The 288,358-nt window shown below is 41.1% G+C and overlaps 17 protein-coding genes and 1 long non-coding RNA gene across 29 annotated transcripts in view; 9 read left to right on the top strand and 9 right to left on the bottom strand.

Annotated features, from left to right (window-relative positions):
• LOC135496008 (neo-calmodulin-like) overlaps positions 1-19,930 on the top strand; it is a 39,231-nt gene extending 19,301 nt beyond the window's left edge. For 2 of the 3 annotated variants that reach the window (XM_064785109.1, XM_064785108.1), the window contains exons 2-6: positions 11,022-11,079; positions 13,281-13,424; positions 15,303-15,478; positions 16,204-16,267; positions 16,886-19,930. In XM_064785109.1, the coding sequence (XP_064641179.1) occupies positions 11,022-11,079; positions 13,281-13,424; positions 15,303-15,478; positions 16,204-16,267; positions 16,886-16,914 (471 nt within the window). In that variant the 3' untranslated portion in view covers positions 16,915-19,930. Of the gene's footprint in view, positions 1-10,627; positions 10,733-11,021; positions 11,080-13,280; positions 13,425-15,302; positions 15,479-16,203; positions 16,268-16,885 lie in introns of those variants that run through there. The other variant, XM_064785110.1, reaches the window with a different exon arrangement.
• A 2,891-nt stretch (positions 19,931-22,821) lies between these two features.
• On the top strand, positions 22,822-23,430 carry LOC135495286 (speriolin-like). The gene has a single exon (XM_064783750.1). The coding sequence runs from the start codon at positions 22,822-22,824 to the stop codon at positions 23,428-23,430; it is 609 nt and encodes a 202-aa protein (XP_064639820.1).
• Positions 23,431-24,644: 1,214 nt separating this feature from the next.
• On the bottom strand, positions 24,645-26,944 carry LOC135495479 (cilia- and flagella-associated protein 90-like). The gene is made up of 3 exons (XM_064784166.1): positions 26,726-26,944; positions 26,046-26,165; positions 24,645-25,685 (listed from the first exon to the last, which is right to left on the bottom strand). Exons 1-3 carry the CDS (start codon positions 26,873-26,875, stop codon positions 25,530-25,532), a joined length of 426 nt encoding a protein of 141 aa, XP_064640236.1. The 5' UTR covers positions 26,876-26,944; the 3' UTR covers positions 24,645-25,529.
• Positions 26,945-26,981: 37 nt separating this feature from the next.
• Positions 26,982-47,792, top strand: LOC135495478 (RING finger and SPRY domain-containing protein 1-like). The gene is made up of 13 exons (XM_064784165.1): positions 26,982-27,034; positions 27,713-28,279; positions 28,565-28,730; positions 28,888-29,014; positions 29,240-29,298; positions 29,599-29,806; positions 29,954-30,069; positions 30,278-30,421; positions 30,569-30,680; positions 43,816-43,918; positions 44,534-44,686; positions 44,856-44,960; positions 45,451-47,792. Exons 2-13 carry the CDS (start codon positions 27,909-27,911, stop codon positions 45,533-45,535), a joined length of 1,749 nt encoding a protein of 582 aa, XP_064640235.1. The 5' UTR covers positions 26,982-27,034; positions 27,713-27,908; the 3' UTR covers positions 45,536-47,792.
• Positions 31,055-41,967, bottom strand: LOC135496027 (uncharacterized). The gene is made up of 5 exons (XM_064785130.1): positions 41,880-41,967; positions 39,717-39,875; positions 39,073-39,098; positions 35,524-35,680; positions 31,055-33,159 (listed from the first exon to the last, which is right to left on the bottom strand). Exons 1-5 carry the CDS (start codon positions 41,965-41,967, stop codon positions 31,268-31,270), a joined length of 2,322 nt encoding a protein of 773 aa, XP_064641200.1. The 3' UTR covers positions 31,055-31,267.
• A 2,569-nt stretch (positions 47,793-50,361) lies between the features above and the next one.
• Positions 50,362-60,378, top strand: LOC135495889 (titin-like). The gene is made up of 3 exons (XM_064784896.1): positions 50,362-50,495; positions 51,703-51,809; positions 52,124-60,378. Exon 3 carries the CDS (start codon positions 52,159-52,161, stop codon positions 57,469-57,471), a length of 5,313 nt encoding a protein of 1,770 aa, XP_064640966.1. The 5' UTR covers positions 50,362-50,495; positions 51,703-51,809; positions 52,124-52,158; the 3' UTR covers positions 57,472-60,378.
• Positions 60,379-60,590: 212 nt separating this feature from the next.
• Positions 60,591-69,376, bottom strand: LOC135496406 (uncharacterized). Its single transcript, XM_064785750.1, has 8 exons — positions 69,332-69,376; positions 64,083-64,109; positions 63,482-63,712; positions 63,009-63,032; positions 62,209-62,430; positions 61,695-61,721; positions 61,247-61,303; positions 60,591-60,924 (listed from the first exon to the last, which is right to left on the bottom strand). Exons 1-8 carry the CDS (start codon positions 69,366-69,368, stop codon positions 60,671-60,673), a joined length of 879 nt encoding a protein of 292 aa, XP_064641820.1. The 5' UTR covers positions 69,369-69,376; the 3' UTR covers positions 60,591-60,670.
• Positions 69,377-75,824: 6,448 nt separating this feature from the next.
• LOC135495662 (uncharacterized) lies at positions 75,825-76,791 on the bottom strand. The gene is made up of 3 exons (XR_010448589.1): positions 76,705-76,791; positions 76,182-76,205; positions 75,825-75,911 (listed from the first exon to the last, which is right to left on the bottom strand). It is a non-coding gene; the product is annotated as an uncharacterized LOC135495662 (long non-coding RNA).
• A 5,208-nt stretch (positions 76,792-81,999) lies between these two features.
• Positions 82,000-88,346, bottom strand: LOC135495711 (F-box only protein 15-like). The gene is made up of 14 exons (XM_064784573.1): positions 88,169-88,346; positions 87,707-87,844; positions 87,399-87,503; positions 87,020-87,121; positions 86,236-86,328; positions 85,883-86,092; positions 85,408-85,626; positions 84,972-85,027; positions 84,601-84,693; positions 84,023-84,138; positions 83,521-83,582; positions 83,356-83,393; positions 83,056-83,135; positions 82,000-82,794 (listed from the first exon to the last, which is right to left on the bottom strand). The coding sequence occupies exons 1-14, from the start codon at positions 88,264-88,266 to the stop codon at positions 82,702-82,704; spliced, it is 1,503 nt and encodes a 500-aa protein (XP_064640643.1). The 5' UTR covers positions 88,267-88,346; the 3' UTR covers positions 82,000-82,701.
• Positions 88,347-96,164: 7,818 nt separating this feature from the next.
• On the top strand, positions 96,165-112,754 carry LOC135495497 (ankyrin repeat domain-containing protein 27-like). Of its 2 annotated transcripts, none has more exons than XM_064784213.1 (24): positions 96,165-96,333; positions 96,917-97,048; positions 99,736-99,858; positions 100,771-100,921; positions 101,353-101,430; positions 101,873-101,967; positions 102,309-102,368; positions 102,676-102,875; positions 103,224-103,363; positions 103,531-103,672; positions 103,985-104,072; positions 104,183-104,275; positions 104,427-104,616; positions 104,918-105,057; positions 105,478-105,570; positions 105,878-105,986; positions 106,234-106,406; positions 106,970-107,140; positions 107,249-107,365; positions 107,603-107,800; positions 108,061-108,180; positions 108,469-108,627; positions 109,350-109,473; positions 109,763-112,754. In XM_064784213.1, the coding sequence occupies exons 2-24, from the start codon at positions 96,947-96,949 to the stop codon at positions 110,293-110,295; spliced, it is 3,399 nt and encodes a 1,132-aa protein (XP_064640283.1). In that variant the 5' UTR covers positions 96,165-96,333; positions 96,917-96,946; the 3' UTR covers positions 110,296-112,754. The 2 variants fall into 2 exon arrangements, with proteins under 2 accessions (XP_064640283.1, XP_064640281.1); XM_064784211.1 differs by having other exon boundaries at positions 96,165-96,429.
• A 4,163-nt stretch (positions 112,755-116,917) lies between these two features.
• Positions 116,918-131,518, bottom strand: LOC135496001 (palmitoyltransferase ZDHHC1-like). Of its 3 annotated transcripts, none has more exons than XM_064785078.1 (12): positions 131,342-131,518; positions 130,336-130,505; positions 129,520-129,686; positions 126,922-127,023; positions 126,504-126,628; positions 125,574-125,684; positions 125,084-125,209; positions 124,775-124,887; positions 123,338-123,399; positions 122,982-123,111; positions 122,661-122,796; positions 116,918-120,058 (listed from the first exon to the last, which is right to left on the bottom strand). In XM_064785078.1, exons 2-12 carry the CDS (start codon positions 130,501-130,503, stop codon positions 119,496-119,498), a joined length of 1,803 nt encoding a protein of 600 aa, XP_064641148.1. In that variant the 5' UTR covers positions 130,504-130,505; positions 131,342-131,518; the 3' UTR covers positions 116,918-119,495. The 3 variants fall into 3 exon arrangements, with proteins under 3 accessions (XP_064641148.1, XP_064641149.1, XP_064641151.1); XM_064785081.1 differs by having other exon boundaries at positions 119,973-120,598; XM_064785079.1 differs by lacking the exons at positions 129,520-129,686; positions 130,336-130,505; positions 131,342-131,518 and adding an exon at positions 128,245-128,306.
• Positions 131,519-131,751: 233 nt separating this feature from the next.
• Positions 131,752-141,165, top strand: LOC135495953 (phosphatidylinositol-3-phosphatase SAC1-like). The gene is made up of 16 exons (XM_064784998.1): positions 131,752-131,851; positions 132,511-132,608; positions 132,776-132,853; positions 133,279-133,556; positions 133,956-134,049; positions 134,424-134,611; positions 135,091-135,177; positions 135,355-135,423; positions 135,708-135,787; positions 136,168-136,266; positions 136,481-136,619; positions 136,838-136,907; positions 137,280-137,446; positions 137,676-137,777; positions 138,204-138,264; positions 138,905-141,165. The coding sequence occupies exons 1-16, from the start codon at positions 131,826-131,828 to the stop codon at positions 139,039-139,041; spliced, it is 1,773 nt and encodes a 590-aa protein (XP_064641068.1). The 5' UTR covers positions 131,752-131,825; the 3' UTR covers positions 139,042-141,165.
• A 1,697-nt stretch (positions 141,166-142,862) lies between these two features.
• On the top strand, positions 142,863-149,868 carry LOC135495868 (NF-kappa-B inhibitor-interacting Ras-like protein 1). 3 transcript variants are annotated; one of them, XM_064784864.1, is made up of 8 exons: positions 142,863-142,967; positions 146,865-146,997; positions 147,728-147,823; positions 148,088-148,135; positions 148,469-148,570; positions 148,818-148,911; positions 149,241-149,327; positions 149,620-149,868. In XM_064784864.1, the coding sequence occupies exons 2-8, from the start codon at positions 146,899-146,901 to the stop codon at positions 149,685-149,687; spliced, it is 594 nt and encodes a 197-aa protein (XP_064640934.1). In that variant the 5' UTR covers positions 142,863-142,967; positions 146,865-146,898; the 3' UTR covers positions 149,688-149,868. The 3 variants fall into 3 exon arrangements, with proteins under 3 accessions (XP_064640934.1, XP_064640935.1, XP_064640933.1); XM_064784865.1 differs by having other exon boundaries at positions 142,872-142,980; XM_064784863.1 differs by lacking the exon at positions 142,863-142,967 and adding an exon at positions 145,443-145,533.
• A 2,043-nt stretch (positions 149,869-151,911) lies between these two features.
• Positions 151,912-158,917, top strand: LOC135495285 (metabotropic glutamate receptor-like). The gene is made up of 2 exons (XM_064783749.1): positions 151,912-152,733; positions 158,414-158,917. The coding sequence occupies exons 1-2, from the start codon at positions 152,290-152,292 to the stop codon at positions 158,915-158,917; spliced, it is 948 nt and encodes a 315-aa protein (XP_064639819.1). The 5' UTR covers positions 151,912-152,289.
• On the bottom strand, positions 158,709-169,782 carry LOC135495805 (uncharacterized). 2 transcript variants are annotated; one of them, XM_064784742.1, is made up of 14 exons: positions 169,180-169,782; positions 168,398-168,712; positions 167,484-167,774; positions 166,851-167,144; positions 166,316-166,609; positions 165,674-165,964; positions 165,122-165,409; positions 164,403-164,696; positions 163,892-164,182; positions 163,437-163,733; positions 162,558-162,851; positions 162,159-162,446; positions 161,515-161,814; positions 158,709-159,920 (listed from the first exon to the last, which is right to left on the bottom strand). In XM_064784742.1, exons 1-14 carry the CDS (start codon positions 169,736-169,738, stop codon positions 159,589-159,591), a joined length of 4,428 nt encoding a protein of 1,475 aa, XP_064640812.1. In that variant the 5' UTR covers positions 169,739-169,782; the 3' UTR covers positions 158,709-159,588. The 2 variants fall into 2 exon arrangements, with proteins under 2 accessions (XP_064640812.1, XP_064640813.1); XM_064784743.1 differs by having other exon boundaries at positions 169,684-169,782.
• A 2,513-nt stretch (positions 169,783-172,295) lies between these two features.
• On the bottom strand, positions 172,296-261,094 carry LOC135496388 (puratrophin-1-like). Of its 4 annotated transcripts, XM_064785706.1 has the most exons (25): positions 261,022-261,094; positions 254,424-254,531; positions 249,477-249,635; positions 238,468-238,509; positions 218,121-218,577; positions 208,196-208,369; positions 203,273-203,396; positions 201,550-201,652; positions 201,040-201,144; positions 200,570-200,686; positions 195,717-195,967; positions 194,588-194,726; positions 194,026-194,148; positions 185,005-185,199; positions 183,359-184,728; positions 182,955-183,104; positions 182,428-182,677; positions 182,078-182,167; positions 181,641-181,862; positions 181,080-181,250; positions 180,638-180,815; positions 180,273-180,392; positions 179,605-179,865; positions 179,193-179,365; positions 172,296-178,082 (listed from the first exon to the last, which is right to left on the bottom strand). In XM_064785706.1, the coding sequence occupies exons 1-25, from the start codon at positions 261,067-261,069 to the stop codon at positions 178,077-178,079; spliced, it is 5,136 nt and encodes a 1,711-aa protein (XP_064641776.1). In that variant the 5' UTR covers positions 261,070-261,094; the 3' UTR covers positions 172,296-178,076. The 4 variants fall into 4 exon arrangements, with proteins under 4 accessions (XP_064641776.1, XP_064641777.1, XP_064641778.1 ...); XM_064785707.1 differs by lacking the exons at positions 249,477-249,635; positions 254,424-254,531; positions 261,022-261,094 and adding exons at positions 240,215-241,035; positions 244,343-244,370; XM_064785708.1 differs by lacking the exons at positions 238,468-238,509; positions 249,477-249,635; positions 254,424-254,531; positions 261,022-261,094 and adding an exon at positions 219,816-220,267.
• A 1,725-nt stretch (positions 261,095-262,819) lies between these two features.
• On the bottom strand, positions 262,820-268,333 carry LOC135495284 (uncharacterized). Its single transcript, XM_064783748.1, has one exon. It carries the CDS (start codon positions 268,331-268,333, stop codon positions 262,820-262,822), a length of 5,514 nt encoding a protein of 1,837 aa, XP_064639818.1.
• Positions 268,334-273,438: 5,105 nt separating this feature from the next.
• Positions 273,439-286,222, top strand: LOC135495528 (DNA topoisomerase I, mitochondrial-like). The gene is made up of 17 exons (XM_064784274.1): positions 273,439-273,534; positions 274,780-275,576; positions 275,863-275,945; positions 276,247-276,334; positions 276,511-276,736; positions 277,038-277,159; positions 277,387-277,509; positions 278,012-278,199; positions 278,429-278,492; positions 278,715-278,795; positions 279,187-279,330; positions 279,820-280,074; positions 280,621-280,735; positions 281,103-281,230; positions 281,393-281,487; positions 281,809-281,958; positions 282,402-286,222. The coding sequence occupies exons 2-17, from the start codon at positions 274,791-274,793 to the stop codon at positions 282,502-282,504; spliced, it is 2,751 nt and encodes a 916-aa protein (XP_064640344.1). The 5' UTR covers positions 273,439-273,534; positions 274,780-274,790; the 3' UTR covers positions 282,505-286,222.
• Positions 286,223-288,358: the final 2,136 nt, after the last annotated feature.

Raw genomic sequence — 288,358 nt, 5'->3', positions numbered from 1 at the left:
CGGGTAATGTATGAGACTAAGAACGGGAACTCTTTCAGATAGACCATATAGAATTGTCTGGAAAAGGTAATAAGTGAAGTTGCGACATACTTCAGATAGGAGATTGGTTGGTAACAGTTCGGTAACTATAATCTTTAGCTCGATGGCAACGCCGAAGCGGAATCACTGTACGTTTTTGCACGGCGTGATAAGCCCCCCTCTTAGGAGGGGCTCTTAAGATACACGTGTGTGCGGGAGTATATAATGTAAATGAAGTGAAATAAAGAGAGTAAATATTGTATATCCAACAAACAATTTTTTTTGGTTTTTCAAAATGGCGCTGAATAAATAAATCAGACCAGTTGTAGCGCTGAATTATAAATCAGACCAGTTGTAACAGGTTACGAGAACATCTAATTTAAATCTTCATGGGAATTCGCTACATATGCCTAAGAAATTGGCCAATTATATTGATATTGTTATTAGAGAAATATCCGTCCTAAATAATGACAGAAAAGGGTGGTTTATTTCAATTTTGTGGCGACATGGTCGAGGTCACGTGACATAAACAAAACAATCGCACACACCTGTCCAAAAAAGGCACTTTAAGAAAAACAAATACGTTTTTCCTGCTTAAAACCACACTGACGACTAAGTTATTTTAGTCTACTACCCAAATCTGAAGTATCAAAATGAATTACAAACTAGAACTAGCTCTATTTAGCAAAAGTTGCGTGAAAAATTCGGGTGAGCGACATTCTGAACCCTAGCGGCCAATAAATAAACTACTTTCAGCCGTCTGCTCCGGTCTCGTTAGGGAGTTTTTCCCACATGTACGCGATGATGACGTGCCCCATTAACAGGACGTAACATCTATTTTAAAATGCGTTTCCAAAGTGAATGCATGAGGACAATCCATTTAAGTGTCGTATATCACTGGAAACGCTCGATTCCCGTGAATAAGGACAATCACAATGTATTACATTACCAAAACAAAAATGTGTCGGAAGGAACTATAATGGATGGTCCCATCGCACCCGCCCCCCTCCAGCAGTATGACACAGAAGGGCTAGTTGACTGTCCACCGGGGGGGGGGGGTTTGGGGGGAGCTTCCCCCAACGCACTGGTAAAAACCTATGTCGACGGAGGGGGGTTTGGGGGGTGTCCCCCCATTGTAACAGCTGTAGTTGTTAGAGCTGGCACTTAACATATGCTCGTAGGGGGGTTCGGGGGAGCTCCCCCGACCTAAAGGGGGGCTCACTAAGTCCTTGACTTTACATATTAAGCCCCCCTCTTAGGAGGGGCTCTTAAGATACACGTGTGTGCGGGAGTATATAATGTAAATGAAGTGAAATAAAGAGAGTAAATATTGTATATCCAACAAACAATTTTTTTTGGTTTTTCAAAATGGCGCTGAATAAATAAATCAGACCAGTTGTAGCGCTGAATTATAAATCAGACCAGTTGTAACAGGTTACGAGAACATCTAATTTAAATCTTCATGGGAATTCGCTACATATGCCTAAGAAATTGGCCAATTATATTGATATTGTTATTAGAGAAATATCCGTCCTAAATAATGACAGAAAAGGGTGGTTTATTTCAATTTTGTGGCGACATGGTCGAGGTCACGTGACATAAACAAAACAATCGCACACACCTGTCCAAAAAAGGCACTTTAAGAAAAACAAATACGTTTTTCCTGCTTAAAACCACACTGACGACTAAGTTATTTTAGTCTACTACCCAAATCTGAAGTATCAAAATGAATTACAAACTAGAACTAGCTCTATTTAGCAAAAGTTGCGTGAAAAATTCGGGTGAGCGACATTCTGAACCCTAGCGGCCAATAAATAAACTACTTTCAGCCGTCTGCTCCGGTCTCGTTAGGGAGTTTTTCCCACATGTACGCGATGATGACGTGCCCCATTAACAGGACGTAACATCTATTTTAAAATGCGTTTCCAAAGTGAATGCATGAGGACAATCCATTTAAGTGTCGTATATCACTGGAAACGCTCGATTCCCGTGAATAAGGACAATCACAATGTATTACATTACCAAAACAAAAATGTGTCGGAAGGAACTATAATGGATGGTCCCATCGCACCCGCCCCCCTCCAGCAGTATGACACAGAAGGGCTAGTTGACTGTCCACCGGGGGGGGGGGTTTGGGGGGAGCTTCCCCCAACGCACTGGTAAAAACCTATGTCGACGGAGGGGGGTTTGGGGGGTGTCCCCCCATTGTAACAGCTGTAGTTGTTAGAGCTGGCACTTAACATATGCTCGTAGGGGGGTTCGGGGGAGCTCCCCCGACCTAAAGGGGGGCTCACTAAGTCCTTGACTTTACATATTAAGACCCCCTTTAGGAGGGGCTCTTAAGATACACGTGTGTGCGGGAGTATATAATGTAAATGAAGAGAAATAAAGAGAGTAATTATTGTATATCCAACAAACATTTTTTTTTGGTTTTTCAAAATGGCGCTGAATAAATAAATCAGACCAGTTGTAGCGCTGAATTATAAATCAGACCAGTTGTAACAGGTTACGAGAACATCTAATTTAAATCTTCCTGGGAATTCGCTACATATGCCTAAGAAATTGGCCAATTGTATTGATATTTTTATTAGAGAAATATCCGTCATAAATAATGACAGAAAAGGGTGGTTTTATATCAATTTTGTGTCGACATGGTCGAGGTCACGTGACATAAACAAAACAATCGCACGACACACCCGTCCAAAAAAGGCACTTTAAGAAAAACAAATACGTTTTCCCTGCTTAAAACCACACTGACGACTAAGTTATATTGGTCTACTGCCCAAATCTGAAGTATCAAAATGAATCACAAACTAGAACTAGCTCTATTTAGCTATAGTTGCGTGAAAAATTCGGGTGAGCGGCGTACATTCTGCATCCTAGCGGCCAATAATTAAACTACTTTCAGCTGTCTGCTCCGGTCTCGTTAGGGAGTTTTTCCCAAATGTACGCGATGATGACGTGCCCCATTAACAGGACGTAACATCTATTTTAAAATGCGTTTCCATCGTGAATGCATAAGGACAACCTATTTGTGTCGTATATCACTGGAAATGCCCGATTCCCGTGAATAAAGACAATCACAATGTATTACATTACCAAAACAAAAATGTGTCGGAAGGAACTATAATTACTATATGGATGGTCCCATCGCACCCCCCCCCCCTCCAGCAGTATGACACAGAAGGGCTAGTTGACTGTCCACCGGGGGGGTTTGGGGGGAGCTTCCCCCCAACGCACTGGTAAAAACCTATGTCGACGGAGGGGGGTTTGGGGGGTGTCCCCCCATTGTAACAGCTGTAGTTGTTAGAGCTTGCACTTAACATATGCTCGTAGGGGGGTTCGGGGGAGCTCCCCCGACCTAAAGGGGGGCTCACTAAGTCCTTGACTTTACATATTATCAAATACTAATGGGAAATCTTACACCGTCTTCCTCAATAATACACTTTTCGGCGTTTTTTACAACCCACCAGCACTCTGCATAAATAGAACCATGAACAACAATACCGCCCGCCATATTGTACAACCTCCCTTTGCACTACTTTTTACCTGAGAGAAAGAACTATCTATAGTTACATTAATCAGGTAGAAATAACGGGGGCAACGGATCGATAGGGCAATTTCAGTTACAGTCGACATCATTATATTTAGGTATCTATAGTCACGTGCTATAGGTCCCCGGAGGTACCCATCGGTATATAAAAAATGAGATTTGCCATCTTCATTTGCGAGATTGTTCCACCCGGAGCGGTTTTTCCCAAATCAGATTATTATAGCCGTTGATATTAATATACTTTGTATATCATTAGTTCGGAAATGAAGGATGGAATATTTGGAGAACACACGAAAAAGCAATCATTAATAGTGATTAGGGAAAGATTAGATATTTCTTTAATGAAAAAATAGTCTGATGTGTTTTTGATTTTCTCACAGATGTAAGAATCTATTTGTCGGAATGAATTTTGTGCTCTTCGGCGTCAAAGGTGCTATATATGGCGAAGTTATGAAAGGATCGTCCGATTGATTTTGGACCTGCTCCATCTGATGTCACTTTCGTCCATTTCGCCTAATCTCTATTCTACAAAGGTCAAACATTTAACAGATCAGTCGACCCGCTGTCATCAATGGAAGCCGATACGACATCGATCAGGGATTGTTATTTGAATTCTGATACTCGCCGCATCCGTCTATTGATATTGTTTTGAGAATGCTGATCCGTTGACTCGGTTTGATTACGGGCTGCGGGGATTGTGTATTGATAAGCTTGCTGTGACTGAACCAAAATGAAGCGAAGAGCACTCCATTTGACAGCGAACTCCAAACAAATCGATTGCGGAACAGAGTCCGCGTGAAACTAGCCGATGGGCGGGGATCACAATGCCATGTCTCCGAACTGTAAACTGCGCATAACGAGATATCATATTGCATTAAGTTTGCTCTGCGCTACACCATGTCAGAATGATGCACACAATTATTACATATCTTGTTGATTTTAGTACTGCTGGCAAGGTCATGGCCGCAGTTCATTGATTAAGTATGTTGATGACTGGCTTCCAGTAACTCCAATCATTTATTGGCTCATATATAATAGCTCATGATGTTGTGTGATCGCCGAGTCCTTCAAACAGGCTGATCATGGTACCTGGTGGCTGAAACAAAGCATTTTTTCCTCGACCTTCACGACGCTGGCAATGTCATCACCCATAAAAGTCATGATAAATGGCCGTCTTACCTGACCATTCTATACGCTTACCGCATACTTATCACCACAAATAATAGAAACTGTCTGGAAAGCTATTTATTTCAATACAGTTGGGAAATCCGGCGGTGGTCCCATCTTCTCGGTAGAACAAAGCTTGTTGATGAATACGAACAGGAAGCTTGAGAACGGTTTTCCAGCATTGGCTGTTGTAGTTTTTCTGATGGGGAAAAGTACGTCTATACGTTTGGGGCATCCGGCTATGATTTGTCATGCAGACGATACAAAGCTTGCCGGAATACTGACTCCAATAGGCCAAGCACTTGAGAATTGAGGTAAGGCCACGCAGTTGTTGGGGATGCAGAAGATGTTTTTCGAGACGTCAGTGAGGTCGAAAATGTCACCCCATATGCACTAGATTAATGTCATTCAGGTTCAAAGGTGGGTCGCTTGTCGCCAAATCTTCTACCATTTCTCAAACGTCTTAAAAGATCTGGGAAGAGATCCCATCAAATCCCAGAAGTAAACCATGGCCGTTCCAACTCATCACAGAGTCAACCTTATCGATCGCGGCAGCTTTCAGGGTGTCAATTTAAAAAGTCACTTTTCGAATTGCGAGGCAGCGCTTTAGCAGTCACGACTGTTTGGATCCCCAGCGATTATTTTTCATTTTCTTCACTCAAGAATGTCTCCATGATCGCTCTTGCCCAGAAAATTGTTGGTTTGAGAAGTAAGGTGTGTGTCGGTGCGTTGGGGTGTATCATTGAGTTTCAGTTCGACCTTCAGCGCCGCCAGTGTCCCATGCTCATTTCTATCTTGGCCTCTTTGCTTTTTGTTCATACAATTCAGATAAAAGGGAATTGGTGTAACAGGAGAAATTCCTCCTGATTTCAGGCAATTCTGAAGACGTTGACAAGCAGTTTCAGGAGCATGGAATTATCCTAACGCAAGTTCTGAAATCTACGTGCTCTCCGATGCGGTTTCAGACCAATGCTGTCGATACATGAATCGTAAAATCATTGGTCAACAGATTTATGCAAGTAAAAAGAGAGGTTCTCATACTTAAATTGCATTTTCTTTCCCAAAACCCTGGAATACCAGGGAGCGTCTGAACACATATCCAATGTTGACCAAGACTAAACACTGCCTGTAATGGCTTTGCCCAGGGTTGAGTTAGGTTGGATGAAAGGAGAAGAATACTAATCGAAATAGTACGGCCACAGTGTGGGAAATGCACTTTGAAAATGAGAAGATCTTGTGATGGTGTTTTTCTCCGCACAGCCTAGTTGTTTGTGGGAGAGTTCTTTGCCTGGAGCACTGATGTGGTGTAGTGTTTCGAAGAAATCTTTGACAATATTGCTATTTGCGTTGTATGGACATGAATGACCCCTGAAACAAAAAGTGTATCATTGCTTTTACTTATTTCTAAAGATCGTACATGATGTGATGTTCTCCTCACAGCCGACTTTGTGGGGATCTAGTTCGAGTTTCTAGCCTCCAGCGTTGGTGGAATGTCATGTTTTGAAGATACATGTATGAGTGGGTGGTGAGATCCGCGCTATTTTTAAAAACTAGTGGCATCCCATGAAAGTGACTGTCACTGAAAAGATATATCGGAAATCTTTGCGAAAAAGATGTAGCAATGATTTTCTCTTGACAGCCAAGTTGTTTGTGGCGAGGTTTTTTGCAGGTAGCGATGATACGGTGGAAGCTGATTGAGATTGCTATTTTGGTCATAGAATAAAATAGCACTGGTTGGATTGGAGATTGTGGTCACTGGTAAGGACATGTATGACGCAGTAGACGAATGCCAAGTAACAGTTCCGCTGATGGAGTCCATTTGGAACAAATCACTGCCATGCAGCAAGAGTGAACAAAACTTTTATAGCCCTAGAGTAAACTAATGTCTTCCCTAACGACATTAGCTTTTTTAAACATATCAAATCCCTGCAAAGACAGCCAACAGGACTGTATGCCGTTAATCATTCATTGCATCCTATTATCCTACCATGCATTCGGTAAATTATTCATGATAAACTGTGTACATGTCGACTCTCAAGTATCGCTTTGGGACGGCGCGGCGCGGTTGTAATGGACTCAACACACAAATATCGATAAACAGAGACAAAACATACACATGACGTTAATACAAATGTACACCGGTTCCGATATGGGATTCTAATAAGTAAAATTCTCTACCCATGACTTTCATTGACTAGACAGCAGTAAAAGTACATGATACTTACGACGCAATTGCCATTTTTTTAAGTTACCATGTCCAAAATGAGAAAACACTCGTCTTTCTGTGCCACCCACATATTGGAATATTATTTGAGGCGACGCTCAAAGCAAGAACGAGTAAAAAAAGGTTTTGATGTCATGAGCTGAGTAATAACTATTGGGTTTCAAAGGCAGATACTATAGCTTTGTTGGCAAGGAGTATGGCCGGGAGTGTGAGTTTCCAATGTACAGGGCAGCCTATGCATCACCAGTTCGTGTAAGAAAGCCAATAGGGCCTGGTGAAATAAGAGGAACCACTAGTATTACACGTTATACGGTTATGATAGCAGTCAAGAGTCGCAGTGAAACCTCGGGTCTGGGGACTAGTCATCACAAAGCCGATGGAGTTATACATTGCGTTGAACTACACTGGAGTAACAATAAATGCAGCCTGAGAAAAAGAAAATTAACAAAAAACAAAAATTAAGAAACTAAATGTTACAGTGGTTATTACAAGAACGAAGCGTATACCTAAACAGTGTACATAATGTACTTTTGGGGAAAAACCCCCGTTACCGCAATATCAGACCATTAGGGGTCAGCTGCAAACGCGACCCTGGAGGCCAGGAACCAGAAAGCAATATATACTCCGTACCATCATCGATTTACATGTAGGGTCGTGTAGCGGTTGCCGTCAGCGCTCATACCGCTAGATAGACAAGTTCCATCACCACACACAAGCATATATAGATCTACAAGAAACTACTAGCAAATGTTGAATTAGTGGGTTGGATTCAGAGATCTAGTTCATAAAGCAAAACGTATATTTCAAGATCTTGCTTTAATTCCACATACTATTATGTATGTGTGCCATTTTCTTTGAATTCAGAAAATATTTCATCTTCTCCCCTATTTACCACTAAGATCGGCGTCAAAGTGAGATCAAAGTAAAGCGCCTATTCATTATCATACACAATCTTCAAACAAAAAACTACACATTCCCTTCAAATCGATTCATTCGAAGCTAAGTTTAGAAATTCGTTTCAGATTCGCTAAACATAATTTTATGGTGTGATATTTCTAAGTGATCATTATTTACGTATTGTTTATTTGTTGCTCCATGTACTTTTCGATTGATTTAAAGATTTAGCATGTTTTATGATGATAGATGACAACATTATCGATAATATGTGTTGGATCGTGTTGAGTCAGTAACATTTCCTTCCGCTTAGACCAACCATTAACGCGTCGTATTAATTGTTATATAATATTAGCTTCAGTCAGGGTGTAACTGTGATCGGATTCAAATTACCGGTAGTCATTCCCTGTTGTTTTGGTCTTTCTATCTGATAGCCAGTCGTAAAAAGTTACTAAATAACTTATAATACCTGGTTACACAAAAATAATGAGCTTTGTACGGCAGGCAAGAAACTTGTACTTTTAATGAACGCACTTGTAAATGCGAAGACGTATCCAACATAAAAGTATTAATCAAATATCGCATATCAGATTCATCGAGTTCGACCCCCCCTCCCGCCTTGAGACAGCGAGAGGTCCCAAGCCTGAACAATAACAAAACAGGGCCAATCAATATGATTATCATAACCTGGCGAAAATTCGATTTTCTTACATAATTGCTATCAGGCAAATGATAATAGTGCTAACCAGAGATTACCTGGCAAAGTATACCTTCAGGCTACACGTAGCACGTCATGACATTACCAACAGTTGCTAATGGGTACCAATAACATTACCATAACGAGTTATAAACATGCTCCAATTAAGTCACTTCTCTTTAAAAATGAAATAAAAGGCTGAACGATGGAAGAAAAATTTAGATTCAAGTCTTTCTGTCATGAGGTGGTTTAATAAATAAACACATTTTCTGTCGGCGAACTACATGTAGGTAGTTCAAAAGGTGCAGTCATGTTCATCGCTCATAAGGCTCATGGCAAAACCACCTGATAGCCTACTGAGACATTCACACGAATGACCATATTATATCCGCCACCGAACCCATCGGAAATCGAAAGCTCCATAAGATGTGGTGACAGTAATGATAGTAGGGTTTGTCTAGGTTTTTACTTACCGGGCCGTAGTTTCCAAGTATTTAAGGTACTGAAAGCTACAACCATTGATAAGAACATTGTAGACTTAGGGAACAAAATTTTGCACATGCACATCGATTTTACACTAACAATATCAGTCATTAGTATACCATTGTCTTTCTGTTCCGTCGCCCCGCTTTACACTTTAATACATTTCTGTACGTATTGGAAGAGAAGCTTCTTTAACACAAAAGTACGTGGGCAACTTGAGGATTTCTCCTTCCGTAATTACCCGATCATGATCAATATTGGGTTTGAGGCAACTAGTTTGAGACTGTGCTATCATGGCTATGATTACTTATATATCTGATTACTTGTGAGGAAATGATGTGTTTGTTACGCATCTGGCGGTGGTAATGATTTGGCGGTTGAGGGTTATCATCCATGCCCGATGGCTGTAGGTTTGGAGTAAGTTGTAGAAGGTTAGGGAAGTTAGCGCTGTCTTCCTTGGCAGAGTATCGTCATTACATGAAGTTTAACCACCTTCGCAGATAGCGTCGTTTACACTGGCTCATATTTTAATGATTTATTTGCTCCATTCATGCGTTGTTCTGTTAGAGGTTATTTTGAATGACATCCTATGCATCCCATTACTTCCCCCTTTCCTTCAACATTTGGGAAATCAATTAATTTTCCACTGAACTTCAATTGCAGGATAATTATCACCCAATCTGTGGAAGTGGACGATCTACTTCAGCATCCCGCTTTCAAATCACCGCCATCTTTGTTTCTTTCTCAGTTACCTGGCAGCGGATAAACAATATGGCGGGGTTACTGCGTTCCTGTGACAGAATCTTTTATGCTCGCATTTTTCATTCTGGAATCAGTGCTATTTATGGTAACATGTATTGATGAGGAAAATTGGCACGGTAAACATTAGCGAATTGGTGGTCATTTTCATTTGTACCCGCTTTGCTTGCTTCCTGGCCTGGAGTTTACATTTGCTTCGCCACCAACCTCGTTCAAAGCGAATTGCAAGGTGCAGTGGGCATTGTGTAAACGGTGTAACATGTGCCGCTGAGACTTGGCTCCCTACTCGTGCCTTGAATACTTGGTATTAGACCAATTAGATCGATGAGCGATAGACTAAGTATGTTAACAGTAGCTCGGTTCAAGAACGTTCATAATTGATTCGAATCGATATGGCTGCTCAATATCAGACGATTGTAAATGGTCCGAAATCTCAACCAACTCTCTGACGCGTATACTTGTGTTCTTGATTCGGTCGTTTGGGGTATGCAGTCTCTATCAGTTCTTGATATAAGGTGCCTTACTTTATTCTAATAGCAAAGCCTTGAAATCTTTTTCTTTTATCTTACTCATTGAATCACCCACTAAAGGTGCATCTAAACTACAACAGGACATTGACTGACCTTATTGCCAAGTAGCTTGAGTACATCACGTAGGTCGAGCGTTACCCGGCTAAAGTCGATAATGATTTACATATATCAAATCCCCTAAGTCACCTCAAGACGAGGTTGGTCCTGTATTCGTCCCTAAATGCATTACCATGTGGCATAGGAGAAAATTCAATATGCGTTTCCCTGGTAGACCCAATAGGCCGGGGCAACAAAATTGAATTCGATGCGTTGGTTAGCCGCCGTCGATACCGCATTCAATACAAGGAAATAGGTTTGAGCAGACGGCTATGTCTAAAACACAGCCTTTTGGGCCAGACGGAATAATCGTGAGTTTTAGAAAATTGGTGAAATATCGATCATTTCGGGACATAAAGGAGTATATTGTGTTCTATAGGCTGCGTTCTATTGCGCGTATTCTGGGGATTTTCGTTAGAGACAAATTGAAGATACTACAGCAAGAGACCTCATCGAATTGACGAAATGAACGGAATGAACAGAATATGATCGAGCGGGATAAAATCATGTTTAGTCAACGCCTTGCTGATAGCGGGAGACAATTGCTGGACCGACAAATGATAACAATCTAATAATCGGCGGTTCTTTTTCTCTTTGCAGACAACGCAAGTGGCCGCTATAAGAAACAGATATGGATTCTCAGAAGATCAAATTGCTGGTAAGAAATCGTTGATTATAACATATGATTCTTCCGAACGAACGGTCTTGCCAAGAGCTAATGGACAATTCCTTTGTCCCGCTCTTGCCAAAATATGACAACTACCTTCTTTGGTCTTCCTTTCCCTTCGATGACGTCTCGTTTACTCATTTTGCACACATTGGCTACGGCGTTCGCACTAATCTCCTCATGACCAATGAAGTCACAATTTGATAGACGATTTTGAGATATCGCGCCGTATATTATCATGCTTGATAGATTCTATCCACATGTATTTTGTGTTCAGCTATTTGCCACGGATAATGTAACGCCGTCTTCTGTCTACCTTGGTATTGTTGTTCCTTCGATGACCTCTTATTCCTTGCCAGCAACCCGTAGCCCCCGGCCTTCCGATTGATATGTCCATGACAAATACAGTGATGATTTGATTGACAGGTCAGATACCACGTTACATATTACTCGATTGTGGAATCAATCAGAATCGCCTCTATTTCGATCTGCTTTGATATCCATATTTTCTGAATGACACTGAGAGGTTTTAATATCGATGAATTCATGGTTACGTCTTAGCGTTATAATGACACTTCGCTCGTAAATAGTTTTTTTCTTGAATGATGTGTAATATCAAGTGTGAAAGACCGCTCGTTAGCGATCAATCAACTCAGAAGCTGAGGCTAAGTTCACACAAAACCTTGGAAACTTTAAATGTCAACTTCGATTGACATATTGGCCTCTGATTAAAAGAAATAGATGCATCTCGTATTAAACAAAACATGGGGGGGGGGTCACCAGCAAAATAGACCAATTGATGTACAAGCAGAATATTAGACTCTCTTCTGTCTTGTGCCATAATTCTAAACGAACGGCCTCATCTACATCATGATTTGCTGAAAGCCGCGGTGAGTAGAGTGCAGTGCATTTTTGGGGTCTGTTGAGCGACCATCAATCAACAACAACGAGCGACATCAGATCTCTGTAACGGAGTTTGCCAACCTAAAATCGAAGCTTGGCATCCAGACTTATTGCTGTGAAATGACCATCTGAACAAAACCACTGACATTTTGAACACCCGATCGTTCCAGTTTAGGAACTGCTTCCTTAACCTGACCTTTAGTATTTTAACTTCATTCCCTACATATTGATCGTCGTGAATCTGGATGATTAGCGACAATTCGAAATCGACAATTTGGTACCACTCGAAAATGACATCATGGGATGAGATCTCTGTAACAATTCGATGGCTTAGATACGCTCACGTTTCACTGCGCTGAAATTGATCTTGATCCCGTTCGATTTCATTGTGTTTTTCTGATTGGAACCTTCGAGACAAGATAAGAGTGTAACATCACCACATGGGACCCGTCTCGCGCGCAATAAAGATGATAAGAGCAAAAAGATGGCTAAACAAATTTCTTCTAAAAAGGAGGATTATAGTTGACAACTACATAGCATTGTCCCTGTCTCCAAGTGAATACAATAAAGGAATAAGAGGAGGAACTATTTTTTGCGAGATTTTTTTTTAATGGGAAGAAAGCACCTTACTAACGGCATGAGCATGTTGCTTTGCCCCCAAAATGCTAGCATGAATTTTATAAAAAGTAAATTTTTCGATATGGCCCACGGCCTAGAACAACATGTACCTTCATTAGCGCAGTTCCATAAAATGCGCTCTCAAAACTCCACAAACCAGAGTGAATTGCCATAACGCTCAGATGGAGACATTGACAAGATTGGACAGAATGGAAGAATGTGACTATTACTGTCTATCCATTCGATTTGGTCCAATATCACATTAGGCTAAGCCTCCTGTGTCCTCTCTCTGACGTCACGCGTACGTCAAGGGATCGTATCCGATTGGTCGATGATCACATGTCATTCCAATTTGGTGATTCAGGCGAAACAGACTTCGTATCGTCTCTAGCTATGCAGCTCACGAAACTTCGCCCATCGTCATGTCTTACTTGGTAATTTACTGACTGACATCATTTGGTGCCCTATATTCTTATTCACGGGAAAATGAAAGTCCGAAGTATCTTAATATACTAGCTTTTCCAGAATCGGACAAAGCATGGCCAAGAGCAGGCCATTCGAAGCGAAATACTGCCAATTCTCCAATCGAATAATGAAAACACTCTTCGTAGATACTGCACTGAGCTATGCCTAATTGTTAATAATATCATATTGATGTTTTCTACTTGTAGCCTTCCAAGAAGCATTCAGTGTGTTCGATAAAGATGGTGATGGATTTATAACGGTGGATGAGCTAGGAACTGTGATGTTATCTCTTGGGCAGAGACCCTCTTTAGAGGACCTACATGCCTATATACAAGAGGTCGATATGGACGGTAAGTCATCCTACATTATAACGGTCGATGGGCTATGGACTGATGTTATCTCTTGGGCAGAGACCGCCTTTGAAGAACCTATATATGCCTATATACAAGAGGTCGATATGGACGGTAAGTCATCCTACATTATAACGGTCGATGGGCTGTGGACTGATGTTATCTCTTGGGCAGAGACCGTCTTTGAAGAACCTATATATGCCTATATACAAGAGGTCGATATGGACGGTAAGTCATCCTACATTATAACGGTCGATGGGCTGTGGACTAATGTTATCTCTATGGCAGAGAACCCCTTTGGAGAACCTATGTATATATGCCTATAAGAGGTCGATATTGGACGGTAAATCAAACATACATTTGCAAGAACAACTGTTAGCGACATAACGTCTTTGGAAGTGACATATTGATCCATCCATGTTGTCACGGATGCATTTCAGTGATAAGTTAGACATCTGGCCATAAATCTCTATTGACAATGTTTAACGAGGGCTATAAGCAGTCCGGCAAGGACATTCGACGGACAGGTCGTTGGCCGATCTGGCTCGATTTCAGTGTATTCCTCCCAATAATCGCAGGTCCATCGGCCTGCGTAATGTCTGTCAACCGCAGTTTGATCCAGGCTCCTTTATCAACCTGTGCCGTATCTAAAAAGAGGATTGTGCCGACAATCGCCCATCCTCACATGCTCGGAGTGTTTTCGATGAAGGGTTGTCAACATGGCTGCTGACAGTATCTCCCTATATGTCACAATAAAGGAATCATCAGAACCACCAGAAGTCATTTGGAGTGCTTTATAGACAATGTACATGTAGTCTTACCACTTTACATTACCCTGGAAGCCAATGGGCCATTATTTAACTACCGGGCTAGTTCGGTCAGCAAATGGGCCATTTGGGCAGCTTCGCATTCAATCACTGTCTTTCTGAATGTCTATCAGAATACTTAATAGGTCCAACCTAAGCAATAGATTTTCTTGAGGATAACGGACTGTCTGCTATCCAGGGTTTGAAGACAGTAACATTAGACTGCATAGTTCAATAACAATAAGACCCTCCCCTCCCCCCATAAGGGTGGGGCGATACAAAGTTGGAATGCGTGTCCCCGTGATAGCAAGAGCAACTGTCACTGACAGCGAAATTTCCTTCTCGCTCTCGGATTTCTTCCATTATTACACCTCAGAAATCGCCCAATTATATCGAGCTGATAACGTGTACTGAGCTTCAAACTCAATATTCAAAAAAGTAATAAAGAATAGAAAGGATAACTTAGAAACTTGTCCAGGAATTACCAATGAAGCCATCTTCCTCAATCAATGTCGACAAGGAACATATCCTAAGCATTGATGACATTACAGTTCCCTTGCTAGACTTCCTGTGCTAGATAACTTTCTGTTTGTATGGAGGAACGAGTCCGCCCGCCAACGCAAGGAATGTTATCACGGGCCGGTGGGACTCGGAATCGGCTCTTCGGTCTTGGATAAGTAATGAGCCAATTACCCATCCTATTGCCGGATCAGACTGATACTGGGTACTTTACCTCTGATGAGGCTTGCCACCACCCTATAGCTCACTGATTAATCTCTTGCCAAACCTCGACCTTTCTCAATTTGCATTTTAATGGCAGCCAAGCTGCATGGCGTTAATCTATAGACGTTACTGCAATGAATAAAATTTCCTAATAGAGATAACGCTGGAATTTGTCTCTAATGCCAATTGAGCATCTTGGTCCTGATGATTGCATCTTGACGCACAAAGCTTCGAGACAACGTCCCTTCACCGAGCATGGAGTCCTGCCTTTAAAGTGGGCATTTTAGACTTGATAGGGGAACGACGGCTGATTGATGAGCTGTTTCACCTTTTTATGTTTTTGTTTCAGACAGCGGTACGATAGACTTCAGCGAGTTTTTGGAGATGATGGCCAAAAAGATCCATACCGACCCGGAGAAAGAATTTAGGGACGTTTTCCGAGTTTTTGACGAGGACGCCGATGGTTTTATATCCGTGGATGAACTTTATAACGTCCTTATCAAGTTAGGGGAAACAATAACCAGGGTAGGTTCAGGTGTACATATAGCACTTCTCAAGTGCAACGTTATGGTGTATGACCGTATTGGTTATAGCCCCAGACTGAGACCCCACTTACTATAGGTGAACTGTAACATTACTATCCTCTCGGGGATGAACATACAGAGTTACATTATTGGTTCAGCTAAATGAAGTTACCAGGGCGAGATGAATAGAGGAGTAATTTGCGGTATAGGCTATGGCCTGTCCATCTAATGGCGGGCCCCTTACTGCGATCAATACTCCCAACTAGCGACGCCGCGCGGTACTTGATAAGTCGTTGGCGTTTACATATCATTTTGTAGTCTCCAGACAGACGCCATCCAAACAGATACCCGTTCCGTGTTTTATACGCCTTTATATACATTTTGAACCAGCAGAGAGGTACTCCGTCCATCCGTAACCTCCCCCCGTCGGTGTAGCGGAGTCAGGGTCGGCGGAGTGGATCTAAAACATGAGGGAAAAGATGCCTTTATACAGAATCTACAGCAGCCTCAACTGTATAAATAATGAATCATTCTTCTAGACGCGTGACAAGGGGTGATATGAATAAAGACTAGCAAATGCTTTTATCTAAATCTCCATGTACATTTACACTAGGCCTTCCTGTACAAAACCGGAGTAAAAGCATTTGCTAGTCTTTATTCATATCACCCAAGGTCTGTCCCATTGTATTTCATGTAAAGTGAAGACCTATCTTTTCTTTTTTACAGGAAGACGCCTTAGATATGATTCGAGAGGCAGATCTCAATGGTGATGGCAAAGTGGACTATGCAGGTACGCTACGTATTAAATAATGGGCCGGGTCTATTTGGCAAGCCGCTCGCCGAACAGGCCAGCCGGGCTAGCCAAACAGGTAAAAAATCTACCCTGTTTGGCGAGCTGGAGACTTTACTTTAATATTAATGAGTTCGGCTCTCAATTCAGGACAAGAAAAAGTCGCTGTTTGGTAAGCCGGGCTTGCCAAGTAGTCACTTCCTAAATAATGACGGCGTCTGTGGCGGATGTCTGACGGTTCTGGTGAAGACCGTCTAGTTTACCCGCATTCAGTAGATCTGAAAGCAATTTAACCGAAAGCACGTTATTCGCCCGAAAACGGCCTCATCTTCACATTTCAAAGCGGTAGTTGTCATCGTTGCTTAGCACCTACTTACTTACTTAAGTGCGGCGTTATGGCTTACGCCATCAAAAGTCCGAAAGACCTTCGCTATGTCTATTGTCAGTGGCAGCTTCCGTCAAGTCTTCACCAAGACTATAGCTTCCATACCATCTCGCTTCACTGCTATAGTGATGCATGAAAACCCTTTTTGCAGAACATATCCTTGAAGTCAATATCAGAAGCCTAATGCATGTCGAGTTGTCCTCTCGAAGAATCATTTTTCTTTCTCGTTACAGAATTCAAGGGAATATTAACAGCCAAGTAGCAAAGATCCGGTCTTTCCATTGACATGCCAGAGCCTTGCATCGCCAAACCTATATTATGCAGTTTCTAAGTTAAATTGACGACCAGTCTGGGATGACCTTCATCACCATGGCGAAACCTAATGCATAAGATTATCCGATAAAATCGAATAATTTATGTCATCATTGCCAACAATGATCATATATCCACTAACTTTGTGTTTTCTAAAATTGGAAATCTGCGATTCGGGCGAAGCACCATGTTGAACATGATAATCATTGTCACGTTCGAAGCGACAAGGGGCACTTTCCGAATGCTTTAGTGGAGACGAAACATTAGATATCAATTATAAAGTAACAGCATTATATTGTACTTTCTATCAAAATGTCTCTCTGTGTATTCATAAAGGGTGATTCTTAACAATTAAGGAGCAAAATATTTAAGCTTGCCAAAGCTTCTAAAGCAAATATGATCGAACATGCTAAAGAGCATCAATGTTTAAAGCTATTTTGTAGAAACAAAATGTCTGCCAGCTTTCAAATGTATCCGAAGTAATATGTCCTCGAAATGAGTTTTGAAAAGACGGAATTTCTTCATGCTTAGCATGTGGTAGGATGTAACAGTCATTGACAGTTGCCCTACAAAACATGACTAACTCGAATGGCCCTCTAAAATATTAGGTTTATTTTCATAACACCCATGGATAAAATCATTTTAAAACTAGAATTTCTGACAAAATGCAAAGCTCTGTTGACATTCTATAGTGAACTTGAAACTATTCAAGGAAGTATTAAATATTTCGAGTCATATATAACTTTATTTTCAAAATACAGGAGGATCATTATGCAATGAGTGTTTCTTATGGGTATTCATATTTTGTATTTGTGCCTTGTACATAATTGCATTTCTCATGACGTGTCTGGGAATTTGGCATCAGGAATTTTGTCAATGTCATTTTGTCATCATGGTGATCTGTTTATCCTATAATACTTAGTATAGGTTCGGGTGGCTCATTATAAACAGGAAAAAGTTCCTGTTAGAGAATCTACACAGGATGATAATCATCATCACTTTATATGACGGCCCATCGGAGATTCTGTGACGGATCGCGAGTGAGGTCTTCTTCGCTCCGCCTAAAACAAATAGCAGAAATCTTCAAACCTTTCCATTACATTAAAACTTACGGTGTCTTCAAATTCATCTTGCAAGGATATTAATTCAAACTATATAATAATTCAGTGTAAATTACTGCAAGAATACGGTACTGGATTAAAAGCAAAGGTAAAAAATCTGACATTTTGGAAAGGCAAACAGTTTCTGATATCCATCTTTTCTATTTACAGCCAGTGCGAGGGTGATGGGCTGGGCGCTTTAGTTATTTAGTATACATAATGTATATATGTGTGTACAATGTAGAATAAGACGAATAATTAGTGTAGTGCACCTCAAAATTCGGCTCTGCCAATAGAGCTTGACTTTGCCACTCTGTGTTAGTGAAGAGACGATCTTTCTGTTTGAGGAATGAAGGTTTTTTTCACTGATTTTCTTCTACAGAAACCTGCCATGAAAGACCATGAGATATAATGGCCCCCTCGATCATAAATTGGTTTGGGTCAATATTGCTATAAGTTCTCGGGTGTAACGGGTATACTTTGGCTCAATGTATAGTCACGTCTTTAATTATCTTAGATCTAATCAAAAGCGGTGAAATACTGACAAAAATGACCCCAAACCAAATCTTAGGACATGTAATCGTTCGTTTAGTTCTATTGGCAAAAATCAATTAAGAAAATGGACCCTGGATCGATCCGTATCAGAAACATAGAAAATAATGGTTTTTTACTCAGAATAATAGAGGGCAGACTACAAATAAAGAAAATCGATGTCTTCATTATACAAATAGTGGATGTTTGGGAGTCCGATATGGAATTTTGATGGACGAAGAAATGTCATGGCGGACGAGGCTTTGCGAGTCCGCCATGACATTTCTGAGTCCAGCAAAATTCCATATTGGACGACCTTAAACATCCACTATTTGCTATATTATGCAACCAAATGTCTTGGCAAAGAAATCAATCCAAAGGAAAATAATGAAACAATTTGTTTTTAATGAAATATACAAAATGTAAACAGCACTGAAGTGGCAGCCATCTTGCTTTTGAATTGATGGCAAATTTGTTTCTTAAACGTAACTACCGACGACCATCCAAGATCATTTGTAAACTTCATTTTGATTGGATTAAAACCCTTTAGGATCCGTTACGACATTTTTTTGGATCCGTTATTGCTTTTTTGGATCCGATACGATGTGATGACTTGAAATCACATGATGTGAATCGAGTTACGCTATTGGCCAAGAACATTTGGTAGCATAATATTTGTAAATATTGGCTGCGTAATTCAATAGTTTTTTTCAATTATGTCGTAGGGTGTGATACCAACTCCGTAGAAATATGTGTCTCCAGGAAAAATACCTTCAGGTTTTTTTGTAAGACGGCCTGGTCATTTGGGAACCCGATTTCACCATAAAAAAATGTCGCCATATTTTAGAGATCAATAACGAAAGAGCGGAAGAACGTCTGTAACAAGTTAGTGAGTTCACTGTGGTTGAGACATGGGAACTCCTGAGTTTCATCCTGTAACATCACCAAAGAAGGTCACTGCACCAGTTTGAAAGTTCACCTATATCATCAAGACCAGCCAGGTGACCGTAATTATGTTTTAGAGCAGCTTGGGGAAGAATTTCTGGCTAGTCCATCCGCTCCTTTATATGTTGACTGTAACAGCAACGCAACCTTTCGATTCCGCTCTTTCGATCTAATCGGCGTATATCTCTAATTGACCATGGCTGTGTAATCAAGGCTGGAAGGGTTAATGTAATCAGAATAAAGACTCTGGTGTAATGCAATGTCACTTTTATGCAAATTATAATTTATCCCATTTTGACGAAGTGATGCATATTTATGTCAACTTTCCCGATTCGTTTTTAATATGTTGAATGTTCAAGTAAATGTTAAACCTCTTGTTATTGATAAGAAGACGTCCTTGTTGCTTTCTTTTTCGTCATGAGTTTGGATCTTCACCCACAAGGTATCCCTTTACTATAAGGGTATGACTGTGCTAATGCAATCTCCAGACATCATCCAGGTCCTCACATGCGTGCGGAGCATAGCATTTACCATCCTGACATGTAAAGCAGCGATTTTCAATACGTAGGAGTATCAAAAACCTGATCTCAAGATGAGCATTTACAAGCATAGATGTAATCTCGAAAATTCGATCCGCCGGTTCGGATCATCCTTGAAGTGGACTTCACTCGTGCCCGCAGTAGATCAGAGCATTTCCCATTGAAATAGGTACCGATGTGCCATCCTTGACATCGAAGGGCTTGTACAGTTAGTAAAGGGCGAGTCGATCTACCCGATATCCTGGGTGATCACTGGCGCCACCAGAAAACAGTCAGTTTTTGTGTGACGTCATGGTTCGCATGACGTCACATCGCGCTATGCCGTGACTGCGTCGCACTTCCTTGACGACGACGACATCGGCGTTACCACGGCACGCTATTGCAAACATGTCGTTCTTTTCTGAAGAACCCTCCCTTCTCCGGACTGATGACCTGAGATCTCTCAATTCTGAGAGCTTCTCAACCGATATACCTCCAGTTCAAAACACTATAGACATGATAGATGACCTGGACAGACAAAACCAAAGACTTATAACCCAGAACAAGAAGCTGGTACAAAAGCTTGTCTTGCAAAAGGAAAACTCAGATTTGAGGACAGCTGCTGTGCTGGCGGAGATTCTGAAGTGGTTTGAAAAGTCGGATTCCGGTAAGGCAATACTTTCATGAGCCATCTCTTTTTCTGCACCTCCCTTTACCAAAAAGCACAGTCTGCATGCCTGTATGTGCTTAGATGTTAAGCTTATATATAGAGAAAAAAGGAGTTGTCATGTGAACATTTGTTATATTCATATTCATGTATATATGCTGTTTCTGTAAGGTAAACTGAGTGCCCTTATTGTGCATGTTAGGAAGATCGCCGATTTAACTTACCATGCCTTATATAGTCCACCGTCTCCTTTGCAGGCTTTATTAGTTCTAAAGATGTTCGTCGAGCAATGTCAGATTTACGGGTCCGGGCAGAGGCCACTCTCGCTATCAGCAGAACGCCACATCGGGACAGAAATACAGGTGACAGTCCAATCGTACCAATGTCAACCTCCGGTTACGAAAAGTCTCGAAGTAACAAAAAGAAAGAATCGTCCAGGAGTAAGACTCCTCCAAAAAGAGAAAGAGCCGAAACCCATCGTGCTGGGAGAAGAAGTCCAGCGTCAACCGTCGGCAGGTCAGAAAAACCTGTTGTTCAGCAGCAGGAGTTGCCAGGGAATCAAAGTCCACAGTCAACTCTCGGCTATGAAAAATGGCTATCTCAAAATCCCGGACCAAATGTGACTGCCGGGAATCGGAGTCCGCAACCAACCGTCGGCTATGAAGACGCTCGCAAGCAGAAAAGGAAGGTTCCCGACTCTGAGTCACGGAGTAACAGCCCATCACCAACCCGGGAGAGTGATGCGCGTCGACTTATACAGAAAGCTACCAAAGAAATGATGATGAGTGGAAGTCCACCCGAAGTGAGACGCGGAGAAACTAACGACGAATGGGAAATGACACATCTGTCTCATGGCGATGTGTGGTGCGTCAAAAGGGACGGGCATACCATCGGGAAGTCCAGCGCTGCAACAATGGACTCCCCAACTGCTTCAAGACCGTCGTCCACGACTCCTTCAAGACCGTCGTCCACGACTCCTTCAAGACCGTCGTCCACGACTCCTTCAAGACCGGCGTCCACGACTCCTTCAAGACCGGAGTCCTTGGCTGCCTCAAGACCGGCGTCCTTGGCTGCTTCAAGACCGGCGTCCTTGGCTGCCTCAAGACCGGGGTCCTTGGCTCCTTCAAGACCGGCGTCCATGGCTTCTACACCTATGTCCTCACGCGCTCCAACTCCGATGCACTCAGCTGATTCAACACCTGCGTCAAGACGCGTTACTACACCGACGCCAATTGCCACCTCTACGCCAGTGGCAGGTATAAAGATTTTATTTTAAGGATTTAATCGCCATCACCATTTTCCATTACCATTACCAGTTCCTTTACCTTTGACACTACATTTGCATTTACCATTACCATCACCTTTACATTTAAAAAACAGTGCAGGTCCAGGTTGGCAGGTTAAAGGATTATTGCACTATAATTGTACAACGAGCATGTGGTCTTCAACATCTACTATAACGAATTGGTCACCATATTCACATAAAAATTTGAATTGAATTGGAGTTATTAAATTTGAACCCTTTTTTCAAAATTTCCATTACCAGTTCCGAAAGGTTCTTTTTACCTTTGACGCTTCGTTTGGCATGAACGTCACAATCACCATACAACCATAACAATTACTTTTACGTTTACCTCTACCTTTACTTTCACCTTTTTCGCATTTATCTTTATATTTACCGTTCCCTTTACATGGCATTTTCAAAATTCCATGCAATAAAACAGCTTTTTCTGTTAAAGCAGGAAAGGCCAGGATGATAGCAGTAGACCAAATTACTGATCAGAGCTGGCCTTCCAGCCCTAGACAGGAGCTGCGATTTGAGAACGCACTTGATCCAACCTCTTCACGGTTTGGATTTGATGGTAAATATTTCTGAGTCTTGATGCACTACTTGTACCTTACTTTGTTAAAAACAATCACATCCCTACTGTTATAAATGAATGAAAGAACATGCATTTAACAAAAATTGAAAAGTCATTGTCATCATCATTCTGTTTCCAGTGTCCAAATGGTTGCTAAATGACACTTCTTCTCAACCCACCTCCTCTCGACGATCGGACGAGGGTACAATCACCAGGGATGTGCAATCGTCCACTATGGAAACATTTCTGGAGGCACCTCTCGAGCCACCAGAAAAGTCCTGCGGGCCCTACTCGTCGCCCTGTGACCCCGTCAGCAGCCGACACGCAGCCAAGAAAAACGCGATGGGAAAGTACCCAAGCAGAGACGTCATCCAGCGCCTCGTCGGCGAAATTGCTTTCCAATTGGACAGGCGTATCCTGAATTACATCTTCAACGGATCCCACATGGAGCGACCCGAGAGAAAGCGATTCTATGGATTCACCATCGGGAACATCCCAGAAATGATTGACATGGAGTCCCGGGACCCCACTTCGGGGATGACGATTTCGAAAATCAAGGCCGCTATGGCTTACCGCCACAAATACGTGTTCCACCTGCTCCACCCGCATGGATACAGGGCGGAGGATCATGCTATGTTTGCTGTCCGCATTGTCAACAAGTACGGACTCCTGAACGGTCCATTGGAAAAAACATTGAAGGTCAAGCTTCTTACGGACGCTGAATGGATCCGCACCATTATAAAGAAGACCATCTCCAAAAACGAACTCAAAAGTATCAACGTCTTCCTTGACTGTCTTGTCTTCATGGCAAACGATGATGGAAAACCACTCTTTATTTGGTAAAATATTAAGTCCAACATTGTTCAATTTGCATTAAAAAATTATCATAAACCTCAGAGTACTCAAGACCTTAAAATATTTAGCAAAATAAAGTAAAATCGTTGAAACTTATTCATTTGTCTTATTCAATGTTCCTGGTTTGATCCCCGCAGTCGTCCTGAGACCTCAGGCAGGTCTCTTTGCCTTACATGCCTAAATCCACGCAGCTCTTTCAATGGGTACCAGCCTTGTGAGACAGAGTATTCCTCCTGCTACACTAGGTACAGGTTGTGAAAGACGGGACTATTCCTCCAGTTACACCAGCCACAGGTTGTGAAAGACAGGGGACTATTCCTCCTGCTACACAAGCAAGTTGTGAAAGACAGAGGACAAAAGTAACAGTTGTGAAAGACCGCGTTTAATCCCCTGCTGCACGTTGTGAGAGACAGAAGATTTTCTCCACCAGGCACAAGTCGTGAAAGGATGATTTACTGGCTTCAGCAGCTGCAGGCTGTGGGAAGACTACATCTCTTGCATCCCCAGCTACACGTTGTAAAAGACAGGTGACCAAGTGGTACAAAGTCAGGTCACCAAGTTTTGAAATACTGGGGACTATTCCTCCTGCTACACCAGCATCAGGTTGTGAAATACCGACGACTACACCACCTGTTACACCAGTCACACATTGAGAAAGACAGAAGACCGTACCAATTTCTACACCAGCCAGCGGTTGTGGCAGAGGACCACACTGTAGAGGACAGGGGACCAAGTTGTGAAAAACAGGAGACTATTCCTCCCGCTACACCAGCATCAGGTTGTGAAATACAGACGACTTCTCCACCTGTTACACCAGTCACACATTGAGAAAGACAGAAGACCGTACCAATTTTTACACCAGCCAGCGGTTGTGGCAGAGGACCACGCTGTACAGGACAGGAGACCAAGCTGTGAAAAACAGGAGACTATTCCTCCCGCTGCACCAGCATCAGGTTGTGAAAAACCGACGACTACTCCACCTGTTGCACCAGTCACACATTGAGAAAGACAGAGGACTGTACCAATTTCTACACCAGCCAGCAGTTGTGGCAGAGGACCACGCTGTACAGGACAGGGGACCAATTTGTTCCTCCTACACCAGCCACAAGTTCTGAAGGACAGGGTACTTCAAACCACTGGTTGTGAAAGACAGCAGATTGTCCCAGACAAGCTCTGCGGCATAAAGTAAACACAAAACACAATATTTTAACAGCTTTAGTATTTTGAGATTTATTTACACAATAGCCTTCACACATCTGAAAATATACAATGAGTAGTGTGGATTATTGTTTAATAGTAAATGAGTGAAAGACACGGTATCCAGATGGACTTGCTGGAATGTTAAGAAAAGAAAGTCATGATTTCAAATAAAACCTGCCAACAGGATATTTTGTGAGACAAACTCTGCATAGATTAATCACACATTGGAAACAAAACATTTAAAAGACTGCTTATACATAGATTGTGAACCCGAGCTGTTTTTTCCCTGTTCGGTGTTAACTTATTACCTTGTGATGCGCCACACAGACATTGAACCTTAGTTTCGCTGATCAGGAATTCTGATAGTTGTACCAAGCTTTCACAGATCATTAGGTCACGACGCCACAAGTCCAAAAGTGCACAGTCTATCGATTCACAACCTACATGTAATAGGCATACTGGCACTCATAAATGACTACTACAAACTCTGCAATTTCTTATATCGTGGGTTTAGGAGTATTACCTTCTGATGCTTGAGCTGAAGGGCTAAAAACTCTTATAGAATCACTGTAGGCCTGGTTCCACTACAGCAGTTAACTGTTCGGATTTGCGTACTTTCACAGGCTCTGTGGTTAGATACCATAGCCGAGCCAACAAATTGCATTGAAATTAATCAAATGCCTGTGAAACTGTTTACTGTCACCCAGTTTGCTGCTGTAGAGGAAACTAGGGAGTTATCAGACCTCCCCCAAAGGTCCCTTCAACAACCTACAAAATGTGTTCTTGATAACTCGAGGCACCCTCAGCTTAGTACTGAGACAGAGACAGGCCATGAATGTACAACATAGCAAGGAGTCTGAGTTTTCGAGCTAAGATTAGACGTATCCTTAGGAGTCACCAGTTGATGGTATTCCATTCCTTCTGTAGAAGTCTTGTTGGACAATGGCGATCCTTGCATTTTTCCTGTCAGGGTGGTCGATGAATTTATCAAGGCGGTGTCCATATTCCGTTGAGGCAAGGGAGGGAACAATTTTGATTTTTTCCTGAAAAATAAATCAAATGTTATGTACTTTTATACCAAGAGTCGGACTTTCCATTGCAGCACTAAAGTAGCAGCTATGAAGTGGCAATGATTTCTGTTGTTTCTTTTATTATCAAACATTCAAAGAACCAAGTTACTCGCTCACTTTTCTGGACTGCTACCTGCGATTTCAAATTATTATGTGCAACAGTAGTGGTCAAGAACAGGTGATCACAGTGACCTGGGATGAACCCCGCAATTACTGGTTTTATCCCCTGACGGGATATCTTTTTGTCACACATAAACTAGCACCTCAAATCAGTATTGTATCACATGAAGGCAAAGTCGCCACCAGAAGGCCAGGATCATTCAATAAACGTACCTCACTATTTACTACCAGTCCTCTAGACTTGGCATGCTCTCTGTCACAGCGATGTAATTTGTTATTGTAGCCCTCCTCCTGTTTGAACAATCTGTCATAGGTGGATGAGGTATAGCGGTCCTGAAAGGCATGGTCATGGATACAGTTGACGAAGCAAAATATGAGGACAAACTATAAAGCTAAATGTGGCTCCATTCCACCAAAAAACTTTGAATACTACAGTGAATTTATATGCAAATTTGTACGGTCGCACGAATTCCAAAACACAAACTAAATTTATTTCAGACAATGTCATAGCCACGGTCAAGGTGCAAACATTAGCAACTTTGATGAACCCCTTGCTGCAGCATTTTTTATCAAACAAGTTTTTATGATAAAGACATCTGTTCATGCAGTCAGTGGTCCGAATGGATAACAGTATTAACACTTTAGTTTAAACTTTAAGCGGTCAAGTTACAATCAATGTAATGTACTATCTGCATCTCTTGAAAAGATAAGATCAGGACAGGCCTAGTCAGGCGGCCTATGGATTGCACTTAGTCATGCTATACACTCTATATGCAGAATGAACAGGAACATAACACTCAGCACACAAGTGTATTACAATGTATGAACTTAAGAGTAACCCAGCATGATTCATGATCGGAATCCATCTTGTTTCCAATGTAAACAAAACAAACCTTTTTGTCAGAGTTGAAAAACACCCGTTCCTTCGGTTCCTGCCGGTGTGTTGGGACAAACGAGTACGCTGATAATTCACAAGGTCTTCCTTTCAAATTATAAACGTCAGTAGGCGTTTCTACGTGGATTATGTGCTCTTCTTCTTCCATTTTGGCGGAAATAGTAAAACTTCGGTGAGCAGATTTGTCGTTTCCAGGAAGCACCTGTTTTGGCCGAGCGTTGCCGAAGTCTCACGGAAAATACCGATGTTGAGCTAAAAATAGAAAATTTCAATATGGTGGCCAAAAAATATTTTGACAGGATTTTCGGTATATTTCTGTTGTTTATTCACTGATTTGCTCAACACCAGTGTTTGGAGTGAAGATAATGTAAATGTGGTTGATGCCAATAACTGAATGAACCGTCATAATTGCTTGAACAAGCATATTTTCGATCATTTTCATTATTCAAATTCAGTTCTATTCTAAATTACACACTCAAATGAGTCATACCCGGTCCCGTGTGTGATGTACATGAATGATGAAGATCATTCATGACATGATGACCGTGAAGATAGTTTCATTGGTTTATGACCTACCTAACCTATCGCTGTCGTACAGTGACTGCCTGAGTGTATGATCACTGTATGTAGGCCTACGCCCGGGCCCTAGGTCTATATAATTATTTATAAATAGAATAGGCCTACACGGTCATGTCATGCAAAACATTTTCGTTGCCCACATCTGGAGGGCTAACGCCACTCAACAGTGGGCGACGTGATGTAGCAAACTTCATGCCGTGACTTGAATATGACATGTAGGATGAGTTATTGTCGCCTCCCTCCGTCCATGACTTGCAGAATAGAACCTGAATACGATTTTGGTTCAAAAACTTCTGACCAAATAGCGATGTATTCATACTCTTTCCAGTCTTTGTGAAATAATCATAATCACAAGAAAAATCTATATTTGTTTATGATTTTATGAAATTTTTCTTCTCTTTTTCAGCATTTGGTGACCAATTCTAATCATCAAGAGAATTCGAACTGAAGTTTACTCCCAGGAGGAATTTGATTATTCTGGACAAGATCTAGAAGTCTGATTTGATTCTGATTGTGTGAATTGTTGTCAGTCATAATTTGTTATTCTTTGGTAATGCTATTTTTTAGTGAATGGATATTTTTTGCTCCACCATTGACTGGTAATGATCGTATTATTCTGGATTTCCTTCCTGACCATCAGAAGAATAAATAGGGAACCAATTGTTGTCTGGAATTGGTGTAAAAATTCTGCGAGCGCATCCTACCTATTGGTATCGAGGACGATGGGGGCGTGTGTTTGTAAAGATAAAAATGATACAGAAAGACTTGATGGGGGATTACCGCGTCACCATCACCATGATGTGCAGTCCCAAGTTGGCACCAGGCCTGGTCACATGAGTAGAAGCCATGTGAGCACCCAGACTGTGGAGGTATCGCCAAGGGACCGGGCAGTTCTAGCCAGAAAGAGACCAACGTCAGAAGTGGACGAACTTGTCTTGGAAACGTTGGGTCTGATCAGGACACTTGTGGACAAGTAAGTTGTCATGTCAATTCAAGGTCGCTGTTTATTTTTATAGTTTCATTGGTTCATGGAAATAATGTCATGGTAAATTATTGCAATTTTTGTTGGTTTGTGCATCAGGCCTGGACTCCCTTCACGCTTTTTGGGGAAAGAGTTCTTCACTTTTTTTGCAGGATTGAGACGATGTGTATACATGTAAACCTTCTTGCAATCCTAGCAGATTAGTGAATCACTGAATGAATTAATCCAAATGATTACAATCTACGTAGTCATGCTATTTCTACTGTTTTTTTCCAGTGACCAAGAGCCTCCTGAAGCCATGCTTACCCTGCATAGAATAGCTGAGAGAGAGTCGGGTTGGCTGGCCGTGGTGAAGTCTCTCATTCGCATCATTCCTCACGATGACCCACTTGGACCAGCTGTTATCATTCTGCTGTTGGACGACTGCCCGTTACCCAGCAAGGTTAGTTGATTATGCAATGATACCTGAGGTACCATCAGGAATTAATTGTCTCTTTTAATTCACATAGATGACCTCACTTGTGAACTTAGTTGTGACCTTGAGCCAGTCACTTTACTTCTTTGTTTGCCTTGTTATTATTGATCTTTTTGCGTTCCAGGAATCTATAGCGAAGTTGTGTTCAAATCTCAGGCTGAACTATCAAGCATCGATAAATGCCAGAGAACATCCTCAGAAACATAGGAATATTTGTGTGGTGCTTGGTTGTCTTGCTGAAAAACTTGCTGGTCAGTATCAAATACATATTTACAGGAGCACCACATTTTGTTAGCTCCTATTTCAGGAAATTTAGGGCCTTAAAAATTAAAAAAAAACTAAATTTGTTCCCAACAAAATCCAGTCTGACAGAGTGGTATTACAGAGCAAACAGCTTTCGAAAATTCTGGTCCATCAAGTGAAAGGTTTAAAAAATTGAGTGCCTTGGCTAATGTGTTATATCCTGTTCTTTTCAGGACCAATCAGTGTTCATCTCTTGACAAAAGATGTACTAGACTACCTCTTTGGGAACATGGTAAGAGTATGAGTTTGGCTCCCATGTGAAATCTGTATGGAGCAATACCTTTTTTTTCATGAAATGAGAAAGGAATTGGAATAACTTGGATGACTGTAACATCTCGCAGTTTAGTTGGAACCTTAAAGGTTTAGAGTATTGGATTTTTCATGGCTTTTTTGTGCATTTACACAACCTTCTAGATACGTGACACTCATCATATAACTAACAATGTGGATAGGCCATGGTGCATATTCAGACATCAGTTGTGTCTTCATTTTATTTTCTGGATGTAATGAATTCCGAACTTTGTCTTTACAGAATAGCTTATGTAATGAGTGTGTGACTTTGCACTCGCTCATCGCCCTGGAGAAGTTTTCGCAAACAAGTGAGAATAAGGTGACAATTTCGAAAAAGCTGAATGAAATTGAACCCAACCTGTTAGAATTCTTCGAAGATTGGTGCAATCACTCGTCATATACAAAACGAGAGGTCGGCTTCTGCGCAAGATGGTGCTTGGATAATTTATGTAAGTACACGCAGAAATGTGGATCATGTTACAGGAAATAGCTTGGAACATTTTTACATTTTCACCACCCACGAAAGTGCACTTTGTGAAATAAGGACTAAAATATTATTAGGTGTTTTGCATTAATTTTACTGCTTTTCATTACAGATGTGCGAGAAGGTCGGCCGTTTTCCTACGAGAGAGTGAACAAGTCGATAGTGAATGTGATGCTGAATGACAACGATGTCAGTGAATATCTCAAGTTGTCTCCTAACGGCTTGGAGGTAGGCGTCTAGACCAAAGTCGTCTTCTTCAGCGTTCACTCTGCACTTTGACTGGTGGCATTAGTCTCCAGGGAGTATTTCTCCCCCAAGGTGGGATGAGTGTTTTTGCGCGCCACTATGGTTTAGTGGTGCACAAGATGTGTTTGGCGTATGACATGTTGATCTTCAGTTTCATTTTTTTTTAAATTTCATTTTTTTGTTTCTTCAGGCAAGATGTGATGCATCATCCTTTGAGAGTGTACGATGTACTTTTCAAGTTGAAAGTGGTGTCTGGTACTACGAGGTGAAGATAATCACGTCAGGAGTCATGCAGATAGGCTTTGCTACAAAACATAGTAAATTCCTCAACTATGTGAGTACACAGTCATAAAAGTAGACTAGACCTCTCCATAAAGGAGACCCTAGAGACGAAGCATCTCCAGAAGTAAAAAAATACTGTGCGGTTTATATTTGAGAAAAACTTGTCTGTCCGTTATAAAGCCATGGCATTCTTTTTCAGGAGGGTTATGGCATCGGGGATGATGAATTCAGCATAGCGTACGATGGCTGCCGCCAGCTGATCTGGCACAATGCGCACAGTGAGGCACATTTGCATCCTTGTTGGAAACCAGGTATGTATGTGTAGTTTAAAACTCTACCAGTAGATGGACCTGCATTTGTGCTTGCTTTTTCGGAGGACATTTGCCAGTCCTTGATGGACGCTGTTTTCTATTAGAATCTAAGTAGCCTGTTCAAATCAAGCTGTTAGACACTGATGTCTGCACCAACTGTCAGAGGTATTTGAAACAACGCACAAAAGAAATCTGACCACGTTTGACTGGAAATTTGTTTCCACAATTCATTACTTAACTCCGAAAGATAGTAATCCTTGCAATGATGGAGATCCTTGTATGTATGATATCCAATGTCCAAATGAATGTTTTGGGTATCAATTGAAGAAGACCACACAACTTCTAGAATAATGTCTGTTTATTTCTTTTTTTCATGTTTTATTGCAAATAATATACAGTGCATGTGTTGTTTCACTGAAATAAAGAAGATCGAATTTAGACAACAACAAGTTTCGTCTTGTTCTCAAATTCAGATGAGGCATTATAATGTATACCGATGGTCAGTCCTTCTAAAGCAGCCCTCTTTTGCTGCTATCAAGCTTTTGGTGATTAGTTAAGCCTTGAATTCTAGCTCTAGGTTTATCCTACTAATCTACATGTTCTGCTGTTCCCTCAGTTGTCATGCTTTCTGTCCGTGACCTAGAAATTTGGTCCTGGGAGTCCTCGGACAGTTTTCTTTTTACTTCCTCCACCTCATTCAGTTCATACCGTGTCTTCTGCTTCATGAGTTCACCAACTAATTTACGGAGTTTGAAGGTTGCGGAATGGCGGTTCGATCGCTCCATTGAGTGGGTGGGTATTCCTATACTGCTGCGCCGGCGGCCCCCACCCCCTGAACAGTTGGAGATTTCACTCCCTGTCAAACTAATTATAGAACTTCGCCGATTATTATCTGGAGTTGGCGGTGTTTGATCTCGTTGTGCTGAATTCTCGGTGACTTTATTTAACATGAATGTCCATTTCGATGCGGCAGACATCTTACGTTGCGGTCCCGGGTTTGCGTCATAGTTTTTTTCATTGAGGATGATTGCATACATTCCTTCCTCTTTAGGCACCGGGATGGAATCCCCATCTGATATGCTTCCAAAAGCTGACATGTCAACCGAAGTACTCTTATTAAAACTCTGTGAGGTTTTCTGCAATTCTGGTGTCGGGGTTAAATAGCGCTGAGACATATGTCCTTGGTGTTTGATCAGTTGGGGAATGATGGGGAAAACATCAGATTCGTCGTCATCTTCATCGTTTGATACACCTCTTTTCGTGTTCTCCAAGTTGCGGAAAAACTTGTTCATGCGTATTTTGATGTCCGTTGATTCACGTACCAGCATCTCATGAGTGACTGGGCGACGAGTTGATGGCATTCCCCCAGTACTTTGTCTGCGTGCCTGAAGATCAGAATGTGGGCGAGCTTGGCCGATAGATTGTCGCCTTAAATTGTTATGTAATCCTCCGTTGGGATTATTTTCCTTAACTTTAAAGCTAACGTGTGGCTTCCCGTTTGATATACGCGGTGTGGGTATTTCACCATTCATCGTTCGTTGTGACGTCACCTTGGACACTGATTTTGCACTGTTCGTAAGCCTGCTGCTACCCCGTGGACTTTCATTTTCCACCATTTGTTCCCTATGCAATATGCTATGTAATGTTGTCTTTTCATCTTTAATATAACCATGAAATTTCGTACCAGAAACCTTCACCACAGGTTTTCCAGAAGCAACGACCTTTTGACCTTCATTAGTTTCAAGGTCAGTGACGATGATGTCAATGGTTGGATTGCGTGGGGTCCACGGGAGAATATTTGGGCTCTCCTTCCGGAACACTTTATCCTGATGCCTGCCTGTCGAATTAGCACTCGAAACCAGACTCAGTGAATCTAAGGAGACGGATTTCGAACGTGGTCTCTTTCCAACATTTTGGATATTTTCACTGGAACCAGGATCAGGCGTGGCTGTAAACAACCCTTGCTCCGTACGATATTGTTCCAATTGCTTCATCATTTCACTCTGTTTCAAAGTCTCTCGCGCTTTAGCCACAAGTGGCGTCACCTGTGTCGCATCGCCAACAGAACGCCTACGTATCGCATTCTGTTTCTGCAAATACCAACCCTCGACGGGCTCTTTTAAATACTGTTCTGACTTGGCCACGCCGGCTTCTTCTAATGAAAAGTCATAGTGGGGATTTGAACGCTTTTTCGTCTCCAGCGTGTTCTTTTTCTTATCATGCTGCATTAGTTTAAACTCATGTCGGAGTACGCTCTTATTATCGTGTATCAAACGTAACTGTCTCGCTTGCTCCCGACTGAGAGTACCATTGATTTGTTGCAAGCGGTGTTCCGCCCTTGCGTTCTTTACGCCGGTGAGTTTTTCCGTGAACGAATGTTTCCGTACGCCGTCTATCTTTTCGTTTTTCTCGGCTGCGGCTCCGCTGTCGGCTTTGGCACAGCCGTCGTCTCTTTCTTCATTCATGATGATGAAGTTGCCTGCAAAGATAATGAAGATTCGTTGCATGATAGGATTTTTTGGGATGAATTTGTGTTGGTTGGAGGTAATGTGGTGCCCCCTTTGAGTCTGAAAATATGAAGAAAGTTTTATAAGTTAGGTTTTAATTTTCTGAAATAGATATATGAAAGATTATGCTTTTGATCCATACCCCAGCCGCTTCGTGATGTCTGACCTGTGATTGGCAATTTAGATAGTTCCGGTTGCCAGTAATATTTTGTTCAAGTGATAAGTGAACAATTTGTGCCAGTGAGGTCAGAAACTGCAGGCTTTTCAACTCTGGACAAGGTCATTTCACATTCTCTTTGGCATGTTGACAGCTTATAAACTTGAGAACGGATTTTTTTAAATTTCACAAAGTTTAAATTCGATAAATTTATAATTTTAAGTAAGATTTGATAAGAAAGAATTTATTTTGCAATCTTGAGCTGAAGAATTACAAAAACGCCCTGTACCTTGAACTTGAAATATAGCAGTCATCAGTATTTCAAAGGGTTTTTAAACACATAACATTTTGGTACTTGTACAAAGCCTTTAATCCTGATCTCCTTTCAAATTTAGAATTCCATCTTTTCAATTTTTGATGATTTTGACAGGCATTGTTAAACAATTGTATTTACCAACTACCATTGGGTAGTAAGCAGCTGTATATTCCCTTAAGAGCTTTTCGAATGCAAGCAGACTTCTTCAGTACTCTGATTACACCGATATGAGGCCATTTCTTGCACATTTTGTAGGTTTTTGAAGGAAGTGATTTGGGGGATGTTTGAATCTGGGATTGAAAAGATATGACAAACATTGAAAACCAAATTTTATGTTGGAAAATTGTACTACATTTGTTTGAGTGTAAGGAGAGCTAAGGTCACATTTTTATGGACAGTACTGTACCATCAGACATCAATAGGGTAGGCTGAACCTCTTTCTGATTCAAAGAAGGACTTACCATCAATCGATGACCGTGTCTCCTCCCAAGTTGGCCTCGGTTGAATTTTGTGAATCCTTTTAACACGACCGAGATACCCTCTCCCAGGGTACTTCATTTTGAGTTGTTAAAATCCTTTCCTAACTACAGGGATATTTTTTGAAAATTTGATTTTGTTTGAACCCCAGAATAGTCAGGATAATGCATCAAATTGATATTTGGTCTATGTTTCTGTCCAAATTTAAATCCATTTTGTTGAAGCTGTGTGGAATGAAAATGAACCAAAGTTCATTTGATACTAGTCTAATCAAGATCTTCTTTGAAAATGACACAATGATGGGTCTGAAATCAATATTGAATCAATCCTCTCCATGATCAGAATCTTTGCTCCGTAGCTTCTCCTCGAATACATATCATCATGAAAAAGTAGCCATGACTCCAATGTTTCATTCATATATTCCCCGGTACTACGCTGTATTGGCACTAACATGCATTTCGCTACTTCAAAACCTCAGGCCTTTCTACTACATGCACTACTAAAATACAACACGGACAAACAAAAATTTCCCTTAGAAACTGCAGTCAGGGAAAGCCCGCCTAACTTAGCACCATTTCAAATTTAAAAAGCAATAAATTCATGAAATTTTCCTAAATTTTTAAGTGGATTAAACATTCGACACAATGGCCCAGACTTGAGGTTTCATGTCTGCCATCAAGCGGCATGTTTTAAGGATTAATTTCTCCACATTTTGGCCCAGTATCTATTCAGATATTCGTCATTGTTTTGACGAAGGATATGTTCTCGAAGTAAAACTTTTAAAATATTGGAAAAATAGATTATCTCCCACGAATATTGAACAGGTACACAGGGGGCAAAGGTTAAGGTTGGTCTATTTTTCTTCAATATTTTGATATGTACTCTGAATAAGTTGCATGAAGTAACAATATTACATTCCACTTCCGGTTCAAAAGTCATGTTGGATTGTAATGGCGGAGTTCTGCCTTTCATTTGGATCAGGTTTCTTTCTGTAAGTTTGTTGATTGCGTGATGGTTTTAAATTGAACGATGATGGGATTGTTTCTTTGTGGCATTATCAGGAAACAGCTTTCTGCATCAATTTTTGACATCTCACAAGAGAAAGTGAATAATTTGTTTTAGAATGTGCTTAAAATAAGCGCCACTAAAGTTCTAAATATTTCTGGCATGTTTATTTTGTGACAAAAATGAAGCGACAACGAGCCAATAGGAGCTATTTTCTATTGTATATGCCACCTGCTGTGAGATTTTGGTACCAGGTACAAGACAAGGTGCTGCAGTGATGCTTTACTTACATATTCTTTGTATGTTAAAACTAACTTTTTAGTCATAATGTTTAGGCTGGGTGGCAGATATTGCCAAGGTAATTATTCTGCGATTACTTACCCATCAGGCCAAGAGATGTCATGAAAGGATCTTTTTCCTTTTCGTTTTCGGTCGGAAGCCAATTCAATGATAACATGATGATTTGTTTTCGTGTTTGTTTGGATTCCAAAACTGTCTTGTCTATATCACAGCTCTCCTCACTGTTGACTATATCAGCCTTGCAAGAGCATCACGATCAGACGGAATCATTTATTTATTAGGCCTGTTCAACACAACTGAGCCAGACAGTTTTAAGTCTTGTCCAGTTCTCATATTTCTCATATCCATGCTATGTCCAGATTTGAAATGGATTTTATAAAATAGTTGTCTAGTTCAATTTCGATTACTCAGTATTCCAGAAGACTTCTTAACAGGAAAATCTCAATAAACTGTATATGAAATGCGTTACACTTTGTAATCCAGTATTGGTCAGTTATGATGTCGTTACACTTGATGATAATCTCCATGTTTTTCAGTTCGAATGGCATTTCCCTGAACGTGATCAATCGCAAAACTTGTAAAACCTTCGATGCAATCAGGTAGTTTTGGGTGTTATATTGCAGATTTCGACCTTCTAAATCCTAAATACCTCAGCCAAATGTCAGTTTGTTGAATACATGTCAAGTCGGGTTGTAAAGTGTGATGTATTTTACCCACGTTATTACAACTCCCTTTAAGAAGCCTGGGTTCCAATTAGATTGTTCAAATAGTCCATAAATTGATGTATTCTTATCAAAGTTTGGGGAAAGATTGGTTAATCCTTTATTTCTCTGTCTATTCCTTCAGCACTCATAGGGAACTTCGACCCTTAAATACCTTCAGTTGTCCAAGAATGTCTGCTTATGTTACTGTGACAGTTGTCAAGGACCGATATTGCGGGTATTGTCTCACAATTTCTTTATTCCTTCCTTCTATCTCTTGTACCTATTGACAGTGTTCCTTCCTCGTTGATTCTAAAAAACGGCCTGAAAGTTAAAAGTCCTCCTTAGCACTCAGGGATGAATAAGGATCATATTTTTGCTATGAATCTCTCATTTCGTCCCAAGTCACCCTTTATATGCTGTCATGTCACCAAGTCACATTTCCTGATAGTTTGCCGTTAGTCCTCTTTTTGCTAGGTGTGGATCTGAACCGGTGTCTCTTGATACTGTCCTGTTGACACCTATCTCTGAGTCACCTCTTGCGCTGTCCTCGTGATGTCACTAAGCCACATCTGGTGGATTGACCGTCAGTTCTTAGACTTTGTGAGCCGACCTTATTCCCTGCATTATCCTTTTGGCCAAATGCTTCAAAGCTGGTATCACCGCTGCTAATATTCCTTGTTCCTTGACCACCAGTTCCCTTAGAAATGTTTTTTTGTCTTTTTCGTTTGCTCTATTAGTCATAAATTCATGGTCGTTGACTGTTATGACTGAATGAGACCTTCAAAATACCGAAGTAAACCCGTCTGCTGCAGTACTTTCAATAATTGGTAATCAGTCGTCAAATTATTCCGATCAGTCATTCGACAAGAAGACACTATACATATAGCGTTGTTTAAGTCTGACACTAGTATGTTCCAAATTGTTTAATGCTATCATTATCATTATATGACCATCTCTGTTATGTTTGAAGCCTTTCCTAGGCCTATGATTGGATTAGATTGCCCTAGAGAATGACTTTTATCTAGCCAGGAGGTCTCGGAATTCGGTAGAGTTCTTTGTTGGCACAAGAATGCCTGATTTACCTGAGTATTCTTGAAGGAGGCCATGGTTGCAATTATATTTACGGGGTTGATTTTGGTGGGTGGACAGTACTGTGCCCAGGGGTCCACAACTTCAAAGGGGACAGGTTTTGCACATGAGCAATTAGGAGTGCTGATTACTTTACTGAATTGGACAATTTTTTGTCAGAAATGTGAGATATCACGCTGAACTATTCAGTCATACAAATAGCAACTGTAGATTATTAACTTCAAAATTGGCTTAATTAGGTCAAAAATATTGCTCTATCATTGTGATAGATGTACTTTAATGTACGTTTTGTCGCCAATGAGCTTAACTGTTGAGTTGTCAACTTTCTTTCAATCAGCAACATGGTCGGCTAAAGTTTGGACAAAATTTCCAGACTTTGCCCCCATCCAAATATCCAGACTTTTGCATCTGCATGATCCCGAATAGGTATACCTTAGTAATGGCTTTGTTACCTTGATTACCTATCAATGCGCATAAAACTACTGATTCAAAGTAATAGCCCGTTCTACACGAGGACAGTTGGAACCGGCTTCGAGCCAGCTCGAGGCGGGTCAGGTTAATTTTTACCGTGTAGAACGAAATCAGAACCGTCTCCAAGTGACCTGACCCGAGGCGCGTTAGCACTGCAGTCTCGAGTCACTTGAGGCGGGTTGGAGCCACTTCAAGACGCTTAATCTCTCATGTAGAACCGATCTGGCCTCGAGTCACTTTGCGCACGGTACTAAAATCGAGTAGTGCGGTATATAGCAGTTCATGAAAACACGCGCCACCATGCGACGGGTTAGTGGTTTAAGTGGCCTGAACTGACCTGGGGCCGGCAATTTGATCCGTCTCCGTGTAGACAGCGCAAAGCCAGTTACAGGTGATCCGGCTTCAAGTGGCTCGAGGTGAGGAGGGCTAAAACCGTCCTCGTGTAAAAGCAACTATTATTACTCAGTCCTGAATTTGAAATGGGGCAAAAGCGCCTGTGAGGTCAACTGTTGAACTATCAGCCCTTAAAACCTGTGAGGGATGGGCTCTACATTTCCAGATATTACATCTTACTTATCTCCCTTCTAATGGTTTTAATTTGGCACTTCACTGGCCTTGTAGAATTTAATTGCAAGTTCACAAAATCACTGTGTTGGGAAAATTGTCTTCATTCAGTGGTTTCTTTGAAATCTTTCAAGCAAGTTCCATAATATAAATGAACTCATCTCTTAATAGGACCTTTTCATGGTCATCTGATTGAAAAAGTAAGTGAAAAAAAGATAATACCCGGTAATGGAAACCCAAAAAATCTTTATTTTGGGCTATAGACTTTTGGTTATGTGATCTCAAATATGGCACCTGCCGTTCTCTGTGCATATCTAATCAACTAATGGTTGCAACTGCCAAAAATTAATCTCTATACCTTGGAAGAAGATATATCAGCACAAAACAATGTTAAGAAAGTCTCTACGTACCATTTACAGTATTGTCAGTCAACCTTTAAAGGGTCAGCCTCCGTTCTAGAACACTTAACAGGACCAAATACAAGCTACAAGTACAAGCCTCCAAGTTGTGAAAAAAATATGCCTATCAGAAATAATGTTGGTTTTGAGAGATTATTTTTAATACTCACTACTAATCACCTTGCTCTCAAATTCTTGGTTTTGAGTGAAAGGTTTGTTTTGATGGCATTGTGTTCAGTCTTTGAAAATGAGTAGGCCTAGCCATAAGCCATTGGTAATTAGTGTCCCTACCGCTTCAGTCATTAAACCTCCCTGCTGGACCCCACAACTAACAAGGGTATTGTAAAATCTATTTTTGTTCTTGCATACTTGTAAATTTAGGTCTTGGTTAGGAATTTTCCTACCAAGCCTATAAAACAATCGATGTGTCCTGAAAAGGAATTATTAGGTTTATCATTGTTTTACCAACACTTCTTGTGACCTATTAGTTTAGTTTTAAATTATGCAGAGTTTGTGACCCAAATAAGATTACGGTAAAGAACTTCACATGTCAGTTGTGCAGTTGAAACACCAGTGCAATAAAATACGTAAGTCATATTCAAATGGATTTTTCAAAAGAAAGAATTTAAAAATGATGGTATATCATCCTACCTTTAACATGCTTGATGTATTAATTGCAAAACAGGAAGAACGTGTAGTCCCTGAGAAACATCGGCTGGGATTAAATTGTTATTCACAAAAACATGTTTTCCACAATTTTGGCTTGTTTTGTTGTGTGGGTAAGGTGTTAGTTTTTCACAGTTTGCAGGAAGGTTCTTGTCACCTGCCACAAATGTTCTTTCGTTGAATTAAAGTTAAGGGGAAATGTGTCATTTACTGGCTGGAGCTATGATGTCAATTTGGTAAAGTTCAGGTAGCTATAGTGTGCACAACTTTGTCACAATGAGTGAACGCAAAGCAGAAGAATGGGTGATACTGGAAAATACCAAAAGAGGGGTAGACTCTGGAAAATACTGGGAGAAATAGTTCTAGAAATATATTAGATTACCTTCAATATTCAACCCTTGTAATGAATTCTCCTCTGGAATATCATCCAAGAACTGCAGACTCTTCCGCAGATATCCCAAAATCTTCAACTGCTTGTCAAAGGATTGAGCACAAGATTTCTCATGATTTTGATCCATGGTGGTGAATATATTGATAACATCTGCGGAAGACAACTTCACGTAACCTATCCGATAATTCTAGCAAACTGCACTACAAAGATTGTACAGTTTCGTTGATTCTGAGTAACTAGTTAAAATCCTGTAATCATTTTGTTGCTTTGAGTGTCCTCACCTTGCTTTTCATTCCAGCCAGCTTAAAATAGCAAACAGTCTCTGTGGTCTTGTCAGGCAGATCTTAACAGGTCCCCTTCGTCTTACGCTTAAATACTAATTTGCACATCTATTCCTGGTTTACAAGATGATGTTCCTTTGGGACTGCATGTCATGCTTCATCACTCTTCCTTCAAAAACAGTCCCTGTAATCTTGTCAGGTCGATCTTAACTGGTCCAGTATCATCGTAAACTTTTACAGTTCTGCACATCCTTTCCCGGTTCACAAGATGATGTTCCTTGGGGACCGCATGTCATGCCTCATCACTATTCCTTCAAGCCCGATAGCAAGCAACCCGTGTGATCTTATCCAGCTGATAAACTCCAGAGTGGTCCCTGTCATAGGCTTTTCCGATCAGCTCAACCATTCCCTGTTTACAAGGTGATGTTCCTTGCGTACACCATGTTATTCCTTGCTACAGACAGCCTAATGGTTAAATCTTTTTATAAGGGAAGTCATTTGATCTGTCAACTCCTTTGAAATGTTGGCATAAAATATCCAATTCTAAAGTTTTGTCTGAGGTACTTACCTTGTTTTTATTGAGAGGGGTCTGCCCGGGGCTATGAAAATTTGTTTTCTTACTAATGACTTATGCTTGTCTAGTAGGCCTTTGACGTCAAACTCGAGGATCACGGTGCTTTTTCAGTTCGATGCTCATTTTTGTAATTGTCTGTCATGCGAAAGGCAGTTTACTTTGTTTTTATTTTTCAAGGTGTAAATATGTGCTTCCCTGTTCATGCTTTTTGACGTTTGGCCTCTTAAAATGTTATCCTGGTCAACTGAGTTGTGAACTAACGTTGGTGTCCTTGTCCTAAAATCAAATGTTTTCCTGCCAACTTGACTTCAAGTGCACGGTTCTAAGGAGTCTCGGTTTGCATGCCCCTACGAGTCCTTTGGATGACCACCACAAACAAGCAGTTTTTGTCTGATGCAATCATGATCACAGGTCAACTCGGAGCGATTTAAATCAACACTACTTTGCCAGTCACATAGATGAGTAAGCCTATCCACGAGAGACGTGAATTAGTTACTTTGTCAACCACACTGTCTACATGATTTCAGTATACCAGAACGATTGCATTCAAAACATGACTAGACCATAACAGTCTACCAGTTCGATTGATTTATCACCCTGGGCATTGGTTACAGCAAATGAGCTTACCGTAACAATGAAGAATACCCGGTATTAAACACAATACTGTAATTTTATCGATTTATCGAACGGTTCAGTGACTGTCCTGATGTGGACTTCACAAGCCAATCATCAGATTGGTAAGAAAAATGAGTGAAATATGGATTGTACGTTTTTGTTTGTTTGCATTCACCTTGGTGATTATTTCAATAACATTCTGCCTATCTGGTTTGGTCTTTATGATAAATGGAATTACCGGTCGTGCAGATTTATTGGCTGAGCAGTTACTGTTGAGTCTTTTTACTATATGAGATAATTTTGTTATCACTGTTACCAGGTAAACCCTTGTCCCCTGAACATGCTAGAGAAGTAACTTGCACATGTCCTTGATGCAGGTATGTTTTTAATTGCACATAAGACATTTGAACTTTTTCACTGAACAATGGGCGAATCGTCACATAAAAAGGGAGTATTTTTGACAATCGCAGAGTAAAAGCTTAAGTTTGTTCAGCTATTAGTATTCCCTTAACCTCCAAACAGCTCTTTGGATTGGAGGGTACCTTGGTTTCTGTAGCATCAACAAGGAGTATCACTCCCCCTGGATCGGATGCAGATCCATCGCAATTTAACTTCCCAGGCAAGCCTGGTAACCATTTGTACTCCTGTGTAGAAAGAAGTAGTGACAGCAAGTAATGGACATACCTTCAATTCCGAAGTCTTCCTCGTCTCTCAATTCCTCTCTGTCCTTTGTGTTCAAGACATCCCAGATTAGTTCCAAGTGCGTCCCCATCTTTGAAGCGCCCTCTTTTGCCTCCTTAATATATGGAACTTCAGGATTGTGCAGCATCGCAACACCTGTCTTGGTGTCGGTCAGTTGTGTTCACTCCAAGCTGTCTTTTGTGTCACTTTATCCATAGCTGCAAGGATTTATGAACAAGTAATAAAAAACCCACAACCGCACCAGGCCGTGCATGCACTGCAGTCTCAAAAGTCAAAATTTCATGATGCGTTTCACAATTTCCTTCTCTATCTCTATATCATTGTGCCTAAAGCCTTTTTATTGCAATGGAACATGGAAAATCAATCAATCCGATCACATTTTTTAAAAGAAGTTAGTCACATGCTTGTGTGACCGCTTAAATAGTTTTAGTACAAGTTTCTCCTTCAGATATAATCCGTCTGAATCTGCGTTTTCCATTTCGAATGTGTGCATCTCATAAATAACTGTATCGTTTCATTTCCTCTGGCAAAGTTAATTGCCTAGTTTAATGTGTCATTTATGTTCCATGAAATTGGCCAAGCATAAATCATTGTCTGTAGGAATTACACATTTTTTGAAAAAATTTTTATTTGAAATTTTCAAAAGTTTCAGGTCTCCCTTAATCATCCTGTGTAGGTGATAATCCAAAACTTACGGACTGGAAATCTTTCTCGAGTCTATTTCATGACCAACATGACTAATGAAAAAAATGGACTGATTCCTGATTAAGAAATCCTGAGTGATCTTGCCTATCAATATAGAAGAAGTCAAATTGATTAAAATTGTCTAATCCAATTATGTCATTGGCTTACCTTCTAAGGGATTATCTTGTCCAAAATGCAGTTCACTTGGGGAGTTAATCGACTTTTGGTTTTCCAGAGAAAGATTTCCTCATTGTCAGATGTATTGATCATCATGGTTATTTTCCTAAGTTCTCTTCGAGTTCATTTCTCCTCCATGGCTTTTGGAAAAAGAAAAAAAGGTCTGTTCTAAACTTGTCCAGGCAAATTTCACTCGGGCTATTTTGGTCTAACTTTGGGTATTAAACCCTCTACACATGTCTTTTGTTTTCAGCCCGGCAACATTTTAATCCTGTAGAACCTTAATCAGCTTGACCAAAATATTTGACATTTATTGGGCTTAGTTTTAGAGAAGTCAGGACTAAATGGCGGTGATTAAAATGGCTCATAAAAGCAACGATGGTGTTGTTGTGTACTGATCCAAGCATTATTTACACACAGAACTTGAAAGGTTAATTCCACAGAATTTAAACGGCTTTAAACAAAAAGGACAGGAAAATATTGAACTCTGAGTTAAGCCTTAAACTGTAAATGAAAAGTCGCTAGAGCCGTCTTTTGAACCTGCAGGAAATGTTTTTTAAGCTTTATCATCGATCTGTGGCCAAACTGGAACACTATAATGTTAAATCTTTTAATATTCCTTGTAATCATCACTTAATCCCAAAATTAATCTTATACTCACAATACTTTACCGTAGTTGTGTTGATGTATTTAGAATTTGATTTGATTTGTTGTCGTCATTTCATTATCGGACTAATATTTTGACACTTAGTACAAATTAAAATCTAAATAAGTTACCAGGTGTCCAGCAGTGATAATCTGTAGTTAATCCTATATCCCGTGTCTTGGATGAAGTAGTTGGACATGTTTTCCATTATAAAATAGTAACAGATTTCGGAATGCTGAATTTATAGCCTAGGATAGGCCTTTTTAGGAAGGACTTGACCCCTTGTAGTTCTGAAATACTGAAAGGTACTTCAACCTGATGACAATGACACCTATGGTAAGTTCAAAACTGGTGGAACTAGATATTTTTAATGTATTTTTTAACCACTCTGTCATGGTTGTCTCATTACAGGTGATATTCTTGGCCTTCTCCTTGACGTGGACGGTGAAAAGATTGTGTTCTCACTCAATGGAAAATCTCTCGCTCCAAATGGAAAACTCTTCAAAAATGCAAAGTAAGTTTGTGTTCTGGAGCGATTGGCTGTTGTCTGAGAGGCAAATATACCGTGTCAATGTCTTTTTAAAAGGCGTTCGAGGGACCCGGTACAAAGGACATTTTACCTGCCTGTAAACAGACCTGTATATATAAACAGATACACAAGAGCTGGCTACACGCCGACACATGTTTAAATGTCTCTTTTACTTCTTAGTATATAACTATTCACTCTTGTACGAGGAACCATCAATCAAACCTGGTGTTAGTTCCCTAACTGCACTGCTTGGTCACATGGAGACCAACAATTGGAACAGGGCCTCTTTTTACTCCGTGATAAAAAGAGTCCTTGTACAAACACAAGTAGTGCTATTCTACAGTAAGAACTGATAGCAGAGACACCTATCAGCTGCTATGTGAACAATAATGTGGCCCATCTGGCTCCTGCCTGTATTTTCCTTTTGATTGACTCAGTGGGTGTGCTTTGTCATTTGAGTAAGTTGGAGGCAGCAAAATGCATGCGTGTCACTTTTCTTGTGTATCTCTCTATTCTTGATATCAAGAATACAATAAAGAGTGGTCTTTATCAATTCTTGATATTGATGATTTTAAATTGTGACTTCCCTTCCAATTTCAGATCAGGATTCTTTGCCGCAGCCAGTTTCATGTCATTCCAACAGTGTGAATTCAACTTTGGCCTATACCCGTTTGCCTCCCCCCCAGCCAGAAAGTTCAGCACCTTCAACGAACATGGCTATCTCTCTGACGAACAGAAAGTGATCCTGCCAAGGTAAGTCAGACACAACTTTCAGGTTGATGGACTCTAAGTTATTATGCCATAGTTTGGCTCATCTTCGGCAGGTGGCGTTTTTTTCCAAAAGACGAGATATTTGTCTTCGGCCGGCAAAGAGTTACAGCGGGGTTGATTGTGATGTTTTTTGCATTTGTTATCTTTTCAGGCACAAGAAGCTGGCCCTTCTCCGGGCAGTTAGTGTGAAGGAGGACTCTTGTACTCTGTGTTTTGATAACCGAGCAACTGTGATATTACAACCCTGTGCTCACACGTAAGTAAACAATGTCCTGCAAGTAGTTATTGTGTCCTCTGATGAAGAGCATGATGGAAGAAAATAAGACGAAAGTTCTTATATAGAAAAATTGACAGATCTGCCCTCTTCATTCTGCTCCCTTAACAAGTGGTGATGTATCATATACATGACCACCAGTCGTGATGTACCACATTTGTTAGTTTCCAACTCATACTGCAGATGGCACCATAGTCGACACCTCTGCAAGCAGGACCGCCTCTCTATTGAGGACATTAATTTTGGTCCCAAATTGATCATTTTCATTCAATTCCACCTCTGTAGTCAGGATACCTCTCTACAAAGTGGTTCTTAGTCCCATGGATGTCTCTAAGAGAGGTTCGACTATGGTATTTTCATTGTTAGTGTGTCTGAAGTTTAAATTGGGGTATACGGGATACCTGTCACATCCTGAAAAATACCATTTCCCCCTGATATTCTGTGCTGAATAAGAATGCTTTTCTTACTGCAGGGGCTTCTGCATGACCTGTGCCTTACAGCTGGAAAACTGTCCTTTATGCCGCGAGGTAATCACTGGGAGAACGGAGGCATCTTAGCAGCAGGATTCTTGTCGCAGAGACAATTGGACAGCTGACTTCACTGCTGGATGATATTTGAAGGGAGACTATAGGCAGGAGCTAGGGGACCAATTGATGGTTTAGAGACACCTATTGGCAGCGTTGTGTAGCTTATTCCGGCCTGTCTCTATCCTTCCTATTAACTCCCTTTAAGCCTAGCCTCACATCTTGACCAGTGTCAAGTACATGCCCAATATGTTACGCAGTCTGTCTTAATTGAAACCGTAAGAGATGTGATATTTTGTTTAAATGTCTATATTGTAGCGACGAAAATATTTTCTCAATTCTTAGATACCTGTAGCTAGGCATCGGCTCAGAATTGTTTACAACGAAGGGGCTTGGTGGCTTTCACATATTAGTGTTGTAGATAAACATGCCTATTTTGCACTACGATCATGATTGCTATTGTAGATATGGTATAAAACCTGAATACGCTCATGGGTTGTTGTTTTTGTTGATTCGTAAGTCTCCCCTCCCCCAATTCCCCCCCAATGAGGAACCTGCCAATAGGGGGCCCTGCAGGCAAGTGGACCATGGTTGTGATGAGAAAGCCATTTCCCGGGTAAATGAATATTGAATATTCTCTACATGGGGGAATAGCACCAAAAATATTGTTTTATTGGTCCTTAATTCTATTTTGATGAGTTTTAGGGAGAAAATCAACAAAACTTAATTTTAATGGAAAATGCACTGGAAGTGTACCTTTAAGTACTGGTGCTGCCATCTAGATTTTAAGTTCTGCAGGTTCGTCAATTTTTTAGTGTAATATTGATGGGTAGATTGCTTACTGTCTTATAATTACAGAAATCATTGTGGCCATCTTGTTTTTTTAAATCGCTACTTTGGCGTACCATGGTGAAAAATGCAAATTTAAAAGGGACACAAACCTTTCTGGGTTTACTGAAGAAGCTGGCCTATCATCAGTGAAATAAAGCAGCCAATGAAAATGTTCAGGTTTTTGGTTTTGACACCTAGTCTGTGGGCCGATATAATTCAAGGCCAGGGAAAACCTTGCTTGTTGTGTTCATCTAATGTTGATACTTGTACAAAAAAAGTAGTAATTTATTGTTTGTGAAGTGATGAAGGTAAATATGAATACAGTCCTGATCAGTGAGCAGGAGCAGCTCTGGACTAAACGCCCTGAAAGTCCTTATAAAGGTAAATATAAATACACTGTACAGACCAGATCAGGGAGCAGAAGCCGCTCTGGCCTTGTTGCTTTGGCTCTCAGCTAGCAGTTTAGGGGCTGCTGGTTCTAACCTTATTGTCAGTGTGAGACGCTAGGCAGGGTGTCTTTGTCTAACTTGCCAAACTCCACCCATTTGTATAAATGGGTGCCGGTCAGAAACGCTCAAGTTAAACATTGATATGCAGCTCATCCGAGTTCTACTGAAATGTTTCAGTATAGAGTTAAAGTGGGAAGTTGACAACAAAGTGTGCCAGAGTCGATATGTCGTAGTTGATGTCACCATGCTGCACGTTACTATAGGGACAAATGCCACATGGATGAGTGACGTACCTTTGACCACCTCGATGGCAGATCATTCTGGTATGGTGTCCTCTGCAGGCTCTTTTTATTGTCTGTGGTTATGTATAATTGACTGAATCTAAGGTGCCAAACAAGACTAAATTTATGCTTGCAGTCTTTCATTTCGTGCAATAAAAATTGATTTACTGTAAGTTTGTGTAGTTTTGGGGGTAGTGGATTGCCATTGCAAATTGGAGACTAAAGATGAATACTTCTTGTTCACAGAGGTAAAATCTCAGATGTTGACTTAAAGGGACTATATAGGCAGCAGCTGGGTAGGCAAGATACAGTTACATGAAGGCGCCAATAGGGGTCTCTCCCATCTCACAGTAAGTGAAAACTATTCACACATGTACGAGGATAAATGAATCAAACATGACCCAGTGCCCTTACTGTGATGATGGCCAAATCAACCCCCCTGCTCCTGCCTATATTCCCCCTTTAAAATAGTTTAGCCAATGAGGGGAGATTTCTTGGGGGATTGAGAAAAGCATACATCTGAATTTTATCATAGACACAATGTATATTTGTAATAATGACACCATCTTGTTGAAGTGGACCTTATTTATTTGTTTTTCATGTTAATGGCCATCCATCTTTGACACTGTTAATGATTTGGTGGAAGAAAGTTATTTTGTAAATGATCATGCTTGATGATGAAATCAGTTCATTAGTACAGTAGTGAATTAAATTGTTCCTTTTTGCCAACTTGTTGTTGAGTTAGTTCTTTTTTCCAGAGTCTTTCACGGAGTGTGGCCAGTTTGAGAGAGATATACTGCAGTCCATCAGAAATCTACAATATATCTGAAGGGACTCTCCACAAAAATTGATGCAAACTAGGAGTACTAGAATCTACACAGTGCCCATGATAATATTGCAGACTACAATCAATGTGTGGCATATTCACCTAAAACAATATGCTAATGCAAACGCTATACCATATACGGTAGACGGTAATAAAGGCACTGGAAAAAAAGGCACTGGAAAAAAAGGTACGGGAAAAAAAGGCACTAGGTAAAAAAGCCACTTGGAAAAAAAGGCACTGGGTAAAAAAGGCACTAGGTGAAAAAGGCACTGGAAATAAAGGCACCAGGAAATCGCTATACTAGGTAAAAAAGGCACCAGGAAATCTCTAGGTTCAAAATTCATTTGGGGTGCCCCCCCCCCCCCCGTGCATTTCTATATGTGTAATGTGCTATGTGTAATGTGCTTCCAAGTCTTTCTCACCAATAAAACTGCAATGAGACTCATCAAGAATGTTTTGCAAGATGTCAATAGCCACTCTTGTGAAACTATTGTATCTAGTAGAAATAGGTTATTGGTGAGGGAACCCTGAATCTAACTTGATTAAACTACTGGACCAAATCGGATGATCTTTGTATTATTTTTTATAAGGATTCCCTGCCTATCCAAGCTAGTTTTTCTGGTCGGAGGGTACTGAAAATAAGCTGTTCCGTTTTTTTGGACCACCCAGTATTCTGTTGATGTAGAAAAAAACTACACATAGAAATGCACATAGAAATTTTTATTTTTATCTCAGTAGTAGAGATTTCTCAGAGATTTCCCATACATTTTTTGGTGCCATTTTTTCCATTGCCTTTTTTTCCAGTGCCTTTTTTCCTGGTGTCTTTTTTTCCAGTGCCTTTTTTACCTAGTGCCTTTTTTCCAAGTGCCTTTTTTTCCTAGTGCCTTTTTTACCTAGTGCCTTTTTTTCCAGTGCCTTTTTTACCTAGTGCCTTTTTTTCCGTACCTTTTTTTCCAATGCCTTTTTTTCATTTCATGGTTTCTTGGTCAAATGTCGCCTGGTGACTGTTCTGATTGGTCGTAGTCAAAGGGACTCTCCTCAATTGTCCCCATGAAAATATCCTACCCCAGTAAATACATATATTATGGTTTTATAGAGACCTTCGTCATTCTGATCGTCTCTCCTCATGATGAACTGCACAGATGGCGGCGGGGAACTTTAGACGTTGGATGATTAGCCATTGCGGATATGAAATCTCAGGGGGTCACTCTACTGCGGCCGGAGTGTAGGGGCCTATCTCCATATAAAGAAGGGCGCAGGCATTAAAAACTGCTACAACAGGCCTGGCATGGCGGGAAAAACTGTCCTTAGGAATGACAGTGGGTGAGGTCAAGTCTCGAGTAAAGTAAAGGTAACCCTGAGATTTTTACCCTAGGGTAAAGATAACCCCCAGTATACCCGATATTTGACTTCTCAACCGGGGTAAAGTTTACTTCAGATTTACCTAGAGTAAACTCTGGATTTGTGCAAAGTTTTACTCAAATTATACCCCAGGGTTTACTCAACCCAAGCAGAGCCGCCATCTTTGATAAAACTGAATTGAATAATGCAGGAGTTAACTCTGAGTTTACTTGGGAAGAAGTCAAGTCTTGAGTAAAGTTCTGTAGGGTGAAAAGTTGTCAGCCATGTTTTTTATGCCTGTCCTAGTAGCTCTTGCCGACCAAGACAGACGAGAAAACTTCACCAGGAGGCCGGCTTTTAGCGACATCATTGAAAAAGTCAGTAAGTGTCTGGTGCCTCTTCACTAGCTTGAACTTGTTATGTTTCTCCCTGAGGTAATTCAAACTGGACAGCATCTTCTCTTCAGTCCAACGAAATCTCTTTTTCCCCTTATCCATCTTCAAATAAATCTATTGAGTATTGTAGACAGCTCTGTGTGAAGCATGAAACTGATATACTGCATGTGGCCTACTAATACATAGATTCTCAGATTCAGGATTCATGGAATCTGTTCCTGGTAAGGCAATTACTGGGAATTACTCCAGGGTTATATCAGGGTTAACTTTGAGTATACTCTGGGTTAACTTTGAGTATACTCCGAGTTTACTCAGAGTTAACCTGAACCTGGGGTAAAGAGTTCATGTTAACTAAAAGTAAACTCAACTTTTACTCAATCCAATTTTACTCGAGACTTGACCTCACCCAGTGAATGTGCCAAGGGAAAGGATTCTCTGCGCGTTTTATCTCTAATTGAAGGTGTCCGGTCTATGTAGAACCATGTCTTAATTTTTCACCATAAACATAGGGAATGACAATACATGTACAATGTACATGTAATGGCATTTTCCAGGCTTGCCTGGGGGAACATTTTGAACTGTTTTAAGACAGTGCTCTCTTCCTTTAGCAGCGATATATATGTCACGTGGTAGTCTATAGACGTCACTAGGCTATGTATATGTCTATAGCTGGTTGGCGCAACAGCGCATGCTCTGTCTACAGATTCAACGAATCCGTATCCGTTGTTCACATAATTGATATAAATCTCAGGCCGGCACGATAGCTTCTCCGAAGAAGGTCGTCCTTCTCATCAAATTGAGAAAATACTTAGTAGCCTATACGGCCGTCCTAGTCGTAGGACTTGTATAGTATATAGGGAAGCAATACTGGTAGGTACAGTTTCTTTTCTATTCGCACGAATCCTTTGTGGCTGGTGAAATTGAAGGGCGAACGAAGAGGTATATGCGTAGACACGTATATAATATAGGCTGTTGTATCAGATGTTAGATTCGATGAATCCTTTTGCCCGAAGCATGGCGTTTAATAGTCATAGACTTGTATTGGTATATATGGGCTGATGTATTGGAACCACTCGATGACACAAGAAAGATTGCCTTCTTGTGATGTTGAGTAACTCTGTCCCAGAATAATAATAATACAATACAAAACGCTGATGCCGATGGTCGCAAGTGGGAGTATGAAATTGGCTTCGCCGCGATTGACACTCCCCCTTTACAGGCACTGTGTATGCTTTTCATTCCAACGATGATGAAAAGTTGAAATCATTTTGGGGCAAATTGGTTCTGCTTGTGTGGATATCGACGTACAATCAAGCATATATAATGAAAGCTATCTGGTTCATCGAATCTGATATTAAAGGGGCAACTAGGGCGTTACATATGTTGGCTTTTCATGCAGAAGTAACTTCCATCAGGAATGTGACTTAGTCTCCAAGCAGGATTATTGATAAATCATTTAATTGCAATGCACAAGAGAATGTAATCGTGTGGGCATTCTGAAATTCATAGCCCATGGCCAAACCAGCCAAAGTGTGACACACGTAGCGGCGCATGTTGGCGAGCAGGGGTAGGCCTATTATCTCCACACACAAGTTGTCCCTTTAAACATGGCAAACTCCCCGCAGTTTCGAACCCGCGTTCCGATTAATTGGCCCGGCCTGGCGTAATCGGTGGCGCTTCTCATTGGTTTGTTGAAATAAGGTGATGTATGGAAAAAACCTGTGTCGAGCGTAATTTGTCAGTCTTTGACAGGTGTAACAGTTTAAAAGTGCCTGTAATTGAGTGTCTTAGGGACAACTGAAGGATTCTGGTATGCTGCTTTAATCCCTCTGATGTGTATGGAAGGCTGTGGGTATCTGCAGAAGGATACCTTTCACTCCTACATACAATATAGGTATACATGTAATGACAATTTTTCCGGGGGTTCATTTGAGAAAGAACTGTACGTATATAATCTTCATTCATACATAATGCAACTTACTGAAACTGACTGCAACTTAACTGGGGTCGCACATTGAGCCATTGATTTGGTGAGCAACCAAGGTACCGGTACATAGTTTTTATATTTTCATTACAGTGACCGACTAACTTCTGCAGTCTAGTATAACGTGACTAGCAAACCAAAGATATTCCACACCAGAAATTTACACCATATATGCGTAGCTCATATCAGTGCTCTTGAAGGTAAGAATCAAAAAGGTTGCCAGTTAGCTTCTGCCCTATTTTATAAAGGAAGTAATTTGGTGGTCACAGTGTTCTCTCGGCCAGTGTATAAGTGCCAGTGTCACGATTATTTGTATATAAGACCTAAAGCATACGTCTATAAACCGCATATTTCAAATTGTATTTCTCTTTATCAATACAAGAACGAAAGTACATCGTAGTTCAAATCCTTTTTTTTGAAAAGGTCTAATTCTTAAGCTAAGGGCGTTACCGCCCTGGTATGCCTGGATCTTCAGGCTGAATATACATTTTAGAAGGTCTTTCCCACTTTTCAGCGTTGCTACTTCAAAGATCGAGGCCATTGAAGAACATGGAGTCCCTACCTATTCCTGAAAAGCCAACCCTGTCTTCTGATGTGACTGACACCAGCTTATCAATTTCTTGGGAAGTCAATGGTAATGTATCAAATATTACCAACTACATCATATATTACAGCGCAGTTGATGACAAACCTAATGCACCTTCATGGAAAAGCTTAGTTACCAAGGATGCAGCCACCGAATTTTACATTTGTGACCTGCTGCCGGATACTTCGTATCAGTTCAAAGTTTCTGCAAACACAAAAGAAGACCAAAGTCAGCCCAGTGAGCTAAGCAATATCATCAAAACAACCAGGAATGATATAGCACAAGATGCAACATCTGATGAGGATGTGCAAACTGTATCCAGGGGTCTTATCCCCCTTGCAGGGTCGCCAACACTCGCAAGTTATCCGCAGACTCCGTTCCAAGACACTTCAAACCCAAATGAAGTACATAGTTCACCTAATGAGGAAAGTGCCACCAACGGAACGGATACCAGTATGGTAGGAGTTGAATCATCTGAGGTAATTCAAAATCTACCCCGGGACAATTCACCACTTTCGGCATTGCAAACTCTGACTAGTGTGCCACCGACTCAATTCGATGATTCTTCAAAAAGGGTGGAGGAAGTTGAAACATTCAATTACGTTGAAAATCTATCCAGGGGCAACTCACAATTTTCAGGGTCGCCAACTAAAGAGTTTCTGACTCAGTCCCAGGATTCCTCAAACAAAGCCGAAGGAAGGAGTTTGACAAGCGACCTGGATGATTTCATCGGGAACAGTACTATTGACGCTAAGGATCCATCTCGGGGTCCTACTCCACAGCATGAAACCCTTTCAGGACCGTCAACACATCCAGGCAGTGTACCTCCGACTCGTGATTCTTCAAACACAGCAAAAGGACGAGTTGCACCTAGTGAGCCGAGCAATACTACCAGTACGACCTGGAACCAATCCGTAGAAATTGAAGCATCTAAGAACGTTCCAAATTTATCAAGGGGCCCTGCACCAGAGAAACCAACACTTGCGGGACAGCCTACACATTCCAGTGTGCCCCTGATGTGGGTTGTAAATGGTGACACATCATCTGTTACCCATTACACAGTAACCTACAAAGCGGTCGACCAAGGTGTCAGTCTGGGATCCGCAGGGAAATGGGATACCTTTGACACTAAAGGTTCCGAATGCAACTGCGTTATTGGTAACCTCAGTGCTGAAACTTCTTTTCGTTTCTGTGTGTCTTCCAATAGTAAGAAAGGAAGCAGTCCACCTAGCCTAATTAGCGACCTGATATGTACAAGCATTAAACCTGGAACCAGAGCACCTGTACCAGATAGACCTATTCTGGCAGGAATAGTTACCGACAAAAGTGTCCCACTATCCTGGAAAATCAACAGTAGCGGCCTGCATATCACCCACTTCACCGTCATCTGTAAAGATGCCTCCGACAATGGCAATTGCAAGTGGTCGCTCTTTAAGACAGAAAATGCATCCACTAGTTGTGCTGTTAAATACCTTCGCCCAGAAACCAGCTATCAGTTTGGTATTATTTCTCACACACATCGGGAACAAAGTAAACCAAGTGTCTTCAGTGAAGTCATCACAACGATTAGAAATGCTCAAAATATTGCCCCACGTCCCCTCAAACCACAACTTGCCGGTTCTGTCAGCCACAATCATGTACCTTTGTACTGGAATGTTCCTGATGGCTCTGCACATATTACTCACTACACTTTAAGTTATAAGCAAGTGGGAAAAGGCCCTTGGGTATTTTTTGATACGAAAGATTCGCATACCACAATTGGAAACCTCGAATCTTGCACCGCCTATCAGTTTCGAGTTGCATCGAACACTGATCGAGATCAGAGCACTCCGAGTCCACTGAGCGATGTCATTTCCACAACCAGTATGAAATGCAGTCCTCGTACCAGTAACCATACAAGGAATATGAATGATTGGAAACCTCGACACCCAAAGCTTGGTAAACCGACCGCTGCAGGGCCCGTTACCTGGGACAGTGTACCCTTAAAGTGGGAAGTCATGGGGGATCGATCATACATTACCCACTACACGTTGACCTATAAGAGGTCGAGCGATAAGGGCAGTTGGATGACCATAACGACTGACGACGCAGAAACAAGCTATAGAGTTGAACACCTTGACCCAGGGACTACTTACGAATTCCGTGTTGCATGCCACACTGATGACGGTCAGAGTCCACCAAGTAAGATAGCAAAATTAACGACAGCAAAAACCTCGAAAACCAATTATGGTCATCTGCTTAGTGCTGGTCATGGGCTCCCAATACCCAACACACCATACGTTGCTGGAACGGCAAGCTATAACTGTCTTACATTGGGCTGGAAGGTACATGGCAACACTAGAAATATTACCCACTTCACCTTGACTTACAAAATTGTTGGAGAAAAAGGTCACTGGATCGCTGTTGAGACAAACGACACGGGAAAGAAATTTACAGTGGAATGCCTCATGCCCAACACTCCCTACCAGTTCCGTATCGCTTCAAATACAGATTATGGTCAAAGTCTCCCGAGTAGTGTTAGTGACACCATGTGGACAACCACGGATCCTGGGAGTATGCAAGCGAAAACATTCTCCAACCCACCCATACCAAAGAAGCCTAAGGCATTGGGAGCTCCTGGACATAACTGTATCCAGCTTACTTGGGCGGTTCCCGGAAATCCTTCACATGTTACCCACTTTACGCTGACGTACAAGGTTGCTGGCGAAAAAGATCACTGGTTCACCGTTGAAACAGAGGACACAGACAAAGCCTATACGGTTGAAGGTCTTCTCCCAAAGACTCCTTACCAGTTTCGTGTTGCTTCAAATACAGTTCAAGAGCAGAGCCCTCCGAGTCAAACCAGTGATATCATCTTCACCTCTGATGTACTCCAAACAAGCCCCGACCAGATGCCTCCAATACCATGTAGACCAGCCCGCATTGGCCCAGAGAACCACAATACCTTGACACTAGCATGGAAAGTGGACGGGGATGCTTCCAGTGTAACACACTTCACTCTCAGCTACAGAGTTATCAGCGACAAACCTAATGGAATTCCAGACGAATCTTGGACAACCGTTCAGACTGAAAATTCGGACACATGGTTTACTATTGAAAATCTTGAACCGAGCACTCTGTACCAGATTCGTATTTTAGCAAATACAAAAGATGGACAGATTTACCATGGCGATTGCAGTGAAAGCTACATGCAAACTGCACCTGGTTCGACTGAACTGGCGGAAAGCGCCGTCTCTTTTGAATCATTGCCTGTTGTGAGACCACCACCATGTCCCGGAACACCATCGCTGGCTCCTGAACAAAAACCTACGCAAAAATCGATGTCCGTTGTTTGGGACGCAGAAACAGATGAGTCGCATGTTACTCACTTCACCCTTGAATACAAGGTATTCAGTCGAGAAGTTTTGGACTGGGAGATGATCGAAGTTCCTGGTTTGTCGCGTGAGTACACACTCATGAATCTTCATCCAGCAACGGCATATTTACTTCGGATCAAAGCCCACACCCCAACTGTCTCCAGCTGTTCAAGTGAGATTGGTGGTCCATTTCATACAGAGTCTAGAACAAGAGGCCAAATTTATCGTGAACATATCATCAGCATTAGTACACCTGTCACGTCAGATAAAGGCATGCCTCTATATCAAGTTCCTTTGCATTTGAATATGATGCACAAGGAAGAAAGAATACGAAGGTACGAGTTTGGGCCTAAGCCAGCCATTCCAAAGCCGGAAAAGGTTCTTCTTGTGGTAGGGGCAACTGGAGCAGGAAAATCGACCCTTATCAATGGCTTATTTAATTATGTCATTGGAGTGGAGTGGACAGAGGAAAACAGATTCAGACTGGTGGAAGAAAGTGGGCTATTTGAAACACAGCACCAGAGCCAAACTAAGATGATCACAGTCTACACAATTTATCATCACAACATCTTTAAGATACCCTTCACACTGACGATCATTGACACACCAGGGTTTGGAGACACAGGAGGGATTAACAATGACAGACTAATCATAGAATCAATCGGACATCTCTTCCGAAGGAAGGAATACGGTGTTGATCACATCGATGCTATTGGTTTCGTGGCCCAGTCATCACTTCCCAGACTTACCCCAACCCAGAAGTACATCTTCGATTCTATTCTTTCCCTCTTCGGTAAAGACATTGCAGACAACATATTCCTCATGATTACCTTCAGCGATAGCCAGCGGCCGCCTGTTCTCGCAAGCACAAGCGAAGCAAAGATTCCGTACAAATCGCACTACAAGTTCAACAATTCGGCCTTGTTTGCCAAGAATGACACTGAGGACAATGAGTTTGATCAGATGTTTTGGAAGATGGGAGTAGTGAGTTTCAGAAAGTTTCTTCATGACCTCTCAACCGTTGAAGGAAAGAGTCTGAATCTAACGAAAGAAGTGTTAGACGAGAGGCAGCAGTTAGAAGTTTATGTGACGGGAATTCAGCAGGAAATCCACGTTGGCCTCAACACACTTGAGCAGTATAGAGTTGAAATTAATGTCGTCAGGCAACATGAGGCTGATATTGAGAAGAACAAGAATTTCTGGTACTCCGTACAAGAGCACAAAATGGTTGAGGTGAAATTGAATCCCGGCCAGCATGTAACCAATTGTATTACTTGCAACCGGACCTGTCACTTCCCGTGTTATATTCCAAATGATGCCGATAAAAGAAGCTGCTCGGCAATGAATTCTGACGGAAACTGTAGGATCTGCGCGAAAAACTGCATCTGGAGCATGCACCGCAATGTACCTTTCAGGATTGTGGTTGAGACTGTTACAGTCAAGAAGACGGCAGAAGAGCTAAAGAAGCGTTATGAGAAAGCACAGGGGGAGAAGTTAAATGCAGAGAAACTCACAAATAAGATATTGGAGGATTTCTATAATTTGGAAGTGAAGGTTCTCTTCATGACATCTGAAGTCAGGCGGGGCCTTGAAAGACTGAACGAAATCGCTTTGAGGCCCAACCCACTTTCGACCGTCGAGTACCTTAATATTCTGATCAGGGCTGAGAGGGCTGAAGCGCACCCAGGCTATCAACAGAGAATCATTCAACTGGAAAACGTTAAGGCACATGCCAAAACATTGTGTGACATGGCAGCTGATGGTTATGACCCGTTTGACGATTTCAGGGACGTGATCAATCAGGCACAGAGCGCCCAAAATCGACCGTCGTTTCAGGATGCAGCAGCCAGCTTCAGAAGGAGGCATCCTTTCCAGAGCTTTTTCAAGAGCTGCAAAGGTTTTTTCGGTTTTCAGCATTAAAAGACGTTGTCTATTTGATAGACGGTCTGAGGAACATACCAAGTAGAGTTCATACAAAATACGTCAACATGACCAAAGTTAATAAAGACTGTATGACGTACCTTCGACGTAACGACACGTGACAGATGACATGTTTGTATAGACAGACGTTGAACAGTTGAAACAAAGAGGGTCACTGAAATTAAGATGGAGGAGGGGTGCAATGCCTTTACCTCAATATATAGGCTTTCGCTTTAGAGAGGAAATACTTATATCATGGACTACATGTAATGCTTAGAATAAAGTGTATATGATGGCAGGGTTTCCCAAGTTTGACCATAATAGAAGTTTGTAAAAGTGAGATTTTGCCGAAAATGTATTGAACTTATTGGTCTCGTTGCGATTTTGTGGCTATTCATTGTATGAAGTAATAATACATGTATAACCGGTGTCAATCCCCAAAAAAGGATTTCTCATGATACTTTTGATATTGTAAAAGCGGCAAAACAACGACAAGGAAAAAACACTGTAGAAGCGGGTAATAAACAGACCCTGCTATACCGACAGGAAGAACATGCTCAACTTCTTGGTAGTAAGGGATGAACACAGTGGTAAGCCACTGTAGTGTTTTTAGTAAGAAGAATATTGTATAGTGGTGGTCAGTACAGATGCCACCACCTGGGATGTGAAAAACGCCAGAGTTTCGTCATTATTCGTCCTTATAGACTCTTCAAATTTGATATTAGGCATACTCAGTCAGCCGGCCACGCGCCGTTTTCGGGCAACTTCTCTAACCACGATGACGTCATTTTTTACTCACTAACATAATGTTGTGTGACACAGGTTAAGAATAACCTTCGCTTATTTGTCGAACCAATTATCGGTAAAGAAAGAATGTTGTCAATTTTTACTGGGTCTTTTAAGACGGGGTTGATGACAAAATTTTGTCATAATTTTGAGAAAATCCTCGCTTCTTCGCTCAAAAAGAAGATGATTGATACGGTTGTCCAACTAGATAGAAAAATCTATATATCGTTATAAATATTATGAAGATTATCCTCTGTAAAAATCGTATTAATCAGCTATCAAAGACTTATTTTCGGGGAAGTTTTATGAAACGTGACAGAACCGCTGCTGAAACTCGCGGCTGAACAGTGCAGTTCTTCTGCGCCAATTACCGATTAGCGCTATCTGAAGATTGCGCTGCGCGTTTTTAGAATCCTTTAATTGCGCGGCAATCTCGAGATCGCCCAAGGTTGGCTCTTCCGATTGCGCATTTTAGTGATGATAGCTTTGTAAGAGCACTTATTTTGCGTTGGTAGCTTTATTTTCATCTATTTTTTGCTACACCTTCGGTCACATTACTGTCATGTGACTATCTATATGGGATGCTGAATATGAACTAATTCAATACCGGCTAAAGATAGCCACAATTTTTTTTTGTACCGATATTTGGCTCCTGATTGGCTACCCAAGTGATTATATAGTTACTCCAATATTATATTGGGTCTAGTTCTTCAACCATTTAGCAATCTTTTCCTCTGTCATGTCTGTTGTTTAGTCATGTCGTATGTTAGAGTGGGCCCTACACTGGCCTCAAGAGGTCTTTGTCTTGAGAAGAGAGACATGCTACTAAAAGTCCCAAACTGTTCCAGTCCAGCCCGGTCACTTCGATAAGGCCCACTCAATTTATATGACTGGAGGGGAGATTTATTGAATGCAGGTGGTGCAATCCAATGATGCAAAACTTAGCGTCCAGCGTCCAAAATATGCGTTCAGATTTTAACAACTACCGCAGGTTAGAGACTAATTCATACTCGGTTGTATCAAACATCGGATCGTTTTAATTACAAATGTGTTGCTATTGTACTATCAACAATGATTCATGTATACACATAGTTTGACAGAAGCCTTCCTAACCGTATCCAAAACGATGCAGCGAGAAGCATTCAGTGGATATATAGGCGTATTCTGTTAAAATTTATATTTAATTGCTTGGCCCCAGACAAGAGAAATTGTACACCAAATGTAACATTGTTCACCTTAGTGTATGTAACTACGCCTTGCGCTAAACACCCAGCGGGGGGGGGGGGGATATTAATGTTCGCCTCCGATGAAAGACAAAGTTATTTTATTCTACGCGAATTCGCCCATGCATAATCATGGTGATTACTTTTGCAGGTGTTCAGGTAGGAACCCATATGAGTATCTGTATAGGAATAAAATAATGTTGTCTTTGATCGGAAACCGCTCCTGCAATTTTGGCTTTGACAAGAAATATCATGTAACCAATAGTAATGTATGTTCAATAAATATCTGCAGCTGAAAATAATACAAATGTGTCCTGCACTTCTTAATACGTCTTTGAATCTGCCCATGTCGCTGATCCCCGCCTATGGTAGGGTGACCGCAGCATCATCTTGATCCTTTGGAAATGGAATCCACCTCAGGCCAAATGCCCAGCCCTCTCGGACTTGATATTGTGCGGACAGGAATTGACTTGTTCGTTCTTCATGTCACGCATAAAAAGTGACTAGTGACACGTTACATGTGAAAACGTGAGCTCTGAATCGCGTCCTTACAGAAGGAACCAAAAAAAACTCTTACGCAGAAGGACGAATTATATCTTTTTAGCTCACCTCTGGGGAGCTGTTCTCTCCATATCCACGGCAAATGACATGCATTAAATTACCTGAGGTGAGCACATGGTCCCTGGACCATTTCATTTATGGTGCAAAGTTCAACTGACCCCACGACGTGTATCGTGTATTTGAGTGATCGAAGCATATCCTAGTAGTGCTCGGCAGAAAACATTGCATGTCAAAACGAATCATGTACAGAATTTAATAGAATTAGACGAGGATTTTAACCAGAGAATGTTACACGTCACACGAGCAACTGAAATGTCTCCTTGACAACTGAAAATATACCAGTTACTGTCAATTCTTTTATTCCTTTAATTGTCTTTGACTGCTGGCACTCTGAAGCGCAGACTACTGATCAGAATTCTTCGAATTATATTCCGTGTGTCATCGTTTAAATATCCATTATACCAAAACGTAATAACTTCGAAGTATGACTTCCTCTGAAGTCATACGTTTTTGATACATACAACATCTAAAGGTTACCGGATAAACTAAATTAAGACACAGCCTCTGTTGCCTGTCATAATGCTAGTCACAGAATGTTTCTGTCATCTGAATACGATATGTCACGTTTATCAAGGACCTTTCAAGACGTAACGTATTTGTCCATTGGGTATTGGACGCGCAAATGGCGGCGTCACGAAGTCATACACATAGCATCCCTTGTGTGCTTCGAGAAACACTAATTCCTTGCAGACGGTACCGACATTGGCGCTAAGATTGATGCATTCCCGTAGGCACGCGTCCAAGTCCAAGACCTTCGACGACTTGGTTGGAGCGACCAGCGGTGCTGCTGTCTTCGCAACGGTCAACATGGCAAAACTGACGCCTAGAGAAAAAAGGTTCCAGTTATTAAGAGTATTTTCTAATTTTACCTGTCAGAAAAATCTAGTGGGGTACGCCTTTTGTATTATTTTACAAATGGTCCAGGAAAATAGAGATGCAGTTATACGCAAAGCCGTAGTACAGTTGTCGTGCAAAAGAATTTGCTGAAACTTGGTAAATTGTATTTATAGTATTTGTATCTGACTTCACAACGACAATGCTGAAGTGGTACATATTTACGCTATTTGAAATTTTCAAATTCGCTTAAAAATGAATGAACAGCGGAGGCCTTTAAAGACGAGCTCCTTCATTTTAATGTCACTTACTTGATGGTGGTTTCAAGCTCGGTGAAACGGTAGTGGTCGTCGTTGAAGACGGCGAGACTAGAATGAATTAAAGTAAGTTTTGAGGGAAAGGACGCACCATGTATTTGCAATCTCTGAACCTTGTAATATTGAGGCATTCATCGCGTCCCAAGGAGGACTAGACAACTGGTCACGTGACCAAGAATCTCAACCAATATAATCAATCAATCCTTCAATCACCACCAATACTAGTGCACACAGGCAACTTTTTCTCATAGTGCATCTGCCTTTGCATTATGCACAAGAGTAGTTTATCAGATGGCGCCTTCATTACTCTGGGTTAAAGATCCACAAAATTGGAATATTTTATCACTACATGTACTATTGGCAACCACCGGATCATTCAGCAACCTTTGCTTGTCATGATTTTATGCTCTAAACTCGTCGGGCCAATTGCTTAAAAACTTACCTGATGAGGGTCTGATCAGACAGGGGTCTGGAAAAAAGCAAAGACAGGACCAAATCAAACTGGATGTTCTCCTGAAAAAAGGGCCTTATTCCTGGCTCATTCCTGATGGCTGCATTGTAAACTGTAGTGGAACTCAATGGAATCAGTCCATGATCACTCATCCTGAGATCAGGCTTTTTTTACTTCTATGTCGTATACAAAATGAATTATCAAGAGTCGTAGTATATTGTAAACAACTGGTGCCAGGATGATGTTTACTAAATTGGTAATTGGGGTTTCTGGCAATCTCACTCTGATTGTCGGTATAGGCATGACCAATGCCAGTACTATGTTCAAATGAAGCAAAAGCAAGTGGAACAATTTACAGTCTTCCATGAGAACTATTACGGGAAAGCTCGACAATTTTGCTTTTCGAAATCTCTGAAATTACATAAATTGGGCAAAATGACCATCATAACAGCTTCCAATTCAGTGATTATCATGCTACGGAATATAGATTATTTCCATTAATAACCTGCTTTAATGTTCCTATTGTAGTTCTCGTCAGTCTTCAGAAGTTTATTGTCAGGACAGTGTCTTTTCAAGTAACAGACCCCTTTCCTGAATTCAAAGCTAAGACAGTAGATACGGTTGGTGCATTCTGTTTGGCAGAACTCAAGAGTGACACCCGAGTTCGTCTTGATGTTGTAGCCGTCACAGTGAACGCCAGGAGTTGGTTGGAAATCGCAAACCGGAACTGCAAGGAGGGAGAAAATAAAACGTTTATTTCACCTTCATGTGCATTTCACCTTTTGTAAGGATGTGCAGCATGGCCTGGATAATGCATCCTCCCATAGCAGACATCTGTTTTAATGTATCGTTCTGAACTACACTCAACCATCCGAAGGCCTGCTAGTGCTGTTGGGGAATGGGATGCTGATGACCTGGTCAGACCGAATGAATCATCAGTGAGGGCTACTTTTCATATTTTTGCAGAGGTCGAAAAGGTTCAGATGAAACACGCAGGGTCGTGAATAGAAATGTATTAGTTTGATATTTTGCAGCCTGGTAAAACCATGCGCCTTCCTGGTCGATCGCTCCGATCAACGAAGCAACAATCCAACCTTCCCTCAGGAATTGGCGGAGGTGCAATGACTTGGGACGAGGCTAGATAAGTTATTTGATAGAGGCTAATATAACCGGAAGATCAGTTTTATATCTCTTAACCATCATTCGAAAAGAAACTTAAAATTCCCGTGGTCTGTAGCCCAGACTATTCGTAACTCGTTCTTCGTTGTTCTCAGGAGTTGCGATACCTGCCTGCTATCTACTTACGTGGCGACAAACTACATTGGTTATCTGTAAAAGACAGTTGGAGAGGTCAGTCGCGGCAAGAGATTATAAAAGATTGACAAGGAAAATTCATCTTGACTCTGTTTGAGCGCTCAACGAATGCGAATCGGTGCATTCGACAAAACCAAGTTTTCTCCTGATGTCCCTCTCTGAGGACATGGCATGGTTATCAACGGGTGTATTTGGGTCCTTTTCTACACATTTAAACGAGAACTTGGCAAATGTTTCTTTGTAGTCCAGGTTTCTGCGTTTTTATGGTATACATTTGCTTCCCATATTCATCATGCAGAGCAATACGCCCAGAAATGCACCTAATAGCTTAGCTAACAAGGCTGAAGCGGCAAGCATTAACAAGCAACAGTGTTGCTGCGACCTGCGACGGCGCCATTCGCCATGATATCATACTTTTTTGTGCATCGACTTAATTCGCTCGTTTGCGCGGCGCTCAAGCTTACCAGTTTTCATATACAAGTTAAAGTTCTTGTTTCCTCTATGTGTAAGTTGTGCAGTGATGCAGTGGTGCTTTGCGAAATAACAATGATCTGCATTCCCGTCACGCCGGAAACCTATGCAACGGACGTCCACACTGCAATGGGCAAAACATGTAGCCAGCGAGACATCGAGGATGCGCTTCTGTGCATAACGGCAGACGACGTATTCGTGGTTATACAAACATTTCGACTTCCCTGCAAATGAAACGTGTTAAAGGAGAAATCAAGATATTGCTAAGTAATCCGTACATCGTGTTTAACCGCTCTCGGTAGTCCTCTACAGAATGGATGATGGTTAGACGTCTCTTGTATACTTGGGAGTATGATACACCAAAGTCGTGCATGTAAAACATTTCCATAAGTGACAGATCACAAAAGTATTCGTCATCACAAAAGCTTGTGTTTTTTTTATTTCATGAGAGCATGGTGTAACTTGGTGACCCAAGCCACATTTCCCCAGACTAAAGATAACAGCAAGTAAACAGGCTCCAAAGAAACCAAACACCTCCGAGTAGTCATTTTTTTAACAGAGTATAGAGGGCCTCAGGATATTCGAGAGACTCACCTAGCTTCTGAATGAGTGGACAGGAGGCTGGAAAAAAGTTGAATGAAAAATGAAACTAAGTCACATATTTCGGACTGCTTGAGAATGCTTCTGCTATCTTCCCCAGTGGTACAACATAACCTGGATAATGCAAATCATGAAACAACAAAATTTCTTGAAATCAGCGCCGAAATGGTCAGTCAGGTTCAAAAGTGATTGTTAAGAATTTCCTTCAGAATAATTATCAAGGTAATATATTTGATCAGTTTAAAAAAAATGGTAGATTTTGAACAAGAAAACATGTTTGCAGGGACCTATGTCTGAAATTAAAACTGATGAGCACCTGAAGACCTTATCAGCCGTGCTTTCGCGTGGCGATTCCAGGTAAGAGCACATACATGAGTAAGGTGTGGGTGACTTTGGGATGAATTGACCTTTTGACCTAGTTTCGTGTGACCTGGTATAACATATATGTACGTTCCTAAGTCACACGAAACTTGGTCAAAAGGTCAATTCAGCCCATAGTCATCCACATACTACTTACATGTACGTCCTCGCAACAGCGAATGCTTTATCCTAGGAGAGAACCACGTCCTTGTGACATTAAATCATGACTCGTGGCATCTGATGGACAAATCCACGATGCCTATAATACGCATCTCTGTAAATAGTCGGGGAAGGGGGCTCTTTCGAGCGATACGTCGGCTTTTTAAACGGTCCCTTACCGGATGTTGGCACTGTACAGGTTTTTTTTCATCAGTTCAGTCTCCGAACAGAGGTAGTTTTTCTGATAACATATTTTACGCACATATTCATAACCGAGGCAGTCTACCTGGCGACTGCAGTCAGCTTGGCAGAACTCGAGAAAAACATAGGAATGGCTTCAGTTGAATCAGTTGAAATATTGGTAGATTTTGAACAAGAAAACCTGTTTGTAGGGAACTACGTCTGAAATTAACACCGATGAGCACTTGAATACCTTATCAGCTGTGCTTTCGGTCAATTGACATAATTTCTTTCATTCATAGGAAGAAACGACTGCCTTTCTTTACTTTTGAGGAAGAATTGATATGATTTCTTTCATTTATAGGAAGAAACGACTGCCTTTCTTTGCTTTTTAGGAAGAATTGATATGATTTCTTTCATTTATAGGAAGAAACGACTGCCTTTCTTTGCTTTTGAGGAAGAATTGACATGATTTCTTTCATTCATAGGAAGAAACGACTGCCTTTCTTTGCTTTTGAGGAAGAATTGGCATGATTTCTTCCATTCATAGGAAGAAATGACTGCCTTTCTTTGCTTTTGAAGAAGAAATGATATGATTTCTTTCATTCATAGGAAGAAACGACTGTCTTTCTTTGCTTTTGAGGAAGAATTGATATGATTTCTTTCATTAAAAGTAAGAAACGAATGCCTTTCTTTGCTTTTGAGGAGGAATTGGCATGATTTCTTCAGTCTTTCATTTATAGGCAGAACCGAATGCCTTTCTTTGCTTTTGAGGAAGAAATGTCATGATTTCTTTCATTCATAGGAAGAAATGACCGCCTTTCTTTGCTTTTGAGGAAGAATTGATATGAGTTCTTTCATTTATAGGAAAAAATGACTGACTTTCTTTGCTTTTGAGGAAGAATTGATAATTAGATTTCTTTCATTTATAGGAAGAAATGTCTTCCTTTCTTTGCTTTTGAGGAAGAATTGATATGATTTCTTTAATTTATGGGAAGAAACGACTGCCTTTCTTTGCTTTTTAGGAAGAAATGACATGATTTCTTTCATTTAAAGGAAGAAACGACTGCCTTTCTTTGCTTTTTAGGAAGAAATGACATGATTTCTTTAATTTATGGGAAGAAACGACTGCCTTTCTTTGCTTTTGAGGAAGAATTGATATGATTTCTTTCATTTATAGGAAGAAATGACTGCCTTTCTTTGCTTTTGAGGAAGAATTGATATGGTTTCTTTCATTTATAGAAAGAATCGAATGCCTTTCTTTGCTTTTGAGGAGGAATTGACATGATTTCTTTCATTTATAGGAAGAACTGAATGCCTTTCTTTGCTTTTGAGGAAGAATTGACATGATTTCATTACTTCATAGGAAGAAACGACAGCCTTTCTTTGCTTTTGAGGTAGAAATGTCTTGATTTCTTTCATTTATAAGAAGAACCGAATTTATAGGAAGAACCGAATACCTTTCTTTGCTTTTGTGGAAAAATTCACGATTTCTTTCATTCATAGGAAGAAACGGCTACCTTTCGTTACTTTTGAGTAAGAATTAATATGATTTCTTTCATTTATAGGAAGAAACGACTGTCTTCTTTGCTTTTTAGGAAGAAATGTCGTGATTTCTTTCATTGATAGGAAGAACCGAATACCTTTCTTTGCTTTTGAGGAAGGATTGACATGATTTCTGTCATTCATAGGAAGAAACGACTGCCTTTCTTTGGTTTTGGGGAAGAATTGATATGATTTCTTTCATTTATAGGAAGAAACGACTGCCTTCTTTGCTTTTTAGGAAGAAATGTCATGATTTCTTTCATTGATAGGAAGAACCGAATACCTTTCTTTGCTTTTGAGGAAGGATTGACATGATTTCTGTCATTCATAGGAAGAAACGACTGCCTCTCTTTGGTTTTGAGGAAGAATTGATATGATTTCTTTTATTTATAGGAAGAAATGACTGCCTTTCTTTGCTTTTGAAGAAGAAATGATATGATTTCTTTCATTCATAGGAAGAAACGACTGTCTTTCTTTGCTTTTGAGGAAGAATTGATATGATTTCTTTCATTAAAAGTAAGAAACGACTGCCTTTCATTGCTTTTGAGGAAGAATTGGCATGATTTCTTTCATTCATAGGAAGAAACGACTGCCTTTCTTTGCTTTTGAGGAAGAATTGACATGATTTCTTTCATTCATAGGAAGAAACGACTGCCTTTCTTTGCTTTTGAGGAAGAATTGACATGATTTCTTTCATTCATAGGAAGAAACGACTGCCTTTCTTTGCTTTTGAGGAAGAATTGGCATGATTTCTTCCATTCATAGGAAGAAATGACTGCCTTTCTTTGCTTTTTAAGAAGAAATGATATGATTTCTTTCATTCATAGGAAGAAACGACTGCCTTTCTTTGCTTTTGAGGAAGAATTGACATGGTTTCTTTCATTTATAGGAAGAAACGACTGCCTTTCTTTACTTTTGAGGAAGAATTGACATGGTTTCTTTCATTTATAGGAAGAACCGAACGCCTTTCTTTGCTTTTGAGGAAGAATTGACATGACTTCTTTCATTCATAGGAAGAAACGACTGTCTTTCTTTACTTTTGAGGAAGAATTGACATGGTTTCTTTCATTTATAGGAAGAACCGAACGCCTTTCTTTGCTTTTGAGGAAGAATTGACATGACTTCTTTCATTCATAGGAAGAAACGACTGTCTTTCTTTGCTTTTGAGGAAGAATTGATATGATTTCTTTCATTCATAGGAAGAAACGACTGCCTTTCTTTGCTTTTTAAGAAGAAATGATATGATTTCTTTCATTCATAGGAAGAAACGACTGTCTTTCTTTGCTTTTGAGGAAGAATTGACATGGTTTCTTTCATTTATAGGAAGAAACGACTGCCTTTCTTTACTTTTGAGGAAGAATTGACATGGTTTCTTTCATTTATAGGAAGAACCGAACGCCTTTCTTTGCTTTTGAGGAAGAATTGACATGACTTCTTTCATTCATAGGAAGAAACGACTGCCTTTCTTTACTTTTGAGGAAGAATTGACATGGTTTCTTTCATTTATAGGAAGAACCGAACGCCTTTCTTTGCTTTTGAGGAAGAATTGACATGACTTCTTTCATTCATAGGAAGAAACGACTGTCTTTCTTTGCTTTTGAGGAAGAATTGATATGATTTCTTTCATTCATAGGAAGAAACGACTGCCTTTCTTTGCTTTTGAGGAAGAATTGATATGATTTCTTTCATTTATAGGAAGAAACGACTGCCTTTCTTTGCTTTTGAGGAAGAATTGATATGGTTTCTTTAATTTAAAGGAAGAAACGACTGCCTTTCTTTGCTTTTTAGAAAGAATTTATATTATTTCTTTCATTTATAGGAAGAAACGACTGCCTTTCTTTGCTTTTTAGGAAGAATTGGCATGATTTCTTTTATTTATAGGAAGAACTGAATGCCTTTCTTTGCTTTTGAGGAAGAATTGACATGATTTCTTTCATTCATAGGAAGAAACGACTGCCTTTCTTTGCTTTTGAGGAAGAATTGATATGATTTCTCTCATTGATAGGAAGAAACGACTGCCTTTCGTTGCTTTTGGGGAAGAATTGACATGATTTCATTCATTCATAGGAAGAAACGAGTCGCTTTCTTTGCTTTTGAGTAAGAATTGATATGATTTCTTTCATTTATAGGAAGAAACGACAGCCTTTCTTTGCTTTTGAGGAAGAAATGTCATGATTTCTTTCATTTATAGGAAGAACCGAATACCTTTCTTTGATTTTGAGGAAGAATTGACATGATTTCTTTCATTCATAGGAAGAAACGACTGCCTTTCTTTGCTTTTGAGGAGGAATTGACATGATTTCTTTCATTCATAGGAAGAAACGACTGCCTTTCTTTGCTTTTGAGGAGGAATTGACATGATTTCTTTCATTCATAGGAAGAAACGACTGCCTTTCTTTGCTTTTGAGGAAGAATTGACATGATTTCTTTCATTTATAGGAAGAAACGACTGCCTTTCTTTGCTTTTGAGGAAGAATTGATATGATTTCTTTCATTTATAGGAAGAAACGACTGCCTTTCTTTGCTTTTCAGGAAGAAATTTCATGATTTCTTTCATTTATAGGAAGAACCGAATACCTGTTTGCAGGGACCTATGTCTGAAATTAACACGGATGAGCACCTGAAGACCTTATCAGCCGTGCTTCCGCGTGGCGATTCCAGGTAAGAGCACATTCATGAGTAGTGTGTGGGTTACTTTGGGACGAATTGACGTTTGACCTAGTTTCCCGTGACCTGGTTTAACATACACGTACATTCCTAAGACACACGAAACTAGGTCAAAAGGTCAGTTCAGCCCATAGTTACTCACATACTTCTTACATGTACGTCCTCGCGACAGCGAATGCTTTATCCAAGAAGAGAACTACGTCCTTTTGTCATTAAATCACGTGACTCCTTGTATCTGATGGACAAATCCACGATGCCTGTAATACGCATCTCTGAAAATAGTCGGGGTAGGGAGCTCTTTAAAGCGATACGTTGGCGTTTTAGACACTTACCGGATCTAATGTTGGCACTGTACAGGGTTTTTTTCATCAGTTCAGTCTCCGAACAGATGTAGTTTTTCTGATAACATATTTTACCCACATATTCATAACCGAGGCAGTCTACCTGGCGACTGCAGTCAGCTTGGCAAAACTCGAGAGAGAAACGTAGTAATGGCTTGCAGCGTCGTGGTGTTGGCAAGTGACACCTGGCGTCTGTTTGAAATCACACACAGGCACTGCAATATGAAACATATCTATTTTTTGAATGACATTTTTTCCCGATCGCAGGTCATCGATATTCCTTTTTAAGTAAAGGGAAATATACGCAGGAGCTAGTTGATCAAATTTGTGGTCTTCAGGTGACTAATATGCTCAGTTGAGGGAACTGGGTCATATTCAATACAGCCATAAATATATTCCTCGTGCTTTACATGTACTTACTGACTTAGGAGAGACCCCTATCGGCACCTCCGTGTCACTTATATGACCTACCAAAGCTCATGCCTATAGACTCCCTTTAAAGCATCTTTGTAGAGAGATGTCAGTTTTACCTAACGGTCGACAGAAATCTTGTTGTACGAAATTAATTATCGGCAGGAGATATTCAGCAAAGCTGAGCGGATGGTTGACCGAGACACAACATTGGAGACGATGGGACCAAGTGGGTGAATCTGAAGTCGTCACAGACAACCGAAAGAGTCAAAACCAACGTACCAGGTGATTTACTGCAGCTCAAGTCTGGAAAAGAAAACGGCATACATGTGCGTATTATCTCGGGAAAGGAGGTGGTGGTGTACATTCAGATGTAAAACAAATTCGAAACGCTGTATCGCAAATTTGCTCCATGATTTCAACCTCGACTTATTGTTAAAGAAAGCTTGGGTATTCAGTGTACACGCAAGGCACAAGCTATAGATCTTCTTGTCGCGTGAATGGAAAAACCTTGTACGTCAAGATGTTATGCCCACAGCACACGAAGCTTATACATATTTTTGAAAGAATGCTGCAACTGAAACTTACCATTTTTCGTGTACCAGTTATATTTCACGTCTCCTAAATTACGAAGGTAGACGTAGGCCGGTGTTGTTATATTCGTACACCCTTGACGTTTGGTGTAACAATTTCCCTTCACGAAGCGTTGTGTGTCATCAATATTACACCACTCCTTATTGACCATACAGGCGACAGAATGGTATTCGAAGCCAGCACAGCCAGATTGCTTGCTGCACTCGGCGAGACATCCGTCCAATGAAATGCCTCTCAGTGTTCGTAGGGTTGCTTGCTGGCACGAGCCGTACTGGTGACTGAAGGAACAAGTCGTCTCAGAGCCTACGAGGGAATGACAATATCATTTATGGTAAAGGTTTTGTTTATTTAAAGGGGGCTATGCAGGAGAAAGGGGTCAAATCAGTGGACTTCAGAAGACTGTCCTGTATGTACAGTTGGTGGTGTTTGATTGAGTGATTGTTTCAAAGTACTGCGAGATTGGGGACCTCTATCGGCAACATGTTGTAATAAAATCTGATCTATCTGGTCCTGCCTATAGTCTCCTTTAAATGGGACCTACTTTATCAGGAATTGCCCGACTGCTAAATTTGTCAACTGATTTCGAAATAACATAATGACAAACCAGGATAAATTTCAACCTTTTCACATCAGTGTTTATTATGTGGGGAACTCCATGGTTTATGATTTTAAAACGCTTACCTAGTTTTGGGATAACCTGACAGGATTCTGTAAATGAGAGGAAGCAGGACTTCAGATTTTATAAATCTTTGATTGACTTTTCAATATTGAGTTGCCATGGTTTCAGTGCTGAATAATTCGAGTCATTTTGTTATCAACTTTGTAACAGACAACTGGAGTTAAAGATGACCTAAGCGTAACAATAGAAAAACCTATATTCACACAAATCATCAATGTCCTCAATTGTCCATGCTATTTTGAACGATTTTATTAAATATTTGATTTTAAATTTTTTTCTGCTGAAACTGAGAAGATGCTTTTGGCTCCAAACGATTTCGAGATTATTCCTTACCATACTTAATGTAATAATGACGGTTTGAGGACTTTTTTAGCTCTGCATCAGAACAGATGTAGTCCTTCAGTGAACAATATTGTTCATAGTTCACGTTGTTCGCATGCTCAAAGCTCAAACAGTCGCTTCGACGCGAGCATTCTGCCTTGCAAAACTCGAGGGAAGCCTTGTAGTGTTGGTGGATTACATGTCCCGGACAGTGGACATCCACCGTGTGATTGAATTCGCAAACAGGAGCTGAAAAAGATTAAGAAATCTGTATTACAGTCGGCTCTGCACTAAGGTGGGTGAACCAGTATTAACGTAGGCTTGAAAACACGGTGTGGGGGTGAAAGTCAATCATGAATCACATGTATCCCGCTCTTTGGAATTGTTCGTTCTTCATGTCACGAAAATAAAAATGAAACGGAACGCGTTATGTGAATCGTAAAATCTATTGAAACCCGGTCTAATGTTCGTACATGTATGTGCTAGTACTCAACCATGATCAACCATCTTGGGAATTGGATGCTCATGTCATTGGTGTTATTTTCCTGGATCTCGCCACAGGCATATGCGGTTGCATCAAGCCTTACTCAAATAGGGAATGATGTCTTTGAGAGGAAGCACTAAGAGTAACCACGCTACTTTTAAGATTAGCACATTAGAGGTGAAGTCTTCTCACCTGCCGTCAGACTGCAGTCAGTATCTGCAAGAGAAATTGATATATATTGTATTATAAACCGTGCGAAATATAAACCGAGTCCGAACGCGGTCATTCTAAGCTAAATGAAACGTAATCCATGAACGGTGATGATCTTTTTCGAGTCACATGCTTTATGTGTTTCTTTAAAGAATGCAAAATGTCATCTCTAATATCATTTGTAAAAACCAATTCGATGAAATTTATCATCTCTCTATGAACCCACAGTCTGAGGCTAGGTCTACAAATAATGTTCACGTTGTCACCTCAAGAACTGTCATTCACAGAGCGCACTTTACGTTTCACCCTCATGTTATTTTTGTCACGTTTACAAGCCCAAGTCAATAAACGAACATGCTTGTGACGACTGACATACGTGAACCCTGACAAGTGACAACATGAATCGTATGTAAGCCTAGCGTTTTTAGGGTTCTTTTCGGAAACCTCCACTGTCACACAGGAAGATTTCATTCTGCGTTCTAAACCAAAGATGTTAGGCACTGGCCTACCCTTTTTTCTGTACCAATTAAATCTGCTGTCTCCTTTATACAATAATTTATCCTCTTTACATCCTTGCTGATTGAAAAAACAATTTCCCTGCTTGCTGAGAAGGTCGTCGGCACAGCCTTTTCTGTTTACCCAGCAATCGTCAGATCGAAACTCGAACCCATTGCAGCTATATTCCTCAGTGCACTCAGTCTGGCATGCGCCAAGAGAGACGGCCACCAAGGTCTTGTATTTGCCAACAAGGCAACTGGCGTTTTTGCGGAGATAGCTGCACTGTACTTTCGCTGCAAATACGATGAGATGAAAAACGCAAATAAGATTACCAAAAAAAACGAGTCCGAGCGTAACCATTTAGTTACAGAGTTAACTAACTGATATACAGAGTAAGAATTAAATGGAAGCAATTTTTGGGACCCGCGGTAACACTCAAAAATGTTACACCGTCGAGCAATGCTGCGTATCACTGTATAGCCCTGGATAATGCCCGTATTTGTTGAAATGGGCATCATTTATTTAATCCTAAACTTTGATACTTACCTCGATCGGGAATGCCACGGCACGATCCTACTGCAAAATGATAAAAGCAGGGCAAATTCAGCTACTACCACCATCCCTTCCCGGCTATCACAATGGGCGATGGCTGCTGAGCTCAGAGCAATAAAGCCTACACTTCAAGAAAAATCCGTATAATAGTTTATGCTCCAGAGCCCAAAACGTTGTGGACAAAAAATTAATGGACATGTGCTGAATTCTAAAACGATCTAGATTTGTCTGCTGGTCATGAAATTTTGTGTCTTGTATTGGCCTTTGTTTTGATTTCGTATCAACTAATGAAGCAGAAGTTTCATTGTATTTACCTATTTTGACATTCCTCTCGTACTCCAGATCACTAGTTTTCTTCACATCACTCGAACAAATGTAATTTTTCAGAACGCAACATTTAAACCGATATTCGTAACTTAAACAGTCATGTCGAATGGAGCAATCCGTTCGGCAGAACTCTTCAGTTACGTCATATGTCACCTTGATGCTGTGACCATGGCAGTATTCGCCGGTAGTATGATTGAAGTCACATAACTGATTCACTGAAAAAAATTCAAAAACGATTTTTTTGTATGACGACAGTCGTACCATAGATGTAACGTTACATCAGCCCTATAAAGCAGTAAATAGCAGTGTACCAACGTTCCAATAATCGGATATAATGCATTTTTTAATCTGGCATTAAATCGATGCAAGAAAATACAATTGTTTTTGGGGATGTTGAGATCAGGGACTTAACACGGATCCTTACGGATAGAAATGTACAGCGTGTGTCAGCGCTGGCGTTTGGTCTCTGACGTCGACTGAGTACTCGCCTGGGCCCTGATATAACGGAACCCCACTCTCAAAGTCATAAAGCTTGTAGCACACTGGACGCCTTACTCTAGCGTCCAGAGGAGTTGGCGTCCAGCGTCGTTGGCGTCCAGTGATGCGGGCTCAACGACATTCCAACTATCGACGACATCATTTTCGCTGAAAGGTATATCTGTCGGGTTCACAGGTTCCCCATTTTTGTTGAGACTCGGCTTATCATTCTTGGTCGGACTGATCCATTGATTCCACAGCATTCAATTTTTACCTTTTTTGTTGACTCATACTGTCTTGTAAATATTGTTCATGAAAAAACCCGCCACTTTAGACATGGTCTCTAGCACAAGACCTGAATTCTTACCCGGTGATAGACTGCAGTCTGTATCTGAAAGACACAATTCGAGAAAGAAAATCTAAAAATCTAAAAATGGCGCGGTTGCGGCTGCAGGACTGTCGCTCATTCTTGAGACATCTCAATCATCTCGTTTCGTGGACGAAGTGTTTGCGCGTGGGACGGAGGTGAGCGTAGGTATAGGAAGTACTTTTTGTATTAAAAATGGCCACCCCATCGCAACCGTATACAAAGCTCTTTAAAAGATTCATATAGTCTGATCGCTATGCCATAGTGATCAGGTTTAACATGCAGGACGCTAGTGTAGGAGCAGGATTCAATAACAGCAACACAGCAGCAAATTTCGTGCACGACCGTGACTGATTTACCTTTTTTTGTGTACCAGTTATATCTGTTGTCCCCTTTATTTTTTAGTTGTTCGTCACTACACCCTTGATAATGGGTCAAGCAGTTGCCCCTCTCGGTTCGATATTCTTCTCCGCAACTTTTATTGTTGATCCAGCAGTCGTCGGCATGGTACTCGAACCCAAAGCAACTAGATTCCTTGCTGCACTCGGCGAGACAGGCACCGAGTGAGATACCAACGAATGCCTGATAAACTCCTACTGAACAACTGGCGGCCTTTCGATCAAAGGAACAGGTCACGTTCGCTAAAAAAGAAAAATAATGGCAAAGGGTCTCTCCGGCCGGCCAAGTATGAGTAAAGAAACGGGCGACTCTGGTGTCATTTAACTGACTTTACAAACAGTCAGGTTCTAATCCTAGACAGGACAGGCTGTCATACGTTTTCCAGCTAGTTTCCTTCCCTCCGTAAATATATGCCGTTGAGACAAAGAAGTTAGATGTGCCTAATTTATCCTACCTCCTACTTTACACAGCAGATTGCCCAAGTCTGATAACGAGTTTGAAATGCTTACCTAGCTTCGGTGTGATCAAACAGGGATCTGGAAAAGAAAGGAAAGTCGATTATTTAGGTTATATCCAGTTGATTATGACGATTGTCAATAGTGCCAAATTCTGCATCCCCGCCGTGCTCATTGGAAACGAACTAATCAGCTGCTCCACTGTGGGGTCAGTTCCAGTCAAGTGTGCTTTCGGAATGGGTGAATGTGATAATTGAGCAGATTCAAGAGTTCCAAGCCTGAGTGTATAAGGCAAGGACTGCTGTAGCTGGCAAATGACTTGAATCGACTATTAGGGATACGCTGTTCCTGTTCATGCAACAGTGTATTTATACTGGTAGCTCAGCCCCTAATCGCTCAGATTAGTTCAAAATACGGAAACAGTCAAATAGCATTTAAAATCACATTATTTATTGTTTGATTTGAGATGTCTTGGAAAAGAAATTGATTTCTCGCTTTTCGGCAAAAAGCCGTGAGGGTGGAGCAAAACCGTATTTTTTATCAGATCTTGCCTTGTTTAATGTTCAAACTCCTCCCGAGGTCCGCTGTTGGTCTCTTCCAACTCCCAGGACAGATGTAGTTAAACTGGAGACAGTATTGCTGGTGAACCCGATATTCAAAACTCAAACAGTCCGCACGATTAGTGCAGTCTGTTTCGCAGAAGTCCCGAGAAACTTTAGCTAAGACCCTGGCGACGTATGGACGAGGTCTGAAGTGGCAGTATTGACCGTCAGTTCGCTCGAATTCACACACAGGAGCTGCAACGAATATTAATATCTAAAAAGGACAGGTCATCAGTGGTTCGCTGGAATTCACACACAGGAACTGCAAGGAACCACTAAGAACAAGAAATTACATCACTCCACCAGGAGCACCGAAAACATTCCACCAGTAAACTTGTTTTATTAGTTTATCCTGAGATAAAAATCGAAACAAACAACTTCAAAATTACAGCTATGAAGTAGTATTTGTTGAATTACAGCAAATCGAACGTGTGCATTTACGAGCCCGATAAAACGTGTACTTACACGGCGATAAGGCGCAATTTTGATCTGCAAGAAATAAGGGAATACTTTGTTTCACAATGAGATTGAAAGCGAATTACATGTACGTAATAACTGGGTACATGTAGATACCGTACACTGTAACTTAGTATCCGCAGAGGAAGTAAAAAGATTGTTGACAGTCCCCATAATTACCTCGATGAAACTTCCGAAAGTGCAAGGAGTCTATTGATTCCCCAACATAAGAACAAGGTTTAAGTCGACCCGCAGGTTTCGAAACTTCTTTTTAGAGTTACGGCGTCCGAAACTGCATGGGATCTGTCTAAAACGCATCTCAGAATATTCAAATCCACAAGTTCCAGCATTGGGTGTGACGTACGTATTCTTTATTAATACAGAATACGAATACGAATATTCTGTATTTATACAGAATACGTCACAGGCTTATATTTTGTTGGATTCAAAATTTAAATTATCTCTGTCCGTAAAGATTCGTGTAGCATTTATATCGCTTACCATTTATCTATAATGAATAAAGCTCACTAACCATTTTTTGTGTACCAATGGTATTTCGTTTCATTTATATATTTGAGTTGCGCATCTGTACACCGTTGCTCTTTGAAGTAGCAGTTGCCTCGCTTAGTGGGTTGTTCTTCTGTGCAATCTTTTTGATTTAACCAGCAGTCGTCCGGGTGATGCTCGAATCCAACGCAATAAGGTTGCTTGCTGCATTCGGCGAAGCAGGCCCCAAGCGTTACGGCGGAGAGAACTAAATTTTGTACATGAACGATCAGTGGGCAACTGGCGAATTTGCGAGTGTAGGTACAGTTCACGGCAGCTAAAAACAAAACGTTACGTGATAATTAGCCTACTTAGTATTTTCGTCTACGTCTCTCTGCAGCAATAAACGTGTGACCGAATGTCGAACACCCTGTTCTCATTACTTATTGATCCCCCGTTCCTGTTGTTTTCCATGTTTATCACTTCGCTCAAGCGGGACGCATCTATAAATTATTCTCATGGAGGAGCCACGAACTGTCATGTCCCCGAATCAAACTGCTGAAAATTTGACTGGTTTCATTGTATTGTTCATCATAGCTTAGGCTAGAGAGATATCGATTCTATACATATTGCAAACTGCATTTTGAATGATGTCAGTGTGTCAAAGAGATGTTTGGTGCAATATTAATGTTGGTTCTCCAGCCAAAACCAATAATGAAGTCCGAGGTTCCCATACGAGAGGACTTCAGTATCTACTTGAAATGTTAGAGGAGGAGGACCTGGTGTACGAACCAGCGGCAGTAGTGAGTAGGCTTTTAAAGTATACTATCTGATGATAAACAAAGAACAAGGACTACTAATACATTAGAACGCAGGCTTAATACAAACTCAGTTAATATCGACTTACCTGGCTTTTGTATAATCGTACATTTCGCTGCAAAGAAAGCGACATCGAACATTTAGATCCAAAGTACGAGCCTCAGGTGTGCGATATTAGACTTTTCTTCACCCACAACACCACAGTGCGAACGCCAGTTTCTACAAAATGATTCCATGCGACGGCTCAATGTTGCTCAATGTTGCTGTTGCTAAATGAGTCGGAGGGACGGTAAAGAAACCCTACGAGAACAAGAACAACTCTACTGTATATCACCAGGGTCTTTCAAACAAAAAAATGTTGAATGACTCTGATATCACTTATATGAGAGTAAATGATGTATTTATTTCAAGTGAATTGACGAAAATACGCTGACTGAGAACATGAATTTCGCTTTAGCGTGCATATTTTAAAAAAATGAACAGCCCACTTTATATGATATAGGAAATTAGCGGGCCGATGGCGGATGAGGAGGAGGGATTTCTACCTGATTTGACGTTGCTATTGTATGTTGAGTGTTTCAGCATTTGATTCGCAGCGCACACATAGTTATTCTGATAACAAACTTTATTCCTGTGTTCAAAGTTCAAACAGTCGATCCGATGGCTGCATTCCGTCTGGCAAAACTCAAGGGAAACGCTGCTAGTAGTCTTGATGGCATAGCGATTACACCTTTCACCGACAGTTCGGATAAAATCGCATACAGGAACTGCATAAAAAGGAATGAAAAGAATTGTGACTTTCAAATTATTTTGCCACACCCCAGAGCTGAAATTACGATTTTTGCGGGTTTGATTCACGGCTTTCCAGACTTTCACGTGTGCTGCCGAGTTCAGGCGCTCGAAGGTGACGTCCAATGAATATATTGCATGTTTTTACCAATAATATGCAGCATAACAAAGTCAACTGTGCTTTGTATACATTACACCATCACCGACCGACGTACTCTGCGCGTACCTACTCTCAAAATGTAAAAGAGTGAACCCAGAGTGTAGTTAGGGACCACTCTTGCAAAAGTGGAATTTCACTAACTACACTCTTCTAAGAGTGAGCTTCACTCTTTTACATTTAGAGAGTACGCGCGTGGTGGTCCGGGTTTTAGCGTATACACATGCGCACGAGGAGAGTCAGTATTGAAAAATCGGAAAATTGTGCGTACGAAATAAAAAGACTCTTTACTAAGAAGAAAGAAATTGCCATCAAGCGTGTAAGTGCTCTTACCTGGTGAAACAGTGCAATTGATATCTGCAAGAGAATGAATAACTCAGCCATTCCACCCGCATGTTACACTTTTTAACATCAAACGTTCCAGAGCATAAAATAACCGGTTTGAAGCAAAATGTGATTTTATAGTAATACTGATGGACGTTCTCGACGGCATTTTTTTAAGTCATTGGAGAAATATTGCCCTACCGACTTACTGTATCGGCACTGAACGTCAGTCCTACAGCATCTCACTTTCCATCATTTCTGCAAAAGATTCCGGCGAATTTATTATTACCAGTAACCCTGGTAACTTAATTTGAATCACCACCCTGGTGGTGGGTTATCGGCCAAATGTGAAAAAGGACCAGCTATACTGTATAATAAAATGTTGTTTCGTTTATTCCAAAAACCAAATACTTACTAGCTTTTGTATACCAATTATATGCGTTATTATTTTTATATTTGAGTTGTGCTTCCGCGCACACGTGATATTTGAGAAAACAATTGCCTCTAAGGGTGTATTTCGTCGTATCAGTGCATCCCAGCTGTTTGCTCCGACAGTCGTCGGAATGGAACTCCAATCCAACGCAGTAGTTGTCGTTGCTGCATTCGGCGATGCAGGCCCCCACGGACACGCCTATTATTTGCTCCTTCGTCTGGGTTGGGCAGCTGGCGTGCTGGTGATTATAGGAGCAGGTCTCACTGCCTGGAAATCAAATATTATCTTTTTCTGACTTGAAACATAAGAATACGTACAAGTATAATCGTATCAAATTGAAGGACATTATGGCAAAGCACCCAAAAATACCACGCGTATGGCAAAGAGGGATAATCACGGGATCTGCGCATGAAAAATAGGAAGAGCACGTGTATGGCAAGGGAATTTCATTTACATGAACTTATCATATGTGTCAATTGAGCGAGTACGAACAACATCTGTTTGACCCGCGGGGAAAGAAGTATTACGTCAATGGAGCAAGAAGAAGGGTGCATGAGTGGAAAAGGAGGTACCGAACTGTTTAAGTTTAAGCAAATGATAGGAGACACGTACATGTATCGGGAAAGGAAGTACGCTGTTTACATGTGTATTTCAATTGAGCAATACTAGGGGAACTTGTACGGAGAGAGAAGTCATCAGCTTTGTCTGACTTCCCTTGCCTGTGTTCTTTAGCATTGCTTCAAAAATAACTTGAGTCGTCCTGAACTGTTGACGCGCCCGCTCAATGATAACTGTGCCAGTGTTTTCCACTTATCTTTAATTGGGGCATTCTAGAATGGCCGCATACATATATACAATTAGTCATCGAAAAATCGGTCTTAGCTGGCCCTATTCCCCGCCCTGAATGACCATGTGCTTCGCTGAAGATTTTTGCACTGACAACGATGTCCTCGAAAGGGCCCGATTGGTCTCGAAACTAAGATCAATAAAACACAACCTTCAAGAAATCCAACCTGTAGTTCACACCCAGAGAGCGCAAAACGTTTCGAAAAAAAACAAGGACGGACTAAAGCTGTCGTTCAAGACTTACCTGTCCCTCGTACACCAGCAGCATGCAAATATATCCATCCTAAGAATAGTATCCAAACTTTGTTCATGATTTTATTTCGGAATCCTCCGTTTACCCACTGAGACATAGACTGTAAGTACGTCAGTCTGTAATAATCCTCCTATATTTACGCTCTAACACTCTTAAAAATGTAATAACAAGCTGCGCTGATGGTTAAACGTACGTGAGATTCAAAAGATGCAAATTTCTGCATTTTTAAATCTCAAAATGAAAATAAGGCCTCCGACACTGCCTTAGACAATGTTATCAGTAAACAATTGGTACTAGAAGACACGAGCCAAGAGAAAACTGCACAAAATTTTCTTTGCTCGATTATCTGCATCTAAATTATTTCGGCACATAGAAATAACCGAAACGTGGCCACCTTGGCGATTTTATGGGGCACAATATTCACAACTGCGCAAGTACTTCGTAAGTTTTCAATTCCACCTGTTAAAATATGAATGTGACACTACTTCTGAAGTCTACATGAAGTTTGAAGTGAAATTTCAAATATTTCATTTTCTGTGCGTGCGAAATCACCAGAAGTGGAATCCTTCATGAAATGGAGTAGCCCTTTATGCGAATTCCGAAACCGATATAACATTGCGCACCTTGGCATCCTGCAGACATAACCAGTTGATATTTCAAACCCCTGATGAAATCCATGCCCTTCAGACATTTGTATACATGGTAGGAGTATCAAAACCTGTGTCTCAGGAAGTTTGAACGGAAACAATGATAACAAGTCACTGGAACTTCGACCATACTCTAAAAACTTAATAAATTATTTAAACAACCCGTCAAATTAGAGTTTGAAAAATCATTAACATCTGCCATGATAAAAGCCCCATCCTGAATACCCTCCTCCATGGTGTGTTTGATATTGACGTAGAGGGGACTCGATAATTCAAAACAATTAGTTTGCTGCACGGACTCCATTATATCGGACATCCGATATATAGGTCTTTTTCAAGCAGACGAATAATATTGCTCTACATCTGAATAGGCGCGTCCCAGAATGAGGGATAAGCAGTCAGTGCATTAGAAACTACCAGAGAAATAAAAAATATCTATAAAACAGTTATTTTTACGATCTAATTTTAAGAGTAGGTGTGGCACTCCATGATTATATATCGATCCTGAAGCGGCTTTTTTCGGTTTTCATCACAAGTACGAATTTGATAGAGTTCCAAATCTATTCATATTTCAGTTCCATGACTTGTCTAAACGTTCTATTCAACAGGGTTTGTAGTATATGTTTGTTCTTCTTCTGGTTCATCAGTAAACTATTTTTCTGAACGTGTTTGCTGCTAGTGCAGTTTACATCACCCCGCTTTTACGACGCAACGCCATTTCCATTTATCGTCGCAGTTGCGGGGGTAATCAAGTGTGATGTCGGAAAAATCAATATCAGCACCAAGGGGTAGACCCATGGCTCCAGGAAATGCCTTACTAGTGCAGCTTTCCACGTGGAAAGAGTCGATGTCTGGAGAGATGAGAGTCACATCGGAAAAGCGCGATAATTCAGCCATATTTTTTGAATTTTTCTTTTTTTGTGCAATTTGTTGATGGAAACTACTTATGTAGAATAGGAGGTGACTGGGCAGCCGACAGCTGGGTAATATTGCCCTTAATAATGCCAATGGTCCTTTTCAAAAAGGGTTTCTTATCCATCAGATTCATTGGAAAAAACATTGTAACAAGAGAATTCTTTATTCATGTTTCTTTTATTGAGGAAAAATGCAATCTTGCCTTTTGTGTACAATAATCACTGCAAAAGCTTTTTGAATTTTTTGTGAACAATACAGTGATCGACTTCCTTCTACACTGCCAGCATCTTTATCTACAACACATGTGTGCATATCATTAACATTACTCCCAATTAAGAATTGGAAGACAACTTTCTTACGGTAATTAAAGGTCCAGTGCAGCTGTACCTTTTCTATGGGTACATAGTAACCTACTGTTTACAACAGTTGCATGCACATGCCCAATGTGCGTTCCGGGAATTACTGATAGTCAAGCTACATAATAACTTAATGATCATAAATATGTCATTAGTCTAACATTTATTAGTCTAAAATTCATAAAGCACACCTTTCAATGGTTAATTGTGACTGCTTTGAGATAGGCCTGTACATGTAGATTCTAGTTCAGGCTAAGCTCCTTTGGAGTATCACATTACGAGCTGCATGTAATCAGCATGCAGGACTGGCATTCCAATTGCAACTGATAACTGCCAGCTATAGGTAGAATCACAGATTAATAATAAACAGCGAAGGCATGAGCCCCAGATCTCTGCAGCAACATATAGCGACAAAATTATGAGATAGGTAGTTAGAACAAGTGTAGAAGGCCTGTCCCACTCACGATTTAGCATTAAAATTGAGACCAGGATGGTGTAAAAGTCTTATTTGTATTTTGTCCCAAACCATGCATTCACTGTATCTAACAAAATATGCATTTTGAAATGCGTCACATTGTAGATCTTGTTTGCTCCATCCTGAAAGAAAAAGTGTATGACTATTAAATAGATCATCAATAGATTGTATTGGAATAGACAACAGTATTCATGTATCTATTATACAAATACCCCCTCAAAAATGTTGTCCAACATGCAACTGGAAAAGAGTTTCTTTTACATTTCCCTTGTGGCTATGTCTCTGGAATACCCAAGGTCTAAGGTTGATTGCGACTACATCTGACACCCCAGACTCCAAAGAAAATGCCACAATACAACTATGTGTTAGAATGAATAACTTACCCAGTTGAGACTCATATGAACTTTCCCACGAGCATCATCATAATCAATTACATAATCTATCCCATCGAACTCAAAGTCAACTGAAACGAAAGAAAAAACAGGACCAGAATGAAATACTGAGAAAAGATGAATGTCACCAGGACACTGATTTTTTCTCCCAAACAGGCCATTTTCAATCAAACTAATCTCTGTATTCAGGACACCTCTCCATTAGAGATACAGTTGAGCATTTGTCAGTCCCTAGGGTGTCCTTGTAACAGAAACGTTCTACTATACATTCGGGGGTAAAACGACACTCACCTTTCCCCTCATCAGCATAAGCCACTTTTACTGGAGCACTGGAATAAGAAAGAAAAACACTGACTGACTAAAATGGTGATGATGCGCATGAGGGGGTGAAAGTCAATGTGTATCGCCTGACGTTAAAATGTTTAGTTATATATAGCTGGTAAATTAACCCCTTACCTCACACACCATATGGGTAGATCTCTTTCCTCCAAAACTGTTAGATCCATGATCACCATGTCCTGAAAAAATACCCAAGAATCTTGAGGAGGAATCTTGAAGAGGCCCTAAACAGTTGACTGAGGAAACTATTTTAGCGGGACAAGCACATACTTTCCAATGCCTACAAACACAATTCTAACTGGTTACATCATTCATAAGTCATCGGAAATTACTCTTCAAATGAAATGAAATGAAAATTCTTAAATAGCACTTTATACTGCACGACTGTACAGTCTCAAATCACTAGACATTCTTTTCCTAACCCTAATCCAGAAATCTTTCTGTAGGGACCAAGTAGTGCACATACTGAACTTCACCTGGCCATTTCAGGCCAGTTGAAAGAACCAAGTGGCACTGACCAAGCGTCAACTCACGACTTTTCTGGTGACGAGTCCTAGGTTTTTCCACTGTGCCACAGCGCTTCCTAGTCCAAAGTTATCTATGATTTTATCGTCATTACCTGCAGTATATTCTTAAAGAGATCAGTCTTCCACGGTATTGACAGCTTCTTCGATAAGTTATGATGGTAGATATTCTCATCGACGTCTATAGCTGTGAGGACTGCCCCTCCTCCACCTAAAACAGAATAAAACTAATGTCAGATTTGACTAGGGCTCCTTACCCAAAAAAGTTTTTCCTGCACCTCAATTAAGTTAAAAAGTGTGCAATTATGATTCACAATATTCAAATAGTGTGGTCTTGTGGTGAAGGTTTTAGATTCAAAATCTGAACACTGATGCGTCTGACACATCTAAAGTGGGACAATAGGCAGGAACGGAGGGGCTAATTTGGCCATCTTCAGGTGACTAATATACACAAGGGCCCTGGCTCATGTCAGATTCGGCACTAAATGTATTCCTCGTACAAGCGTGAATCATTTCGACGTACTGCGAGATGTGAGAGAACCCTTTTGGCGACTTCGTGTAACTTTATCTTGCCTGCCTAGCTGCTGCCTATATTGTCCCTTTAAGACGGCGCCAAGGCGAATGGCATAGGCCTTTAAGTCATGTTAGTCATCGACATCACAGTATTACTGACCTGGTTCTCTGGAATTGAGGCCTCTAAAGTGTTCTGACCACAACACAGCTCGTTGATTTCTAAGCTCTATCGTACACGAGTAGTCATGCAAGCCTGGAAAGAAGGGGAAAGTCTTTCACTATTAATTTAAAGGAATAACTTGGACCTGGACTTCTCCAAACAGGATCACAAAAAATCACAGAACTGCAATAAACAGTGTGTAGAACAGAATGTCATAATCAATATTTGAAACACAAAGTGATCCACCATGAAAACTACAGCGTTATCTCTCAAGCAATATGAGGCAGTCTACTTTGTTGGCACATGTTCAAGATGCAAGTAAATTTTACAGTGCCTGGCCAAGGGACGAAGTAATTTTCATTGCAACTCACCGTATCTTGGGTCGATGTCATCCATGGCAACAAGACGTGAAGGTGGAATATAAGAGCTGTAAAAGCAGTAAGGGCAATGAACAGGTGGTGGTCGTCCCTCTGTATTTACTCTTCCCCAGGTTCGCTACTAGAGAAATACACAATGTGCCTCAGTCTTAGACCAGAGGTGTTGTCCATCACAAGCTGTCGTATTTCTCACTTGGTTGGGTCTCGTGCTTGCCCTGGCCAAGACAGGCACCTCGGTATTACGTCTCATTCAAAGGATGAAACAATTTGGGGGTAAGTGTCTTGCTCAATGACACGAAACTTGAACAGCGGTGATCCATCCGAGAGTCAAACCCAGGACCTGCTTATGAGCCCAGTGCTCTAACCACTGTGCCACTGATCTCCCTGAAGCTATTGATGAATGTAAACAAATATCATATTCCACACTTACTCCAAAGATGACCCAAGAAAACACCTCTCAACAAGGTGGTTGCTATGAATACAGAGCGAGATGAATGCCATTTCTCCACCATCCTTCCAAGTGGCTAGCATCATCGAATGAGGCAGGTTATACACCGATACGAGATCATCACTGGTTATAGGCTTATGGTCACTGGTTATCTTATGCCACTTGAACTCCATGTCAATAAACAGGGACCGCTGGCAGGGACTGAAAATCAAAACGAAAAAAGAAGTGAAAATTACAACTTTAAGAAACCCTAATTTATATATTTCAGAAGGGCATGAACTTTTAGAAATCCCCTGCCTTCAGCTGCAGAGTCAATCGCTCAGTAAGGTCTTCTCAGCTAATAAACATGCTGTTGACTTGGTAATGCTTGCAATAGAAAGACTTCATGGTTAAAAGTCATAATGCTGTTTCAGTCAAACAATTATAATTGAATTCAGCAGCAGATATGAAATCGTACCTGTTTGGTTGGGCGACTCCATTCTGGTCAAAGAACACTGGGTTCATGCTGTGTATCTTTAATCTCCTGATCCGCCGAACTGGAGGGAACTCCAAACTGTACCATCTCGTCGTGATTGACATGTTGAAGTAGAATCTATCATTGCACTGGAATGTGTGCTCTATGCTGTCACTATCAACCAAAGTCAACTGCCATCTGACATCGGACTTCCTAGAAAAGCGATAGTTCGAAAAAATTCAAAATACACCCCGAGAGGATTTCTGATCATTATTAGTGTTTCATTATTAGCAAATTAAAAATGTTTGGTTTTGCTCCATGGTACTCTGACTTAGAACTAAATATGATCAACTCACGTTAAGATTTTTTGAGTATTAGCTGGTAGTTTGGTGTACTGGCTGATCTTCTTCAGCAACGGCAGCATTCTTTTGTTTCTTTGCTCGACCCCTCTAGAATGAGACAAAAATTTCGAGTGTGTATGTATGTATGTATGTATGTATATACCATATTTAAATTTAAGCGCCCTTTTCACATTAAATCCGTGCCAAGGCGCTTTTACAATATTTATAACAAAATTACAATCGAAAAAAGATGGGTAATTGAGTGTGGAGACAGATTAAGCCCTCTTGAAATGTAGTAAAAAGTATTAAAGGTAACCTGCAGCAAAATGCTTTCAAAAACATGGACCACCAGGTTCTCTTCAACATGGTTTTCCGTTAAGAAAAGCTGCGACAAACTGGTACCCTGATGATATTTCTCTCAAAAACATAATAATTTTAACCCATTTTGTTAAGTTGCCTTTGAACCAAAATCGTATTTTCTTCAATAATATCCCAAAAGTCATGAGGTAGGCAAGACAAACTTCGAGTGACTCTAGCATTAAATGCATGATGTAGAAATTGCTACGTCGCATCGCCGTCTCTATTGAGCGGCGTTAGGTTCCCGGATGTGGGCGGCGAAAAAAATTTGTGTGATGTCAGAATGACGTCACTTAGATATCACAGATATCTATCTATAAACATGGTTTAAGCCTCAGGGACAATGTACTGATTACAGTAAAGTTCCTCTCCTAAAATTCATCTCCAGAAGTGACCGAAGATAATTTTCCTGAAGCCAAATGGGATTGAGCAGTTTACCTACTTGAATATGCACTGTGATTTCCACCAGTTTGATGGAGGTCTTTCTGGGACTTTTACTCTCTGTCTCTTCACATACTTCTCGAACACATCTTTCCATATCAGGCTGAAATGAAGAAACACGGTTTAAACACTTCACAGACGATGAATTGAAAACTTGCTGACTGGAAAACAAACATAAGTCTGTCTGAAGGTCTTGCAGTGATTATTGTAAAAAGAGGAATTTAGATGTACTCATCATAGAGTGCTTACTTATCAATGTGAGTAAAAGCCACCTGTGACAACTTCTAACAGATGTACTGATCATAAGAGTGCTTACTTATCATTAGAGAGGTTAAGCCACCTGTGACAAACAGATGTATTGATTGATATAGAGTGCTTACTTATCATTAGTGAGGTTAAGCCACCTGTGACAAACCCTTGATAAGGAGAGGAGATTGCTTGGTCCCAAGTAGGAAAAGATTTCAAGAAGAATCTCGTCAGGGAGACTGAAAGTAAAATAAATAATATAAACTCTTCTCTGCAGTGAGCATTAAATGTAGAACTGACAACAGTGGATCTGCATAGACTGCTTGAATTGAAGAAATAATTCACCAAAAATGTATTTCTATTGCTAACCGTCAACGGAAAGACTCCCATTGTTGTTCTACAAAGTAAAATTCCAAAATTTCTCACTGACACTGGTACTTACTGTCCGATATTAGCTTTTCCCCTTGGAATAACAGGAAAAATCTTGGCAGATGGCTTCTTTCTAGGTTGCGTGCTAGCTTGTCTTGACGAGTCTGTCTTTGGTGATGACATACCTCTTGAAGTTGATGCCTGGACATGACTGTCAAAAATAAGCATTTAGAAATATACGGCTTGGCTTAAGGTGGTCATTAGTTGGTTTCCTGGGCTTTTTTTGTCCCCTGCGCTGCAGCAGTGCAGGTAAGTTAACAGGAAACCACAATATGCAATGTATTTATACTTGCGCTAATCATACCGTTTATCATTATCAGATGGATCGATTCACACTGTCACTGAGTGTCACTGTCAAGTCATGAATGAAGTGTCAGTGACGTCGACAGTGTCCGTGTGAAAAACTTGAAAAAAAGAGGCCAGAGGGGCAAAAATTGCCCATATGATATTGGGTACTAACTGGCCATAAATTTACCGATTTTGGCTCTGCTTGTCTCTTTCCGGAGTCTTATTTGTGCTCTTATGGGTCTTTAGATATTGGTTCAAGTGATCTTTATGCCGATTACTTGCCATTTTACACAGTTACAGTTTTAAGGCAGATTATTTGAAATAATTTGTGGGAATAATGAAAATATGGCCAACAACGGCCTTGACCTTGTACACAAAGACCTCGCTTGCAGGTGTAAACAGTTCTACCTGGATCGAGGTTAAAATACAGTGCGTCCCATACTGCAAGTTCGGCCAAGAGCCGTCCCTGTCTTTCCAGGTCTGGTTGTGCCAGTTGTGGCAGCATCTGCAATCTCATCAGGTCTGGTTGTGCCAGCGTCTCCTGTCTATCAGGTCTGGTTGTGGCAGCATGTTATGGTATGGTTGTTGCAGTATCTGCAGTCTTTTCAGGTGTGGTGTTCTGATTTCATGGAATCCCTTTATGAAAATGATCAGGTATTCGCCTTGTGAAAATGAGACACTTTTTGGAGGATGGAGCCAAGGTCCACCCTGTAGAAACATGGTGCACTATGTTAGGAAAGCACTCATGCATCTAGATCAGAGAGAGTATACGCATGGTGAAGGGGCAGGGCACACCCAGCAAAGACTTGGTACACTTTCTGGCAACATGGCGGGCTGCGAAATTTTTTTCTGCAGGATACTTCTGCCACAGTGTACATCTGACAGCCAATCACAATTGGCGCGATCTTTGACGTCACACTGTTTATTTATGCATGATAATGCAAATACAATGGACGATACCGAGTCGCATGCCGAGTGCCACTTCAACTGTGAATGTGACAATAGTTCATTGTCTGACCCCAATTATGCTCAACTCAAGGTTTGTGTCGTAGTGTTTAGGAATGAATTGCACAGATTCATTGTAAAATTGATGATATTATGCATACAAAAGAGGCATCAGCTGATCTGATCGCTACATTGCAGTGCATGCATTGATTTGTGAAATTTTAAGGGGCAGTGACACTGACAGTGTTGCCAATGTTGATAATTATTAAAGGGACAGTGTATCCGATGTCTCGCGATTTGTGAAATTTTAAGGGGCAGTGACACTGACAGTGTTGCCAATGTTGATAATTATTAAAGGGACAGTGTATCCGATGTCTGCTGTTGAAGGTAATATGTAAAGTCAAGAACTTAGTGAGCCCCCCTTTAGGTCGGGGGAGCTCCCCCGAACCCCCCTACGAGCATATGTTAAGTGCAAGCTCTAACAACTACAGCTGTTACAATGGGGGGACACCCCCCAAACCCCCCTCCGTCTACATAGGTTTTTACCAGTGCGTTGGGGGGAAGCTCCCCCCAACCCCCCCCCGGTGGACAGTCAACTAGCCCTTCTGTGTCATACTGCTGGAGGGGGGGGGGTGCGATGGGACCATCCATATAGTTCCTTCCGACACATTTTTGTTTCGGTAATGTAATACATTGTGATTGACCTTATTCACGGGAATCGGGCGTTCCAGTGATATACGACACAAATGGGTTGTCCTCATGCATTCACTTTCGAAACGCATTTTAAAATAGATGTTACGTCCTGTTAATGGGGCACGTCATCATCGCGTACATTTGGGAAAAACTCCCTAACGAGACCGGAGCAGACGGCTGAAAGTAGTTTAATTATTGGCCGCTAGGGTACAGAATGTACGTCGCTCACCCGAATTTTTCACGCAACTATAGCTAAATAGAGCTAGTTCTAGTTTGTGATTCAATTTGATACTTCAGATTTGGGCAGTAGACCAATATAACTTAGTCGTCAGTGTGGTTTTAAGCTGGAAAAACGTATTTGTTTTTCTTAAAGTGCCTTTTTTGGACGGGTGTGTGCGATTGTTTTGTTTTTATGTCACGTGACCTCGATCATGTCGACACAAAATTGAAATAAACCACCCTTTTCTGTCATTATTTAGGACGGATATTTCTCTGATAAAAATATTAATATAATTGGCCAATTTCTTAGGCATATGATGTAGCGAATTCCCATGAAGATTTAAATTAATTTAAATTAATTTCAAGCAATGGGATAGCAACCACCACCGGAAGATCGCGGAGAAATCGGTAAACTCAACGGAGTTAATTCAGAAAAATACCAAAAAAAATTGTTTGTTGGATATACAATATAGTTACTCTCTTTATTTCACTTCATTTACATTATATACTCCCGCACACACGTGTATCTTAAGAGCCCCTCCTAAAGGGGGTCTTATCAGGCCTATTTTGGTAGTTTGAACATTGTTGAAGGGCCATTGTATAAAACACATTTTGACAAGCAAACAAAATAAATTGAATGGTGGCGCCACCTATGCATATACAGCAGAACTAGTTACACGGTTGACAGATAAACATTCAACCTCGGCTATTTTGCCGAGCACAGTGCGCCTTTAACAGACAAGTCCAATAAATACAGTCCACTCGACAATGAAAATACATGTTAAGATACTGCAAATAAATATATTTTAGCTAATATACTCCTCTAACCATTTGCTAACTTGTTCTTTCCAAGATTATCAGAACACGTGGCATTGTTGACATTATTGCGCCATGTGGAAAGATGATGTCAACAAAGACACGTGCTTGCCTTGAATTCTGATTGGCTGTCAGATGTACACTATGGCAGAAGTATCCTGCAGAAAAAAATTTCGCTGGCGGGCTATGAAGGGGAGGTCACATTCAGAAGAGATATGGTGCACTATTGTCTCATTGGCCGAAAGTCATTTCTGCAGTTAAGAGCGACGGTCAAATACACAGGCCCGTTGCGGTGGAAAACAGAAAATGTCCTCGTTTTTCACTTTCGCTCCGATGTCTTTGAACAGGGTGACACGTTCATGTGCTACAGGGTGGCCCAGTATTATTTTCCCTCACACAATGGTGACTCAATATAACTCTATTGTGCAAGGGAAAGCCTTGGGCCACCCTGTAGAGTCTCGTGAGTTTCCTCGTCAGCCCCAGGTGGGCCAATGATTTTGCATGGGCGAATTGGGCGAATAACTATTTCCGTGTCTGTGAGCATCTTCAGTGTGAATAATGGAAAGAAAGTTTAGTTTTTTAATTGGTTTTTATTAGTATATTTTCATGTTAACACTAGAGATTTTTAAAATATTCATCAGCTCGAACACTGTTTTCGGATCTTCAATAACACGAACAGGAAAAAAGGAGACTCCGGGCGATGTCATTGACATCCATAACTACGTAAACTCGGTCCGGAGGCGTCGCAACTTTCTAGGGCAGCACCTAGGCCTACCATGCCTAAACCACGTGTACCTGTCAGTGAAATCAAAATGTAGCATTCACTGGCACAGAAAGATGCGGCTGTCACCCTAGTATGCTGCCATTCAATAGTTGCAACGGCTCCTGACCAATTTACAGTCATGGCACCTTGTCTATGGTATCATGATGTCGCATCCACCATAAAAAAAGATCATTCGTTCTCTTTGTAATTTGCCTCGGTTCAGGCTACTAGCTTATCAGTGTCGATCATCTCTTCTCACAGATTTCAAGATTTTAACATTTAGACTCGACGGCTGGCTGTGTGACTAAAAGATGATAGGGTTTCTTCTGGTATTCCAATATCTTCAATAACCGCCCAAAACGACTCTCAACCAACAGCATCTTATCGAGAAGACGCAGATCAGCAATCACCTTAGCAACCGGTCCATTCTCGATGACAACATTCACCATCGCCGCTATGAGGAACGCATACATCAGCGATGTGGTGGCGTAGTAAAATACCATGTGGGTTATCGCGACATAGGTCGGGGGATCGAGCCCGAAACTTATCCCGTTTAAGTCGAGACGGAAAATGTCGTAGAATCCGCGCTTGACGGTGAAGAAGCTTTGATGCTCGAGGTCCTTCGTGAGGATGTCGTAGCTATACTCTGACGGGAGACAGACAAAGTCCGGGGCGTGGGCCTTACTGTGGCACATCATGTAGAAATGAACAGCAAAGATGAGCTTGGTGCTGATGTGCACGAAAGCAAACTTGATGGTCGGCGGCACAGCCTTCTGAAGGAGGATGGCGAATTGCGACAAGTAGGGGACCATCTCAATGATTTCTAGAAGGCTGAGTAAGCCCATGCAGTAGATGGGTGGCCTCGTGTAGCGGTACAAGTCGTTGTCGAGTGTTTTGGTCACTGCTAGTAATTGGAAGACATATTCGATCACAACAAGCGAGGACAGGACGCAGTTGTTGACGCGGTAGAAATACGTGTGCGCCAGATACGGACTGTGCGGGTGATACCGCAACGTCTGTTTGTAGGCGAGGCGTCTTCGCCTTTGACAGGCGTTCACAAACCACTCCGAAAGGTGTAAAAGCATTATAATCCCGGACAAAGCCGCGGCACTGCGGAGGAACCACTGGGCGGAATCCTCGGACAATCCGATGAGGTGCTCGATTATGTTTATCTTGTCCACCAATACGTCCAAAGCTAGGATAATCAAGGTGTAGGCAATTCGTAGGACAGCCCAGATAACGACGTAAGGTAACGTCCGCCTCGTTTTGAACTTTAGCCAAGTTTTGATGACTGGGAGAGTCATAATGCGGTTGTCCAACAGACTCTTCTCGCTCGCCTTGGTAGTGCGCGCGATGTACTGTAGGGGTGACCGGAGCAAACGATCTGGAAACAAGAAGTCCTCATATTCTGTGACGTCATATAGCACATGATTATGAACGCCAGTCCTTCCCATTGTTTTCATATAGATCCCATCAGAATACAATATGTATTTGAAAAGACCGAATAATCCCAATTTCGCCGCCAGCTCGATCGGGAGGAATTTATGACCGTCCTCCGTTAGGAGGAGCTCTTTTCGTTTCTGGAAACTGGTGTTCCTCATGACGACATCGTACGTCTTCATGTATTCCTTTTCCAAATGAGGCGACGCAGACGCAGCTATGATAATAGAATGGACCACGTTGTAACCGTTTTGGTCACCCTGCGCCGGATCCGCCCCGTCATGAAGGATCCGCTGCAGACAATGATTTGCCCGGTAGATTGCAGCCAAGATCACAGGGTAATGGAAATTATGTGAATTATCAATGGCCCTCTGCACGACAGGCTGTGTGTAGTAGAGATCATACCAGAAGCTCCCAGAAAGCAACAACTGTTTCTCAGCGTCTTTCAAAGCCGACATGAGTAAGTCATATCGGCCATGATCATCATGGACTATGATGTTGAACCAGAGACCGGAATCGATAGGAGACAACGTGCAACCGTCGTTCTTGTAGAACTCTGCATTTTTCTTCCTGTCCAAAGCGGATACCTTCAGACTAACTGAGAGTTTTTTCCTCAGATCTGACGCCACTTTGATATCCTTCCAGTTGGCGGATTGGAATGTGAAAATAGTTCCAACCAAGAGGCCACTTTCGTCACCCCAATCGTGGGCGCACTGATTGGCCGAATTCTTTTCAAACTTGTTCTTTCCTAGATGTGACATCCTACGTGACATCCTACGTTGGAAAGACATCCTGTTTTATACAGTCTCGTTAATATATCTTAATCTATGTTTGTCTCTGCTGTGTGCAACTTGGAATCGGTTATGGAGTCCAGTCCTGTCCAGTCCCAGTCCAGTTCAATGTTGGCCTAAGACCGGAATCACCCTCGTCTCCCTTTAAAATCAATGTCTTCTAACTGATCGAGTAGCTCACGAACATGTCCCATCGAGAATCACTGCAGGAACAGCTTGTGGATACTTTTAGTTAAAGGAGGAATAGCATTATTGCTAGCAATAAGCCAATCTGATCCGTCTTGGTATCTTCGATCAACAATGATTAGTCTCAGATGGGCCTGTATACACACTTTACCGGTTTCCTTTCCCAGCGTTCGTTTTTGAAGACCATTGGTACCCAGTTTATGTCGTTGTGTCTAAAGCGCTTTGAATTTCGTTTCTGAAGTCACATAGATAGAATTATGAGTGCGTCTGGCACTTTGAATTCCGTCAACAAATCCATTTTGAAGATTGTAACAGGGCACTTTTCGTATATTTAACGGCGAGTTTAGATGACCACTACCACACACTATAAACAACTTCGTAGATATACAACAATACATCCAATGGGGCTGCATTTGAAATATCGAGAGGCGGCGTATATTTAAAACCACTGGTTATGTCAGGATGATGGGGTGTTGGTGTGAAGACATGACTCAATATCGTCTTAATTCCGAAACGGCGTAGCGGAAGCTCGGACGGAGGACAGGCCCAGCGAAGGCTAGATCCGCCTAGTCTAAAATGACTAAGGTCCAATAATCTAGGTTTCGTTTATGGTCGTCACTGTAGAACTTTCAGGTTCCTTTCCATATTCCTGCCTAATAAGATGGCATAAGTCACGATGAACTGTCAAGCACAACCTTGATATGATTCCTGGTTAATCCGCTGTATATGAAGGCGTAGCTTTCGCTTCATCATCACCCGCCGCTCTGTCTTGCATCTACCCATAATGATACAGAAATCTTTATCCACACAATCTGATTGCGTTGTCTGTTGGCTTAATATACCTATTCAAATAATTCATCATTGGCGTAGTCAGATTGGGCCATATGTTACACTTACATTAGTTCAACTGGCCTTTGGAAAATCAATACGAAGGCTGTGCCAGCAGAAGATTATCCGTTATACTATAGGCCCGTCCACTAAAAAGAACGGCCCATCTCCACATTGAACGTTTTCTGCCGCGTTTTCCATTTTGACGCGCGCTTTCACAGTAATTCAATCGATCTGTATATTTGCTTTGTACGAACACGTACAAGTAGTGCCTGTGCGTAAAATAGCAGCTTGAATCGCTTATGTGGAGACAGGCTTTGTTGTTCCTGAAACCGCGAACCGCACAACATTTGCACTGCTCTTTAGTACTAGAATGAGTTCGACAGTTGCGCATGAGCTTTGTTTGCGCACAGCATATGTAATAAGAGAATCTTACATCATATGGAGTCATTTAGTTCTCCTATAGGTATCCAGTTTCCCACTATTCATCAAATCATAATCATCGTCTTAATTAATATTGTCGGCCTTTTTCGAATTGGGAGTTTTTGTATGTGCCTCATCACCCCCTTGTTCGCTCATTATGAGCCTCAGTAAGATAATAATGTAATAAAGGAAGTCTCTCTGAACAAAATGTACGAGTTGAGACAAAGACAACGATTCAGTCAAAATTCTTTTTGATGTGATTTTAAGTGAGACCTTTATTTTTTATTCCTTTATGACATTATTGATCGTCCCAGGTGACCCAGCTTTATTCAAAGTACCATAATGTTCGAGAGATCGGTATAATTGTGTTTAATTGACCTGTTTAAAGGCCATGTTCGTAAAATTGGATATTAAAATTGATATTTTCAGTTATGTACATTCGCATAGACCGATTGACATCAAGTATCCAAAAATAAGTAAGTAATCCAGTAAGTAGAATATAAAGCATTATAGTTATACAGAGCGATAGGACCTATAGAAACACAATACATGTGCATGCCAATTTGCATCCCACTCGCGTGTCGACGGTCATGGTTATTAGTAATATATACCATTGTTGCTGCGGGCCACGTGCAATCTTGTAAATGATGCACACGAAGAAACCACGCCTTTAATTTCAAGCTGTTGTATATAAAATCTATTTTCAATCAATGATTCAACAACTTGTTTGCCACACTTCTTCTATTCTTGAGGCAGTACATTCGTTGTTAGGGCAAGAAGGTCTATCGCTTCCTTGGTTAGGAGGAGGGACGAGCGCCCGGTTCACTGCGTCCGGAGTATTTTTTTTCGCCATGCAAATAGAGATTTCGCATTCTGGGCGCTGTCCTTTAATCTTCTGAGACAGACCATTCGTCATCGCTGAACCACTGTTTCCGGAGTGTACTGCCCTGGAATTGAAACACCTGTATACTTCTCATTTTGATACCTCATTAACAACCTATCTGACGTGAACAGCTGGTTTCGACAGCAATGCAATGCAAGCCATGGCCATGCATCACGCGCCAGGATCCGCCACACTTGTTAGTGACACCTTAGCCCATCATGATCATAGCCTCGATATCTATAGAACCATATTGCAGAATACAATAGGGCCGGACACTTTTTCCAGGGGGCATTTGTTACTGTTACACCGGCAATTTTCTAAGCGGGCGCACTGGAGTTGACCTTCTGACTTTACTTTCAAACGACGTAACAACAGCAAAATTTTGCAAAATTTCCTTCATTCCTTGCCGATTTAATTGTTACTTCAAAGATTTGCTGTTCAATTATTCGACAAACCTACCTGTAAGAAACGATGTTCTTATACCTCAGAGTTTACACGTAAAAATTATCTCAATATGAGTCGTGATCAACGCCTTTTGAAGCAATAAAATTGGACCCATGAAAACGTCAACAAATTTTGATACGAACTTCAACATGCAGAGCATTGCATGCATGCATGCAGCGTTCATGACGTAAAGAAAAAACGACTCCGTCCACGATCTGGATTTGACGATAACTAGACTTTTTTTAGTACGGTTTTCACATAACTGTAAACGCTCTCTACTTCATGTTCACTGGCTTCAAATCCCGACAGCGTTGCGAGTCCTCCGGTTATCTCCAATGCTTTCATATCGAGCCAAGGTAGGCTACCTCATCCATCGCTGGGAGGTATGTGGTGCAATAATGGCCTAAAAAAGAAGATGCAATTGATGAAAGGACTGTTTCCACAAAGACGAACAAAAACAGTTGAGTATTCTAATTCAAATTCTTGTTTCCTCTACTTTTCCAGTTTGTCGGAATGATGTAGTGAGAGTGAGCCATGGCAAGTTATGATGAAGATGTTTTAGAGAATAAGTTCTTTTTGTCGCTGCAGAACAAGTGTCCGGAACTTTTTGAGACCGCTTCGAACAATAGGTGGATTGTAAGTATAAGTTTTGTGTTTCGTTGCATATAGCACTTCAATGCTGGAAGTCTTGTTTCAATTTTGCCTACCGAAAAGAGGATTTGTGTGAGCAGGAGATGGTAAAGCTGACTGCTGTGGATGGATGAACTGCTGGTTAAAGTCCATTCGTAACTGTTTTGTCTCAGTGCCTCGTTTTGGGCTCTGGAGCACACACTACGGGTCAGTTTATGTTAGTTATAACAGTTTTCACGAATAATTGCTTTTCTAAAGTTACATGATGTTTATTGTTGACAAGTTATTTTCTTGTTGTTCTGATTTTTGTGTCATTTATTTGCATTGTATGTTGGCCTCTGTTTAATCCAAAGAAAACTGAGAAAAGATGCTCCAACGATAAACTTAAGTTCCCCCAAACGAGTGACTTTTGTTGCTTTGACCTACGTACTTAACTATTTTTCTTTTTATCGCTGCGATGAGCGTAAAAAGTTAGCAGTGGTGACAACTTCATCTACCGTTGGAAAGTTCTGACATTGTCTTGGGTTTTGGTGTTCTGCTTGCACTTACAAAACAAATCTGGGGTCACTTGTAACTTTCCCTGTCATTTTCAGGTTATCCTGCATTGATGTTTGAAGTCCTCCTCAGTTCTTTGGGTAAACAGAGGTTTGATTAAAGCATAACTACATGTAATTGTTTAGATAGAGACAGCTGGAGAATTTTGGACAAGGAAGACGATGCAAAGGATTTGTGTGATAGGATGAGCAGTGGTTTCAAGAAATTTATATGAACTTTGAAAACATTCCAAAGACATAAAAAGATGTGATAGTTTTAACTGATTATAGTTAAATCTACAAATCATAAGAGGTGTGTTACATTTGTGGTGGATTTGACTGTGATTTGAAAAAAAACATGATGACAACGCAAAAACCGTGTGATTTCTATAAGGCCATGTTGGCCGGTGCTTGTGCTGGTCTCGCAGTGGACGTCAGTTTGTTTCCACTTGACACGATCAGGACGCGTCTGCAAAGCTCACAAGGATTTCTTAAAGCCGGCGGTTTCCGTGGAATATACTCAGGATTGTCTTCTGCCGCGGTTGGATCCACTCCAAGTGCTGCTATATTTTTTGCAAGTTATGAGTTTGCTAAGCATAACCTTGAATCTATACGCCTCTCATCACCTGTTGTGCATATGACTGCGGCATCAATAGGAGAAGTAATGGCTTGTTTTGTCCGAGTGCCAACAGAAGTAATAAAACAACGCGCCCAATCGAATCGCCATCTCACATCCCTGAGTGTATTGAAGAAAACATTACGCCAGGATGGATTTTTCGGTTTGTATCGAGGCTATTTCACGACCGTGTCGAGGGAAATTCCATTCGCCTTTACACAGTTTCCTCTGTGGGAATTCTTGAAGAAGGAATGGTCCCGACACCAAGGTGCTCCAGTGCAGGCTTGGCAGTCCTCAGTCTGTGGTGCAATATCAGGAGGTGTCGCCGCCAGTCTTACGACCCCACTAGATGTTGCCAAGACCAGGATAATGTTGGCTGAGTCAGGATCTGCTATGGCCAAGGGACACATTTTTTACGCCTTGAGGTGCATTTGGATGGAAAAAGGAGTAAAGGGTTTGTTTGCAGGCGTTGCCCCTCGCACAATGTGGATCTCGCTTGGCGGAGCCGTTTTCCTTGGTGTTTATGAAAAAATAAAGCTGTTGTTAAACAGTGCTGGTACGGCATAATTGGACTCAATCAGTTTCAGTTTAGTTCTGCTGGAAATTTTAAGTTACGAACCTGAATTCATGGTCTGAAGGGTTTACTTTTTGCATGTGAATCTTTTTTAAATAAATTTATGTTGGGGGGGGGGGGGGGTATGATGTTGGTGGTGGTAGAAGTAGGTATCAATCAAGCTGTTCAGTCCTCAAAATGCAGTCGTATGTGTATTTTGTAACAGTGTAAACAAAACGAACAATTATACTCTTGAATAAAGGCTGTCTGAACTACATTTCTTGATTATAATTTTCTTCGTTATGTTCTAGAACTTTGAAAATTGTTGGAGAGCTGATAACAAGGGAGATAGGGGAGCCTTAAAACATTTCTCCCAATTTTGATGTCTTTGATCTTCTTTGCAAGTCTTTTTGGAACACTTTGCTATTGCTCAATTACAAATTACCCATGAAAAAATAAGAAGTCCCTTTGGAATAATGCCGATGCTTGAACACCAAAGTTACTGCCATGTCAGCAGTAATGATGTCATCTGGCATAAATCTGAAATGAAGAAACAGTTTGCTGAGGACGGAACTGTGTGCATCATCAAAAGTTGCCCCAATGCCCGACTGGCTGTGGGACATAATGAGTAAAGTGTTCCTTGCACCTGGAGTCATATTCTGAATAACATTGAATTAATATGTGACATGGGCACATCATGTGTGAATTGATGTGTGTGCCTCTTTCTGCTTGGAAGTAAAACAGTTTGGCTGTGGTCTCTCCGCAGAAAGTTTCTCGGGTTTTCTACAAATCGCTGTGGTGTGGAAACCCACAAATCTGCAAGGCCAGTGGTTTCCCCAAGGTTTCTTTTCATTTTTCCCAGATCTGTTCCCCTTCTGAAGACGAGGACTCGAATCCTAGACCTACCACCTTGCGTTTTCTTCCAATCACACTTGTGTGGAAACCCATGAAACTGCTATTCCCCAAGGTTTCTATTCAATTTTTTTTCCAGATCTGTGTCCCCCGCAGCAGTAGTGGTGGTAAATATGTCTACACTGACATTGACTTCCAGAATCATGTCCTTATCCCGCCGGAAGATGAGGACTCGAATAGATATAGGACAGTCAACAGCAGGGTAAGACCAGAGAGGTTGCGCTGTCTTGAAGAGTTCTTCTGGCGGGGGATGGGGGGGGGGGGGTCTCATTTTGATTTAGTATGTTTAATCAGTACTTAAGGATTTTAAAGATATTATGGAATACATGAACAGAGGAACGTCCCTTAGTGGACACCTCTACTAGGGACAACCTCTCTATCAAGTACACTATTTCTGGTCCTAAATTGGATGTTTCCATTCAATGTGACCTCTCTTATCGGAACACCTCTATCAAGGACAGGATTTGTCAGTCCTGGGAGTGTCCTTTACAGTGAGGTTCTACTGTAGTCCTCATTTCAATTTCCATTAAGTACTGTTCTGTCATGACCCTGGGATATCAAAGCATTAATGTCATACCAAGGTGACTTTGGACAATGGGATAATGTTTTTAACACCTGTTTAACAGATGTTGGTTAATTTCACATTGTTCGAAGTCGCAACAGGTGACAATACTCATAATTACAAATTTTAAACTTCAAACTTGAGCGGCCTAAAAGTTATGTACATGTTGGGAACATTGACTGTTTCCCACGGTTTCAGTTAGAACTTACTCAATATTCAGCAAATTGCAGATGTTGTTCAAACAATCAGTTAGAACTTAATAAATATTCAGCAAATTGCAGATGTTGTTCAAACAATCAGTTAGAACTTACTAAATATTCAGCAAATTGCAGATGTTGTTCAAACAATCAGTTGGAACTTAATAAATATTCAGCAAATTGCAGATGTTGTTCAAACAATCAGTTAGAACTTACTAAATATTCAGCAAATTGCAGATGTTGTTCAAACAATCAGTTAGAACTTACTAAATATTCAGCAAATTGCAGATGTTGTTCAAACAATCTACTTTTTCAAGAGATCCTGATGAGAAATAAAGAATGTTGCACCTTTCAGGAGGTTGAGATCCAGGCCAATACTATCACAACTGGTGCGGGCTTTTCAGAAGTGAGAGCGGTGCGGATTCTCTTTGAAGAGACGTTCTTCAACAAGAATGATGAGAGCTACAGGGTGCTGTGTATAGCTTCAATACTTGAAGGAGGAATAGGTCAGTCGAGGAGTTCCTTTGACATGTTTCAGTCTCCCATCGGCTTTACTCTCTGAGCAATATCCAGTTCTCGAAAAGTGAAGTTTCCCACCGCCAACCAGTCGCAACGACGAAAATCTCTGAACACCTCTGCCTCTGGTTCTCCGGTACAACTTTGCAGAAAGAATAAGACCAAGGTTGTAGTGTGAAGTCGGATTATAACCTCTGGGCTCTAGCGCATTTGAAATCAGTTAACTTGAACCTCAGTAACTTGTCATGTAAGCTTATATCATCATAATTTGCACTGAAATGATTATACGATGTCAGTGATCATGTCAGTGATCACACTGAGGAGAAAATTTTGACAAAGCCAACATTCTAGAAACCTGTTTCTGTCATCAGAATCACTAAAGGCCAAAAGCAATGTGACACAAGTTTCTTTATCTTTGCAGCGAAAGCAGACGGGCCTGTTCCGGCAGCCTCTTTACACTCGATTGATGATTGTAAGGAGTTATTATGGGGACACACGGGTAAGACAGATTAGATACAACTGCACTATATTGCATTTGGCCTTAATGTACATATAGCTGGAGATGTGAGATGAAGCAATTGGAGATGTTTAGATACATTTTTAGAGTCTGACCTTCCTTTGAAACTGAATTGCAGGTTTTGGCCTACATTTTCGCTCGACCTTCGCAGTGTTTGGTGAGATAACCAATACTTCAAGTTCGGTATCTCTTCCTTAAGCCAACTTTGGAGGGTCTGACTTCGCAACAAACGAATATTATGACATGGGGATGAAATCCACCTTGGTTAGATTAGCGGACCATTCATATTTTCTCAATGTTCATCATGCCAAGAAGTAGATTAAGTAAAGACAAGCCTTTCTTTGTTCTTGGCTATAGTTATTTAGGGCCTAAAAGATCAACGTACGTGTAGCTACATGTTCGTTTATTCTGTTATTATTACCAGAGAACAGAAGAACACAGAAGCATTTGGATGAAACGATAGAGCTCTTCAACCGTTCATGTGATAGACTACAGGGAGAATCGTTGATTCATTATGTGGTAAGCAGTGCTTTGTAAACAGGGGTGAACATGGAAACGACTCGAAATAGTCATGGCTTCACAGCCTTGTGGTTTACACTGCCAGCTACCATGCAGAAGGGCCTGGGTTTGATCCCTGGGAGAACTCAGGATTGTATTTCTGGATGAACCGGCGTGTTTTTCAAGGATTTAAAATCTTGGATCTTGACAGTCCTCCGAATGAGACATCAAAACCGATGTACCTTGTATCTGATGTCTGTGCCAGGGCAGGTTATAGGCCCCACCAAGTGAGAAACATGAGTAGCTTGCTTGACTCTACTAATTATTTTGGTTGCACAACAAATCTAAATTCTGTATTCCAGGATGCTGCCCATGCAATGTTTACTAGAGCTATGCAAAGTGTTCAAAAGGATAATTTTATTGTAAGTATTCTAGATATCCGAAATGGGCTAGCGATAGCGATGATCATGCTTTGTGTACCACAATGATGCTCGATAAATGAACAATAGCCGATTTATAGATACATGCTGTATTCTTCGTCGAGAAATGTATTGCGGGGTTCTTGGGGAAGCTATTGCTAAAAATAGTCTGCAGCTTAGATATTCTTGAGGAAGCATTCAGCTTCCACTTCAATGTTATGATGTGTATCAGGGATCTGTGAAGGTAGGAATATAAAATGATAAATAGTCTTAAAATAGTATGAAACAGGTCAATGATTCTTGTTTACAGAAAAAGACTGCAAGAAACAACAAGGCCTATTTGGACAGTTTGAAAATTGCGGTGGAGACCTACGTTATGCATGGTGTTTATAGAAAAGTATTCAAAGGGATCTCTGCCTGCGTGTCTACCAAGGATGCTAAATTGAATAAACTCACGAGAAATTTGGCACAACTTCAGCTGCGAGATCTCGGCGTCAGACCAGAATTTTGGTAAGTGCAGGGTGTTCCTCTAAATTCTCAACAAATTTGTGATTTTGCTGTAGCACTCGGTCAACCGGCGCATATCTGCACACGTATCTGAACTTTGAGATCAGGTCACAATAAAATGGATTGTTGTCATTGACCAAAATGACTCAAGGAAAACATTCTAATATAGGTCTGATTATAAACTCAGCAAAGTGATTTAAATGTAGTCATTTGCTTCACTGAGTTATATTTTTATGATTTATGTACAAGAAGAGGGTACATCAAATTGTCTCCATTGGCCCCCAAATCTGGAACATTTCAATAGTCATCAACAAAAAAGGTTGGCTTACAAATATCTGTTTTGTCTTTTAGCATTAACATTCCAAGGGCTAAACGGGAACTCTCCAACCTGACCAGATACAGCACCCCCCTTGGCAAGCTGTTCTGTATACGGCGTGTCATCATGGCCCTGATGCAACCATCAAAAGCTGTGAAACAAAAAGAAGCACAAGGTATGGGTATGGAAGATCACCACACCTTAGGTAGCGTAGGTACCACACTTGAGAATACCCAATTCGGAACAATAAAACAGTGTTCGTTGAGGAGCTTTGGTGGTGCGGCAAAACCATGACCGTGAACCGCTGTAGTGGAATCATACCTTTACGCTTATCTCTTTCAGAAACTCCTGTGATGACCACTGATGATTTGTTACCAATCCTCATCTTCATGGTGATCAAGTCACAGATACCCAACTGGTCAGCTCATCTCACCTTCATGAACCACTTCAGGTTTTCCAAGTCAAATAACGATGATGAATTTGGGTGAGTTATCCGATTACTCAAACAACTAAATTTTCGCGGGCGTGTTATTTTATGCTGATTTTGCAAATAACCTTGATTGTGAATACCTGTCTTCTTCATCATCTTTAATAGAAAGTTCCTTGTAATCAGTGAAAAATTTGCCAGAAGGTGGACCCCTGGCGATTTTATTAAAGTCCTTGATGAAGAAGTGTTAATTCCAAGACCAAGAAAAAAGTGCCAAGTGTTGACTGAGTGTGCCATGCCTGCCCAGGGGTACAGTGTTTACATTGACTGCAGCATAAGTCCCTCATATGTTTTTCTTTATCCTTTCAGTTACTACTTGGCCACCATTGAAGCTGCCATTGAACACATTTTGAGTGGACAACTCAATTCCATAGAGCCTGGTTCTTCGACCCCCCACGTAAGTATTATCAAAGCCTTGGAGGAAAGACAACATTGTGAGAAGGAGTGCACAGAGGCCATGGTGACCAACTTTTCAAGTCATCATAAATTTTCTGATTTTCTTTCCAGAAAATGACATTCACCTTGAGTTCAGTTGGTGCTGGAGCGACGCAAAGACAGGACTCTACAGCAGAGGGCAGCTCTATTGGCACTCTTTTCGAGGTAAATAACTGATGTAGAAATATGGCCATGCTTCAACTGGCAGTGAGGATCTTACAACCCTGGGTTTGGGGTACAAACTGAGACACGGGTTGATTAAAAGATAACGTGCTTGTTTGTTTTCCCTAAGATAAAAATATCTCCTTATTTCCAGTTCATTCGTGAAGGCAATGAAGAGGCTGTCAAGGCTCTGATCACCAAGAATCAAGAGCAGTCGAATGAAGCCAAGCTGAAGCTCTGCCATCCATTGTGTTCATGCGACGCTTGTGAGAAAATCCTTTCAAGAAGTCGGAGCGATTCTGCAGCAGTTACAGCATTTTCTAGAGACGACCGAGGTTGCACATGTAAGTAGCATACCACAACTAATCAGGCACTGATTTTGTGCTTCAGTTAGGATGCTTCTTAGTTTCTATTGGGAGGCAGTGGCAAAGTGGTTAGAGTGTCAGCCCATAATCAAGAGGTTGTGGGTTTTGACTCTCGTAAGGATCGCTGCTGTTTCGTCATTGCATCCTTGGGCAAGACAATGAGCCCTAAATCACTATTGAAAGTAAATATTACTCTCACATGAGAGAGTGTATTGCTAGGGCAGTATTCTTTCAATTTTTACGTTACTGTGATTCTATTCCAAATATTTTCCTATTTCAGCGCTTCACATTGCTTCCATGTATGGTCACGCCGGCATCATGGACATCTTGGTGTCAAAAGGGGCTGTTGTCAATGCTACTGACTACCATGGTTCAACGCCAGTACACATTGCCTGTCAGAGAGGTCACCAGAATGTCACGGTATGTCATGAAATTAAACCAGGTTTCATCCTCAGCTGATTGGTCTGGGCAATCTCATCTTACAACCAAGTCAGTCAGGTCTGAATTTCGAACTGGGTGTGGTTTTCAATGAAGGCTGAATAGCAAGGCAGATTCTTTAAAATCTCAACGACTTTTTTGTTCAGACAAACAATGTTGCAGAGCTGCCTATCCCTTTATACAAGTGCCAGGCTTGTTTACACTTTCCTTGGCCATTTTTCTCTCTTTCTCAAGAAGAAGTGTTTTATCAACACAAAGCCCAATGTCTGTGGCTAATTTCTACTTCTTCACCAAAAGTTTTACACATTGCTGGACATGAGGATAGGAAGCTCTGAATGTTACCATTTCATGAGGTGTGCAACCTCATAACTTTCTGTGAAAAATTTGCTTGCACTTTTCCAGCTGATGCTCCTGCACTACCATGCCGATATCAACCCAGTGGACAACGATGGGAATACACCACTTCACATGTGTACTGCCAATGGACATGATGATGTAAGTCATTGGTAATAGTTTGTGAGACTATTCGGATTTTTTTAAGATTTCCATTTTTTCCCCTCCAAAAAAGGCGCAATCTGACAGCAGTAATGGCTAGATCTATGCCACAGATCACCGTAGATCTTTGATGTTTTTAATCAGACAAAAACTAATCATTTTAGAGGCATATTTTGCAAGTTAGGGCAGTTTCAAGGACATCATTTTTCACAGGAGATAAATGCTCTGAGTTGTTGAATTTCTTTGATATACTATCCCTTGTTCATTTCAGTACTTTGATATCTGACCCGTTTCCTTTTCATTTCAGTGTGTGAAGGCTTTAGTTTACTATGACCAGGGTACCCACCGTCTCGATGTGAATGCGGCTAACGATTATGGTGACACTCCACTGCATTTAGCTGCAAAGTGGGGCTATGGTAAGTAAAAAGGTCAGATTAACAGGGGTTTCATGACTGATGCAGTGAGGTCCGTGTTGATGGTACTCTTTACGTTTTATGTCTAATGATAGGAAAGCAGAATTCTAGAATGGAAATTTAGTTGTGTCTGATAAAGGCAAAGCAGAACTCTAGAATGGAACTTTAGAGTTGTGTCTGATAAAGGCAAAGCAGAACTCTAGAATGGAACATTAGAGTTGTTGTTAAAAACGCCTTTGTTTTCCTTTAGAAAATATCATTGAGATCCTACTGGAGAACGGTGCATCAGTGGAAGCAAGAAATCGCAAGAAGCTGACGCCAATCAACTGTGCGCACAATGTCAAGGTCACAAAACTCTTAATGATAGTCGCCGCGGCGCAAGACGACCGCCATGAAAAGATTAGGGTAGATGTTCATGGATCGGTGAGTCATGATCGTAATTGAAGGGGTGTATGCAAGAACCCAAGAAACAACATTGCGGTCATTTTTTCGAAAAACAGGCTTCTGTTACCGTGTCAAACCGTGTCTCTTACCGTGTCAAACCAGTTGATGGCAATGAGATAATCCTTAAACATAAAGCTTTGTACTCGCCAGGTCCATGCTCTTTGGAAACTCGACTGATAGAGTTCAAGTTTTCACATCCATTGGCTCACTGTTAACTTTCCATGCGTCACATGAAGAACAAGTCATGTTCGAAGAGCTTGCTTCATACAAGTCATGATGTCACTTTTCACCCTCACCTCATGTCGTGTTTTTAGGCTTAGGTCAGTTTCTTGTGACTTGTGAAACATGACAAGTGACAGCATGAATCCTGTATAACTCAATAATTATTATTATTATTATTTATCCTGTATAACTCCAGCATAATAGATCGAATTGGCTCCAAATCATTTCCCTCACGCACCTTTGTTTTTGAGAGAATGTGTGATGTGTATGTTGTATGTTACTACAGACTATGATTAAACAAATGAATTACCCGCTTTCAGGCGACCCTAGCCAAGAGACGCATCAGTGTTGAGGACTTGATTAAAGCGGGGAAACTTCAAAGGAGGTCATCTCTCGGGACGACGTCTCCACCACGCCAACCTCCGACTCCCACCAAAAAGACAAAAGTAGAGAAATTACTTCGGGCAGTTTCCGATGGAGATACTGAAATGGTAAGTAGATATGGTGGCTCCTTCATCTCCACCACAGGACTCGTGTAATAGTTGAGGCAGGTTATATGCAGAAGAAGAAGAATTACATGTCTGCTTTCTCGGTTACAGGTGAAATTCATATGCGGTTGGAGTAACTTGTCAGATGATGAAGACGACGTTCCTATTGGAGGGCGGGAACTGTGCCATCCCCTCTGCCAGTGTGAAAATTGTCAGCCTCTGCAAAAGGTGATGCTCTTTTTGTTGTTTGATCATTGTTCTGTTGGACACAATGGCACTTGAGCCGATGAGATATCATTTGTATTACAGTAAAGAAGACTCCATTGTTGTTTGTTATGTAGCAGAAGCAAAGACATTAGCTTAGTGTCAAATCTTAGCCTTTCATCACAAGCCTTTTCATCTGATTTTCCATGCCCGATGCATGTATTTCTTTACTCTTTTTTTATTTGTTACATATTTTTCCAGCATGCGGTGTCGTCGCTCAATGATGTGTCAGCCAACAGTACCAACAATGATGGCTTCAGTCCGCTTCACGTAGCCGCGCTCCACGGCCACGATAATCTGGTCAATCTGTTCCTGCGCAAGGGCGCCCAGGTTAACGCCCGCAGCAAAACGCAACACGCCACTGCCTTACATCTTGCATCACAGTATAACAGACCAAAGGTTGGTGAATTGTCGGTGTTCGTGTCAACTGTCTGATGCAATACTAGTCTACATTTTTGTCATGGCTCCTGACGTAACTGAAGGACTCGACACCAAGTTACTTTCAGCAAAATATTTTTGTGAGTTTGAATTAAAGTTAAAATTTCTGAGCCATATGAAGATCATCAGTCTGATTCAGTTAAGAAATCTCCTTGCAGATGAATTTGTTTTTAAAAACCAGTGTGAGTTGTTCATGAATCTAGGTCGTCTTCATTTTGCAGATTGTCGAGGTGCTGTTGAAGTTTGGTGCTAAGGTGAATCAGAGAGATGCAAGAGGGAACACACCACTTCATTTCTGTGCCATGAATGGATGTACGGAGGCTGCACATTACATTCTCCAGGTAAATATGTCATCATGAGAGATGATACTACGAAGTTTTTGATCCACAACTTAAAAGTATGGGTAAAGTGTTAACTTGAGTATATCAGAATATCAATAACACTGTCTTTGTGGACCCTTGCAAGAGGTTTTGAAGGACGAGTTCAATTTTCAAACAAAGTTTTAAAAATCTATTTTAAAGATCTCTTCTATGTATACTTGTCGCTGGATTTTGTATTGGTTGTAGATTGCTGCAGTCACTGACTCTCATCTTGGGCGAACCTGGCTAACATTTTTGCTTTCTTTGCAGTACGGTGGAAGTGTGAACCAGACAAATCAAAAGGGAAATACGCCCCTTCACGAAGCAGCTCGATGGAACTACAATAACATGGTGAAGATACTTCTTCAGCATGGAGCGTCTGTCCTGTGTCGCAACAAGCAACAGCTTACAGCTCTACAGCTAGCACAGGTAAAGGCCTATTGAAAAATATTTCAAACTTAAATTGTCTTTGCCTTGCCATGCCACTGGTTGTTAAATTCTCTTGCCTTGCCTTGCCACTGGTTGTTAAATTCTCTTGCCTTGCAGTGCCACTGGTTGTTAAATTCTCTTGCCTTGCCTTGCCTTCCCACTGGTTGTTAGATTCGCTTTGCCTTGCAGTGCCACTGGTTGTTAGATTATCTTGCCTTGCAGTGCCACTGGTTGTTAGATTCTCTTTGCCTTGCCTTCCCACTGGTTGTTAAATTCTCTTGCTTTGCCTTGCCACTGGTTGTTAGATTCGCTTTGCCTTGCAGTGCCACTGGTTGTTAGATTCTCTTGCCTTGCAGTGCCACTGGTTGTTAGATTCTCTTTGCCTTGCCTTCCCACTGGTTGTTAAATTCTCTTGCTTTGCCTTGCCACTGGTTGTTAGATTCGCTTTGCCTTGCAGTGCCACTGGTTGTTAGATTATCTTGCCTTGCAGTACCACTGGTTGTTAGATTCTCTTTGCCTTGCCTTCCCACTGGTTGTTAAATTATCTTGCTTTGCCTTGCCACTGGTTGTTAGATTCTCTTTGCCTTGCCATGCCACTGGTTGTAAGATTCTCTTTGCCTTGCAGTGCCACTGGTTCTTAATTCTCTTTACCATGCCATGATACTGATCATGATCTAATAGGTCATCATACTCCATCTCCATCTTTAGCCTATGTTTTTCAGAATGATGACATTGTCAACACCTTGGACAAGGCAATGGTTGATGAACTGAATGCAGCTGATGAGTTAGAGGAGACTGGGAAAGAGCACGCAGATGACCAGCAACAATCACCAGCAGGTGAACAAGGTACGTGCAGACGAACAAATGAGGAAGTGGACTATGTTATCAAAAAGTAAAATGTGGATAAGTTTCGAGTATAAGCTCTATGAACTACTGTGAACTGTGAAGGGAGCATCTTGTTATTATGATTTTTGCAAATACACTCTCAAACTCGCACCTAAAAAGTGCAAAAGTTTCATTTGAAAATGACAATGGGCAAGTCACCTGTACAAGATGTTCCATTCACCAAATTCTCTTTAGGTCTATTTCAGATGGTTTATAAAGCATCATTCAAAACATATTGTGTTTCTTTCAGAAAACCAAGATAGTGATTCAGTGATACGGACGCTATTCAACGCCTTAGAACAGAGAGACTTGCAGCATTTGCGTGATATTGGGACGTCAATTCGTTCGTTCGATCGACGGCAGAGCTTGCGTCATACGTTGACCCGAGATCGCAGCGCCCCAAGATTGGACAATCATTTACTTCACCAGCTGTCAATAATCAATTTCGACCCTGCCACTTTACGGCACGTACCCACTGCCGACAGGAGCACGCCCCTGGTGACAGTTTCTAAAGATGGAACTATTGAGTTGGATCCAGGAAGATTTTTGCATCGTGCGGACAATAAAATTCAGTCGGTGCGTTCGCCAGTTGAAATGAGCGATATGGCAGCCAAACTTTTGATAACGGATGCAAGCCCAATGACTTCATCTCCACCTGGATCGCCAACAGAGTCAGACGTGAAGTTTACGCTGAATAGGGTGCATTATCATTGTGAGAAGCGGGCGAAGAAAGTGGACAATGACGAGAATTCCAACACGGAGAGCGCAGAGGAGTGCGGATGACGCCTTCAGAGGAGTGCGGATGAAGAGTGGAGGGGAGCAGAGGGCAACTCTCCAGGATCGCAAGGAAACTGGTTAACTCAAAATGAGGTCAAGTAAATTTCAGTACCTAATGGTCTTGGTAAAGCCATTATTTGTGCCTTTAGAGCAAGGAAGGTTGCAACACCTTAAAGGAGGATTTGATTAGTGTTAATTACATTCCTCGCCCATGACTTTTGTACAAATGTAAAGTTACCCCCAAGGTTTAAATTTTCCTGTGAAATTAGCAAAATGCTTTTCAAGTTTTAGTTTCATTTAGCTTGCATTTACTGTATAGCTGTCCTCAGAGGCACCCGAGTTTGCAGCTTATTCTGTATCAAATATATAATTGTAGATAGGTCAGTATAAATCCATGTAGTCTCCAAGCATTTGACTCTCTGAAAGAGCATAAGGAATCTGGTCTTTTGGCCAAAAGATCGTGTAAAATAGCTAATTGGCTTGTGCAAATGTGGCCTGATTAGCATTAAGCTTGCCAGCAATGAAATCTGTATTTAGTTATAAGGTAAAGTGGTGCATTTAGCCCTTATACAGTGATACATTTAGTACTCATCAATGCATACAAAGACTTGAGTTGTACGGGGGCTTTAAAATAGTTGTACCACCTTACCTATATTGGTGTCTCCTTTCAGTAAACATTACTCATACAAGGGGGATGGAGTAGAGATTCTGTCTCTTTCGAGGCTATTGCTCTTGTTGTAACTATGTATATATTGAACATGTAAATACTACAGAAGATTAAAATGTGGAAGTGTTTTCACAGTGTTCGAAACACACCCTATCAAGGTATTTATACATCAAATTGTCTAAGTTAATGTAAATGTAAGATAATCACTGCTAGATCCGGTATTGTCACACAGCCAGTCTTCTTTATACTTTCTTCTGACCTCTGAAACATTTGATATCGATAGTAGGCTAGTGCCCCAGCACTTCTATCAGTAGACAATTGACAATAGCCAATAGATAGTAGAAGTAATGGTGTTGTGACCTTAGGGTCTTTCCCCGGTTTAAATGGAATTAGTCACAGAGCACATGTAAGTGGGGTGTGGCAACCAAAAAATAAGTGAGCGTGAAAATAATAGCTAAGTCATTTAGATGTTGGTGAACTGGTCTGAAGTTGGTGAATTCAGGATCAGGTCTTATGATTACACATTTCCAGTTTGCAGGAATAAGTTGACTAGCAAAGCTTTAGTGCTAGACTTAAATATAAATATAACCTGGTGTTAATTAAGTGATTAAATGTTGCATTGGTTGAATAATTAACTGAGATCAAAGCATTTGAGGGAGCTGTTGCAAAATGTTGTTATCTGGATGTACACAAACTTCAAAATGTCTTTCATGTAATTTTGTTTCTGCTATATTGATAGTGCAATGTTGTTATATGTTTTCTGTGCTAGCAAATGTAGACTTTATTTAGTACAAGAAGTCTAAAAAACGTCAAAGGTATGTAGACTTTGTTGGAATAATTGTGGTGGAGTTTGATGAAATACATACTTGTCGTACCAGTATGTTGTTTTATGTGCTCTTAATGAGCTGAAAGGTAAGTTATTTGGCACTCAGGTGGAAGAGACTCTAGTGCCTTATTTATGATTGTTGTATAATTATTGTATTATTAGCAATATCTGAAAGGTGTTCAGGCTGTAAAATAAAACTTCAAGTTAAGTGCACTGTGGTGATGTACACGATGTTATCATTCACATAGAAGAATATCTGTTCAGTGGAAGCAAAATCAAACAAATGTTGAATCAAAAGACTTTATCAGCTTGGTTTATATGGATGACAGCCTTCGTGTTAGGCCAAAATATTCGGAGAACATTTCAAACTGCTTTGTGATAAGATAATAACTTTACACGACTTCAAACTGATGTTCTTTGTACCCTGTTTATGCTGTCCCCTGAATATCGACGTAGAAGTAGGCCCTTCATTGTCAATTGATTGATTCCATTAGTTTGATCTTGCCAAATGATTTTAGGTAACAAACGATTGATAGATTGGTACCTGATCAGCTCACTAGATGGCAGGATAAAATGAGTAGACAGGTGATGCCTGCCATCTTTTTCATCTGAAATAGAGACAGTGTACACGTTGACCTTGACATGCTTTGAAGTCCAAGTATTCAAGGCATTTTTGTAAAGCAAGAAATAAAAACAAGTGGCCTAACTATGAAACATCCTCACTGTTTTGATGCATTAGAGGCAATGTATGGGAGGCAGTTTACTTGCATATTGTTAATAAGATATATGAAGGTTTTTTGTTATCTGATGTACATGTAATACAATAATAGAAGATATATGTAAATATTTATAGAAGTTGTAAATATTGAGTGTATCTACTGCTAATTATAATTGGACTTTGTAAATCTGTGATGTATTAGAAATATCTGTTTCAATAAAGACAGGGAACTGTTGATTCTAAAATAAATGTCATGCAACAATATAAATATGTCTTATCTTTCTGATTGTGGATCCGAGACATGGACCGTTTTTCAGTTTTCATGTCCTTCAGGTTTGTGACATGTAATGCCCTTACAACTGATTGTGTTTGGGAGATGTGGAATATAATAAACAACATGTAGTCAAGACACGTTGATATTATGTCAGTATGTGTGTCTCACTGGCCATGGCAGATTGGAAATGTTCAACAGCATGCAGCTTTCACTGGTTATGACAGTTTAGATGACATCATGCCTGGCAGAGACAACAGCAGTAACGTTGTGACACCAATGGCATTGATGTTTCACACTGGTTGTGACAGATGGTCAACTGTATTATTGTGGACCATCGGAGCATTTGTCAGCAAAGAGAGTTTATCTAATATCTCTATGCTACTCTCTCAGCATACCTTCGTTGGACGAATAGAGAAAGTATAAGTATGCGTGTCTCTCACGTTGTGACGGAATATGGACAGCGAAAGAATGCATGTCTCTCTGATTGTGACAGTATAGTCCACGTCAACATGTGACTCGCGTTGTGACAGAATAGAGGCAGAGAAAACATTCATGTCCCCCAGGTTGTGACCAGCCAGGCACAGCATGTATCTCCTGTTATTGCAGAATAGGGACAGTGCGGCCGCGGCGACAGTGCGTCGACTCCCAGTTTGACGCCGATTGCCAATTCGTATTGTCTGGTGGTGACATTGTCTTCGTGCGTGGTTGTGATTGAAAGAATCTCCACATCAGTCGCAAACGGGAGGGTCACTGCATGTATTCTCTTATATACAATTACTCTAAGAGCAAAGGCCTCGGTCAAACCTCAAATAGATTGCTGTATATATAAGTCGTTTTTTCGTTAAACGCATTTTATATCAAAGTTCGCTGCTTAACCATATATACGGCCGGGCCGGGTTTGCTGCCATGCCGATCCACCGTCGTTGTGCGTAGGCCTATATCCATCCTTCACCGCCGATAACTACCCCCTGATCGGCCGTCGCAGAAGGGCTGTCACTTTATCGCGGGTAGTCTCCCTGCATTCCCTTCCTTTCCCACGCGTCCTATGTAGCGACAACACTAACATTACACTCACTCGTGGTTGTCGCACGAGACACGCACTGAAAGCCATCATAATTGAATACCCATGCCGACTTATCGGCGGTGAATCAGTCCTAAACTCCCGCCAGGCAATCTGTCGGTCGCACCATCATAAACGGGTGGCCAATCAAATTGCTCAACACAAAGTAATTGTATGACGGCCTGAATCGATAGTGTCAACCTCCGGATCAGGTTACCCTTCCCAGGCGTCCTCCGACAACACTAACATTGGCCACTAACATTAAACTCACTTGTTGTTGTCGCACGTGGTTGTCGCACGTTGTCGCATGTTGTAATGCACTGTGCATTACAGCATGCACTGTGCATTTGGGTCTCATCGAACACCTGCTCTTCAATTATGATGGCTTTCAGTGCGCATCTGCGTCTCGTTCGGCAACCACGAGTGAGTGTAAAATTAATGTTGTCGCGACATAGGACGCGTGGGAAAGGAAGGGAATGCAGGGAGACTACCGATAAAGTAACAGCCCTCATAATTAATCAAAACAGTATAGTAGTGAATACGGGTCTTGCTTGTTTTCAAGTCATCATTAATTTGCAAAGAGGTGTTAAACATTTGTCTCTTTTGATTTCTAATAAATTCTAAACTGCTTCTCCGAGTAGGATCGTATTGGTTTACCTGTCTCTCAAAACCGTGTACTCTCGTCCTGGCGTCCTTCGATTATTATGCCGCCTTCAAGGAAGGCTCTTGATGCAGACGATGGCTTGTCAAGGAAGTCTGGATCACCTCGAATGTCATTGGACACATCCTCGATTGTCTGTTGCAGTTCGTCTACGTTTGCAAAGGGCATTCGGACATACACCATCTCCATTCTATCACAACACAGCTGTGACTGCAGAATAGAGAGAGTGACTAATAATGTCACAACCTGAGATTATTTATGTCTCCACTGTCTCTATTCTGATGCAATCCGTGCGAAATGTTGTCCTTGAATAATTATAGTACACTCAGTAACAAGCAGACAATCTTATGTGCTATCTTTGTCGCCGGGCATGTTGTCGCTATTATGTCACAATCAGACACGAGAGACCTATATACTACTGCTCCTGACTATACTATATACGTGTGTCTGCTTGTAACTGAGTTTCCTATGATATTCAAGGACAACATGTCGCACGGATTGCATCAGAATAGAGATAGTGGAGACATGAATGATCTCTGGTTGTGACATTATTAGTCACTGTCTCTATTCTGCAGTCACTAATCAACAAACTTGTTTTGTCTCTGGCTAAACTATCACAACCAGAGAGACGTCCAGGCCATCACTGTCTCCATTGTGTCACAACGCGAGACACATGCTGTTCCTTGCTAAATTGTAACAGCTAAAGGACATACATGATTTCAATGTCTCTATTCTGTCATAACGCTGGCTACACTATATCACAACCAGAGAGACATGCACACTTTCATCGTATCTATTCTGTCATAACGCAAGAGACCTGCTATCCCTGCTGGCTACACTGTCGCACCCAGAGAGATATGCGTACTTTCATCGTATCTGTTCTGTCATAACGCAAGAGACATGCTATCCCTGGCTACACTATCCAACCAGAGAGACATGCACACTTTCATCGTATCTGTTCTGTCATAACGCAAGAGACCTGCTATCCCTGCTGGCTACACTGTCGCACCCAGAGATATATGCACACTTTCACCGCATCGATTCTGTCACAACGCAAGAGACATGCTATCCCTGGCTACACTGTCACAACCAGAGAGACATGCACACTTTCATCGCCTCTATTCTGTCATAACGCAAGAAACCTACTATCCCTGCTTGCTACACTGTCGCACCCAGAGAGATATGCGTACTTTCATCGCATCGATTCTGTCATAACGCCAGAGACATGCTATCCCTGCTGGCTACACTATCACAACCAGGGAGCCATGCGTACTTTCATCGCCTCTATTCTGTCACAACGCAAGATACATGATGTCCCTGGCTACACTGTCACAACCAGAGAGACATGCACACTTTCACCGCTTCTATTCTGTCATAACGCAAGAGACCTGCTATCCCTGTTGGCTACACTATCACAACCAGAGAGACATGCACACTTTCATCGCCTCTATTCTGTCATAACGCAAGAGACCTGCTATCCCTGCTGGCTACACTGTCGCACCCAGAGAGATATGCGTACTTTCATCGTATCTGTTCTGTCATAACGCAAGAGACATGCTATCCCTGGCTACACTGTCACAACCAGAGAGACATGCACACTTTCATCGCCTCTATTCTGTCACAACGCAAGAGACATGCTATCCCTGGCTACACTATCACAACCAGAGAGACATGCACACTTTCATCGCCTCTATTCTGTCATAACGCAAGAGACATGCTATCCCTGGCTACACTGTCACAACCAGAGAGACATGCACACTTTCACCATCTCCATTCTGTCACAACACGGTATGAAATAATATTATGCCTGGCTACACCCATGCACACTTTCATGGTCTCCTTTATGAAACAACATGAGAGACAAGTTGTCCCAGGCCATTCTGTTACAACCAGAGAGACATATGCATGCTGGGGTCTCTTTTCTGTCACAACACAAGCAACATGCTGTCCCTGGCTATATAGTCACAACCAGAGAGACATATGTACACAGGCATACATGTTTTTATTGCTTCCATTCTGAAGCAATTCGCGAGACATGTTGTCCTTGAACAGAGAAATGAGCATGCTGTCTTTGTCACTATTCCTGACAAACCTGTGACAACCTACAAGACCATGCATTTTCTGTTGCAACTCCCTGGCTCACACTGATTAAAAGGAGGCACTTTTTCCCTGTCTTTATTCTTGTAAAGCATGCATGTCTCACAGATTGTGACATAATAGAGACATGTTGTCCAACTGGTTGTGATCATGTAGAGACAATGTAGAGATCAAGAAGACAACAGGCAGCACGTCTCACTGGTTGTCACAACATGGTAACTTACAGGACAACATTAAAGCAACATTACCTCCAACAGGATGAAAAACGTACAGGACACAAACCTCTGTGAAGTTTCTTTCATAACAAATCAAGATAATACATTGATTTATTAAAACGACCAATTTTATTGTATTCAACATCACAATTGCTCCGCCATACCTTAACAGCTGAGCAACACGTATTCATACAGCTGTTCAGTAAAAAAATATTTATTTCCTCAATCCTGAAATAACAATGATGAGACTTCAAGAGCGCTCAATGCAATGGGGTTTAATCGCTTAAAGTGCTTCATATCATTCATTATCCAAGCTACTGGCCTGTACATTCGTGGTTCAAGATTTGACCCTGAAAGATGTCACATCCCGAGACATTCTCACCCGGGCATGAATATCGCAATAATATCTGATCACAAGAGTTTAATTGCAAAAGGCCACATACTGCTATGAGCCAAGAACACCAAATACAGTCCACTAAATGTGTTGGCTTCATTGTTAGGGCTCTGGAGTGCAAACTACTGGTAGGATTTTGGGAATATTTTAACTTTCATACTGAAAATTCTGTATCCGTTTTCTCTTTTTCGAAGCTCAGATCGATAAAAACCACACTTCGAAGAAATCAAACCAGTAGTTTGTGCCCCAGAGCCCTAAATGAAATGGACAAAACAATAACAAGTGGACTTAGAACTTAACAATCTCTCCGACTAACAGATATTGGAATGAAGAAAGTTGCAACATGGATGGATGATAACCGTTGTCATGGAATGCAACTGATATCACATAGCTATTAATTTTTACCCTTCTGCTTCTATTTGTGCCCCCCAACGCTGGACCCCAACATTCAATGCCACGGACCTCATGACTGTTTGTCACAGACTCAAAAGACACTAGGAATACAGTATATGTACATGTAAATGTTGGGATTCACAAGACATATGTGACCCGCCATGACAAAACAGGTCGCATGTCGCTCTGAGCTTGACAGGTTGAGACAGACTGGTTGTTCATTTCACCATTGTCTGCCTTTTGTAAAATTCGAGCATATCAATTTCTTCTACTATGTCCTGGTGTCATTTTAGGCTCATCTTCTGTGCGACATGCGACACATTTTGTCGTGGTGGGTCACATATGATCAATGTGAAAACTTCACATAACGAGCAATAAAGCCCAACATTTTGGGCCCAGAAACATTATCAGATAATCTCTGTGTATTTTACAATCAATATAAGGGAAATGTGCATAAATTGCTTATGTACATTGCTATGGCAATCAAGTGGAGTTTGATAAAGACTAGAAAACTATTCATAAAGAAATAATCACAGATATCAAGTGGCCGGTGTGAGTGACCAACTACGTATTTTTGGACGGTAGCGTATCTGATACTGGTACTGTGTTATCCGTCCTCTTGAACACCAAGGACCTGCAGTACCCAGCCGATTCTGTCATGGCGCACGACCTGAAGATAGGATAGTTCCAACAATCTTTACGCAAAGGAAGAATTCCCCTTTACCCTCCTTAATCAAGAATAGAGAGGAATACTGGCCAAAGGATTCCACCCTGACCACAAAGCTCTGGGGCTCTATGGCAGAACTCTCTAGGCCAGCCGACATCACCACCGAAAACAGACTGACTGTCTGTCCGTGTATCTTTAAATCCTCAACGCAAAAAAAAGTTTCACAGAATTTGATTCAAAGCATACTTGTATCAAAATGTATCAACTACATATCACAGAACATTTACATAACAAGCTGATAATGTCATACCTAAACTGAAATCATAATCCAACTAAACACAGTCAATCTCTTTGATATTGCACAGAATGAAAAGTACTTGGATCTTGCATTAAGCAATTTGGGAGGGAAGTTTATAAGTCAAATCATGCCTGGTCTTGCCGAGCTACAGGTTTGTTTGATTCAACATTTCGGGCCAATCTTACTGAACTTCACAGTTCACAACGAACTTGGCCCAATCACTTTCCCACTGTGGCCACTCATCATTGCAAGATCCACAATATACGAACAATCAGTATTTTAAACAGGGAAATTTTCGTATGCATTCTAATTTCGTGACCCCAGGCCAGCAAAATGAGCGAAAACAAAAACGCTGCATTAAACAGAATTGATTGAAATTACTGTTACAGAGTTCTCAAAAACACTTTATTGAAACCATGAAACTGCCAACCAAAATAGCCCTGAATATTTCTCAATTTTTACAGTATTTTATATTTGATCTTGACTTGGCATGTTTAAAGAGAACTTGCTAATGGAACTGAGACAGATTAAAAACCGCACCAGATGGCTGAAAGCTTTTTTCTACACCTAACAAAATACACAACATTCTTTCATGTTCCCCCTCGTAGTCATTAAGAAATGCGACAATTCTCCAATCTTGACCAACAGATTGTCAAAGCATTGTCTTATCACTCAATGCACAAGTGAATCATGTAATAACTCTGTTTGCGGCACGTCAATCATGCCACACAAATGAAAGTCATCTTCTTGTGATAATCCCAGCAGAAAATATTCCACCTCGAAATACTGATATTGAAACGAACATACAGCGCAGTGAAGAAGTTTCGACAAATAAATATAAGCTAAAAACAGATGATCACACATATCGAAGGACAGGGTGGGTACGATCAAACAAACACTAAAAGTAATGGAAGAATAAATTAAGATAAATATTTGTCAATGTTTTATAGCACCATTCTGTGATTTGTCTAGCGTAGAGTCTTTACAACCCCGCAAGCCCGTCAAGTCCAACGACGGCACATCGTAGAAACGTCTCTGTGTGTTAGGCGTCATGGCGTCGGCTCGCAGGGCGCTCATTTGAACTGAACGATCGGTAAAGATAGTCGACTGACTCGCATCAACGGAATTGGTGTATCCAATGCCGTAATTTACAGCTGGGTTAAACCGGTCCGGATGATACAAATTACACGTGCTCGAAGCAAGGCTGCTACGATCTAAAGAGGGATTTGGACTCGGGAACGGACTATACCCGTAACTTCCAATATGAGTTTCAGTAACAGGTATCTCCTGCAGCGATTCTGCTGAATCCGAATCATTTCCATTTTTCGATTTTATTGATGGAAGTTTCCCGTTACGTAACGCGCTGCTATGTGTTTTAACGCTCATGCCAGTAGCCGCTAACTGGTACCTTTGTAGATTCGGTATTTTTTTGTGTTGCAGTATAGGAAGTGTTCCCCTCGGTGTATACCCAGTCGCCACCCGTGGCGTGCATGAATCCCCTGAAAAACAACAACAATAGGTAAGAGAAGTTTACAGGTTAGAGGATTCTTTCTACAGACTTAGCATTATAGCACTAGACTAAAGGTCAGAGGACATATCATCACCACATCGTCAGGTCAGCATGTGTATTACCACCAAAATATCAATGGGAAAGCGACATGACATAAATGGCAATAATACACTTGACGTGGCAATAATATGTCTTTTGATGCTAATTAATAGTGCATTACAAATACAACACTCATGAAGATCTCTCTTAGCCAGAGTAGTCAGAGTACTCTAGGATGCCGAAGTGCTTTGACCAGGATTAATTGGAAAAAGCGCTATAAATGCCAACCGTACGCCAAAAGGAATCATTTTAGACCCCGAGAGACAAATCGGAAGCTCTCTCTGTTCCCCAACCTTAACATCAAAGCTACATGTACATGCAAGTGAGTCTGATCATTAATTACCTGATGAAAGGGTTTTTTCTTTTGTTAGATTTAATATTTACAGTGAGGAGGTGAACTTGTGGCGTGGTAGGGTTTCATCTACCACGGCTGAAACAGGGTGAAAGGTGCAGGTTAGAAAAGGTGCAAGAAGCTACAAGGTCAAGGACACACGACAGGAAGCAAAGAGGCAAATCTTAAGGCCTTCTTGGTTCGTTCAGAAACCTGAAGATCTGAAAATTGATCTTGAATTTGAAAATATTGTATAAATAACTACTAGTATAGATAGCAACAATGTTGTCATGCAGACTGATATACAAATACCAAAAAGGCAAAGTTTCCGCAACTTTCCTAGACATGCCAGTGCAATAAAAATTGGCATGTGAGGTATTTCTATATCAGTGCACACAAAATTACTTTCAAATTTACACTCAATGCCTTCTTACATTATTGGAAAATCTCAAATTTCTAATTTTAAGTTTCTGAAAGAACGAAACCTGGCCTGGTAAAAGAGGGTTAAAAACTTGTTCACAAACACGGATTAAAACTGTCACAACAGCAAACTTTAACACAAGCAAAACTGTTACATAACGGCAAAATTATTGTCCATATAACAGACTTCATGTGTTTTTCGCTTTGTGTTAACGCTTTTCAAACCAACTTATTATGTTAATGCTTGTCAAATCAACCATAAATCTTGTCAAACTCAAATACAAAAGTGTCATTGCAGTTATATACACTCAACAAACTTATATCAAGTTTACCTTGATTCTGAACCTCTAATAACTTTTTGCCAAATTCAATACAAGCTTGGACAGTAACAGGGGTCTTAGGTGTCAAGGGGTTTGCTACTGAAAACGATAGAGTACTACTGGTACTTCTAGAAATACAAGTAATTCATTGGCCAGTTGAAATGATCACACCAATTACCGACCATAAAAGATTATTTTTACGTAAAAATGTGAAACAAATTCATCCGCAGAATGAAGATACATGGAATCAAATTACCGGTAATGCATGTATGCCACTTCATGGAGGGTACCTACACCGACAATTACTAGTGTGTCATAAAAAGCGATTACTGGTGTGTCACCTAAAGCGATTACTGGTGTGTCACCTAAAGCGATTGACAAGCTAATGTGCACAAAAGCAGTAATGATAATGAGCTAGAGCCAAGCCTTCCCACTTCCTACTCCCACCCTCACACACTCACACTGTGGACAAGCGCGTCACAAGCATACCCTGCTATACAGACATGAAGATCAGTCCAACTGTAACATCCTTTGTTATTCAGTGTGAAGAAGTGCACATTTTATTGCCACTGGTGTATAGCCCATATTGAAAATGTGCCAGAGTGGTATAGCCATACCCTGCATAACAAAGAATACGATCAAAAGACTCTACTCTCAGGTGTATAGACTGACTGCAGAAGATATTAAAAGGAGTCTATAGGTGAATTGCCAGGCACAGCTAGGCAGGCAAGATTATAGCTGCGCTTACACCACGAAATATTGGTGGACCAATTGCACTTACACCACCACATTGCCGCGACAAATTGGTTCGGCAATCCATTGCCGATACAAATTGCCGAGCGAATTTGTCCCACCAAGCTTGATGGTCCAAATTCGCCCGGCTTGTTAAAAGCTCGGCTTTGTCGTGGTGTACGCGCAAATGGATCGGCAATTAGCTAGTAAGATGGTTCGGCTCCAGGCGGCGCTTTCGAAATGGCGCTTTCTGCCAAGGCTTTCCGCGTTCTGCTTATTGTTTGCGCGCCATCTGTAGCCGGATTTTATAACTAGCTGCAGCGCTGGTGTAAGCGCTTGGTGGATTTTCGATGGTGCGGCATTGGTTCCCGAACCAAGATTGGTGGTCCATTTTGAGGTGGTGTAAGTGCGGCTTAAATGTCAGCTTTTGAAAGACCAGGTATAATAACCCCATAACCCCAGCCAACCCAGTACACAAAACCTGTGTATTGCAAAATGAATACATGGTCTTATGAGTTATTCCATATTCAGGTGTCAATAAAAAAAGAGGTCATATTACATTCAACAAGCCTGCGCCCAACAAACCGGCCACATCGGAACAAGCTACCCGCAGTCTTCGAATCTTCAAGATATGACTCAAGCAGGGAAAGGGTAACCAACCCACTCCTCTTCGTAAGGATATCACCTACCAATAGATATTGGTGGCACGGGATCGCTTGAAACAGGCGATGACACTTTCTCCTGTTCAGGGATCGTTGATGGCAAAGTTGTACATCGCTTCTTCTTCTTTCTCTTTTTCTTGAATAATTTATCAGTCTTCGATTCCTGGAATGCAACGAGAACAAAATTGTGATCCCAAAAGATAGTACAACATTTTCTTAAAGATCCCTGAATTGCAACTTCGTACAGTACATCTAAAGACTTTGTACAATGTCCCTCGCAGCTATTCGTAAGAGAGCTAGGTAACCTCCTGACGCCTATTGATGAGTAAAATACAACTCGCAACTTACGCTCTGGATAATGTGAATCGTGGGCGATGGCGGGGGTGAAATCTCTTTGCATGGGGCGTCTTTTTCATCCTGCCCTTCCGCTAATACTTGGTTGAACTCGCGCAGAGTTCCTGTCACTGCACCATTAGCACTGAAAGCAAACATAAACATCTGAATACACTGTACGACAGTCATGTGTCAGCTGGTGTCCTCCATCTTTGATGGTCAAGATTTACTGTTGGGGCTCCTCTACCCTTGTTAAGCCTGGTTCTTCTAACTTGGTGCAGCAAATCAAAGGGTTTGCAATAATGGTAAATCTAAGGTGGGAAGGCAGATTCATGTATCCAGTCAAGAGTCGAAAAGTAAAGACGACTTACCATTCAAGAGGAACTTTTCGTTCCATCTCTAATACTTCCTCACTTGGCATGATTTTGTTTTTCTGAAATTATGAAGCCATTTTAACATGAAAGTCGCTTAGAAACAAAATCACAAGGCGACCTCACAAACTGACAATCAAGACGACAGAAGGTGCAGAATATATATCATGTAAAACTTTGAGGAAAAAGAAGATGATGATGATGATGATGATGATGATGATGATGATGATGAAAAGACAGCGTGCAAATGAAGCAGGAGTTTCATGCAACACTACCAGCATGTACGATGCAGGGAATTAGCCTCTTTCATTTCAGCTGCTTCAAAAAGTGACCCAATTTTGTATTTCAATTTTCTCAGTAATGTATTGCCTGTCACAAATGATCAAATCTAATTACGTGAAGCGGGCTCAAATGTTGTGTTTTTTACCTTAGAAAAGATGCTTGAAATTGAAGCATTCGATACGTTAAGGGCATTACTGCCAGGACCACTATCAAAATAAGAAGACGCGTGGGACGTGTCGATAATGTATTCATATTTTGGTGCTGTCGCTTGGCCTGAAGTATCTGCATCATTCGGACAGCAACGCGACTGGAATTTCGTTCCACATGTTTCAAGGTGACAAGTAGGACTAGGAGTCCAAAGCGTTGGAAATGATCTGCAGGCATGGTTCGTAGGATTGCAGGATGGATCAGCTGGCTGGGGAGAAGCACTAGCTGGTTTAGAAGTAGCGGCCGATTGATTTTTTGAGTTCTGGAGAATTTCTATCTTTATTTGTCCGTCAGTCTGTTTGGGTGAGGTTTCAGTGTCATTTTGAGACTGTTCGCTGTTTGGCGGTTCATGAGGAAGACCTCTGTGGGTCATTTTATCCACTCTGCAGGTCAAGATTGGTCCACATTTGTGCATTACTTCGACTTGAGTACATTTCAGGGAGAGAGGTGGTGGTTTTCTTGTGCAATAGAGCCAGCATTGTGCTTTGAACTAAAGTGAGAAGGTGGTGAAGAGAAAGCGAGGTGAGGTTAGGGTAGGTGAAGGAAAAGAGAAGAACAGACATACTACAAAAGGGAAGAAAATACATGTACATGTATATATCAGATACAGCTTTTAGGTTCTGGTATCTCTACTACAACAAATACACATCATTTAATGACCTGTGTGCCCTAAGAACGGGGGCACTTTACATTAGGGAGTAAATTTTGTTGGTTTTTGACCCACAAAATAAACCCAAAATTTTAAGGAAAGCAGGGTGTGTCCCGAATGATGCAACTGAGAGCCCCAAAGTTAAATTCTAGTGGAAATGGAAGTAGAATAGGAAAGGGCAAAGAAATGTATGATCTTTGACTGTGAACAGTACACCTCTGCATAATGATTATGCTATACCCAAATGTCGACTAATCATTCTGGTGAGGTTTTTTATACCCAGCAACTGTCATACACACCTTAGCCATTCTTGAAGACTTGTCTTGAGCATTTGTTTTTTTACCACAAATGTTCGGTGTGGGTTCGTCCCGATCCATCATGATATAGTCGTATGTCGAAAGGCCTTTACAATCTGAATAATTGCATAAGAATTACATTCACAGGGTGGATAAAGCCATGGTTGATGTCGCCACACTTCACTTCTGCCTTCGTTAATGACATACATTTGATGTCGAAAATAAGTCTTTTTGGGGATAACGTCATCTGCATGGCCTCTCCAGCCTCCTGATAAACCCTGTGTTGTTGACGGACTTTATATGCATACTTACTGAGGAAGACATGGAAGCCTAGTAGATGTAGGAGCAGAATGATAGCCACCACGGCTAGGAGAGCAGTGAGTCCGATGAAGGCAGCCCAACATTCTTTGGGGCACTCAATGTAGAACACATGGAAAACTAAAAAATAACAAACATTGTTTTTATACTTTTACAGTATAGTGCCAGTATCGAAAATGGCCTGACTGCAATTCTTAATGCAGAAGAAGAAGAAGAATTGTGCCAGAGATTCCACCAGGACTTAAGTTCAACTTAATAGGCACCACAGAGTTTCCATTACCAATTTTAAGTCTAAGTGTCAGACAAATATGACTTCTTCGAAGTGCACAAATTCATCCATTGACACCCACCTAATACTTCCAAGATTTGAACTCATGCCCTATATCAAAATTATATTCGACTGGCTTATATATTTTTGCCTATATTGTGTGGTGCACCAGCTATGCTATTTACAGAACTGCATGGCCTCCTCCAATAGTCTTACCAGGTTCTGAGCCTGAAAGAGCAGGTCCACTTGCCGTGGGACCCAATGTTGACGAGATGAAAGACACGGAACTATTCGGTGGAAGAGTGGTGAGTGATAGTTTGAGGAAGTCTGAAATGAAATAAACATACAATAAGGATCAACAGTTTTCAAAGAAAGCAACGAAAAAAGTTGCATAACCAAAGTTGCAACTATTTTCGTTTTAACACTGAAGACAGAGCCACCAAGCGATTTGAAAGTCAGAACATGGCTCCATAGGTGTCCTGGTAAAGCCTCGCCACAGTATTAAAGGCTCTTTGATAGATGTACGGTCCATATGGCCTCGTTTAGAGGTGGCTTTCAGGCCCGAGGCCAGATTTGCTCAGAGAGTGGTGGGAGTTATTTGGAGAGGTTCCTGATTTCGTTTTAACACTGAAGACAGAACCACCAAGTGATTTGAAAGTCAGAACATGGCTCCATAGGTGTCCTGGTAAAGCCTCGCCACAGTATTAAAGGCTCTCTGATAGATGTACGGTCCATATGGCCTCGTTTAGAGGTGGCTTTCAGGCCCGAGGCCAGATTTGCTCAGAGTGGTGGGAGTTATTTGGAGAGGTTCCTGATTTCGTTTTAACACTGAAGACAGAACCACCAAGTGATTTGAAAGTCAGAACATGGCTCCATAGGTGTCCTGGTAAAGCCTCGCCACAGTATTAAAGGCTCTCTGATAGATGTACGGTCCATATGGCCTCGTTTAGAGGTGGCTTTCAGGCCCGAGGCCAGATTTGCTCAGAGAGTGGTGGGAGTTATTTGGAGAGGTTCCTGATTGGGCGTGATTGATAAATCATGCAAAGAACAAACCAAGAAATCTCCCCGACTCACTTGCGAGTCTCCCTGACAAACTTTTCAAGGGGTCCCGATGGATACATCATTGATGACTTGTCAGCTACTCACCAGCATATTGCTGCAGAAGAAGGCCTTGCTCTCGGTCAGTGAAGAAGGCTGTGAACTGAAGGAAGCCAATGCCGGCTATGATGAGGCTTCCCAACACAGCGCTGATAAGGCAACATATGAAAGTACTGGAAAAGGAAAAGAAATATAAACATGATAAGGAATGGAATCTTTGGATCATCCAAGAAAGTTTTCGACACTACTTCAATGCAATTTATGTATGGACATATCTGTAGTAAGGAGCCAACGAGACTCTACTTCAAGTTTTCTCGGAACAGATGCCATCCGTGCCCTTCCAACAGAAAAAAGTCGCTGGAGGAATGACGTTGCACTGGTTGTGAGGTAGTCGCCATAACCAAATGATAAAGATGCTTCCAACCCCAGCAGTACCCAGCTCTGAACCTCTCTAATGTACACTTACCGGTAGTTACGTCCCCCGACGCAGTTGTTGAGCCACTTGCAGTGGTGATCGAATTCTGAAACACATTTATTACAGACACTGCAGTGCTTGGATTTGTTACCCCTGAAAAATATAATTGAGAATGTTACGTTATTCAAAGAAGCAAATCTGTTGTCATGTCATTTTTTCCCTCTCTTTTTTCTTTTAGCCAGGTGCTAAGCTATTAGGCTTGTGAAGTTTAAGGGGTTCTCAGCACCTGGTACGAAAATGTCAGCCTCTAACAAATACTCTATAGTCACTGATCTAAGGCCCATTCAGATATTGTTTTTCGATGCCATTCTACAGGTTTTATTTGGATAGGCAAAGGTTTGCAACACCAAGGTGACCGATGACGTGACATCATTATCTAGCTAGGCTTGGCCTTTGTTTCGATTTCCTAGTTATTAATTAACCGGTCTTATATTGGTGAAACTAGAACATATCGATCAACACACGACCTTTGGAAAAGATGCAAGGAGTATTAATCATCTCATCATTGCAGGCCAGATGACTCTCAGCCGGAAGGCTAATTACTCAAAAAAATTCACAACCGTACATAGACAAGATACCAAGATGGTCAACCATGTCATTTTCTTCTTTTTCAAGGGTGGTGGATTAAACGTGTGAGTCTCATGGGATTTAGAGAGAGGAATGAGGCTTTTTCGTCTTCTTCAGGATGATGAGATGGCTTGAAAATTGCGGATTGGTCAGTGAAACCAATGGTCCCAAAAACATGTGTTTTGGCATCGAGTGGCGCTCTGGTAATACAATTTGTAGGATCAAAGCAACACTGTTTCCCGAGCGTGCCTAGAAAAACATCACCCAATCGCTAATGGTTTATTGCCGCAGCTGTTCGAATAGCGCCAAATTGATTGGAAACCGTCTAAAGTGATAAACAATTTGATAATTCACGGAGATGTTCCCGGGAGATCAAAACCAATAGACAACCACACCCATGTTCAGTTCAACATTTAGACTTCCTGGCTTTATGTGAAAGAAACTTCACAAAAATTTGATGTACAGTAGAACCTCTCTACTAAGGACACCCTCGGGACTGACAAGTGTTGTCCTTAATAGAGAGGTGTCCTGATTAGAGAGGTCAAATTGAATGGAAAGAACCAATTTGGGACCAAAACTAGTGTCCTTAATAATAGAGAGGTTGTCCTTAATAGAGAGGTGTCCGCTAAGGGAGGTTCTACTGTAGTTAAAACCAGCAAGACCAATATGGTTGTGTCTTCGCTTTTCAAGGAAGTCACCACACACCACAATACTCTCCAGCATGCAAATTGAAATAACCATGGTTACCGATGCAACGTCTTTGACATTCATCTTGTTCCTCGATTATTCTGGTCGCGTAACCACAATGCCTTAGGAGATATAAGCAGTACATTGGACCAAGTACATGCATAGACAATGTTGTTGTACATGTATAATATGACACAATGGTTAGATACTTTGTATCAGACCGTGTCCTCTTCTCCCATCTGGATAGATGACATCTTTTCACAATGCTTTAAGCTTCTTAGTCCAAAACCGATAAATCAGCTGCCACTGATTAACTGAACAAGTGAGTAGCATGCCAAGAAACGTTATACTCTTTAATTAGGGTTTTATTGATTCAACAATTGACTAAAAATCGATTTTGTGAAAATACAAAGCTCATGATCAAGGTGAATTTGTTTGATAGACGAGAAAGGAAGCTGACATAATGATTACAGTGATTGGATTTCAAAATAAATGTTTGTGGATGTCTCAGTGTTCGGTGTAGGGTGAATGTGTTTGGCATGTCAGATAATGGGAAGAAAATTGTAATATTGGGTCCTGGTAACACAAGCATTTTCATTACTGGTGGTCCAGGAAAATAGAAGTATAATATAGATACACAATGCTGTAGTATAAGGCAATGAGTTATCAATAGACTAAAATGCCTGAAAATTATATTTATCAATACACGATGTTGAACTATTTATGTAGAGGCTGCGTCGGGCAATGAAAAATTCTCGAGATTTGGTCATAAATATTTTAACGCATCATCCAAACCAGCGGCAGTGTAGTCAAGATCGGAACAGATTGATTGCGGAGCAGACCATCGTGTTCGCAAACAATGTCGTGATGGCGACCATACCATACCAGATCAATCAATGAATGTACTGTAGTCATTGAATCGAGGTACATGAGTCGCAAAAGAGTGTGAAGCATAGCGAAGAGCGGTCATGTGCAACTGGTTACCTGGGGTAATGGGGGAGGGGGCAAGTGTTTCAATCAATCAATCAATCAATCAATGTAGTATGTAGTCTAATGCAAAGTACATGAATTGGGAGTGAGTGCGAAGCATATTGGAGAGGGTCATCTTTAACTGGTTTAGCTGTGATATTGGATGAGGGCATTGGGGTGGGGGAAGTTGACTTGTGGCTCCTGCCTGCCATAAGCGGCTTTAAAAAAGATTTCAATGGACATGTTTGGGCATCCTCCCCATCTTTGGGAGCAACCCCCCGGGCTTTAGGGTATAAATGTTGGCAAAATACTTTTTTTAATCAATGACAAAACAAAATAAAAGTAGAACATAGTAGTAATACTCACACATCGGCCTCGCACAGATAGCAGTGGTTGTCCTCGATGGCATGGCGGTGCTTTGACCGATCAAGTGGTGGCACCTCTTTTTCTTGGCAAATGGCAGGATCGGCGGGGTTGATACTAATAGCGGCAATCAGCAGGGCTACGTGAGTAACAAGGATAATACCCTCAATCTGATGGACAGTCAAGGAAAATAGCTCTGTTTTGAATACGGTGACCATAATTATCCCAGCTGTGGTATGGCACCCAAGGTGTTAAAAGAATGGCAGCTACTTTTTATCAGTTTTTTGAGAGGGAGATGAGGGTTCGAGGCAACTAAAACTAACTTATATTGAGATGCTCCCTTACATTGTACATTGTCACCCAGTTTAAATGGAACATCGGGAAGTGGTATGCAACCTATCATATCATCACATGAAGCTATGTCTATGACAATGCATGACAACAATTAGGACGCATTTCATGTCGGTCAGTCACAAGACATGTCATGTAAGGCGTATCATATGTCATATTCATAACCTGTTAATCAATATAATTAATTGGTGTAGTTCTGCAAAATCATCCAATTTGTTGTGCAGTTGTTACCAAGGAAATATCATGTTTTTCAGTGGACTGCGTCCTCAGCTTAAGGGCATTCTGAAAATCAAACCCATGACCTTTTGACCCGTTCATCAAGAACCTGGTGCTCTAACCACTATATAAGGACGCCACTGAACTCCCACTCTCCACTTCTAAACTATTGAGGGCCGGGTACCACTTCTGCAAATATTTTTGCGACGAGACAGTTCTTTCTAGATCTAACAACAGGCCTTGAAAGGATACAATGTAAGCAGCTGGCTTCCAAACATCTGGAACACCCTGGCATAGCGTAGTGAAGTAGAATATTGCAAAATATACAAGAAATGTCCAAGCAATTATTTGGTATCCATGTGGCGGACAGGTCCAGCCATTCCGCCGTGATGAAGTCTTAACTTGAGTTTCCTCAGCCATGCCTGAAAAGACAAAAGAGCAGCCAGGTTGAACATCATGCACAAATTCCTGGATTTTATTAAAGGACTCGGGGTCTGGTTCAAGTAAGTGACCCACCCCCCTTACCCCAGCACAGCCACTGGAATTCCCATAACAAATGCACAATCTGCTGTTCCCAGTAAGCGGGCACTGTCAGTAAACTGCCAAATAGAGCCCTTTAGGGGCGTTGTCAGTAACCTAACATTGTGCGATATTATTATTGTACTATATCCCCCCTCTCTCTCCCAACCACCAACTACTCGCCATCATTGACATTGTGTGCTAGCCAACTGCTTCTTCGGTAAACTACCATGATGGCATCATCCTAACTATATACCCCCCCCCCCCCCCCACCACCACCACTCGAGTCTTCTTGCTCACCAGCCCTACTATACCCCCCCTCTCCCAACCACCAACTACTCGCCATCATTGACATTGTGTGCTAGCCAACTGCCATGATGGCACCATCCTAACTATATACCCCCCCCCCCCCCACCACTACCACCCAAGTCTTTGTGCTCACCAGCCCTATTAACGAAGAGCTCCCTATCAAGGCCTGAGCCTTCCTCATATTATTGTTCAATTTGTTGTATCACCGCTTCGTGGCCTTGGGACAGGTATAGGTCTTAGATTGTGCTTTAATGGGAATTAACATCACGACGTAAATTTAAATGGCAATGAAGAGGTGGCGATACAATATCATGCTACATTACTCCTCCCACTCAAAATATTACGTACGACATCATGATATGAACAGACTTTGACAGAGACAGAATACCTCAACCAGATCAGAGATTGAGAGTTAATTAGCAGTGCTCACCACCTATTTTTCAGCCCCAGGCACAGGGCTCAGCGAGTAATCAGTCTGATATCACAATACTGATTGTTTCATAAGATACTACTCAAACAAACTACACAGCTGAATGTGTTTTTTTTCAACTCAAAACGAGAAAATCGGTAGAATGTACAAGAAGAATCTAGCAAATAATCCTCTCGAAATGACAGAATCCATGGAGTTTGCTCACAACCATGATGAAGCTTTGTATAGCTACTATAGTAAAATAAAGTTCTGATTAGTTTCATATAGATATTTACTAAATTCATAAAAACTTCAAGAGAAAACGATTTAGTTTGAAAAAGCTACCTTTGTGTCAAATATCTGTTTGATTTTCTTTCTTTACAGATGCAAATTTAGGGAGGTGTCCAATTAATGCGGATGAATAGATTATGACCTTGGACACTGAACTACTTTTAATTTACTCTCCAACTCGAGGAGGAAAAGAAGTTTGTGTCTTCGTGTCAAAATGGCCGTCCACGAAACTTTGCGGCTGTAAGTGCCAATAATCTCTTTCTACGACTAAAGTACTTGTTATTTGAGGTCAAATTCTAGCTTGTTATGTAGCCCATATGTGACTCTACAGATGTACCAGACATGTCCAAGTTGCTATATGTCGTTGCAGTAAAATCGGCCTTCGAACATGGAATTTTCTATCATTTTCTACTTCCGGTTTCGAATTCAAATTCAATTTTATTTGTTTTATGACTTGTGTCAGCTGATGAACCGATCAGCAGTACTGCTGCCTCTATGTTTTTTCACTCTGTCATTGTGCAATATGTGCACATTGCTGATTGCAGCCCGTTGTTTGATACGACACTACATGGTCAGAACTTTGGTCCCGGATATGACTATGTGATGTCTATGATCAGGATGGTATCTTTTGCACATAACTCAAAATCAAACTGACCAATCAGCTAACAGAGCCAGCAAATTACGTAAATCATGATTGACGTCAATTGCTTGCATTTGGGTTGGGGGCACGAGGAGAACATATTAAAGACACATAGGGCAAAGACTATAAACGGCATGAAAAGATTAATTTTACAGGCTACGGTACATCAAGTGATCAATGAGAATTCAACACAAGTAACATTGAAAAAATCACAAAACTACATGACTTTACCTCGTCCTATTCTTTTGTTTCACTTCAGTCATTCGACCACGGAGAAATTCTTCTTGGAACCTCTGGATGCCATTGACCAGGAATTGGTTGTAATTGACCGAGTATCACAAGATATTTCCTTAGAAGGTATGATATTAGAGCAAAAAATGCGATTGTTAAGAAATTTTCTCTGTGAGATGGGCACTAAATGAGTGAATATATCACTGACAAGAAGGTCGAACAAGTTAAACATGAATATTTTGAATTCAGTTTTAAAACGTTTCAGTTTAACAGCATATTTACTTTTCTTCCAGCCAATCGGGGTCAGATACCACCAAATGCTGTGACAAAAACGATCTACGGAGTCTATGGAATCATAAGGCTCCTTGAAGGTAGGTCCACCTTTGGTCTCTCATTTTACAGTGTTTCTGGCAGGATTGAATTAAGGTGGGTATCTATACCTCATAAGCCAATTTCACAGCTTAGTGAACGAGGTGTATGATGTATTTATTGATGAGCTTCTATATAATCCTTAGTTTATGGACATTGTCATTGCTATTTTGACTGTGTATGGTCACTTAATGATGATTGGTACCTGAAGCACCCCACAAACAAGCAATTTAAATCGATTTGACCTGCGATAATGATCACATTGCATGATCAAGATCGCATGTGACAAACGTCTTTAGTTGTGAAGTTGTTCATGATAAAAGTGTCTTTATCCCAGAATCAGTTTTGAATTTCCTCACTTTATGAATGTCTAATATAAAAATACCAAATTGGCATTTCCTCACAGAGTGTTTTTCTTTCACTTTAGGTCCTTACCTGATTGTGATCACAAAAAGAAGTAAAGTTGGCGAGGTCGCTGGCGACACAATATGGAAAATCCTGGACACCGAGTTGATCTCATACAAAAAGACGACCCTGCATCTCAACGAACAGCAGATCCAGGACAACAAGACATATCTGTCGATGATTGACCTACAGCTCAAGACGGACGGACACTACTATTCGACATCATATGACATCACACACACATTACAACGACTCCATAATACTAGCCCAGAGTTCGTTCAGATGCCGCTGCATGAGAGGGTGAGGTTTTTGATAATAGGACGGTGTTTAATTAGTGTCGACGCTAGTATTATAGGCTGATGAAATTTGATTCAATGGTTCTCGTCAGTTACTTTCAGGAACAACTTTCATCATCAGTGAGACTATGATTGTCCTGGTGAAAAGCAAGTTCGCTGAAATAGTTTCTAACTGGCAGCTAGTACAAATGCTCTGGGAGGGTGAGGTCCAGTAAGAACTCTATGTTCCTTGAATTTACTATTCCCAGCATTTAGAACCTGGACCCCTTCAGTTTCACACTCACAGCTTTGCCTACCAACGTATTTTCTCCTTTGAAATATTTCTTCCAAATGAATGTGAAGTGATCTGTTTGTGTTCTGAATTCCAAGTGCCGTTTTAATTGAACTAATCTCATTCTTTCAGGCTGATCAGAGGTTTATATGGAATGCCCACATGCTACGTGAGCTTGCTCAACAGCCTGAACTGGCCAGGTATTGCCTGCCTGTCCTACATGGATGTATCCTTCTAAACATATTGAAAATAAAATTACCCAAATACTGCTGGAATCAAAGTTCACTTTTTTTCAGAACAAGGCACAATGTCTTAGTCGGGGCTATTTCCCTCATCTAGATGGCTGGTAAGTTGTGAAAGTGCACAAAAATTGGTTATCGCACTGCTCTATACAGTGGATTTTATTTTATTTCTCATTATTTTATCTAATTCTGATGGGTCGGGCGGAAAATAAAATAAAAAATCGATGATTTTCAGATTTTATTTTTTTTCCAAAATCCCAAAAAAGCAAGTCGGTCGGTCCCGTAAACCAAGACATAAAAAACACGTGGCCTAAGTATTCTGTGAAAATTGTTACAATTTTCCTTAGCGTTTTCTCAGTCGTTGCAATCAAATCTTGCATCATCAATGGTCAGGCAATGGACTACATTCTGATCACACGGCGATGCTGTTTCCGGGCGGGCACCCGCTACTACATGAGAGGGTTGGACGCCGAGGGGTACGCGGCCAATTTTGTCGAGACGGAACAGATTATATCTGTTGAAGGGAATAGGTGCTCGTTTGTACAGGTAAGAGAAATAAGAAATACAGTAGACATCTCTGTTCAGGACACACTCGGGTCGACAAGTGCTGTCCTTAATAGAGAGGTGTCCTGATTAGAGAGGTCAAATTGAATGAATGCACCAACTTTTGGACCAAAAGTAGTGTCCTTAATAGAGAGGGTGTCCTTAATAGAGAGGGTGTCCTTAATAGAGAGGGTGTCCTTAATAGAGAGGGTGTCCTTAATAGAGAGGTGTTCGCTAAGGGAGGTTCTACTGTAGTACCCTTATGTTGCAATTTTGCACCTGTATCATGTTTATTTTCCAGATTGCAGACCTTGAGAAATATTGTGGTAAGCTGCTCTGCAGTTGGTACAAAAGGTATTTTGAAATTACCTGACCTGTTTATTTTGAATTGATCAGCTTAGTGATGATTTTGTTCCAGATGCGTTTCTGGATCTTTGATATAAAAAGTCTGTCATGCTTTAATACTGTGTTTTTGATTCCAGACCCGCGGCTCCATACCGATGCTTTGGTCGCAAAGACCTAATCTTAAATACAAACCTACTCCTGTGATAAGTAATACCCAAAGCCATGTAAGTATTGAACTCAGATAGGTTTTTACCTTCAAATCCTGGCAAACATAATTTTCCCAACCTTTCACCCACCCTCCTGTTAGCAGTTCATATTCAGCAACTAAGCAATTGTGCAGTGTACTACTTTACATGTTTAAGAGTAAGTGTAAGTTTTATTTTTGCTTTTTCTCTTTGCAGATTGAGGCTTTTAATAATCATTTTGATAGTCAAATCTACAACTATGGGAAACAAGTCCTAGTGAATCTTGTGAGTATAAAAATAAAATTTTTCACTTGAAAATTTGTGCTTTGCATGATGAACATTTTTCTGTAGATTTAAAGAGAGCTCCATCATTGTTACCCTTGACTGTCAATGGACCAATACGTTTGGTTCTCTGGAGGCTGGCTTGCCCTCCGACTTTGGCCCCTAGCAAAACTAAGTCCAATGATTGAGGTTATTTTGCCAGTGACTCCTTCATTTGCCAGAAGACATTTATTTCTTAGAGTGAATTAGTTGTACCTGTAGCTGATTATTTGTCCTTTGTCTTTTAGGTCAACCACACAGGGTCTGAGAACCTGTTGGAGAAAGCTTTTGCTCAGATAGTCACAAATGCCCAGAACAAGAATATCAGGTAACTAATTGCAGGAGAAAGCTTTTGCTCAGATAGTCACAAATGCCCAGAACAAGAACATCGGGTAACTAATTGCAGGAGAAAGCTTTTGCTCAGATAGTCACAAATGCCCAGAACAAGAATATCAGGTAACTAATTGCAATCACATATTTCTGGTGTGGTGATGCTAATTAATACACAGGTTACGGGCCACTGGAAATTGATGATAGACTGGATTTGCCAGAATCTTTTGTGGGGATGGTGAAATGCAGGTGTGTTACCAGATGATACAATGTCCAACCCCAAGAGTTTTGCTGATGTTCCGTACAAGAATTGGAAGTTACATATAATAGTTAAATAATATAATCTTTGGTTTCGCAGTCTGAGAATTTTTTCTTCAGGTACGAATCGTTCGATTTCCACCACGAGTGTAGTAAGATGAGATGGGATCGCTTATCAATACTAGTTGATAGATTAGCAGAAGATCAGAAAAGATTTGGGTAAGTTTCCCGACATATTTTGGGGATATTTTCACAGTCTTCTATGTCTCATAAATACTATGCGTGTAAGATAAGCCTTGTCTAAGAGTGCTCCTCAACTCAATTAATAGCACAGACACAGTAATTCCTTTGGTTTTTTCTCTGGAAATTGCCATAAAATGTATAAGAGGGTAGAAGGCCGATTTTTCATTTAAATTTCTTATTCCTGTTGCAGTTTCTTCATGATGAAGAAAGATGGGCATGTGGTATGTCAGCAGGAGGGATTGTTCCGTTCAAACTGCATGGACTGTCTGGATAGAACCAATGTTGTGCAGAGTCTTCTGGCACGTGTGAGTTTGCAGAGTCAGTTAGAGGTATGTCATGAGTTTTTATGTGTAGTATCTATTCATGCCTGGAGTCTGATTTGGTAGGTCCTTTGAAAGGACTTTTGGACACACTAATAGTCACAATAAAAAAACAAACCAGCAAACTAATATTCCAAACAGTTGATGCTATTTGATATGATGTCGGCAAATTTTGTTTTGAAGAGAGGAAATTTGATTAACCCATGATGCAATCTTCCTATTTATAGCGATTAGGAGTACTGCAAGCTGGTCAGAAAGTAGAAAATGAGACTCACTTTGAATTCGCCTTCAAAAATAGTAAGTAATATAATGCACTTTTCATCACCATTTGCACCTTCAAGTTTGTTGAAAAACTGATGTGACCATCAGCAAAAATATTGAAGCGCCCGATGGCTGAGATTTGATGTGATCCTTGAATTTGCATTTTTTGTGAAAAAAAATAATATTTTTGCGACGTATATCTTGTTAATCGGTAAGGTAGGGTGGTACAATTATAACCTCTGTGTGCTATGTCTACTAGCAACAGTTTCTGTCACATTAGGGACTATATTGTGTCACTTTACCTGTAAACTTAGACTGAGATTCTTTACATACGTTTACAGAAAAATGTTTCTGTTCAACCTCAAACTACATTTAGTAGGCGTTGACAAAAGAATTCTTCTCTCGCAGTATGGGCAGACAATGCTGATGCCGTATCCGTGCAGTATGCAGGCACTGGAGCGCTGAAGACAGACTTCACAAGACTCGGGAAGCGTACGAAGTTTGGACTTCTCCAAGACGGGTGGAATTCAGCGCTAAGATATTTCAAGAATAATTTCAGTGATGGGTTCAGACAGGTATGTTCGCAAGGGGTATTGAATTTTAATTTGTAACTAGTTTATGTAGTATTCTACAGCTTTGCTGCTGCTGCCGAAGGCTGCAGTCACCAAACTTTGCCAAGTTCGTATTTTACACTTTCAGTGCATGCATAATGTGATTTTAGCCACTTTGACCAGTTCTCCACTGTTTCCCTGATTGCCTACCCCCCTTAATTTATTCTCACCTTTATTCTTTTTCTTCCCCCAGGATTCCATAGATCTCTTCTTAGGTAATTACATCGTGGAGGAAAGCGAAGGTATAACGAAACAGTCTCCTTTTAAAGTTGACAAAGATTGGAAATTCTATGCTGTAAGTTCTTTTCTTTGCTCTCCATATGATAAAATGGATGATGTGAATAAAGATTCGAAAATGCTTTCACTTTTCACATTTACTAGTCTTCATTCATATCACACATTGCCCCACCTTGTGACCGTACTGAAGTTGAAACGGGTTAGTCTCTCTAGAACCTTTAAAATTGTCCTGACGTAATTCTTGTTGTTCAGCCTGCTGGGTGATTTCATCATGTTCTATTATGATTATTTCATTATAATGGTTTGGCATGGCAGTTTCAAACTGTGGTCAGTGTCAGGTCTACTATGTCAGATTTGACACTGAACAGGTTAACAGTGCCATTCAAAGTTAGGACATTTCCTTTGTGGATTGAGTCCTGTCATGTCAGGGTGTTGTGTTTGAATGAAACTCCTTATACATTGTGATTTCTAATTCTATTTGCAGCTACCAACCATCTTTGTTGTTGCATTTGCCATGCTGCTGATATGCATCCTCATTCCGGATGGTAGGTTTTTTGTCCTCTTCATTTCATTGTCTTGCTATGTACAAAATAATGTGGTGTCAGCAGCCTTTTAACAAGATCTCAGACTTAGATCATCTGCAATAGAGAGCCAGTGCCAGGGCAGGAAGCAGCCACCCTACCTTGCTCTAGAATCTTTAAAGGGTTTTTATAATCTATATGCTGGCTACCCTACCTTGTGTTGGGCACTGGCACAAGTAAGATCAGTGGCGCAGTGGTTATAGCACCGGGCTCATAATCAGGCGGTCGTGGGTTCGATTTTCGGAAAGGTCACTGCTGTTTCGTCTTTGTGTCTTTGAGCAAGGCACTTAACCCTACTTCCTTCTCTCCACCCAGGAGTAAATAGGTACCTAGCTGGCAGAGTTGGCACACTATGAATGTTAGTCCTGAGCGCTGTATAGCTGCAGCTCGGACCTGTAATACTCCCAGAGAGTAGAGCTTGAGCCAAGAATGTACAGGCCAATAGCTGGGGGTAATAATGTGAAGCGCTTTGAGCCACTGAAACCGGTTGGATTTAGCGCTATATAAGTCTCAAAATTATCATTAAAACTTCTTGAATATGAAGGGTACCTTGATAAAACCCTGTGCAGGAGAACACTGTTATCATATCATTTTTCCATTTCAGAGCACCTGAGTGAGCAGTTCATGTACATGCTTTTCTGGGGGACAGGAAGCTTCGTGTCGCTTGCTGCCATCTATATGTACGGGACGGAATTTGTCAATCGGCCGAAACTGTCACAGGTCAAGGTCAAAGAAGATTAGCTAGAATCCAGGGGACCAGGCGGGCCATTCCTAGTTTAAAATGTTTTTATAAAATTGATTCTTTTTTTGCTAATAACCCTTTCTTTGCCGACATTTTGACTTGTTTAAACAAAGCAGTGGACTTTGATAGCACTCCGCATTCGTGACCTAACAGTTTTTGGTTATTTAGATCTCCAACAAAATTGTGCGTTGTGTGACAGAGGCTTGACGTAAATTTTTTCTGAGTTTTAATATTGATATTTGTGACGAAAAGTTGTTTCTCAACCATTCCAAAACAATACAAGGACCTGAGTGTCTCCATTTTCAGCTTTAAATAAAACAGAGAATAAGAAATCAAAATGAACTAGTCTGCAGTAAAAGCGTAATTTATTTGCTTTTTAGGCCTACTTATATTTTGTTTAAAATAGTACTTTAAGAAAATACACTTATCTATGTCAAGGTTATAGGAAATTATTGTATGCTTTGAATTCATAGGAAAAACTGATATGATATGATAGTATGATATTGTAAAGACTACTACAATAGTGCACATTAAATTATTCATTACTTTGAGGCCCTTTTCAAACATATAACACGCAATTCACAATATGTTGTTTCTCTGTCTCTTTGGGAAATACATCTATATTTCTGGTAAGACACTTCATGACAGAATAGTTTTTAGCATGCTTTTGTTTTTAAATACGTTCCCAATCAAATTGACTTTGTATCTTTGAAGAAAAAGGTATATACCGAATTTGAGGCGTATCCACTTGTGCTGTAGGTCACCTCTTGTCCTCGTGTTAAGATTTTCTTTTCCATTTTACTGGGATGTCCCGCTTTTGTGCGCATTTTTTTCTGCATTGTGATACTTTCTCGTATTTGTTAACCAGTTTGCAGGAGGTACATTACGTACAACAGTCTTTAGAGAAGTTGATTTGCAACTCTAACTCTTGTTTAATTAAAGGTGACTTCACAATATGGTTAGTTTACTACTGGTGACTTCACCATTTAGTCTATTTTACTGGTGACATCACCCTTTGGTCATTGTTCTATCAGGTAAATCACTATTTCATCAATTTAGTTTATGGTAAATGGTCTTTCTTTTGGTAGAAAGAATCAAGGTTTCAAGTATCAGTCACAATGCAGAAAATATTGTGTTCCTTTATTGTTGACCTTCACCTTTCAGGCACTGATTTGTCAAAAGGTCGGATGTCGGCGATATGACCTTGCCACGGAGGTCATTGTCTCCTGGATTATAGCAAAATCTGTGGCGTAGACTTCTTGTCTCAGCTGGTGCATAATTTGTCAATGTGATATTTTTTAAACGAAATTTTGTAAAAAAATTTACCTTTAAAGGGTGAAAAATGTTGAGACACACAGCATGAAAAATGCCGTTTACACCATGTGTAAATCCAATTTTACCCAAGGAGTAAAGTTGAGTTCACCCATGGGATGTGTCTCATGTTAAGACACATTATGACCGAGCGCATTAATCAATAAAACATCATGTTCAACTAGGCCATAGCAACTCCTTTAAAGGTAAATGATTCTGTAAAAATTAGCAACATAGAACTAATCTTTAAGCCGTGAAATTTTCCCCAGGCAAAAAGTTGGCAAGTTTTGTAATTTTTTGTGAAAATTTCAGGCTTTAATGTAGGCTAGGTAGGCCTATCTCATTCTGTTGTCAATAACTGTGGCCAGGTCAGTAGGTTTTACATGTAGTTAGGTGTACTGTACTACGAAGTCATCTGTGCAATTATAAGTTTTGCTCAATAGATGTCTGGCATGATATTATCAGTGTGCACGATTTAGGCAGTCTCGCATAGAGAGCCATATATTCGATTTGGAGTTGGACTTTCTAGGTTTTGTTTGTTCAAGATTTACAAGAATATGTTGTTTGTCTCCCTATACCCTACACTAATGACTGATAAACATTAACTTGACCAAAACATGGTCTTATTTCTCAACTGGTTTATCCATTCATGCATGATCATCACTATAGCGATGATCCAAATTCAACATTTTAACTTGCTGAACTTTATGTTGCAGTGTAAATCAATCATAAATTGCTCTATTTAATGTAATTGATATTGTAATGATAAATAGCCCATTTGCAGTGATGAATCAATAAATAAGTTATTCTCATACATGCTTAGTGTCAAATTTTTTATGGCACATTGATAAAGGAATCCAGATTTTGTTTTCACAATGAGGACAAAGTCACAACTAGAATGCAAGAATACATTCATTTCGAAATGTATCTTGTTATTGTCACACAACAGGCCTCTTTCAGAGACTGGGGTCCAGCAGGGAGGGTATCTTGTCATTGTCATACCACAGGCCTCATTTCAGAGACGGGTCCACCAGGAATGGTATCTGAGACACTGTCACATCACAGGCCTCATTTCAGAGACTGAGGTCCACCAGGAAAGGTATCTGTGGACACTGTCACATCACAGGCCTCATTTCAGAGACTGAGGTCCACCAGGAAGCGAATTTTTTTTCCTGAACCTTTCGGGCAGTAGTGTACATTTGTACAGGGACTTTCAGCCAATCAGATTTCGACAAATACATTACGTCAGACGTCTTAGAAACATTAGAGCAGTTTGCAATTGTATATTGTGGTCCTTTAAAGCGTCTCGGAATGTCTTATTGGGGGGGGGGGGGGGGGGGTTAAAATGCTCCAGCATGATGCCTGCGCAGAAATCCCCCTACAAGCAGCCTAACTTCGGGGACCAGAAGTGGGATGTCGAAACAATTCAACCTCTGCCAGCTTCTTATGTATTCAGATTGTGAAGGCCTTCCCTCTGCCAGCTGGTTATCTGATCAGGTTGGGAAGACCTTGACACAACCTAAAAATTACACCAAGGTTACCACTAATAAACTTTGGGGACGACAGGACAGCCTACGTAACAACTAACCTCTTCCAGTTGGTTATCTGGTCAGGTTGGGAAGACATTGACACAACCTTCAAAGGGCCCTTTAGCTGTACAAGACAACATTTCATTTGCGTTCTACATACCTGATTTGGTTGTACCATGGTACTCATCTCACAAGGACGGACAAAGGAACAACCGACCTCTGCCAGCTGGTTATCTGATCTCACGAGAGTGGTAGTACCCAATATCTACCTGACGACAACTCTTTAAGCACAACTTGAGTACTACTTGGGACCACAGTCATCTTAGAAGACTGGTGGATCATCCCAAAGTCCTTTCTCGCATGCGAACGTGCCACCAAAAAGACATCAATATCTACATAAAAATACTTTATTTGAATAATCTGTCCACAGTGTAATTTTGGAAAGAAGCCCTCAAATTCGTCGTCAGTCCTCGTTTGCTTTTGAATCATATCGTCACAAAGTCCTTCTCAAAGTATCTGATGACCATCTCCGCTGTTTGCGTGTCGAGGCTGCACTCCGTCAAAGACTTGTTATCAGCTGTTGCTATGGCACTGATGCTTCCTAAACCATCGAGAAGGACTGCTCACTCTGGCAAGATTGGATTAAGGATCACTCATTTTTCTCACCAAGTTTTACCCAGGAGACAGGAGTGTTTAATGGACAACTCTACAAAGACGCCACAGACAAGGAGAGACAATGGAACATTGTCTCTCTTATGGAACGTACATGTACAGGTATGTATGCTAAAGCCAAGCCCACATTTTAACAATGCCTGTCATATTTTTTACAATGCCTCTCATATTGATCCATTGACGGAACAAAAGACTCTCGTGAGCAGGTAACTGCTAGCCGGCCTGGCTTAAGGGGTAGAGGAGTATAAGTGCCCGGCCGCTGTGACGTCAAATGTATTGTCTTTGGTCATGATCGGTCGCGGTTGATTTGAACGCCAGTCGGTTGGTGTGTGAGCTGCGGAGAACATCGCGGGAACACTATTCTAATTTCAAACGTAAAAATACCTTCAAATTTTCCGAAAGAAATCAAAACGGCTGCAGCAGATGGTAAGCAGAGTATCTATTCCTGGGTATGGATTGGTTTCAAAGGGTTTTTATTGTAAAAATAGTCATGCTATCAAGGCGGGAATGAACTGCGCAGTTTGAAATTTCAAGTCAGACATGTGTGAATTATGTACATCACTGTACTTCATGTACAAGTTCAACGGCAATTTTAATTGCTATCCCTAATCAAATACCATTTGCTCAAAGAACCTAAAGGCGCACGTTCAAGTCATGATGGTAAGTATGGAAGTGATCATGTTAAATCTGCGTGATGCCATCACTTCGGTTCTATCCTGTGATGTGGAAATCTCAATTGAATTCATGAAGGTTTGTCTAATGTATATGTAAGGTGACGTGAACAGTTTTAACAGTTTTAAATTCAACAACCATTCATTTGGCGGCCATTATCCCGATTGTGGTGTAGCACCCGACTATAACTGGCATGAAAAGGGGATACGCTGGTTATGGATGTCAGATCGTGGTTCCCTGACCTTTGCAAACAATTTCACTGGACGTAACCCACGCGGCGACACCAAGGACCGCTGGCTGATCTATTGATATGTTCGTAGGGTGTCAAAGTCGGAGAGAAGAAGAGCCACTCGTCTCTTGTAGGGGGTCCATTTGGAAGTGTTTGCATTTGTTAGCCTATAAACACAAGATTTTAATCCTTCAGTCTTGGGTTTGGCGGAGAGAACTAATCTTACATAAGTATCATATGTCTTTATGGCAATATTTATTATTGGGACCCAGTACAGTGCCGTTCTATCCAATATTCCTGGGGCTGTTGATGAGACTTCTTGTTTAAACAGTGCCATTCTGCCCCCTCTAAGGCATACATTGGCATCTAATGAATTAACTGCGAAATGAACACAGTTGAACACAATGTGAATAATTCAGTCTCGGTTTCACCGAAAAGAAGGCGACATGTTATTATTTGATTAATTCGGAGACCCTGTGTGGGTGTTTGATCCAACATACCGCGTTGATGTGATTGGAGATAGAAGTTTGCCATAGTGCCTTATTAAAAGGTAGGCTATAATAAAGTCAGCATTAGTATTCTACCTGTTGCTATTCTGATGGACCATGTTGCAGGTCTCCATAGTCTTAATTCAAGTTGCGATTGTCCAAGTGAAAGGTAAGTCTTGCTGAAAATTTATTGGAAGGAAATCTTGATCTTGTCGTTCCTGAGTTTGACCTTTAACTTGATCTGCCTCATGATTTCATGATTTTAAATTCAACAACCATACATTTGGCGGCCACTATCCCGACTGTGGTGTAGCACCCGACTATAACTGGCATGAAAAGGGGATACGCTGGTTATGGATGTCAGATCGTGGTTCCCTGACCTTTGCAAACAATTTCACTGGACGAACCCACGCGGCGACACCAAGGACCGCTGGCTGATCTATTGATATGTTCGTATAGGGTGTCAAAGTCGGAGAGAAGAAGAGCCACTCATCTCTTGTAGGGGGTCCATTTGGAAGTGTTTGCATTTGTTAGCCTATAAACACAAGATTTTAATCCTTCAGTCTTGGGTTTGGCGGAGAGAACTAATCTTACATAAGTATCATATGTCTTTATGGCAATATTTATTATTGGGACCCAGTACAGTGCCGTTCTATCCAATATTCCTGGGGCTGTTGATGAGACTTCTTGTTTAAACAGTGCCATTCTGCCCCCTCTACGGCATACATTGGCAGCTAATGAATTTACTGCGAAATGAACACAGTTGAACACAATGTGAATAATTCAGTCTCGGTTTCACCGAAAAGAAGGCGACATGTTATTATTTGATTATGTATAATGATCATGATAATTCGGAGACCCTGTGTGGGTGTTTGATCCAACATACCGCGTTGATGTGATTGGAGATGGAAGTTTGCTATAGTGCCTTAAACGGTAGGCTATAATAAAGTCAGCATTAGTATGCGGGCGGGGACTATTTCTTTATGGGGCCTTATGGTTCGGCGTCTCCAAGGAATTCTATTTTTAGAGTCCAATGGAGGGGGGTTAGGGGGCCTTCCCCCGATGTACTGGCTAGAACCGGTCACTTTCAGAGAACGGGGGACTGGGTTTGGGGGACTCATCCCCCAATGTACTGGCTAAATATTATGTCAGAAGGACGGGGGTTTGGGGGGAGGGGGGCTCCCCCATGTCAAACAGTTGTGTGAGTTCACTAGAGCTTCCTCTTTACATATTAGTCAGTCACACCGCAGTCCATCAGGGAGGGTATGTCCTGGGTGGGTGGGCATTTGAAGGCGGATGGAATAATCGAAGACAGGGGAGGTTGGAGCTCAATAAGGAGTGCACTGACAGTGTCTCATCGGAAGGACCAAGAGCCCACTTTCAAATTGTATTGTTTTGTAATTTTTTTCGCATTTTATTGGCACATCAGTTCCCATGCCGACTCATCGGCGGTGATGGATATACCCACAACAACAACGTTTGTGGTACTCTAAAGTAGCTTATCATGAAATCTGGCTTTAACATTTTTCACAATTTCTGACAATTTTAGCCTAATTATATTGAAGTGTGACACCTGACACACTGCCACTGGTTGGTAATATGTAAAGTCAAGGACTTAGTGAGCCCCCCTTTAGGTCGGGGGAGCTCCCCCGAACCCCCCTACGAGCATATGTCAAGTGCAAGCTCTAACAACTACAGCTGTTACAATGGGGGGACACCCCCCAAACCCCCCTCCGTCGACATAGGTTTTTACCAGTGCGTTGGGGGGAAGCTCCCCCCAAACCCCCCCGGTGGACAGTCAACTAGCCCTTCTGTGTCATACTGCTGGAGGGGGGGGGGGGTGCGATGGGACCATCCATATAGTTCCTTCCGACACATTTTTGTTTTGGTAATGTAATACATTGTGATTGTCCTTATTCACGGGAATCGGGCGTTTCCGGTGATATACGACACTTAAATGGATTGTCCTCATGCATTCACTTTGGAAACGCATTTTAAAATAGATGTTACGTCCTGTTAATGGGGCACGTCATCATCGCGTACATTTGGGAAAAACTCCCTAACGAGACCGGAGCAGACGGCTGAAAGTAGTTTATTTATTGGCCGCTAGGGTACAGAATGTACGTCGCTCACCCGAATTTTTCACGCAACTATAGCTAAATAGAGCTAGTTCTAGTTTGTGATTCATTTTGATACTTCAGATTTGGGCAGTAGACCAATATAACTTAGTCGTCAGTGTGGTTTTAAGCTGGAAAAACGTATTTATTTTTCTTAAAGTGCCTTTTTTGGACGGGTGTGTGCGATTGTTTTGTTTTTATGTCACGTGACCTCGACCACGTCGACACAAAATTGAAATAAACCACCCTTTTCTGTCATTATTTAGGACGGATATTTCTCTAATAAAAATATTAATATAATTGGCCAATTTCTTAGGCATATGATGTAGCGAATTCCCATGAAGATTTAAATTTAATTTAACTTAATTTCAACCAATGGGATAGCAACAACCACCGGAAGATCGCGGAGAAATCGGTAAACTCAACGGAGTTAATTCAGAAATTTACCAAAAAAAATTGTTTGTTGGATATACAATACTTACTCTCTTTATTTCACTTCATTTACATTATATACTCCCGCACACACGTGTATCTTAAGAGCCCCTCCTAAAGGGGGTCTTATGATAGAAATATTCTATCTGTGCACCACAGTCACACCAAAGCAGGCACAAACAAAACTGTGTCACATACCATTGTGTCTATACTTTGTTTGTTTTGGCTAAGAATGGCTGCTTCCTTCCTACTCGCGAGTCCGACAGGTAGAGTCTCAACTATTGAGACTTCACTTTGAGAGTCATAACAACAAACACAATGGAAGAATAACCAATTTGTTCTCATTTCATTCTGTTCCAATTTAATTTTCAGCCAGAGACTCCCTGCCTGGAAGCATCTCAAGAATATGGGGAAAACTTCCAAGGTTGTGGTGTGTGGCCTGGCTGCTGCTGGTAAAACTGCCATCCTGGAGCAGCTAATTTATGGAAACCATACCATTGGAACAGTAAGCAAAGACCCCTATGCAGAAAATTCCGGCATTTTCAGTCGGATAGGTCAATACTTGACTTGCCAAACTCAGAAATGCAGCGCAACTCGCGGACAAAGATAGAACAACTCGACATTTTTTTCACCGGTTTTCGCTGCGCATGCGTACCAGCCGTCATCTTTAGTTGATTTCCGCTTTTCGTGGTCATGTTTATAAATCTTCTGTGGTACGTCTGTTTCTTAACACGTAATAGTTATCAGATTGCTAAGTTATCTTAAATCATGAGCCTTAAAGAACTTTTTGAACTCTCAAAAACTTACACAAAACAAGTTCAGATTGCCGCCATTATTAGTTTCCGGATGGCTGGTACGCATGCGCAGCGAAAACCGGTGAAAAAAATGTCGAGTTGTTCTATCTTTGTCCGCGAGTGGCGCTGCATTTCTGAGTTTGGCAAGTCAAGTATTGAAAGTTGCCACATATATGCTTCATAATTTATTACAAACAGGATACAATTACAAAACAAATACCGGTTACTAAAGTCGAAGGACATTTCTATTTCGTCCTTTATTGACCAGTTAGTTGCCTGTCAATATTTTTACATGATGTAGGAAAAACACTGAATCTCCTGATGGGAGGAACATGGTGTCCCCCTCAAATATTTTGAGAGGAGACATTTCCCCCTCCCTGTGGAGGAAATCCCTGGCCCAAAACGTAATTGTTTGGTTATTGGCTTATCGTTTATTTGCAGCAAACATATTCTACAATTGAGGACACTTATGTTGCTTTCATTGAGACGGATCGGGGAGTCAAGGAAAAAGTCCGGTTCTATGACACAGGAGGTTTGGTTAGTAGGCCTGTTAATTCAGATGCAGCCAATTTTCATATACAGTAGAATCTTTCAAGCGATGCATTTGGCGTTCCTGTTCTCTCAGACCTCAGCACTAAGTTGACACTTAATTACTGGCAACTAATGACTGGGGGGGGGGGTTTCAGGTTTCACATTGACAGCTGCAATATAGAACATAATGACAAAAGTACTACTTGGCCAAAGACAGTTTTTTATAGTTTGTTTTCGAATGGGTAATTGAATGGTTCTATTTTCTTTTAGGATTCAATGAAGCCTGAACTTCCAAAGCATTTACTCAACTCGGCAGATGTAAGTCAACAATCTAAAATGTGTTCATGTCAGAAGATCTAACATGTCTAATCATGAGGTATTGAGGAAGAGGGTTGAATTGAGTTCAAGAGGTCAACCATGCCAATAGTTCACTACAGACGCCACTGCACTGACTGTCAAGTCAAAGAACTTACAATTGGTCTACAATGAGACAAAAAAGTTTGATTGAACAACTCGGACACTGAGCACAACCCTAACAACTCACAGTTATTTCCCACATTTAGTTTTGCACCAAAATACTTCGGTTTAGGAAAATGAAATTCTGTTGTGTGAGGTACAGTGATTTGATTCATATTTTCAATGTTTTTACAGGGTTTTGTGCTTGTCTACGATATCACTAATCCAGAATCCTACAAATGTGTGGAAAAAGTGAGAAAGGAAATTGATAAATATTCTCAGACTGGCAGAAAAGAGGTAAGTTGGTGTATTTTTTTGTGAACATTTTGTTGAAAATTCCTTTTAACTGAGGAAAGAGACCTGGAGGAGAACGATAAGAGAACATTTGCCATTACATTTAAACCTGAGGGTCCTTTGCTGCAAAACTAAGGACCCATGCGATCAAAACATAACTCGACGTTATTTCCATCAAAACATTAATGTCCTGTGACAAAGACCTTCGAGAACGTAACTTGCATGTTGCCATGATTGCTCTCTGCTTCAGGGTTCAGTGATTGTTCTCGGTAATAAGGCAGACCTTGAAGAATCAAGACAGGTCGAGACATCCGTTGCCCAGAAGTGGGCTCACAAAGAAAAAGGTACATTGAATCATCAAACATCTTCTCTTTAGTTCCTCTCTTTATCATAGCTGCTTGTATGTACATGTAGTGCTTTACACTGACCATGGATATTTCAAAGCGCGGTACAACTGAACTGTTACTGCTATGAATCTCTGCAGAGGCACTCGGGTATTTCAAGGAGCTGCTCACACAATGTAGACACTTGAAAATGGTTCTACATTCTTGATTTGGCCATGAAAATGATACTCTATTCTCTCTTTGACTTGACTTACATGTTAAAGATTTTGTTCAGAGGAATATGGTACACTTCACAGTAATTTCAGGATTCATCTCTCTCTCTATTTCAGTCAAATTATTCGAAGTATCTGTGAAGAATCGACAGACATTAATGGAAGGCTTCATAGCTTTGGCATCGAAACTGACACAGCCACCTCGTAAGCTATTACTTCTCAGTTACACTTAAATGCATAACGCTGTGGTTTCTAGTTTGGGTCAATTATGCCGCAGAGATTTCCTTCTTTGACTAGAGTTTGAAAGTACAATCATGTTACCCCTGTCTGTGTGATTGATAGATTGCTGTGAAATGGTTTATTGAGGGAATCCTAAGTAAGCCGCAGCTTTGCTGCCACCCAGTTGTGTAGTGGGCCATTATTAACCATGATGATGTGTCGAAAGATCATGTTATTTGTTTATCAGATTTTAATGTTAATTTTCTTTTCTTTACAGCAAAATCATCCTTTTTGACCAAAAAGGTCAAAGGTGTGTCAAGTTCAAGTGCTGCAGCAGATTCATGAACATCGCATAGGGGATTGTGCTAGGAGGGAGAGGTCCAAAAAAACTGCTTTGGTTGTGAAGATGGATGCTCCCTTAGCTTTACATACTTTAGTGTACGTCTTTTGCCAGAATTTGTCCAAAGCTGTATCATACTACATGTAATATATACTGTTAAAATATACTAGAAATGTTTCCTTTTAATGAATCATTTTTGTTCTTTCTTATTTTACTGCTGATACCAAGCGATATATCTTTATAAAAAGTATAATCCACAGACACATACTCATTGAAAGTGAAATATATGGGGTTTTATTCTGATATCATCTACAGAAGAGGTAATCATTCGACCTTGCAGTGAAAATCCCAGTCCAACCAGTCTAGAGACCTTTCAGGAGAACTCTGGGGAGCTGCTCCACATGCAGGCAGAGTTGACTAAAATTGACCCAACAAGAGGCCAGATGGTCTGCTTCTCAAATGAAATACATGGTTCCCCACTAGAGACCAGAGGGTCTGCCTCTCACCTGACATCCATGGTTCCCAACTAGAGGACAGGGTCTGCCATGTTTCCCAACAGGAGGCCAGAGGGTCTGCTTCTCGACTGAAGTCCTTGGTTCCCCATTAGAGACCAGAGGATCTGCTTCTCAACTGAGTCCACGAGAACAGGCACCACCATTTTGGCTAACGTTAGAACTTGAAATCCTTTAGCAATTGGAATAGAACTCACAAATCATTGGCCTCATGCCCTTTGGGGGTTCTTCAAAGGAGATGAAAGACCCATTTAACGGTGCCAATCTATATCATTCAATCGGAAATAAACTTTCTCCTTGGGTTGATAAACTGTTCTAAGCGTTACCTGAAGTGAAGTCAGATGTGTGGAATTACTCTTAAACCTATCAAGAAAGACATACACTTCGGTTATTTACATCAACAGCCATTAAATGTTACTTTCAAATATGAAATATTAAACATTCATGCTCCAAGCACCAGTGCAACCAATTGAACAACATTCGTGATGGAGCACATGTCATCTTGATGATAAAAACAATAATAATAATGTCCTTGTCATATTCTTGCTATTGATGAGGAGACCAGGATGGCACCGGGCCACGGGCCGGACTTAATTTTCCGTCGTGACGGCTGGCGGTGTCCCTTGTGCAAGAATGCTGTTCTTTTATTCAGGCAAGTGACAATCCTATTTTTATGGGCTTCCACGGCAGCTGGTGTAGCAGTCTAATATATCTTGCCCCTGGAAAAGTGTCCCAGTCCATCCCTATTGTATGGTTATGGATTAAGGTATACGGTTCTGTAGAGCCGGACCATGGCCGGCCGTCAATAGCGATTACATCTTTGTTCCCCCGACACTCAAAGTCAAGACGAGGACATTTAAACGTTTTCGTCGGTGTAGAATTTTGAATATTGATTCCAGAATGTCCTCCGGCAAGTATGGATGGGTTTAGTCGATCTAAAATCTCCTCCATCAAATTCTTCTTGATAAACCGACATATTTTCACAAAACAGAAAGATAAGCGAACAAAACAGAACCATCTGAAATATTGATTGATTTAAAACGTTTCCCTCGTAATGTCTTCCTTGAGATATGTTCCTTGGAATTACATTCTCCCTTTAATTGTAATGAATCATGTTTTGAAGCTTTGAAAACGTCACAATAGAGTTGAGATTAGCAGTTAAATATTTGAATGTGCTGTTGTGAGCTCTTAAAGTCTGCCGGTGGAGGAAGTTCACGTAGTGACAGATGCTATCGGATATCGATAATCAAACCATCCTATAATATACATACATGTAAGGATACTGAGAAATTTTATAAAGTGCATGCAGTGACCACAAAGACTAAACTGCCTCAATGACATGACTTGCCCCTTATTGGCCGAAAAGTTCGATCGGCTAACTACAAGAGGCTCAAGGGCCGAGCACTCAGCTGCTAGTGAAACCGTAAAATGGTTAGCTGCTTTTCCATTGGTGAGTAGGCTGGAATGATGATTTGCAAAATGAAAATTATTGACTGTGAACTATGTACTACATCTACTATAATCAGGACATTCCTTCTTGAGGTGATTGACTTATCCTGAATTGAAAATAGCTGGTTGTTCTGCCGTAAACGCCAAGGAAGTCAATAGATGACGCACTGGTTAATTGTTTACTGAGTTGACCAGAACGAGCATTTACTAACGGTCATGGCCATCGCTAAGGCTCTGGTTACCATTACCTTTGGAAAATCTAGTCAGCTGCAAAGTACCATCATTCTCGAAAGTCTAAGCTTTCACTAATCTCACAAATAACCAATCAGGGTACCAAAAGGACTTAGCCAATGTTTACCATGTTGATTGAGTCCGTCTTCGCCAGATCTCTCAAGCTACTCTTCACGGGTTTGCCTGGAGGCGCTGCAGTGAATCGATCACTGTGAGCGCGGTGTTGCGGCAATCATTCTCTCAAACATTACGAAACAAGATGTGAAGGAGATGAGACCACGCCGCTGAAGAACACTCAATCAGGTCAAATCGAACTGCAATTAACCTGTGTCAAGATCGGGATAAATATTATTTCAATTCGATGGAAAGGGATATAAATACGGGTCAACATGACATTTGTGGCATTTAAGCCAAAATGATAGTCCCCAAATCAACGGAGTCCGCTCCTGGTCTGAGGATATTCTCTGGATGTCTTATTTTGATTTGTGAGGTATGTTTCGCGATGGCTGGGATACGGATACCAAATGTGCGATCTCTGACGTATAAGGTGCCGGGTGATATCAATTTAGGCATCATTCTTCCCATTCATTATTGCCAAACCTGTGGGGACATCAACTACAACATGTTCCAGGCGTCCGAAGCGGTCATGCAAGCTGTCAGGAAAATCAACAACAACCCTGATCTGCTGCCGAACATCACCCTAGGCGTCAGGTTATTCGACGACCGCCTCGACAGCACACATTCGCTGGCGAGGGTCCTTCAACTCCTCCCTGAAAGGTATACTGGTGATTTCGATGGGGAACCTAGTGACATTGTTGGAATATTCGGAGGAATCACCAGCGATGGTTGTCTCGTCATGGTAAGATTCTTAAAACTTTTCGACATCCCTCTCCTGAGTGCGCGCTGCACCAACGACGACCTCAGTCGGTTTCCAAACTTTCTTCGTCTGGTCCCTCCTGATAAATATCAAGTGAAAATCATGATGGACATGCTCGTGTATTACAATTGGACCTACGTCTCATTCGTTTACGTTGATAATACGTACGGACGGAACGCGCTGAACCAAATGCAATTACTTTCTAAGGAATATGGCATATGCATTGCAGTTAGTCAGGGCGTCCCTTTCAAACCCACGGGGGACGACATCAGAGATGTTGTAAATTCTTTACGCAGACATAAAAACGCCAGAGTCATCGTCTCGTTCCTTTATTCAGCTTTGGTAAAAGCGTTGTTGCACGGTTGGAACGAATACGGATCAGAGGAACACCACTTTATATGGATATTTAGTGATTCTTTACAAGTCGATATGGCACCTGCTCTCAGCAATGCAGTTCTTGGCTCCTTTTTTCTGAGCTTCGACATCGGACAGCCAGTAGAGTTTGACGATGAGTTCGCCAGTCTCCAGGCGGTTGACCTTAACAAAAATCCCTGGTGGCGCACCTACTGGAGACAAATGTTCAACTGTTCGTGGGAAGCTGAATCACAGGTAGATGATTGCAATCAGCATCTGAATCAAAACATTTCTAGTAGTCCTAAATATTTACCCTATCAAGTCAACGCGATTTTTCTCGATGGAATCTACGTTTATGCCAATGCCCTTCACAGACTTGTCGAGAAAGACTGCCCTAACGCATGGCAAAACAAAGAAATACTCTCTACCTGTATTAACACAACCACCTTGACCCGAAATCTATACAGTACATCTTTCAATGGCAGCATGGGTGATATCAGATTTGACAACTTGGGAGACTTTATCGGAGGTTACAAAATTCTACAGATGCAGACTTCTGCGAATACGTCAAAAAAGCAATACGCGCGCTCTTCTGTCGGACGTTGGGAAAGACTGACGCAGGATACCTCCGAATTAACTATGTTTCCGGATTTGGTGGACTTCACTGCATTTAAGTATGAAGCCACTGACAGAGAAGATAGACCACCTTCTGTTTGTAGCTTGCCTTGTAAGTTTGGACAGGTCAAGGTCATCTTGGAGCAGCGCTGTTGTTGGGAGTGCCAAATTTGTGACGTCAACGAACACCCTATCGACAATAGCACGCGTTGCAAAAAGTGTCCAAAGTTCGAATGGCCGAATCAAGAGACTCTAGACTCTTGTGTAAAAATCGCACCCACATACATCACATTTGAAAAACCAATGGGGACGATTTTGATTGCTTTTACCTTATTTGGCATCGCTTTGACGTCATTCGTCATTGTTGTGTTCATACGTCATCGGACTAAACGCACCATCAGAGCCGCTGGGCGAGAACTGAGTATGATAATCCTAACTGGATGTATGCTGAGTTATCTGACTGTTTTTTCTATTGTCACCAAGCCAACGATCTATAGTTGCTCGTTTCAAAGAATATCATTTAACTTGAGTTACACATTCGTGTACGCGTCACTGTTGACCAAGACCAACTGGATCTACAGACTTTTTACTGTTGTCAAGAAAGGACAGAAGAAGCCGAAAATGGCCGGAGCAAAAACACAGATTATTTTCACAACTATGCAAATTATACCACAGGTAAGACAATTTATTTCCTTTCATTTCACGTATACATCTTTTCTATATGCACCGAGTACATTTCACTAAATAATGTACAGGTAAGAACGAAAGCATGCGGTGTATAGGCTATTCCTAATTTTCACATAGATAACATGTTTCATATACAAAAACTATAAATGCAAAGTTTCAGCGATTTAGCGTACATGATAACTGCACTATAAAATGCGGCAATTCTTATCTTTATTTACATGAGCCACAAAAAAATACAATGAAGATGAACGGCGTTGACCTTTAATAGTCTGATAGAATGATGAAAAAAGAAAAGAGCGCTGTGCCTTCTTGCCGTTGTTGCCATAGAGTTGCCAATGTATCTCAGAGCAAAAATGACCAGCACTCCAAAAATATGCCATTTTCATTGGTTGATTTCTAACCCTACCCCGGTGAGGCAGAAATGAGAGCTTCTTATTCGACGACACCGCGACCGGAACTGCTTCAGGGAAAGTCCCTGATGAAGTCGCTTCCCCGAGGTCGCTTCGCGGTTCTCATATAGTTTGTTCTTCGAGTGACGGGTTTCCCACCTTGGCTTTTTGCCTTCGCCGATATATGAAAACCAACCCAACGTCGACCAATCATCTAGAAATGGAATTAATATCACGAGTCATGATTGCCGGTATGGCTTTATGGCAATTATCTCACGGATGAAAAAATCAATAGAGCGTTGTAGTTTTTCATCGGAATGCGCTGATATCTCGCGCCGTTGCAAACAATCACAATCATAAAGGAATACAGGAAATAAGATTTATTCAACGCTATGTCATAAACTGATTTGCGCGAGGATAACTCTGTTTACAGATCTGAATATCATGCAAAAATGTTACGTATACGAAAGATATTTCGTATCTTAGGTTATCGTGGTTGATGGTCAATATCAATCGCAGACAAATATTACCTAAGGTATACTCAGAAAGGTTGAGAAATGCTGAGAAAGGTTTAAGGATTACGACACTGAAGAACTTCATCGGTCCCGGATATGACGATGGTACGGTTTGCGCATAACTGACCAATCAGCTAACCGAGCCAGCAAATGATGTTGCACACCTGGTTACGTCATTTGCTGGCTCTGTTAGCTATTGGTCAGTTATGCGCAAAACGTACCATCAGCATATCCGGGACCGTAGTTCTTAAGTGTCGTTTGTGAAGACCCAAGTTTTTTTGTTTTGTTTTAAATGTTGGACCCTAAGTCATTTTCAAATAGACCCATGCAACCAATTTACATCTCAATGCACATACTACTTGTCAGAGTCGATTAGAAGGGGTGCCGTTTGTTCTCCTTCGTTCCTGAACTATGTCTTCCTGTCGGAAGTAGACACCGGGGCAGTCCATTGCGTCTTCCTAATTTGATCTCCTTATGGAAATGTGAGGTCTGGCCGCTGCACCCGGAGTGTAGTCGGAAGGGACATTTCGCTGAAATAATCTGTTATTATGAGATCAGCGGGCAGCTGACATGAAATGATAACGACAGGGAGTGGTATGGTGTGTATTCAGCTTTAGAATTGTTTACCGTCAGGATCAGCACAACATTATGACTTTGTTTGGATTTTTCCATCTGCGGCAAACACATACTGGCTTTCTTGACTTAAACCATTGGCTCCAACTGGGGCAGCGGGTCGTCCACAGTGTTCCTCCGCCTCCTGCGGTCATGAGCTGCATGCTGCCTCAGTTTGCCTCCACGACAGCTGCAGGACTTTTCTGCAGTCATGGGTATTCGGGCGAATTCATTGGTCTATTGGATGTCATCACATTTTCTAAGGATCGTCTCCATGTTCTGCTTGGTCTACTTGGTCTGCTTGCCTATATGGTCGTCATCGCCAGTAATACATCAACAAGCCCATCTCTCCGCTAGAAACACAGCGGATCGGAACCTGGGCTATAGGTATAGTCGCCTCCCTGAGAGCCTGCCTCGTCACGTTTTTCATATCAGGCATTACGTTTCTACGAGAAGAAATTGCTTGCCGGTATATCTCAGACTGTAATGATTGCAGTAGGAGTAATCTTCTAATGGCCCACCTGCAGCAATTGGGCACTGAATCACATGGTTACGGCTGTGCTTTATCAACACGATGGAGAATAAAAACCACCCTTGATCAAACCAATAGCAGTTGAATGCAATACCGGTCGCGCGCAAACAGCACCAATCGCGCTGAACGACTTCGACGGTGATTTTGTCCTTGGCCGTAATGCTGAGAATGATCTTAGCCTTGGTCGTATTGCTGAGAATGCAATATTTTCTTCAATCAAAACCAGTGCCACATTCTTTGGCCACACAGCGGCTGAGCCCAACCGACACTCCGTTTTCAGCATCCAATCATGTCAAATTTCCCGAAGAATTCCAAACCTGTCGGCGTTGCCTAGAAGGTTAAGTTTGCAATGTGATTCGCTCAGTTGTTACAGGGAGAAATGATGCATCTATACCTCAGGTCAATCGTGCTCAAAAACATTAAGAGACGAGCGGTGATTAGCAATATGCGTGTCCCCGGCCCAAGATCAAAATGTTAGTATCACTTGATCCATACCTCCCTAAGGATTTTATTATTGGCAGAACAGCTTTAGTTACCATGTAACCATATACGAGGTGTATTGGATGTACAGCTGTAGTTTTGTCAGGACGGGTCAATCATTTAAAGAGACAAACCATTCCGAAACGACTTTCATGTCTCGTTCTAGTATATCTCTTTTTGTATCTCGCATTCACATCATCAGGTTGGAGATAAATCTATTAGTAGATTGGTACGTCTACGGTTCCCGGCCGTGTCGCCGGTAATGGAGATCAAGACAAACGGGGAAGGGGCGGCGACGGGTATAAGAATGTGCTTGTTGCGATGAATGGTCCAGGGTTTACGATGACGTCTTCCGGACACTATAAATCGGTCTTCTTTTGGCCAGTACTCTCTACAGTTTGTTGCCCCATTGTGATTTAAAGTTGGATAATTAAATGGGTATACGTGTATTTTACAGTTTTACAGCTTGATACTCAACCAAGCACAATTTGGATACATTGGGATGACATTTTGCATTATTTTACCCTAGAATTTTAATTTCTGCAGTCCATAAGCTTACACGTAAGTATCGAAAATTCTCCCGAGCAAGCACGATGCACAACCGGGCAAGTGACGTGACATTACATGTAGTTTCTGCTCGCAGTTAATTCAACCCATGATCAATCCGTTCCTGTATTCATGCTTTAAACAGTTAATGTGCCAAGATTTATCACCTGAATTGGTTGTCAATTTAAAATCGAATTTGAACCATTCGATTGTAATTGAAAATGTAAAGGCGAATGGTAAAGCACTGCAAACACAACAGGTATCCATTAATCATAGTAAAATCTCATTTCCGATTTCAGATACGGGATCGCCGGATGGGCAATATATAGCCGCGGTATGGTAGCTCAGGCGTATTATTACCGCCTAAAAACGCAATCCATGCGTCCTTTAACTTTGTAACGCAGTCGCCGCGATGGTTTTTCGTAGATGTGGAGCTATATTTGACACTAACACATTCAGCCGCATTAGAACTGTGGACAGTTTTGAGATAAAATTAGCGCGAAAATCAAAACATCGCATCCGTCGCAAAACCGAATTATACATGAACCATGATCATCGAGTGTTTCAACTGACGGCACGATTTAATACTTACCGTTTAACAGATGCTCTGACTTGGCTTCTGAACCAACCCCAAAACTCATCGTTACGGTTATGTCCCCTACTGGGAATAATAGCTGCAAATTGGCCCTGAATGTTTGTTTTTTCAGCGATAACAGCATGGGGCCATCAGTCTCAGAGCGAAAGTACATAGTCCTGAGAAATTATATAACATTATTCTATGGCGTTCCAGTCAGGTTCAGCGACATCACGGAACGGTCCTGGTGAACTACCTCGTTGATCCAGCCAATAAACCTATAATGGTACTCTAAATCATTCTGCAGAAACAATGATTGTCATCCACCTTATCTGTTTTTCGCCATTTCTTGTTCCAGGTCATCATCTCTATCGTGACTTCCGTCCTCATGCCGCCAGCCGTCATACAACAGATGCACGTGCCCACAGAACGCTACGTGGAGCTACTGTGCCACCTGCCAGTCAAGGCCCTCGTCATCCCGATTGGCTACAACCTCATCCTCGTTCTCATCTCGGCATTCTACGGCTTCAAAACGAGGAAACTGCCGAACAACTTCAACGAATCGCGCTATATTTTCTTCTGCGTCTGTTCAACTATTTTCCTCTGGATTGCTTTCATACCGACTTATTTCGCTGCTTTTCATGCCACGCACAAGAACATTCTATTGGCACTGTCCCTACTGCTGAACTCTACGATGATACTCCTATGCATTTTCATCACTCGCATCTACGCATTATTTTACGTCGAAGAAGAGAAGATGCACTTTTCTATAAGCTCTACAAAGCATGACCGCACTGCCTCAGAGAGGGATACTGTTGCGTTTAGACAATGCAGTATCGCGGAGGAGAGGACTCCACTATAGATGCGTTCATCGCCCGATTTCTTAAAGAAAAATATTAACCGGAAGTTTGCAAGGAACCCTTCTGATTGGCTCTTTTCTGATGACTGTGAATTTTGGAACGTCTGGACGTGAATAGTGTCAATGTACAATCAGATAGAAAAGACTCCTAGTGGTGACTTTGTGTAATATAATCTGACCTTCCTGTCTGCTTCTTATTGAACCTCTTTAATGATCAATCTGATCTTATGATACTTTTTTCGTGAAGGTGTGTGAATGCTGCTAGTGTTGACATACTGCTGTAGATATCAGCTACCAATGGCAGCATAATGTTGGGCCCTTGAGCTACGGGAGAATTTTCCATTCCTAAATATTTGTATTTGTATGTTTACTTCGAATTTAAACTCCATAAAGCTAGTCTATACTTGTGCATCAGGATGGCTCGGTAACTTCTCGAATCCAGCAAGGGGAAGTATGATGCACAGTATGCAACCTGGTAAACTGTGTAAAACTTGTTGCTCGTAAAGGCCTACGCCATTCGTTAAATATTTGAAATTAGTAATTTGAATTTCAAATCATCGTAAATACGTGCTGAATATAAACTTCTATAGTGCCGTTATGCAGACAGACCATTGCAAATTGGAACAAAATTGTGTAAATATTTTGAAAAGGTTCTTGGCATATGTTTCTTCTATCTAGCTTTCGAGCTTACTGTCGGTGGATATGCAGTATGCATCCCACCCTGGGTTCCCTGCACTAGCAGGGTCACTAGAGCACGTTCGAACCCCAGCCTCATATGGTTTCCCTGGTGGTCCACATCCCTCACGCTGCTTGACAATGGGAAAGCCAACAGTGCCGTTAGCCAGCCATCCACAGGCGCAGACGTCCAATCCTTGCTTCCAGGCTGCCGTCAATTGAGCACGAGATGCTAGCTTCATACCTCGAACGGCGCATTCATGCTTCGCATGTTCATAGGTGGGAATTTCATGACTTCCATTCGTTGAATTTTCGACGTGTACGACTGGAACTGCAAAGCAAAGGGAGAAGATCGTATCATGTCACCTGTCACCATCTGCCAACACTGTTCAAATGTTTGCCTTACGTTTATTTGCCTGTGTTAGTTTAGGCATGTCGACCACCATGAAAGCCGTTTCGCGGGGGCCGATGTTATCAAGGTTGACCCCGATAACCCATTGATAAGACAGTAGAACAAAGGGAATTTAGACTTAAAGTGCGAGCGTGCTTTGTTTGAAGTCAATGGAACGTGTATTTGGAAAGCCTGAATTTTTTGTTTTGCAAGGTAAGGGGCAAGTCCATAGCAGGGTACTATTTACATGTGACTAATTTAGCTTGCGATCATAAATCATGAGTTGCTGACGACAATAACAGATAGCCAGCGTCGTGATCTATCGTCAGAACCATGCACTAAACGTGCACATATGCGCCTTTGAAATATACTATCAATGCGGTTCATGCCCATTTCGCCTTGTCTTTTTTCGCCTTTTCCCATTTTGCCTTTAAAAAATATACATTTCGCCTTCTCCTATTTCGCCTTTTCCAATTTTGCCTCTTCCCAATCCGCCTTATTCTATCGCGCCTTTGTCTTTTTTCGCCTTTTCATTTTTCGCCTTATGCTATTTTGCCTCTGTTTTATCTTGCCTTATCACAAGTTGCCTTATCCATTCTTGCCTTCGACTCAGTTTGCCATTGTCTTAATCTGCCTTCTCCTATTTCACCTTGTCCTAATTTACCTTTGTCCTAATTCGCCTTCATCCTATCTCGCCTTTACCCGCCCCGCCTTTGTATTATTTCGCCTTCTTCCCATTTCGCCTTCTTCCTACTTTGCAACAAAGTTGGTGTCTTTACCCATGTTTGTTGAGTCAATCTTTCATATGAAAGTGTCTTCAACAGTGTTGAAGGGCTTCTAGGGTCCATTCGGGGGTACCCGCAACCAAAACCCGGTGGACATTGCCAAAATTACAAGTGTAGATAACTTCTCAGCCATTATAGTCATATTACATTACATACCATATTACAAAAGACTTTTGTCTCTTTTACCCATGTTTTACCCATGTTTGTGGGGCCAATCTTTCATATAAGAGTGTTTCCACGAATTATGTTTTTGTACCCTACCCAAGGCTGTTGCTTAATTACCAATATTTTCAAATCTTCATAACTTCTGAACCATCTACATGTAAGCTTACATGTATCTCCAAAACCAACTTTTGGATTGATAAAAGGCGAGGTGAGATATGGCGAAACGGGAGAAGGCAAAATGGGAAGAAGGCGAATTGACATAAAGGTCAATCAAGAAAAGGCAAGATGAGATAAGGCAGGATGGAACCAAGGCAGAATAGGACAAAGGCGAAATAAGAAAAGGCAAACTAGGATGAGGCAAGATGAGAGGAAGGCAAGTTAGGAAGAAGGCCAATTGGAACAAAGGCGAGATAAGATGATGGCGAAATCGTAGAAGGCGAATTGAGAAAAGGCAAGTTAGGAGAAGGCTAAATGGGAGAAGGCAAAATTGGATAAGGCGAATAAGGTTAAGGCGGAATGGGCAGATACCATCAATGCACCGTTCTTATGCACCCTTCAAATAAAGGAGGACAAATTTCGCTTACTTTCCGAGTTGGTACAAAAAGCATCATAGCCAGCATCCCTTGGAGGGGTGCTGGAACATGTGGCGATTTCAGCGCGACCGCTTCCAGATCCGCATCCCTGCCTCGGCTTCACAACGGGATATCCCACTGTGCCGTCTGCCAGCCATCCGCAGAAGCAAACATCTAAACCTTGAAGCCTGGCAGCATCCAGTTGATCACATGTGGCCAACCTCATACCTCGGCTGGCGCAGAGTCTGACGGCTGCATCCCAGGTTTTTATCTCGTGATTCCCAGAGCTATCGGTAATGTGGACGACGGGTACTGTTTGTTTAAATAAAATAAAGATTCCCTCAGATCGAATATTTGTGAAACATGACATTTTTACACACTGAACCTTCGGTAAAGCATCATTTCAATCCATCGAAAAGATACCTTGATCGGTCAGTATACAAATGGGAGGAAACGCCTCATACCTGCGATGACCACATCAGACAGGCGATTTTCGTCGCATGCAATAGTGATCGCATGTAGCAGCGACAAAAATGGCTCGTATGCGGGGCGCTTTAGGACAAATATTTTCTCTGGGACAAATACCTTCATGACATGTCAAACAAGCTGATCGAGGTGTAACTAATATCAAGAGTCTATAATGTAGCGAAACCTACGTTCAGCTTTCGTACAGTAGGCATCCCAGCCAGGACTGGGCGGAGTGGTGCAAATTCTTATCGCAGGTGGTCCGACTCCACATCCATCTCGAGGTCGGACGATCGGGTACATCACACTACCATCAGCCGTCCAACCACACGCACATGCGTCAAAGCCAAGATTTCTGGCTTCTTGAAGTTGATCACGAGTTGCCAACCTCATGCCCTCACTTGCGCATTTACTGACAGCTGCAGCCCAAGTTGGAATTTTGTAACGACCAGCTTTGTCGATGAGATGTACAACTGGTACTGAAAATAAAAGCAGTTTACGTCAAAGATTACTATTTATACAAAACATATTTAACATGAAATTACTTTAGTGAGTCCAAACCAATGAGATCAGGACATCACGATACCTACCTTTAGTTTTGATACAATATGCGTCCCACCCAGCACCACTGGGAGGCCTACTGGGACATACCCGGATCCCCGCTCTATGTAATCCGCATCCATCCCTCGGCCTAAGGATTGGGTAACCCACACTACCATCTGCGAGCCATCCACAATAACAGGCATCGAATCCGTGCCATCGGGCATCCTCCAGTTGATCTGGTGTGGCAAGCCGCATGCCTCGATCGGCACATTCCTTGACCGCTGCCTCCCAGCTCGGGATCTTATGACCCCCTGCGACAGCCACGACACGCACCACTGGAACTGAAGATGAATTATAGTACAGCTAACTAGCAGGACCGAGTTGAAGGAGGACTGTTTGTGTGCTAGGCGAGTAAAAGGAGAAAGACACATTTGGAGAGTCTGGATTGGCTTGTTGGCCACGTTTGTTCTACTCTAGCGATTGATGACGGTGTGCAACGTGTAGGCGGGGGAGTAAAATGAAAGGAACATATTCGGAGAAGGGATGGCCTTTAGGCGAGTAAAGGATGGGGACATGTGTAGAAAAGGGGTGACACTGGTCAAACATAAACTCTTATGGAGGGCCATCATGGTCGTTTGAGCGCCGAGCGAGTAAGAGGAAGGGGACATGCATGGAAAAAGAGATGGCTGTCAGACGACCACGGCTTTTAATTCTTTATGAAATGCCATACACAGGCAACTGTGCATACATTTTATGTGTTTTTTCGTGTAAATCACTTCCATATCATTTGGGACATCCATTGGACCTGCACATAGATCCTGGACGTCCAGTGGATGAACACATGATGTAGGAAATATGTTAATTAGAAACATATAAAATAGATGGCCATTCCACTGTTGTTTAATAATCTTACTCCTTCTACTCACGCTCTAGTTTGGTACAAAAAGCGTCGAATTGAAGACCATTTGGATACACATGGCACGTCCTCAATCCTGGTGTGCTAGTAGCGCCCCCACATCCCTCCCTCGATCGCATGATCGGGAAACCGGCCGTTCCATCAGCCAGCCATCCGCAGGAGCAGACGTCCATTCCCAGTTTCCAGGCCTCCCGCAACTGACCGCGTGTTGCCAACCGCATTCCTCGACTTGCGCACTTCGTGGCGGCTGCAGCCGCGGTCGGAATTTTGTTTTGCCCCTCGTCAGCCAGAACATGGACAACGGGTACTGCAAAAAAAGAGTACCGAATTTAAAATATGCTATAACTATTTGGGTCATCGCATATTTTTCAGTATGCCAATATATTATTGTGAACAGCTCAATTTAGACCTAGTCGAAAACCCGCAAATAATTTTCAAACTACATTTGTATATACATGTACTTACGTTCGATGTCTGTGCAATACGCATCCCAGCCTCCACCGCCAATTGGATTGGAACACGTCCTTACTCCAGCTGTAGGGCCCCCACAGTTCTCTCTTGGCTTCAGAATCGGGTATCCCACACGTCCATCCGCTAGCCATCCGCAGGTGCATTGATCCAACCCCTGCTTCCAGGCGTCGCGCAATTGGTCAAACGTGGCTAACCTCATGCCCCGATCGGCGCACAAAGTGACAGCAGCGACTACATTCGGTATTTGGTATGTTCCGGTCTCGTTAGCAATATGGATCACCGGCACTGTAGATAACAGATATTTTCTATTAAATGGTTAAAACATATTTTTCTAGAATCTCCCGGCTCCTTTCTTGGCCATCCATACATGGACTATTTACGAAAGGATGATTTTTCAGCACCCCCAACACACAATATTACGCTTTAAAGGGAGACAATAGGCAGGAGCCATGCAGGTAGGTATGATTACGCACCGATCAGGTGCAAACAAGACAAATTAACGTACGTTTTGATTTTGTGCAGTACGCGTCCCATCCATCGCCAGGAGGAGTGGATGTGCACGCTCTAACCCCCGCTGTGGCATTTCCACCACAGCCGTCTCTTGGTCTCCAGATGGGGTATCCCACAGTGCCATCAGCCAGCCATCCACAGGCGCAAACATCCAATCCTTGTTTCCATGCTTCTGTCAACTGGTCGCGTGTGGCTAACCTCATTCCTCGACTAATACATAAGATGGCAGCAGACTCCCAGGTTTTTATTTCATGGCTACCAGTCTTATCTGTCGAATACACTACTGGCACTGTTGAGAAAAACGTTCGGCCGTTTTATTAGAATAGAATAAATGTGCAACAGACTTGTTTGTATGATACCAAATACCTGGCCTTCTAGCATATCAACACCTATACTTCATCTACGATCTTCAGTGCCGTTTTAATACTGAGCATATAGTCCGAATTTTTGTTTTCCAAGAACTTGTTTATTATGCATATGGCAGGAGAATCTCTTATGAGGTTAGCTTATGGGAGGAATAGACGAATGGCAAATCGAAAAGGGTGTAAAATCTACCAATGTCGTCGCCCAAGTTGTTTTGATAAAGCATAACGTGGCTCAGAAATCGATTGGCAACATTCACATTTGGAAAGGAAATTAGGGCCACTTGCTGAACTGAAAACACAAAGCGCAAACTAAAACTAAAAGCTAAAACTCCTTTTTCAGTTAACTCACCCTCCGACTTAGTACAGTATGCGTCCCAGCCATCTCGAGGTAACCCCGAACAGACTCTTATCCCTGCTTCAGCTGTTCCGCAGCTAATTCTTGGCCTCAGGATCGGATATCCCGCTGTACCATCAGCCAGCCAGCCACAGTTGCAATTGTCCATGCCTTGCCTCCAGGCTTCTCTCAACTGATCGTATGTGGCCAACCTCATACCAACGCTAGCACATACCGCGGCGGCGTCAGATGCATTCCGAATTTTGTAAGACCCTTCCTTCTCTGTGACCCACGCCACAGGTACTGTAATTGAAGATGGAAGTTCATCACGGTGATGACGTGACTCACCGATGCTTAAGGACATACTTACCGGCGATGAACGCCGGTCATTCCTAAAGTCTCCTCCTTTCAAAGAAGGACAGATACACGCACAACGCCGGTAAAATTGTGACAAAAAGGCAAAAAATATCGCAAAGTTTGGGAAAACGACCTAAAGTTTCTAAGACGTTGCATTGGAAAACATTACAGAAAACTTGACATGACCCCAGAGGATAGTCTCTAACTTACACTCTGACTTTGTACAGTAGGCGTCCCAACCTTCGCCACCAGGCGTGCTTGGGCAGGTTCTTATTCCTGGTACTGAGTCCCCACAACCAGATCTTGGTACCCAGATAGGATATCCAACACTACCATCAGCCAGCCATCCGCAGAGGCACTTGTCCAATCCTAGCTTCCAGGCATCCGTCAGCTGGTCCCGTGTGGCTAACCGCATACCTATACTGGCACATTTACTGGCGGCTGCAGCTACATTTGCAATTCTGTACGATCCTTCATTATCTTTAACATGGACAACAGGCACTGAAAAAGTGACGAGTGCCCATTGAGCATATTGAGAAAATATTGTACGATCACTTCATAAGTTCCATTGGGTAACCAATGTCCTGTATGACTCCGTTTATCCGTAATTAACCTTTTAAGCGAGTACCATTTCAACAAAATGTGACTTATGATAATATTTCAGTAGTAAAAAAGCTTTTTTATAGTGTGGGCTCTCACTATTGTCTCCACAAAGTCAAAAATTAATTGACAGAAATAGCCTTCAACAGAACACACCCAACGTACCAATCCAAAAAATGTTCAACATCCCTCACTTAATTCGAAAATTGAAACTGCAGAAGATGTATCCTGGCAGACATAACATTTACTTACACGGAGATTTCGTGCAGTAAGCATCCCACCCAGCCCCACTAGGAGGAGTTCTCGAGCAAGTCCTTATACCAGCAGAGGAGCCGCCACATCCATTTCTGGGCCTCAAAATTGGATATCCCACACTCCCATCAGCCAGCCATCCACAGTAGCAAACGTCCAATCCTTGTTCCCAAGCTTCTGTCAACTGCTCTCGTGTGGCTAGCCTCATACCAAGACTGGCACATTTTCTGTCGGCTGATGACCAGTCCGTTATCGTATATCGTCCACCATCGCCTTCTTTATGAACAACTGGTACTGTAAGATAGAACACAGGTCAGTGAGACACGCTGGATGGATCTACGAAATGCCACTTCACAATGTGCCGTTCCTCCGATTAGTTCCGTCATTGCATGTCACAGCATCACTTACAACTCTTTCTAATTGCCATCATGCAAGGCAGACAAAAGTGGTAGCAGGAGCCAAAAGATATAGTGACGGGAAACAATACGGCATTTTGACGCAAGGGAAGAATCTAAACAAATCTGAACCCACTTACTTTCTATTTTTGTGCAGTAGGCATCCCATCCAGCGCCACCTCCTATTGAACTAGAGCATGTTGTTACTCCAGCTGCAGAGCCCTCGCAGCCGTTTCTCGTCCTCAAGATAGGATATCCTACCGTACCATCAGCCAGCCATCCACACGAGCAGACGTCCAACCCTTGTTTCCAGGCGTCTGTTAACTGACCACGTGTGGCTAACCTCATTCCTCGACTGGTACATTTTCTCCGGGCGTCCTCCCAAGATGCAATTTTGTAGGAACCTCCATCATCAGTGACGTGTATGACAGGAACTTGAACGGAAAAGGTAACACAAAGGCTAACCAAAGGCTCTTACTTACCTATTAAACATAATTTTGTTGCAGTGTACAAAGTAAATATACTTTTATATCGTTGCTTTGATGAAAAAAAAAAGAATTTGACTCAGATGACATGCTTGACAAGTGAACTTGGTGAAATGTCGACCAAACGTCTTCTCTGATCGCCATTTCCTTTCAGCCCTTGGCCATCTTCCTATTACTTCAAAGGCAGTCTTAAGAATTGACCAAAACTCACAAAAGTATTTTTTAGTAGGACTTTTGATCAGTTTGTGCTTGAGGATTGTGGTATCAAAGAGTGAGAGATATGCTTACGTTCAGCTTTTGTACAGTAGGCGTCCCATCCAGCATTGAAGGGGATTCTAGAGCATGTCCTTATTCCTGCTGCAGAATTTCCACATCCATCTCTCGGGTTCAAGATGGGATAGCCCACACTTCCATCAGCCAGCCATCCACAGGCGCACACATCCAATCCTTGCCTCCAGGCTTCCGTCAGTTGATCCCGCGTGGCTAACCTCATACCTTGACTGGCGCATTCACTTACCGCGGCTTCCCAGGTTGGAATTTCAGATGATCGGCCGCTCTCTTGGACATGCACCACAAGAACTGAAACGAATGATTAGGGTTTAGAGCAATCTTACTTTAATCAACGATAGCTAAGCTTTCTCAATCTTACCCATGTGTTCCACCGAAGATAGATTCACAAATCCAATACTATCGACACCGAGAAACCCTTCAATCTGATATCAAATGAGTGGAGCACAGAAAAATGGTAGTATGATGCTGTTACGAACCAACGTTCCCTCAAAGAAGGAGGGGAACATGAGCGGAGAAACGGCAATACAATGCTAATACGAAACGTTTCCAAATGGTTATGGGCAACCTTAACAAGAAACGGTAAAATAGTTTATCACAAACCAACGCTCTCCCGGCTGAACAGTGAAGGAAACGCAGAGGAATCGTAATATAATGCTATTGCAAACCAACAGTGAAACGGAACTGTAATGCTATTACGAACCAGCGTTTTCCCACAAAACAATGACGGAAAGACATGGAAACGGAACAGTGATGCTATCGCGAATCAACGTTTTCCCCAAACGACCAGAGGAAGACAGTGAAACGGAACAGTGATGTTATTACGAACAACCAGCGTTTTCCCCAAAACAATGAGGAAAACAGATTGTTGCAGACCAAACTGAATCAATGAACAGGCGAATCAGAGCACTTACTTGGAGTATCTATGCAGAAAGCGTCCCACCCTTTTCCCACCTCAGGCTCTTTGCAGGTTGTCACTCCTGCCCGGCCGATGCTGCCGCAACTGCTACTGAGGAACGCAGCAAACCCATCAGCCAACCAACCACAGGCGCACACATCCATGCCATCCTTCCAGGCGGTTTCTAGTTGCTCTCGTGTGGCTAAACGAAGACCTCTGGAGCCACATGTCGTCCTGGCCTCCGCCCAATTGGGTATTTTGTACTTTCCGGCTGATGATGTAACATGTGCCACTGGTCCTTGATATGATCGAGGCTTCACTGCTGCCAAACCTATGTTGATGACAGTGAGAAAACGTAAGAACGTAGGCCTACATTTTATTCAAACTTGTGAATATCGCTTGAGTATATTGAATAAAGCCAAATGACATGAAATAGACCCAAGCATAACATTATGTTGTGGCAAACAAAACTGGGAGTCTAGATGGGGAGAGACTGGTTAAGGCCTAGACCTGTAGTAGCAGGGACAGTCGCTTCGTCTGATGGTATGGCCGCTGAGCGTGACTAAACCTCACATTTACGTCAGCTTACTTCCGCAGGCATCACGCCAACTGCCATCACACCCTATAGGCTACGGCACAGGCGGAATCCCGGGCCATGGAGTGTAGACCTATCAACAAGTTCTTACTTTCTGCTTGCAAATGGAAACTTTCCTTTTCGACCTCATGCCCCGTCCCTCTTGTAGAAGGGCGCTTGGAGGCACGGGCCTGCATGGCCGGTCTCGTCGGATAGCTACTTACCGACAGTGTTTCTATCCCTACATTCTTTTTGATCAGAGTCTGCATAAAACTCGAGATCGGAAGTATTGTACTGGCGCCGTCCCGTATCGGATGGACAAATGGCGCCAACACTGATGTGGTCCTGTTCCCCAAACTCCCTTTGAAGGAATGAGACTTGGCCAATGAGAATTGATTCTACTCCAAGAAACACAGTGACATTTCGGGTTTCTGTCATGACTTTGACATCTTCTAACACATGTGAGACGTCGGATCCCGCCAAAAGAGTGAGGTGGGTTACATTAACGCCGACCTGTCCTTGTAGAATTCCCTGAAGAGGCCCAAGACTTCCACCTTTGGCGCAGTAGTGATTACACTGTTGAGCTGTTTTGTGCGGTTGACATGTTAGGAGTGCGTCCTCTCCAGGGAACCCGGCCCTTTCCAGCGTCCACGCGATGGAGCCCGAGCAATGACGGTGGCAGTGGCGCGCAATGGCGTTGAGATATACGAAGTCTTGGTGATACAAACCTGCCTGTCCGCGAGATATGAACAAAAAAGTGACAAGCGTCGAGATCCAGAACATGGTCACTGCTTCTTCTATCCTTTAATGCAATATATACATAACAACCCGAGACATGGTGACTGCTTTCTCTATCCTTAAATACGACGTATCACATCCCCAAACACGGCCGCTGCATGCTTCCTCTAACCTCTAATACAATTTACAGATAAAAAGATACATAGCGGTAATTTGATCACTGGCAAGACCAAAACATTTTTAATATGTCGTATTTGGTTATCGTCTTATGGCCGATTGTTTCCAACAAGGTCAACCAATGCTTAGAAGTTTATTTCTGAATCAATCTGGTTATCAGTCAACCATTCCCCAATCAAATCACGTTGACCCCTGCGATATTGCTCTAACCTCTAATAACAAGGAGATAAACTACACTCTAACTATTATAAGCATTTGTTATGCATATGGTCTTGTAAGGTCCGATTATTTACTCAGTTTGATTCTTGAGTTGATCGTTACATTACACACCACCCAGTTTCTTCAAGGCACTGATTTATATTGTATAATATTGTAAACTGGCCTCTACCAGTTTACCTTCCATATGGTGACGTCACTGTACATGCATATCATTCCCGCAATGTAATTGGACTGAAATATTCTTACTTATACTTTGGGGATAAAATCACAAAAACTTATGTACCGTTATATAGTTATAAGCAAAGCAAGGCAGACTATAAAATATCTTACCTGAACTAATCTAACGATGTCTCCAACTTACGCGTGATAAGAGGCCCTTGATAAAAACACTTATAATATTGAAATGGCATACGTACTCTCGGAGGATGGTCTTTGATGAGATGGTATAGGCATAATCATCCTGGCACCAGTTGTTTTCAATATACGCCGCCGCTCAATATTTCACGACATGAGACAAGGAAAAAAGCCTGATGCTTCTAAAGTCACTTGCTGTATGGTCAGGAATATATCATTTTAGCATTATGCATATCGTCTGGTGAAGGTGCACGCTATCCCGGAATTAAAATTCGCTTAAGAAATTAAAATACGCGTCCCGGTTTGGAAATATGAAGAAAAAACACTGATAACATTAAATTTACCTACCCGCACTTTCAATCACTGAAATGTACGCATACGACAAAAATACGAAGAACATCCAGATCTTCATGGCCCTTTAACTTTCTTCTATCCTCATACATCTTTTAGACATTTTCACAAACGGAATCAAGACGGTATATTACCACGAAAACTGGCGGGTGTAACTGGCGCCGTTACTTTCGTTTTAGACCGGCCTGGTCTGTCCCACCACGCGAGTTCATTTCGTCAAATGTCGCAGAAACGCTACTGTATTTCGAAGTTCTGAATAGTTCCCTTGTATTCTCGAATGATGCCGCAATTCACGTAGAGCAAAGTGACCAAAAGTGCTGAAACTCTGGTTATGAAGTTACAGCGAGCGGCATAAAACTTATCATCGATTTGAAATAGCCATTTATTAGTTTGATACTGGACACCTCCCCAACCGAACCGCAATCCCAAAGCAGACATTGAATATTTGAGTCATCCTCATTTTTCATAGAATTGGAAGTTTGACACCAAAATACAAACAAATGCATTAATTTTGAGGCTTTTAATCAATATTGTGCATGTTCTCGCATGACAATAAAGCAATTTTCGAAACCACTGTAATGAATTATCTGGCAACTCTTAAAGGAATGGTCGGCTTTTTATTGTAGTATGTTTGTTCTTCTTCTGGTTCATCATTAAGTTATTTTTCTGAACTGTCTGATACTTTTCCAATTCGTTTCAGCTCTTTACTAGATAGTATAAAAACGCGCTATTCGTTATTTTCGGTACGCGCAAGTCCTGGCGCGAAAGACCTTTCCCACCACGTGGCCATGTTGGGGGTCCACTCCTCCAAAGATGTGAAAAAGGAACGTACTTTTAGAGTACAATTGATAGGTAACGAGTCCACATAGAGGGGGTTAATTTTGAGAGAAAAAAGGTACATCCACATCATGAGGCAGAAATTTTGCAAAAATAAAGTATTCCCACCGTCAGAGCCAAACGGGATAAGAAGGTTGATGGCAACCTTGTTCCCAGGAAAAAGTTTAAAATTTCTTGATACACTACACCTGTAATTTTCATTTTTGGATCCTGGGTACAAGGTTATTTATTCAACCTTGCAGCCCGTTTGGCTCAGACTGCGGGAACATTTTGTATTGTAGACATTTTCATCGTTTGGGAGAGCAAATTTAACTTTTATGGTGATATTAACCCCATCTGGGCTGGTGGTCTCTACTATACTGTCTGTCAAGAAATGCTGGGAGTTTACCATGCTCACCATGTGCCATTCAGCGTTCACCATGGTGAATTCAGAGTTTACCATGCTCAGCATGGTGAATTAACCACCCTCACCATGGTAAAATATTTCACCGTCCCAATTCACCATGGTGAAGTGCATGCTGTCAGTTTAACATGGTGAATTGTAGATTCCTGAGGGAGAGCGACGACACCAATCTCACTTCCCAATTGTTATCCTAGATACCAGGTTACCAGAGAGGGACAGCGTGCTTCTGAAGTAGCGAAAAAAATATTGCAAAAAAACGTATACGATACTTTTCATCTTTTATTTGAAATGTGATATTTATAAATACTCTATACACTTACATGATTCTGTAACATGACTCAAGTAAAAACCTAGCAGACACTTTTCATCATACATTGAAAGAACTGAAACACAATAAAGCATCGTCTGCATGAAAACACAACTTGGTGCTAGTCCAACAAAGAAAAGTGACCTTATTTCAAGTAGACCCAAATTTTGGTCTCCTGTCCATATTTCAAAGAAAAATTGTAGAATTCAAGAGTTCACCTTCCAATTATAAATTGTGCAAATACTGCAGACATTGGAACAGTGGCTGCCAAGGGAAGCCGGGTTTTATTTCAGGTCCTTGTCACAGCGGTTTTATAAGTCAAGTCTACCCTCAAATTAAAACACTTGCTGGACCTATTTACCCAGTGCCTCCTCCGCCTGACCATTTAAATCGAGCCTTCCTGTGTCAGCCACTTATATCAATGTTGACAGTACAAACAGTTTGAAATTGTTCTGTAAAGAGTGCTAAGCAACAGTAATTCAATATATGATGAAAGTGCTCAACTTATTAAATTTACCATACAAGAACTGTACATAATGAAATGGCATGTTAAGTAGTTGAATTTACAATAATGAATGCCGGATTATGATAAATGCCCATACCATATTTATCTACAGCATTGAAATAAACGCAGATGCTGAATGAGAGGTGTCATTTGTGCAGAGTTAGTCGCCAAAACGCAAACGTTGAACGAGAGGTGCTATTCGTACAAAGTTGGCACCAAATCACCATTTCCGATTTTTCCCCGATGGTGTTGTGCTAATAATGAAATGTTCAGGCAATCAATTTGAATCCAAATGTAACTTCCCAAGCCTTTAGCCTATGTGATCTTATTACATTTCTGGGCAAAGATGGATTTTTTTGCCTTTCGGAGCCAAACTCTCCACTTGTTATGCTGCGACCATGTACAACAGATGAAGCTGACCTACAACCCAGGAGAAATGCAACTGTTGATGGTGAACATCTGCACCTGGCACAACCCCAAAAAGTCCAATAACCCACAACAGACACAGATCAAAAGAGGAAGCAATCTCTGAGCCTTGTGCGTGAAGATGGTGCCATATGGTCTTATTATACAATGTGGGTTTAATCAGATCTGATGGCAACAACTACTCCTGTATAATTCAGTTGGTCACTACATGACCACAGACAACAGCAGTGATGCATTTTTTAATCGCATATTGGTAACTCGCCTTAATGAAATTAACAAGGCTGAACACTTCTCAGTGTGCATGGCATATTTTGCACTCGCATTTAGTTTTCGTGTACAAAACAACAACGACCTCTCACATACAAAATACAAACTATTTCTGCTCGTCTTTTTCGGCAACTCAAACATAGCACATAACAAACGACCACCAATGATATACAGCGATCTTTTGAAAGTAATGCACAAGTACAAAATTTACATAGAGTGACATACGAAGGACGTCCAGCGACGTCATTGGCATCCAGTTTTGACGTCGTTTCATGACCTTGACTATGCTTACGTCACTTACTAAGGGCGTACTTTGATAACGCCTTGGTTGACGTCACCACACATCACTTTCTGCCACTGCAACTGTTGCACGGACGAGAAAATAGGCCACATGTTTCAATAATGCAAATTTGACGTCCACAATATCGTCTCTTTTGTGACGACGTCAACAGACCATTCTCTCCTAGGTTATTTACTGAGCCATTTACACTTGACAAGCATGTATCAAAATGGTGATACATCCACGTTATGATTATTTACAAAAAGAGTAAATAATGCGAGTAATTTCTGTGAACAATTCTCATCATTATTTATTCTTTAGTATTTACAACTCCTGTCTTCATATCTCATCGAGCAAATGTAGACTAATTTATTTCAAATTGGAATTTGATTCCAAACAAGGGTACGCCATGAAGGTGTAAGAAATAAAGAAGAGAACATTAAGGAACGTAAATTTGGTGGAAATGTCAGAAATAATTGAGAAACAGTGTTAAGTTTTATCAACACAGTTACAACCACCTATGTTTTAATGAATTTAAAATTAGACTATTGGTTCCAAGGTTGCGATATTGAAAACAGGAAGACTTCGAAGACTTGACTGACGGGTCCCAGGTTTGATCAACACAGAGCGGCAACGTTCCCCGCGAAAAACTACACAACAAAAATCGGAATTCTTCAAACGGTTACGCTGTAAGCTCGATCACATCAACATGCAAATACACAATCAATTATGCAAATTTACCAATTATGTAAATCATATGCAAATTACGCCGAGGAGTGATAACCTTTTGTCAAAAGTGATCACACCTCACACATGATTGTGTGTTGGTCAGTTTTTGAAACAGTGAATATACGTACATATTTTAAAAACATGTTGGACCAAATTCTGTCTCAACTGGACCGATAACCCACTTGCGTAGAAACTTCATAATTCTGTCAGGATTTTCCAATTTTGGGTACCGGCACTCGTTTCAGACACCAAACTTTGTCACAAACGGTACTCGGCACTTTTTGGTTTCTGTCTTCTTGTAATTATTGTAACAAATTTTAAACTTTGAACAAACACAATACATTTACCAGAACATCACTGCACAATTATCCAAACAATCACGACAATGAACGCCTTGTCCTAATAAACCAAACAAATTTTGCCTTCAAGCCAATAGTTTTATGCCTCTTTCTTGATTAGTGTCCCTAGTGGTGAAATTCTCTTCCGAGAAATAAAATTGCCAACTGATAAGCTCAGCTCAATCTCTCTGAGACAGCCGACTTCGTTTCCAGAAATGGACCGACTGTCTAGCGTGCATCTTAAAAATTCTTAACGAAGATGGAGAAGGGTCAGCTTCTGTTGGAAGTCACGCTGCACAGTCACGTAAATATCAACACGTGCTGACCCCATATGTCGGCCATTTTGCTTCTTCACAACGGAACTCTTACCACTAAAAGTGCTGATCCAGAAAAAAAAAATTACAATTTGAACGATGCATTAAACATGATTGAAACTTCAGTCAATTACGATTCCAACAAGTTATAATCGAATAAAATAATTAGAGAAAAAAATTAAAACGTAGCCATGATTTTGCTAGATGAAATACAATAAAGCATCCCTGTTCTGGAATTTTTTAAAAAACACCAATTTTCATAATAACTAACGAAACAGAAGCAACCTGAGGTTTTTTTTTAAAGAAATTATTATGCAACACAACAATTTACAGAATTTGTCATGACTGCCGATTGTTTCGTCAAAAAAATCATTGTGACGTTTGGATAACTGATATTGATGGCAAACTATCAAAATTTAGACTGCCAATACCCATTCCCCCATTTTATATTTAGATTTAAGTTGGGGCCTTGTCAAAAATAGAATTGGGTTCATTGGCAGTTCACATGCTGATTAAAATCTAGGCAATACAATTTGTAGTCAATCTCATATTTGGAAGAAACCTTCAACAAGCATATATTGTCGACATTTACAGTAAAACATCATTTCGCTTAAGAAAACTTGAAACAAACGGGGAAAAATAATAGTACACTTGCAACTGAGCCGAACTATTTGAAGAAAATTGAGACGACCCCAATTTCTTCAATGTATACAGGGCTCCTCAAAAAAATGATAAGGTTTATTCGGGCAGGCTTTTGAAGGTTTCTTCTAATTGTCTTTGATTAAGATGCCAGGAGTATGCCGAGCTATCAACGGAAAGAAAACAATGTCAGAATTGCCAAAAAACATTTCCAAGAGACCTTGAGATTTCGGGACATTTTTGGAGCAGTCACAGGCACACCAAAGCATCTCAATCAAAGAGGACAAAGATTTCAAACAAAATCAAAAATGACAATAAAAAGGAATATATGATATCAATAGAAAGTGTCCCAGATTATTATCCCTTGTTCCAGTTGTGCCAAGGCAATGCTTAAACCAGGACTGGGGCTACCACTAGAAAAGCTGGATGTAAACCTATCATTTTCTACCAGGGCCTGACAGGCAGAGAGTCGCATAGCACATGCTGTGTATTTTGGTGCTATATCTTAGAAAGCTACCTGTAGTCATCACTTGGTAGGATCTAAAAGAGGCCGGTAGATCACCAAAGGCAATATCCAGGCCAAGCATACCAAAGCCTTAATTGGAATTGAGGTCAGCCTAAAAGAAGGGTAGCAGTCAGAAACGTTCCTCCAATCTCTGGTTGGTAGGGTAATTTCATTGAAAAACTTTGAGCTACTTTCAGCTCAATACAAAATCAAACGTTCAAGCTTAGAAAATTGAAGTGTCAGAACAGAACCGGCATTACTGCCTAGAAATGAATGGTAAACAGACCAGTATATCTTCTCTTAGGCCGAATATATTCTGGGGCACTTTGTACAGGAAAAAATAAACGACAACATTTGGTCACTCTCTCAAGCCACCAACTCAGATAATGGTAATTCTATTTGTTTTTATCACTCTGTCTCAAATCGAGGTTGATAGAGGTCACCAAGTAACAATGACCTCTGGCCTTGACACTGAATGTCCAGCCTCAACTCAAGATCTAGTTTTGTTTACTCATGACACATACAACTGCTGTCAATCAAAATAAATCTATAATCTTTTTTCTCAGAAAGGAATTGTCGCTTCTTTCTGATTGGTCATACCAACAATCTCTTTGAGAGACACTCTATTTCAAGGAATAAAGGAACTATGACCCAACACTTTGTGATTTTGTACTTTTAACTGGAGACAAAATGCCCTTTTACAACTTAGGGACAGTTTTTGAATGCCTCAATGTTCCCAGATTTACCGGGAAGAAGCCATCTTGGATGAGACTGCAAGCCAATTCAAACACTGAAACTCAAAAATATATGATGCTGGCATTAAATTAAAGCCTTATAATCAAAGCCCGTACGAATCCATCAAACTTTTCTGCATCTTAGGAACATGTCCTAATCAGATTAATATACATTTGGTGACAACACCTTTTGGTGATGACACCCTTGGTGGCAACACCTTTTTGGTGACTACACCCTTTGGTGCCAACACCTTTTTGGTGACTATACACTTTGGTAGCAAAACCAGTTGGTGAGGACACCCTTCGGTGGCAACACCCATCAGTGGCAACACTCATCAGTGAGGACACCCTCTGGTGAGAACACCGTTTGATGATTCTATAACTTAATGCAGCAAAATCAGGGAGCAAATCCCAAAAGGAATTTACAACTGTTTCCATGCAGGTGCACACTATTTTCTTAGCTTCTACAAAATCTTCTCGTCGAAGCCTTTTGACCTACAAGCCTAGGTGAACCAGGCCTGAAACCTTCTGACATTTATGCACAGTTTAGTCCATAAGACTTCCAGGATTCTACTAGGATAGTTCAAGGAATTCCAGGACTATTCCAGGTTTTGTCAAGATTTCATGAGTTTTCAATGAATTTCTGGATTTTTTCACAGAATTCCAGGGCCTTAGCATCACCAGGCACTTTGGTTTTCTTTTCAAGTCATTGTCTTTGTCTTTGTCTTAGGACCTGCCGACATCATATTGGTTTATTTTCCTCAGGTTTTTCCATGTCATCATCCGAGAGAAATTCCATAATTTTCTGCCTCCAAACGCAGAACGGATTATTGGCAGTGTTTGTCTGTTCCTCTTCCATACTTCGTTGATCATCTTCGTTAGAATGTCTCATAAATGGAAACAGTTTATTCAGTAGGTCATCGCCAGACTCATCCTCACTGACGCGACGCGTGAAGGGCCACAGCTTAAAGGGGGCAGAATCAATCGACACGGATCTGCTAGACCTGAAATGACATCAAAGAAATTCAAATTTAACATTTTTCAAACGAGGTACTGGTAATAAAGGAGATGAGAAAACAAGAAATCCTCAAAGACATTGATTTGATCTGCCAAAGAAGCTCGTCAGCGAGGGGTCACAGCAAGCATCATTCATTGCTGTAACCTGGAACAAAAATGAATTGCGTGACTGCAGACAAGCAATCTTTTTATCGCTCACTGCAGCGATAGGTATTGCAGGGCTCAGACATAAATATCGCCATGTTTTCTGGTCGTCTAAGCTTACACCATGAATCACCCTAACAAATGAAGCACTACTGAGAAAGAAAGAAGAAAATGGCAAATTTCTCTGTTATTCATCCAGACTAGTATTCAAAAATAAATGTAAATGAATAAATAAATTTAACTTCTTACAGAGCGCTTTATAATGTACAACATTCTCAAAGCACTTTATGTTTATTCATCAGTATAAGCTGGAGCCTTTCAGTGGAACTCAGATGAGCTGCTTGATCAAATAGCAAAGAGCCCTGCCTAAGGTCGCATGCCGACAGTGTTGATCAACCAGCTGGACCTCGTGCCCACTCATCAGAGACCCGAGCCACTACACCATCGCGGCTCTTCAAGACAATGTGTGACCTGATTATCTCCAGCCAAGCAAAAATTACACTTTTGCAACAAACTATCGAAAAATAGTGAGTCTGATGATATAAAGCTAAGCGTAAGGATTACGAGTGTAATAAGGTGAAATTGAGGAAAAGGAACTGAAGAGAAACCAAACAGACCTCCTGTACCAGTCTGAGCAAGATCTGACCTGGTCCTCCTGCAAGGGACGGCAAAATTGGTGGTGAGAATATGGGAAGAGGCCAACGGTACTCATGTTGAACTAAAGTGTTTCTTTTGATTTCAAGATGGAGGTGTCACGAAATGGAGAACATTTTTTGCGGTTTCACTCCTCGAATTGCTGGGTTGGATATCTATCGCATTTTGCTGCGTTCGATATTTATCTCAGGTTGCGGCAAGTTACAGCACTCCTTTCCGGGGCACTGTAGGGCAGGGACAAGAACTCTATATAGGGCAGGGACAAGCACTCTAGGGCAGGGACAATGATCAATACTTACATCTGTCGACATACTGGCTGGCATTGACTGTAGCACCATGCAGGGACTCTCTGGCGATGACATGGACATGGACTGCACCGAGAAATTCCCTTCACCCTGGGACACGATGCTGCCTCGTCGATACTGGTCCAAGATGTCCTCGTCAATCGACATGTCAGGATCAATACCACTTTCTGCAATAGAGATATGATCAGTCAATGAGCCAGGTCCAAATCATAAAACTTTTCCCAAACATGGGAAAGTTTGCTGTGTGGCGAAGTGGTACAATTATTATAGCCCCCTACAGTGTAGAAAAAAGCTTGGCAGAAAACATCAATGCTTTTACTTAGAACTTCTGCTTTTTAGAACGCACAGTGCAGTTAAACAGTCTAAAGGCAGTAGAATGTACACATCAACCTAACATTTCACTCACCATTAGATGATAAAGTATGGGATCGTTGCGTCGGTGGTCGTTGCGTTGAATCAAAGCCAAGATTGTACATTCCTAACTGTGAATAGATTGGGTGGTTACTAGCGCCGCCTGGATGTCCGCCAGCCCCCGCCGACTGCATACTAGAATGGCCGCTGCTGTTTGACGATGAGCTACTGCTGACAGAGATTATGGAATGAGGTCGCTTCTGGCCGCCCTTGGTGTTGTCAACCATCACCCCGGAGATCGAGTTTCTGGCCCGACCTAGCAAAAATGAAGTGACAAAAATTACGAAAGTTCTTCAGGTTACAAGAAGACCAGGTGAAACAGAAAATCTTCAGATTGAAATTGAAAGCCAAATATGCTACATTGGTCAACAGTAAATCATTAAGCAATATCGCAGAAAGATGAAAATCTATCCCGGGCCGGTGGCCTGGTGGTTAAGGCGTCTGCCTTGTGAATGGAAGGTTGAAGATTTGAGGCCCACTGGTGACCTCTTTGCCATGCGGCTGGTTGGTTAGCCGCCAGCTATTTACATATAGGGTACAAACTTCTTTCACGCCAGGCGCGTGGCATTAGAGAAAGGAGTTTGGAAGTAAAGAGTGGCCCATTTGCCAAACCTTTCGTTAGGGATGACACTGTGATTAACAAAATTTACTAACTTTACCTACCTTTGTTTGATATATTACTAACGTTGATCGACCTGTCGCTGATGCTGTCCTCGTTTGGCTTCAGGTCTAGACACGGCTTGTTGCCGATGCCCATAGATGTCATCTCGACCATTCGTGCCTCTGAAAACAAAACGCTCACAGGTGAATGGAGAACAAACACATCATGTTACTGCAAACCACCAAATTTCATTTTTGTGGAAAAATATTTTTTCGTTAGGAAAATAAAAACCGGTTTCCTATTCCATCCCGAAAAATTGTGAATTTGGTGAACTTCAAACGTACAGGCACAAAAATTTGGTTGTTATGATATTTTTATCCTTCTCCGAAGTCCTCACGCATGTGAGCTAGGTGAAACCAGGACTCACCTCGGTTTCTGCAGGCTTGTGACCAGAGAATCTTTGAGATTTCTTTCGTCCACGCATTCTTTACATCCATCGTTGGTGCCTGTAGAATGTAGGTTTCACCACTGACACGCTTCCGGAACCAGATCTCAAATTTGTACCCGCTGTCTCCTATTTCTTCCGTCAGACCAAGATCTGATGTCTGAAAGAAAACAGTGATGGAGACCATACTTTATGAATCTTCAGACGGATAGCAGCACTCACCGGGCAGTAGTGATGACCAAAGTAATGGCCTCAAAAAGATCATTCGTCTCCAGGTAAACATGGCAAAATCGGTAATCACTGGGTTTGATCACTGATTCTAGTTGCATTCACGTTTGATGACCACAGCAAATGTGCAATTTATGTTGCAGGTCGCAGCGATATAAATTGCTTGTTTACTCTGAGTCCATTCAATTTTGCCTACCTTGATGCTATGCTTGTATAAGTATGTATCATGCCCGCTCGGTGTGTGTTTTGTCTTGCTGAACACAATAAGATCATCAAAGAGGAATACATGACGTAACGACTTTCGCCGCCCTTGCCAGACAAGGAACCGCTCCTGCCGGAGCAGACGGCCCTGTTCCTGGAGATTGACCTAGAATAGAAAGGAACATATCAGGAAGTGACAAAGCAATTATAACACGTACTGGAACTCCCAACCCCACAAACATTGGTTAGTTGAAGCCCGAGGTTACAAGTAGTCCTGTTACAGGCCACACTACACAAGATATTTTTATCTACAAAAATAACGAGCCACCTATGTCAAGTATGAAGGGACCATTCAATGCATAGTTGAGACGCGTTGAAGTATCAATATCAGAGCAGGGACTTGGCCATTAAGGTCTGCTCGAGAATGGCCACAACGCTATTCAACGTTTTGATCTCATCGGTGAAACACTGCGAGTTTTTCAGGAGTGAAATTCAGCAATACATATCACCAAGAACTAATGAGGACTAGTCTCTATTTATTCCTGCTATCACTTACATCACAATCCTTCAATGAATCCATTGCCAGCAGATCGTTGCCATGACGCAGCTGAAACTTCACCATCTCTTCGGCATTCTTCAAATCTTGAAAATCCGGTTCCGTTTCCGGGCATTCCTTGATGATTTGCTTCAGCAGCAGGGCGTACTTTCCCATGCGCTGAACTGGCTTCAGAAGGTAACTGGACAAGTCCATTTTGTCACCGAGCTGTCGTTGTTTTTCCTGCAAAAAGTTATGGACGGTTTTCGATGAGTATGTGATCATCACACCGAAACAGATGTAAGATGCCAGGACTAGTATTGAGAAATCCCTGACAATATTAATTTATGTCCATTTTGGTCCATTTCCAGATTATTGAATAGCATTTGTTTGTCTAAATGATGTCACTGGTGAGAGTCAATACAAAGCAAAGGAAGACTTTACCGGAGAGAACTTACCCTAAAGAATGCAGCACCACACTCAGCCATCAGTGTATCCGACTTGGGTTTATTCTTGTTGTACAAGGCATACAGATAGAACTTGCTTTCCTGTGGTGGAGAAAATGAGCAAAGTTGAAGAATGGAATGAGGCAGAAAACTAGAGCACCCCGCACACAAGAGATTTTTGTTGCTGCAACCTGTAACCATGAGATTTCAGCACCAGTGCCGAGATGAAGCCACGATGTAACATTTCCGGTATCAAGCGAAAACCCAACTGACAGTCACAGGTCAGAGAGCTTGAGATCATTCTGGGTCAATTTTTTTTAGAATATGGGTGACGTTATCGTCATGCTATAAATGCTACTTACATGATTCAGAAAGCTATGACACAACTGGAATGGCGAGTTCTCACACTGCTCCACCTCCTGGAGGAAATACTGACTATGGAACTCATAGATTCGTTCGATGTTTCCAAAGATGATGTTCCGCTTCCCCCGGAGGGCTTGCGGCACGTCTTCGCGCTGGATCTCAGGTAGGTAGTTCTCGATGATGTACAGGAGCGAGTTGACATAGTCGCGCTCGGTCTGAATCATCTCTTCGGTTACGTGAGCAAGGATTCTGAAAGTAGATGAAGTTTCATGTGAAGATGATCATGACAAGACCCTTTTTAGCCCACCGCCAATTGCCATACAGGAGGTATCGGTTCTCTCACCAAACAGCAGGCAGGTGGAGCTAAGATGTAGGCCAAGACCGAGGCGTCTCGCCGAGATGAGAATTTGGGCAAAATGGCAGATCACAAGGAATTTGATAAGTCATGTGAGGTATTGAGCCACGATGCTGAAAACCCAAACCACAAGACCCGATGCTCCTCTAGTAATCTATTCCTTCTACCTACCTACGACTCTTGATTTCCGCCTCTGTCACGTTTAGGTCGGCCATTGAACTGTGATGCATCAGCGTCTTAGACTGTTTCAACAGATGGGTGTTCACGGGAACTGGCTTCCATTGTTTCCCGCTGTCGGTACTATCTTCTTCTTCTGGCATACTGGAAATTACAGATATCAACATAAATCTGACTTGGCCGAATTTCAAAAGACTTCAGATACTTGACAAGTGGCTCTCAACGCGGATTGTTCTTCCAATGCCAATGCAAACATAACGTTGAGCATTTCAATGTAATTTTTTGCAATGAGGATCTGAATTTGAGTCGATTGATCAAATTACAGAAGTCTTTGGCGATAAATTATAATCAATGCCAACTGAAACCATAGCTACAGGCACTATCATGTTCTGGCTTACCTCGGTAGACTTTCTGTACTTCCCGACACCAAACTCCATCTTCCTTTCCGTTCTCCGTTTGACCTTTGAACCCTGGCCATGACTGGCGGCACGTTCTCATCCTGTGCCTTCTCGTTTATTCCCGTGGCAGTATTAGAGCGCTTGAAGCGATTCTTGTGCTGGAGTCCATCGGGTGGTTGCGTATCCCGCGGCAACGAGGAACTCTTCTTTTGCTTGGACAGATCTTCGAGTGACACACTTAACTGATCTGAAGACTGGCGTAGGCAGTCGCGAGAAGCCCTAATGTCATTTATAGATGCCTGAATGTCGTGGAGATTTTCTTTTGAGTTCGTTAAATCTTCACGTGAGCCGGGTAGACTCCGTGTGAGATTTTGTGTAAGATTCTGTAGGCTGTTCTGGAAACATTTTCTCAGGCTTTTCCGTAGACTCTTTTTAGAATCGCCAGACTTTTTAGAATTGTTTAGACTCTCTTGCGATCCGCACACACTGTCCTGCGACCCACTTAAACTACTTTTTGAGCTATGCAAACTATCTTGTGACCCGTCAATGCTTCCGTGTGAAGATCGTAATTTATTGTTCGCTAATCCCTTCGGTATTGACGTCGTCACGCGATCTGAATAGTCACTCGTGATCATTTCTTCCCGAAATAAATTCTCGTCCACATTGCCTAATCTACTCGGCCGGGAGTTCAAGTAACTGAAATTGTTAGATGGCGCAGACACAGAATACATCGGTGCCGATGGTGCACCCGCATACGACCGGCGCCGCATCTGAGTCGGGAAGCTTACCGGCGTGCTTGTGGCATTCAAATGCTGCGTCAGATATTCATCATCGGACTGGTTCTCATTGATATTCAAATCATCCAGGTCCAACTCTGCTAACGGGGCGACAGGAACACTTGGCGATTTCGAGCGGAATCCTGGCGACGGGGATTTCGAGCGGAATCCTGGCGACGGTGATTTCGAGCGGAATCCAGGCGACGGCGATTTCGACCTGTCTCGGCCATTCTCAGAACTATCACGTTTTCGCCGTTCTTTTTTTGCTTTCCGACCGAAACTATCGCGTTTCTTATTTCGTTCATCCTTCTCTAATTGTTCTTTCGCCTTTTGAAGGGTCGACAGACGGAGCTCCATCAACTTCTCTGTATCCTCGCACCTCGAGCGTGCCAATTTGCATTGATCGCACATCTTGTTTGAGACTTTTTTCGACAGACGTAGCATCTCGTCGAATTTCGCAGCAGTGATCGGTGGGTTGTTTCTCGCATAGAGAATTGCACTCGCCAGTAATCGCCCGACCTGCTGGGCGGTGGGCGTATTGTCCACTTTGATGCTCGTCACATGTTTCATGGCTTCCAAAGCCCACTCATAGCACTGGAAGGAAACAAGCATAAGACTTGTGAGTGATTTGCTTAGAAGTAAAAGTTTTGGGTTTAACATCTATCAACAACGACAGAGGTCTCGTCTTACTTTGACCACATCCTAAAACATTTCAATAGACGAGCTGCTCAAATGGCCCTTTAAAGCGGAGCATTTCTGACCAATACCCATTCATACACCTTTAGGCTCACCCCTTAGGAATAAGGAATAAGGACTAAGCAGCCAACCTCAAATTGGTCAACAACGCATCGCCTCAGTTATAGTACCTACCCTGTCCAATAGGTTGTAGCACTTGCTGGTGTCTTCAATCCTCTCACGTGTCTCCTCCAGCTTCGATGTGAACATCTGGATGTGTTTTTTCAGCGTCTTTGCCACGTCCTTTATGCCCGTTGCTTCACCGAACGTGCCCGACTGGGTCAGCATACTGGCTTCTTCGAGTAAATCGCTCCCTTTGTCGATGTAGGTCTGCAAAGAGAAGAGAACGGAAGACTGAGAAACTGGAAGACGAAATTCTGGAAAAATCTGATGTCTAAGGAAATTTCTGCACTTATAAACAAAATGAAATTTAGCACAAGCAAAATGTTGCAGATGTCGAATGTCTTTTGTGAGGTTGAGATGGACGTCAAATCTCGCCTGTTAGGAAAATGTTAAAATAACAACAGAATTGAATGTAATGGTCAAGTGTCTTGACCATGAACAAGAGTAGAAATCTGAACTGACTTGGGCCTGCAGCAACCAGAACCCAGCTGTCTTCTCTGGCACCACAGAAATAAATTAACCCAACATTCCACTAAAAACAGTTTCCACAAAATTCCAAAATCAAACTCGATACATCAGGCAATCTAAAGATCTTGTTCCAACCGAAGTATGGAAACATTCCAGGTAGGGTGCCTGTTGTTACTGTACCAAAAATAGAAACTGGAGGAGAAGAAAACTTCGATAAAAAGTGGTGAAGTTATCTTTTCTACCTTTAGCATGTTGAAATCAGCATGAAGCATGTACAATGCATACAGCACACAAAGGTCTATGCCAAAGCCTGGAGAAACCTCAAACAAGCCTTTACAAAGAAGAAACCAAGCCTATCGCCCAAGAACCAGGAATGTGATTTTTGGCACTCTAACGAAAATGAAAACAACGACTGAATGTACTAAATACCAACTTTACAGTAAATTCGGTCACATGGAAGTGTGACTTTGTGTTGAAATAACATCCCATGACAAAACACATGCAAGACAGTAATTTGATTGAAGACCTCCAAGAACTGAATCACGGCTTGTTTTAAGATATGACCACATACTGTGACGACGTTATTGAGCGGGCAGAGGGACTCAAACCACAACCAGTGTCCCCAGACTTACCATATCACTCCAACCTGTTCATGAATTTCGAAAACAGACTGGCTCGTAATCCAAGCATGATCAACTACGCTGCAAATTTTCGATTCAATCTAGCCAATAAAGTCTGGCTCATTTGTATAATGAAAATGTCCCAATAACTTAATTTGCGCAAACATACAATACAATTCTACTGAGCCATAATGTACACACAATCATGTCAACTAATTAGTCGGTCAGACAAAAATAGCCGCAAACTTCCTCTGTGTTTTCCGCTTTCTATGAAATTCGACCAAGTATCGTAAATGACGTCACTCCCGAAAAAAAACACAAACAGGCTTTAATGTTACATTGTAAGTTCGCTAGACGTTATGACTTGTCAATTAACTGTATTATACACTGTAATCTGTGATAAATACCTCACTTATTCCTAGAAGTAGGCCTTTGTGTGAGTTACAAACTATATGCCCACATTTTCAAAAGCGGAATGATGAAAAGACCAACACAAATGAGGGTAGTTGTAAAACAAGAAACACAGAAACGAAACAGAAACACAGAAACGCAGAAACGAAACGCAGAAACGAAAATCAAACGGGTTTTCATAAAAGTTGGAATCAAGCGGCACGCCGATACTTTCCTTGCCCAATCCGTTGTTATTGTCGTTTAAAAGTAATATCTGAGGTTGGTGGGTTGCGGCCAGCCGGAATGCAATAGAGTTGTTGAGGGGATACATGGAGCAACTTGGGGGGGGGGGGGGGAGGGGGCGGCACGATATGGGTGAAGTCTTTTGAGGTGGTGGTGTAGTACTTTGGTAGGTTCGATTCGATTCCTACAGCATGTTATTTTAAATGAAGGTGCAGTGCAACATCTTGCCTTGTAGTGTTCAATTTACATGAAGTACCAGGATCATCCTACAAATCCCGTCTGATGCAGCACTAAATGCAAGGTACGGTACCAGTACATGGGTGAATCATTTCGACGTTATGTGAGACGTGAGAGACCAATTTTGGCGACTAGAATAGAGTAAAGTGGGGGGGGGGGCGGGCACTAGACTTGGACTTGGAGTAACTCGATCAATCTTGCCTGCCCAGCTGCTGCCTTTAAATAGTCCCTTTAAATATCTGTTTATGTTAATGGGGTTGCAGTAGGGAAGTTCAGCCTAGTGTCGTGCACAGGCCATGGAATGTACAAAAGAACAGGACTCGCTATTCGAAGGACTATTTTCTATTTACGCCGTGTAGTACATACATGTAGTGTATTGGCACGATCAAGGCCGGATGCTGCCAATCTGCGCACACGTTGATGAGGCTAAAAGGGGTATTGGGAAATGAGCATTCCTCCTTCCATTCCGACTGAATACCAGTTTTAGTTACACCCGCGTTCGCGGCCACAACCATGGCAACAAGATGGAGTCTGCAGACCAGAATTCGCCACAAGACTGGTTTCTGCGTTTCGTTTCTGTGTTTCTGTGTTTCTGTGTTTCTGTTTCGTTTCTGTGTTTCTTGTTTTACAACTACCCCACAAATGACTAGCCGATGGGCAACACAGCCAGAGGCGGCTCTGGTACTTCCATACTTTTGGCCTGGTCCCGGATGCTGGCAATCAAATACCGAATGATTGTTAGTTACAATTTAATTTGGCCGATGTAAGTACATGATGAAGTCAACAACCCAACTTATCAAAGTACGTTACAGAAAGAAGCGTTTCGCTATTTCACAAAACAGCAAAATAAAATGGCTGCACATATTTCTGGGTTTACAGACAAGGGTTAATAAATTAGAATCTATGAAGAGAACGTCTGCAGTGTACGAGCCTTGAGCAGACGCCATTCATGGTGCACACAACACTGCCACCGAGTACATATGGCAACAGCTGGCGACGAGTTCATCAATCGCATTGGCGGACATGCCTGGAATTCATCGAAAAAAAATTCAATCACAGATGCGCAAAATCGATGAAACTTGATTATGAGTACACGTGACTTGGCTTCTTTTCCAACCATGGCTAAAAGTGCTCACATATCCATCGTCACAAAAGTAGGCCTAAATGGAACGTTTCTAAAATACACTCACTTTCAAAATATCAATGAAATCTGAAGTCTGAATGAATGAAATTCAAGCCAAGAGTCAATCACAAAGGCCTAAGAACAGCTGATTGACAGTTAAGGGATACGGTTTAGAGACTATCAATCACGGAATGTCAAAAATCTTGCAAATTTAAGGTAGGCCTATGAATGAATCAATGAAGGAAAAAAAGCCTACGGGTGAATTTGATAGTGTGTTGAGACTGCATGACAACAGCACATTGGTGTATGCAAAAATCTGCTCATGTTACACTGAATCATAAGCCAAACAATTTGAGGTCAGCGTATGGTTTGACAACAAAGCCTTCAGGAAGCGCAAACATTTCACATTATGTAGCCTGACAGGTAGGCTTTGATGACTAATTTTATAATTTAGTGGAAAATCACAATAACCAGGAACTAAGCCAATATACATGTACTTAATTCCTACAGACCTACAGAGGAACCTCCCTTAAAAGACACCTCTGCTACTTCAAACCATTTATGATATTGCAAAATATCCTAAAACTGAAAAAATCAAGCCTTGTCAAACTCTTCACCTGAGTTATGTCAAAGTCTCCAACACTTGTCATCTCAATCAACTAAGACTTGTCAAAGTCTCCAACACTTGTCATCTCAATCAACTAAGACTTGTCAAAGTCTTCAGCACTTGTCAGATTCACCAATTAAGACTAGTCAAAATCTTCAACACTTGTCAGATCCATCAACAAAGTTTTGTCAAAGTCTTCAGCACTTGTCAGATCCATCAACAAAGAAAGACTTGTCAAAGTTTTCAACACTTGTCAGATCCATCAACAAAGTTTTATCAAAGTCTTCAGCACTTGTCAGATTCATCAGTTAAGTTCTATCAGTCTTCACCACTTGTCAGAATCTTCAAAATATGTCCATGCTCAAAATAGCACAAGGAAATCAACACCCAGGTAAAAATAGCAAACAAAACTCATTGGAAAAGAGGCCATATAAAAACAGCTTTGCAAAAAAGTCTAGGTATGTTTTCCGCTGCCACATGGTAGGCTGATGCAACATGTGTAATCCTGCCAAGTCTGCCCATCCCCCTTGGCATGAGGCCTAAAACCAAAACACGTGGCTAGAAATACTACGAACTGCAGCTGTCAGATTAAAACATTCAGAAATGTAAAACTGGGACAACTATCCTCTCGCTAAATAGGCCTAGCCAGTTCGATAAATTTTCCTCACAATCATCATCATCACTTTAACTGATGGTAAAATTGATGACTGACGACTGGTCATTGTAGCAAATTTTCCAACTCCAATCGCTGTCAAAAGCTGCTGCTGTCAAAAATATGAACACAACACAACAAAATTGCAACAATAAGTCATTATCAACCATATAATATGAAAAACCCATAATATCGAATATCATAGCAATCACTGCTGATACGTCAATATTTTTATGATGTATTATCATTATTATTATTACATTTTTACCGGTGCAATCCCGGCACCTCGTTAAAAAATACGACTTTCATTGACCATCAGACGACAAAGACGAAACTATGACAAAACTCAGTGGAAAATATGACAATACACACGCTGCACCTCCTTGAATGAAATCGGGGAAATTTTGCAAACTTACGGTATGAACTCCCATCTTGTGTGCTATACATCTACCTGCTGCCGTAAACCAACCAAAAGTGCTTAATGGGCACCCAAAGCAAAACTGAAAACCCAGCAAAGCATGATGGGAGACATTACCTGCTCGGTTCAAAGGTCACACACCAACCGACCAATCAGGTCTGAGATGACTCATCGCAAATGACGTGGAGTTTTCTACATCATGGCTTGTTTGTCTACAACAGGTTTCACCCCAATAGAACCAATGTACTGCACAAATGGTGTATTTAATGTACATTTTGACTGATTCTGCTTGGGTTGGGCTCAATGCCTTGGTAGCCCGTGGCTAGATCCAGGGTATTTTGTATGATTTGTGCTATTTTTATCCCAAACTGAAGGACGATATTGATTTTCCTCAACCAGATTATACTCTGGGATAAGGAAAAGAAGTCCACTAACCTACTTCAGTCCAATCAAAATCTGAACAAATTTTTTTATAATTTGTTCTCAGATTCACCAGTCAGATTAACACAAAGTTTGGGGGGGGGGTTCTCGTTTCATTCTGATCTTTAGAGGAAACAGTTGCTGTCCTGAATAAAACTTGACTTTTGAAAAATGACTTCAGCGATCGATTTGCCATCATGCAGTGTATCAAGATTTATTATCTGATGATTTCAGATAAAATCAATGTTATGCAGCTCATCAAGATTCATCTTACTAGATGAAATGATATCACTTACTAGGTCAAGGTAAAAGGTGGAAACTCACGATCTAGCTATGCTGTAGCAGAGTCAGAATGGAGGAGTTTCTAAGGGTTGTCACCCAACAGAGTTTCATCCAAACTGGTTACAACACGCGGTTCAGTGATCCTTGCCTGACTGGTAGCGTATCACAATATTTTATTTCGCCATTTTTCTGGCCCTAAAATTTGTACTACTATTGCAGCTGGTGGACTGAGCTCACATCTATGACGCGTGACATAATTCTCAATTCTAAGAGAAACTGGCCTGTGCCGAGTGCAAGCTTGACACCTGGCAGCGCCTTTTTTCCAATGAACGTAAAAACATACCATCTTTTTTTTAATGTAAGGCCAGCCACTTTTTGATCGTATTCCAACCAGTTGCAACACCACTGTGAAAGGATACTGCTACCAGCATGATTGGATGCAAATTATGCCCATTTTTGTTATTTACTTCGGGGTAATTTTATGGAAATTCATGTTTAATCATAGTACGAGTGTCTATACATAGAAATGAGGCAAAACACACAACTATTGTTGATAACCAGACTACACTTTCGTTGACATTATGACATCAATTACAACTGTCAATCAGGGAGATTACTAGTATAGTGGGCTGTTGAATCGATTGCTTGACTCTCGCAAGGATCACTACTGTTTTTTGTCTATGTGTCCTTGAGTGAGGGACTAATCTCCACCAACCCTGGCCTAGCCATGATAGGAAGAACCAACCTCAAGTGTGTTAAAACCTTTGAAATTGTATCAAAATTATTTTACGACACCAATAATGTCAGCTATGAAAATTGAATTGCAAGTTCAACTTTTCTCGGACAAGACTTAATTGGGTGGCACACAAAATTCCGAATCACAGCAGGTAGTCTCGCTGCAGGATGGCATTAAATATGCCTATTAGCTACACAGCAGGAAGACGGAAGGACAGAGAATGGTTGGGCGAGACTATTCAGGTCAATAAAGGACTCCCACAGGAATCAAAGTTCCAACTCATTATCATGGGGGAGCTGTAGACCTACTTCTTTGTCATGGAGGTGTGTTGTACTTTAGTACAATTTGTACAAGGGTTTTGTATCATAGGTTTCAGAGTAGACTCCATACAGATTTCGATGTCATTTCAAATGGCCCATCGCCATCTAACAATTCATCCATGGTGAAGTTCGTACATTTGTGCGTCTTCATTGTAAGTATCAGAAAACACCTCATCCAGATTTCAATGTAAATTCTTAAGGCCTATTGCCGATTCATAAGGTCTATCGCCTAACTGTATGAGTGACTGAAATGTGCCAGGTTTTTGGGTTGGGCGCATGATCTGTGGGTCAAATTGTATTATAAAGAGCGCAAATTGAGAAATGAAAGGAGTATTGTCGATTTGCAGCACTCCACCGATTCAATTACCGGTCTTTTTTCTAAAGGGTCGCACAACTACTTAACAAAAGAGGAACTATATGGACCTACATCTTAGACAGGCAATGTACACACGTAATAGTTCCTCTGTTTCGTATCTCCTGGTATTTTAAGAAGCGTAGATTCAATCAGTCTTCTTGCCCTTAGAGGGTTAAAGTCAGCCTATTTCTGGCTTCATATGTTGACAAACTCTGTCGTTCCAAACTAAGAAATATGTTCACCTTCCTAATCGATCAGATCTAGCAAAAAAGACAGGAAAACTTTCCCAGCTATTTTTAGCAATAAAAAGATGTAAATCTTGCAAAAAATGCACCATCTCCACTGAGTGATGTTTTGACTGTGGGGATTAGTTACCAGGCAGAGCAGGTACACAACAGAGAACCAGACACGTCCATGAAAACAGTCAGGTAGAACCAAGAAACGAAATATGATCAAAAGGCATGGTGTCGAATTTTATAAAACAACCCTGTACCGGTATAACAAAATTGATATCGTCAGATAGTTCGGAGGAAAAAGAGCCTGAAGAATTTTATTGATAGCAATGTATTGCTGGAATGCCATTAAAGTCAGCATGCTGCCTGGTTATTTTATCCTTGAGAGTCAAGGAGACCTGGAGCTGAAGAAACAATGAACTTGGGCGAAGAAGGTATTCAATTCTAAAAGACCTTGGTAACTTAGATATCACTGTTCATGACAGAGAAGACGTTACGTTTTGATTGTACCGGTCTGTGAAGTCGGAACCAGGACAGCGAGGTTTTAACTTGATGACAAATGTTCACTTGAATAGAAATTAAGACCTTGCTGTCAGTATTGGTTGTACCACTATACATTACTTGGTTGGAGATGTTGTATCAGCCTGAAGTTTAACTCCACGCTTGCTGTGTTTGGTGAGACACCACCAATACCAACAATGAGGACTATCAAATGCTTAAACTACAAAGGAGAGAAATATACAGAATTCCGGAAATCTCGACACCAATGTTGACTCCACTCCTCCATTACCTTCTCTGAGCCGTGATTTTTCTCCTCCTTGGGGTCAACCTCAGAAATATACACCATAGTTTGAGATCGTATCCAGAAATCATGAAAATATTACTATCCCCTGTAGAGTAATCACGTGCTTCAATACAAATATACATAGGCCAGCTGCCGGATGGAGCCAAGGCCTAGGCACATAATGATGATGGCAGATTTTTATTCAAGCACCAATTTATCCATCCCACACAAGCATCTGTCTAGATATAATTCTAGCTGTTTTCAGTCATCAAGGCCAAGATGACAAATATTTTGATTCACAATTCCACAAAAACTGATTGTTTGAAGCAAGAAGGCCGAGGAAGTAACTTAAGGTTTTCAGTCCTGCAGAAGGAAACCTACAGAGCCACAGAATGAATCTCCAGCCAAATTTTTAGATTTTGCTGTTGATATTGTTTTGTGGATATGAACCAGGGAGACCAGCAGTGTGAATAAATTATTGCATTTCTGCATTACTTGTGAAACGAAAATTTAACACTCTCTGCCCTTAATTATCATATCAGCCTGAGTGTGGTTGGTAACCATAGAAACACCGCATTATATGCTGTCCACCAATTAATAACACTGTATATTACAGTTCAAGATAATTAACACTCATTGTACAAGTATTTGATCAAATGCAGCAAAAACTAAACATCTGAATAGAAAAGATCATAACCTGACAATGAGCAATTATGCCAACAATTTTCAGATACTTGACCTCATATTGACATGAAAACAATTAACTGAAAAGTTAAAAGTGCCAGAAGATACTTGATCACTAATTAATACAAAAACAATTAACTGACATGCTGAAAGTGCCCTGGCCACAAGATGAGCAAGTGTCATCAGACCCATATCCTTTGTTATTTTTTATTTCATAAATGAACCAATACATCATTTCATAAATGATTAAATATGTGACCCGTCACAGCAAAACCAGACGCATGTCGCACAGAAGATGAGCCTAAATGACACCAGGAAATAATGGAAGAAATTGATGTGCTCATATTTCACAAAAGGCAGACAACAGAGAAATGAACAAACAGTCTGTCTCAACCTGCCAAGCTCAGAGCGACATGTGTTTGCTTTTGCTGTGACGGCCGGGTCACATATATTTGACCTACCATCGCCGAGAAGTAGAATTTGTCAAAGTCCTTCTGTTGGAGTCGGATGCCCTTCAGCGTCTCAGCTGGTTTATGGTGTTTCCTCAACGTTTCATCAGCAGTCGAGTTCAACCAATTGACAATCTGAAATCAGGAACATGACCAGGTTTAACCCCTTACATCCTACAACATTCCAGGGGCTTTAGGGCCTTCTCTACCAGTCGTCACTAACCAGGCGAAGCATGATAGGGTCTTTACTTTAAAACCGCATCGGTATATCCAGAGATAGGCCTACCATCTTGGGTCCTCCCAGGGATCAGCGCGTGGCCTATTGCGTTATTGTGTGGTAGCCAGCAGTGGTAACCAGCAGGCTATAAGAGGCTCCCACATGTTGTGGCATGATATGGAAAAGACCTATCAGGCTGCAGAAACTATATACCATCATCCATGGCATTAGGCAAACTGTTAGTCCTGCTACAGCGAGTGACATTTTAAAATACTTACAAGGCTAGAATCTATTTCAAATTGTCTCAGTTGATGACACTGTTCTAGTTTACAGCGAGTGACATTTTAAAATACTTACAAGGCTAGAATCTATTTCAAATTGTCTCAGTTGATGACACTGTTCTAGTTTATGCACCCTGGTGTCGGCGAGCTTAACTAACTTATACACAGTATCCTGTACATCCTTATAGAACTGTTTGGCACTTGATACGGATTCTCTGAAAATGAAACAGACAGGCGTCAATAAAATGATCACATACTCTCATCCGAATACACATTCCCGTTTGAGGACTCCATTTGCGCTTACACCACGACAAAGCCGAACTTTTAACAAGCCGGGCGAATTTGGACCATCAAGCTTGGTGGGACAAATTCGCTCGGCAATTTGTATCGGCAATGGATTGCCGAACCAATTTGTCGCGGCAATGTGGTGGTGTAAGTGCAATTGGTCCACCAATATTTCGTGGTGTAAGCGCAGCTACTGTCATTCTCACTTATTGGTTCCATAGACTCAAAGCAAATCAAGTATCCGAAGAATTAGTCGCGTAAAAGGTCCATGTGTCCATAGCAGAGCTGTGTACGACAATCCTCCACTCGTTTAACATAATATCATCCACATAAGATTGAAAACAACTGCCGTCAGAACATATTGATTCCTAAAGATCACTTCAACAATCACAATATAATTGAGAACATCAAAAGTTGGATTTTTATCAAAGTGATTGAGATTTACAAGCTCAAACGAACATTCCGCATCAAAGCTCACTTACAGTGAAGCCTATATACACTGTGCATACTCTCAATTCAGAAAGCAGTTTGCTTGCGGTAAGTTGGTTATAAATAACGAGTGTGATAAACCTTCTGCATGATATGTGTGTAAAAGTATGTACACTGAGCATTCGACCCGAGCAAGCCAAGGTATTCATTCTTCTATAATCAAATCTTGCCCTGATCTGATAACTCGCTCGGAATGCATCCAAAACTAACAAGCAAACACAAAAAGTATGAAAACGAGGCAAGGGATGTGGTAAATGGTCTGGCTGAGCATCCAACAAGAACAGGAAAAGAATCAGGCAGCCGCTGTGGTCTAGCGGGCTAGCCTACGCCCCGCCCCTTATCCCAGTCCTGGTAACACTGCAGGACAACACATGCATGTGCATGCTGAGCCCAGCATCAAAAAAATCTTTCACATCAGCTGAAAGTCTCACCTGAAATCGTCACTGTATCCCAATACTGGCTCGTAATTTTTCAGCGAACGCATAAATACGTCAGCCTCTTTCTGAATTCCCGTGAGTCGTGGGTCATCGAAGGCTTTCTTGATACATTCCTCGTGTTTTTCTAAGAGTTGATTAGCCTCTTCGACCGTCGCCGGCAGGAGGCTGTAGTCTGTCATCTCCTGCATGACCCCGACCAAGAAACGTGCACCGACTTGACAGTTCAGGCTGAAGGCCTCCAGTTGCTAATTAAAAGAAACAAGAAGATTGGATTTAATATGTTGCATGTCTCATAGGGTGAGATTGATAATTAGAGCTGTGAGAAAATCCTGAAATCTATGTTGTTAATCACGATGAATCATCAAAGGAACTGCAGACAACAGTCATGTCATCAAAAGCAGAACCAACATTCAAAACAGACACAAAGACACATGCAGACTCAAATAGTATCCTTGTCAGTGTTATCCTTATATTTTCAGCATGGCAAGGAGAGAGAAAGCTATCTTGACCAGAATGGAAGCTAGCAGATGTACACAGGCCCCTGAAGATGACATGAACAACTCAATACACCCACAGAAACCTTAAGGAGTCCACAGCACCCTATGTCTAGATACAAGATACGAGTATGCGATGCAGGCTCGCCCAGATGGAACTTGACAGATGATGAAAACAGAATGAGATTTTTTGTCTGCGGGAACGATTAGCTTGAAATAGAATGATAATTGTCGATGATTACGAGAGCAAATGTGGGCATTGATGAGAAACACCAGAATGGTAATAATAATTACTCTAATAATAGTTTTCCAAGTTGACTGAGAAATGATGTTGGTTCCTGTAGGACACTGTGGTGTACACGGTAACTTAACTAGCAGTAAAAACTACCAAAAGAAATTTTCATGAATGTTAATCTTATCATTAGAATCATTCTACAGGAACAGGTAGCTACAGATGAAATGGTCAGGTCCTTACTTGAGCTCTCGGGTGTGAGGTCACTAGTACTTATCTTTACACAACAAAGTTCCAAGGGACCTGAGAATCAGATGTCCACCCCGGCCAGGAGAACAATGCTTCAACCATGCATATGAAAATGCTGTGGTCCGTGAGATTTTCCAACAACACTCCCTCGAACAGGATATGGTCAATCACGAACAATTTACCAATTGACATCAAACGGTTAGAACAATTTGATAAAGGCATGTTTCAGTGTGAGAATGATTCTATCTATTCAGCATGTTTATCAGGCCAGAGGGCATGAGAAATGTAAGTTTTTCTTCCAAAAGGAAGTCACGCTTATTAAGTGCATTGCCTGAGGCTACAGAAAAATATTGATGTGACAGCCATCCCCTTCTTGAATCCTAATAGTAAGCCTATAGAGCCTAATCCTGACTGCTAAGGCATTGCTATGATCTTGGAGATCTGCTGTGATCTAGACAGGATCCTTAGACATTGCTTGAAACCTTCAAATGACCTCGATGCTGTCTGCATGCTGTGAAGCCAAATGAGAGGGAATCATCCAAACTAAGGTCCCCAGGTTTATCGTATATTAAGCAGGGGTGGGATGGCAAATGCCCCCTCTATGTCAGTGCTCACCCTACCTCTGACAGACAGCCCATCGCCCCCAGAGGACCAAGACTCAATGAGGAGAGACTGAGATGATGTGGAATGTACTAAACAAAGAGATATACAAACCCTAACATCCATATAAAATCCTACATCCATACAGAGTGTGAAATTCCTATCCAAACTCTAGCTGTGCTGCTGCTCCCCAAAGACAAAGACCTACTGATACAGAGTTTACTCTACAGCCTGGTTTGTGGTCTGGTTCCACTTGAATCCCGGCAAAACATTAAACCGGTCTCACCATAGCTCAAAAGAATCTAGCATACGACACACTGTGTAAATATAGAGGTAAGCAGGGGCAACTGAGACTGAAACCAAGTAAAGAGTAATTCATCCTGAATTGAGCAAAATACATGAGGTTGGATGGGAGTTTGAATTCAAAATGTACACGGATAATTGGCCAACTTGGGTGGGTTCAGCCTCACCCAAGATAAGCAGGAACATGAAGTGAAGAGTCTGCACCTAGGTTATTTTTAGACTAACATCTTTTGATATCTAAAGGGGGGTAGGGGGATTGGTGGGGAGGGGCAATACTGACTTTGGAATTAATAATGAAAGTTAAGACAGACAGGGATATATTTCTTTATCCTCTGAATAAAGGCTTTACAGTATGAAGTGGTGGCTACCAGAGATAAGTCTGTTGATATCAACCATGATCTGGTAATTACTGGCAATGATAACATGGAGAAATCATAGGTGAAGACTGTATCCAGCATCTATCTACACTACACCCCAATTTATCAGCTTATGAGACATCTCAAAAATATTTAAGATATGTCCAGGTCCCCCCCTACCCAGAACAGAATTCCAGGTCAATTCAGACCCTTCGGTTACAAACGCAGGACCAAAACATTGGCCTACAAGAAATGAGTCATCATCTCCAATCAGACATTTCAGTCCAAACCCAAGGCCTATTGAATGGAATGAATCATACCTGCTGATCAGAACTATCGGAAATATCTCATGAACTCCTGCGATTTATTGATACCCTTTGGCTATAGGACATGTCAACATTGGAAACTTGGAAACATGACATAATCTGTTGTGATGAATCATCAAGCCTAGAAATTATCATGAAACGAGGCCGGTAGGGGTGAAACTAAAATGATCAAATCGTTCCAAATCAAGCAATCAATTGATTTTAAAACGTCATTAAAAGGAGCAATATGAAATAATATATTGCAATAACTCATTACCCTGGACGCCGACAATAAATATGGTGTCTTTTGTCAAGAGGGACAGTGTTTTTCAATACTGTACGACATTTCAATAAATTTCGATAAATCGCTCGTTCTTCGTGGAAGGATGCCAAACCTGAGTATAATCAGTGCCCAGAAATAGTCAGTGGATTCCATCATATCGATACTTGTCATACTATTGATTGATTTCTTCTATCAGTTTTGTATTCAAATGTAAATGAGACAAAAAAACATGGGGGACGTTTATATCTAGAATATGACATGATTTGTTGTGATGATTCATTATCCTAGAACTCCCAGTTTATGTACAAGAATTTCAAGGGGTTTCGCTCTGTTCCTTTTAAGGATATCAGATACACCATGAATTATAATTAGGGCAGAGGCGACACTATGCCACGTTTTTTTTGGAGACATAGCCCCGTTTCCCTAGTTATAGCCAGACACTGCCCCGAAGGCAAGCCCAAACGCAGCAGACTTCCTTTGTTCGAGCTAAGATGTGCCCAATGGCCACCTGATGCAGGCATGAGGACAGAAAGTTAAGTCAATATCAGACATCCTTTAAAGAGATGGAAAATGTTACATTACCTTCCCTAGAATAGACTAAAATGCGGAAAATCGGGATTCAACTCCATTGGAGAATGAAACAACAAAGTCCAAGGCAGAACAATAACACATTTCTCAACTCAAACAACAAATTGAAAGAATTCCTCGGCATAATTTGCAAACCGAAATAAACAAGTATAGACAGTATCATTAGCTGTCATACGATGCTGTGTTATTTTGCAAATTGGCACAAAGTATGTCTGAGGAGAACAAGATGTTACAAGGTCAAACTGACCAAAATCTTAAGATGCTGTGAGACAACGCGAGGACTCGCATTGGGCGGACAACAATTTTCGTATTTTCGCAAATAAACAAGTTTCTCAGCATGACAGGAGACACCATTGTATGAAGAGTTTCAATCCCACTTGAGCTGAGAAGCTGTACGTATTGGTGTGTAAATGCAAAATGGTTTAGGCTCTTGTTATTTCGGATCCCATTGATGGCTTGTGACACCCCGGTGAGCTGATCAATGAATGAGATCTCACAAGTGATTCGAGAGAGACAGGCATTTTCGAATCTTTCAAAATCATCAAGAATGTCAAGTGAGAATGTTCCGAGGTAAAACTGGTACGCAAGTGGTGTAACAGATGCCGCAACTGGCCTAGTAAGGGGGAAGTTTACAAGGGGCCGTGGGCCAAGTGGCCTTACCCCAGTTAGTATCCTGTTCAACTGACCATCTTACAGACTGAGATTGACACTCGTAGTTACTCTGCAGACACTTGACCAAACTTGACCTCGTCAGGAGAGGGGGTAGCACTGGAGTCCCCGGGCAGGTTGATAAGGACAGAGACAAGAGAATAGAGCAAGACCACCAACGTTGCCAGAATCCCTGGCTCAATTCACAATGGACACCCACTCTGGCTCAATAGCAATTTGACCGGCTCATTTAGCACCAAATGACCATAGCAATATCATTCAAGATGAGATAACGTCCAGGGTGGGCAATCAGGATAGACGGAGCGAGATCCGAGATGCGAGCAGCGCAAACGATAACATGAAAAGAAGATTAAAAAAAACTGAAGCCATCAGTTTTGGACAGGACTCAAAATCCTTGGACCTCGAATAAATGTGCTGTAATTTTACGAAGATTGTGACGTGACGCTGTTTTCAATAGAGGCTGCAGGGACTCCGTGACACACTGAGGTTAGGCCACTCCACTGCCATTCTTCTAGATCTATTACCAAATAAAAATGAAAATCTACAGATTTCAACAATCAATTCTTTTCATCTTAATAAGATTTCCCAGGTCAGCTGATCAGAATCTTCTTGAGATGGAAATGAAAATAGCAGATCCTCCATACGATAATGGCATGACAGCGATTATCAATTAGAAAAACACAATTAGGATTTTGTCCAGGGTCCACTTCAATAGCAATTACACATGTAGAGGGTTTTTGATAGAACATAAAGAGAACTTATTCCTACCTGTCTGAATTGCACCCATGTTGTATGTGTATAAGGAAAGGATCCTCCAAGCTCTCGAGGTAACTGGCTCTTGTCTATGTATTTATGTAACTTATCCAATGTGGACAACATGTCAAACTGGAAGAAAGAATGCAATGAAATCTACAAAGTGGCTCAGGTGACCCGAGTTACAGACGAAGGAAGAAGCAGTGGCAACTCATGTGTACCATCCTTGCAAGATCGCTTGATTTCGTGTTAATTATTCGGTTGTGCACTCAATCAGCAATAGTCTGTCACCCAAACGGTTGGAATGTAGGTCACCTCATCGGTTGATTGTGTGCCACTTTTTGGTTAGGTCACCTAATCGGTTGATTTTGCATCACTTTTTGGTTAGGTCACTTAATCGGTTGATTTTGTGTCACCTAATCGGTTTGAACACACCGATCATATCGATACCAACTCTGAAATAACTAGAAAGGTGGCGTTCTTACCTTTGGCCCACAATGAGGTTTATAGCTGGGAGACTTGAATAGCAGTGACTGTGTGTGCTTGTCAGCAATTACATGCACCAGTGAAATAGCACCAATTTTACTCGTCTGAAACGAAGACAGGTCAGAATCAGCCAAACGTAAATATCAATATAATCATCAAATTTCATCATCATCATCATCATCATACAATACATACAGGACTTGATCAGACTCAAGGGATGTATTGAACCATAGGCCCCTGAATGCTAATTAGCGGGATTATCGGGCTAAACAATGGGATTAGCTAGGAAATAATATAGGCCAATAGGGAGTTAAAAAACTAGTTTTTGTTAGCCCGATAATCCCGCTAATTAGCATTCAGGGGCCAATGATTGAACCCATACGATTGATCTCCCTAAACAGATACGGCCGGCCTCTCTAAGTAGGTATGGTCAGCCTCTGTAACTAGACACGGTTGACCTGACTCTAACTAGATTTAGTTGTAACCGGATACTTCAGTCATCAACTTACCTCAACTGCATAGAGTGTATCTAACAACAAATTGAGCACTGGAATCGTGGCCCCCTGTCTTGCATCTACAACCACTGTCATACCTTTCTTATTCGTTTCATCCCTGAAGTGAGAAAAGCATGAAACTGTTAATGTAGCCTTGCTCAACAACGTCATAATAAATGTTTTTGTTCCAACGCAGGTCGCCATGACTTCAGGACAAGAAAAACAACCAAATTGAAGGTCCTCCAGTAAATTTTAGCAAATGTTTGCCAGGAAAACCTATGTACTTGTACAATAAATCAATACAACAATGTACAGGAGGCTTCTCTTATCTTAGCCTGGAATGAACTTTAACTTCAGGCCAGCTCCCATTATTTCCTAATGAAAAGTGCAATGACATTGCGCCCTTATCAAGATATATCTCAACTAATGTGCCATGAAATGAAGCAGACTTTCATATCAAAGTTGAATATCTTGAATACTTTGAATTTTTATCAAGATGTGGCAGGGCGCTGAGACTGACAATTAAAGGACAGCTTGTGCACTTTCGGAGGTCATGGTTTTCAGGAGTCATTAGTTCCAGGCTCAAGGTCACTGTGAACACTAGAACTGTATTTTGTGACCAGGGTGGTTATCTGTTACCGAGTATGGCAGTTTTCGGCGGGTGTGTGGGGTAATTTCGACATCATGATCTGGTGTTTGCATAAAGAAATTCTGAGTCAACGGATCTGGACTTTGAAGATACAAGACACCGGTTCAGCAGAGGAGATGTTTGGGTTATTGTGCTTCAAAACATCCCCCGTGGTGTCACATACTCGGTCCCTGACTGCGGCATGCCAAAGTTCCCCGTTCGAACTGCATGCTTTAGCCAATCAGAGCATTGTTCCTGCGGGTAATTGGTATAATTTTCACCCCAGATATATGAGTGCACGTGGAATTTGATACACATGAACATGGCTATGATAACGTATTGTTTTAGGGAGTGTGGTCTTGAGATAGCAATGAAATATTAGTCCATATCAGCAGAGACCATGTTAGGACACGACTTAAAACTTGCTTCTGGAACTCTTAAGGCCTACTGGGTGAGTTCAAAAAATTGAAAATTGAACTGACGTGAATTTGCAGTGCTGCGACCCGACCAAATGCAAATGTCGGCATTTTTCTCCAGTGGCATGATCGGAATGAAGATTTGAATGGCATGTATCAAAAACAACGAATGGCAATTAACGAAATGAGAGCGATACGAAAAATTTCTCGTGCAAAATCTCAACAATGTTTATGAAAGAAGACCGAGACATGGACGATTTATAGTGATTGAAAATGTGACAAAATAATGTCTGTGTTAGAGCCTGGGGCGTCAACATTTATAAACATTTGGTCAAAGAAGATGATTTAAGTAAATAAATGCCCTAAACTATTCACAAACAGATCAAAGTGGTGATAATTTTAAGTGCTGCCATCTGAAGTTTTTTTGGTGAACTTCATGATGGACCATAAAACAGCAGCAATACTTTCTTCAAAGACATTCATCAGCTTCCAGAATTGTTCAAGGATTTGGACATTTGATATAAGGGGAAATAGGGGATGCGTTTCTGATGGGCCACCGCAATTCCCACAACAGGGGACTGCTTTAAACCAAAAACTTTAAAACTTTTCACTTTTCCCATGTTACTCTCTTTCCATCCTCTCTCAGCCCTTGATTCGGACACTCCTGGACAAAATATGAAAAAAGACCCCTTACCTATGTAATGACTGGTAATATAGGAGTAATTTCGTCAGCTCTGAAGATTGGAAGTCCTGTTTGTGCCAGATGAGGGAGTTTGTGGTCATCACTGTCACGGGGCATCCCTTTCGGTCCCGCACACCTGCAACGACAAGACGGCGAAAACATAAGAAATCTGTCCCAAGAGGTCAGAGCAAGCTGGCTTACAGTTTAAACACTGTAGTTATATGGTGTCGTGGTCTCATGAATCTGTTGGGGGTGCAGTCACTTGTGTGCTTCCCTCAAGTAACTGCATGGAAGGAAAGGTTGGCAGCTGAAAAAAGACTCCGACAAGGCACATTGCAAGATGGACACCTACCTGGGCCAGGACGGGCCATTTCTAAGAAAGAAACGAATAATCCTTCAATGAATGTGTGAGAAAATGCTATAGTCAAAATCAAAATTGCCAGGACTGAAGCTAATTGACAAATATATCAAACCAAGATACGGGTCATGCCAGAATTGAAGTCGGCAAGACAGACTGTGCCAAGAAAATGCTGACCAGGGGTGACAGGTTGGAAAAGAACACACTTACATTCCCAATAATCTTACAAAATATGGTACAGAAACAACTATAAGTCAATGGTCACCACTTTTAAAAAGCCATCATGACACATTTAACCAATTGAAGAATCTACAAGTACAACTATTCGGAGAAAATGCCCCCTTCCCCCTCCCCCAACATATTGGAACCTTCCTAAGTATTTCGGCTTCCCCGACTTAAAGTATGCAGGAGTGGTTAAAAATAAGTTCAAGTTGTTTGACTTTAAACAGACTTGACAACGAGGCCTGATTGCTTGGTGTATGGACAGCCCATATATAAACTTGGTACAAAAAACATCTATTATTCTCCCTTTATGAATATGATAATGAAGAGACATTTGACTCTTCTCACATGATATTGTGACCTTTCATGGCATTTTCATATTTTCTTTAAAGCAGACGGGATCTCGGACATAAAGGACGGTAGCAGACCTTTCATTTTAAATGAAAACGAACCGAGTACAACTAACCCTTAATACTAAGCCACGTGTGACATTGTAAGCAACCTCTCTCTGTAGCGCATGAAAAATCCCAGTTCTCCAATCATTTTACAGGAAAAATTTCAGTTCCACATTCTGACATGAGGTGGGAGCACCATCGACCGAAGCAAATGGGGCAAATTAAACTCTCTGGGGAAGAATATCCATTTTTTATCCAAAATCTGCAAGAAAAACACAAAAAAATAGCCAAGATTTTGAAATCATATGACACCTTTGAAACATTTCAGCTCCAGCCTCGGTAATTGCATACCAATTACCTCCATTACATGTAAGGATAATTACAATCTAAATGATACATAGTTTTTTCAAACCAATATGAACTTTTTCCTGTGGAATCCTCCGGTTGATAAAAGCCATTTTTCTCCAGGCAATAGCTCTTTTATTGAGCTTCTTTCCATTATCCAAAGCTGAGGACAGATGGGGCATTCCCTGACCTTTAGAATAACAGGCAGTCACTATACAGCGTCGCCTGTCCAAGAGATTTTGCAACCTCAGAGCCTTGTGTGTCAAGATGTCCAGGCACTTGAAGTTACCGTCGATTAGTTCAATGGAATAGGCCTACATGATGCTGAACCAGCTTGAGTATCCATTTGTGAATTCCTACTCGTGTTAGAAGCTCATAGATTTTGTTGAATATAAACACTGGATTCCTGAACTAATGTTTATTTAGAATGTTACCATCATTTTAGATGAGATGGGAGGTGATCTTCTCTTATCCTATTCAGGCTGCACTAACAATTCAAGGGATTTTGTGACCTAAAAGAATCCATGTCATCTCAGTAGCTTGGCCATATAAGTAGGCTTTTCTCTCCCCTGATATCATGATGCCTTCATGACCTTGAACCTTCACATGAACTAAAGAGTTTGACCTTCAACAGCAATGACCTTGACCTGTTTTGCATATCCAATCCTGCCAATATGAGCACTATAAATCAACATATAAATGGTAATTGCTCGGCCTGTTGTTGTACTTGTAGGCAAATCACCTGTCCTCGGTAATCATTTGCCACAGCTCAAAGCTTGAAGATTCGCCTAGGTTAGTTCATAGGCCTATATGCACACCATTGTCTTAACACCTGTGGCCTACCTTAGAACAGACACAACTCCAAGACACACTGCTGCATGTTTAAGTAGGCCTTGAATGAGATGAAACGACATGCAAAGAAAGTGCCCAAGTGGCTTGAAAACGTGAAATAAATACACCGAAATAACTTGCCGATGCTTTGATTCAATCTGGGATGCTCCATTCTGCATCAGTGGAAATTCCCGGCTTTTGCCAACAATTTCCAGTCGAATTTCGCAGGGGCGACAGACGAAACATCAAGAACAAACTCTCAAAGAGTCAAATTTTGAACTGTTTCACACGAAAATCCTGCGGTGAATTATCACTCATTTTTCAAATATAAAGGAGATGTCTTTAGTCTCAGTCTTACTCAATCTATCGTGCCATAAGTACAAAACATGACACCAAAAACAGGATCACAAGCTGACCTCACACGCATCCCGTCATGTCAAGATCATACTTGTATTCACATGTTCAACCGTGATGTCAGATCCACAACAAACTGAATCAACCTGGATGCGCTTTCATAGAATTAGTGGTAATTAATGAGAGATGCTAATTAAGTAAAACCTTAATGATATTGGTAATATTAGTCACACTAATAGTAATATGTCTTCGATTAACCCATTCTTATACACTACTGCAGGGTCAGATAAACTTCCAGTCTCAGGGGGGTAGGTTACCCAGCAGAGCCATCAGCTTTAAAAAATCTTTTAATCCATAAAGGAGTCACCAGGTCTAACTGTTCTATCCTAGTTTGATCCAACCCTTCAATTCATCATTATTTGTAAACAGGAATCAGCAGGCAGGCCCAGTTGGGAGGCCTGCCAGGGAGGGGGGCATCCAAGTAGGCTTACAGAATCCATCAGAAACAAGAAACCAGTAGGAACAAACCTTTTGTACCATTAATCATGATTTAATTCATTACGATAGAGACAAAATTCTTCGAACTTTGATTTCTTCTTCTTTTTCTTAGCTTTTTCAATGTCTTCCTTCAATTTCAAGTTATTTTGTTATCTTCAGTCCAAAGCTATTCTTGGTGGGCAAATAATGCACTGTGTGAAGTGCTCACTCAGAATCGTAACTGCAAGTTGGCACAGTATACATGCAGCCGCCTGATAAAGTTAGCATGTAGCTTATCATAGCATTCCTGTAGGCGGGGATAGCATTACTTGCTATTAAATTCACTTCATGGAATCTTCTTCATTCAAAGTGTACTTATACTAGTAGGCTTATTTTGATCCAAACATCTAACCGACAATACAAGAGGATAGCGTATGAAAGTTTCAGAAACTGAAAAGAACTGGAATCTGTGCAATAGGGGAGCCCACCAATTTTTTTTCTCCATGTTCTTTTCTCATATTACCTTAGTCTGCTGACTAACAGTTCCTGCGCACATACCACCTACCGGTGCATACCGGCTGTGAAGGTTTTTGTCATCCCGTACTACCACTCAGCTTCATAGGCCTACTCAAGTCAATGCTTCAAGCAGCAACAATTCTCCCAGAAGCATAAGCTTTGTTTCAAATGCAGCCACTACCATGGGCACATGGGAAACTGTGTGGCTTTCACAGGGGGTGGATTTTCATATATTTAGCAGTTTCTATAACCCTCTATCAGATGCCAATAGGCCTATATGTAGAGTTTGCCATGCACACCAGTCTAGACCTGGAGAGACACCTGGTGGCCTCATACAGAGGATGTAACAATGATTGCAGTTTAAAGCAACCTGCACAAGGTCATTTCAGACAACATTCTGCAATTTCCCGAGACCTTATATCAATGTTCTTGTGGGAAATAGGCCTGGATGTCAACTCTGGACGCCACTTCACCAGACAGCAACTGATGCCTGGATTGATTCTCATGTCAGTAGGCCCCTAAACTGGTTGGGAAAAAAGCATGATTTGCCACCATTTAGGTGACAGTGCTTAATGGGACAGACGCTAAAAATAGATCAAAAAGTAGTTTTTTAATGTAGACAACATTGTTGTGGTCTAGGTTGAAACATGTGTCATTCATCAACAGCAGACTTCATCTGTTTAAAATAAGTTCTGTCGCCAAACACATGCCCGCTACTCAACATAATATGCTGACAACAAATGTTCAGCGATATCATAGGAATCTGGTCTGAAGCTGATGTCTTGTCAAACATGGAAGTGGAAATCATGCACTGAAATATGCTGTGAACAAGAAGATAAGACAATTCCAATAACGTCATTTCCCTTGCTACATTCTCGGTATAACCTGAAAGTTCCGGTGACACTTATTTTGAGGTGCACAGACCATGAGGTCAATGCCAATCTCAGCATACATGTACAACCTGAACTTGATGACTGAACTAAACTTTTGGGGAAACTTGACTTAAGGCCTACCCCCAAGAGGACCCAAGGACCATGACATGGATTATAGCCATCCATTGAGCACTCACTGGGTTAGAAAAAGGGATTATGGAACATCAAAAGGCAGGCCTATCTAAATGCCGAATAGTTCTGAAATGTATGTATGATTCACATTGGTATTGGCCTAAAGGACAAGCCAATCCCTTTTTAAAAGCCGAAGACGCTTTTGTAATGGGTTAGATTAGACAACAGGGTCCCACGCAGCAGTTTAAGACACTCCGCTAATGAGTAATATAAATCGCTGCAAACCGCGACCTCAGAACAATACCAAAACCCAGCGATCACCGGTCTTAGGCCAGCGATCACCGGTTTTATGCCAGCGATCACCAGTTTTACCAGCAGACAAGGCATCGTCACCATGCCTTTACTTTTAAATGAAAGAAAAATGACAACTTACCCGGTAATTTGACGACCCCTGAATCAACCACATCTCGCCGTATATCCATTATTTGCTGCGGGGTTTCGACCCTTATTTCTTTCGGCGGGCCATATCTCGCTGCCGCCTCGCCAGCGTTCATAACCCGACAAATCGACGTTGGACGTGCCGTCTGCGTCGGGCTTGAACGGTTATCTACAAAGAGAAACGATCGAGAAATGCATGAGCGGCGCATTTTAATCACATCATCCGCCATTTTCGGTCAGGTTGCAAAGTTAATTCTAAAGTGCTCAAAAACTGTTCAAAAGTGCTCCTTGTATCCTTATAAATATCCTCAAATTGGAATTTCCGCAAGGTGGTGATATTCCTCTCAAATTGCAGAAATTTTCAGACTATCCATTCTCTGTATCGGGAACATCCTTCGGCTAAAGTGCAGGTATCTCCATTGAGCGTTCCTTCCTTCTGTTGCATTCTCCAGTAAGCCGGCCCGATCTAGACATCTGCACAAGCTGTAACGCATGGCGGTTACACCGAATAGTGTAGATAGTTCTATAGACTACAAACAAGAAGCAAACACAGGTACAATGCTCCTGAGTGATAAGAAAGATGAGGCCACCTAGTTTCCAAGCACCGAATCATGAATAAGAATACAACCAATGATAAGATTTGAAAAAATATAAAATCTATCTTGAAAAAAATTCCCTATCTGAATATCAAGAATATAAAAAATTTGAATTTTGTAGAATTTTTGTTTAGCCTTGGAATATTTAGGGTGTCTGTTTCATCTCAAGTTGATCAGAATACATTCATGGTGCTTTTAACTTTAAGCACTATGAATGTATTTTTATCTGATTGAAACAGGGACAAGGAGATCAAGTTAGGCTGAAACACACCGCCTGCACTTGTTCTTGACACACTCGGAACCGGATGGGGGACAAAGACGCACAACCCGTCCCTTCACTCCCAAATCAAGCATTTTGCTCCAAGAATAGAAACCTCCCATTCATCATCATATTCATATTCATAACTTTGACAATCACGACCATCAAACCGTAATATGCCAATGTAAGAATGAATGAATTGGAAGAAGCATCCAGAATTAGGATGGTTGGGTTTTAAGAGAGAAATTATCCTGATTTTGATGCTATTCTTTTGCACAGGCTTCCTTCAACTATAGCTTTAATTACACTGACACAGTTTCGTGTAAAGTTGTCATCATACTTTTTCTTGAAGTCACCAGATGATAGGATGGAAGTCCTCCATCAAGAACAGGAAGGGAATATGGTCATGAATAATAGAAATTACCCAATATTGCACTTACGGCTATTTGCTTCATTTAGAACATGATCAGGTTTTATTTAGAACATGTCTATATCAAAACTATCTTTTCCTAATTTGTTTCCCCATCTTCGACCAAATGAGGCAGTTCAGATTAAAATCCGAAGTCTGTAAATCGGAATTTAAGCATGATAACAAGCCAAGTGTCAAAAACCATCATTAAAGCGCTATTTTAAAGGTTATCCAGGTCACCAAGTTAGTGATGGAATTATGCATCACAGCACAGGATGTCTTAAGTGCTGTGATCTGTAAAAGACATCTTAATCATGTTCAACAGGATCAATGTCCCCCCCACAACCAGTTACCCTCCAAAGGCAGTCAATTCGCAACCCTATTCATACATGTTCTTCCTTCACGATTTGCCCAAAAGAGCTGGACTTCCAAAAGAACCAGCCTGTGTGACTCCATCCCGATTTGACAAAACATCCATCCACTTTCAGTCCTAACTTACCCCCCTTCTCCTCCATCAGCAATGACGACAACGGTAAATAGCCAATAATCCATTCCTTAACCTGACCTTCTGGAAGATGTATTACGCCATGCAGTAGGCCAATGCATTGCGCACTAGACGTGGGACTTCTAGCCATAGGCTTATCCTCTACTCCCACCTGTCTGCGTGTTCCATACTGTCGCCTGATGCACAGTCGACGGATTCTAAAGAATCATTGATCGAGTCTCACGATCATCATATCGATCTTAACCGAAACAATATAACAGCTTTGTTTTGGTTACACTAGTGTTGACAGCATACGTGCTCAGTCTGACCACAACGGAGCAATAGGTATTACGCCCTTCCTTAAGTGACCTCTGCACAAGATCAACTACACTTTTGAGAAGGGCCAACATAGCATGCACGAGGGGTTACATTGCTGACAGCCAGTGTTCTAAGTCTGACCACAACCATCAACGGAGCAACAGAACCTCCCTTCCTCATAACCACTGTGCAAGGTGAATGGCACTATTAAGAAGGGGCGCTGCATGGAGGATTTTGTTGATGGCGCCCATTCTCAGTCTGACCAAAACCCTCAATGTAGCAAGAGAAACTCCCTTGCTCGTGACTTCTCTGCAAGATCATTTGACACTTTCTAGAAGGGCCTGCTGCAAGGGGATAGTGTGGGTTTATGCTCTAACCGATACCCTCTGCGCAAGAGGATAATGTCAATGACATTGTTGGCACTTTGAGGAGTGAAGAAGGGAGGACAGCTGGGACAGGGGAGGCTCATCTTCGCCTATGCACTCAACTCTTTCTTCTTTTGGGACATCGGCTGGGTTGGCCCTAACTTACTTGTGAGACCTGTGAGCCTGTTGAGGGCTTGATAATTTTGCTGTACGAAGTGCCTCCCAGAACAAACCCTGGACAGGCCACTGGGCAACAGAATCTACAGAAAATTAATGACCCTACCTTTTAGATCTTCTGAGTCAAATGAATAAGACCCTCGGTGTCCGGGAATAAGCCATCCAAGCACACGAGAGGCCCGACTGCCCAAGCGAACCTTGTACATTTTACCGTCTCAATGACGCTTATTTTTCACGATATTTTAGTGCGTAGGTCCACGTCATATGTCCACCAGAGAAGTGTCACAGTCCTATCTTAGCTGCCTACTTTGGACTGTTTTAAATCGAAAAACAAACAGGGCTCACTGACAAGTTAGCTTTCGCCCTATGTGTTACAGAAAAAGTAAAAGTCGTCTAAAACTCATCCAAACAATTCGGAATACAACAACATTCTGCTGGCCTAAAGTCAGGATGTGTGCCAGTGTTACAAAGTTTACATTAAAAACATTGAAAGAATTTCCGAAGTGAAACCTCATGGAGTGCAAAATTAGATCCGAAGAATAACATGTCACACTCTCGGGGACATTGTATGTATACTTGTAGTTTGTACAGAAACACAGCAAAAACTTTACGTGGAATGATTTCCCCACAATGCCATGTATGGGTACATGTATGAATATGTATAATTTGGAGCCAATTATTTCCGGCTGATGAAGGGGTGACCTGCATTAGACCTATCATTTGGCGATTATCTAGAATGATGAAATCAGGCCGGTAATTAGCCGTACTTAAAAATGTGCACAGACTTTGAAGGCATCATGTGATAATGAGGCGACTAAGTGCTGGAATTAAATGCCTTTTTTTCACACTAAGAGTCGCCACTGCCAATACTGGTTCTAAAATGTAAAAATTATCGCCCTTTGAAGAGGGAGGACAAAATGCATCATTATAGCTGCCTGGAGAGATCATTTCAGTCAAGTGCCTATCTCAAAGCCACAAGTAAAGTTTTATGAACTTCAGTCGGTGAAGGGTTAACCAAATCAACAGTCAGATTTGGCAGCGAACCTTTCAATATAAAACTACTCAAAAGTATAAATTACAGCAAACAATGTTTTTTTAGAAATCAATGCAAGAGATCCCAAATGGGTTTGACGCATGACTGCTGTTTTGACTGAATGTCCTGGTGAACTGCCCTAAGAATCAAGTCCCAGTGAGAAAACTGCCAAGCGGCAAATTAATGAGCAGATCATAGCGGAATAAATGTGAAATTGGAATTTAATCCGATAGTTCCCCATGGGAGCGCAATTTAAAACACAAGACGCAATTTCAAAGTTCTCTGCCAATTTGAAATGGATCGAGAATGTCAGAGGCAGACGTTGTCTTATACTTCGTTTGCTATATGGCTACTCCCCGTGAAATTGATGCGACAATATGTGACAATGCCACAGATGAAGCTGGATGCAAATTAAGGTAGTAAATTAAATGTCAGATTGTAAAGCAACCAGGGATTTTTGCGGCGCTTTGTCATTTTACCCGTGTAGACTCCCTTACAACAACAGCTAAGCATTAACAACAGTTTTCTTGAAATCTCTGCATGCCATGAAAAATCCCTGCAAAAATATCATGACTTTCTATACTTGCCAAGAATTAATAAAGACTAGTCTTCAGCTAATCCATATCAAAACATCAACAGTTTTCAGTGTACATTTGATCACTGCATGCTTCATGCAAACCAATCGCATGTTCCGCATGCTACACGTAAATGATCGCATGCTTCACGCAGAAACCTTCATGACCGATTTATGAACCTACCGATTAAAATGAGTCACATAGCTCCCCATCGCCATAGACATTATGCGCGCCGGAGGATTTACCGTAGCCATCAGGGTCTGGGGAACCGATTAAGGGCTGCCAGACATATCAATCGATGCACCAACGTGAGAGGTGGAGGGAAGGGAATAGGATTATTGGAGTCTGAATTGGAGGAGGTTGGTTTTCAATGGTTGATGTCAAGTGAGTGCCAAAGACAGTCACTTAGCCATTAAATCCGATTTCATGCTATCGGAGGCATAGTTTATGCTCGATGCAGATCTGCAGATATAGAGAGATTAATACTGCCCCTAATAAACGGCTGCTGGCAGTTATTTCAAGACCACTCACCTACCTCCATGAGGAAAATGATGTAAATCAATCGGTATTCTCCCACAACCTGACTCAATAGTATCCCCACAACAATTACCTCTAAAACATGGACAGTATCTGTAAAAGGGCAGCTGTCCATTTAAGCTTCACTGACAATTGGAATCATGAATCTTTGATGAAGAGCTCACACAGCCTGCATTTGTTCTGATCTAACATAGAGCAAGCAAAAGGACCGGATTCATGCAGTGGTGTTTGGCCTGCAACAACATCAGGCAGCACAACTCTGATGAGCTAATCCACAGCAGGAAACGAACCTGGAAAACCATGTGCAAAGTCCATATGACAAGAGAACTGCACTTTCTTCAGTCAATATATCAAAGTCCTCAATGAATCAGGCAAGAGCTTGTTCCCAGTGAGAGCTAAATCCACAGCTGGACACCATCAGATCTAATTAGGTTTCCATTGAGCATGTTGTTGATCAGAGCATCTCACATCAGTCTTATACTCACTGAATGTCAAGCCACAAGTGGAAGGTAGTCGACTGAGCCAAATGCACAACCGGTCAGAACCACGGAATAAATCTCTGAAGAACTGGTGAGCATGTTGCAACCTTGATTTCAAGAGCAGATCTGAGTGAATGGAATTCCCTACCCATGTCAACTGTTATCTTTTATCTCAAGTGGCCGAGTAACCGCAAGATTGTTCCAGCCAATTTTCGCTGATATCACTTTCCAGATACACCAGAGCCACTCTGTGCACGGCATGCCATCAGTAGACCTGATTCTCAATGTGAATGTATGGTGTCCCAAGCACCAAGGTCAGGCAAGTCAGCAAGAGCCAAGCCAAGGCAACCTCTAGTCCATTCCAATACAACTTGAGCCAGATTTCCCTGCATAGGTGCACAGCAATGGATCACTGTCCCAGTAAAGCGACAACTTCTACTTAAAAACTGATGATATCGGAGCCTGAAGTAGCCATCAAGAAAACATCAACAAATGATTTCCGTCCATTCCAAAAACAGCAAGAGGTCTTTGCAAGCAAAGCATGTGGTCTTCTGAATAAAAACACCCACTTTTTTACGTAAAATAAGTTGCCGGGTGGTGATATTGATGCACAAACCAAGAGGGAACTTAAGTGATGCCAGTCGACCTCAAAACTTTTTCACAAGGCAAGTTTTTTTCCAATTATGTTAGACATGAAATTAATCGGGGCATATAGAATAATTGCCTGCGTGGTGAAAAACATTCAAAGTGATAATGTACGGTATTCAGGTTATGCATTGTAATTGACGCTAATTGGCTGAACAATGTGACAGATTGGACACCACTTGGTTCTGCAACTCCATCCCAACAGACAAGCAAAGCAAATATTTTATGCTGCCAAAACGGACATGGCAATAACGTACCTGTATCGACAAGCCACGTTTTTACAAGAGGGTCGGTCTTTGATGTCTATCGATTTCATTCTGCTGCAGTTGCACTGACTGCGATGCTCAAACTTCAGCTACTAATATGTGACTCGCTCTACCAAAACTAGGCGCTTGTCGCATCTGAACTTGACAGGTTGATACGGACTTGTTGTTCATTTCCCTATTGTAGACCTTTTGTGAAATGTGACCAAATCAGTTTGTAGTAGATTTCACAAAAGGTCTACAATAGGGAAATGAACAACAAGTCCGTATCAACCTGTCGAGTTCAGATGCGACAAGCGCCTAGTTTTGGTAGAGCGAGTCACATATGGTAAAGCCCTAACTCAGGTGATACAATATCATGTCCTCATGGGACTATTAAACATAACTTTTACCGCATAATGCCAGTAAGATAACAAATTGTTGACATCAAGGACAACTACTATCATGTACAAGTGTTCCAAAGTAATTGCTATTGTCGTAATTACAGATTTTCATGATGCAATTATCAATCATGACAGGCAAATTACCATAAAAATGAAATCAAACAGTTCCCATTAAGAGGTACTGCAACAGAGAACACACAAAGAATGAACCAAGTCAACTGCAACTTAAACAAAAAAATATTTAAAAAAAAAAATTTCACCTACATAATACAAGTAATCCTGCAAAGTTTGTTAGTCCAAAAAGCATATCAAAGACGCATAGGCGTACACACTGTAATGTTATATCCAAGTATCATCCTCTGTTTATGACAGCCATTTCAATAACCCGATCAGCATATACGGACTCCAGCGAGGTAGCAGGTAGCAGGCGGGCCGATACAAAGAGCTCAACTGAATGGCGTTACACGCTAACGACGCCGGTACAGGCTGTGTACACCAGTGTCGTGAGGTCTTCACTACGGCGTGTCACACGATAACCATGACACTGCCGACACTCCCATACTTATCTATCATGGCAGCCAAACGCCATCAATAATTTTTAATTGTTTGACACTTACAAAATGATAGGCTCTCGGAAATGAACAACTGTCTGAGTGGATTAAGTGAGCTGGCCTTCAATGTATTGTACTCATCTGTGGGACTGAGATCGATATTTTGGTGCACCGTGTGTTTCTAATGTTCATCCTAATTGTGTGATAGTGTCGGAAGCTTTTGATCAATATTCATTCGTCCAGGGCAGTATTACAGCACAAGTGTCTCTTGGTTATGGTAGGGTTAAAATCATATGGCGTGTCAACTTCTTTACACGGTAACATTTTGATGTTGTCCAACGCTTAAAATGCCGTAATGATTGTTGATATAGATATTGACTGCTATATGTTATCCTATTTGCTTTTACAAGAGATCTAATCAAATGTCATGTTATGTGGTACAATAAAGTATAGTATATCGCCACATGGTGATATGGCAAGTTTGTTGACAATTATGGTTTCCAGTATCAACATCAAAGAACCAGCCAGTTTAGAATAGACCAGGAAAGGTTGGTGAAAATACCAACACATCTGCCTTAAAACACATTTGTCGAGACATTTGGGGGAGGCAGCTGGCTGCATTGTTGCCCCCTGCTACCCCGCTAATGACGGCCCTGAGAGGTTGGGATCTGCAGGGCATCTTGTGCCATCAGTGGAACCTCACATTTCACCCAGGACGTACTGTAACAAGAAAGCATGGCAGCTCGCTGATCACAACTCTAAACCAATAAGACCACAATAAACCTAACAGCAGATTTAAAGTAGCCACCAACTCTTTAGGAAGATGGGCAACTATCATGTATCATACCTGAATCATCTAACGGTTCATATACAAGACGTAATCCACAGCTTAAATACGATCCCATGCCATCAAAATTTTGAAAATGTCGGTATCCTATCACAATGGCTACTATCCACAAAGTGTGGGCCAGCGGTACTGCGAACTTTGGCCACGATACCCCACACACAGGTAGCCATGAATGACCAGGTTAATCCCACAATCGTCTATTGTTATGGTAAGCCGAACAATACTAAAACTACAATGCCATTGCTCCTTGAGGGATCACTCTAACCCCAAAGGCTAACGATATTTTTAACAATTGTCAACTTGTTCATGAATTGAAAGAACCAGTCACAATGTGTTGGTTTTCCACTTACATTGCTATTGCTAACAGCTATATGAATCGTACCCTTGCTATTCAATAGCTAATGCTGGTGGTGAAGGCATTTGAGTGAGTAATTTAGGCCCACTTCCATTCAAATTGCTCACACACCCTTTCACCTTTGTTGGTCCTGTTTGCTTAAGTCTGCTAATTGAGATGTTTTAATGGAAATAACATCCAGCATTTCCGGTCCAAGCCTTAGTCAAAATTGATATGAAGGCGTTTTCAATAGGCCTGTGTGGATTCAGAAAAATCCAAGTCCAGAAAACACACTTGATCGCTGAAGGGAACAAGCCGCAGCAATAGAATTGCAAGAATTTGCTTACCGATTGAAAACTAATAAGAAACAAGACTCCTATCCAACTGCAAACAATTGTGTTATCTCCCACACACAGCCAACTGAAAAGTTAAGACTTTCTCCGCCATCTGGCTCTATTTATATTTTTCTTCTCACTATCCAATTATTCGGCACATTCTTACATAAGCTATTGTTGAATGGCCCAATGCTGTCATTTTCAAATTTGCTCAGGTACTCACTGCTCCCTGGAGGCATAGAGGCAACCGACTGGAATTAATCACCCATTGTAATGAAAGCAAAAGAGTCTGCTGCATGAGTTGCCAAAATAATAGAAATAAATTTTAAGCAGAGATTTACATGGCAGTTAGATATAGTTTGTCTAGAACTGTGACAAAATATTATAACACCTTTTTCAAGAACAACTGGAGTTATGATCACGAAAAAGGTGTTAAGACTTTTTATAACACTTAATTTTATTCTGATAAAAGGGCTTATCATAATCATTGTCCAGAACTGTTACACACCTGAAAGTATGACTTATTACTGCCAAATTGCAGAGAAATCACAACATTTTCTCAAAATAGTATGATTCAGTTTCCAATGGCTCTACCAATAGAAACTTGCACTTTCCAACAATTCAAAGAATCCCTGCTTTGTTTAAAGTTCCTCTTATATGCAGAAAGCGTAGCCTTTTTTGATTTAGACAACAGAAATGGTCCAGCTATATATGAATTAGACTAGACAGAATCAGCTCAATGGATTGTCCACTATAGTCCACTGAGTACTGATTAGTTTCCGTTTAGACATTCAGACAAGGAAATTTAGACGACAATAATCAGATTTGAAATCGTATAGAAAATCACAAGTACTTGTTGAGAAAGTTTTATCACCCTCAATTCTCAGCAGGAGGATGTAAAAGTCACCTAAAGTTATAGGAACTAACAATGAAAGTTGTTCACAAACCGCTCCCAAACTTTGTTTAGCCTCTTCAAGTGGACCAGTTACTTAGACCCTTCATGACATATCCCTTTGAACCTTTTCTATAGATTTCCTGTTGATTCTGTGAGGATTTGCTGATGAACTCTGCTGATAAGGGGCCAGGGACAAATAGTGGAGTTAGCGTGGCTGTCAGGTGTACAAGAAGAAAGGATGTTTTTAACAAATCTTTCTGTATGTCAGTGTTAGCTTTATCTTGGCCCCATAAGCCTTTGGCACTGATGCTGAAACTGGAATTATCTAACAGAAATGCACAAAAAGAGTAAAGGTTTGGGGAAAACATTTACGCAATAGTTTATATGAGCATTTAAATGATGATGATGGTAAAGCTAAGTTTTCTATATACTCACCAAGATGTGGGCTTTCATGAGGGCTAGGCGTAGCCTCCTCCCCATTCTCAATAACATCCTCGGCACCGTGGCCGATCCTATTCTCAAGGTGGTTCCCATTGGCAAGATCATCAACATCCCACGACAGCTTTTGTATACTTTCCTCAACCGCTATGATACAAACGCGCAACAGTAATCCAAAGTCCGCGTCAACACGTAAGACGCTGTCACGTATGTAATCCATTCTGACTAATCTGGGAAAGTCGCGACTCGGTATGCAAAGTTCCTGCGTCTTTCCATGGTCAATGTAACGGAAGATCAGACCAGGGATGTGGTCGGGGTCGTCGACCACGCAGAGATGGACCTCGTCGTCATGGAGGTGGGATGTCTGGCTGATACCGTAGACGTGAAGGAAAACAATGTGACACGTATCACAGAGGGGTAGTCGGTCCGGAAGCTGGTCGGGATACTTCTGAAACTATATAACAGAAAAGACTATCAGATTTTGAATTCTAGAATGATGATGAGGATGCCCTGAAATCTGGCATCAACTGCAAGTATCCTTATAACAAGAGGCCCAAGGGCCTGACGTTCGGTTGACCAACTAACTCCTGAAACTATAGAAAGTAAAGAGAATGGATACTAGTTGGACTGACCCACTTCGATATGCTGAGCAAAGAAAGGTTCTTTGTCCAATATCAAGCAAAGGGAGGAAAAATACGAGATGATGTTGTTGAAACGAATGACCAAATCGAATGAGAAAATCTCTCAGAACGCGCTGGAATCTTGCCCACATACTGACGGCACATCATGCAATGTTATCAATTTGTACCTCTAAAACAATACAAGTTTCAAAATGACAATTAGCTTTATTTGATACTGAGGAACCACAGTGTGTCAGAACAAGCATCAGTTATGGAAGTGATACAATCATCCTTACTTGGACTTGAAGTCTGTCTTCGGCAGACTGTGCTTCGATGTACAGGTTTAACACTCAACAAGGGTGAAATGCAAAACAACATCTGTAGCAACTTAATTAGACAGTTACAAGCAGTACATAAGACACAGTGATGTACATGTTCTTGCGTGAAGAGAAGTGAAGAGAAACGCACTATCGTAGATTAATGCATGTCGTCCCATATCACCACATGACGGTTAATTTTTCATCCATTTCAAATATTTTTGAAAGGCTATAAGGACAAAGAACCCAAATTAGGCAACACAATCGGTTGCAGCGGCTATGATTGTTTGAAAGGTTACTTTGTTTTTTGACATAACATACTGCAATTTATGTGGGCGAGAGTTGATTGTGCAATAATTCTGTTATTTGCCTGTTGTTTTACGAATCTGCATCGGGTGTTTTAGGCGTCCACACAGGAGGCATCATCATTCCACTTTTCTAAGCGTGGAAAGGAAGAGGGTACCCGTCTTTATTCTAAGAAGCAATTCTGATCGAATCATAATACCACCTATAGGCTGCCCGTCCTGAACGCCTAATCCTGACAACGAGATTTGGCCCATCATGGCATCCTGGACCAAAAGCTATGTACATTATAGGTTGTATGCTAGGATTAAGCTTGCGGACTCTACCAGACATTGTCCAGGATAATCACAAGAATGAACGTGCATGTCCCCCCTTACTGCACAGAGCCCCAGATCATCGAACAACAAGCAAGCAGGAAGCGCTATCGAAGAGTTGATTATTTGATCACCTACCGCACCAAATGGCACCCTCGTCAGCTTCCTTGCAAGCTGTAGATCCATGTCTATCCCTCACCAGTTATTCCAAAATTCTAAGTTCAAGTATTTTACAATACAAGAGATCAAGAAGACAATATTCCTAACTTGACCACTCAAGTTTAAATCCAATCAATTGAAGGAAGAGTTATGTATTCCTATATGGATGTAAATTTAGTGCCCAGTGTGTCTTACTGCCACAACTGTCCAGCTCTCAGACTATATGGACTGAAATTTGAAAGTAACTGCTGGTTCCAAGCGCTGCTACAATGTAGCTGGATACGATGATTAACGTTCTGTAATTTACTCCTAAAATGGTCCTGATACAATGGATCAGCTCCATATATATCAGATAACTGTGATTTACAACGTCTGTTGGCTAGTTTGGCGGGCACACACAGTGCTGAACTGTTCAGCACTGCACACACTTACAAAGTGAAATGTGTCTCCCTATAACCATTCAAACCATTCTCAACCATCCCGCTATTCGTTCCATACTAGTTTTCTATTGAATGAAATATCCGCGGCTGTTTTCATCGACTATGTCCTTGGTCGTTGGTGTATTTTTAGCCGTAATATATCAAAAATCCTGACAGAAATTTCTCTCCCTGGTGAGAAAGTCCAACCCGGTGCCAAAAAAGATCCACCAGACTGGATACACCTGATTATGCTGAACATGGGCAATACAAATACACAGATATTGTATGCTTCTGTACACACACTGATCGGAGATGTCATTTTCCAAAGCGACATAATTCATCAATAGTGTTTTTCGACCCCCTGCCATCAATCTTGAAAGAGAACAGATTGCCACGCTCAGAACTGAGGATAAATGATGTCCCACAATTGTATCACGCTGACCCATATTTTGACAAAGGTCCAGCTGGTGAAGAAACCCCCTGTAACAAATCGCAACTATCCCAAAAGATGCTAACCAAGCAAATTACTTCTTCATCTTTCATCTTTCATCATCTTCAGTAAAACAAGGAGTTTCCTGGTGGAAAATACGTACCTCTTTGAACTTATCATTCATTTTTGTAAAAAAATGAGTTACATATAAAAATGCATGATACAACTTTAGTGCAAACTCAAAGTTGGGTGTCGAGGGCAGTGACAAGAACCAAAGACATCATCTTTTAGTGGCCTAACCTGTCTCACCTGAACCATGACAATACCTAAGCAGTCATGAACAGATGATATATCAAACAATTTGATCACCCAATATAGGTTATCAAGAATGTGATGCGATTTATGAGATTCTAAAGAATTTTTTTTTTCCATAACTTTAGTAAGGAGCAAGCTTTATAGTCTAGACAAACTGGATTAAAAACATGAATATAGAATTTTGAAATTTTGGATAGGTATTAGACGAATGATTAATTTAACCCAACACCTACAGAGACCATCAAGATCGGGAGACGACGCTATGACTTGTCTTGATACACAATCACAATCAGAGTTGAAGCTTGAACCCCGGCCCTAGCATACTACAAAACTTTGTGAATGAAATTATGATTTACTCATTTCTCAATGATTTCTCATCAGACAGCAACTATCAAAAGATATATCAAAGACACTATCTTATCACGGAAATTAAAAAAAGAAGAAATTACCTACCGTGGAAATTGCCTATCATGCGCTGCTAAAACACAAACGCAATACATAGGAATGTTTATCCCAGCACAGATCCAAAGCTGATTTGGAATTCAGCAGGCCTACTTATATATATTTCTACACACATGGTTTTTAGAAGCATAGGATCATTAATGGATTATTCGTTCCATCTGTTGCATTGGCATTATTAACATAAAGGACGGTTTTAACAAACAATAATACGTTATCAGGTGATCGATACGGCTGAACCTGGATAGAGCTTGTAATAATTTTTTAATCATTAAGTGATACAAATTGGCAAGTTGTAGATAGCTTTGGAACTCCGATGCGGTCACGATAACCTAAATAACTGTCTGATTTGAGAGAAAATAGCCATTGACAAAACACTAATCAAAACTGATAGGAATTGAAAGCAATTCGAAAAGAGTAATACCAGTAGATCAATGTATGGTATTATTCAGAGATGAAAGCGGAAACTGAGGGAATGGACGGAACCCCAAACTCCCCACTTTTAGCAAGGTCTCTTTCCTTTGTCTGAATCTCTAATACAAGAATATGTATCATAATCCAAAGGTTCTATTATCACAAACAACGTTTGAAAATCAATGTTCTTCAAATTTTTGTCTGAACATTACAAGATTTCACAAGGAAATGATTTGATCAATGCTGATCATCGATGTTGCCTACAATACATATGATACATACAATAACCATGGGCAGAACAAAAATATGCCTTGATACTGGTAAATATCGAACCTCCCTGACTAATACTAGTGTCACGTCGAGAGCACACCAAGTACTTGTACCCTGGGCGTAATATGATTTGCACACCCTCTAATCGCTGATTGAATGACGCAGAGAAAGTCGAGAATGACTGCCAATGACATTCAACCATTTCGGAACTGATTGACGATGCCGATAATGCCAAATCTGTGACACCATGACATTTCAGAAGTTGCAGCAAGAAAAACGTGATAGTCATAAAAAATTCCTCGATCATGCATGGATAGCCTCGTAATACTCTAGTCACACCAATATAAGACCAATTCACGATGTTGATGAAGCTGGTCAACAGGATGGTTTGGATGGTGACATATCCTTCAAAGGCGCATTTCACGAATATCCTCACCAAAATCAAAACCGCTTCAACAAAATCAAAAGTGATTTAAAATCCTTTTAGCACATTAATAGTGTGCTTTACAGTCTTTCAGATACATGCTTGAACAATCCAACTCATGCAAAACGAAGGCACCTGAGGCCTGCAAATCTTTACCTTAGAAAGGAGCTTCCCCATTCTCAAGAAAGGGTACCGTCTCAACGTACTCCAATATTTCGCCGACATCCTGGGAAGAGGAACACTAAACTGTTCAACATCAAAAAATACGTCAAAAAATTGTTATCTTGGAAAATTAGATGTCTTTGAATAGTCAGATGGAACAAAGTTCACAGGTAATAATCCAGAATTCGAATGAGTGTCGAGGTCTCTCATTTCTGTCAATTTACTCTTGATAAACTGAAACTAAGGGATAAGTTCGGAAACAAAACTTTGTAACATTCCCAAATGCCTAAAGTCAACAAGAGGTTAAAATTCGGCCCCAAAAAATCCAAGAAAGGCACATTTTTGGACAGCTCCATTGTCTACAAGATGAGGTTTCCAAATGTAGCTGTCGTTCACGATGGGAATCTTTCACGGTGTGGCAGGCCAGGAATATCCTGGTAAAATTATTCCGTCAGCTTTTCCCGCGTAGCCTGGAATAGTTCCACAATCTCAGCTGTGAATGAATCAAGGTCCAAAGAATGAATTAAGGGCCGAAATATAATGCTATTCACATGCCTTGGTCAATGTTACCCTTTTACCCGGTACAACAACAGATAGACCCTCACAAATAATCAAATCATTCGGCCACCCCTGCTGTCGGCGGTATCCGCCACATCATCAGTTCAATTCCGCTACAGCCCGGGGCATGTTATCCGTAGAAATACAGGAATCCTGGGTCTACTCTCACTCAGGAGTTGGGCCACTGAAAGTTGATTTCACGCTTCTTGTCATCGCTTTAACCTAATTCGGTTCCTGCACCAAAACAGCTTTTATATGAAGTACTTTTTTGAAAGCCATCACCGACTTCCTGAAAGTGGCTGGCCATAAGCATGAAAACAAATTATGTTGGCCTAATGTGACTAAATGATGGGAAGAAAGTAGTTTTAGACCATTGTCTGGTTATTTTCATGCATTACTTCAATGGTCTATATTCGTCCTGCTTGCCAATTGTTTGGTTGCATTGTTCTTGAATGATATTTGCACGAAGTGACACTCGAAGTGACACTCGTTGGGTATTTTCAGCTCTGCTCCTTTCAAAACTGCCGCAAGAGAAGGTCATCAATTCAGATAACGTCCCTGACAGGCTGCAGTGTGATGTAAATGTTCCACCGAAATTTCCAAGTTCAACCAATCTCCTAATTGGAAGTTGCCATAGCTATGGACTACTTCAACTGACTTCAAAACTTTTATATATGATTGATACTAATTTAATAGCCATCAAATTTCATAACCAATATTTGGGCACTTCTTTGAAATCCTAGGTAAAGGGCATATTCAAGGACTGCTACGTACACGGGAACACTTCAAGCAACGGGAGTAAGGTGCATCTCCCAAGGACACAGAAAACTTTCACCAAGGATCATTCTAAAGAACAAAGCATCAGGATGCTACCACCAGATCCTGGGGCACGCTTTCAAGGACTGCTATTCGGGGAACCCTCGAAGATGAAGTCCCCTTGACGAGCATCCGAGGACCATTCACGGAATACACAAGCAGACGGCATCCAATAACGCGCCAGGCCATCAGGGACATGCAATCCTCAGGGAATAACACATTGAAAATCAGCGGCACATCAAAGGCATTTCAAGGTCGCTGGGTCCTTATGCGGGGTGCGATTTGAATGTACTTTGATTGGATAAGGGGTTGTGGCAAGTCGACTATTTATGGCCTGCCTTAACTAACATTTAGATACAAACGGCTCTTTTTATGACCTTTGCGTGTATGGAGGAAAACTCCTGAGAGATTTATCATCCACCCCATTGTACTGTTTGAATCCCACAAATTATCCTAACATTATCATTACTGCTATTCTGCAGTCCATGTTAAACATGATAGAACCTTATCTGGGGTACATCTATTGAGGTATGATCACAACTGTAGATTTCCGCTAAAAGTTTGGTTGTGCATGAAAATAAATGCAATTCGCTCTTGGTCACTGATGATAATTGAATAGCAGCCTGCGTCATCATCATCATCATCATTATCATCATCATCATCATCATCATCATCATTTGGGCCATTATTTGCCTTAGTCAACTACACAACTCATCTAATCAAAGCATTCAAAAGTCACCCTCATTTTTCTCCCAAGTCTACCCATCCCTCATTAAATAATATGAAAGAAGAAAAAAAAGTTTTTCAAATTACAGATCCTCCTTCCACGTAAACAGGATCCACAAAAAAATTTATTCAATGCCTGTGGAGGAAGTTTCTTATTATCATTCTGCGGATCTTCTTGATAAAGCTCAACAATATGTACTCTCCGGGAAGCTGAGCGTGAGCCTCAGGTGCTGTGGTAATTAACGATGTCGACCACGTACCGCATCCACTGGGACAACCCCCGCAGGAGGCATCTTACTCACAATGAAGACGGCTAGCGATCATACCCGTTTTCACAACATCATCAAGCGAGAGGCTGAGGGGCCCACTTTCACAGATGTATGGAGTGCACTACACTCAAGCCATCGATTCGGAGCAAGACAGATTCACCGGCCTTGACCGTCTGTCACCATGTCAATTTCTTAGAAGGGTCTTCACTGACCGACACTTGGCTGTGTTGCCATAGACTGTATGCTTGTGGTGTTTTTTTCTTCTTTGCGTGTGATGCTCCACACACAAAGGAACCTTACAATTAGTTGTACCACAGAATCCCATGGAGATGATGGAAAAAATCCCAGCAGTTGACAAGGGAAAACCTTGTAGATACGGATTGAGAAATCATTGCTGACCTTGATAACCTGTCACCATGTCAATTTCTTGGAAGGGTCTTCACTAAACAACGCCACAAACAACATCATCATTCGCACTACTCAACTCCACACAGACCCCGCAATGCACCGGTTCAGAAACATTGCCGGCCTTGACAACCTGCTGTCACCTTGTCAATTTCTTGGAAGGATGCTGCATGGTTGCCCAAGGTAACTGAATCATGCATTGACATTGTGACAACTCAGAGCACAAAACGAATCAAACCCCAGGCAAGGCCATCGATTTTTCCAAGTATCCTTGCTTAGTGCAGTTAACCCGAAGGTCTGGGATTATATTGTTGTGACATTCTAGACATGAGACCCAGACTTTCAGAACTTATTCAGTCTCTCGTTGGCGGGGTGCTTAACATTTCTGATAGAACATAAGTTTTCAAGATGGCCGACAGGTTGTGGCCTCATTCGAGTTAGCAACTGTTCAATTTTCCATCTCAAACATCTAAACTGAAACATGAAAGAACTAGTAACATTAATCATCTTCTCATACACTATAAAAGTGCTTCACATGGACTTGCGATATTTGGCAAAGGGGAACCTGTGGCAAGTTCATGTCAATGCCAAGCTGGATGCCCAACGGCAAGATCAAAACGTGATTTCAATTCAAATTTCGAATTACATTCAAATATATCTATTCAAGGATAAGGTTCCTTTTGTCATCCAATTGGTTTGAATTGATGTTATTCATATTTGCGAATGTGGTTGAATGGCAGCGTCTTTCATGTCATACCTTTCATTTACCTGCTAACGTCTGGGACAATATTGAATCAAAGAAAGATCTGTGCACCGCTGAATAGAGAGGGGTTGGGAAGAGAACATTATTAAGGGACCACCATTTTGGCTACAACTTGAAATCATAAAGCAATTGGAACACCTTCAAAATGAAGTGAATGCAAATTTCAAGGGTGGGAGGCTGTTCTCTAGAAAACAAAGAACAGACTCCCGCCCTTAAAATTGGCATTCTCTTCATTTTGAAAGTGTTCTAATTACTTTAGGATTTCAAGTTCGAGCCAACCCTTCATAACACCAGATGATGAAACCTATATTTTCTACTATCAGGTAGTCCTGAGTTATCATATACTCATGCCAGTTCCTTGCAACTCTCTGTTCATTTACAGAATGATTGACCATCTAATTCGTAGGCTGCTGCAAAAGCACACTGAGTAAGGCCGCTGGACCTTTTTTGCTCTATCCATTTTAAGGTCAATACCATACCCAATATGGTATTTGGCAAGAACTTACAATCCATACCGGGAGTTTCAGGAAATGCCAATATTTTATAGGGAATCAATTTCAGAATCCACCCGGCTGTGCTCTGGTTCAATAGCATACACATGTATTTGCTCGACCTTCAACAAGTTTGATAAAACTCTCCAACCTAACGATCATACATACTGGTGGGAGCGTCCAGGTGTACTACCAGCAACCAAAAACAAGCAAAAAAGAATAAATTACTGAAGCTGAATAAACTATCTTCAGCCAGAAAATGACAGGTGTTATTGACTGTGATGAATCCATAATGATGAGCACGACGGATTATAACCCCATTTGAAAGTGGCTGATGTCCTCCGCAAAACAAATAATCGCCCTCATTGTCAATTTCAAAAGTGCTCTTATCCCTGCCCGCCTAGCCATTAACGAGGATCTGCTAATTGCCACTCATTCCTGCTCTGATAATTAGCACTGCCAAGTAAACATGAGAGGAGTTATAGCAATCGTTGGACTATCAAACATGATCAGTGCAACACAATTGCAAGAAAATGAAACTTCAACTCCTTTGTGTTTTAGCAGCACTAATTAGAGATCTTGATAGATCAAAAATATGCTAATCCAGAAAGGGTGCTATTCTTTTGGAATCAAAAACTCTGATTAGAAGTGCGATTGATGATCAAATGTATATTGCTGTGGAACTTTGTCTTTTTGTCGGCCTAATCTTCAATTAGAAATGGCGGACACTTTAAACAAAGGACGGGACTAGAAACAGAGGGGGGATTAGCAAGAGTCCATTGGGATGTGATGGCCTTCTGTCAAGCCTTTTGACTTCAAGGGCGCCAGGAACTTTTAACTCGAAGAAATGCTTTTTCTGCGAAGTCCAGGCTGGTGATTTTTGGGGGGAAATGTGTGGGAAGTTTTCCTGGATGGCCCGATACTGCCATGGTCCTAGACACATCTGACTTACTACCCTATCATAGCTATAGAATACATCATCTCTCCCTCTCCCGTGACCAGGAAGATTTCATCAGGCTGGCACCAGTTTTTTTAGAAATCTGATAAACTGGTCAGACATTTATTTCTGTTGGATCTGGTGGTCTACATCAATTACACTTTTAATAAAACTGCTGCGTTGTGAGAATTATGGGGTCAAGGATTAATTCAATGGGCTATATTTCAATTTATATGGGATTATCGTGTACTGGTACATTAAGTTGACCATTTGTCTCTTAACAAAATGGGCCAATCAACCCGAGTTAATGCCCATCTTTTAGCAAACCCTGACAGGTGCGAATGGACATGCACAAACTAGAAAGATATTGGCAACCCCTCATTTCAACACTGACCATCCATTTGACAAAATTAATCATCGCCTTAATACAATCTGGTGTCAAAAGGGTCCTAATTTCAGCCCCTTTGCTGCAAAGTCCTCGGTGATTAGCACTGCCCAAAGAAAGATAAATGCCACGATATATCATCAGATATCCCACGGACAAAAGGATGACATTATTCAGGTCTCCTCATCAGCTATCAAACACTATTTAACACAACAGTAATGAGAGTAGGCTACATCCCTTGGTAGTAGTTTTCATCAGGACCTCACCTTCTTCGACAACAATGACAACTGAAAATGTCACTGGACATTGTCAAGATTGCACCATCAATTTCGTCACTTTTGGACAAAGGGGAAGCCATTACCAATAGCACCACTCTCTTTCTTCATAGAATCTATGATGGCCATTTGTAGATTCTATGATGGCCCATCATAGATTCTTTAATGAAGATTTTCCATCATAGAATCTATCCTGGAAATGATACCTTCTTGGCACTAGCCAACTTTGTTGCTGAAATCAAACCGACTGTCCAACATCTCAAAAGTTCCGAATGCAGAAGAAGAACGAGTATTAGAACTACAGGAAACTGAGGGACAGAATTTTGCAATGATGCCATCAGTCAATCCTAGTTACCGGCAAATAGCTGGGTTAACACAATCAACCAGTACAACCCAAGCTGAACTGATCCCTAACGGGCAATAATTCTTGACAACCACGGTAGCTAGCAGTAAATATCTGCATCATTTTCCCATTTCTCTCTCTCCCGCTTTGTAAGAAATGACAAGAGTAATGTAATCTACTTTTTGAGTGTGAATGGCTGCGGAGAAAAGTAAGAAATGGAGAAATGGATATGGAGAAAACCAATTCATGGAAGAACACAATCATTCACTATTGCATTCTGAAGTCAAAATCTAAATGTTTGTTTTTTGCTCAACTTGGCATGATGACCATGCAACAAAATGGAAATATCTACTAATTTCATACCAATGACTGAGACTTGAGTAATGCTAATCTATCAATCTCCCATCAACAAAAGCATAAGTGACAAATTCAAGACCTATTCTAGCATCAAACACAATTACTAGGCTAATAACCCCTTTTCATCTCCTTTAGGGAATTACAGTCCCAAGCAGATTGCATCGCCACATGCAATATTGAAACCCTTCAATTTGTAACAGATATTCATCGAATGTAATCAAGAACCCAATGTCTCTCTTGCAAGCATCACAGAATTGCTAATTCCCAAGAAGATTGCAGAAGACGCACCTACTCCAAAAACCAGCAAAGTGTAACCAACATTCACCAAACTTGACAGACTCCATTTCCCTCTGACCTTTTGAACCGCACTGATGAATATTGAATGTTACTATCTTGTCTGCATCCACTGTGTACAGAGATTCGCGCAATTAGATTGGTACCGTTATCGCCACGGTAATCGGTGATGTTGCCGTCACTTTCAGCTGCAGTGTACACAAAACAATGGCGGTTCTGTGACAATCCTGGCAAGATCAAAGGAAGTCTCGCTGATGGAAGTGTGATTATCATACCAGTCTTAATGAGTGACAATGTCTCATCTATGATTACAGTAAGCGATGTATTCATCCCCACGAGGCACAGACAGATCTGCAACAATTAGGGAGGGAACTCCCAAAGGAAATTTCTGAGGGGATCAAATTATTCTTGAGGAAGTCCAGTTGTGCCAAAAATCATATGGCTGTCTGAAGCAGAAGCATATTTCAACGTTGGGCAAATATGGTCCTCCTGACTGCACCCATTGATAGCTGAGTGCATGCCAGCCGTCCCGGTTCCATACTAGATGCACATGTAGTTGTAGGCAAGAAAATTGGCTACTTTCCCTGCTACCCTGACCCCCTCTGACTCCTGCTCTCGAACACAGCAAGAGCTGATGAGAAAGTCAGGATAGTTGCTCCAAAAAGAGTATACAAAGATGTTTTGACATTGGTCTCTGTGGAATATTTTGAACATTCAACCATCCTACCGCGACATGGCACAGTAAGGTCTAAACATTTGTAACATAGCCCCCTGCACAACCACCATTATATGCTACCAAACTACAAAACATGATCGTGACTACAAATGGCTCCACAGATTACCAACATTCGACAGCACGAGGACAAACATGTAGAAGACTTCAGAGAAATCAACAGCCAGTTCTGTTGACTATGCAAAGAGTAATTTGTCTCAAGTGGTATCTGAAGCATTACTTTCCTTATAACTCCAATATCGATCGGACAGCAACTAACACTCTGTTTGAAAACATGAGAAAGCTAGCCATGCCTTACATCAAAGAGACAAGGGCTACCGCTATTAGCTGTTCAAAGAGTAATTTCACACACTGGTAACAAAACCGGCATTGAATTTCATGTAAAAGATATCGGACCTACATTGGGACTCCGTTGAAACGTAAGAGAGCTCGTCGGTGGATGCTTCCAACTTCAAAAGGGGCAAGTGTTGTTCATATTTGCTCAGCAAAGCGCCATTTCTCGCAAGAGTTGTTGCGAGTATCGCTTTACTTAGCGCCAAACACTGCAGGAATCGATGAGTGTGATATGAACATCTTGTGTCAATACGTGATAGAGCTTGTCGATTACCCCAACCACCAAAGAAAGTCATTGCTTGTCACTTAGCAAAGGCTCTATCCAGTTTTGGGCAGAACAAGGACCTACCCATTCTGATTTGGCACCACAATGCACTTTTCCTCACATATTCGAAGACATAGGAAGCAATAAACATGGTCGCTAGACAGGAGGAAAATGTCAGCCACCTCACAGCTGAAGATCAAAGAGAACTGGCAAGTGGTGTTTGCACAACAAGGGGACTTGAGATGTAATTTCAGAGGTCAAGACTCACTTAGTGGCTGCATCAACAGCAAGGATGGATAAGAGTGTTGGCCAATGATTTAATCTGGAAGATGAGAGGAATGAACGGCCTCGAGCAGACATCAAAGGAATCGATGATTTGACAGGTCAGGAGTAAGTCAGCTGGCTCTACTGCCGGTCTGATGGATTGGAGATTGATTGGGCAATTCAGACACAGGATCAGACATACAGCTGTACCTCAAACTGCAAGACCCAATCACCAATACACTAAAGCATCATACAGCCTTTTCCTGCAGTGGAAGACATCTCAGCAGAAATGACAAGACAGATCAGGGGAGGAATTTCATTTCATCAAACTGATACATTTGGGACATGAATGAATTCGATACCAAACATTCTTTCTGTAGGAAATTCCTTCCAAGGAATTTCATAAAGCAAATCTGCATCATTACGACTCCGCATGAATACAAGACAGTTCAGGCAAGGAATTTCATTTCATCAAACTGATGCATTTGGGACAATCAGGCAAACTAATCGAACAGGGATGGAATTTCTTATCATGAAATAATCAATAAACTTGAGCACCCCGCAAACAATCGGTTTAAATCACTGGGACCTGTGATTATAATCGCTGCAATGTTTGACAAAAATATCTCATCTGTGTGGAAATTGTGACTCGCTCTACCAAAACTAGGCGCTTGTCGCATCTGAACTTGACAGGTTGATACGGACTTGTTGTTCATTTCCCTATTGTAGACCTTTTGTGAAATCTATTACAAACTGATTTGGTCACATTTCACAAAAGGTCTACAATAGGGAAATGAACAACAAGTCCGTATCAACCTGTCAAGTTCAGATGCGACAAGCGCCTAGTTTTGGTAGAGCGGGTCACAATTGTCTTTTAAACCAGTACGACCCAAGGAACGAAGTGGACAGTGCGAGTTTGACTTCAGAAGTGATTTTATTGCTCACAAACTAACACACCAAAAGGAACAAGTTACACAATGATATTATGACCTAATACACAGTAGAAGGCACATTACAATAGTTGGTCATTTACTAACACAATTGGCCAACATGGCAAAAGACCCATGCTAGTTTCCACAATCTGTGGGTAAAACCAGTAATCACGAGGTTTGATGTTGATCACATGTTACCGAGATCACCAATTCTTGTTTAACTCACCTGAAATCCTTTCCTGACTGTCGCCTGGTTAAAGTACTCATCCACGTCTCGCAAGAAAGCATGCACTCTCGAAAACATGACAACACAAATGTACTTTTGAAATGGCAGAAATATTACTGTCCATAAGGTCAGCAGCACGTAGGATATAAACCCCTGATTACATTTCTTCATGGAAGGCATGCATGTGAGGTTGTTTCCATGGAACGTGGTGGTGACTGGTAATAAATCCTAAGTAAATGGACACGATGTGAGCAATATCTTTGGTTTATATGCACTTCTGTCACAAAAGAAATGGTAATCCTGACAGGAGAGAATAAAATACTTTTATCAGCATCCAAAAGTCAATTATTCCTAAATTGGATAACAAGGATAATTCCTTGGGAACCTTCTTCTCTGATCCAAGCAATTAGCACACGATCTTATGCCAAGAAGTCCAATCCCCACCAAAATTACCAGCAAGTCTGGATTGGGCAGTCCCTTGGGCTCGGTAAAGAGACTTGGTATAGTGTCAAAATGTTAGCACTGCAGTGGATGCAGCAGACCAGATGGCATAAGAGGATTACACTCACACTATAGAGAACCTTTTCTCCTTTTTCACTGCTCTAAGATTTGGTGCTTTCAAGATACCAACAAATTTTGTTCTGTGAGGTATAGGGGAGGGGTCCAAATTAAACGTTAATATAGGTACTAGGTGAGAGTTAAGGTATGGGTAATAGGAAAACCGGAAAACAGGAAATATGCAGTTTAAGGCTCTTAATGAACAAAGCATGTTTAAATAGGACTATGGGAGTTGCATAAACTTATCGCCAAAAGGAACCACAAAGCGGACTTGAAAAAGGCTTCATACATACCGAAGGCCAAATCGGCAGGAAAGCAGTAATTTAAGCTGAGCAGGTCCTTTCCGCAGAGACAATGTGTATAGAAGGAATGCCTAATCAAAACATAGATTGAAATGTCAACCCATATAAATGTGAATTCACCAGGTGCGTCCCAATGACCTACACTTACATCCACCCCAAGTTTGACGGTATTAAATGGAAAATATCTGGTGTTCGATACAGGCAAAACAACTGCCAATCCTGTCCAAGCCAATGTGAAATTGGACTTTTTTAAACAAGTATGAATTGGCATAAGTAACTGATTTCGAGTTGTAGCAATATTTGCTGGGAGGAATGAGTGTCATCGAAATGTAAGGAGAGGAGAAACAAAATCTTTTGGACGACTTTTATATTTGACTTGGGAAGTACTTGACGTATCGAAAAATACTCGGAAGAGGAAAAATTCTTTTCAATTTTAAAAGTCGACGTAGGAATTAAGACGAAAAGGGTCAAGTGTTTTGGCCCTGTGAGAAACAGAGCCGCCGGACCTGCCTGACACACCACCCGCTGGAAGATAGCGGTTTACATAAAGGTGTGCATTAAAATATTAGAAGATAGCAGTTTAAATAGAGGTGTTCATTAGAATATAAGAAGATAGAAGTTTACATAGAGGTTTACATGTGAATATTAGATATAAGTTTACATAGAGGTGTCCACTAGAATATCAGATGATAAAGGTTTACACAGAGGGTTTCATTAAAAAAGTTGAAGATAGTGATTTACATAGAGGTTTCCATTAGAATATTAGATATAAGTTTACATAGAGGTGTCCACTAGAATATCAGATGATAAAGGTTTACACAGAGGGTCCCATTAGAAAAGTTGAAGATAGTGGTTTACATAGAGGTTTACATGTGAATATTAGATATAAGTTTACATAGAGGGGTCCACTAGAATATCAGATGATAAAGGTTTACATAGAGGGTTCCGTTAGAAAAGTTGAAGATAGTGGTTTACATAGAGGTTTCCATTAGAGTATTCACAAGTGGTATCACATTTTTCGCTTTGTCGCCACCCTGCACCGCCTAAACATTGCCATTCAACACTAAAGTACATACTATCTTTAGCTACCACCTTCATTATCAATTGATTGCTTTCCGATATCACCAATGCACTTTATTTGAATGCAGGATGTGAAATTTATTCTTTATTGGCCGTTCATGGATGACATTCTGCAGGCGTGTGTATAAGCGGTAGTTTCCGTTTCAAACGTTTCAATCAAAGGGAAGCAATCATCAAAATAGCACCAACAAACAAGGCACAACAAGCATGGCGATTGGCCGTTTAAAGAACATAGGTCAGAACCAACCAATCAAAAGCTTTGTTGCAAATAGGACTTTGCATCCATCATTCCCATGACATCATCTGATGTGCTTCATTGCTCGGATGAAAGAGTCATTTTATCGTTTTGGATGAGTAGGGTTGTAATGATTCACTCAAACTGAACAAAGAGCAGCTAAGGATTCCTTGCTACAAATGCAAAGAATACATTTGTAGGCGAACTGTCTAGTTCCCAATAGCATCGCAGAATATTGCTGTACCTCCTCCACAAGTACCACAGGAATCTGCATGACACTGTAAACAAAGTAGTCAAGAGAAAGGCTTTGTTTATACTGGGTAAACCTTTTCACTACTGGAAATTTTTGACGTTATTCGGTTGACCACTGAACTGCGTCATTTCCTGCAATGACGTTACAATGTTCAATGCGTCATGCCTCGTAGTAAATCACGTCATGACGTCATCAGACCATAATCGTTTATTTGCCAATGTGTTGGAATTTATCCATAAAGCCGCTTAGTGCAACAAAAAGACACCTGCTTTAACGAAACTGGTAACATTTTCATCCATTCGAAAAAGTTACAATATCGGGCACAGTAGAAGTCCCTCACCACACTGATCACTGCTTAGCAATGCCCTGGAGAATGGTTCATTTGGCTCTCCTTTTTTTGTTTTCTAGATCCTGACATTGTAGGATTTGTAAACTGAGAACAGCGTTAATGACCAGAAGTTCGGAAAAGACCAAACTCCATCCGAGACCTCATACGACAATAATAGGTTGCCAATCGTTTATTTGCCAGCATGGATTTTTTCATCACCTATCACTTACTGTGTTATTGGGATATATCAACCTAATAACGTCTTGCTATACATTTCTTTATAAAATACGAGGGCCAATATCAGGTTTATAAGAGCTGCCGAACATATCGACAAGTACGTCAGCTATGGTATACATCTTTTTATTAGATTCTAAGCGGCCAATATCGGCATCACCAGTACATTTATACATGTATTACCAATATTATTTCGACTACAATAAAGAGTAGTGTCCTTCACAGAGATGATTATACCATAATATTTTGTCTCTCCATACAAGAAACAATCTAAGATGTACTCCAGGAGATTATCTTCTCCCGATAGACTAGAGTAAGCTAGTTTTGTTACTATGGTATCAGCAGTTTCTCCGCTGCAACCTGTTATCATCATCGCTACTATGTGCAATGAAAAGCTCTCTCATCTGCGGGTAACGAGCGACTTTAGTTGAAAGCGATCGTGATTACAGGTCGCAATGATTCACATCAACTGTTTGCAGCTGTTTTTGAAAGGCATCCCTCCAAAGTGAATTGTCTGTGGCCTTGTCAAGAGATTATGCCAATTAGCTTGTTATGTAGGAAACCTTTCTTGGGATAGATTTCTGGTGTATGTGTTTGTAACTTGGTAACCATGACTGACTTTGCATCTTACGACTCTTGGCTTTGGTTTTCTTGCAGTATCCAGAATAGACAGAGCACGAATACAGAAAAAGGGAAAAAAAAGCTTCCGATTTGCGATCAGATCTAGATTGTCATCTTCTGTTTTTTAACAGACATGGCTATATACTCCAATGAAGAAGTCTTCGAATTGATTTTCAGAAATGGAACATTATCAGCACTTTTAGATTTTAAAAATGCCAAATAGGTGGCTTTCCTGAAAATGTGGACTAACAACCTTTTCTGATGGAATTATGTAACAAATCAAACAGATCAACGAGATGCACTTACCGTTAATCGATTCTAACTCATAGAATTAAGAATCAAAATCTCAGGGGTGTATCCGAAATTATATCAAAAGAGTGCACAATTCCTTCAAAGTGCCTGTGGTACTCGTCCCCGTAATCCAGAAGCAACGCCGAGCACATACCTCTGCACCCAATCATCCCATCCCTTCAACTGAATGACCGAAACCGGCCTTGTTTATCTTCGATTCTTAGAAGCTCTCATGACAAATCTTCTCGCCATAGCAACCGACCAGGGAATCCCAATTTATCGCTAAGGTCTATAAATAGATCGCTAATCTGGACCATTAGAAGTTCATCTGTCGATTGCAATGAAGGCAAGTGGATGAAGCGATGGTAATTTGGAATGCGGCGGCTGTTGTTAATTTCATTGCCAGGGGACTTCAACCAGTGTCTTGGGACTGGCAGCGTGATGTAATGAGCGCAATAGATTTCAGCCGTCAGAATGCTAATTTACGACCAAAGGCGACAAGGACTGGTGGCGCCATCTGCCTGGTTCGGATACAGAATGAATTAGCCCAATATGTTGAATAGGGTTAACTCTCTTCTGCAGAAAAGATCAAGACCTTTTCAAAACTCTTATCTCAAACCAAAATGCAATCAATTCATCAGAGATGTTCATTTCCCATTTCTTAAAGGGAGAGTATATGCAGGAGCCAGGTAGGTCTAATTAAGTTAAATAAAGTCATAAATAGGGGTTCATCGTACTCCGAGCAATCACAGAGCGTAGAGCCCTTCCGAATACTGCAAGCAAAGGGTCACCTGCATGTCCTTCCCCTTAAATCTAATGATCAAATGCATAAGACTCACTCAAGGCTGATTGGAACCAATGGCTTCTTCCAGGAAGGTAGGTGGTTGTTTGTGGCCAAGAACATGTACAAGTGTTCCATATCACTTAAGAGTACAATATCATTACAGATCCAGGGAAGCGCTAACAGCCCCAGGGTCTCACAGCGTGATTAAATTAACATATAGGATCTAATATCCCTAAAGGCAGATAAGGGATCTGTCTGGTGTGGTGATGTGATTTTAAAGAAGAAATCATTTGGCTGTATCGGATCCAAGGGGGAGGCACCTATGCATGCCCCCCCCCTTCATGAAAATTGTTGAATTCGACCATGAAACTTCAGAACACATCCGAAATCCGAAATTCAATAAGATATTCAATGAACACCCTCTTTTTTCAGTGATGCAGCGAGTCCCTATATAATGAACAGATGGCACCGGCCTTTAAGGTTGGGATAGGACTTATTGGGCAAAAATAAACCTATCCTTACACAACAAGACCTCATATACATTTCTGAATCTCTCAATCCCTAGGCAATGAAATATTACAGTATATAACGAAGAAGGGTACTGACACGGAATAGGAATAGCCTTGTTATATCACTTTTACGAGATATCTGGGAGTCATAAAATGCAATAGGATGATCAGCTGAATACAGAGTACTTGCAAATCTGCCATAGATCACCCTATAAGTTTTTGTACCAGTATTTTTCTGCCTTGGAATATCTGAGATGCACGCTAGACAGTCATTCCGTTAACAACGTCGGCTGGTGCAGAATCCAACACAGAAGGGAACCGATTGCTTTCTACACATGAACTAAAAGTCCACAAGCCATCCTCCCTAAGAAAGCTTTTCCTAGCATACTGAAAATCACCGGGAAAATACGGCAAAAAGAAGTTTTTACCAAAATTCACAATCCTAGTCTGAGAAGAATCTTGTCATACTCCAACCCGAAGCAACTGCTCTCCCTGCTTAACTATCCTTCCCTACTGCTCTTTGAGAAGCTTGCCTCCATAGCACATTGATAATCACCGGCAAAATACGGTAAAAGGATCTCAAAGCATTAGGGTTTGAAAACGGATACTTGCTGTGGAAGGAATCCTTGGCAACCAAGGTCACATTGTTGACAGGAGAAGGATGGAACGGGTGGGAGGGTGCAATATGACAAACTTCAAACTCATTTTACGTGCATCTTTTTCCAGCATTGCAAATTTCAAAAACCACCTTGGCGATCAAAAGGAAAGGCATTTTTCCAATCAATGCATGGCTTTTATTAAACCTTCCAAACTCCATGCACCGGCAGCAAAAACCTGTTCCTTTCTATAACACATGAAATGGCCAACCCTTCAAATTGCCACCACCACTCTTAGCACCTGGCAAACGAGTGATTTTTGTCACTGCTACATGCAAAATTATTGTTACAATGAGCAATAAAAGATTGCTTTGGTTAAATCGGTGATCGTTAGTTTTGATATTGATTGCAAGTTGTAGGTTGCAGTGACGAAAAACGCTCATATGCAGGGCACTTAAGACTCATGCCCTGGGCAAAACAACTGTCACCACTCTTCATCACAGCCTTAAGTGTACTATGCGAAAAATTTGCACATCTTCCGCAAAGCTTGACCATTCCCTATGAAAGGGACTCACCCTTGCTGTAACTCCCACGGGTATAATCCTTATCTGATAAACCTACATCAAACAGTAAAAGAAGATGTCGTGAATAATGGACATGATAAAAATGTGCGTATGGATGTGGAAGAACGTGACAATGTCATCATATGACATGGCGTGTTATATGAGGATTGTACTTTTGTGGAAGACAGGACAGAAATAGCCTGAAAGTAAATGTCATAGGCAAAACCTTGACTCTTGCGGATGTGGAAAAAAATTGGACTGAAAAAAGAAAAACCTGCAAGAAGTAATGAAGCATCACTGCAGCTTATTGTAGAGGGTTCTATATAGTAATAGTATACAATAGTTCAGTAATAGAAAGTGCTTCGGCAAAATGTCATGACCTCCTGTTTATCTTTTTCTGATTTCCCGTAACTCAGAAAAAGATTTCCGGGAACTGATAAATGAAATGTACAGGGTCTCAGTAACCTTTTCATACGTGACACACTAGGGAGATAGAGTTAGATGAAACAGGATTCCCATAAGAAATTACCTACTATTTTTGACATTTTATGATCAAAAACCTGCAGATTTTTATAAATTTTTTCGGGGAGGGGGCCAATGCACCTCAGGTTTGGGACTTTATTTCAGCTGCTACCTGCCAATCTTGATTTTAGCACAGAGACACGCAGGAGGAAAATAATGACATATTTTTTAAATATTTAAAATACCATCTCAGACTAAATGAAGCTTGTCTGGAACCGGAATTGGTTAAATCAGAAAGATAAACTTAAATATATTCGGTTTCATATCGCGACAAGCATGATCAAAGAAAACCTTAAGAGCAATAAGCAAGGTTTACTTTCTTTCTTAGAAAAGTAGATGAAATCTCCTTGTTCTTCCTTGCCGGTGAGGTCCAAATGGTATTTGTTTAGTCTTTGAAATGGCTGTCCAAAGCTTGGATAATGGCAAAATAAGTCCATGTAAGATCATTAACAAACATATCCAAAAGAGTATCATTTACCAATAGGGAATGAAACTCACGAACATTTTCTTGGAAATATTTGATGAAATTGATTGACCTCATCACATTAGACCGATGTTTTGTAAATGTCACAAGCAGACGATACCTTTTGCAAATGTCACAAGCAGACGTATCCAACATCAATGATGACATAAATAGTCTGGATTGATTTGATTGTCTGCGAGAAAATCAACAACCTATTGGTATTGATCAAGCTGTAGGGAGTTCACTTATAGTGCATTTACTGTTAATGACTGGGAGAGGTAAATGGAGGCAAAATAGTAATATTTATTCAAAAACTAGCTGTTTTTTCTATTATTCAGGGCGCTGCTTGGAAGAGCATTCAACATTCATCTGTGCAGACAGCAAAGTGTACAAATGTTTGGCAACATATTGTACACATGGAAAGATTTGCAACCATTTAATTTCGAGGTTTTCTGATTTTCTGAATTCTCAACTCTAACATTCTTTTAATTCAGTGTTCGGACAACCCTTTAACAGTGACTTCAATTAGATGTTCTTTCTCTCGGCCATGTACCTTTCATTTACCTGTAATGCAAAAATAAGAAGCACGCAAACATTTCCGCATTTATAGAGACACTGCATGATGTAACGAGTGATTTGCCAAACAAAATACTGTGACAGCTTCATCTCGGCCTTCAGAGCAAGACACACGACCCTGAAAGAATAAGACGAAAGAACTGACAGACAACAGCAAAAGCCATTCCACAAAACATGCCTAAATCTAACAAAGTCTACCTTGGCTATGTTCCTCACCAAAGATCTTGTACTATAATTTCCCATATTGTAGTGCGTTCTCTTCTAGGAATTCACCGTGAAATAATCCTGTTGTCATCTGGTTCCAGATGCCGAAAACACATATATCATACCAGATGTCTGTCTTTGTTTTTTATTCCCTGTTTCACCACCAACTTTGATAGCAATGGTGTTACAAACTCTTCAAATGATGATCTGAGAAGTTTGTACGGTTAAATGTCTATCCTGTAATGTTCTTTCCTGGGAATTTATGGTGAAATAATCCTATATTATTGTCGTCTTGTCCTCAAGGCCTGTATCCTTTCTGAGGTTTTTGCATCTTATCCAGATATAAAGAGGGTATAGACCAGGTTCAGGATGGTATACTGGCACCAGATCTCTGGCCTTGAATTCAAAGTCTTGCTTCACCACTAACTTTGATGGCAATGGTGTGAGAAAGTCTTAAAACAATGTGCCAAAAAATGTCTACAGTTATTTCCCTTCTTCCTGCAAGTTCTTGACAAAAGAGACAGTATTCTCAAAGTTACTGTGATCAGTTTTCAAGTTATCGCCAACACCTCAGAAGAAATGGTGTGATTGGAATCCATGTCATCAACATTTTCCGTCACATTAGGAATACCCGAACAATTTCTTGCAGTTAGATTATTCCTGGGCACAGATTTAAAATTGCATCCCGCAGCTTTAGTTCCGAAGGTCTGGTGGAGGCAGTCCTCGCTATGAGTAACTTTTAGTCATCCATCTCTGAATATCAGTCAAGCATTACAGCATTCTTCTTCGTATTTAGAAAAAATCTCCAAATGAACCTGAGGCAATTAGTTAGCTCGATTAGTTTTGTGGCAATTAGTTAGCACGATTAGTTTGGCGGAACAAATACGATGCCATCCCACATATGCCACGGTTCTTCACCAAACATCAATATGAGAAGGATTAAAGGCCAACGCCATTCGTTCAGAATTTGAAATCGAATTTGAAAATGTCCATCTGTGTAAATTTGTAATGAATTTAAAATTCAACAAAGCCATTTCATAGACTGATATACAGAAACTATAAAATGCCAAGTTTGAGCAAATTTGTGTGGATGATAATGAAACTGCGGCAATGCTTGCTTGTATTTATGTGTGCCACAAGTAAATACAATATACTCGAATGGCGTCGGCCTTTTAACTCGTCTAGATTGAAGAGAGAGATCATTTGTATCAAGCGGTTCTTGAATATCAATGTAGCTTCCTGATAGAGACATATGGCTTACAGCTACAACAGAAAAATCGTTCAAAACTATGCAGAAATGAATTTGGTGTCTTGCTTAACTCAAAGAACAACTTCAACAACTTCATCTTATGCTCAAAACAGCATATGCTCAAAACGAATATTGGTGGAATTCCAAAGACAGAGCTGATATTCAAGGGTTAAAGAAAAAGAGAAAGCGACAATCCTTTATGACTAAACACTGCATCTGCATCTGCAAAGACTCCACTGGAACCAAAAGTAAACCATTCCATCTGTATTCTAGCACGCCCACTACCGCCTCCATCGTTATCCACGTTACTATGGAAACCGCCAACACAAGCCAGAAAGTGTGGAATCTGGAAATTCGCTTTTCAAAGCGGTCGATATTGTGGTAGGGAAGTTCACCAAACCTCTGATGAAGTGATACATATCCGATCAAATTAGCAGCTTAAACTGGAGATGAAGCCTCTAGCTGGGCGCACAACACCAAGCTATCAACTTTCCCGACACATTTTTTACCTTAGAAAGTACACTCTTTCATCACCATATCATGGATCAGGCTACTTAGCCAACTCTGCCCAAAAGCCAAGCAAAATGTCAAGCCGCGCAAAAACCTCCCTTCAGATTTTTCCATATCAGCCACCTTAATGTATCAAATCAAGCAAAATTGACAACTCTTTCTAGGGCCTGGAGCTACAGCCCACGCCCCCATCTTCCCATATTCATGCCGTCTAGTTATGAGAAAAAGAATCTAATTTTAGAACAAAACGATATCAATGAAAAAATACATGAAGCAAGGATGATTTTCTCTAACGGCCCTTGCCCATGATACGTATTTAAACTTCTAGTCCTGAGAGGGGCAAAGGGGTCTTGGGAGGGGACCACTATTTGTCTCATAACATCTCAAATCTGGAGGAAAAACTTGTTTTGAAGAAGTCTGGGGAGCAACAGGCCCCCCCCCCCACCCTGTCTGTGTTTTCGATTTTGATGGTGAAAACATTGACTGATGCCAGAGGAGGGGGAGGTCACATCTGATAGTTATCTATCACTTATCAGCACTGAAGCGTTTGACTATACTGTCAGTAGTAACTCTTTCACTTTCAGTCAGTTCAGCCCTTAATCCAAATGTCTTTAAAATCAATCCAATCATCCCTAAAGCATCCAATCCATCAAAGCAATTCTTAATACCCACCAACGAAGTACATGTCCCTTCTTTCCTTTGAACCCTTCGTAGGTCCCTGAAACCCTTAATTCAACCATTGAACCTTATGCCGTGGTCACACTGGGGTTTTAACACGAATTGAATTCGAATTAAAACGTTGATACGTATTGGGGCGTCACACTCAATTCGGTTCATACCGATCTCAATCCGCTTTAACCAACACGGTTCTTAAACCGAATTGAATGCGAATCAGCTAATCCGAATCAACGAAACCGTATTGAGATTTCAAGTGTGACGCGCTTGATACGAATTAAGGTTTTCGATCGCACTGCGCATGCGCCCGGCGCATGGAAAGTGACCTTTGACCGCGGGAACTAGTGCTCCGAACTAGTTAACTGATGTATTTAAATGATCTCATTAACTCAAATCGTTTTTCGTTATGCCATAGAATAGGGAAAAATAAACTCCCTTGCACGTGACTTGCATTTCCATTTCCTGGCAAGGTATGTTGCCGCCGGTTCGTTGGTCAAAGGTACGCTGGTCAGCAACATCGTCGCGGCGGGGTTTTTCCCGGTTTTGGCCTCGTTTTCGAGGGTGAGGCCGGGATTCTCCGCCAATAGCGACGGTGGTGTTGACTCGCTGAGGACACTCCTCTTTGACCCGAACTTTGGCAATAGGCATGGCCGGGAGATGGAAATGGTCAAGCACCTTACGCGATTTTAACTTGTTGATAATGACTGTGTGATACTGTGATATTATATACTTATATGTTTTGTACTCGTAAATTTTATTCTCCCATATGGGAGGTTAATAAATAATAATAATAATAATAATAGATGGCGCGTCGTTAGTATGCATTGAGTGTGGCGCGTTTTAAACCAATTTGAATGCGTATTCGGGCCAGTGTGACGCGACCGTTCTGAAACTGGATTAATCAATTCGTATTCCGGAGAGCGCTCTACGGAATTCGGTTTCAATTCGCATCCAGTGTGAACACACCATTAGTGTTCTACCACAGTTGAGTTCATCATAAGAAGACGTGAAACCCATATACATTTCCACAACAGACTGCACATCAGTCAATACATAATTCGGCAAAGTTATTGTGAAATGACATTGTCTTGCTCATCATTTTGCCTCAAGCATATTACAGATAATTCGGATACAAACCAATTGTCTGATGAATCTTTCCAAGAATTCCAAGGTCAAGGACAAAGAAATAACGATCACATATTATCGCCATGGTAATTTTCATAATCAAATAACGATTTCTAAGTCAAAGTCAATTTCAACAGTGCGCTTCACATTTTAATAGAGCGTACCTTTTGATGACAGGAAGAATGGCCGATTGTATAATTGAGTAATAATTAAGAGTGATCGATTTTTGAACTCTTGTTTTCATTGTCAAGAAAGAAGTAGTGACTTAACTGATCGAACGTGACAATGCTTTTTGAATTAATTTGACACCCAGTATGCAGGCAAAGAGGCAGGTGGACTATACTCTCACTGATATAGTGGTTTTTAATGGAATATTATTCACCAAAGGTGAATGGCTGACCGAAAGAGGGGGTAGGCAAGGGGGAGGGGGGAATTCTCACGGGTGTCACTGAAAAATATGCTTCCACAATGATTTTTGCCTCATAAACACAACGAAAAGAGGTGTCAAGGTAGTAACTAAAAAACATCATGAGCAGTAAGTAAGAATCAAACTGATTACATACCTGGCTTTCGATGCCCGATACAAAAATCTGGTTGATATGAACTACTAAGCCACATTGATGACGGCGTAGAAAGACACCCACCAGACGTCTGTCACTCTCCAAACCCCAGCTGACATTTCCAACACAGCGGCTCACTGTGCATGACTGGAGAGTGCTATCAATCAATGGCGTATAAACACGAGGATTGGAATGCAATCAATACCTATCTCACTGACTGATCTTGTCAGTGAAGATTTTGGTGTCAGAGCCCAAAGTCAAGCGGTGCATCCTGCCAATCAAAAATGCCTGGGAGATCCACTTGCAATTTCTAGCCACGAAGACATGATGTTCTGAGATAGTATTTTGAAAACTATGTAGACCGGTGGGGTGGTTCAGCTGAAATTGGCCAGGAAGGCGTAGCATTTTTCAGGACATGACAAGCTATGCTGAGAGATCAACCAATCCCATCAGACCTAAACAGGCGCAGTTCCAAAGGACAGCACACAAGACGCACCCCCCATCCCTATTTTTAACGGAAATCTTGGAAATTGACCATGAAATTTTGGAACACACCAGGAATTTCGATGAGAAATCTAGTGTTCTTTTTCCGGCTTCTGGATCTGCCCCTACTAACCATTCCTCAGCATCTCCACATCATGATGACAGAGCAACTGCAAATGCTCCATCAGTATTGAGCCGGAAATTAAGTTCTGAGATCCTTTGACATTCTGTCAGTCTACAATGAGATATGGGAATAACAGCAAGAGGAAATCTGCTGTGCTAGACATATTATAAGGAATATCAAAGGAAATATGAGACCATTCGAAATACATTACCTGGTCGAATATCCAGGGAAAAGCCATCTTGACCACAAAGATTTTTGCATCTCATCAAGATTTATAATATACCCCGGCTATGTTTAAAGGGAGTATAAAACCATGAGGTTTAGGGAAAGCCTGGGCAGAGCATTTCCTCCCCTCAATTGAAGCATGAACCATCAATCACAAAATAACCTTGACCTCATCAATACTTGTCTGCTATATAGTATGCTTCGAGACCAAAAACGATATTTGGACTGAATGACAGAAAATTCAAGGGAAATAAGTTATCTGTATTGAGAACATGTTTTCAACCTCACTGAACATCTCGGAGACACTTGAAACACATCACTGTACATTTCAACCAAGGTGAAGAATATACGTCCATAAATGCTAACATAATGCAATATAGAAATGAAATGATTTTGGAAAAGCACAGAAAATCCTTTGATAAGAACACAACGAGAACAAGAAGAAGAATTCCTCCAATATGAAATCAAGAGTGAATGACCATCTCCACAACATGAAATGGACATCAACAAAATATCCATACACCCATCAAAAACAACATCTCCGTTAATCAATGTTATGTAATGATGTTGGAGAACAATTTTTCGAAACCACAAAATCACAGAAAATCATTTTTGGAAATGAACTGAAAGATCTCCTCCAAAGAAAATTGATATTCACCACTGTAGCGAAATGTTTTACCTCAGAGACCATTCCTATGACACGGCAGCAAATCATCCATACATCACGAATGGAACAGGAGCGTGACGCATCTGTAACTGTAGCATAACGATTACGCAAGGAGTGTGCATCCCTCGTCTAGGAACGTGCCGCGCTAATTCAATGTGTCTCGGTGGTAAAGCATGCGACGGTAGAGTCTACTCGTATCGTTATCGATATTGGATCCTACCACTCCATCTCGCAGGCGAGGGATACAGGAAGTGGCGACAATAAATCGTATTATCGTCTGCTATCGTTCAAGGACATATCTGAGAAGAGGAGATCAAGAAGAAAATCCCAAAACTACCTCTGGAGTGGTGTTTTAAAACTGGTTTGTTCTTAGCCTTCACATGAAAATTGCAACAGTCTCAGCCTTCTGAATGTCAACACCAAGCTCGTCACAAACCCTAAGCCACCTGGACACTGCAATAGAACTGTTTGTCAGCTGTATAAGACTACAGCAGTATAGATAGCCAACTGATGGCTGTATCAAGAGTGATAATATCAGAGAACACAGGTAATGGCGTTCACCAGAAACATTTCCATACAGTTTCCATATATGAATAAATTTGGAAATACATGGAAACATATTTCAGATATTCATCACCTCACACCAGAAAACGGGTTATGTTACCAACTGGTGATGGACTGCTGTAAGGGTCACATCCTGCTTACCTTATTTTTTTTCAAAAAGTTGAATGGAAAATACTAAAATATTCAAATTGATTGAATTAATGATATATTGCGATTCCCTGACTCACCAGTTGTATATTCCTAATTCACCACGTGGCATGTCTCGCTTTTTCAGGCAAGTTGTTACTCTGCCATAGCCACAATCCCCATTTCAGAAAAAACAATCTATCACCCTCAACACCCCTTTTCAGACCTCCAAATATTTAGCGGCGTCATCCTTTAATGGTCTTTTAAAATATGGTCCATTCTGTCCATGAAACAAGGCATTATGTTTCTCATTTCTCAAATGAAAAGATGTAAAATCTCATAAACAGGTAATTTCTTTAAATCTTTCACTCAAGAGTATCAGCTCTTGGAACCCAATATCCATCTGAAAGAGTGCAACAACTCTAAATTTGTAATGAAGAAGCATTAATCATCACAGATTAACGCTTAAAGAATTTCATCGATTTTCTGCCAAGGCTAGAATTCGAATTTAAAAGACAAAATCATGTTCTCAGTGATCAATTTAGTAAATGGAGAAATATGGATTCTAAAATCTTGATAGCTGAATGGGATCTGGTGGAAGCAAAGGTGATTGGAAGGTCATTAGGCGCATAAGCATGGGGGGGGGGGGCAACTGGTGAGTGAAGATACTGCTGTCTTATGATCTATTGGTCCAATGCTAATTTCTTCTGGTACTCTTGTGCCGTGGTCACACTGGGGTTTTAACACGAATTGAATTCGAATTAAAACGTTGATACGTATTGGGGCGTCACACTCAATTCGGTTCATACCGATCTCAATCCGCTTTAACCAACACGGTTCTTAAACCGAATTGAATGCGAATCAGCTAATCCGAATCAACGAAACCGTATTGAGATTTCAAGTGTGACGCGCTTGATACGAATTAAGGTTTTCGATCGCACTGCGCATGCGCCCGTCAGCAACATCGTCGCGGCGGGGTTTTCCCCGGTTTTGGCCTCGTTTTCGAGGGCGAGGCCGGGATTCTCCGCATTTAGCGACGGTGGTGTCGACTCGCTGAGGACACTCCTCTTTGACCCGAACTTTGGCAATAGGCATGGCCGGGAGATGGAAATGGTCAAGCACCTTACGCGATTTTAACTTGTTAATAATGACTGTGTGATACTGTGATATTATACACTTATATGTTTTGTACTTGTAAATTTTATTCCCCATATGGGAGGTTAATAAATAATAATAATAATAATAATAATAATAGATGGCGCGTCGTTAGTATGCATTGAGTGTGGCGCGTTTTAAACCGATTTGAATGCGTATTCGGGCCAGTGTGACGCGACCGTTCTGAAACTGGATTAACCAATTCGTATTCCGGAGAGCGCTCTACGGAATTCGGTTTCAATTCGCATCCAGTGTGAACACACCATTGTTGTCATGGTATCTGTTCTGTTATCGGAGGAGACTCGTAAATGTAGATTGTGGTCAGTGAACAACTTGACCCTTTAACTCTACGTGGTAATTTTCTCTGATCTACCAGCTCCTACCATTGCCATGAATGGACGGGTTTTCAAATGAAGGCTCAGAAAAATAACGTGTTTACAGAAAGGGCCTATATTTAGGAACAGAACCCCACAAAATATGCATCAAATCTAAATCGGACTAGGCATCATGAAAGAGAACACTTTATCATGGGATGACTTGTGACCTATCAATCTGGAATAATATCTAAATTACCCTTCTTGAATGTAAGCAATACTGACACAAATTGCTTCAATTTCTCCTGTCAAACGTCATAACCTGATTGCTGGTGCCATGAAACATTTGCCTTATTAGTGATGGAAAGATTCACTCACGATGAATTGCTTTTTGGTCTCTGAAGTGAAGAAAGATGAATTGCTTTTTGGTCTCAGAAGTGAAGAAAGATGAAAGTGATTGAGACAGTTGTCCACCAGGCTTTCAATGTGCTCCTGGTATATTCTCCTGATAGAGAGAGTGACTCAACGGCATAGGTTTCCTCCGGGTATCCGGTTTCCTCCTACTCCACATTACAAAATGTTGTACCTAGGCACTCCTCTGACCTGAAAATGCATACTTGGAACGCGGCAACAAACAAATAAACAAAATTATCAAACAAATGAAAAACTAATGAAATTCATTGTTAAGGATGTCAATATATGCACCTAAGCACTCCTCTGACCTGAAATTAAGTTGGGTATCAGCATGCATTAAAGGGAGACTAAAGGCAGGAGCCAAGCAGGTCAGATTAAGTCGCACAAAGTCGCAAATAGGGGTCTCTCCTATCTTACAGTACATCCAAACTATTCAGGACTGAGGAACACATTGCTGAATCAAACATGACCTTGCCCCTAACTGAGCGTATCAGAAGCCGGAAGACCACCACCAACTGGACCTCCTGAAGCCTACTTTTAGTTCCCCTTTAAAGTAAAGGTAAAACTAGAACAGGGAAAGTGCTTTGCATACATATTTGCATTTTAATAACTATGAACAGGTGGCAGAATTTCGAAGTTGAAATTTTGCATCAGTTTCAAATTAATCATTCTTTAGAATACCGGAACTGATTAAGCAGACAGTTCTGCATGTGATCTTGGATTCGGTGCCAATCAATATCTATAAAGGACACTGAATTTGTTCCAGAGTCAGTGATGTCTATTCAATTTGACCTCGGTGCAGGACCCCTCATTATTAAGAACAGCATTTTTCAGCCCAGGGTGTCCTTAATGAAGAGGTTCAACAGATATAACCAAAAATATATAAGCTGCCTTATGGTATACATTTTCGATAAACTTAAGGACATTTTTTGAACGTCCTTGATATAACATATATAACTTGTAGGCAAGACAGGGTTCTAAAAAAATGTTTCAACTTGAAAAAAATTAGCATAACAAAGAGCCTAATCCAGAATGAAAATATGAAAATAAAGCGAAAATTCCTACCTTTTCAGTTATAGAAACCCTGTCCTTGTCATCCCTGCTCCTGAAACTCCCTCGGCGCAGAAACCGCAGAGATGGCCGCATTTTTGCCCTAATGCCCTTCGACGACATGGTGTTTTGTTCCAATAGGTTCTCAACTATACTATCTGTCTCCAACAGATTCTGAAAGATGAAACAGGTTCAGTGATGAATATATTGGAATTCATTCATTGGATGGCTAAGTCAAGAATCAGATCGGACCGAAATCAGTGTCTGAGGTCACCTGACCTGGAGAGTCCTAGCAGTTGAGAAACGTACCACTTTTTTTTAAACCTGATACAGATGACATGGACAGTGAGGATCCTGGCTCTATTTCTGGATGTCTCATCAGAAAGATGAGATCTATGGTGGAGCATCTTCACAGTTAGAATACGCAGTCACGTCACACTTGGTAGCGACATGAGCTTCCAATCGTTCAGTAGCCAGGGTGCCAGTGATTATTGTGAATGACAGACTCCACTATAGAGCAGTCTGCTTCTTCACTTCCCTTCAACCATGTAAACACATCTACTTTCCCAACATCAAAAGGTTTTTATCAAAAACAGCTCATTTCCACAGACATTCCTTTTTTGATTTCATGGTTTCTACTGTAAAAGTGAACGGGAAGCTTCTCCTATTAAATGCCTTACTCCCTTGAACATTCACTAGGTCAATGCATTTTCAATCTGTGCATAAAAACCCTCCCCATTTCACCAACTTGTCATTTTTGCTTCCTGCAGTTCACCGCCGCAAGCTCTTGCTGAGAGCTAGTTCATGTTTTGAATATATGTGTATTTTTGGTATATCTTCGTACCAGATTGTTACCTTTCTCCGTGCCAACGATGTATTATTTTGTCTCCTCAATGAATAGTTAGTGTGCAGAAACCTTGTGTAATTTGTCAGTTTTTCTATACAAGAGTAGGGGTAGGAGACTCAAATTCTAATTGTATTACTTTGTTTTGTCATCTTGAGTTGTATTGCTTGATATAATAATTTGTATTATTGTAAGGGGCCGATGGCATCAAGGATCTGGGCATGATGTACGGCCGCCCAGACTGATACGGTGAAAGAGACAAAATTTCATTTCTCCATTGATTCCTCTTGATGTTGTCACCAGACAAAGTAAAGAAGACAGAGGTGGATTGACATTCTTCATCTTCATTGTTCACTGCTATAATAGACTCGACATTAATTTCGTTAGATAAGATGATGTAAAGAACTTCTTCGGTTCAGGACCAGCACATCAGATGCCGCTTGTTGACATTGTTTCAAAGAGAGGATTGCCACAGTCAATGGGACCCCCTGTTCAACAACGTAGAATAGCGTCATTGGGCACTGAATGGTTGGGTGTAATAGACGTAGATCTATCTACAGGGAGGCCCAGAATTATGTTCCTTTGGACAATAGAATTCTATTGTGTATCCATTGTGTGAGGGAAAATAATTCTGGGCCACCCTGTACATCGCTATACATTCAAGGTGTTAACCGGTAATAAGGGAGAAAACACAAGTTTTCCATTTTTTCCTCTGGCCCCCTGGTGGCAAAGCCGTGTATTATATGAGGCCGCGATTCGGTCTCTGAGTAGCGGTCACCTAGGGGTACACGTGTACCAAGTTAGAGCTCAAAAACTTGAGCGGTTACAAAACGTGCCACCCATGTCTAACGACGACGACGACGGACGACGACAGACACTGCGTGATGGTAAAGGCTCACAGGCGAGCCAAAAAGCCGAAAAGTTTCATCTTTAATGCATAACCACCAAAATTCGGCAGCAAACATGATATGAAGTCTATCACCTATTGAAACTTGGCACCTTTGCCAACTTTGCACGTACGTCATGAAAATGTCATGAGTTGCAGTATACCTTAGATTTGCTGCGCGAAAAATCCAAGTGTTCTTGTCCAGAAAATGATACACCAAAAATTACACCAACTACATCAATGTGGTGCAATGCCGATTCAGTCAATTTGGCCAAGATTTATTCGATGACCTAGTCTTTTAAAGTGGTGACCACCTGACCCATCCAGGAGTATGTCAGTGCAATTGACATCTACACTTCTGTGAAATCCAATTACTCAAATTCCGAATCACCTCAATTTATGAATCATAAAACAGAAACCAATATCGTAAATTTGTACATTTCACCAAATAATGGCTTGTGTGACTCTCCACAGCCAGTCCATGTTCTCAAAAGCTTTTTTATATATCCAATTGAAATGTATTCTAAGATCAAGTTGATGTATAGTTATGTTCAACCTGAGGGAGGAGAGTCAGGCTTCTGATACCAAATCCTCCAATGGTTTTTTCATCACAGTGTGCAATTTCAGTTTCCCAAAAGGGTCTCCTGAGGTCTGAGATGAATGTTCAAGCTGGTCACGTATGACACTCTTTATACCATGCAAAGCCAGTCATGATGAGAGAATGACCCCATGCACTTTCTTATGGGGAGAGGAATTGGATCTACCTACAGGCAAGCTACTAGACATCCACTTTCCAAAGCTACCTCCAGCCAAAAATGACAAGTCCACCGCCATTGTTATCTGTGCGTTATTGCCACCATGAAGTTGATTCAGACTTCAAGATCCATCATAAACCAGACCATATTTGGTCCAATTTTGAAAATTTAAACATCCACGGAGAGCAGAGACAGACATATTCCCATTCCAGTTATCAAATTAAGTATTTATTGAGAAGAACAGGTCTGAAATCCACCTAAAATCGGAAATTCAACACCTATGTCTCTAAAAAAGAACAGCTAAACCAAATTTCAAGCAAATTTCAGAATGTTCATCCATGAGGCAATTTGAATCAAATCTCCCCAAATGCATCTAGGAGATTTTGCCCAATGCAACCAGCACGACTGGTGGTTAAGAATAAATCTATGAAATTAATTGATTTTACACATCTTCATAACATCGGACACCAATTCATTACTCTTGGTCACCTGTCAATCACTACTTGACGAGCCACTCCTGATTGATTTCTTCACAGCAGTTACAAAGCATTTTATCGACCTATCAGCAACAATTATTTCAAACTAAAAGGTTTACTTGTGTGCTATGTATGGAAGGGGGACTTCTGGCAATGCTGCTGGCACAAAAATAGGCCAAAAGCTAAAATGGTTTTGGACTCTTCTTAAAGTTTCTCTAGTTTCACCAGTCTAAGACCGGTTAGACCTTGGTCATTCCTGTCTGTCCCGAGAAACAGGTGTTAACCAGTCCCATGGTCACTTGACATGTTTCTTCTGATCCCCAGAAAAATCACTCGACAAAATAGTCAAGATTACTATCAATCAATTTCTGGTCTGACAATTAAAAAAACTACCATTGATGTTCGATATTTTCAAAAACTGATATAATTTCATATGACTTGAATAAGCTTTGAGGTGTAATCAAAGGCAAATATTTATTGACATTTCATTGATTATCAGTTATTAATACGAGGAAATAAATAAAGGTTATTCTTGATTAGACACACTGTATTCATTAAGGGTTACAAAATAATGATCAATCTGATTGTGGAAAAAATCCACTCATAACTTCATATGATGATCAGTATGGTATGGCTTTAAAAGCTAGCTTAACACTGAAATGTAGGTCTCATATACTAATTATTGATTTAACTGAAAATTGTGGAAGTTTTAGAACATAAGCCGCGCGTACACCACCTGAAAATGGACCACCAATCTTGGTTCGCGAACCAATGCCGCACCATCGAAAATCCACCAAGCGCGTACACCAGCGCTGCAGCTAGTTATAAAATCCGGCAACAGATGGCGCGCAAACAATAAGCAGAAAGCGCCGCCTGTCGCCGAACCATCTAACTAGCTAATTGCCGATCCATTAGCGCGTACACCACGACAAAGCCGAGCTTTTAACAAGCCGGGCGAATTTGGACCATCAAGCTTGATGGGACAAATTCACCCATCAAGCTTGATGGGACAAATTCGCCCGGCAATTTGTACCGGCAATGGATTGCCGAACAAATTTGTCGCGGCAATGTGGTGGTGTAAATGCAATTGGTCCACTAATATTTCGTCGTGTACGCGCAACTGTACTGAGTGACAATAGCCTGAGGAATACACGAAAAAGCAACAAAAGCTAACTAAGCACTGATCCAGTGTTTCACAAGGAAGCTAATCTTGATTGAAATGGGTTATCTTCGAAAGACACTGCTTCAAATTCAGTAACAACTTGGGTTCAACTTACCAGATATCAATTAATGTCCAGTTGATTGAGAACTTTGAAATGTCAAATTACCAGGTAGAAGAATTTCACCACAGATCCAACATTAGAGCAGATTTCAAAATGCACATTGGTTGTTTTTGATATTCCATAATGCATGTAAAATGTCAAGTGGTAATATAAGTCCCCACCAAAGTATTTCTGACACTTGCAATGTAAACTAGGCCTAATACAGATTAGGTATGGGCCTATGAGGGCCATGCCTGCCATGCATTACAGAGATCAAAGGCATATAACGTAATATTTGATAAGTTTACCATGACAGGCAATAGTAATTAAGTTGGAATCATTTTCACTGGTTCGATGGGCAATATGGCCCCTGCCATAAAAGTTTTATAGACAACACATAACCAATAAACGAGCTATCACACTTTTTATGATTTCAGTCTTGGCCCCCTGGTGGCTTAGTGAAGAATCAGACTGGACTGAAATTCAGTGTCAGAGGTCATCTGACCAAGAAGGTCATGTGTATCGAAAGTTTCAAGTCCATACCTTAAGCAACAAGCGAGTGTCTTGTGAATATTTCACAGACAACAACGACAGACTAAGACGATGACGGATAGTGAATAGACTAACTGTGTGGGCCAAAAATGAGCAAATACGTTTGGCTTCGCGAACATCACCCAATTTACAGTTCTGGTGTGTGATTATATCTCCCTATGGAGTAAAGACTTTGAATGAAACTTACGGAGGCGATGGTTTGAATGCGGCTGACAAACGGCACGGGAGCTGGTAGTGACTGGTCTTCTTTACTTTCATTCCTCGCCCCAGGTATACTTCTTCTAGCCGCGAATGCCTGAAATGATAAAAATTCAGCGCGTTTCAAAGTTTGCCCCAAGTGCTTTGGCATCCTGTTTTTAGGGTCGTCCGATTGAAAGGACTTGAAGCAGAATGGCTATGCTTAATGTACCCTGCACAAAAGAAATTTTTGTCACCGCAACCTGCAATCGTGATATCACATCTATGGTAGTAATTGCAGGTGCCTGTGACAAGAATCGGTGGTCAAAAAACGGCAATTGTTGAAATTTATATTCAGTGCGTCTTTAATATTTTCTACCGCAAGTTCAATTTTCAAATTTTTAAACTAACTGAGTAGGCCTTTTAATCAGCGCCTCCACTTTTTCTCAAAGTGATCATGAAATATGGATCACTTTTGTTTTCTCAGAGTCTTCCTCTTGGCCAGTGCAAACAGGATATCATCATAATGAATCAAACAACGCCTTCCCCCAGGGTTGCGGTCCTATCATTTCAACGCTACTACACAAGATCTCCAAGACAAATACGGAATTGGGTTTTTCAAGTGTCAGTAAATAGTTCGGTATTGAACTCGGAATATGAAGGTCAATCACTGACCATGTACCCCCAAGCCTGGCATGATATCATAGAAGCTGGTATTTAGAAAGATTACGGATGGTTTGAGAAGGTGGTACACTTCTTTTTGTGTCACACACTGGAGAATCGACTCCCACACTTGCTGAGAACCAGACAGGCTTTCCAACTTGCCGAGGTGGCCATGAACTGGTTTTGTGCTTGCACTATACTGAGTACTACAGAGTATGCTCTGTGGTAAACTAAAAAATATAATGCATATGACGTCAAACTTTGCCAGTTATCCAATGTACGAAGGCATTCTGGTAAAATAGATAATATATCATCTCCAGTCCCTGAAACATTAAACTGGGTCATTCCACCTACATGTACCTGGGAAAACTGACAATCCCAAAAGGCTTGATAATCCGGTTCAAAACCTGCAACTATCTCTCTGAATTCTGACAATAAATTTATGCAACAAGTCCAAAATCAAAACAGTGGAACACCTAGTCCAATGCATTACCTAGTCCATGCAACACCTAGTCTGTGCAAGACCTAGTCCATGCAACACCTAGTCCGTGCAACACCTAGTCTAATGCAACAAAATCTGAACTACATGTAAATCTGATTGGCATTTGAAAAATAGCACATTCGCCTAATTCCATGCAAAAGCACGAACAGTTTGTTGAATAATGGCTCTGATATCACCGGGAATAACTTAAATTTCAAAAGTTGTTGAAAAATCTGCCGAGCATTCATAACAGGTGTTCACAGAGACATGTATACGAATATGTGAAAACTTGGTAGAGATGAGTACAGTGAAAGTCGATAATGCATTAAAGGACTCAGAAATGGGATTTTCCCAGCCGTTGTTCAAAAATTTACAAAGGCCTAGGCCATTCACTTTTATGATTGTTTGATTTATAAACATATTTACCTTACAAGTAAGTTAAACCAATAGACTTTTACAATGCCGATAATCTGTTATAGTTTACCTTACAAAGGACTGAATTAAAACCTAAAGTCTTTGAAGAAACAAACTCTTGTTGGAACACAAATTTACTACAGGTGGAAGCAAGTAGGTTTAAGTGCCTTGCTCAAGGACACAGTGTTGATCAGTCCAAGGGCTCTCTGTCACTTAAGGTTATGGAATGCTATGAAGAAGAGGAAGAAGCAGTAAAAGCATGATACAATATTTTGTGCATTCAAAACACTTTTTTCTAGGACATAATTTCCTTGTACACCAGACCCCTTCCATGCCTGTGACAACCTTTACACATACCAACAACAAGTTGTTTTTGAACGAGATCAGGCCATTTTGAAGAGTGCTTCACCCAGCTGAACAACCGAGCAGCTTTAGTGGGGCGAACATGCAAGCATATTTGAAGAGTCTTGGAAAAGTGACATGATTTGTCAAGGTTATCCTAAAGTGCAGCACTCAAGTGTTATTGACCTAAAAAAAGGGTTGCAAAAAGTACCAACATCCACCAGAATATGGCGATAAACTGGTGATGATAGCTTGGAAAAGCAGGACCCAAAAGCATCCCATAACAAACAATTTCTGTTGCTGTGACCTGCAAACTACGATCGCGACAAAACGTAATGTAACATAACGTAACGTAATGTTATACAACACCTGGTTTGTCCTGTACAGGAAGTGTATCAGTTCCAACTTTTTTACCCCATTAACAATCACTTTTGGTTGCTATACTAAAACTTCTGTGATTAAATCAAATCCTGCTGCATTTCACGAGTAAAACAATGACAAACTGTAATCAAGGTATGTTAGAAAGACTTCATCATACTCACCAAGTGTGCAAGAGGCAGGATGACCCCAACCAGGAGACCAAAGCAAGCAAGCAGAACACCGCGGTAAAGACGGAGAACCGGTAACACGTCCCACTGGGACTTTGTTCTGGACACTGACCAACGATTTCAATTTTTCAATTGTATCAAGTTTCCTTTGATATTTTGTCAAGTGAAGGTAAATACTCTTTAAAAGTAGTTTGTATAGAACATTTACAAGCAAATGCCCAAGTCCTAATTCAAAATTAAAGTTTGGAGTGGGGTCAAACCCTATTGAACAAAACCAGCGCACCAATAACTTTGACACAAAAAAGTTTGAAAAGGCGTCAACAATAGTTTAATTTTCGAATATCAAATTGTTGAGATTTTCTTACAAAAGGTCGTAAAGCACTGAACCTACATTCCAGGGACAACATTACAGGAATTGAACTCGCAGCATGCATTTTTGGGAAATGAACAGTTCCATTGTAGTATGGCACCTGTAAAATCAGAACCAAAAGGACAGTTTTATAGAAGGTGGCCGGTTGTTCATTCATCAATGGTATTTATAACGAATGAAAGATTTTCAAGACACCAGTTTATAGACAGGATATTGCCAACAGAAAAAGTCCTGCGAAGCAAAATTAATGTTATAAACCCACTTATATTGTATTTTTGACAAATTTCACACCATCAAATTAAAGATAGGATTGTCGACTACTTCCTATTTCTGTAATTCGCTGACCCGCTAAGATGAGGTGGGACAAGATTGAAGACCGAAAAAGCGGCACTGTCATGATGCAGTCAAAGGAATCTAACCGACAGCAGACTACTTCCTAAAATTACTCACTCAGTGGAAGATATACCTAACCAAGCAAAATTAATGTTACAAATCCAACCAGATTGTATTTTTGACAAATAACTGCAATCGTGAAGAAGATTATACACATATTTCCTAACCTGCAACAGGGTGAATCTATGATTAAGATTTCAATTGAATTTACAGATGAGTGGAACTAAATTCTGATCAAGACACAACCTTTTTCCGTTGATTGAACTCACTTTAGAGACAACAGGATGCCATTTTCATTTGGACAGATTTCGAAATTTCTTCTGGTTTTTCAATCGTGAAATATCTTTTCGCCAGTTGAGGTTATTCATGAAATTTGCGGAAAAAAAAAACACTCGTAAAACAATTGCGGTCAAACAGTACACTCTTCTTCTGGCTCCCAGTAAGCATTTGCATCAATTCAAACTTTCTTCCCTTTGGAGAATGTCATCATGTCAAAAACCTTGGCCGTCAAGATTCTCCCCAAATGAATTTTGACATCAAAATACTATCAGATATATTGACAAACATCAAATACATTTTAGTGGGTCATTCCCACAAATTCCTTGCTCATATTTGGATCAATCTGTTCTGGTATTTCAAGGTAGAGATCTAAACATGACATACAAGTAATATTCAGCATTTCTCAAGCAGCCAGGGTAAATATTCATAAGAATGTGTGGGAGTGAGGTCATTGACTGGCGACACCTCTTTTAGGCCTTAATTTGCAAAGGTCAAAGTGTTTTTTGCTCGAGGACTGATAGAGTGACAAAGGAGTGGTTGACATTCACAATAACTGTCACGGTTTCCACCCACACCATGCAGCGCGACCACACTTCTAATGTAGACATACCAGACCACCAATTGCAGATCAGTCACCAGTGCACACTGTCAGTGGCTCCATCTTCAAGGTCATCTATGAACTAATTTGCATCGCATCATGTTTCACTGATCAGAGACAAGACCACAATTGATTTTTTAAGCCTTTTAGCAGTTAAATTGTCAATGGTTGACCGCGACGCATCAAATACTGCGTGGGGTTGTGAATCTGAAATTTTGATATGATATTCCGGACAGTCGGGCAAGTAAATGGTGAAAAATAAACTGGTAGTTGACCACGGAAATTTTTTGATAATCGACAAATTAGACAGACATTGATATTTCCACTCTTTTCAGCCAACTGGCAGAAAAATCTCAAAACACGCCCCCTATTACCAAATTAGCAAAATTCGAAATTAATTTTTCCATCAAATAATTTCTTTATATCTGTTGACTTGCCACAACAAATTCTTTTTCAATACCTCTCCAAATATGTACTTGAGAGTTAAAAACATGCACTCGTCTAATTAGCAAAATTCGAAATTAATTTTTCCATCAAATAATTTCTTTATATCTGTTGACTTGCCACAACAAATTCTTTTTCAATACCTCTCCAAATATGTACTTGAGAGTTAAAAACATGCACTCGTCTAATTGATAGGCCTCGACCCTCCAACCTATGAATATTCATTAGTGGTCTTGTCTAATCATTGATTCTGCTGTGCTCAAGGGGAGCAGGCAGGTCAAATTGGCCATCGATCATACACAGTAAGGGCACTGGGTCTTGTTAGATTCAGCACTAAATATATTCCTCGTACAACGGTGAATCATTTCGACGTACTGTGAGATGTGGGCGACCCCTATCGGCGACTTCTTGTAACTTTATCTTGCCTTATACCTAGCTACTGCCTACAGAGTCCATTTCAGCCAACTTATGTGGCAAATTATTCAAGAAATAAGCAGATAGATAGTCACAAGTTGGCAGAAAGATAACAATTCGACATTCAAATGGATTCGGTGACCGCTGCTTCTCATCATGTGGTCCCCGGTTGTGGAATGCCCTACCGGAGCACATCAGGGGGCGGACGCGCTGCTTGCTTTTAAACGACTCCTAAAATCCTGGCTGTTCGAGGAAGCATTTCTTGGTGGCGAGGTAGCGCCTTTAGCAGGTTTACCTGGAGTTTGGCGCTCTATAAGACATTGTTGATTGATGAAGTTCACACAAGTGTGGAAACAGTAAACGTGGCACGCAATAGGCTAAAATTATTTCGACCATACAGAAACGTTCCAAGTACCGTAGACATCGCAATAATGGGTCTCAAATGATATGAAGGTGCTGAAGAGATAGTGAAAAGGGCTGAAATTCTGCTCTCATGAAGTTACGGCTCATGTTCAGCATATTTATTTAACTGGCACACTGAACATATCATATTCATGATCACATTATGCTGAGAACATTGATCATATTTGAATATAAAAGACTATTCCTTATTTACTCTAAAAATAAATGAAACCTAGCCATAGGTGCCTTAAGCACATTATTGGTTCAGGCTTGTGTTACTTTTTTGGTCCGTTTAAAAATTTGAGTGTGCCTCAAATATCTCGACCTCTTTTTATTTCGTCCTTGAAATCCAACTTTACCTATATATTGTAATGCACATGAATGGTATTTGACTGAAGTGGAATATACAGCAAAACCTCTATAAGGGCACCCTCGGGACTGATAAGTGCTGTCCTTAATAGAGAGGTGTCCTGATTAGAGAGGTCGTATTGAATGACTACAACCAATTTGGTCAAAAACTATTGTCCTTAATAGAGAGGGTGTCCTTAGTAGAGGGGTGTCCACTAAGGGAGGTTCCACTGTATAGTTACTTACTGAATAACAAATTTACCTCAGGCAAATCAATCAACCTTAAGCCTCCCAATGCGAGTGATTTTGGTTGCCGCGACTGTTATTGGATGCAACAAAAATTGTGCATTAGCTGTTGTCAGCACAGGCACCTGCAACAAGAATCAGTAATAGGACCTGCGATATCAAATTCTTTTTATTGCTCATCACAGCAATAATTGTTGCATGTCGCAGCAATAAAAAGTGCTCAACGTTACAGGGGTCCAAATTGAAGATCATTACTTCACTAATTTAATACAATGAAAAAGCTATTGGATTTCTTCACTAATTGGTTTCACCAAACACAATCATACACATCAGTGAGTATATGTAACTCTAAACTCGGCCAACCAACAGTTCCTGTAAACGATACCAATTTTTATATTCATAGACAAAAGAGCCATATACTGTCTGACAGTTTTTAGTATTGGTAAAATTTAAACATGATGTATAATAACATATGGCAAACATATGTCAAATAAAAATATCCTTTGAACTGCAACTGCATCAAGCAAATCTGGATTGGCACAGCAATATCACAAGATTTTAATAAACTATAATGCATTTGTACTCATCTTGATGACGCTGCCACTGGGTCCTAAGAAAGATAGGACACAACTTACTCTTTAACTAATAATCTATTGTTCGACCTACCTGATGAATCCATCGAAAGAACGGTTCTACGATAATCACAAATGCCATGTTCCGTGCTTTATCAAACACATACGTGCTGGATTGACAAGTTATTCGTGCATTAAATCATTTGTTACAAATCGTAAACATTCCTTTAATAGGAAATCGGCAGGAATGAAATTTAAAGACACGTGCATGCAAACGGCACAGCAGTGTATTGTTATAAAGCATCACTATTGTACCACACAGACCCCAACCTATGCAAAGTGAGATCAAAGTGTAACTTCTCGAAAATCCATCTGGCTTTCGAACAACCCCCTCAATGAAAAATGGAGCCTCCATCTGTCAATGGAACACTTAAAAATAATTTGGTACAACCCATCAAAGGGTGTGACAGGTTGAACAAAAAGCGCAATTATCAGATTCATTAGTACTGTTACATTGTTCATTGTGATGTCACAAAGTAAATTTCAGCATATGGGAACAATGTCGGACATCATAAGCCATGTTTCATTGTTGTCATGTTGCCGAGCAACAGGGTTGATTCAGACTGTTCTACATATGTGTTATTTACATTCCTCCAGGGCAGTAAACTTTTTGCAAAGAAAACTTTGATTTTTGAATAATTTAAAGGATTTTTCCTCGCAACTGACAGAGGTTGTCTTCAAAACATCTACTGTAAACCTGAATATATTTTCATGCATATTTATGTTGGTTTTTCTTCAAAAAGTTTATCATGGTATACAATGGGTAATGGACGTAAATCAAGTTTAATCTTAGAGAATAATCGGAAATAATGAATTTTGAGACTCTCGTGTATGCATTTTTTATAACAAACATGTCAAAGCCAGCCCAGTGTGCAGCCGATTGCTTCTGCCCATCAAGATGAGAATATACGTCAAATAATGACGCCAACACAAAGAAACAAGCGTGACACAGCAGCATCCCTCACAGAGAGAATCGGCTCCTTTATGCTGCAACAACAAAGCCATCATCATGATACTGTCAGAGGGAAATTCCGCACATTATGGCGTTGAAAGCGATCTTATCAAACTGTGGAAGTTTGGGGATATGATGCTATAGAACGAGGCAAACTCTTTGGTTACCATCAGAGAACTAACTTTATTTGCTATAATACTAATCTTGCCAAACCTTGGCTTCTGAAGAAAGCATGAGTCACTTCCTGTTTCTTGGTGTGGGAAGGCCTTTAAGATAAACAGAACCCGAGTGACCATCCCTAGATTGGTGAAATGTACCAGAAACGGATGTCTTCTGTACCAGTCGCCAGGACCTAGCGTGGGCTGAATTGACACTTGATGTACTTTAGTATATTCGGGATGACAATTCCCGACATTCCCCGCGGCCAAGAAACAGTAAATGCAAGTGAAACCTAAAAAACATGCATACTAATTAAAACCCTAGAAACTTGTACCTTTAAAAGTTGACAAATCCATCAACAGATGATGTCAACTTGACATCCTTGAAGTTAAACTTGTAATGTAATCAGCCATCAGAAAGAATATTGTTTACACGACAAAGAACGTGAACTCGATATAATTATAACCATCTTACTGTAAACAATGTCACGATTGACAATTATCCGAATCTTGGTTATTCCGAGAAATTACTAGTCGTGTGTCTAAACATCAACAACGAATGAGTATACACTTAAAGGTAATGTGATGACTTCAAACTAAACTCAACTAAGTTCCGATATGAATGATTTCCGATCAACCTTTACTGAAAACTAAACTAAATGTCAATAACAAGTGTCTTTTATCATGCATATAGTTCACACAAAGTTTTTGAGAGAATTCTCTTAGTCTTGAGATTGTCTCTGTATCCGTTCACGTGCGAGTTTCGCAGCTGCGCGCTGCGGTCGCGTACCTTCGTTTACGTGATTTCCCGCCTTTGGCGGCACTTCCTCTGGACCAACATGCAATTCCAGGGGATATAATTTTCCAATCGCACGGTTTGATCTACCCGATGTTGTGCGCACAGTTGCGAAACGCGTCAACCCATCTTTGCCGGTATTCAAACTTTCGATCTTTCCTAATTTCCAGTTAATCCGACGTTCATCCTTATCATGAACCAAGACCACGTCCCCACAGCGTATTGTGTCTGCTGTGGCGTTCTGTTTACTTACTTCGTACATGTGACGTTCCCGTAACACGGCCACGTACTCGTCATAAAAACGTTTCCGAAAATGATTGATCAATACGCATCTGTGGTGTGCCATTTTTTCCAGTGCGGTTTTCCCGCCATATGTTGGATCGAACTCTGCGTTTTCTACCTCTTGGTGAGGTAAGAGATCCATATCTCTACCGAAAATTAGGTGATTCGGAGTGATCGCGTGTAAACCTAATTCAGTTGGCTCCGACGACATATATGTTAGCGGTCTGTTGTTTACAACTTGTTGTATTTCTTTAACCATGGTGTTTAATTCATCACTGTCAACCAGAGCCTTACCAAGCGTCTTCTTGATGGCGCTTTTTACTACCCCGATAAGGCGTTCATACACACCTCCAAACCAACTAGCCTGCACCGGTATATATTTGAAAGAGATGCCGTTTCTAGTAAGGTGATTCTGAACTCTTTCACCACTCACGTTAGCTAACAACCGTTTGATTTCTGTTTCTGCGCCCTTAAAGGTTTTGGCGTTATCCGAGTAGACAAGTTTAGGTGTCGAACAGTTTGATGTGAACCGTCTGAAGGCACGCAAGTATGACTCAACCGTCATATCTGGGACTACTTCTAAGTGAACCGCTCTAGTTGTCAGACAACAGAATAATGCTACATAGACCTTCTGTACCTTGTTTGTGGGCCTATTGCGAACGTAAATATGACCTGTAAAGTCTACTGCTGATGCTCTAAATGCGGTTAGTTCATTTAACCGAAACTCAGGTAACTCTGGTGCCAGTGGTGTCAAGTAAGGTCTTCCAGCTACAACCTTACAGATTACGCAACGTTTGACAACTTGACGAACTGTAGAACGCATGGATGTGATCCAGAATTTTTTCCGGAGTTCACACATTGTTGCCCCAGTACCATAATGCACTATACGTTGGTGCGCATCCCGGATGATCAGCGTTGACAAAAAGCTAGTTTTTGAAAGTAGAATCGGAAACTTCCTGTCCAATTCGACATTTGCGTTACGCACCCTCCCCCCGCAGTGAATCATGCCATCGTCTGCGAGAAATAGGCCTAGTTGATTGACCAATGGTGGTCGCTTGGGAAGCTTTTGCTTCTTTGCTTTCTCTGCCCGTAGATAAGTCAGAACATCGCTGTACCCCTCTTGTTGAGTGCTACGAATCCATAGTTGTTCCGCGGCGTGCATGTCGTCCGCTGAAATTTTGCTCTTGGCCTGAATTCCACGTTTGAAAGCTCGGGTGACCAATGAGGTCACTTTTAACAGTTTGGTGTAGGAGCTGTAGCGTTGGACATCCATGATTTGTGTTAGGCCTACCCTAGTGTTTTTTGGAAGAAATTCATTTTCCACCTCTACACTCCCTACCAACACTGTCTCAATTTTGTGATCATTTAGGGGATTGATTGGCCAAGTGATGCTGTCGTCTTTTAACCACTTGGGTCCCTGTAACCAAACAGAGCTCCCCAGTCCCTGGAGTGTTGTACCCCGTGATATTATGTCAGCAATGTTGTCAGCCGTTCTGACGTGAAACCATTGCTCGACCTTTGTGAGCTTTCTGATCAGGTCAACCCGATTTTTGACAAATTGCTGCAACTTTTTGTCAGATTTCACCCAATACAAGGCTATCTCCGAATCAGTGAGGAGAGTTACGTGTACTCCTGCGTAAGTGTCCCTGTATGTGTTGACCAAGTAATCTGCGTATTGGGCTCCCATCACCATGGCCTGCAATTCTAATTTTGGTACCGTCAGATTGTTGTTTTTCTGCGATACCACCTTGTTCTTAGAACCCAGCAATGTGACCCGGTTGCCTTGCTTACCATATGCTACACACCCGATTGCCGTAGTTGGGCATGCATCACAAAACACAATGATTTCCAACTGATTATCTGATTCAAGATTCAACCATCTTGGAAATTTTATCTCATCCGCTCTTTGTAATGACACCCGAATGTCATTCCACTCATGTTTCTGATCCTCAGTCAGATGCTCGTCCCAAGACTTACTCTCAACCCACAGTTTGTTTGCGAACGCTTTAGCTGGCACAACCATTGGACCCACAAGACCAAGAGGATCGAAAATCGAAGAAGTCTCTGAGACTACCGTTCTTTTTGTGTGGACCTTGTCCTTTTCAAATCGTTTCTCGCTAACGGAAAGCTCATCCCTGACACAATGCCATTTTAAGCCAAGGACATTTTGTGGACCTGCTTTTGCATTTGTACCGTCTTCGTGTATTTTCTCATTCAGTTTTTCCGAGTTTGTGGCCCATTGCCGTAAGTCAAAGGCTGCCGAAGACATGATTTCTCTAGCTTCATGGTAATACTTCAAGGCTTCCGATTCTGAGCCGACCCCTGACAACAAATTATCAACGTATGTCTTTGCCAACATGTCTAGTGATACAGGTGTGTTGTACTGAGTCAGATGTTTATGCAAGGTGACTGCCAAGGCAAATGGGCTACTGACATTACCAAAGATGACTGTGTTGCAGGTATACGGCACAACTTCTTTCGTCATGTCGTTGTCTTTGTACCACAAAAAACGCACATACTTCCGGTCCGACTCGAGCAACCTAACCGATAAGAAAGCCCGGGCCAGATCTGCACTGATAGCATACTTTCCCGTCCGAAATAACATCAACAACCTTACCAGATCTTGTGTCATATTTGGCCCACCGTGTAAACAATCATTCAATGATGGCGAACCACAACTAGCATCGAACACTATTCTAACAGGAGTGGTTGCGCTTTCTCTCAATACCGGAAAATGTGGCATGAAGTGACAATCTGATTCTTTTAAGGCCTGTGCATCACTGATCTCTGAGACATACCCCTTATCAAGATTTTCTTGCATTACTTTCATGTATTGATCAGCAAGATTCAATTTTCTAAGCCTAGATGTAACCTGATTGAGGCGGGACCTACAGGCGTCCACGTTGGTTTTTAACTCCGGGTAGTCATCTTTCCAGGGGAGTGGAGCATAATAATGACCTTCTTTGAATTGCATTTTATCAAGGTAGTTTGAGAGGAATTGATCATCGTACTTACCATCGCTTCCTTCGTCATTTTTGACCGTTATTGATTCCATGTAAGTTTTCAACAATTCCGCCTCCCGATCCTCACTTTCGTTATCACCTTGGCCGACCACGGCGGTCGTGGCATCAGCGCTATCCCCTTGGATTATTTCTAATGGGCCTGACAAGAAACAACCGATGTTTGAAAACTGTATAGTGGGACCACGTTTTCCCGTGATAATGCGATTTTCCAAGAACAAATATGCACTATCGCATCCTATGAGTAAATCTATGGTTAATTTGCCAGTTTTGGCACCAAGATTGTCCGCTAGGGGTAATTCCTTTATGTAATCATGATTCAAACATTTTTTCCATCCGCTTTGGTTTATCGGCTTCACAATTTCATCTGTGATTAAGACATCCATGACCTTCGGCCCTTCATTAGTAGCTACATTAACCGATGCCATGTCGTAGCACCGTTTGCTTACATGACCCCCGAAACCGTTGACATTTAGGTACTGCTTACCGTGTGGCTGGAGTTTTAATTTTACAGCCGTATCTTTGCGAATGTATGACAGCATGCTGCCCCGATCTATGAGTACCCCTGCCTTAATTTGTGCATCACCATTTTCTAAGGTGACACGACCCGTTTCCAACAAAACAATTTTGTTGTTTTCTGCCGTCTCAGCTGCTACAGCAGCAGGATCTATAGGCCTAGTTTTGCGTTCCGATCCGTTAGGCCTATCCAACTTATTGGATTCTAATTTTACGACACTTCCCGACTCTGATTTGTCGCATAGGCCTGCACCGGATAGGCCTACTGGACACCGTGATTTTTCACGCGGTATCGCACATGTTTGAGTAGTACTAGAACCGCCTTGCTGTTCACCAGCATTCGTCGCGCCAAAATGTTGAGCAAAGTGATTATGCAGAGATGAATGATGTCTGCGATTACAGACGTTGCAATTTTTGCGATTGCTGCAATTCCTGGCAGAGTGCGGTCGGAGACAATTGAAACATAAGCGCTTGGCTTTGACCACCGCGAATCGATCCGAATCACCCTTTGTACAATTTGATGGAAAATGGTCTCCATCGCAGAACACGCATGATTTTGGTTTTGTCCCGTTGTTGGACACTAAGGTTGCGGCAGAGATGGGTTTCCGGTTCGCACTTTCAGCGGGTTTGGTTTTCTCGCGATTTTCACTACTGAAACGTTCTCCTAGATTGTTCAGGTGCTTTACGAAAGTTTCTAAAAACGCCTTCAGGTTGAAGGCTCCGTCCTGTCCGCTGGTCCCCATCTTGTCCTGGAACTGTCTCGGCAGCTTCCTCTCCATCGTTGGGATGATGAACGCCGCACATTCTTCCGTGTCGATGCCCAGGTTGTTGAGCGATCTGATGTCTCCCATGACGTGGTTGTAGAACTGGCTCAGTGCTGCGTAGCTATGTCCGGGTGGCTCCAAGTCGAAAATGCTGCACACGTGAGCTCGGACAATTTTCCGTTGTTGCCCGAACCTCTCCTTTAGTGTTGTCGTCAGCGTCTCGAGGTTATCTCCCGTCGCGTGGATGCCTGTGACCGCATCCAGCGCTGGTCCCTTTAATTGCCCTAGGATATAACTAAATTTTGTAATATCCGAAAAGTTACCGTTTATCACGTCTGCTTCCATTGTCTCCCAGAAGGCTGTCCATTTTGTGAATGTCCCATCAAATATGGGAAGCCTTAGTTTTGGCAACCTTGCCGTTTTTGCCGACGAAGGTGTGCCGTCCCGTTTCTCCCTCTTTGTTTCCGCTTTTGCGTGCTCCTTGAAATCCTCAACGAACAGTTTTACACGCATGAGACGTCTTCGCTCATGACTCCGCCGCACGATAATGTTATCCATTTCAATGATGAATTCGCCGCCATCGAGTTCCGCTTCGATATCGTTATTTAATTCATATTCGTTGTCGAATATGTTCTTAAGTTCTTCAAGACTGGCCTCTGCCAGAATTTGTTCCGCCTTGTTTGGGATTTCTTTGGAGAGAATGTCCTCAACCCCCTCGAATTCACGATCAAAGGCCTTGATTAGAGCCTTACGTTTATTATACTTGCGATTCAAGTCCGCTATTTCCTCAGGAGTTTTCTCCCTTGGAACCGTTTCCGCCGTTTCCATGGTTTCGTTCTCTTCGTTCTCGTCTGCCATGCCGAGTTGAAATTCAATTGTCCGTAATAAACTTGATGCCCGTATCAGTGTTTATTCCGTAATCCGCGAATTTGTCGCCGTAAATTCCGTCCGTAGTATTGCGTTGTGTATTCCGTATTCCGTATTCCGTGTTGCAAAACCCAAAAATCCTGGTCACGGCACCATGTGGAAGTTTGGGGATATGATGCTATAGAACGAGGCAAACTCTTTGGTTACCATCAGAGAACTAACTTTATTTGCTATAATACTAATCTTGCCAAACCTTGGCTTCTGAAGAAAGCATGAGTCACTTCCTGTTTCTTGGTGTGGGAAGGCCTTTAAGATAAACAGAACCCGAGTGACCATCCCTAGATTGGTGAAATGTACCAGAAACGGATGTCTTCTGTACCAGTCGCCAGGACCTAGCGTGGGCTGAATTGACACTTGATGTACTTTAGTATATTCGGGATGACAATTCCCGACACAAACCGATGATCACCTTGAAAATAGACATTACCCAACCTCTTATCACATTACATCATGCCATGGGGTCCAGTTGACAAGTCTGAAAGTTAATGATACCACGACTAAATAAAGTTGCCCAACTAACACAAATTCCAACACATTCTTCAAGGCGGAACCATGTCAACCCCCTCCAAAGAAAATTTCCAGTTAAAACAGTTCAGCTACAGGGCATTTGCCTACTGATGCCTTCTAAATCTGTAAACTGCGAAACTTTTGCCCATCCTTATTTTTGAAATTCATTTCACAAAAAATAAACTGGCCTGAACACACTGATTGATACTTTGGTAGATTATGAATTTTGTAATTGCTTTTCCAATCCAAATGAATTGTAATGCAAACAAGCGATTTATAATTGCGGCTCTTGTCGCTGCAACGATGCAAAATATCTGTCTGCAGGAAAACAGGTAACAGTTGGGTTTGATAAAGATTGCAGGTCACTGCAATCACTGATTGCTATCGCAGGCACCTGCAATGAAATGAATGACAACCAGAAGTGAGCAATTTTTGTTGCATGAGAACATGATTGCAGTAGGCCTACACAGCGATTTAAATTGCTGGTCTGTGAGAAGCTTCACTGTTCTACTATGACAGATGGTCAGTGATACTGGATGCCTAAAAATTCACTGCAAATTCACCTCATATTATATAACACAATAATAGCCTCAAAAATAGATTCAACTTTTATGTTGTCAGTCAAGATAAAATTATCAGAGAATAGAGTGCAGGAAATCATTTACTGCAAGAGAGGATTTCAAGAAAAGAAAATTCTCAGTAGGTCTGTTGACCAAATTAGACGGATTAGTGAAGCTGGCCAAAAGTGGCTGACAACACTTTTGAACATAAAAAGTACATAAATGTAAGCACTGTTCAGCTGAAAACTGGCTGCTGCAGTAAAAGGGTTAATACAGTGGGAGCATGTTAAAAAGACTTAGCGATATCAGCTTGTCTGTCTACAAGATGAGATGTATCCTGATTACAGAAGTGTCTGCTGTAAAAAGGGTGGTTACTCTGTATCATACACATATACAAAGGTCAAATACACACAACAATCCAACCACAATTGCTTGCTAAAATCTGAGGTGAATGTCTTCTCGGCAAACTTTAGAGCAGACGTGACCATAAAAATCATCAGAAAGACCTTGACAGAAAATTTCAGCAAAACAAAAGAACAAAAAAGTTACCCATACCTTATATATGTGATATCATCTGTCATACAGCCGATGTACCTCTTCGGAAGTGATGCGACCCACAAAGATGACCAGGCGTATTATAGACAGCCTATAAAATCCAGGAAATTGCAAGGGTTATAAAATAGTCAACAATGAGGTTTTTAAAGGGGTACACCGTTTGTAATTACTGGTGGTCCAGGGTTATACACAATGCGTTTGTGTAGTTATTTTGCATTCAAATTTACTGAAACTTGGTTTCTAAAGCATCCGTATATCTGCCTACACCAAGCCATTGATGAAATTTATATTCAGTATGTATTAACACAATTTCAAATTTCAAATTCAATTACAACTTTCAAATATTTTTAAAACAAACAGTGAGGCCTTTAAAAGGATATGAGTGCTTGATGTTGGGTTAAGTGGGCAATTATTAAAATTGACTTGAATACATGATTGTCTGTTGATTCATAACCCTTTTGGGTCATTCTGGCACTTTGCATGCTCCCCCCATTGCTCATAACAGTGACTTTTAGTGCTTTTCATTGACCAGGGCATGTATCAAAGTGCTTTACAAGGACTGTCTCCATAGGTCTCTATTGGGAAATTCTCACAGTTTTCTTGGCATCAATGAACCCCAATTCAAAAAGAAAAAACAAAACACTCATCCGTGGTAGGCATTCTTTTGCATTTTTGACAACTGTCAAACTGGCCATTCACCCATGCTGCCATCTGACGATATTCCCCTCATTAACATGTTACAGTTCTAGAATTCATGATTTGCTATCAAATTGACACAATTTGACAGAAATAAAGTCGAATTGACCTTGAGTTTTCTTGGCCCAACTTATAGACCCAACCTCTTTAGAGACACCTTCATGTATTTTGAAGGATATCTCTCTGGTATAATTATTAAAAGTATGAAGGACAATCTTTGTCAGCTAACAACAGCCCTTCCAATGCATGGTCATCCCCTCAAAACAAATTGTATACGTTGAACCTCTCTATTAAGGACACCTTTGGGACTGTCAACTGACCAATTCTGCCCTTAATAGAGGGGTGTGCTGATTACAGAGGTCAATCTGAATAGTAATGAAACTGACAGGTTTAGGACCAAGTGTCCTTGATAGAGAGGTGTCCACTAAGGGAGGTCCCACTGTAATAAAAGTTAAAAGTTAAAGTTGGCAGGGATATTATTCGTCATACTCCCCTGGATAGGATGCTGGTCTATTGCATGTTAACTTCCAAGGCAAGTCTGATAACCATATAGTCATCCCCTTAAAAAAATACGTCGAACCTCTATGTTAACTCTTTCAAGCCCAGGCACGAGTATACTCGTGATGGCCAAACATGGCGGATTGCCCAGGCACGAGTATACTCGTGATGGCATATTGGCCCATTTCAAACTGGTTTCTGCTTTCCTAGAGCCTTCTATACGCCTCCTACTCACAGCTGATGAAACTAACGATCTATTCCAATCATTTGACAGCCTTGCAGACGATATTTAGTTATTTGGCGGTCGGATAGAGGGCCTCAAATGACACATGTCAAAACCAACATGGCCAGTGCAAATCGGTCCCGATTTTTTTCGACAAGAGAAGTTAAAACTACCATTTGATTTAGAGGTCAATTTGAGGCAAAAACCCCAACAAACTTTGTAAATATGTTAGAACATTGTTCCTTTTCAATTGGAATCAAGTTAGGAGTTACAAAAGACAATTATTTTCATAATCTGGTGACTTTATTGACTAAAAACAGTTTTCCGCAACTTTTCCAAAAATTCAAATGACGCAATTTCACAGGATTTTGGGACAAAACATACAAAGTAACCCTAAAGGATATATAGACTTATTATACATCAAAAGAAAGGGCTTGGATAGCTGATTACAATGGTGCAAAGTTTTCCAGAATAGGGTGAGTAGAATTTTTTTTATGTTCTGTTGAATATTAGCATTTTTTCAGAAAATCGCCCGGGCACAGGCGGTCGCGCGCGAAAAAATCACCCGGGTCTGAAAGAGTTAAGGACACCTTTGGGACTGTTAACTGACCAATTCTGCCCTTAATAGAGAGGTGTGCTGATTACAGAGATCAATCAGAATGGTAATGTCAATGACAGGTTTAGGACCAAGTGTCCTTGATAGAGAGGTGTCCGGTAAGGGAGGTCCCACTGTAATAAAAGTTAAAAGTTAAAGTTGGCAGGGATATCAGTATTACTCCCCTGGATAGGATGCTGGTCTATTGCAGGTTAACTTCCCAGGCAAACCTGGTACCCATATAGTCATCCCCTCCAAAAAATTTGTCGAACCTCTCTATCAAGGACACCTTTGGGACTGTTAACTGACCAATTCTGCCCTTAATAGAGAGGTGTGCTGATTACAGAGATCAATCTGAATGGCAATGACACTGACAGGTTTAGGACCAAGTGTCCTTGATAGAGAGGTGTCCACTAAGGAAGGTCCCACTGTAATAAAAGCTAAAAGTTAAAGTTGGCAGGGATATTATCAGTATTACTCCCCTGGATAGGATGCTGGTCTATTGCAGGTTAACTTCCAAGGCAAGTCTGATTCCAATATAGTCATCCCCTCAAAAAAATACGTCGAACCTCTCTATTAAGGACACCTTTGGGACTGTTAACTGACCAATTCTGCCCTTAATAGAGAGGTGTGCTGATTACAGAGGTCAATCTGAATGGTAATGTCAATGACAGGTTTAGGACCAAGTGTCCTTGATAGAGAGGTGTCCGGTAAGGGAAGCCTCACTGTAATAAAAGCTAAAAGTTAAAAGGGCCAAGTGCTGTGCCCAAGGTCACAATGATAAAACAATGCTATCCCTTGGAGTGTAAGCACTCAACAGAAATAGTGAGCTGTAATCACTCACTAGACTGTCTGACTAGCTGCATGTGGCCAAATATGGGTCAATTACCAATCATTAAGAATTAACAAAGACTGGCAATCACTATTAATTGCAGACAATAGTCTTGTCTATTCAGACAATATGTAGAAGTCATGGTAAGTACATTTGGCAAAGTAAGCTAATCACTCATTTAAAAAAAAAATTATGACTTGGACCATATGGCCTAATTTAACCCCCTCATTTACCTTATATTACCCTACAAATACCTTTTAATAGCCAAGGGCAATTTTTTAGAAGGGCATCATGGGCGCGGTCATCCTTACCGTACCTCCTTATTCATTACACCATCGGTATATTCACCAGTTCATTCCACTCAGAGGAGCCGCTTAGTACTAAGGGGCTTTTATCCCCAGCTGATTTAGCCACGTGCTCGCGTTTCCATTTATAGACAAGGGACCGCGTTCCGAAAATTAACTACTTATTCAAAGCACTACTCGAATGTACAGGATTATGTAGATGATGTTTTAGGAACGAGATAAACGCGCATGCTCAGTCGTGGTAAAAGGGTACTTTGTCTTTTTCGCGCATACCTGCTCGCCATTTCTGCTTCACAAAGACGATAAATTTTATCCTGAATCAGCATTTTAGAGAGAAGATCAGCCAATTCTAATCTGATTGGTAAGTTGATTACAACCCACTTTACCGTTTTCACCTCACTGATTCAAAAATGATTATGTGGTTATCGTGTAATTTCACTTCCATTTCACCCTCTTTTCGAACACTCGTACAAAATGGCTGAAAAATTTTCAGAGTACGTTCTCTGCTGGAAATTTCTACGAGGAGGTCGCAGTTCCGGGACCGAGTTGCCCACATTTTTGCCCCGGTTCTCCTTTATTTTCGTCCCCCTACTTCATATCATGTCTTAATTTCGCCATTCCCTTCTTGAGAGTGTGGCCCACCACCCCTATTTTACAGTCTGGCCCAGGCGCGATGTCGAGAAAAATGGCTAAGTGCGAATCGCGCTAATGAAACATGGTGGACTTAGAAAATTTTCGACATGGCTTCGCGGTGGAAAATTTTCAGAGTCTGGTGGGCTGTGGGGGCAGCTCTTTTGATGTTATTTTGGCAGTTATAACTGCATTTTTGCTCAAAATTTTGTACAGCACATTTGTCATGTACTTCAGTGGCTATATGCTGAAGAAAGATGGGCACGGTCTGACTAGTGGTTTTAGAATAATTTCGCTTCAAATGAGCACAATGCATTGTATCTCCATATTGCGAAGTCCTATATACTATGAATGTACGGGGAGTTCTATCCAATACACAGGGCTGGACTTGGCCATTTCCACTCTTTGTAAGAGTCAGCTGTTTGTGTCTGGTTGGTGTGTGTTAGGATTGATGGGTGGGAAGGACAAAATCAGTGTTGTCATGCTTTACGTCGTTGATTATAATATTGACTATTTTATTGAACTGAGTGCAAAAGATGTTGTTATTGAAAAAATTACATGTAAATGGTTATGTTGTTATGCAAACTCGGCGTTTAATTATCGTCAACCATTTCTTGGCTTTATTTATCCCTCGGCCAACCAGTCCCAGTAAGTTTCCAGGAGGTACAAGTAAAGAGTCTCAAGCATTTGACAACTCATAGACCAAGAATTGAATTTTTAATTTATATTTAGAGAATAATATTTTAATCATGATTAATCTTGAAGTTTTTTGAGAAGTATGTAGACGTATTATGCATAAAAAGGTCCAAAAAATCAAAAGTGCATCCCCAAAGAAGGCTCCATGCAGAAACGGCCAAAGTGTCCCTCTCTCCATTTCTGCATTATCCTTCATTTAGCAAAGAATGAGAAACAACATGAAGAAAATGAACTGCCTGGTTGCGCCACCTACATGTATTCTAACTGGTGCTATTTTCAGGTCTGAAAAGCATGATGGCGGACACAGAGGAGAATAATGCACCTGTTGAAAATGGTATGGACGTTGGACCTGTAAAGATTCATAATGGAGATGGCCACAAGGACAAGGTTGCAAATCATCACAAGTCAGGCAGCCACAGAGAAAAGAGTAGCAGCTCGTCAAAGCACAGCAGCTCAAAGCCCAAGGACGGTTCCAGCAGTCACAACTCCTCATCTCACAAGAGCAGCAGCTCGAAGCATCGAGATGGTGAGCGTCACAAAGACGGATCATCAAAACATTCATCTAGTTCTTCTTCGAAGTTAAAAGAGGGCAGTAGCAGTGACAGAAAGTCTTCGAGTCATTCGTCCTCGGACAAACACCGCGACTCCTCGTCCTCGAAACATAAGGAGCATTCCAAATCGAGTTCGTCTAGTTCCTCATCCAGGCCTAAAGAGGGCTCTAGCAGTATCTCAAAGCATAGTTCAGAGCATCGTGACAAGGACAAGCACAAGTCCTCGTCGTCTTCATCCAAAGACAAGGACAGGTCTTCGTCCTCTTCAAGACATTCAAGTTCCAGACCAAAAGAAGGCTCCTCATCTAAGTCAAAAGAGGGGTCGTCGAATTCCAGCTTGGAAAGAAAGTCGAGGGAAGACGCTCCCAAGAAACCACAAATGACAATCAAAGTTGAGTCTGTGCCAGTGAAGTCCGAGTCCATGGACACATCACCTGTGAAGAAGGAACCATTGTCGCCTAGGAAACACTCACCAGTCAAAGTCAAGTATGAGGCCGCGGTGGAAAGTGAGGATGACGTCCCCTTGGTAAGTTGTGGTAAACTAGTTACTCTTCTTCTTCTTCTGCGTTCTCAAAGTAAAAAGTATTGAACTCAAAGTGAAAAGTATCGAAATCAAAAGGTTAGACAATAAAAAATCTGAGTTTTTCATCTTAGGTTCTCAAAATGATGTTTTAACATGTTAGACTGCTGATCATATTTGATGACAGATTGATTCTGATTGGGAACTAACGAAATATATATATGACAGTTCTCTTTCTTGCAGCCTGTTATTCCTGAAATTATTTTTCATATTGCGAACGTTCCATTTTCAGAGTGCCAGGAAGAAGAAGGTTGAGGTTAAAAAGGAGAAGAAGCGCCAAGTGGAGGATTCTGATGATGAACCCCTTGATCAGAGGTAGGTATATTGCCGCCCAGGAGTGTCAGGTCTACAGATGCATTTATCATTGATAGTTTGGAAGATAATGCTCTTAGTCTTACTGAAGCTGTTACTATCTCAGGTTAAATGTTTAAGAAAAGAGGGTTTTGGTGAGCAATGTATACTATACTAGAGTATATGTATTGAATAACTAAAGCCAACCCAGTGAATAAGAATTGTCTTCTCCGTAGCCAGGGCAAGTAGAAGGTTTTCTTGATAATAGTCTTTGGCGATTCTCTGCTCACATTGATGAACAAGTTGTCTTTCTTTAAAATCGCAGAGCAAAGAAAAGCAAGAAGACGCCAGATGTGAAAAGGTCTGTGAAGAAACGCGAGGCTGATTACGATGATGATGACATGCCTCTAAAGGTGAATTTATTATATATTCATAATTCATTAAAAAAGAGAAATGGGACGGTACCAACAAAAAATGATGTTAACTTGAAACCTTTTCTAATCAAGGATAGGGTAGTCTATGACATGGGCAATTACAGAATGAAAAATTGCTAAAATCTTCATGAAATTTAAATTATCTCTGTTTTCAGAAAAAAGCTAAGGTCACCCCCCACAAGACCCCTAACAAGACACCGGTTAAGCAGGAGGGTGGCAAGAAGCGAGTGAAGAAAGAAGGGGAACAGGATGAAGTTTGGAAATGGTGGGAGGAGGAACGTCGAGGGGATGGTGTCAAGTGGAACTTCTTGGAACACAAGGGGCCGATCTTTGCTCCTGATTATGAACCATTGCCCTCTAATGTCCATTTCTATTACGACGGTAGGTGTGATAGGTTGTTGTCCCAGTTGTGGCATAGCTGTGTCGACAGCTAACATGTTGGAGGCACTTGACTGTAGGTGTTGTGCGTGATGATCTCTGTAACTTCCAACAAAATAGACAGTTCCAAAATCGCTACAAAAAAAGGTTATCAATTGACAAAAGAAGTGCCACTGTTCAAAGGATATAGTTGAGTGCGATCAAACTACGTCATTTCTGATCAAGAATTACAAGTACATTTTAACCAAAGTAGGCTATAACGCTGGTCTTGTGAAATTCACTTCGATGTCATGATCCATTTCAGGCAAGAAGATGAGGTTGTGTCCAGAAGCAGAAGAGGTGGCTACTTTCTATGGCAGGATGTTGGATAATGACTACACGACGAAGGACGTATTCAATAAAAACTTCTTCACAGATTGGAGAAAGGTTTGTTCCTTTTGGCCCACAATTTCGGAAAATAAAATAAAAATCGGATATTTTCAACCCAAATGTTGAGAAGTTAGGGGTTTTTGAATAAATATCATGTCAACTGTTTTAGACAGTCCTCAACTGTCCAAGTTAGCACCTCTTATGACATGTTACAAGGGTGTCCTTAATAGAGAGGTTGTGATGTACTAGTTAGGGTTGAGGTAACTTTTCATCCTCGTTTCCAGATGATGAAGGAAGATGAGAAGAAGATAATCACAGATCTGAAGAAGTGCAACTTCAGAGAAATAGACGCTCATTTCAAACAGAAGTCAGAAGAAAGAAAGGCTATGAGTAAAGAGGAGAAAAAGGTAATTGAAAGTGTTCAAAATCGTTCATCTCATACCAGCATAAGATGGGGCATCTAATTTGTGATACTCCAATTGAGGTGACCATGGGCTGGCAGTTGAAAGCTGTGGTATCTGTTAAAGTTTGTGAGTAGATCAAAATTTTTATGGCACATGGCTGCGCTGACAGAGTACACCACATGCTCTTTGGATCAGTCAGTAATATTCAGTTCTTGATATGATGTTTTTACATGTTAGACTGCTGAAAAAAATGATTACAAGCTTAACTGATCAAGAACTACAGAGTAAACAAAATGAAAACAGTTTATTTTTTCGTGGCTTGGCCAAAAAATAGCATTCTGGTAGTTTGTCTTTTCAACCCTTGAAAGGGCCATTATATCCAAAAAAAAGAAATTGTCCTGGATGGCTCAAATTTCCGCATAAAGTGCTTCAAATTTACCTAGGAATTTTACTTTAAAATGTTTACTATTATCGTCACATTTTGAATCATTTACATGCATTTCAGGCCATCAAAGAGGAAAATGAACGACTTCTTGAAGAGTACGGTTTCTGTTCGTTTGACGGACACCGGGAAAAGATCGGCAACTTCAGGATTGAACCGCCAGGCCTTTTCCGTGGACGTGGTGATCATCCCAAACAAGGCATGTTGAAGCGGAGGACTGTGCCAGAAGATGTCATCATCAATTGTAGCAAGTGAGTCATTTTTTGTGTCATCAGAGGTACGTGTGGCGAGAATCTGTGATCGCAGCTGCGACCAGTGTGAGCAAAACTTCTTTCAGTTTTTCCAATCAAATTTTTTTTGGTGATTTTTATCTTCACAAATCACAGTTATGTAAAATTCGCAAAGACAAAACCCTCGTAAAAATTTGGCAGTCTTTTATTTCTTCCAAGTAATTATGTCATGGTTGTCCATTATTTTCAGAAACTCGGATATTCCTGTCGCTCCTGCAGGTCACAGGTGGAAGGAAGTTCGACATGACAATACCGTAAGTATAATGGATCTAACCGTGTGTCAGGATAAATCTAAAAAGGCTAGGGTACAGCTTGAAAAAGACAGCCTGGTGCAGCGCCCTGCTTTAAATAGAAATGCGTTGGACTCTTCTGAAAAATGGCTGGGCAAAAAGAAAAAATTTATAAAAGGCAGGGTAGGGTGCTGCTGCCTGCCAAAACTCTTCAGCTCAAATACTAATCAATTGTTGTTTCTTTAGGTGACATGGCTGTGCAGTTGGAACGAGAACATCCAGGGAGCAATCAAGTACATCATGTTGAACGCAAACTCTAGAATAAAGGTAAGAGCTTGACAGCTGCACAGTTTGGCAACCATTTCCTACTCTTCAGTGCTTTTAGTATTTAGTCCTGCAATTTTATTTGTCAAACTGTGTGAAACTGAAATAGCACTTAAAGCAAAATAACTTTTTTCTTCAATATTCCATTTGGAGTACTGAAGGTCATTTGCAAAAACACTGAAAAGTACTGATTTAAAAAAAATTCTGGAGGGAGACCATTTTGAAAAGAGTTCCTGATTAGGCACACAAGTTACTTTAAAACTTAGTTCAATGTTTTAAAGTATGTTGCCCAAGGCATTACTCGTGACGGGTCAATGCCTGGTTATAAGGTCGACACTTATGATTACTTAATTGATAGAAATCATTTGATTAATCGGTGATTGTTTATCATCAGGGTGAGAAGGATTGGATGAAATACGAAACTGCCCGACGCCTCCATAAATGCGTTGACAAGATCCGAGCACAGTATCGAGAGGACTGGAAGTCCAAGGAGATGAGAATCAGACAAAGGGCTGTGGCTCTCTATTTTATTGATAAGGTGAGTTTGTATAATGCGTGATCCTGTCTTGAGCCAGTGTGACGCATTTCTGTGACACGAGATCTTGTCTTCACACATCAAGTGACCTCTTCCTGTAATGGCCAAGTGGAATGCAGTGTGTGCGCTCCTTAGTTTCCACTGAACCTTTTCTGGATTAGGCTGGAATGTAAAGTGCTTTGAGACAGTACTTACTTACAGCACTTTATAAAGTGCTGGTGGGGAATTTCGCTTGACAAGAGTAAACTGTACTCCTATAATCTGCCTTTGAGGAATCTTTCAACCGTCTCATTGCGAAGAATCCGCTCTGTGATGTCCATTTGCCTAGGCTGTGCTATTTCTTGAGGTGTCACGAGCAACCCATTCTCTACAGTTTTCTCTCCTGATTACTGGTGTTTCAAGGCAGGAGTGGCTCGAAAGTGAAGAGTGGCTCGACTGTTTTAGTAGGGTGACTCGATAATAAATAAATAAACTTGACTTTTTCCCTTGTAGCTTGCGTTGAGGGCTGGTAACGAGAAAGAGGAGGGAGAGAGTGCAGATACCGTTGGTTGCTGCTCGTTGCGCGTGGAACATCTCTCGCTGCACGAACATAAAAACGGGAAGGACTACGTCGTCGAGTTCGACTTCCTCGGTAAGGATTCCATTCGATACCAGAACGCGGTCGCGGTCGAGAAACGTGTCTTCAAGAATCTACAGATGTTTACTGATCAAAAGGCTGGGGAGGACGATGTTTTTGATCGATTAAATGTAAGTATTTTATGACTCTGTTACTTTTATGTTACCGGGTATTTCCTTTTCCATATGACAAGTTTTGCTATTGTTTTCCTGGTATTCGACTGAAGTCTTGAGTCAATTGACATGTATGGTGCCAAACAAGAATTTCCTAGTTATGTCCATTGCGGTCCTAAGCGCCGCCCAATTGATTAATTTGTGCTGCTACGACCTGCGATCTTGGTCACCTGCAATGTTCTCGAAATGATGTACAACATGTTAGACTTCTGATAAAGTTATGAAGCACAAATTCCACTGATCGAGAGCATTTTGAGTAATACATCTGAAATTCTTCATCCAAGATTCTACTGTACCCAATGACTAGAGAATCTTCTGTATCAAATAGGGTTAGAACAATCAGGATCAGGTTTGACATTAAATTAAAAGCCAAATAATGACGTTTGTGGATGGAGAATTGGCCATTCGCCCACATGACACAGAATACCTTTGGCGTATCGAAGCCAGTTCTTTCTTCACTCTATATCCTTATTGACTTTTCTAAATTGATATTGTTTCTTGCAGACCTCCATTCTAAACAAGTACCTCCATGAGCTGATGGATGGACTCACTGCCAAGGTGTTCAGGACGTACAATGCCTCGAGAACGTTACAGGAGCAACTTGATCTCCTCACTCAAGGTATGTCTGGACGGAAAACCACTTACGGTTCACCAATCTAACATTTATTTTGATCTCTTATGGAGATATCACCTCTTCTAGAATCTAGATCCGAAAATTATTTCATGGTAAACTGAGTGCAACTAGCTGCAGCATCATTTTCAAGTACAACTGTTCAAAAACTATTATGATTATACTCTGTTCCATTTGCAGCCACTTACGGTTCACCAATCTTAACATTTATCTTGATCTCTTATGGAAATATCACCTCTTCTAGAATCTAGATCCGAAAATTATTTCATGGTAAACTGAGTGCAACTAGCTGCAGCATCATTTTCAAGTACAACTGTTCAAAAACTATTATGATTATACTCTGTTCCATTTGCAGAAGAAGATCTTGTTCCCGCCAAACTATTGTCGTACAACAGAGCCAATAGGGCGGTAGCTGTGTTGTGTAACCATCAGAGGGCAGTGCCGAAAAACTTCTCAAAACAGATGGAGAATCTCCAAATTAAGGTTAGTAAACATTTCATAAACGCCTTGAATTTTTCTGGAATTGGTCCCAGTGCTGGAAACACAGCATTGTGTACAGGTAGAGGCTTATCTCTTTGATTCTATTACAGATTGTTGCCCAGCATTGTGTACAGGTAGAGGCTTATATCTTTGATTCTATTACAGATTGATGCCAAGCTTGATACAATCAAGGAAGCTAAGAGGAATGTCAAACAAGCAAAGGTTGACTTCAAGAACTGCAAGAATGAGAAAAATAAGAGGTATGTACTTCGGATGTACCCTGTGAAACTCCCCCAACTGTTGACAGAGTGTTTTGTTCTCGAAATGATGTTTTAACATGTTAGACTTCTGATCCCCATGAAGTACGCATCTGTGCTGAGCGAGAACAGAAGAGTTTAGATCCTGACCGTTTATACTTAATTTATATAACTACGTTTCAATCAGTCTCTGATAAGATTAACTTCAAATATGTTGCAATAACAATCACTTTCGTGCATTGCACTTATGTGAAGTCGAAGACTCTTTCCCTGGAATGCTGCATCGTACAATTGCCAATTCATCACGATTGTTATTGTGTTTAGCAACTACGACCGCAAGAAGAAACAGCTTGAGCGCCTCGAAGAACAGCTGACAAAACTCGAAGTGCTACAGACTGACAAGGACGAGAACAAGGAGATTGCCCTGGGAACGTCCAAGCTCAATTATCTGGATCCCAGGATCAGCGTGGCGTGGTAAGTTGACCAGTCAGTCAATATGCGACAGAGCACTTGGAAGTTGAATCGAATGGGAATCGAGTCTTCTTCTGTGTTCTCTCTGCACTTGGAGCTGATATTCTCCAGGGGGTATTCCTCCTCAAAGGCAAGAGATTTAGCTTAGTACCGTTACGCACAAGTTGGGGTTATTGGCCGCATGACTCGTGTCTTCGGCCAGGGGTTGAGTCCACGTAAGCTGGCTACTCATGTCTCTAACTGGGTGGGATCGTTTAATTGCCCTGGCATTGACACCGGGTACAAAGAATTTCAGTTTTAGGTTTCATTCGAAGGACGATCCAGGTTAATTCGTGGAAAGGCAGTTCATCAAAATAACATTCCTGGGTTCTCCCCGGGATCGAACCTGGACCCTGTTGCGTGGCTATGAGGTATTGGTAGTTGATTCAGTCTTCTTTATCCTACAGGTGCAAGAAATGGGAGGTGCCCATCGAAAAGATCTACAACAAAACTCAGCGAGACAAGTTCAAGTGGGCCATTAACATGGTGGGACCAGAGTTTGTGTTTTAACCCAGGCCACTTTGTAGGAAATTATTTTCATTGCAAGATTTCATGGAGAAGAGCATGAATTTTACTTCGATTTTCAAAATGTGGCTGGATATTTTCTAATACGGTCATGGAAAAAACGAGGATGAATTTTACATCGAGTGTGGCATGATGTTCAAATATAACGAATACAATGAATTTTACATGGATTTTCAAATGTGGACAGATATTCTTACAGATCATGTGTGAAAATTGCGATATATGACTTTTCAGGGTTCATGCAGTTATAAAAATGTTCACGTGTAACATGAGTTCAAATTGTAGTGCACGTGAAAATAGTCTTTGAAGAATGGCTAAATCTCATCTCATGCAAATGTGGAGTTGTTATCACTCTAAAAAGATGAAATCTCAGTAGAATTTTCTTAGCATTCACAACCAGTGTTTTCCTTGGCTTCTGATGTTTTTCTCGCAGATGCAAATTTTGTTGTTTGATACGAGTCGGCCCATAAATGGTGCTGTCATAAACGCGTCGGCTTGCAGAGCAACAGTCGGGGATGACACTGTACAAGTGACATGACTGAGTACACTAATGTATCGGTGATGTTACAATGTCTCCAAATGTATGCTTTGAAATCTTTGTCACAATAACATTGAAACTTCTTTACGTCAGTCTGCTAAGTTGGGTTTGCATAGTAAATTCGTTATACTGGATTAACCAACTAAATGAATTTGTTCAAGAATTCCTTGTACGTATTTGCTGGTTCTGAAAACCTGTTACTTATGGATTGTTTAGTGTCTGCTCTTCAGTGGTTAAAAATGAACACTTTTTCTGGAAAATGCAAAAATGTATTGGTGATTGCCATTATGTTATTCATTGGTCACACTCTGTTGTATTTGTAGAATGCAAATGAAGATATAGGCCTCTCAATCACATCATTTCAGACACACCTTGCCTCTTCTGAAATAGGGCATATTTTACTGTGATTCCATCAACGCCACAACTGTCATTTTTGGAATGCTGATATCTGATGCCAATGTTTTCGTTGGTAATTTTGACCCCCTATTTGGTCGCACTCATTGTTAAAAGGTGTGTATTTAGTGTGATTGAGAGCCTGATAGTCAAAAAAGTGTAGTTAGTTTTATTGTTCAAAGATGTCAAGTTGCTTCATGAATTTTCACGGTTGCGAATTTTCCATTCCATTCCACTTAAAATTGTCGCCAAGTGGGGAAATAGTTAGCGATAAAAGTGAAACGTGGTTTAAACTGCAGCAAAATAGATATCAATTGGGATCTCAAATCTGATGCTGATCTCACAAGTCCTAGCTACATCGAGTATGAAGGAAAGTTTCAACCCCTGAGTGTCTTGAAATTAAGATAAAAATAGTTGTGAGAGGTTTCCAGATGATGTATTCAAATTCCTTTACTCTCAACATGGTCTCACAGATTTCGCCAAACAATGAAAGTAGCCCTACTGGTTGCTTATTTACTTAAATTTCTTGTGCTTTGTCCTGTTTGGATTAAAATTTACAGAAATGGATTAAAATTTTTAGAAATATTGAAGGTATGACATTATAATCTGGTTTTATCAATATCATCACCCAGTTTGTGTGGTGAACAATTTGAGATGAAATTTTTTGTTATTGGTTCAAAAATCAATGATAATTTATCTGATAAGTATTTTTTTTTTTGAAATTAGTTATGTGTGCTTAAATGAGCGTTTATTATCCCTTTAAAAGCTGGAAATGGCCGCTGTTGGATACGCTACTTACCTAAACTAAGGCGTTCGGACTCTCGAGTTTTGTGTTACAACGAAGTCTATATTGTTTGAGGATGGCCTTGGCATCATTAATGGTCATTACAATGTTCACTTCAGACCAGATGAAATCCAGTGTCGTTTTCTATGCATTCAATATTCACGAGTAGCCTTGGTATTTTTCACTTGGATAAATTTTTCACGCAAGTGTATTTGTGGTACCAAATTCAAATCAAAGGATTTTAGCTGGGCTGGGGATATTCACACAGTCCAATGGCAGTACGAATAAAAGATGAAGTTGATGTTAAATGCAACATCAATGTGCAAATAGCTAGTGAATTTAAACTATGGAAGTTCTTGTGACTTTCATGGTAGTACCTTGCAAACAAGAAAGGATGGGCGGGCGTTATTTTTGTTTGCATAGGTTTAGGTATGGACTTTTTTATGTTCCTTCTGCTCTCGATCAGTTTGTTACACATTAGTTGCTGTGCTGTGCAGAATACATTCCCATGGCTAAATGTGATGCCACGTTTGTGCCAAAATACTTCAGTTGCTGTATTGTGGTGTGTCAGTTCTAGCTGATGTTTTCATGTAATGGGCTCACCATGTCGCACTGCGCAAATGGGTAATAATCGCTGATGTGTGTGACAAAAAGATATCTTGTTTGCAGGTAAAATTGAGCGTGATAATCCGTAGATTTGATATCGATCGGAGGTCAATGCGATCACCAATTCTTGTTACGGCAACTGTAAACAAGTACTTGTGGAATCTCCAAGAAAGTTGTTGGAAAACCTGTTCTCCAATTTAAAAGAAATTGAATCTCTGTATTCTTTCACTAAACGATTTGTTCAATGTCAGGATTTTCCTCTATATGTGAAACAGCAATTCATGCTTAAAAAACCTCATCGCCAGATGAACACAACAATATTTGGTTAAAAGACTCCCAACCAAACATTTTATCTGACATTATTTAAAAACTCGCCTTTCCAAGGACAGGCAAGCTTGGCCAGTTGAAAGGCCTGCTCGATTCTCGGCAAGCTAGAAATTTGATTCTCCAGGGTGAGGATACTGATAATCGAATGATTTTGTTAATGAAGTTTGGTCGGTGGTCGACGACCGTCAAATGTACTTGAAACATTTTGTTAGAAGTGGTACTTCGTGGTGCGAGGTGCCATTTTATAGTCTGTAAATAGGAAGGTGGCTGTATACGACCAATTCCATCACACCATTATTTAAGTGTCAGAACCAATGCTGTATGTTTGCTTAAATATTATATATATCGACATTATGAGAGTGGACAAATGTAATGTTAATGATATGAATGCCTCAGAATATTTTTGTGGTAACATCCAGTATTTTTATGAAGAACAGCATTTTACTAGCGGGAAAAATTGGAATCCCTGGTTACAGTGCACGGTATGTCCTTCACCTCTTGTCTTATGGTAGAAGGGGAGACGCTCTTTTCCTCCTAAAACAGATGTAATGACTGTTTAGCTGGTTGATACTCAAACCCTAAAGCCCTTATTATGTGGAATGTCTTTGTTAATGTTAGTTTCTTACAAAACTTTTTTTGAAAATTTTTCACAAGGCAGCGAAAAGTCTGAGAAAATTAAGCTGCGGATGGTATCACTATCATGGTGCCATCTAGTTGAGACTATGTGGTCATTGTGGTTGAGAAATCTCACAAAATTCAGGTGAATGAGACAAACACATCCATACATCAAAATCATTCGTCATTTTGTGTATATTTTATATCTTTTAAATGTACTTCGTTTCAGTCTAAGTAAGCTGGGGCGACCTGTACATTTGTATGGACAATTGCACATTAATATTCTAGCTGTTCCACCTCAAGCTAGTGGAGATGAATGTTCTGGTGTCCAAGTGTAGTACATGTACTCACAATATAGTGTATGGTTTTATTTTGGTTGTTACACACGCCTATGTTAAGTATGTGGAACGATTTTAATAATATGACATGATAATGAAATATATACTGAATTGTTTCTATTTTTGGTTCCCATGTCCTCCACTGAATTGACTGAGGATGGTTGGCCAAAGACATTGTCACAATCAGAAGACATTAGCACAACCAGCTTACCACCATTGAAATTCACCAAGAAGACCTGCCGATGGTGCATCTGGGCTTGCTTTGAGTCGACTCCTGAGGCAGTCCATTGCATCATTTTAATTGGGTCTCCTTATGGTGAGGAACAAGGCCGATCCACTGCATCTTGAGTGTAGCTTTGGGTTTAACATCACTCTTCAAATACAGACCCCCACATCGGCATACTCTGCACTGTTCCCTGGCTGGATCAGGAAGTGAGAAGTGTTCTGATGTCAATTGCCCAAAGTTCATTCTCAATTTCAAATCAACGAGCGTGCAGTGCATCTGCATGCAACCTGAAATCTGTCCCTGGTGGCTGGTCAGAATTGAGAGGCAAAAGGATTTCACAGGGGGTGTTCAGAGGGTTGAAAGACTTATTTTGGTCCTCAATTTTACCAGCTGCAACGGTTGTGGCACGTATCGAAGACGCGTTCTCAAAAAACGACCTATTTCTAGGGTACTACGGTACAAATGTGTCAAAGACACCATTTTTGAAAAAAGTGAACTTAATTTTTAGGTAGGTTGTGGTGCACTGTTTGAGGTTGTGACCCGTATCTTTTTATTGTCAGACCGATTATCATTTACACACAATTACTCAGATGTGGTATGTAAACTTGAGAGGCCTCTGACACCCGTTGTTGTTGAAGGCGTTGTACGGATACGTCAACGTGACAGCCTTAGAGAGCGGCGACTTGTGAGGGTAGCCGGGAGTATAATCAGCCGGAACACTGAACGGATTCGGCGGGTACGGTCTGTGCGGAGAAAAGGAAGAGATGGATTATTATAGTGAAACGTCATTTAGGAGACAAATCTGCCATTAGCCTGTCATCCTTTCAATTAAGTATACTCGAATGAGCCGTGAGGTACTCCATCTTCTATGTCGTATAGGCTCCCGATGTAGTCCGATCTCGTCAGAGCTAGGGGAGGGACAAGGGCTAATACCACTGCGTCCGGAGTATACACATTCCTGTTTTGAGATGATTTCTTATTGAGGACAACCACAAGAATATCCCAATGGAGGAGTTCAACATTCTATAATCAGGCTACCTCCGATTCGGAACATCTGCCGACCGAAGACAGCCTTAGTTGAAGCCTTGTATAGCAGATAGGAATGTCCTGCCCTGTAAAGGTGTCCCACCATTTTGTTCGATGATGTTCTCCAATTCATGGGCTGGAGACCACTTTGTTTCATTTTTTAGGTACTGGCCCGTTGTGACACTTGCTGGGAGTGCATGGCTATAGATACCAATGGTTGGTCCTGCTCAACTCACCTGTATGATTCTTTCATATTGCTGATCATGACATCAGGTTTCCTGGCAAGTGTACACGACTCAATCGGCGCTCGAGGCACGAAGCCTGCGTAGTGGGGACACTTGCGGTCACTGGAAATAGGAACGCAAAATCACGTCAGATACCATTACAATATCTTTATCACTATCAAAACCTAGCCAGGAGCCGCCGGAACCTTGACATACCTCAAATATTTTTAAAAAGTGAATAATCGAGTCCTTCGTCTCACGGACTCTCTATCCGAGGGTATTTCAGATTGTTACACCTATACTGAGCGTGCAAAGACAGTCGTCCTAACCTTAATCTTGACAACTGCAATTTGCTCCATCCCGATGGAGTTTTTGCGTCTGATGCGTAATAACACAGACAGGGCGTCTGTTATATCGTCATACATAACGGTGACATTATAGTCAAAGATATGAATTCTGATGGTAAACACATCTCTCGTGATCCACCTGATGTCGCTGTCTCCTGTCTTTGATCCGCCTGGTTGTGACATTGTCTCTCCAGTCAATTGGTGCAAAGACGTACAATAACTTCTGACGTTTGGAAGTTGTTCTCGATCTCTACACTCCGGACGAAGTGGATTGGCCTTGTCTCTCCCATCGAAAGAAGTGTGAATAGAGACTTAACACTCCAAAGCTATATGCCTCGGGAGTCTCCCGATGTCAAACGAAGACAGAACTAGTGTCTTTCAAATAAAGAAAATTTGAAAGATTCTGGCAGAACTT

This window comes from Lineus longissimus, chromosome 11 (assembly GCF_910592395.1).
Source record: "Lineus longissimus chromosome 11, tnLinLong1.2, whole genome shotgun sequence".
NCBI lineage: Eukaryota > Metazoa > Nemertea > Pilidiophora > Heteronemertea > Lineidae > Lineus > Lineus longissimus.
This window is presented reverse-complemented; position numbering and strand designations above follow the sequence as displayed.

Bases quoted from the DNA above. Each gene is read 5' to 3' on its own strand.
- LOC135496388 (XM_064785706.1), bottom strand. From the start codon at position 261,069: ATGGCATTTGTGATTATCGTAGAACCGTTCTTTCGATGGATTCATCAG. The intron at 249,636-254,423 runs GTAAGTTTCATT...TTCATCTTTCAG, and splicing joins GCATTCAAACCATCGCCTCC to AATCTGTTGGAGACAGATAG. The intron at 183,105-183,358 runs GTAAGCCAGAAC...TGTAATTTCCAG, and splicing joins AGTACAGAAAGTCTACCGAG to TATGCCAGAAGAAGAAGATA.
- LOC135495868 (XM_064784864.1), top strand. From the start codon at position 146,899: ATGGGGAAAACTTCCAAGGTTGTGGTGTGTGGCCTGGCTGCTGCTGGT. The intron at 148,571-148,817 runs GTAAGTTGGTGT...TCTCTGCTTCAG, and splicing joins CTCAGACTGGCAGAAAAGAG to GGTTCAGTGATTGTTCTCGG. The intron at 149,328-149,619 runs GTAAGCTATTAC...TTTTCTTTACAG, and splicing joins GAAACTGACACAGCCACCTC to CAAAATCATCCTTTTTGACC.
- LOC135495528 (XM_064784274.1), top strand. From the start codon at position 274,791: ATGATGGCGGACACAGAGGAGAATAATGCACCTGTTGAAAATGGTATG. The intron at 275,577-275,862 runs GTAAGTTGTGGT...TTCCATTTTCAG, and splicing joins GTGAGGATGACGTCCCCTTG to AGTGCCAGGAAGAAGAAGGT. The intron at 281,959-282,401 runs GTAAGTTGACCA...TTTATCCTACAG, and splicing joins CCCAGGATCAGCGTGGCGTG to GTGCAAGAAATGGGAGGTGC.
- LOC135495889 (XM_064784896.1), top strand. From the start codon at position 52,159: ATGGAGTCCCTACCTATTCCTGAAAAGCCAACCCTGTCTTCTGATGTG.
- LOC135495478 (XM_064784165.1), top strand. From the start codon at position 27,909: ATGATCGTATTATTCTGGATTTCCTTCCTGACCATCAGAAGAATAAAT. The intron at 30,070-30,277 runs GTAGGCGTCTAG...TTGTTTCTTCAG, and splicing joins TGTCTCCTAACGGCTTGGAG to GCAAGATGTGATGCATCATC. The intron at 30,681-43,815 runs GTATGTATGTGT...GTCTCATTACAG, and splicing joins GCATCCTTGTTGGAAACCAG to GTGATATTCTTGGCCTTCTC.
- LOC135496406 (XM_064785750.1), bottom strand. From the start codon at position 69,368: ATGAAAAAAACCCTGTACAGTGCCAACATTAGATCCG. The intron at 63,713-64,082 runs GTGAGTCTCTCG...TTTCATTTGCAG, and splicing joins TCCACTCATTCAGAAGCTAG to GGAAGTCGAAATGTTTGTAT. The intron at 61,304-61,694 runs GTAAGTTTTTAA...AATTCATTCTAG, and splicing joins TCTGATCAGACCCTCATCAG to TCTCGCCGTCTTCAACGACG.
- LOC135495284 (XM_064783748.1), bottom strand. From the start codon at position 268,333: ATGGCAGACGAGAACGAAGAGAACGAAACCATGGAAACGGCGGAAACG.
- LOC135495286 (XM_064783750.1), top strand. From the start codon at position 22,822: ATGGAAACATTTCTGGAGGCACCTCTCGAGCCACCAGAAAAGTCCTGC.
- LOC135495497 (XM_064784213.1), top strand. From the start codon at position 96,947: ATGGCAAGTTATGATGAAGATGTTTTAGAGAATAAGTTCTTTTTGTCG. The intron at 97,049-99,735 runs GTAAGTATAAGT...TTTTTTTTCCAG, and splicing joins CTTCGAACAATAGGTGGATT to ATCTGTGTCCCCCGCAGCAG. The intron at 102,876-103,223 runs GTAAGTGCAGGG...TTTGTCTTTTAG, and splicing joins GGCGTCAGACCAGAATTTTG to CATTAACATTCCAAGGGCTA.
- LOC135496001 (XM_064785078.1), bottom strand. From the start codon at position 130,503: ATGGCTGAGGAAACTCAAGTTAAGACTTCATCACGGCGGAATGGCTGG. The intron at 129,687-130,335 runs GTATCCTTTCAA...ACTGTCCATCAG, and splicing joins GGAAGCCAGCTGCTTACATT to ATTGAGGGTATTATCCTTGT. The intron at 123,400-124,774 runs GTGTGTATGACA...TCATAATTTCAG, and splicing joins AGTCTTCAAGAATGGCTAAG to AAAAACAAAATCATGCCAAG.
- LOC135495285 (XM_064783749.1), top strand. From the start codon at position 152,290: ATGATAGTCCCCAAATCAACGGAGTCCGCTCCTGGTCTGAGGATATTC. The intron at 152,734-158,413 runs GTAAGATTCTTA...TTCTTGTTCCAG, and splicing joins GCGATGGTTGTCTCGTCATG to GTCATCATCTCTATCGTGAC.
- LOC135495805 (XM_064784742.1), bottom strand. From the start codon at position 169,738: ATGTTCTGGATCTCGACGCTTGTCACTTTTTTGTTCATATCTCGCGGA. The intron at 166,610-166,850 runs GTAAGTGGGTTC...TCTATCTTACAG, and splicing joins CTACTGCACAAAAATAGAAA to TACCAGTTGTTCATAAAGAA. The intron at 165,965-166,315 runs GTAAGTAAATGT...TCACTTTTTCAG, and splicing joins TTACTGCACGAAATCTCCGT to TGCCTGTTGTCCATGTTAAA.
- LOC135496027 (XM_064785130.1), bottom strand. From the start codon at position 41,967: ATGGGGACGCACTTGGAACTAATCTGGGATGTCTTGAACACAAAGGAC. The intron at 35,681-39,072 runs GTAGGAAAATTC...TGCTCTTGCAAG, and splicing joins TCGATTGTTTTATAGGCTTG to GCTGATATAGTCAACAGTGA. The intron at 33,160-35,523 runs GTAAGTAATCGC...TTATCTTTGCAG, and splicing joins GACATCTCTTGGCCTGATGG to GCAACTTCATCATCATGAAT.
- LOC135495953 (XM_064784998.1), top strand. From the start codon at position 131,826: ATGGCCGTCCACGAAACTTTGCGGCT. The intron at 132,854-133,278 runs GTAGGTCCACCT...CTTTCACTTTAG, and splicing joins AATCATAAGGCTCCTTGAAG to GTCCTTACCTGATTGTGATC. The intron at 134,612-135,090 runs GTAAGAGAAATA...TTTTGATTCCAG, and splicing joins ATAGGTGCTCGTTTGTACAG to ACCCGCGGCTCCATACCGAT.
- LOC135495479 (XM_064784166.1), bottom strand. From the start codon at position 26,875: ATGGAAGAAGAAGAGCACATAATCCACGTAGAAACGCCTACTGACGTT. The intron at 26,166-26,725 runs GTTTGTTTTGTT...CATGCCTTTCAG, and splicing joins TTTTCAACTCTGACAAAAAG to GACCGCTATACCTCATCCAC. The intron at 25,686-26,045 runs GTACGTTTATTG...TTTATTTTTCAG, and splicing joins GACTGGTAGTAAATAGTGAG to GAAAAAATCAAAATTGTTCC.
- LOC135495711 (XM_064784573.1), bottom strand. From the start codon at position 88,266: ATGGCAAGTAATCGGCATAAAGATCACTTGAACCAATATCTAAAGACC. The intron at 87,845-88,168 runs GTAAATTTATGG...TATTTTTGACAG, and splicing joins GACAAGCAGAGCCAAAATCG to TCATGTCCAGGCATCAACTT. The intron at 87,504-87,706 runs GTAAGTACCAGT...TTTTACTTTCAG, and splicing joins GGAAAAGCTAATATCGGACA to TCTCCCTGACGAGATTCTTC.